The sequence below is a fragment of the Capricornis sumatraensis genome, chromosome 2 (assembly GCF_032405125.1).
Source record: "Capricornis sumatraensis isolate serow.1 chromosome 2, serow.2, whole genome shotgun sequence".
In the NCBI taxonomy this organism is placed as follows: Eukaryota; Metazoa; Chordata; class Mammalia; order Artiodactyla; family Bovidae; genus Capricornis; species Capricornis sumatraensis.
Window position 1 is genome coordinate 201707677 of NC_091070.1, and position 217005 is coordinate 201924681.

At 44.4% G+C, this 217005-nt stretch overlaps 8 protein-coding genes, 5 non-coding genes and 2 pseudogenes across 15 annotated transcripts; 7 read left to right on the forward strand and 8 right to left on the reverse strand.

Moving 5' to 3' along the window:
- Positions 1-1883: 1883 nt before the first annotated feature.
- Positions 1884-9731, forward strand: HECTD3 (HECT domain E3 ubiquitin protein ligase 3). The gene is made up of 21 exons (XM_068964189.1): positions 1884-2298; positions 2450-2610; positions 2842-2934; positions 3014-3149; positions 3395-3510; positions 3594-3707; positions 3851-3933; positions 4377-4542; positions 4755-4836; positions 5478-5660; positions 5810-5862; positions 6033-6097; positions 6258-6361; positions 6627-6746; positions 6855-6944; positions 7872-8078; positions 8325-8454; positions 8537-8611; positions 8732-8813; positions 8956-9027; positions 9187-9731. Exons 1-21 carry the CDS (start codon positions 1930-1932, stop codon positions 9269-9271), a joined length of 2586 nt encoding a protein of 861 aa, XP_068820290.1. The 5' UTR covers positions 1884-1929; the 3' UTR covers positions 9272-9731.
- A 12793-nt stretch (positions 9732-22524) lies between these two features.
- EIF2B3 (eukaryotic translation initiation factor 2B subunit gamma) lies at positions 22525-142626 on the forward strand. The gene is made up of 12 exons (XM_068965585.1): positions 22525-22579; positions 25391-25547; positions 35809-35957; positions 64208-64367; positions 76539-76650; positions 97008-97097; positions 116372-116499; positions 117634-117824; positions 119628-119705; positions 120237-120385; positions 134307-134410; positions 142189-142626. The coding sequence occupies exons 2-12, from the start codon at positions 25400-25402 to the stop codon at positions 142230-142232; spliced, it is 1353 nt and encodes a 450-aa protein (XP_068821686.1). The 5' UTR covers positions 22525-22579; positions 25391-25399; the 3' UTR covers positions 142233-142626.
- On the reverse strand, positions 64754-65263 carry LOC138072150 (glycine cleavage system H protein, mitochondrial pseudogene; annotated as a pseudogene).
- On the forward strand, positions 122708-123445 carry LOC138073786 (14-3-3 protein theta pseudogene; annotated as a pseudogene).
- Positions 142627-148840: 6214 nt separating the features above from the next.
- Positions 148841-163785, forward strand: PTCH2 (patched 2). The gene is made up of 22 exons (XM_068961705.1): positions 148841-148912; positions 149313-149505; positions 155698-155887; positions 155995-156064; positions 156196-156287; positions 157033-157228; positions 157823-157944; positions 158083-158230; positions 158307-158438; positions 158519-158674; positions 158758-158850; positions 159117-159242; positions 159334-159452; positions 159550-159898; positions 159991-160303; positions 160396-160538; positions 160622-160802; positions 160907-161187; positions 161276-161413; positions 162818-162960; positions 163047-163146; positions 163519-163785. The coding sequence occupies exons 1-22, from the start codon at positions 148841-148843 to the stop codon at positions 163783-163785; spliced, it is 3624 nt and encodes a 1207-aa protein (XP_068817806.1).
- Positions 163786-167005: 3220 nt separating this feature from the next.
- LOC138074615 (U5 spliceosomal RNA) lies at positions 167006-167122 on the forward strand. Its single transcript, XR_011144449.1, has one exon. It is a non-coding gene; the product is annotated as a U5 spliceosomal RNA (small nuclear RNA).
- Positions 167123-170731: 3609 nt separating this feature from the next.
- On the reverse strand, positions 170732-174884 carry BTBD19 (BTB domain containing 19). 3 transcript variants are annotated; one of them, XM_068966330.1, is made up of 8 exons: positions 174799-174884; positions 173313-173526; positions 173165-173218; positions 171599-171658; positions 171431-171499; positions 171226-171357; positions 170976-171101; positions 170732-170866 (listed from the first exon to the last, which is right to left on the reverse strand). In XM_068966330.1, exons 1-8 carry the CDS (start codon positions 174882-174884, stop codon positions 170732-170734), a joined length of 876 nt encoding a protein of 291 aa, XP_068822431.1. The 3 variants fall into 3 exon arrangements, with proteins under 3 accessions (XP_068822431.1, XP_068822430.1, XP_068822433.1); XM_068966329.1 differs by lacking the exon at positions 173165-173218 and adding an exon at positions 173043-173148 and having other exon boundaries at positions 171599-171665; positions 173309-173526; XM_068966332.1 differs by lacking the exons at positions 171599-171658; positions 173165-173218.
- Positions 174885-176896: 2012 nt separating this feature from the next.
- Positions 176897-177563, forward strand: DYNLT4 (dynein light chain Tctex-type 4). The gene is given in 2 exon segments (XM_068963093.1): positions 176897-177079; positions 177081-177563. Coding segments are annotated over 2 exon segments (666 nt in total).
- An 80-nt stretch (positions 177564-177643) lies between these two features.
- Positions 177644-182385, reverse strand: PLK3 (polo like kinase 3). Its single transcript, XM_068962690.1, has 15 exons — positions 182176-182385; positions 181935-182042; positions 181724-181840; positions 181460-181589; positions 181292-181379; positions 180407-180502; positions 180121-180319; positions 179882-180008; positions 179590-179681; positions 179256-179349; positions 179036-179119; positions 178784-178946; positions 178508-178637; positions 178197-178310; positions 177644-178089 (listed from the first exon to the last, which is right to left on the reverse strand). Exons 1-15 carry the CDS (start codon positions 182383-182385, stop codon positions 177898-177900), a joined length of 1944 nt encoding a protein of 647 aa, XP_068818791.1. The 3' UTR covers positions 177644-177897.
- A 14394-nt stretch (positions 182386-196779) lies between these two features.
- On the forward strand, positions 196780-200406 carry BEST4 (bestrophin 4). The gene is made up of 9 exons (XM_068965885.1): positions 196780-196931; positions 197024-197118; positions 197855-198088; positions 198244-198398; positions 198794-198871; positions 199361-199546; positions 199650-199730; positions 199841-199995; positions 200139-200406. Exons 1-9 carry the CDS (start codon positions 196780-196782, stop codon positions 200404-200406), a joined length of 1404 nt encoding a protein of 467 aa, XP_068821986.1.
- Positions 200407-203593: 3187 nt separating this feature from the next.
- On the reverse strand, positions 203594-206369 carry RPS8 (ribosomal protein S8). Its single transcript, XM_068961718.1, has 7 exons — positions 206219-206369; positions 205862-206156; positions 205620-205821; positions 205089-205188; positions 204534-204709; positions 204189-204318; positions 203594-203754 (listed from the first exon to the last, which is right to left on the reverse strand). The coding sequence occupies exons 1-7, from the start codon at positions 206367-206369 to the stop codon at positions 203645-203647; spliced, it is 1164 nt and encodes a 387-aa protein (XP_068817819.1). The 3' UTR covers positions 203594-203644.
- On the reverse strand, positions 203872-203942 carry LOC138074741 (small nucleolar RNA SNORD38). The gene has a single exon (XR_011144553.1). It is a non-coding gene; the product is annotated as a small nucleolar RNA SNORD38 (small nucleolar RNA).
- On the reverse strand, positions 204401-204470 carry LOC138074742 (small nucleolar RNA SNORD38). Its single transcript, XR_011144554.1, has one exon. It is a non-coding gene; the product is annotated as a small nucleolar RNA SNORD38 (small nucleolar RNA).
- LOC138074743 (small nucleolar RNA SNORD46) lies at positions 205266-205369 on the reverse strand. The gene has a single exon (XR_011144555.1). It is a non-coding gene; the product is annotated as a small nucleolar RNA SNORD46 (small nucleolar RNA).
- Positions 205809-205888, reverse strand: LOC138074740 (small nucleolar RNA SNORD55/SNORD39). Its single transcript, XR_011144552.1, has one exon. It is a non-coding gene; the product is annotated as a small nucleolar RNA SNORD55/SNORD39 (small nucleolar RNA).
- Positions 206370-217005: the final 10636 nt, after the last annotated feature.

The window sequence follows — 217005 nt, forward strand, 5'->3', positions numbered from 1 at the left end:
GTAGTAGTGTGACAGGGTACAAATAGCTTGGAGAAATCAGAAGAGAGGCACTGTGTTCCCAACTACTAAGGAAAAAAAAGTGGAAAACTCTCAAAATTACATGGGATTATTTATTTCTTGATACCTTTATTTGATAACTATATCAAAACAAAGTTTCCACCCAAGTGTCCCTCAACAAGTGAATGGATAAACAAAATGTAGTGTATTTATACAATGGAACATTATTCAGCCATAAAAATAAAATTCTGATACATGCAACAACATTGTTGTAACATTATGCTGAATGAAATAAGACAGACACAAAATGGCAAATACTGTATCATTCCACTTACATGAAATATCTAGAATAGGCAAATTCATAGAGGCAAAAAGTAGATTAGAGCTTTAGTAGATTAGTTCCCAGGGACTAGGGAGTGGGGACAATGAGGAGTTATTGCTTAAGGATACAGAGTTCCCTGTTTGGGGTGACAAAAAAGTTTTGGAAATAGATAATTGTACACTTTAAAAAAACGGCCAAGACTGCAAATTTTGTTATATGTATTATTTACTATTAAAAATTAATGTTATATTTAAAAAACAGTGATTTGTACACTTTATATGATATGAATTACATCTCAGTAAACTTTTCAATAAACAAGGGTGGGGGTGGGACAAATTTTCCTTTTCCTCCGTGATTGTACATCACTCAGTTCAGTTCAGTCGCTCAGTCGGACTCTTTGCGACCCCATGAATCGCAGCATGCCAGGCCTTCCTGTCCATCACCAACACTAGACAGCATATTAAAAAGTAGAGACATTACTTTGCCAATAAAGGTCCGTTTAGTCAAGGCTATGGTTTTTCCAGTGGTCATGTATGGACATGAGAGTTGGACTGTGAAGAAAGCTGAGCACCGGAGAATTGATGCTTTTGAACTGTGGTGTTGGAGAAGACTCTTGCAGTCCCTTGGACTGCAAGGAGATCCAACCAGTCCATTCTAAAGGAGATCAGTCCTGGGTGTTCATTGGAAGGACTGATGCTGAAGCTGAAACTCCAATACTTTGCCCACCTCATGCAAAGAGTTGACTCATTGGGAAAGACCCTGATGCTGGCCTCCCAGCATCAGGAGGAGATGGGGCAGGAGCATTGGGGTCAGGAGGAGAAGGGGACGAAAGAGGATGAGATGGCTGGATGGCATCACCGACTCGATAGACATGAGTTTGGGTGAACTCCAGGTGTTGGTGATGGACAGGGAGGCCGGGCGTGCTGCGATTCATGGGGTCGCAGGGAGTCGGACACGACTGAATGACTGAACTGAACAACTTCTGTAAGTGGTTTGTTTGTTTTTGCCTCCTCTCTTCCCACGTTGGCCTTTCCTCTCATTTAGTTTAGAATTACTGGGAGAAACTGGATAATGATCCCCAGTGCCCTGAGGTTAAGAGTAACCACTAGGAACAAGTCTAAATTACTCAAGAGTCCCATCAGCAGCCAGGCTGGGGAGGGATCATTTTCCCAAACATTTTAGTCACACTGCTCCTAGGATGGAAAACCTGACAGGATAGCTAACAGATTCTTAAAGATTCAGCTGGTTGTAGTGAGGCTCACTGGGAGCAGGGAAGCTCCAGAAGGTCGAAGGAATAGCGTTTCGGGCTCGATAGGATGGATGGTGGCTTAAAGGAGAGCAGTAGCAATGGGAATGGAGTGGGGAAATTGATCAGGTAGAAACTTCGGAACTTGGGTCTGGCTGACTGAGTGGAAGGCACAGAAATAAATAACAGGATTCAGTACCCAAGTATACAGAACAATACGGCGACACACGAGGTGCGCTTAGTCCAGAACTTACGGCGAAGGCTGGTCGAGGGCGGGGCTGAAGGTGGTGGGAAGCTCGGTCTGCTGGTTCTGCCGAATCTCCTGCGCCCGGATCGCCCCCGGGCTTCCCTGGGCCATACCGCCATGGCTGGCCCGGGTCCGGGCGCGGCGCTAGAGTCCCCGCGACAGCTGCTGGGCCGTGTACGCTTTCTGGCGGAGGCAGCGAAGAGCCTCCGTGCCGGGCGGCCGCTGCCGGCGGCGCTAGCTTTCGTGCCGCGCGAGGTGCTCTACAAGCTTTACAAGGACCCAGCGGGACCGTCGCGCGTGCTGCTGCCGGTGTGGGAGGCGGAAGGCCTGGGGCTGCGTGTGGGAGCCACGGGCCCGGCCCCCGGTACCGGCTCCGGGGCCCTCCGCGCGGCCCGCGACAGCATCGAGCTGCGGCGCGGCGCTTGCGTGCGCACCACAGGCGAAGAGCTGTGCAACGGCCACGGGCTCTGGGTGAAGCTGACCAAGGTGCAAAAGACCCCGGGGCCAGGGAAGCCCCTGGCTGTTCCCCTCCCCCATATCGAGCTGACTTAGCGTCCGGTGCCCTTCGCCCTGGGCTGGGCAGGGCGGGCCGCTGGCAGTTCCCTGACGGCTGTCCTCGTCTGGTGCGTCCCGGCAGGAGCAGCTGGCGGAACACCTGGGCGACTGCGGGCTGGACGAAGGCTGGCTCCTGGTGTGCCGCCCAGCCGAGGGCGGGGCCCGCCTGGTACCCATCGACACTCCAGACCACCTCCAGCGGCAGCAGCAGCTCTTCGGAGTGGACTACCGCCCGGTGCTCAGGTCCTGCGCTGGGATGGGTGGGGTTTGCTGGCCGACTGCCAGGCCCTAGACTGGCACAGCCCGGGCGGTGTGATCTGATAGGATTGACAGCAAAAAGGGCGGGACCTAAAGGGAGCTGGGGTGGGGCTTCTGGAGGCATGGTTTAGAGGAGCCAGAGCGCTGGAGAAGGCTCCAGGGTCTTCTGCCGCCCGCTGAGGTCTCCATATCCCGTTCCCCATTCTGCGCGCACAGATGGGAACAGGTGGTGGACTTGACATACTCGCATCGCCTGGGATCAAGGCCTCAGCCGGCCGAGGCATACACTGAAGCTGTACAAAGGCTACTGTGAGTAAGCTGGGATGGGCTGGGGAGGAAGGAGCTCCAGGTCTGGGCCCGACCTAATTAGGGACTTGGGGTCGCTTAGCTATGTGCCCCCGACGTGGACCTACGAGTGCGACGAGGACCTGATCCACTTCTTGTACGACCACCTGGGCAAGGAGGATGAGAACCTGGGTAGCGTGAAGCAGTATGTGGAGAGCATAGACGTTTCCTCCTACACGGTGGGTGCTGGGACTCCTCCCACCCCAAGCAAGATGTAGTAACATCCTGCTAGATTCGTAACTCTTACCTCTAAGCCACAGCCAAACCTGAATCCCCACAGGCCAGACTCAGTCCACCCCCCAGTCTTGGAAGTCCTATAGGAATCCCTCGACACTTCCACCCTTACCAGATGGATTTCCAGCTCAGCTCCACTGTGCTTTCTCTCTTGTGCTCCCTGGCCCATCCACCTCTCTACCCTCCCCAGGAGGAGTTCAATGTGTCCTGCCTGACAGACAGCAACGCGGACACCTACTGGGAGAGCGATGGGTCCCAGTGCCAGCACTGGGTACGGCTGACCATGAAAAAGGGCACCATTGTCAAGTGAGTGGGCTCTGAGCACAACAGGGTGGGTGAGCCACGTACCTGTGAGTGTAAAGACACATGTGCACCCTCTTAACCCTCAGGAAACTACTACTCACGGTGGATACCACAGATGACAACTTTATGCCTAAGCGGGTGGTGGTCTATGGGGGTGAAGGGGACAACCTGAAGAAGCTGAGTGACGTGAGCATTGACGAGTGAGTGAACTGATCTGGGCTGGGAGGTGGGACATGATCCTGGCAGCAGGATCTGACCCAGCTTGGAGTCATAAGGTAGACTGTGACCCCAGCAACCCCTGAAGCCAAGGGGTTTCCAAAGTTCCCCATGTTCATCCCCTCAGGACCTTGATCGGGGACGTCTGTGTCCTGGAGGACATGACTGTCCACCTCCCAATCATCGAGATCCGCATCGTCGAGTGCCGAGGTGGGGCTTAAGGCCATAAGGAGGGAAAGGGAGGCCCAGCATGTAGATGGGGGTTAGCTGGCAGTGAGTGTGGAGTGAAGGAGATGGACTTGGAGTTGGGATAAAGGTGACAGCTGAACTAACGCCAAGATCTGAAGCTTTGGGGCCCAAGCCAACGGGATGGTGCCGGGTATAAGCCTGCCTTAAAGCCATAGAAGTGCGTGGGCTCACCTGGAAGAGGAATGGAGTTGGGACCTTCAGGCATCCCCATATTATAGTGGTGGACGGAGGAACTAGCACAGAATATAATCATCAGAATCGGGCGATAGAAGGGGATCCCAAAGGTCCCGAGTTTCTAGGGGCGAAGGGTGACACAAGGCTGAGCACTGAAGAGCCATTCTCAGGTCCTGGGGCCAAAGAGGCAGCAGGCACCGTAAGTGAGCTCACTCTGACTCTTCCCCCAGATGACGGGATTGATGTGCGTCTTCGAGGGGTCAAGATCAAGTCTTCTAGACAGCGAGAATTAGGGCTAAATGCAGACCTGTTTCAGCCCACCAATCTCGTGCGATACCCACGCCTAGAAGGCACTGACCCGGAAGTACTGTACCGCAGAGCTGTTCTCCTGCAGAGGTGGCTGTGGTCCTGGGCCAGTTAGTCCCTCCCCTGAGCCCCCATCCTGAGCCTTTTGTCTGTGTGGAAGAGATCTTACATTGTATGCTATTCCACTTCAAGAGGCAGAGAGCCCCTGGGCCCTGCCTTCTCCTGTCCCTGTGTGTTGAGGGTGGTGAGTGGGTCTTGCATCTATGACTTCAGCCACAATTACCTTTACCCAACCTCCCCAGATTCATAAAGATCTTAGACAGCGTCCTGCACCACCTGGTACCGGCCTGGGACCACACGCTGGGCACCTTTAGTGAGATTAAGGTGAGCCTGACTCACTCAGTGCTGGCCTTGGCAGTGGGCACCCCTTTCTGCAGTTGTTCACGCTTCATCAGAAATTTCTTAGATCTACTCTAGGCCTAGACTTTTGCTAGGCTCTGGGAACACAGGAAGAAAGCCAGACACAAATAATCAAAATGTAGTGTTTAGGGTCCTATTTCCCAGAGAGTATGTGACATACACAGAGCTTGGGGAGGAGAGGTGACAGCATGGACAGGGCAGGCTGTATGAAAGGTGCCCACTGGGAGTTCCTAGCTGCTCAGGATGACTTGAGAGAAGCATAGCCATAGATGTGAGTGTGACATGGGATGAGGCAGGAGGAGGTGGGCAGGAGGCTGGCCCTGGTAGCCGAGGGCACCGGGGCCAGACTTTGTTCCTGGTCAGTGGAGCCATTGGGAAGTTTTTATGTAAGGTAAAGACAAAGTTGGGTTTTTATGTAAGGTAATGACAAAGTTGGGTTTTAGAAAGCTTCCCCTGGTGGCTGGACTAAGGGAGAGACTGAAAGCAAGGACCAGGGATAGAGTAGGCTTGAACTGGCCCCGTGGGGTTGGAACAGAGAAATGTTCCAGGGCCTGGACAGAGGCTGACTGCCTGCCGGCCCCGCTCGGGCCGCCTCTCCCCACCAGCAAGTGAAGCAGTTCCTGCTTCTGTCACGCCAACGGCCAGGCCTGGTGGCCCAGTGCCTGCGTGACTCAGAGAGCAGCAAGCCCAGCTTCATGCCACGTCTGTACATCAACCGGCGCCTCGCCATGGAACACCGTGCCTGCCCCTTACGGGATCCCGCCTGCAAGAATGCTGTCTTCACCCAGGTCTGGACCACCTGGGGTCAGAGCAAGGGCGGGTCAGCAGGGGAACTAGGGGGCACTGGGCCAAGAGGAGCCTGAGCAAGGTCTTTGGGCAAGAGTGGGGCCGGGTCTCAGACGTTCCCACAACTCCCTCCCCTTCTCCCTGGCCCCAGGTTTATGAAGGCCTCAAGCCCTCTGACAAGTATGAAAAGCCCCTGGACTACAGGTATGGCTTGGGGGCAGGGGACCACACATGGACCCATGTCCACCCACACACTGCCTCTGGACCCCTCAGTGTTACCCCTCTGTAGCCCCTACTCCTGGTTGGACCCTGGGCTGGTGGGTCATCCTGAGCCGTAGCCTGGTGTAATGATAGAGACTTACCCCTCCTTATAGGTGGCCCATGCGCTATGACCAGTGGTGGGAGTGTAAATTCATTGCAGAAGGCATCATTGACCAAGGTGAGGCCTTGAGGGCCAGTAGCAAGAGGCCTGCCGTATTGAGAGTGGTTGGGGTATCTGGGGTGACCAGCTAAGCCAGATAGGGGACTTGCTTCTTACCCCCTCATGGGGGCTGGGGCTCTTGTGTGCCTCAACTGAGAGCATCTGTCTGTCCTTTCAGGAGGTGGTTTCCGGGACAGCTTGGCAGACATGTCAGAAGAACTGTGCCCTAGCTCGGCGGACACCCCTGTGCCTCTGCCTTTCTTTGTACGAACGGCCAACCAGGTAAGCCCACATCCATACCTCCCAAGTTGTTTCTGCTGTTCTGTCTCTGCAAACCTCCCAGGTGCCAGACTAAGCCAGAGAAGGAGCAGGGAGAGACTGAACTGCCCGGGGCAGCTTCTGGGCAGACAGGGAAGGAGCCATTGTATGTTCAGAGGGCTCCTTCAGGGCCCGTCCGTGGAAGGTGTTCAGGGAAGTCATTGAGGCATCTAGGGTAACACAGGAGGGTCCATTACAGGCCATGCTGACAGCTCTGTCTCGGGGGCAGGGCAATGGCACAGGCGAGGCCCGGGACATGTATGTGCCCAACCCCTCCTGCCGGGACTTTGCCAAGTATGAGTGGATCGGACAGCTGATGGGGGCTGCCCTTCGGGGTAAGGAGTTCCTGGTGAGTAGCCTAATCTGCACCCAACCAGCTTAGTCCTGGCTCTTGGAAAGAAGAGCCAGCCAAACCCGGGCAGTTCAGGGCACGAAGACAGCAGTGTTTGTCCCACAGGTCCTGGCTCTGCCGGGTTTTGTGTGGAAGCAGCTCTCTGGTGAGGAGGTGAGCTGGAGCAAGGACTTCCCAGCTGTGGACTCTGTGCTGGTGAGTTAGGGCCTGGACCAGGTTTCTCTGCCCAGCTCTCAAGCTTGTTGCACCCCTAGGCTGTCCTGAACCTTTTCGTACCACCCGTGTTTCCCCTCGCCCACCTCGTGTACTCCCATAGCTTCGATTCCTGTCACTGTTCTGGTGACCCTGAAAGGACTGCTTCTCTCTGGACCCAGCCTCTCTGCTAAGCCGAGGGCTATATATGCATTTACCTACTCGACTTCTCTCCCAAGAGGGCACCTTGGGCTCAGCACACTCTTCATCCTCTCCCTCTAGGGCTCCCTCTCGCAGTGGCACCACCACCCACCCCTCCCCTTGCCAAGCCGCTCAGGGTCATTCTTCACTCTTCTTTCTCCCTCACCTCCCACATTCTGTCACATCTGCCTTTGGAATCTGCCCACCTCTCCCGTCTCCCTTCTGTTCCTCAGGTTTAGTCACCTTCCTTCCTGATCCAGCCACTGATTGCATGTCTCCCTTCTTACCCATCTGATCTCCATAACCCCTTCAATGGTCCACCCTGGGCTTAGGATAAAATGCAGAGTCTGAAAAGGCCTTAACATGACTCCTGTATCTCTGGACACTTGCCCGGTTAGGTTCCTCAGGCCTTTTGCTCTTTCCACCTTTTTTTAAGATGTTCTCTCTCCTGACTTCTTGGTGGCCCAGCCAATTCCCAGCCAATCCTTTGGGTCTCAGCTTAGATGCCACTTCCCCCAGGACACCTTCCCTGATCTCCGTGGCTGGTTAGGCATCATCTTGATGCTGGGCTTCACAGCCCGTCTACTAACCCCCTCACTGCCCTCACTGCCTGCATAACAACCGCCTTGCCTGGCTGCCTCCCCTGCTTTCCTGTGAGCTTCTTGAGAAAAAAAACAAGACTATCTCCACAGTGAAAAGCTGACCTTCCTGCCTCTCTTCAACCCCCAGGTGAAGCTCTTGGAAGTGATGGAAGGAATGGACAAGGAGACATTTGAGTTCAAATTTGGGAAGGAGCTAACATTCACCACTGTGCTGAGTGATCAGCAGGTGGTGGAGCTGATCCCTGGGGGTTCCGGCATCGTGGTGGGATATGAGGACCGTTCCCGTTTCATCCAACTGGTGCAGAAGGCACGGCTAGAAGAGAGCAAGGAGCAGGTACTACCCAGAGGCCAGTGGAACAGAGAGCTGTGGATGCTCCCAGGAGCCAGAGCCCATCCCGAGGGGCCACCAGAACCCAGCCCCAAGAGCTCTGGCCCCCACCACCCCTCTGCCCCACATTCCTGCTGATCTGTGGGGCACAGAGGTACTTTATCTCTGTGAGTGGAGGCCAGGTGTCCCCACCACACCCAGAGCTGGGAGTTGTGCCATCTTCTCCAGCCAGGCCTTCTCCCTTCTCCCCAGGTGGCAGCCATGCAGGCAGGTCTGCTGAAGGTGGTGCCCCAGGCTGTGCTGGACTTGCTGACGTGGCAAGAATTGGAGAAGAAGGTGTGCGGGGACCCAGAGGTCACTGTGGATGCCCTGCGCAAGCTCAGTGAGTGTGGGGCCGGGCAGCACAGTCCTGGGGTAGGGCTTAAGGACCTAAGAATGAATTCTGTGTGGCTTTGTCCCACCAGCCCGGTTTGAGGACTTCGAGCCATCTGACACCCGGGTGCAGTATTTCTGGGAGGCACTGAACAACTTCACCAACGGTCAGTGGAGATGGCAGAGGACTGCCTGGGTTCAGACTCCACTCCTGGGATACAGAGATGGGGGAGGTGGTCGAGTTTCCTCCACCAGCACATGGGCGCTGATTTGCTTCTCCTCTTCAGAGGACCGGAGCCGCTTCCTGCGCTTTGTCACCGGCCGCAGCCGTCTGCCGGCCCGGATCTACATCTACCCAGACAAGCTGGGGTGAGAGCCGATGGGGAGGGGAGGTCTAGTCGGAAGAGCCTGTGGCTGGCCTTTGCCCTCTGCCACACACACATTCCCCCGTCAGACCGCTGCCCTGTGCCCCTCCGATTCTTCCTCATCTCTGGTCCCTCCACACCCCCAGCTATGAGACCACAGACGCGCTGCCCGAGTCTTCCACCTGCTCCAGCACCCTCTTCCTGCCGCACTATGCCAGGTGGGTTCCCTAAGTTCCAGCCTGGGGAGTGGGGTGTCGGGGAAATGTGACATCCTAGGGTGGAGGAGGGCTTCAGGGTACAAATTGGAGTCCCAGAGCCCCTGGTCATGATGGAGGAGCCTCTACATCAGGTGTTGAACAACTCCCTGCCCCCAACAGCGCCAAGGTGTGTGAGGAGAAGCTCCGATACGCTGCCTACAACTGTGTGGCCATTGACACCGACATGAGCCCTTGGGAGGAGTGAGTCGGCGCCAGGGGGCAGTCGCGGGCCTGCAGGACTGCGCCTGCGCTGGTCCCATGGGGTCTCCCCCTGAGCACCCAGCGCAGAGACAGCTTACCTGGACCAGCACAGTATGAGCAGAAAACGCCAGTGCACTGCACCCCTGGGTGTGGTTGAAGTGGGAGCAGCGGGTTGACACTGGTGGCCCAGCCCCACAGACCCTCAAGCCCTACACGTGCTCGGGTTTGCTTCCAGAGCTATTTCACCTCTTGTGAGAGGAATCTTCCACAAGCCCAGCACACGCTGCCAGGCCTGAGCTACTTGAAGGGGGCCTTCTTCTAGCTCCCCACCTCATGGACTTTGTTTCAGTTTTCGATTCCTTTTTTTTTTCTCCATATTTTTCTCTGGTTTCAGCCTGAACTAAAAATTTGTGGGGGCAGGGTGGGGGGATGGAGGCTCCTCCCCCAACAAATCTCCATGGATGGATACGGAGTGATGGCCATCCTCCTTGGTCACCTGAACCAAGAATAAAGCAACAACTGAACACCCTCTCCCTCACATACTGGTCTTTTCCTCCTCTCCCTCCATCCCCAAGGTGTGAGCTCCAACTTTCTTTCTCCAACTCAGTACCAACTGACAAAGTGCCATCACTGTCCCTGACTCAGAACATACAGCTACTCAACATTAAACCTCTACTACTGCTGCTGCTGCTAAGTCGCTTCAGTTGTGTCCGACTCTGTGCGACCCCATAGACGGCACCCCACCAGGCTCCCCCGTCCCTGGGATTCTCCAGGCAAGAATACTGGAGAGGGTTGCCATTTACTTCACAAATGCATGAAAGTGAAAATTGAAAGGGAAGTCGCTCAGTCGTGTCTGACTTTTAGCGACCCCATGGACTGCGGCCTACCAGGCTCCTCCATCCATGGGATTTTCCAGGCAAGAGTACTGGAGTGGGATGCCATCGCCTTCTCCGCCACTGCTACTACACGCTATTCATCACTTCTGCAACACCTGGCTCCCTGTCTGCTGTCTTGACCTCCAAGACCTTGCTCAGGTTAAGGCCAGATAGGTCCTCTCTGAAATCTTCAATAGCTCCTCTTTCAGTTCAGTCGCTCAGTCGTGTCCGACTCTTTGCGACCCCATGAATCGCAGCACGCCAGGCCTCTCTGTCCATCACCAACTCCCGGAGTTCACTCAAACTCACGTCCATTGAGTCAGTGATGCCATCCAGCCATCTCATCCTCTGTCATCCCCTTTTCCTCCTGCCCACAATCCTGCCCAGCATCAGAGTCTTTTCCAATGAGTCAACTCTTCGCATGAGGTGGCCAAAGTACTGGAGTTTCAGCTTCAGCATTATTCCTTCCAAAGAACGCCCAGGACTGATCTCCTTTAGGATGGACTGGTTGGATCTCCTTGCAGTCCAAGGGACTCGCAAGATTATTCTCCAACACCACAGGTCAAAAGCATCAGTTCTTCGGCGCTCAGCTTTCTTCACAGTCCAATTCTCACATCCATACATGACCACTGGAAAAACCATAGCCTTGACTAGATGGACCTTTGTTGGCAAAATAATATCTCTGCTTTTCAATATGCTATTTAGGTTGGTCTTAACTTTCCTTCCAAAGAGTAAGCGTCTTTTAATTTCATGGCTGCAATCACCATCTGCAGTGATTTTGGAGCCCAAAAAAATAAAGTCTGACATTGTTTCCACTGTTTCCCCATCTATTTCCCATGAAGTGATGGGACCGGATGCCATGATCTTCGTTTTCTGAATGTTAAGCTTTAAGCCAAATTTTTCACTCTCCTCTTTCACTTTCATCAAGATGCTTTTTAGTTCCTCTTCACTTTCTGCCATGAGTGTGGTGTCATCTGCATATCTGAGGTTATTGATATTTCTCCGGCAATCTTGATTCCAGCTTGTACTTCTTCCAGCCCAGCGTTTCTCAGGATGTATTCTGCATAGAAGTTAAATAAGCAGGGTGACAATATATAGCCTTTTCCTATTTGGAACCAGTCTGTTGTTCCATGTCCAGTTCTAACTGTTGATTCCTGACCTGCATATAGGTTTCTGAATCTCTTTCAGAATTCTCCACAGTTTATTGTGATCCACACAATCAAAGGCTTTGGCAGAGTCAATAAAGCAGAAATAGACGTTTTTCTGGAACTCTTGCTTTTTCGATGATCCAGCAGATGTTGGCAATTTGATCTCTGGTTCCTCTGCCTTTTCTAAAACCAGCTTGAACATCTGGAAGTTCACGGTTCACGTATTGCTGAAGTCTGGCTTGGAGAATTTTGAGCATTACTTTACTAGTGTGTGAGATGAGTGCAACTGTGTGGTAGTTTGAGCATTCTTTGGCATTGCCTTTCTTTGGGATTGGAATAAAAACTGACCTTTTCCAGTCCTGTGGCCACTGCTGAGTTTTCCAAATGTGCTGGCATATTGAGTGTAGCACTTTCACAGCATCATCTTTCAGGATTTGCAATAGCTCAACTGGAATTCCATCACCTCCACTAGCTTTGTTCGTAGTAATGCTTCCTAAGGCCCACTTGACTTCACATTCCAGGATGTCTGGCTCTAGGTGAGTGATCATACCATCATGATTATGAAGGGATGGAGCCAAAGCAAAAACAATACCCACTTGTGGATGTGACTGGTGATAGAAGCAAGGTCCGATGCTGTAAAGAGCAATATTGCATAGGAACCTGGAATGTTAGGTCCATGAATCAAGGCAAATTGGAACTGGTCAAACAGGAGATGGCAAGAGTGAACATTGACATTCTAGGAATCCGTGAACTAAAATGGACTGGAATGGGTGAATTTAACTCAGATGACCATTATATCTACTACTGCGGGCAGGAATCCCTTAGAAGAAATGGAGTAGGCATCGTGGTCAACAAAAGAGTCCAAAATGCAGTACTTGGATGCAATCTCAAAAACAACAGAACGATCTCTGTTCATTTCCAAGGCAAACCATTCAATATCACAGTAATCCAAGTCTATGCCCCAACCAGTGCTGATGAAGCTGAAGTTGAACGGTTCTATGAAGACCTACAAGACCTTTTAGAACTAACACCCAAAAAAGATGTTCTTTTCATTAGAGGGGACTGGAATGCAAAAGTAGGAAGTAGGAAGCTCCTCTTTACCCAACTTTAAAATAAAACTAAACAAAAACTTTAAACCTCCTCCTAAGTTTTATGCATGTCCCGCCCCAGCCTTTTCTCCCTTAAGAGCTTCCATAACACTCCATCCAAGAAGCTCTTGCACATGGAAAAGTTGAATAAATGGACGAATTCATTCCTTCAGAGTATGTTTATTGGGCTCCTGAGGGATGTTAAAGAAGACTGTTCCAGGACTTAGGGGTCCTTCCAGGAGCCAAGGAGACATGTGTCAAGTGGGAGTGGTAGGGCTTCTCAGTACAAACATGAAATCTGGAGCTGAGAAGGGAAATAAGGAGTCCTCTGCCCAGAAGCAGGAATAAAGCTGGCCTGGTGTCTTCTGGGATGGAGAGATCCCGCCACGTGGATGCAGTCCCCACAGGGGGCCGTCCTCCTCAAGCAGGGTCCCCAGAGAAGTCACACTCTCCCGCTGCCTCCGCACGACGCCCTCTAGGGCGCGCCCGGACGCCGCTCTGCGGGAAAACCACTTGGGCTCTGAGATCCGCCCCTCTCCGCATCCCGGGGTGAGTGCACCCTCAAGACCACCACTCCGTAATTTGGAATCTGATGCTCCAGATGAGCCTGCCTGGCCCTGCGGCTTCCCGACCTCTACGCCTTGGGTGGTCCGCAGGAGACGGGCCCCCCTCCTCCGGCAGTCTCTTTCTGCCGGAGGCGCTGGAGCCGGAGAGGCAGCTAGTCCCGCCCAGCTCCGCGCTTCCCGGCAAGCTCCCGCCGCCTCCTTCCTCCACCCGAGGATTCTCTCCTTTCCCTTCTCTGCTCTTCGGGGAAAGGCCTGGCCAGCACGGGCCTGCCGGAGGTAGTCTGTTTCTGGTACTGGCCACACGAAGGGCTTTCCAGGTAGTTCAGTGGTCGAGAATCCAAACGGCTTCCCAAGGGACTCCGCGGTAAATGATCCGCCTGCCGATGCAGGAGATGCAGGTGACGCGGGTTTGATCCCTGGGTTGTCAAGATGCCCTGAAGGAGGAAATGGCAACCCACTCCAGTATTCTTTCCTGGGAAATCCTATGGACAGGAGAGCCTGGAAATCTACAGACATGGGACCTAAGAATCAGACACGACTGAACAAGCACCTGCCACACAAGTCTTTGATCTGTCTTTTACCAAATTGGACCCACATTGTGTATTTTGTAACTTGCTTTTCATTCATTCATTTATTCATTCAGTGAATGCTTGGAGCAGCTATGTCAGGAGCCAGGCTGGCTACAATGGGTAAAATGGTTAAACAGATCATTTTTGTCATCTTGGGATTTTACCTTTAAGGGTGTGGCCGAGTGCTCACTCAGTCATGTCCTACTTTTTTTGTGATCCCATGGACTGTAACCGGTAGGCTCCTCTGTCCATGGGATTTTTCAGGCAAGAATACTGGAGTGGATTGCCATGCCCTCCTCCAGGGGATCTTCCCCACCCAGGGATGGAACCTGCCTCACCTGTGTCTCCTGGATTGGGAGGACTCTACCACTAGCACCTCCTGGCAAGCCCAAAGAGACATTTATTAAACAGATAATCACATAAATAACGGGCTTCCCAGGTGGCACTAGTGGTAAAGAATTCACCTGCCCTTGCAAGAGACTCGGTGGGAACCGTGGGTGGGGAAGATCCCCTGGAGGAGGAAATGGCAGCCCTCTCCAGGATTGTTGCCTGGGAAATTCCATGGACAGAGGAGCCTGGCGGGTTACAGTCCACGGAGTAGCAAGGAGTTGGACACGACTGAGCACGCACATATAAACAACATTTAATAACATTCATGTAAGAGCTCCAGAAAGAAGTGAAGGATTTCATTAGAAGACAGAATCAGATGATTCTAACCAAAGTGGCTCAGCGGGGACTTACCTGGTGGTCCAGTGCTTGAGAATCTGCCTGCCAATACAGGAGACAGAAATTGGATCCCTGGTCCGGGAATAAGGATCCTGCATGCCCCGAAGCAACTAAGCCGGAGCAGCAACTACAGAAGGCCCACACAGCAAAGAAGAGGCCATGCACTGCAACCAAGGCCAAGTGCTGCCAAAAATAATAAATATTAAAAAAAAAAAAAAAGGAAATGTTCAAAAAAAAAAAAGACTAGGAAATGGGAATACCAAAGAATTTTTTAAAAAGGCGGCTCAGAGAAATACTAAATCCTTAGGGAGAATAATGGTACAAAAACCAACTGAGAAGCATGTTGAGTCCTGTGTTACTGGAGTATGAAGGGAAGAAAGAGATGAGACTCGCCTCGGAGGCTTTTAGAGGGTTTTACGTTGAGCAGCCATGAGAGGGTTCAGCAAAGGAGTGACATGATTAGATTGCTTTTGGCAGCCCCGTAGAGAATGAGTTGAGAGAGAGAGACTACAGGCAAGGAGGAATCCAAGCAGGAAATCATGGTCGCTGGAACAAGGGTGATACTCATTTTCACCATTATTTTTATTGGCTGCCTTGTATTACATTATAAGGCATTTCATAACTTTTATTCATTTCAAACCCTCAACAGATGGACATTAAGGTTGTTTACAAATTTTCTGTATTAAAAACTATAAATGTTGTAATAAACATCCTCATGCATATATCCTTTCATACCTATTTATTTTCTTAGAATAACTTTTTAAAATTGCTTCATCAAACTGCTGAATTGCCCTCTAGGAAGGATGTATCAATTTTCACTCCCATTAGTGTCTATTTCCTAAACTCTTACCAACTCTGGGCATTGAATTTAACACACAGAAAAATTGTATGATTGTTATTTTAATTTGCACTGCTTTGGTTATTTACAGCATTGAGCAATTATTTTTATTCTTTAGGAACTGCTCTTTATTTTCACCCATTTTCTGTTCTTTAGACTAGATTCATTATTCCTTTTTATTGATTTATAACAGTCTTTGTGTAGGACTAAAATAATAAGCACAGCAAGGCATTGTGCTAAGTGCTGTACATGCATTATCTTGTTTTATCTTCTCAACAACTCTGTGAAGTAAGTACTATTATTATACTCATCTCCAGATGAGAAACCTGGCATGTGTGCTCAGTTGTGTCTGACTCTTGGCAAGCCCATGCACTGTGGCCCACCAGGCTTCTCTGTCCATGGGACTTTTCAGGCAAGAATACTGGAATGAGTCGTCATTTCTTCTTCCAGGGGATCTCCCTGACCCTCGGATCAAACCCACATCTCGTGCATCGTTAGGCAGACTCTTTACCACTGAGCCATCTGGGAAACTCAAGCAAAGATTAATTAACTTGCCCAGGGTAGGTAGTAAGTAATGAAGTTAGGATTTGGATGACGGTCTGCCAGCTCCAAAGCCTGCTGACATGGTAACTAAGGCACTGTGTCCTGAATATTAACCGTTTTGTTGTGTCAGGTGTTATAAATATGTCTTCTCAGCCTGTACTTTGCCATTTAATTTCATATATGTTCTTTTCTAACATACAAACTTTAAAATTTTTATGAATTAAGTACTTCCCTGGTGATCCAAACCTTCTCAGGTGGCGCATTGGGTTAAGAACCTGCCAGCAATGCATGAGACTCAGGAGATGTGGGTTCAATCCCTGGGTAGGGAAGATCTCCTGGAAAAGGAAAAGGCAACCCATGCGATGTTCTTGCCTGGAAAATTCTATGGACGGGGAGCCTAGTGGGCTATAGTACTTAGCATCGCAAAGGGTCAGATACGACTGAGTGACTAAGCACACACACACTGGTGGTCCAGTGGCTAAGACTCTGTGCTCTTAATGAAAAGGGGCCTGGGTTCAATCCCTGGTCAGGGAACTACATCGATGCCACACGCTACAACTAAGAGTTCATGTACCACAACTATAGACAGTTTGAATTTCACGTCTGCCATGATCACTTCTCATTTATCAGCTACACTTTCATTTTGGTGGCCAATTCTCAATTATCCTTTTTTTTTTAATGTCACATGGGTTTATCGCTGGGAGAGAAGAAATTAACACAATTACAGTCTTTGCTGTCTGTGAATGAACTGAATAAGAGATATGCCGGGTCTACTCACCAACAGACTTTAAAAAGTGACATGAGGACTTCCCTGGTTGTCCAGTGGTTGAGACTCCATGCTCCTGATGCAGGAGCCCAGGTTTGGTCCCTGGTCAGGGAACTAGCTCCCACAAGCTGTAACTAAAGTTTCACATGATGCGACTAAAGATCCCATGTGCTGCCATTAAGACCCAATGTAGCCACATAAATACATATTTTATTTAAAACTTTTAATTAACAATACATTGTCTGCTGCTGCTAAGTCACTTCAGTCATGTCCGACTCTGTGCGACCCCATAGACGGCAGCCCACTGGGCTCCCCAGTCCCTGGGATTCTCCAGGCAAGAACAGTGGAGTGGGTTGCCATTTCCTTCAATGCATGAAAGTGAAAAGTGAAAGTGAAGTTGCTCAGTCGTGTCCGATTCCTAGCGACCCCATGGACTGCAGCCTACCAGGTTCCTCAGTCCATAGGATTTTCCAGGCAAGAGTACTGGAGTGGGGTGCCATTGCCTTCTCCGCAATACACTGTCTACCTATCTTTAAAATTTTTTTAAGTGACATGATTGTTTTCTCATGATGCCCATCCATCATTATCCAAGTTGATATTGACAATTTTTTATATTATTCTCCTCTCCTTTTATGGAGGAGAGAATTCTTGGAGGAATTTATTCAATTTCTACTGATGTTGCCTGTTCCTTTTGTATTTACTTCTAAATTTATTAGATAGAAAGTTGTGGACAGATTTAAATGAGACACAGTTCCCAAATTTCAGTAACTTCTGTAAAACGCTAAAACTTTATGCTGTCAATATGGTGTTCTCTCCCTCCCCCTGTCCCTCCTCCCTGCCTAACTTTTTTCATTTTCCCAAAGTACTTATCACTTTTTAATATATGGCACTGTTTACTGATTTATTATTTAAACTTCTTTTTTATTTATGCTGCCTCTCCCAGCTAGGATGAAGGCTGGATCCTTTTTTGTTCACTAATATATCCTAAGAGCCCAAAACTATTCTCGGCACATAGTAGTCATTCAACAAATAGCTGTTAAATAAATGAACTGTGGCCCATAAACTGTATTTTGCAATTTAAAAACAAGGAAAATCAGATATCTGAAGGTTTTTCCAATAAAGGAAGAAAATTAAAAATTGATTAAATCACTTGTTTTTAAAGTGATCAGTTTAGAGCATAAACATTCAGATTCTGACCTTCAAAACCACCAACAATGAAAATTCTATGTGCTTGAAAGGAAATATTGAATTCCTAATTAACAAAGGTTCTTTCCAAGCTCTATATAAACACTGTAGCATCATTTGCTCTCTAACTCATCATGAATCTATTAGGAAACTGCTGGGCTTATGTACAAAAATAAAGCACAAATATTTTAGGACCTGAAATCGGTTGCCAAAGTAGAGTTTCTCTTTCCATTTTTATCCTTCACTCAGCACTCTAAAAATAATAATTCCCTGTCCCAGTGACATGTCCTCAGCCAGATGGAGTAGATGAATATTGTGATATGGCCAGTAAATTCCCAAAGAGAGATTTCTTGCAGACTGTGGGAAGACTATTTCTGAGCCAAGGCCCAACTTTTGAAAAGTTTCTTTTGTCTCCCACAGTTCAAAGAGAACGTAGACCTTGACCTTCTTAAACTATTTCCCTACCACATACAGACAAGTACACATAAACATCCTTTGGGGGAAGCAATGTGAACAGGAAAGAAATAAACATTATAGGGAAGAGTTTGCATTCAATAATCACTTATTAAATACTTCCCATGTGATTAATAATTAAAAGTAAATGAAAAGTAAATAATAAGAGTGAGGCTAGGCATGAGGGCTAATAATTAAGATTAACTTAGTGAAAAGAAATGTTTAGAAGAAGAGGTGTTGTCAGTGATCCAGGCCCTCAGCCCAGTTTTAGTACTACCAAATGGGATGACAAGGGAAAATTTATGAGAAATTTCTAATTCACCCAATTATTATTTACTTAACATGTCCCAGATTCTGTCTAAGATCTGCAGAGACCTCTCTCTGCAAATATAAAGTCTTTTTAGCAAATAAGATACAGTCTTTGTCCTCAGGGGGTTCCCAATGTGATACAGAAAACATGAAAAAGGAGAATGACAGTCCTTTGTGGTGACTGCCATAATGTAAGAACTAGAAGCAGTGGGAGCCAGCAAGAAGTTCACGAGGCAGCAGTTCTTAAAATATGCTCCATGGACCTCAGCAATTCCCCAAGACCCTTTTAGGGGGTCTATCGAGTTAACATTACTTTCATAATAATACTGAAACACTGCCTCTTTCACTGAATTGATATTTGCACTGATCATGCAAAAGCAATGCTGGATAAAACTGCTGATGCTTTAATATCAATCAGAGCAGTGATGCCAAACTGTATTAATAGTCACTGTACTCTTCACTGCCACAGGCTTACCATAAAAAAATTTAAAAATAATAAAACAAAGTAAGTTCTACTTAAGAATGTCTTTGATGAGGCAATAAAATAATTTTATTAAATCTTTGTCCTTGAGCACACGTCTTTTTAATATTCTATGCGATGAAATCGGAAGTACACGTGTAACACTTCTGTGCATACGAAATAAGTATAATGACTGTCTCCAGAAAACTCGTGCCATTGTTTCGTTTGTGAACTACTGCTTTTTTCACAGAACACTGTATTTTTTTGAAAGAACAACTGACAAACTGGAAAAAATTTATCAAGATGAGTGAAGTAAGCCTGTCATTTCAAGGAAAACCACTAACAATGATGATATCTGAGCTTTCAAGAGAAAATAAGAAGTTTGGGAAACTTGTCCCAAGCTTGCCAACATTCTTAAGGACTTTATCTGTCTATCTATTTGTTTATTGGCTGTTCTGGGTCTTCATTGCTGCACACAGGCTTTCTCTAGTTGCAGAGACTGAGGGCTATTCTTCGTTGTGGCACACGGGTTTCTCATTGTGGTAGCTTTTCTTGTTGCGGAGCACAGGCTTTAGAGCCACAGGCTTTAGTAGCTGTGGAGCACGGCCTAGTTGCTCCATGGCACGTGGAATCCTCCTGGACCAGGGATCAAACCCCTTCCCCCTGCACTGGCAGGCAGATTCTTATCCACTGTACCACCACAGAAGTCTCCATTAAGGACTTTTCTAATAATTGGTGGTGGTATTAACAAGTGTGATTTAACAAATATTGTATAATGGGTCAACATTGGGAAGATCTGCATAATTTGGTGAATCAATATTTTACAAATGAGCAATGCATCAAGTTGCAAAATCATGCATGGGTAAAATGCCTATTCAAAATGCAAGTATTAGCGTACAAAATGTTCATTGATACAAATGATTCCATATCACAACTAATCATTAACAAACTACCATTTCTTGAGTTTAGTGTGTAGTACTGAAGAATACTCACAATTATTTGACAAAGACTATTAAAATCTCTTTCTTTTTTCTGACTATGTATCTGTGTGAGGTCAGGTTTTCATCACCCCAAACTATATCCCACAACTGATGGGAAAATTCAGCTGTTCTCTATTAAGCCAGACATTAATGAGGTTTGCAAAAGAAAGATGAAACCATTGCATTCTTCTCACTAAATATTTTCTTTTGAAAACATAGTTGTTTTCAATAAAGTGTTACTGTTACCATGTAATGGTTTTGTTTCTATTTTTTATGAATTAGTGTTTTTAAAATTTCTCAGTTTGAATTTTTAATATGGTTGGTATCGACAGATTCAACCCATACAAACAAAAACTCTTTGAAGATTCCAATAATTTTTGAGACTGTAATGAGTCTAGAAACCGAAACATACTGCTCCAAGGAAATAATTTAAAGTGAGTTTAAATTGAAGTAATCCTTCAACTACTTTCTTCAACTAGAGGAGAAAGTCCTCCAGTTCCCTGAAAACATTTGCTAATTTAAACATGAGCATTTAAAATGGATGCCAGATAGGAGGGTGAATGCTATTCTTACTTCATAACTAGTTCTGACCTCAAAACCATGCTGTAATTCCCGAGGCTTCTGCTTGCTTGAGCTAATACCAAAGAGAGAAAGAATCTTGCTGCAGAAGGAAATGGTAATCAAGTTCCAGCTCTCCTGTGGCCAAAGCAATCACTCCATGGCTCTCTTCACCAACTCAGTGTTTAGAGCTAAGTAATTTTCCAATAACTCATCACCAACATTCTAAAGTGAAAGAGAGGCAGGGCACAGATAGGCTAGTTTTATGGATGTGGCCACAGGACTTTTTTTTTTTAGTATGTTCTAGGCTGAGCTCTTACTCTTCTGGCTGAAAGTCAGGGAAAAATTACAAGTCCTGTCTTTCTCACTGATTGTTGTAGTCCCACTATCTAGGATCTCAGACACTGGTTGGCACATATTAGGGATACAATAAATATTGTTGAATGAAGTCAAATTCCTTTATTTTTACTGCAGAAGTTAGACTCCGCTTCTTAACTGGCAGGGAGCTAAGGTAACTAAAGTTTTAACAGATGGATAGAGGACTTCCCTGGTGGTCCACTGGTTAAGAATCCACCTGCCAATGCAGGGAACACGGGTTTGATCCCTGGCTGGGGAAGATGCCATGTGGCACTGAGCAGCTAAGCCTGTGTGCCACAACTGCTAAAGCCCTCGTGCCTCAGAGCCTGTGCTCTGCAACAGAAGTCACGGCACCGAGAAGCCTGTGCACGACAAGGAAGAGTAGCCCCACTCACCCAACCAGAGAAAGCCCTTGCACAGCAACGGAGATCCAATGCAGCCAAAAATAAAACAAATACATGTTTTTAAATTAAAGAAATATTATTAAAAAGAGATGGATAGAAAAAGAGGGAACCTTCCAAAAGAGAGAACGACCGTTCAATGTTATTGAATTGTTATTCAATGTAGTTTATAGAATCCCCTGGTGGTCCAGTGGTTAGGACTCCATGCTTTCACTGCCAAGGCTTGGGTTCAATTTCTGGTTGAGGAACTAAGATCGCTTGAGCCCAGCAGCGTGGCCCAAAAAACGGAAACCACATAACCCCTACCCCAAACCAGATAATGCAGCTTAACAATCTGCCTTAAAAATGTACTGCTTAAAACAAAACAAACAAAAAAGAATTATTTTATTGTTATCTCACAATTGTTGGAGTCTAGACTCAGATGTTTGGGTTTTCTCATCCAGATGTTGCAGCTTCTTAACTGGTCTCTGGAAGCAGAGATTCTATTATCAAAACAGCAACTAAAAGCCTGTTATTTCGCTGCTCCTCTGCACAAGTCAAGGTCCTCACAATGCCTACAAGACCCACAGGATCTGAATTCTCCACCTTCTCCCCCATTGCCTCTCCGGCTTCTTCTGCCGTCATCCACTCTCCCCCAGTTCACTTTTCTTCAGCTCTATTGGCTTCTTTGTTGTTCTCCGAAGTTGCCTTCTCTCTCCAAGTCCTTTGCACTTGCTGGCTAGTCTTCTTGGAAGGCTCTTACCCAAGATATTCATTTGACTCACTCTCTCCAAGCCACTGTTCAGTATCACCATCACAGTGCTGCTAAGTCGCTTCAGTCGTGTCTGATTCTGGGCAACTTTATGCACTGTAGACCGCCAGGCTCCTCTGTCCATGGGGTTTTCCAGACAAGAATACTGGAGTGGGTTGCTATGCCTCCTCCAGGGGATTTTCCCCACAATTACAGTGAGATCTTCCTGAATCCCACACCCCCGACCAACTTTTTATGGCTAAAGGTGGATGTTTTCCATACCATAATAATCTGGTTCAGAAAGCCAACGTTGAGTGGCCACATTAGACCTCACTGGACATAGAAAACCTTGGCAATCCTTGGTGATTTCTCCACTGGTCAGCCCTAAACCGCAGCTCCCAATGAGCTGTCTTTCCGCAGAGTGGTAGTAGGGACCAGGTCCTAGAAGGAGAATTGCCTGAAGGAAGAGACTGTGACTAGTTCCCCTGCAACGTGAGGGACGCTCAGTGGGCGTTGGTAATTTGTGAATGAATGAAAAGGCTCGGGCGGCCCCGCCTCCGCTACTCCTCCCCTCCTCCTCGCGTCATCCTTCTCGGCCGTCATCTATTATTCGGTGCTCGTTTTCTTCTCTGCGGGCCTGCCCAGCGCGTCCCATCGATCTGCCCGGCCATCGTGCGCCTGCGCCTTTTGGCTGTCAGTCGGCGGCGGCGTGGGGAGCGCGGGGAGCGCTGGGAACCGTGGCGGCGCGCGGGGACCTGAGGTAAAGCTGAGGCTTCTGCGCTGCCAGGCCGCGCACGAGCTGGCTGGCGGGGGGAGCCGCGCGGTGGCGGCCGCCGAGCCTCACTTCACCGGAGGGAGGCGGGCTCCTCAAGCCTGGTAGAGGAGGGCCCGAAGGGGTTGCAGGGGTGCAGAGCCCGAGTCGCCAGCTCGAGTGCCTCCCGGACCTGGCCGCGGAGCCAAGTGGCCGAACTAAAAGGAAGCTCGGGGAGCATCCGAGCCAGCCACCTTGTGCAAAAGTTGAGGAAATTGAGTTTCAGGGAGGGGAGGATCTGCTGGAAGTCACAGCGAGTGAGCACCGAACGCCCTGCGCACAGTGCTTAATCCTTTCCTCTTAAAAGTCCTTCGTTCTTTTATTCTGTTTCTGATTATTTTAGGTGCAAGATACAAATACAGAGAGCAATACAATAAAGTCTGGCTGAGAGATCAGTTGTGTTTCGGGGTTTTTGTCAATTTACAAAGGGAGAAGGCAGTGAGGGCTGTATCGGAGACAGGTTGAATGAAGATGCCATGAACCACCTCTCTAAAGCCTGAGTGGCTAGAGAGTTTTTGCCTTGATTCCCATCGTTCAGAGTCGTGGCAGTGGCACTGAGACATTTGTCAGGCTGCCTGCTATCAGTTATGTTCATCATTATCACCCAGAGCCTCACTGAGAGCAGGAACCTCAGATCCTAGTGACCTGGGTTCTAGTGTCCCTTCTGCACATGTTTGAGCTTGATGCTTACTCTGGGTTGTTGTGAGGTTCACAGATGCTCATTCCACGAGTACTGACTGAGTGCCTGGCATGTGACAGGAATTATGTCAGGTACTGGGAATACAACGATGACAGTCAAGGAACTCACAGGAAATAGACATTTAAACAGGCAGATGGACTTCGCTGGCAGTACAGTGGTTGAGACTCCGCACTTCCAATGCAGGGGCAGTGGGTTCCATCCCCGGGGGTGGGTTGGGGAAGAGGGGAGTAAGATCGCACATGCCACACTTGCGGCAGCCAAGAAATAATAAAAATTAAAATAAATGGGCAGTGAATCCTGAAAGGTAGAGATAATCTGTATATATTAGAATGGAAGCCTTTAAGGAGAAAAGAGTTACTTCTCTAAGAGGGTGGGAAGGGCTAAGAATGTCTTTATACACAAGGTGATTCTTCAACTGAGTCTTTAAAGTTTAATTGGTGATTACATACTGGACACAGGAGAAAGGCAACTAAGAATAATGATACAGGGGCCAGAATTATGCAACAGCATGGTTCAGCTGGCACAGAAAGTTTCCATGACCTGTCTATTATCAAAAACTTATATAATGCTTGTCATTGTTTTGTGTGCTTTACTTGGGTTAACTTATTTAACATTTATAACAACTCTGAAGTAGAAATTATCCTCCCCTTAGAATATTAAGAAAATGGAGGCTTGGGAAAGGTATGTAGCTTGGCTTGGATCATACAGCTAATTCATGGTATAGCTAGAATTAAAATCCAGGCAGTCTGGTTAAAGGGCCTGTGAACTTAACCACCAGGCTCTTTTCTAGAAACTGAGGACGCATAGTTTTAAATGTCAGGCCCCTGGTTACCTCACCTGTAAGTGACAGAACCAGAACCCAAACTCAGGTCTTTTAACTCTTAAGGATCCAGTGTTAATACTTTTCATAGTAACATCAGATGTTATGAGATTTATATAATGCCAGATTGAAGTTAAATACCAATCTGAGGCAGTGCCTGCTGGAATTGAAAGTACCATATCTTTACTTTGTGGATGTTGTGTAAGAGCCTTTACTTTGTGCTGGGGTGTATGGGGTGTGTGTGTGTTGCAGTTTAGATACTAATGTGAGGAGCCCAGGACTGATCAAAATTATGATAAAGGAGCAACATTATTTACCAGTTTGGTGTTAAAATACATTTTTGTTTCCGGAGCATTGAATTTCACTTTGTTTTTAAAAGGTTACATCATTTGTTGTAAGTCAAATAGTACTTTTATTTTAAATCAATAAGGATTTGTGAGCTTTTAATGTGCCTCTCTTCTGTGGTAGCAGCTGTAAAGAGATTTTTTTGAATGTCAAACAGTTTCATTTATCACCTTGAGTCTGAAAAAAAGAAATTAACTTGGTTTGTTTCTGTAATTGGGCTCTGCAAACCTAGGTTAAGATACAAGCCTACATTTGAGTTTATAATGTTACATTTCAAGTTGGGGGTAATGAAAAAATGGGAGCAGGTGGCTGAATTAACAGAAGCATCTTAAGTCATTTCATACTTTTCAGAGATCTAATGTGCTTGTCTTTGTGCTGTTAATTCTAGTCAGAAGTTTAAATTTTTTTTCAGGGAATACAAACTCACATATCAGAAACCAACTTGATAAACTCTTATTCCTTTAAGAGTCAGCTCAAGCATTACTTTCCTATAAAACCTTCCCTGTCTTTTCTAGGAAGACTTAGGTGTTACTGTCACTGTATATGGCTACTGCACCTTAGATATATCCCTGTCATGGCATTAATGATGTTGTATTGTAATTTACTGCATTTGTCTTCACTTAATTGTCAACACCTCAAGCGCAAGAGCCAGATTTTTGTTTTATTCATTTCCCGCCTCTAGCCCAGGCTGGAAATGAGAGTATGTATCAGTAAGAGAAGAGGATAAATGCGATGTTTATACTGTGGCTAAGGAGTCTTTCTTATTCTGGTTATTGGAGTTGGAAATGACATCTTTGTCATAAGTGAATATCAATAACCTAAATAAAAATAAGATTAATACTGTGTGTGCATTGATTTTATTACATTTTTCTCTTGGTTTTCTCTGTGATTACAGTTTTTAAAAATGGAATTTCAAGCAGTTGTAATGGCAGTTGGAGGGGGATCGCGAATGACAGACCTGACTTCCAGTATTCCCAAACCTCTGCTTCCAGTCGGCAACAAACCTTTAATTTGGTACCCACTGAACCTGCTTGAGCGTGTTGGATTTGAAGGTGAGTTATGGCAATGAGATATACTCACAAAACTTTTAGGGTTCTTCATCCCAGTAATTTATCAGCTTTATGAGGGTGAGAGAAGTGAATGAAAGAAGACCAGGACTCAATGTTGGCTGGAGACGGGCCTCTTTAAATTAGAAACTTTGGAGTACTCTATTGCTGTGCGAAAAAGGTAGAGAAGAGAGTGCTAACTGTTTCTTTTTTAGAGCTGGTCTCCACAGTGATCCAAGATAACCCTGGAAGGATATCAGAACATAATATGAGAACGACCATATGCCTCATAGTATTTACTGAGAACCTGCATTTGCCAGGTAGTATATTCAACACTGGAGTACGGAATTGAAAAGGTTAAGTCAGGCCCTGATTTATAGAACCTTAGAGTCTAGTGGAGAGATAAACACATGTAAACAGATTATCATTGTGAAATGTGGTAAATGTTATAACAGAGGCACATTATAAGTGCTTGTTATTAATATAAGGAAGATACTGTTTGAGAGATTCAGAGAAGACTTTACAGAGTAGCTGACCCTTGAATTGACTCTTGAAAAATAGATTAACATTCCGACCAGTGTGGAAGAAGTATTCCATACAGAAGTATTAAATTTTGCAGAGATAGAGTCATGATCAGCACGTATTCTCGCAACTGCTTTTTTCTTTTTTTTTTATAACTACTTTTCATTTTATGTGGCTGTAATATCATGTGTATTCCCTGGTGGCTCAGTGGTAAAGAATCTGCTTGGCAGTGCAGGAGATGCAGGTTTGATCCCTTGGTTGGGAAGATCCCCTGGAGTAGGAAATGGTAACATACTCCAGCATTCTTGCCTGGGAAATCCCATGGACAGAGGAGCCTGGTGGGCTCTAGTCCATGGGGTTGACAAAGAGTCAGACATGACTTAGTGACTAAACAACAACAGCAATATTGAGCGTAAGAGGGAATAAATGTAATGTAAGAGAGAAATAAACAGGCATTATACTATGAAGGGCCTTGTATTCCATGTTGAGGAATTTAGATTTTTTTTTTTTCTTGAAAGCAGTGGGAAATCAGTGAAGAGCCTTTTTTTTTTTGGCTGTACCACAAGGCGTGTAGGATCCTAGTTCCCTAACCAGGGATCAAACCCATGCCTTCTGCAGTGGAAGCACAAGGAAGTTCTGAAAGGCTTACTAAACTGAAGTTTAATATGGTTAAATTCATGTTTTCGCTACTCTAAGTCCTTTGTATCTTTATATAAATTTCAGAATCAGCTTATCAATTTCTACAAAAATAGTTGCTAGAATTTTGATTAAGACTGAATTGAATCGGTAGATCAGTAGGAAGAGAATTCACATCTTAACAGTATTGAGTCTTCTGATTGAGGAGCATGGTATATCTCTCCTTTTATTTAGACCTTTGTAATTTCTCTCAGCTAAAACTAAACTACTTTATAGTTTTCAGTGTATAGGACTTACACATATTGTATTATATTTATTTGTTCAGTTCAGTTCAGTTGCTCAGTTGTGTCTAACTCTTTGCAACCCCATGAACCGCAGCACGCCAGGCCTCCCTATCCATCACCAACACCCGGAGTTCACCCAAACCCATGTCCATCGAGTTGGTAATGCCATCCAACCAGCTCATCCTCTGTCGTCCCCCTCTTCTGCCCTCAATCTTTCCTAGCATCAGGGTCTTTTCCAGTGAATCAGCTCTTCGCATCAGGTGGCCAAAGTGTTGGAGTTTCAGCTTCAACATCAGTCCTTCCAGTGAACACCCAGGACTGATATCCTTTACGATGGACTGGTTGGATCTCCTCACAGTCCAAGGGATTCTCAAGAGTCTTCTCCAACACCACACTTCAAAAGCATCAATTCTTTTGCCCTCAGCTTTCTTTATAGTCCAACTCTCACATCCATATATGACCACTGGAAAAACCATAGCCTTGACTAGACGGACCTTTGTTGGCAAGGTAGTGTCTCTGCTTTTTAATATGCTGTCTAGGTTGGTCATAACTTTCCTTCCCAGGAGCAAGCATGTTTTAATTTCATGGCTGCAGTCACCATCTGCAGTGATTTTGGAGCCCAGAAAAATAAAGTCAGCCACTGTTTCCACTGTTTCCCCAACTATCTGCCATGAAGTGATGGGACCGGATGCCATGATCTTAGTTTTCTGAATGTTGAGCTTTGAGCCAACTTTTTCACTCTCCACTTTCACTTTCATCAAGAGGCTGTTTAGTTCTTTACTTTCTGCCATAACGGTGGTATCATCTGCATATCTGAGGTTATTGATATTTCTCCCAGCAATCTTGATTCCAGCTTGTGCTTCTTCCAGCCCAGCGTTTCTCATGATGTACTTTGCATGATTCACATATTGCTGAAGCCTGGCTTGGAGAATTTTGAGCATTACTTTAGTAGCGTGTGAGATGAGTGCAGTAGTTTGAGCATTCTTTGGCATTGCCTTTCTTTGAGATTGGAATGAAAACTGACCTTTTCCAGTCCTGTGGCCACTGCTGAGTTTTCCAAATTTGCTGGCATATCGAGTGCAGCACCTTAATAGCGTCATCTTTCAGGATTTGAAATAGCTCAACTGATATTCCATCACCTCCACTAGCTTTGTTCGTAGTGATGCTTTCTAAGGTCCACTTGACTTGACATTCCAGGATGTCTACCTCTAGGTGAGTGACCACACCATCGTGATTATCTTGGTCGTGAAGATCTTTTTTGTACAGTTCTTCTGTGTATTCTTGCAACCTCTTCTTACTATCTTCTGCTTCTGTTAGGTCCATACCATTTCTGTCCTTTATTGTACCCATCTTTGCATGAAATGTTCCCTTGGTATCTAACTTTCTTGAAGAGATCTCTAGTCTTTCTCATTCTGTTGTTTTCCTCTATTTCTTTGCATTGATCTCTGAGGAAGGCTTTCTTATTTCTCTTTGCTATTCTTTGGAACTCTACATTCAAATGGGTTTATCTTTCCTTTTCTCCTTTGCTTTTCACTTCTCTTCTTTTCACAGCTGTTTGTAAGGCCTCCTCAGACAGCCATTTTGCTTTTTTGCATTTCTTTTTCTTGGGGATGGTCTTGATTCCTGTGTCCTGTACAATGTCATGAACCTCCATCCATAGTTCATCAAGCACTCTGTCTATGAGATATAGTCCCTTAAATCTATTTCTCACTTCCACTGTATAGTCATAAGGGATTTGATTTAGGTCATACCTGAATGATCTCGTGGTTTTCTCCACTTTCTTCAATTTTAGTCTGAATTTGACAATAAGGCGTTCATGATCTGAGCCACAGTCAGCTCCCAGTCTTGTTTTTGCTGACTGTATAGAGCTTCTCCATCTTTGGCTACAAAGAATATAATCAATCTGATTTCAGTGTCAACCATCTGGTGATGTCCACGTGTAGAGTCTTCTCTTGTGTTATTGGAAGAGGGTGTTATCATAAATGGTAATTATTCCAATTTCCAGAAAATTTGTTGCCAGTACATAAAAACATAGCTTTTTTATGTTGCCCTGTATCCTACAACTTTGCTAAATACACTTATTATTAATTCTGGCAGCCTTTTTTGGATTCATTATGATTTTTTACAGTTTTACCTAATTGACATTTATAGAACATGCCATTAGTAAAGCAGAATGCACAATTCTTTTCAAATGCTAAGAACTTTTACCAAGATAGACTGTATTTTTTGAAATAAATCAGGTCTCAATAAATCTTTGAAGATTAATATAAAATACATTCTCTAACCACAGTAGAGTTACAGTAGAAATCAGTAACATAGAGGTATCAAGAGAATCCCTAAGTATTTGGAAATCAAACCACATATCTGTACATAACCCAAAGAAGAAACCACAAAGGAAATTTAAAAAACAATTTTATTAGAGTATAGTTGATTTATAGTATCATATTAGTTTCAGGTGTACAGCAAAGTGAATCAGTTATACATACACATATATCTACTCTTTCTTTAGACTCTTTTCCCATATAGGCTACTGCAGAGTATTGAGTAGAGTTCCCTGTGCTATACAGTAGGTTCTTATTCAGTTCAGTTCAGTTCAGTCACTCAGTCGTGTCCGACTCTTTGCGACCCATGAATCGCAGCACGCCAGGCCTCCCTGTCCGTCACCAACTCCCGGAGTTCACTCAGACTCACGTCCATCAAGTCCATGATGCCATCCAGCCATCTCATCCTCGGTCGTCCTCTTCTCCTGCCCCCAATCCCTCCCAGCATCAGAGTCTTTTCCAATGAGTCAACTCTTTGTGTGAGGTGGCCAAAGTACTGGAGCTTCAGCTTTAGCATCATTCCTTCTTATTAGTTACCTATTTTATATAGTAGTGTTTCTATGTCAATCCAAAACTTCCAATTTATCCCTTCCCCCCCTTGTCCCCTGGTAGCCATAAGTTTGTTTCCTACGTCTGTGGCTCTGCTTCTATACAGACTTCATTTTTACCCTTTTGTTTTAGATTCCACGTATAAGCTGTATCATATGATGTTATCTTTCTGTGTCTGACTTACATGACTCAGTATGACAGTCTTTAGGTCCATCCATGTTGCTACAGATGGCATTATTTTGTTCTTTTTTATGGGTGAGTAATATTCTACCAAGTATATATATGACATCTTCTTTATCTGTTCCTCTGTTGATGGACATTTAGGTTGCTTCCATGTCCTGGCTATTGTAAATAGTGCTGCAGTGAACATCGGGCTGCATTTATTTTTTTTTGTATGTATCTTTTTGTGTTTTTTTTTGTTTGTTTTGTTTTTTTAATTTTTTTTATTTAATTTAATTTAATTTTATTTTATTTTTAATTTTAAAATCTTTAATTCTTACATGTGTTCCCAAATATTTAATTTTAAAATCTTTAATTCTTACATATGTTCCCAAACATGAACCCCCCTCCCACCTCCCTCCCCATAACATCTCTGTGGGTCATCCCCATGCACCAGCCCCAAGCATGCTGTATCCTGCGTCAGACATAGACTGGCGATTCAATTCTTACATGATAGTATACATGATAGAATGCCATTCTCCCAAATCATCCCACCCTCTCCCTCTCCCTCTGAGTCCAAAAGTCCGTTATACACCGCTGTGTCTTTTTTCCTGTCTTGCATACAGCGTTGTCATTGCTATCTTTCTAAATTCCATATATATGTGTTAGTATACTGTATTGGTGTTTTTCTTTCTGGCTTACTTCACTCTGTATAATCGGCTCCAGTTTCATCCGTCTCATCAGAACTGATTCAAATGAATTCTTTTTAACGGCTGAGTAATACTCCATTGTGTACATGTACCACAGCTCTCTTATCCATTCATCTGCTGATGGACATCTAGGTTGTTTCCATGTCCTGGCTATTATAAACAGTGCTGCGATGAACATTGGGGTACATGTGTCTCTTTCAATTCTGGTTTCCTCGGTGTGTATGCCCAGCAGTGGGATTGCTGGGTCATAAGGTAGTTCTATTTGCAATTTTTAAAGGAATCTCCACACTGTTCTCCATAGTGGCTGTACTAGTTTGCATTCCCACCAACAGTGTAGGAGGGATCCCTTTTCTCCACACCCTCTCCAGCATTTATTGCTTGCAGATTTTTGGATCGCAGCCATTCTGACTGGTGTGAAGTGGTACCTCATTGTGGTTTTGATTTGCATTTCTCTGATAATGAGTGATGTTGAGCATCTTTTCATGTGTTTGTTAGCCATCCGTACGTCTTCTTTGGAGAAATGTCTATTTAGTTCTTTGGCCCATTTTTTGATTGGGTCGTTTATTTTTCTGGAATTGAGCTGCATAAGTTGCTTGTATATTGTATGTATCTTTTTGAATTGTGGTTTATATGCCTAGGCGTAGGATTGCTGGCTCATATGGTAGTTTCGAGTTTTTTAAGGAACCTCCATACTGTTCTCCATGGTGGCTATACTAATTTACATTCCCACCAACAGCGTAGGAGGGTTCCCTTTCCTCCATACCCTCTCTAGCATTTATTGTTCTTAGAATTTTTTGGGTGATGGCCATTCTGACCAGTGTAAGGTGATAGCTCACTGTAGTTTTCATTTACATTTCTCTAATAATTAGTGATGTTGATCATCTTTTCTTGTGCTTTTTGGCCATCTGACCACAAGGGGAATTAGAAAATGTTTTTAGCTTACTGAAAAGGAGAATTCAATATTTTCAAATTTGAGGGATGTAGCTAAAGCAATGTTTAGAGAAAATTTTATAACATTAAGTTCTCTGTTAGAAAAGAAATGTCTCAAATTATCATCTAAGTTTCTACTTTGACAAACTGGAAAAAGAGAAGCAAATGAAACTCAAGTAGAAAGGAGATAAAAATGATAACAACAGCAGTAAGTGAAATAGCAGCCAAAAGCATTAGAGAAAATCAGTAAAACCAAGAGATGATTCTTTAAAAAAATATATCAATAGAATTGTTAAATCTTTAGTTAGACTGATCAAAAACAGGGGAGAAGACACAAATTACTAATAACAGGAATGAAAGACGAAACATCACCACAAATCCTACAGACATTAAAAGTTAATAAGCAAGAGAGTTCCTTGGTGGTCTAGTAGTTATGATTCTGCACTTTCATTGCTGTGGCCCAGGTTCAGTCCCTGTTGGAGAATTGAGATCCTATAACCATGCAGTGCAGCCAAAACAAGCAAACAAACAAAAAAGATAATAAGCAAATGTGAACAACTTTATGATAATAAATTTGAAATACAGATTTTTTTAAAAAACTGCTTTGGGAGCTGTATGGAGAATTAGTATGAGGGGGTCAAGACTATAAGCAAGGAGATGAGTTAAGAGATTGATACAAAAGTCCATGCTAACAGCAAAGAGGGCCTAAACTAAGGCATTAGTGCTAAGGATGGCGAAGAAGGCCCATTGGGGAATGTTGTTGATTCATGGGGAGGGGTAGTGGAAAGAAAGGGACGAGTTCCCTCTACTTTCTGCTTAGGTAAGTAACTAAGTGGATAGTGATATCAGTAGTAGGAGAGGAAATGTAAGACAATGAACAGGTCTGGGCGAAGACAGTGAGTTCGGCTTTGGCCACAATGAGTTTGAGGTGTCCTTTAGTTAGATATAGCAGATTAGAATACCAGATGGAGGTGGTCCAGATGCTTGGCCCTAGGCTTATGATCCAGTGTTTATTCCAGTCATACTTTCTTGAGACAGACCCATGAACAGTTCTTTGCAGTGGTCTGTATGATATTGACATTGAGATGTGTTTTAGAAAAGATTTTCTTTTTAGAACTCAATATCACAGGTGAATGACACATCTTAATACACTTTTAAATATACTGCTTTCCTTTAATAAGTTGTTATGGCTTTGTCATCTATCGCTTTTTTTTCCTCTTGCTATATATCTTTAGTTATATTTGGGGATAGTTTTTTGTGGCATATTAAATTCCTATTATATAGAAAATTCCTTCTGAATGAGGCTAACTCAGAATTTGGAGAATGACTCCTAAACATGATGTTCTGTAGTTGATCTATAAACTCTTTGTTTATTCTGTTCATATAGTTCATTATTTTAGGAAGTTCATAGCCCTGCTTAGCATTAGTCTCTCCATAATGAATAGCAAGGAGAGATAAGAAAGCCTTACTAAGTGATCAATGCAAATAAATAGAGGAAAACAATAGAATGGGAAGGACTAGAGATCTCGTCAAGAAAGTGAAGAGACACCAAGGGAACATTTCATGCAAAGATGGGCACAATTAAGGACAGAAATGGTATGGACCTAACAGAAGCAGAAGATATTAAGAAGAGGTAGCAAAAAATACACAGAACTATACAAAAAAGATCTTAATGACCCAGATAACCATAATGGTGTAATCACTTACCTACAGACAGACATCCTAGAGTGTGAACTCAAAGCTTAGGAAGCATCACTACGAACAAAGCTAGTGGAGGTGATGGAATTCCAGTTGAGCTATTTCACATCCTAAAAGATGATGCTGTTAAAGTGCTGCTCAATATGCCATAAAATTTGGAAAACTCAGCAGTGGCCACAGGCCTGGAAAAGGTCAGTTTTCATTACAATCCCAAAGAAGGGCAATGCCAAAGAATGCTCAAACTACTGCACAATTGCACTCATTTCACATGCTAGCTAGCAAAGTAATGCTCAAAATTCTCCAAGATGGGCTTCAACAGTACATGAACCGTGAACTTCCAGATATTCAAGCTGGTTTTAGAAAAGGCAGACGAACCGGAGATCAAATTGCCAACCTCTGTTGGATCATTGAAAAAGCAAGAGAGTTCCAGAAAACATCTACTTCTGCTTCATTGACTATGATAAAGCCTTTGACAGTATGGATCACAGCAAACTGTGGAAAATTCTGAAAGAGATGGGAATACCAGACCAGCTGACCTGCCTCTTGAGAAACCTATATGCAGGTCAGGAAGCAACAGTTAGAACTGGACATGGAACAATGGACTGATTCAAAATTGGGAAAGGAGTATGTCAAGGCTGTATATTGTCATCCTGCTTATTTAACTTTTATGCAGAGTACATCATGTGAAATGCAGGGCTGGATGAAGCACAAGCTGAAATCAAGATTGCCAGGAGAAATATCAATAACCTCAGATATGCAGATGACACCACCCTTATGACATAAAGTGAAGAGGAACTAAAGAGCCTCTTGATGAAAGTAAAAGAAGAGAGTGAAAAACTGGCTTAAAACTCAACATTCAAAAACAAAGATCATGGCATCTGGTCACTTTGTGGCAAGTAGATGGGAAAACAGTGGAAACAGTGACAGACTTTATTTTCTTGGGCTCCAAAATCACTGTAGATGGTGACTGCAACCATGAAATTCAAAGATTCTTGCTCCTTGGAAGAAAAGCTGTGACAAACCTAAAGCAGAGACATTACTTTCCTGATAAAGGTCCTTCTGGTCAAAGATATGGTTTTCCCAGTAGTCATGTATGGATGTGAGAGTTGGACTGTGAAGAAGGCTGAGTGGGGAAGAATTGATGCTTTTGAAGTGTGGTGTTGGAGAAGACTCTTGAGAGTCCCTTGGACTGTGAGGAGATCCAACCAGTCCATTCTGAAGATCAGCCCTGGGATTTCTTTGGAAGGAATGATGCTAAAGCTGAAACTCCAGTACTTTGGCCACCTCATGCGAAGAGTTGACTCATTAGAAAAGACTGATGCTGGGAGGGATTGGGGGCAGGAGGAAAAGGGGACGACAGAGGATGAGATGGCTGGATGGCATCATGGACTCGATGGATGTGAGTTTGAGTGAACTCTGGGAGTTGGTGATGGACGGGGAGGCCTGGCGTGCTGCGATTCATGGGGTCGCAAAGAGCCAGACACAACTGAGCAACTGAACTGAACTGAACTGATGAAACACATATAGAAATTGTTATACTTTAGAGATGCTAAAATCTAATTGTCAGGTATCTGCAACACAGGTTATATTGTGGTAGATTACATTACCCTGCCAAAGATCCATGACAGAACCCCAAGTTTTTGATGGCTATATGGATAAGGTGAAGGCATCATTACATGGAAATTGTCTGTTACTGAATTCATTATGATCTTCAGTGAAACACTAATAGCCATCTGATGGGAAGTGGTGATAGCTCTTTCTTTGTAGTGAAGGAAGTTTTAAAATGTGATCCCAGGGAGAGGCTTATCTTAAGGGTATAAGAACAACTAATGTGAACCCCTCCCTTCCTGGTGGGGGCACAGTATGTGTGTGCTTGGACTTTTTATAAAGCATCCAATAAAATAATCCATGCTCTCCAAAAAAAAAAAAAAAAAAAAATGTGATCCCAGGATTTCCCTGGTGGTCCAGTAGTTAAGACTCCATGCCTCCAATACAGGGGGCACAGGTTCAATTCCTGGTCAGGGGAACTAAGATCCTACATGCAGCATGGCGTGACCAAAAATTAAAACTAGAATAGGATAAAATATAAAATCATTGGTATATGGTTTAATAAGTGCTCTTTTGAATCCTTTATGTCAGGAAGAAGTGGTGTATAATATATTAACATGTTTCATCTAGGATCTCTTGCTCACTGGTTTTATGTACCCTGAACAAAGCCACTTCATATCTTTTAGTCCAAGTTTCCTCATTTGTAAAATGGAGGAATTTTTACAAATTTTTAATAATTTGCTGTAAGAATTAATTGAGAAGATACATGTAAAGTATATTGCAATATCTCAATAATATTAGCTGTCATTACTAAATCTAGAAACAGACCAAATCTAATTGAAGTAGTGTAGCCATTGTCTAAATGAATGAAAGTTTTTGCACTTTTCCTTCCTTTTTTTTCATGCTATAGAAGTCATTGTCATTACAACCAAGGAAGTCCAAAAGGCTTTGTGTGCAGACTTCAACAAGATGAAAATGAAGCTAGATATTGTGTGTATTCCTGATGAAGCTGACATGGGAACTGCGGATTCTCTGCGCCACATATATCAGAAACTTAAGGTGAAAAACTGTTTATTGATTTTTTTTGTTTATTTGTTGAAAATAAATATCATCTTATGTTTTCCCAATGCATTGCAGTTTACAGTATATTTTAAAAAATATTTTCTAATACCCCATATTTTGTTGCCCATGTTTCAGCTGCTGTTTAGTTTGGTTACTAGTAAAGATTTAGACACTCAGTTGTCATAGTCACTAGTTTCCAGTATTTTTCAGTCATAATATATCTTTATAAAAAAGATACATTTCTAATGTACTTCAAAAGATTCCATTTATATAAAGTTCATGAATAAGCAAAACTTATGTATAGTAGGGGCTTTCCTGGTGGCTCAGCTGATGAAGAATCTGCCTACAGTGTGGGAGACCTGGGTTCAGTCCTTGGGTTGGGCAGATCCCCTGGAGAAGGGAAAGGCTACCCACTCCAATATTCTGGCCTGGAGATTCCACAGACTGTATAGTCCGTGGGGCGTCAAAGAGTTGGACATGACTGAGCGACTTTCACTTTCATTTTCATGTGTAGTAATAGAAATGAGACCACCAGTTGACTCTGCAGATGAGAGATTGAGTGGAAAGAAATAGGAAGAAACTTTCAAAAATTTCAGCTCCTTTACATGATAGTATTTGAAAGTTTAGTCTCCTTTGATTAAGCAGCTAACGTGAGCGGGCTTCCCTGGTGGCTCAGTGGTAAAGAATCCTCCTTCCAATGCGGGAAACACAGATTTGATCTCTGATCTGGGAAGATCCCACATGCCTCAGGGTAACTAAGCCCAGATACCACATCTGTTGAACCTGTGCTGAGAGTCTGGGAGCCGTAACTACCGAGCCCATGTGTTGCAGCTACTGAAGCCCCCACACACTAGAGCCCATGCTCCACGGCAAGAGAGGTCACCACAATGAGAAGCCTGAGTACCTCAACTAGAGAGTAGCCCCCGCTTGCTGCAACTAGAGAAAAGACCGTGTAGCAGTGAAGACCCAGCAGAGCCAAAAATAAATAAATAATAAATTATTTAAAAAATTATATAGGAAGTAAATAAAAATAAAAAAAAATTATATAGCGAGCCTGTGGATATGAGGATGCAGTCCCCATGGTTTGTGGCACATAAACTGAGAAAGTTCCACTGCTGACTATTCTAAAATTGATGTCCTTTGGAAAAAATTACATTCTAATAATGTTGCCATCTTATTTGAGTTGGGGAGCAAAATTTCTCCTACTATTTCTGGTGATTGCAAACAGATATATTAATATTTTCTGCATATCTATGCACCAAAGAGCAAAAAATTAATGCAGATATTTACATGGCCTTTCCCTTCCTTTCTGTGCATGCTTAGTTGAGTCTAACTCTTTGCAACCCTGTGGATTGTAGCCAGTTTTTTATTCTTGTCCAGGCAAGAATGCAGGAGAGGGTTGCCATTTCCTACTCCAAGGCATCTTCCCAACCCAGGAACTAAACCCTCATCTCTTGAGTCTCCTGCATTGGCAGGCAGATTCTTTTACCACTGAGCCACCAGGGTAGCTGTATACACAGTGCCCATTTACTGTGTATAAATGTATTTTATGTTTATATACAGTAAAATACACAGATATTAAGTATATAGTTTGATGAGTTTTGACAATTATATACACTCAGATTGTGCTGTGGCTCAGTCACTCAACGTGTACAATTCTTTGTGACCCTATGGGACTGAAGTCCGCCAGGCTCCTCTGTCTATGGGGATTCTCCAGGCAAGAATACTGGAGTGGGTTGCCATGCGCTCCTCCAGGAGATCTTCCCAACCCAGGGATCAAACCCAGATCTCCCACATTGCAGGTGGATTCTTTACCATCTGAGCCACTAGGTTATCATTTTCCAAATCTAGAATATTTCCATCACCTCTCACAGTTCCTTTGTGCTTCATTTTAGTTAATCCCCCACCTTTGAAGTCAACTGCTATTCTGATTTCTGTCACCATATGTTATTTTGCTTGTTCATGAACTACATATAAATGAAATCATATAATTTTATTTTATTTTATTTTGTTCAACATAGTATTTTTCAAATTCATATTATTACTGGTATAACTAGTTTGTTCTTATTTATTGCTGAGTAGAATTCCATTGAATAAGAATACCACTGTTTACCCATTTTTCTGTTGATGGTCATTTGCATTGTTTCAAAATTTTAGATATTATGAATAAAGCTGTTATGAACATCGTTCTGCAGATCTTTTTGTAAAAATATTATAGTTTGAAAAAAATTACATTATAGTTTTTAGGATTTACTGTATTGAGAAATGCCAGATAGTTTTCTAAGTGGTTGTACATTTTATACTTCTGTCAGCAATGTATAAGAATTGCATTTGCTTCACATCTTCATCAACACTTGGTACTGTCAGTCTTTTTAATTTTAACCATTCTAGTGGGTATTATGTAACACTATCTCATTGTGGTTTTAATTTGCATGTCCCTGATAATAATGATGCTGATCACATTTTCATGTGATTTTTGACCATTTGTATATCTTCATGAAATGTCTGTTCAAGACATTTGCCTTTTTTTTTTAGTTGTTTGCCTTTTTATTATAGATTATAGAAATTCTTTGTATATTATAGATACAAGCCTTTTGTCAGATATGTGTTGTGAATATTTTCTGCCGGTCTCTGGCTTGCCTTTTTATATTCTTAATGGTGACTTTGCTGGCCAAAAGTCTTAAATGTTGAAATCCAAATTACCGACTTTTTCTTTTATGGTTAGTACTTTTTTTTTTTCTTTTGGCCATACCACGAGGCATGCTGGATCTTAGTTCCCCAACCAGGAATTGAACCTGTGCCCCCTGCAGTGGAAGCATGGAGTCTTAGCCACTGAACTGCCAGTGAAGTCCCCTGTGGTTGGTGTTCTTTGTATCCTAAGAAATCTTTGCTTACCCTAAGCTTAAAAAGATATTCTTCTGTGTTTACATCTAAAAATGTTATAGGAATAAAGGTTTACTTTTTTTCTGTATGAATATTCAGTTGTTCTTGCATCATTTGTTAAAAAGACCTTCCTTTCCCCATTGAGTTGCTCTGGTGCCTTAGTTGAAAATCAGCTGACTGATTATGTGTGTGCTATTTCTGTTCTCTCTTCTTTGTTCCATTGGTCTGTTTGTCTTATCTCTGCTTCCGTACTACATTTAATAAAGTCTTGATTATCTTAACTTTATAAAGTTGGTCTTGAAATCAGGTACTATAAATCTGCCAACTTTGTTCCTTTTCTTTAAGATTGCCTTGATTATTCTAAGTCCTTTGCATTTCCACATAAATTTTAGAATTAGTTTGCCAGTTTTTAGCCAGGAAAATGCTTTCTGGGATTTTGATTGGCATTGCACTGAATCTTTTGGTCATTTTGGGGGAGAATTGACATCTTAATATTGAATCTTCCAATCCTTGGACATCTACTTATTTAGATTGCCTGTAATTTCTCTCAGTAGTGTTTTTTAAAATAATTTTCAGTATAGAGGTTTTGAGCATCTTTCAGCAATTTTATTCCTATTTCACCAGTTTGATAATATTGTAACTACTACTTTTCATTCTATTTTCTAATTGTTTATTACTTGTATATAGCCACATAGCTGGTTTTTATGTATTAGCTTTGTACCCCATGACTTTCTTAAATTGTAGATTCTTTAAGATTGTCTATATATAACATGTTGCTTGCAAATAAAAACAGTATTACATCTTCCTTTTTAATCTTAATGCTCTCATTTCTTTTTATTGTCTTATTTCCCTGGTCAGGGCTTCCAGAAGTTCAGTGTATATAGACATTTCCTCTTACTTTTTGGCCTTCTTTTGTCTTTCTGTGCTTTCATACAAGTAGATTTTGGTGCTTCTGATAGAAGGGAGATCTCTAATACTATCATGTTGGGTGTGTGGCTTTCTTGAGTACAGTTTCTTATTTAAGGAAGAAATGGAGGATTTCACTAGGATAATGAGAAGAGAACTGTGTTCTTTTACAGGGTTAGATGCCAGGTTTACCAAGAAGCTTAGAGTGTTTAGTGGTCTTCCCAGGAGCTGTTTTAGTTACTGTCTAAAAGTTTAGTATGGAGGTATAAACTAGACTCTCTATTCCCTAATCTATAAATCTTAGAAATGTTATTTTTGCCCTAGCCTGGAACTGGAGATCCTGGGAGATCCATGCAAATGAGTTCCTATAACCCTTAGAGGCTTGAGAAATAATAGGGGCAACTATTAATAAATAGGAGAGGGCATGAGGTAAAGAGTAAAGTAACTACCGAAAGGACATTTTATTCCCAAGCTACTACCTCTTCTTATGGTTTTGATCACTTCTTATTTTAGGGCTCCTCCTTATCCCTGAGATCAGAATCCTCATTAACTCCTTCTGCTGCTGCTGCTAAGTCACTTCAGTTGTGTCCGACTCTGTGTGACCCCATAGATGGCAGCCCACCAGGCTCCCCTGTCCCTGGGATTCTCCAGGAAAGAACACTAGAGTGGGTTGCCATTTCCTTCTCCAACGCATGAAAGTGAAAAGTGAAAGGGAAGTCACTCAGTCGTGTTCGACTCTTCACGACCCCATGGGCTGCAGCCTACCAGGCTTCTCCGTCCATGGGATTTTCCAGGCGAGAGTACAGGAGTAGGGTGCCATTGCCTTCTCCGTTAACTCATTCTTCATGGTCTTATTTCTTTTCCTTCCTTACTCCTGTTTCCACATCATTTACACAGCATCCTTTACCTATAATCCTACCTCTGAGCTTTCTTAAGTTGTGACTTTGACTAACAGGTGTCTGTTCTCTTTGCTATCTCTGCTTGGTTTCTCTTGTACCAGTGACTCCTGAAATCCTGGCTTCGTCACATCAGCTTGCATTCCGACCTCAAGTAGAAGGCAACAGAACTGACCTGTGGAGGAACATAAGTAGCCTCCTGAATAACCATTAAGAACAAAGTCAAACGAGCCAAAATTCAGAACTGTCTGTTTGGGATCAACATGAACTTGTAGGAAGCGCAATGGAAATACATATAAACAGTTGAAGAGTTGAGACAGCCTGAGGAGGCAGTTGTTTGCTAAGGGATGACAAGTAGCTCCTTAAGGGAGAAAGTAACACCTCCAGCTGTGCTGTGGTTTAAAAGCAGTGCTTCTTTGAGCCAATTTATATCTCTTCCCTTTTGCCCACAAGAAAGAAGTGAGAAAGTGAAGTCGCTCAGCCATTTCTGACTCTTTGCAACCAACCCCATGGACTGTAGCCTACCAAGCTTCTCCGTCCATGGAATTTTCCAGACAAGAGTGCTGGAGTGGGTTGTCATTTCCTTCTCCAGGGGATCTTCCCAACCCAGGGATTGAACCCGGGTCTCCCGCATTGCAGGCAGATGCTTTACCATCTGAGCCACCAGGGAAGCCTAAAAGGCGACTTCCTAAACATTGATTCTTTTTTAATAAGATTTTGGTAGAAAAGAGTATTACCTTTGACTTTTGAGTTTATTAGCTTTTGGTTCTTTTATTTTTACCCACTTCCTACACACTGAGTTTCTCAAATATTACTGAGGTTATCCCATGTGGTTTCTGCTTTTCTCAGAGAAAGAGCACAGTAGTATATTAGCTTTATTTGGCTTCTTTGTTTAAAACTTATTTTACCATTTTAATTTACCATCTTCGTCATTTGCATTGCATTTGCTAAATGTATATGCTTATCAATTATTGGAGGTGGACATCATATCTGCTATGTTGTATTCTTTCAACATATTTCATTTGGTTTTATCCTTGTGGCATTCTTTTCTACTTCATTTTGCCTTATCTCATCATACAATTTCACTGATTTACTGGCTTATCACTTTTTATTTCAGCTGCCCAAACCTCTTTCTTTGACTTATCAAAAGATAATTATTGGCTCATTCATTCTCCCAGGCCCTGGGTGAGTGAGCTCCATTTTTATAACTGGTGCTAATAATATAAAAGTACTTAGATTTTATATTTTCTTCATAGTAGTATTTCATATTTATCAGACTGACGAAGGATTCAGTCTTACCTGTGTCTGAGCAAACTTTGTCCTACTATTTCTGGTGACTGGAGACAGATGTATTAATATTTTCAACCTACCGGTATACTAAAGAACAAAAAATTCAGATATGTATATGGCCTTTCCCTTCCTTTGTGGGCGTGCTCAGTTGTGTCTGACTTTTTGCACTCCTATGGACCATAGCCCTCCAGGCTCCTCTGTCCATGGAATTCTTCAGGCAAGAATACTGGAGTGGGTTGCCATGCCCTCTTCCAAGGGATCTTCCTGAGCTGGGGATTGAACCCACATCTCTTATGTCTCCTGCATTGGCAGGCAGGTTCTTTACCACTAGCGCCACCTGGGTACACTATGATTAACTGTAGTCACCAAGTTGTACATTGCATCTCCATGACTTACTTATTTTATAACTGGAAGTTTGTACCTTTTGGCTCCCTTTGCCTATTTCGCTTACCTCCCACCACTGACCTCTGGCAACTACTAGTCTGTTCTTTGTAACTATAAACTTGGCTTTGTTGTTGTTTATTTGTTTTTAGATTCCATGTGTAGGTGAGATTGTAAGGTGTTTGTCTTTCTCTGTTTGACTTATTTCAGTTAGCATATGCTTTTAAGTTCCATCCATGTTGTTGCAAATGCCAAGATTTCACTATTTTTAATGGCTGAATAATATTCCATTGTATGCATATACCACATTTTATTTATCCATTCATTTGTCCGTGGACACAGGTTGTTTACATATCTTGGCAGTCGTATGTATGCTGCAGTGAACATTGGCTAACTTCCTTCTCTTTTTCAGTATTTTCTTGTAAACTGGAGTTTGGATCTAAATTTTAATTAGATTCAGTGTCAACTTTTTTTGACAATAATACTTCATGTGTTTACTTCATATTGCTTTATATTCAGAAATGAAATCGATATTTATTTTAAAAGCCTTGATTTTGATTATGATGTCAGTCTTAATAAAGTGGTTAAAAAAACAGCCCAGATGGTTTCTTTTTGTGGAACATGTTTATGGACTACAGTCTGGGCTCTAGGAGAAATAGAAGCTTTTAAATTTTATTGAAATTGATTTTTCAGTTTTTCTTTTGTGGTTTGTGATTTCTGGTTTTTGCTTTAGAAATTAATCCCTATTTTAACATCTTAAAAGAGATTTTCTTAAAATTTCATATAAAAGTTTAATCTTGCTTCTTACATTTCAGGCTCTAATTCACTTAGAATTTCTCCATTTATTTTAGTCATTTAAAATATATCCCAATAAAGTTTTATGATTTTCTTCATAAAAATCTTATTTATCTTTTTTTAGGTTTGTTCCTAGATTGTGTTTTCATGCTCTCTTTTTGTTAGTATATATATTGTATATGCAAATAATATACATATATATATAATTTAAAGAGTCAAATAGTTACAAGACTTAGAGTAAATAACAAGGGTCTCCTGCATTGTCCTTCCTTGTTTATTATTCTTACTCTTCAGAAGCAACTGCTTTCAGCTCTTCTTTTTTTCCTTCTGATAATGCCCTCAATATTTCTAAGTACCATATTTATACTGCTGTTTTCTTTAAGTTTTAGATATTATCTATTGTAATTCCACTATGGAAAGTAAGGATTTGACTAATTTAGCACCTTGTCTGCCCTTCTCCATGTACATAAGCTCCCTCTTTCCTAATTTCCCAATATAGTAGCATCAAAATTTTTATTAAATCAATTATGAGGGATTTATTTACAGCTGAGTTATATAGTGTACTAGTGTTACATTTTCCTTTTTTTTTTTATAACATTTATTTATTTGGCTGCTTTGAGTCTTAGTTGCAGCATACAAGACCTTTAGTTGTACCATGTGGGATCTAGTTCCCTGACCAGGGATCAAACCCAGGTTCCCTGCATTGGGATCACCAACTCTTAGCCACTAAACCACCAGGGAAGTCCCTATATTTCCCTTTTTAATAAATCAACTTTATTGAGTTATAATTTGTATATAATAAAATACACCCATTTTAAAAGTACAGTTTGATTTTTTTTTAAAAATCAGGTTTATGGAAGTATAAATTACATACATAAAATTACCTTTTTTGGTATACTAAGTTTTTTTTTTTTATTGGAAAATAGTTGATCCACAATGTTGTGTTAGCTTTACGCATACAAATAAGTGACCCAATTACACACATACATATATCCATTCCGCTTCAGACTCCCCCCTGCCCCATAGAGGTTATCATAGAATATTGAGTAGAGTTCCCTGTGCTACACCATAGGTCCATGTTGGTTATCTATCTTATATATAGTAGTGTGTGTGTTGTATACTGAGTTTTGATATAGATATGGAAGTATAGATATATATTGAAATACATATCAAGAAGAAAAGTTCTATCAACTCTTCCAAAAGTTCTGTCAACTGTTCCAAGTTGCTTTTTTAAATACAATGACTTGTTTTTCTTAGAGCTATTAATTGCCTCCCTTTTAAAGTTGCTTAGTTTTTTGTTTCTATCACTAATTCATCCTCAGATCCTTTAAAAGGAATGAAAAGATGTCAATTTGTTTAAACAGTTTAGGTATTCAGTCCATCATTTTTTTTTTCTTTTGAGACTGTCCTCCTGGAAGCCATCTATTCTCTCTTGAAATTTCTACTCATTGCTCTAGCCTGCTGCAGATCTGTCATTCTGGGACTTCTTTTCACGATCATTCTGTGAATTCCCTTTTCTCTCCCGTGTTGGATACCCTGGTTCCTAGATCTCACATTTTATTCTTTCTTGGTTTACTCTCCCATTTCAAAGGAACCCAGTCATTATTGGCTTTTTAAAGAGAACATGGAAGGTAAATATTTTGAGAAGTGCATGTTTAAAAATGTTTATTCCATCCTTACTCTTGAATGATAACTTATCTTTACATAGAATTCTAGGTTAGAAATAATATTCTCTCAGAATTTTTTGTCCCAGGAGCAAACAGACAAACGTCCTTGATGGACTCCCTGTGCTACAGGTGGATTTTTTTTTCTCCAAATTTACCCTTTCACTGAGGTCCCATTTATGCAGAATCTCAGTTCAGACTCCCAGCTTTCATGCTTTCATACCAGCTTCAAACTACATCTTTTGGCCCAGTGTAACTGGTGGCTCGGTGGTAAAGAACCTGCCTGCCAATGCAGGAGACGTAGGTTTGATCCCTGGATCAGGAACATACCCTGGTGAAGGAAATGGCAGCCCACTCCAGTATTCTTGCCTAGGAAATCCCATGGACAGAGGAGCCTGGCAGGCAACAGTCCATGGAGTCTCAAAAGAGCTGGACACACCTTAGCAACTCAGCAATAACAGCAAAATTTTCAAGGTATTTTCCTATTCTTTCTCATAAATTTGAATACATTTGGAGTAATTTTTTGTTAGTACCTTATCCATAATTTTTAGGTATTTATAACTGTTTTTGGGTTCCTAGTCCATGAGATTTCCAACACTAGAAGCCTCCATGCTATACACTTAATATGCATTATTTAATTTAATCCTCTAACTACACTCTGAGATATGTTGTCTTTATCTCCATTTTTTCTTTTGTTTTTTTTTTTTGCAAAGATATCCCATATTTATGAATTAGAAAAATTAATATTGTTAAAGTGTCCACACTAACCAAAGCAGCCTACAGAGTCAATGCCATCACTGTCAAAGATCCAGTAACATTGTTTACAGAAATTAAACAAAAATCCTAAAATTCGTATGGAATCACAAAAGACCCCTTATAGCTAAGTGTACTTTTCCTGAATCATATTTTTTGTTTTTACATTTTTTTCAAGATCTTGTAATAAATAGCCTGTAATGGAAAAGAATCTTAAGAATATATATATATATGAACTGAATTAATATATAAATACATCTTAAGAATATTTTATATATATACGTGTATATATAAGCTGAATCTTTGTTCCCATTTTACAGGTGAGGAAAGTAGGACTCATAGAGGTTGAATAACTTTCCTACACTTCAGGTGGAAAGAAAGACTGTACATTAGGTGCCAAAGTCTACTGCTAAGTTGCTTCAGTCATGTCCAACTCTGTGCGACCCCATAGACGACAGACAGCAGCCCACCAGGCTTCACCATCCCTGGGATCCTCCAGGCAAGAATACTGGAGTGGGTTGCCATTTCCCTCTCCAATGCATGAAAGTGAAGTCGCTTAGTCGTGTCCAACTCCTAGCAACCCCATGAACTGCAGCCTACCAGGCTTCTCTGTCCATGAGATTTGCCAGGCAAGAGTACTGGAGTGGGTTGCAATTGCCTTCCCCTAAGTGCATTGACTAATTGAGGGATTAATAGAATCATGTCTGCTGGGTACAGTCAGATGGCACTTATCTCCTTGGAAATTGAACTTTTATTTGAGAGTGCAGTACTAGAGTGGGTTAAGAACATGGTGGGATTCCCAGGTGGCTCAGTGGTAAAGAATCCGCCTGCCAGTGCAGGGGATGCAGGAGACACAAGTTTGATCCCTGGGTCTGGAAGACCCCCTGGAGGAGGAAAGGGCAACTCACTCCAGTATTCTTTCCAGGGAAATCCCATGGGCAGAGAAGCCTGACAGGCTACAGTCCCTGGGGTCCCAAACAATCAGACACGACTGGGCAGCTGAGCACAGAGTTACAGTACTGTGCGGCCTCCAGAGGAAACTGCTTAGCTCTGCTTATTGACGCTTTCTAATTGATTCTTGTAGGAAGAATAGGAATTTGTGATGGTGTGGAGATGAGGAAATGTAGATGTTACTAGTATGAAGGAGGAATTACTACAAAGCTGAGATATGAGAGGGTATTTTTACCTCCAAGTTCTGTAATCTGAAGGCCTCACCCAGTGTTGAGCATATATACCTTTAAAACTTATACTCAAGTCTATGTTTTTTTGAGATGTACTAAAAAATAAAACTTATCAATTAAATAACTTAATTGGTACTCTTTTTTTTCTTTCTGGGTTGCTGTTGTTCAGTCACTAAGTCATGTCTGACTCTGTGACCCGTGGACTACAGCACCAGACTTCCCTGTCCTTCACTATATCTCAGAAGTTTCTCATACTCATGTCCATAGAGCCAGTCATACTATACAATCATCTCATCCTCTGTCATCCCCTTCTCCTCCTGCCTTCAGTCTTTCCCAGCATCAGGGTCTTTCCCATGTGATGCTCTTTGCATCAGATGGCCAAAGTATTAGAACTTCAGCTTCAGTATCAGTCTTTCCAATGAATATTCAGGGTTGATTTCCTTTAGGATTGACTGATTTGATCTTGCAGTTCAAGGGACTGCACCACAATTCAAAAGCATCAATTTTTTGGTGTTCGGCACTTCTTGATGGTCCAACTGTCACATCCATACATGACTACTGGAAAAACCATAGCTTTGACTATACAGACCTTTGTTGGCAAGGTGATGTCTCTGCTTTTTAAATATGCTGTCTAGATTTGTCATAGCTTTCCTTCCAAAGAGCAAGCATCTTTTAATTTCATGGCTGCAGTTACTGTCTGTATTAATTTTGGAGCCCAAAAAGATAAAATATGTCACTGTTTCCAGTTTTCCCCCTTCTGTTTGCCATGAAGCGATGGGACTGGATGTCATGATCTTAGTTTTTTTAATGTTGAGTTTTAAGCCAGCCTTTTCACTCTTTCTGGATGGCAGCCTGAATTATATCCATTTAAGGTTAATATGATCTTTTATTTTTAAGTTGAACAATTTGGAAGAGAACAGAAAAGTAGATGAAAGATGAAAGTGAGAAGCAACAGCAACCTGCTTTGTATTAACAGCTGATTATTCACACAAGATCTCTCTCTGCAGCCAGTTGAGCACTTTTAGGGATAATTAAATTGGCTAAAGCTTTAAAATGAGTACATTTGAGAAATTAATTAATTTACTTCTGTTCTTAGAGACTACTCTAAAGTAGGGAGTTAATTTATTGGCTAAATATCAGGATGTAAGTTTCATTTTCTGTGGCGTTACCTAGAACATTTTCTCTTAAGATTGCAAAGGAAATCTTTCATATTTATTGTGTGTGTCTGGCCTGTGTTTCTGATCCCTACAGCCACCTTGATAGGTAGATGGTATTACTCTGTTCTGCAGTTGAGAAACCTCATACTCAGAGAGCTTAAATAACCTGCTCCAAATCCCATCCCTGGTTAGGTGCTGAGCCAGAGCTAGAACCCAGTCCTGGATTTTGAGATGCATTTGTGCATTTCAGATGCCCATGCTTTTTTTACTTTATCATGTAGTCCAAAAGTCTACTTTAGACTTTTGGCTTTAGAACAAGTTCAGTGGTCTGGTATTTTTCAGAATTATATTTTCCTCTTCTTTTTGTGTGGTTGATAGTTATTTTTATATATAGAACTCTTTTAAAGTATGAGATTTAGTGTAGAACTCTTAAATATTTTTATGTAAAACATTAAAAATTAGCAAATCTCCTACCGAGACTCAGGGAACTATGTTGTCTTCCAAGAGTGCTGCTTTTGTTCCTTGATATCTTTCTAAAGTGGAGGGAGACCCAGTGTTGTAGGGAAATTTTCTGTCCTGTTTAGAGCCATATGAGCAAGAAGCCTGGCTCTTCTTGCGCAGGAGGAGCACTGTCTCTTGTGCAGGAAGTAAGGATTCAGTCTGTGATCACCACATAAAGCAAAGCTGGCTGAGTCCTTGGACATTGAGCCTGACTTACATTAGATGCTCGTCTGATTGTCTGAAGTAACTAGGCTTTGGTGCCATTTTTGTGCTTTAGAAACAATGCCACCATCCCTTAGGTACATGTTTTGAGAACAGGTTAGTGAAGTATATTTGAGAGGCCTCAGCAGACTAAATCCACAGTGATGTTCTGTAACCTGTGGTTAAAGCACTTATATTGCAGGTCTCATGGCTTCCTTTAATTTAGAGATTGTGGAGCTGATAATTTTCTATTTAATCTAGACAAGAATCTTTCTGTGGCCTCAGGCAAGCCTCATTTACCCTCTGCCTCAGTTTCACAGCCAAGAAAATAGGGATAATAATACCAACACAGTAGTTAGAGGTTAAGCTATTTAAGTCCTTTGATGTCAAAAAAGAACTATTGTTATATGTCTTATGAAACACCTAGCATGCTACAACAAAGAACAAACTATGCTGATGAAATCCCCATTGGAGAGACAGCTTATTAGAAAGATTGAGCGTATGTGCTATTTTTAGATGTTCAAAAAGCTAAGTGCAAGTTGTTTTCAGTTGAGTGTTTGATGTCTGTAATAAATTATAAATCTCTGTCATTCTTTCCTGGAACCTTTCATTTTGCCCAGGGATTTGTTTTTGGCAGATTTTTATCTTCTTGAAAAGAATGAGTACAGGGTAACATCTGAGAACTTGGCCCCAACTTGCCTGAAGACTTTTAAATGGCAACTTTCCTTCTTATGACTGCTTTGGTGGGCTGAGGTTGCCTGGAAGGGCCTCAGTATATCCCCGAATATGCCTTTGCTGAACCTACTGGTGGCATAGTGAAAAGCCCAGGAGTTATAACAGAAACGAGTTAAAAAGTTAATTGAGAGAATTTTTGAACATTTTTTCCCATTTCCCACCCCTGCTCTGGGAAATCTCGATGGAGCTTTTCTTTTGACTGTAGTAATTTAGTATATGTATTCACAAGCTTGAAATGTTTTCATCTTATCCTTGTTGGAACTCTGGTCTATAGGATAGGATTTTGCAGCCCTGTACCACATTCAGTAGCCAGAAAAAACTTTCAAGTTCTGTGTGAGCTTGATTCCTTTGAGTCTCTTTCCTTCTACTGGGAAACTTTCATGGAATGAGGGCTGTAGGGTAGGAGGGAACTGTGATAATAAGGATTATGATAGAAAGCCCAGGGTGTCATCATAAGCTCTCAATACCTTGGGTGACAAGTAGCCCACATGGCTTAGGTTTTTTGAAACTCTTGGCAGGACCACCTATCCTGCTCTGAATCATAAGGTAACCATAGCCTGACCAGTGAAATGGACCCATGTGTACAATCTGTGGGAAGTCAGTAAGCATTCTGTCAGCATGAGCAGAGTTCATTTGAAGTAGCCTGTAGCTACCCAACCTTTTTTCAGCTCTTACCTTAGGTATCATCCTCTCCAACAAGCTTTCCCTAGCTTTCTATTTCTAAGACTGGATTAGCTGCCATTTTTCTGTAATCATAGAGAGAATTTAAATTATCTGTTATAGCATCATCTCCCTTCACTAGACTGTGGAATAAGAACTATATCTGGACCTCTCAGAGAGGCCCAGAGAAGATGTTCAATATTTGTTAATGAATAACAGAGGTAAGCTCTTCATAAACATTTGGAACAAGCTTCTTACTCCTTTAATATAGACACAGATGTTTATGTGAGCCTAAGTGTGAGTGGATGAGATTCAGTGATTGTAGACCAGAGGGATCATAACACTGGCTGCTTGGCGTTCACTTTATTTACATCTGTAAGTTCCCACCAAGCCTTAAGTTTACGGACGTTGCTAGGCCTCTGTCCCAAGCAAGTTATCCCAGAGGGAGGGTTATTTTATTTTATTGGAGGGGTAGGGTAGCATAGTGAAAAGAATACAGACTTTCAAAGGAAATCCAAAAAAGAGGATATATGTATATGTATAGCTGATTCACTTTGCTATATAGCAGAAATTACACAACATTGTAAAGCAACTGCACTCCAATAAAAATTAATTTGAAAAAAGAATGAGGACTATTAACTTCAAAACAAATTTTATGAAAACTTTACTGTAAAAAAAATACTTAAGAGCATATTAAATTTTCACCTTGCATAATACATGTGGGTACCATGTGGAATCCAGAACCTTTGCTACCTCTCATCACCTGACTTTAGTAGTTTTCATGTTTGACTTCTTTCTGTAGTAAAACAAGGTCTAACCCTGAACACTGTAGGTACCCACATTACAGTACTTACCATACAGTACTTTAATTTTGGTTACATGACTCCTTTCCCCACTGGATTGTGAGCTCCTGGTGGGTAGGGCTGGCATCTTGCTCACCTCTCTTCTTTCAGAGAAAGGTATCTAATGAAAGTAGGAAGATAATACACCTGGTCACATTAGGGATTCAATATATGTATGTTTTCTTAATTATTAGGATATTTTAAAATGAGACGTTAGAGGTAGTGCAATTATTGGTAGTGCCAAGGAATAGAGTATGACAAAACGGTTGAGTGAAGTGGAGAAAAAAATAATCAGAAGTGAGGTCAAGGAACCCTAACAATGAGGATGTTGACATTTTACTGAGGTGATAAAAGAAGGAATGAAAGGAAGATAGTTTTAAAGTCTTTCAAAAAAAATACTTAGTATTTCTAGCTCAGAGTTTGTTCCTAAAAATATTAGTGCCCTGCCTGCCTCTTCTCATAGCCTTTTCCATAAAGGTAATCACATCCTCTTCTTTTAGCTACTTATTTTGGTATTCACCCATGTATCTCTAGATAACATGCTTAAATTGTTACTTTCGATTATAGACACTGTTTATTGATTCCCTGCTATGAAGCATGAGGATTTTGCTCCTTCTGATATAGTTATGGGCTTCCCTAGTGGCTCAGTGGTAAAGAAACCGCTTGCCAATGCAGGAAGCGTGGGTTCCTGGGTCAGAAAGATCCCTGCAGAAGGAAACGGCAACCCACTCCAGTATTCTTGCCTGGGAAGTCCCATGGACAGAGGAACCATGGGGTCACAAAAGATTCAGACGTGACTTAGAGACTAAACAACAACAACAACAACAACAACATAGTTATGTTGTAATTTTAGAAGATAAATATTTAGTGTTTATTTGACTGTGTAGTTTGACCATGTATACTGTTGAGCCTTGTAGTCATCTACAGTTTTTTTCCTTTACCACACCATTTCTTTTTTGCTTGAAGGGTAATTATCATAGCTTGTCCTTTCCCAGGCTTCATTTTCTATGAACTTTCTTTTGCCACACCATGGGGCATGCCAGATCTTCCCTGCCATTCCCCTTGCTTTGGGAGTGCAGAGTCTTTAACTGCTGGACCACCAAGGAAGTCCTTCTATGCACTTACTGAGTAACCCCAACCTTTCTACTAGTTGTCTAACCATCTAAGATATTTAGACTCTTTCGCTGTTCTATCAATTTCATCTTCCTAAAGAAGTCTCTCCCAGAGTAGTAGTGATTGCCTTCCATGCCTGGTGCTCAGCTATCATTCTGTCATTTCCCTTCATCATCATGAGGATTTACTTTGCCTTTTTTCTTCAGTTTCCTGGAATCCTTATTTTCCTTTTTCTTGTACTCCCCTTGTTTTCTGAAAAACTTACTAGCGCTTCCTGACAAAATTTGTTTTGGAGCTAATTTTTTTTGAGATTTTGCCAGCCTGAAAAATCTCCTTATTCTACCCTCATACTTGATTGATAAGTTTGACAAGGTATAGAATTCTCAGTTGAAAAGCTGATCCTTAAGAATTTTGAAGACTTTGATCCATTGTCTTTACCTTCCAGTGTTGTTAAGTCTTAAAGTTTTATCATTACTAACCTTATAAATCTGATCACCTATTTCTCTGGAAATTTTTATCATCTTCTCTTTGTCCTGAATGTTCTGAAATTTCACGATGATGTACTTTCATGTGAATCTGTTTTATCCAGGCGAGCCCTCCTCTCAGTGAAACTGTTCAACTTGGATTTTCATGTCCTTCAGTTTAGGGGACCTTTAAAAAATCATTTTATTGATGATTCTTATGTGGTTTTTTTCCCCTATTCTTTTTTTCTGGAAACCTACTATTCTGATAATGAATCTCTTAGACTGGTACTCTAGTTTTCTTATCTATTCTCTTATATCTTCCATTTCTTTATCTTTTTCTCAAGTTTTATGTGTGGATGGGGTATGTTGACTGTGAGCTTCACTATAGGGTAATATGATAATGTGGTTGGGGTGTTTCAGGAGAATCTCTTATATTTGTATTTTTAGGTTTTTTCCTCTTAGACTAGTCAGATTTCCCAGAGAGAACTATTAAATTATGCTGCCTGAAAGGTGAAGACGTGAGGGTCAGGACTAGGGTTGGGGCAGGGAGGGGAATTGGGTGTCTGAGAATCCTGTATGCATTCTTTTTAAAATCCCTCCTTTTCTCTAAGGTACATCCCCTCTCCCTGCTGCCAGTTGTGATTATGCTACCCCAGTCCAGATATCCTCTATTTTATTCTCTTCAGCCATCTGCCACGTTGAGACCCATGCAGTAGTTGGATTGCAGAATAGAAAAGAGGGATCTTTCAAAGGACCTGTTTAATTTTAACTTCTCCCTTCCTAGCTATATACTCATATCAGTTTCTGAGCCCTTTGGGGAGTCTGGTATAAACTGAATTTGTAGAAAACTTTTCTCAGTTTTCCTACAACTGACTGGAGTCATTTTTTTCAATGTTGTCTCCTCTCCCATTTTCCTGTTTTTTGTGTGGTTGTGCCCATTTAAAAAATCTTATTACTACTATTTCATTGATATTTTGAGAAAGGAAATTGTAGTTGTGCTTTTTCAATCTATCATCTTTACTTTAAAACTTTCATAATACCTGAAGAAGAAGAGCTGACAAGGGAGTTCCATAGCTGCAACATGGACAAATACATGATTTTGTCTGTTGTCATTTGCTTCATGTCATGAACTGGGATAATGGAGTGAGAGAAACAGGCTGGAAATGGTAATGTGTAAGGAGTTTGCCTACTTCCCTCTGGGCCCTTTGGTTGGAGGACAGTATGCAAAACAGACAAAACGTCCTAAAAATTCCTTTGGTGCTTTTATAATTATCAGTGGTAGACTCTTAGGACCTTAGAATTAGAAAAGGTTTATAAAGACATCTAATCTAGTCTTTTACCCTTCACAAGAATTGTTTCGTGACTATTTCCCATGGAGATTATGCTATGCTTTGTTTGAAAGCCTCCAGTGGGTATTTCTCATGAGGTTCTAGATACTAGAACGTTTCAGTAATGTTGAACTCATCAGTGCTCCTCTTGTTCTGTTTTGGTTTTTTGGCCCCAACATGTGGCATGAGGGATCCCTAAGTTCTTCTCTTCTCCTGTTTAAGGATTGCTAGGTCTCATGATTTTCAGACCCATCAGCATCCCTGTAACTTCCTTTGATGTCTCTGATTTGTCAGTCTCTTTTAAAATGTTATGTTCAGAAATGTGACCTGAACAGTGACAGTGGTATTATTTACATCCTATGATTTGGAGGTCATTATTATGAGCAATTTATTAATTTTTTATTTAAGTATCATTAATTGACTTACAGTATTATATTAGTTTCATGTTGTACGACATAATGATTTGATATTTTTATACATTACAAAATGATCACAGATTTCTTAATTTCAATAAAAGCCAAGTCTTACAATCATACAGTACTTTACAGTTTTCAAGTATCTTGTAATTTAACCTATCTTGAGAAACGCTGGACTGGAAGAAACACCAGCTGGAATCAAGATTGCCAGGAGAAATATGAATAACCTCAGATATGCAGATGACACCACCATTATGGCAGAAAGTGAAGAGGAACTCAAAAGCCTCTTGATGAAAGTGAAAGTGGAGAGTGAAAAAGTTGGCTTAAAGCTCAACATTCAGAAAACGAAGATCATGGCATCTGTCCCATCACTTCATGGGAAATGGATGGGGAAACAGTGGAAACAGTGTCAGACTTTAGTTTGGGGGGCTCCAAAATCACTGTAGATGGTGACTGCAGCCATGAAATTAAAAGACGCTTACTCCTTGGAAGAAAAGTTATGACCAACCTAGATAGCATATTCAAAAGCAGAGACATTACTTTGCTGACTAAGGTCCGTCTAGTCAAGGTTATGGTTTTTCCAGTCAGTCGTCATGTATGGATGTGAGAGTTGGACTGTGAAGAAGGCTGAGCGCCGGAGAATTGATGCTTTTGAAGTGTGGTGTTGGAGAAGACTCTTGAGAGTCCCTTGGACTACAAGGAGATCCAACCAGTCCATTCTGAAGGACATCAGCCCTGGGATTTCTTTGGAAGGAATGATGTTAAAGCTGAAACTCCAGTACTTTGGCCACCTCATGCGAAGAGTTGACTCATTGGAAAAGACTCTGATGCTGGGAGGGATTGGGAGCAGGAGGAGAAGGGGACGACAGAGGATGAGATGGCTGGATGGCATCACCTACTCAATGGACGTGAGTTTGAGTGAACTCCGGGAGTTGGTGATGGACAGAGAAGCCTGGCGTGCTGCGATTCATGGGGTCGCAAAGAGTCGGACATGACTGAGCAACTGAACTGAACTCAGCTAGTTTTTTTATCAGCTGTGATTTAGTGTTAAGTAGCAAGAGGCAATGGCACCCCACTCCAGTACTCTTGCTTGGTAAATCCCATGGACGGAGGAGCCTGGTAGGCTACAGTCCATAGGGTAGCGAAGAGTCGGACACGACTGAGTGACTTCACTTTCACTTTTCACTTTCATGCATTGGAAAAGGAAATGGCAACCCACTCCAGTGTTCTTGCCTGGAGAATCCTAAGGATGGGGGAGCCTGGTAGGCTGCCGTCTATGGGGTTGCACAGAGTCGGACACTACTGAAGCGACTTAGCAGTAGCAGCAGTAGCAGCAAGATGCCTGACCGAATTTAAATGTAAAATAGGTATGTATAAAGAAGTAGATTCATTTAGCACCAACTATTTTTTTGGGGGGGTGTGTATTTTGGAAGGCAATATGATGGCAAAGGGGCAGATCACATAGTATTTCTGAGCCTACTTTTTGTCTATAAAATGAGTTTAACTATTTTGATATTTTAGAATTATGTGAATTTAGAATTAAATTCAAATATATGTAAAAGCTTTGTAAATGGTAAAATGCTGTCCAATTTTAAGTTACTTGTTTTTGCCATCAACTTAGAGATAACATAGCCTTAGAGAACCAACTGAACTGATGATGGTAGCAGTAGACTGTAATTAGTTTCCAAACTGGAATCTTTATGGATCAGAATTCTAAAAGTATATGATTCATCAGGCTATTGCTAAAAAGGTTTTCAGAAACACGTTTTAATGAATGAACTTGGATGGTAACATCTCTTTAACCAGAATGGTTAGCTTATTATGGATTTTTGTGCCTAATTGACTTCTCTGATTAACTGAGAATTGCCATACATGGATTATTACTTTGGAATTAATTCAAGCTTTTTATTTTAATTGAGTATATTTCAATTGACATAAATATTGTATAGGTTATAGGCATACAGTTGGTTAGATAGCATCACCACCTCAATGGACATGAATTTGAGCAAACTCCAGGAGATAGTACAGGACAGGGAAATCTCGTGTGCTGCAGTCATGGGGTTGCAAAGAGTGGGACACAATGACTGAACGCACCACACACATAGTGATTCACAGTTTTTAAAGGTTATACTCTATAGTTATTATAAATATTTATTGTATTCCCCATGTTGTACAGAAAGTTTTCAAGTTTAATTAAATTTAGTGAGCCTCAAAATTACATTTAACATGATTTAATCTTTCATGAAGATTCCCAAAGTGAACTTTAAGGTCGCCACTATTATTAATGCCACTGAACCCAGAATATGGCTCTAGATAAAGAATTGATAATAGCTTGACCCTGGTAATCATACAGTTTTGTGCCATGAAGGGCTTCAAAGTTGGTGCAGGCTTTTATCTTATAAATGAGGAAACTGAGGCTCAAAGAGGGAATGACTTATTCAGAGTCACATGTGTAATTAATAGGAAAAGTAAACATGTCCAATCTTAGAAGTTACTTCTTAGGGATGATAAAATTCTGATTTTAGTTTCTTTTTTTTGTTGTTTGTTTAAACTTGACAGTTGTTTGTTTCTCATATTGTTATAAATGCTCCTCTTTCACAACCCTCTGCTGATCTTCCAAACTTTTAGGTTTCTAAGTAAACTGGACACTTTCTATGTCATATACTTCAGGGTAAAATTAATATTCAAGTTACAGGCAGAAAATATATAATGTAATTGTAAGAGCATACTCTGTGGTCTTGAAATGGAGCAATGATACATTTATCCTGTGGCATATGTGTGTCTGACACAAAGAAAAAGAATGAAGTTATTTATTATAAATTCAGAATAATAGATAATTTCAAAGTGAAAGTTTGATTTGAGAAAATAAAAAGCCTTTGTTATTTCTCTATTAATATCAGTACATTTGGAGATTAAAATTAAATTGTAGATATCTAAATCCTGGAAGAGATGTAGTCAGCATTCTTATGTAGAACTCATTTAACAGAAATTAACACATTCTCAGTTAGTTTTTAGCTTCGCATAGGAAAGATGAGTAGAATTCTTCCATTTGTTCTTAACCTGAAGAGGAAAACTTACTGTAGAAAGGTGAATGAGCTAAAATTATTATAACTGTTAATGTTGAACCTGCATTTAAAAATTATAAATCTGGCATATCACCCTCTAGCCATGCTGTCCAGGACAATGGCATTTGATTTCTTTCCTTTCAGACATCTCTGCCTTTTCTTTGGAGGCAGCAGATTTGCCCCTACCTCATTGCTTCAGGAAGCTGCCAAGTTACCTCTATGATCCCTGCCCTAACTCCAAATAGTCACAAGTTCTACAGAGGACACTCAGCTCTGTCAGAAAGTATGCTGTTTCTAAACATCTAAAATTGGATGTTCTAATCTTTGAGTCAGTTTAAACAAGGAGAAGGAAGTAACAAGAAGATTGCCAGTATTTACTGATGCTTTTGTTTGCTAGTAGCAGGTTGAATTCTGAGGATACAAAGATATAAGAGCTCCTTATGAAGATCAAAATCTAGATGGAGAAAAAACAGCTTAGTGATTTAAGGTCAGTAATGGATCAGAAAAGACCTTATCTCTAGATGAGACAATATATTGACTCTTTGTTTTCCAGTAACTATGACCTGAATCTTGATGCAGTGGAAAGAGAGAATTGGGAAAGCATTCTTGGCAGTTTACTCTAGCAAATTAACATTAACTGTGTGGAGGGGGGATTGTGGGAGAGAGGCTGACTAATTAGGTAGGTAGAATCACATTTTGAAGAAAAGATTCTGATGCTGGGAGGGATTGGGGGCAGGAGGAAAAGGGGATGACAGAGGATGAGATGGCTGGATGGCATCACCGACTCAATGGACGTGAGTTTGAGTGAACTCTGGGAGATGATGATGGACAGGGAGGCCTGGCGTGCTGCGATTCATGGGGTTGCAAAGAGTCGGACACGACTGAGTGACTGAACTGAACTGAACTGAATGTCATGGTAAGGAATCTGAACTTAATCCTGTAGAGCGATGATCTCCAAAATAGAGTGTTCTCAGAGCCAGAGGGTGTGCAGGATGGAGTCCCAGAGGAAAATATTAGAATCTCTAGTTCTTATTTTCTTGGGCTCTAAAGTCACTGCAGACGGTGACTGTAGCCATGAAATTAAAAGATCCTTGCTCTTTGGAAGAAAAGAGATAACAAACCTAGACAGCATATTGAAAAGCAGAGACATCACTTTGCCGGCAAAGGCCTATATAGTCAAAGCCATGGTTTTTCTAGTTAGTCATGTACAGATGTGAGAGTTGCACCATAAAGAGGCTGAGTGCCGAAGAATTGATGCTTTTGCACAGTGATGCTGGAGAAGACTTGAGAGTCCCTTGGACAGCAAGGAGATCAAACCAGACAATCCTAAAGGAAATCAACCCTGAATATTCATTAAAGGACTGATGCTGAACTTGAAGCTCCACTACTTTGGCCATCTGATGTGAAGAACCAGCTCATTGAAAAAGACCCTGATGCTGGGGAAGATTGAAGGCAGGAGGAGAAGGGGATGGTAGAGGATGAGATGGTTGGATGGCATCACTGATACAACGGACATGAATTTGAGCAAACTCCAGGAGATGGTGAAGAACAAGGAAGCCTGGCATGCTGCAGTCCATGGGGTTGCAAAGAGTCGGACATGACTTAGAGACTAAACACAACAACTAGTTCTTTTAATTTTATTTCTTCTTTTAAAAGTATCCGTTTTTTATATGTTATAGAAAGAGTATATTCTATCATTTATAGTGATTTGTGTGTTTTTAAATAAATTTAAGTGAGAATAAATGGATAAGTATTTATCTTTTTGTTTGGAGAACACTACTTTAGGGCAAGAATTCACAGAAGAACTGTACAAAAAAGATCTTCACCACCAAGATAATCACGATGGTGTGATCACTTACCTAGAGCCAGACATCCTGGAATGTGAAGTGAAGTGGGCCTTAGAAAGCATCACTACAAACAAAACTCATGGAGTTTTGTTCAGCTGTTTCAAATCCTAAAAGATGATGCTGTGAAAGTGCTGCACTCAATATGCCAGCAAATTTGGAAAACTCAGCAGTGGCCACAGGAATGGAAAAGGTCAGTTTTCATTCTAATCCCAAAGAAAGGCAATGCAAAGAATGCTCAAACTACCGCACAATTGCACTCATCTCACACGCTAGTAAGTAATGCTCAAAATTCTCCAAGCCAGGCTTCAGCAATACGTGAACCGTGAACTTCCAGATGTTCAAGCTGGTTTTAGAAAAGGTAGAGGAACCGGAGATCAAATTGCCAACATCTGCTGGATCATGGAAAAAGCAAGAGAGTTCCAGAAAAACATCTATTTCTGCTTTATTGACTATGCCAAAGCCTTTGACTGTGTGGATCACAATAAACTATGGAAAATTCTTAGAGGTGGAAGTACCAGTCCACCTGACCTACCTCTTGAGAAGTCTATATGCATCAGGAAGCAACAGTTAGAACTGGACATGGAACAACAGACTGGTTCCAAAAAGGAAAAGGAGTACATGAAGGCTATATATTGTCACCCTGCTTATTTAACTTATATGTATAGTACATCATGAGAAATGCTGGGCTGGATGAAGCATAAGCTGGAATCAGGATTGCTGGGAGTATATGCAGATGACACCACCCTTATGGCAGAAAGTGAAGAAGAACTAGAGAGCCACCTGATGAAAGTGAAAGAGGAGAGTGAAAAAGTTGACTTAAAGTTCCACATTCAGAAAGCTAAGATCATGACATCTGGTCCCATCACTTCATGACCAGTAGATGGGGAAACAGTGGAAACAGTGGCTGACTTTATTTTGGGGGGTTCCAAAATCACTGCAGATGGTGACTGCAGCCATTAAATTAAAAGACCCTTACTCCTTGGAAGGAAAGTTGTGACCAACCTAGACAGCATATTAAAAAAGGAAAATGGAGACATTACTTTGCCAACAAAAGTCCATCTAGTCAAGGCTATGGTTTTTCTGGTAGTCATGTATGGATGTGAGAGTTGGACTGTAAAGAAAGCTGAGCACCGAAGAATTGATGCTTTTGAAGTGTGGTGTTGAAGAAGACTCTTGAGAGTCCCTTGTACTGCAAGGAGACCCAACCAGTTCATCCTAAAGAAGATCAGTCCTGGGTGTTGATTGGAAGAACTGATGTTGAAGCTGAAACTCCAATACTTTGGCCACCAGATGCAAAGAGCTGACTCATTTGAAAAGACCCTGATGCTGGGAAAGATTAAGGGCAGGAGGAAAAGGGGATGACAGAGGATGAGATGGTTAGATGGCATCACCAACTCAATGGACAGGAGTTTGGGTAGACTCTCAGAGTTGGTGATGGACAGGGAGGCCTGGCGTGTTGCAGCCCATGGGGTCACAAAGAGTTGGACACGACTGAGGTACTAAACTGAAAACTGAAATTGAAGCAGTGGAAATTGGAGTACAGATTAGAATATGGGAAAATTGCAGTGAGAGAGACCAATTAAGATACTGGAAAAATATTTTGAGGCCTAAATCAGGACAATGGAAATAAAAGAGGAAGACTTGGGGCCAGTGAAATATGGGGATGGGGTAGGGGAACTTGGCCGGAGAAAGAGGACTTCAATCCTAGGCTCTGGCCAGCTTTCTGACTTCAGATCCTGGAAGGTGGTGATACTGTGATTAAGTTAAGGAACAGAGGAAGGATATTTAGTTGAAAGCCTAAGGATTGTCACATTTCTTATTTACATTACTAAGTTGGTCATTCCTTCCTGCACCTGCTCATCCAACCAGAGTAAAAAATAAAATGGCAGCTGGCCCTTTGGTGAGCACTTTGGGGACTGACGACTGTGAATCTTTTCCAGGCATTTTCAACGAAAATTGAGCATAGTGAGATCTCTATTGCAGTTAGCCACGGGTAATTATTAAAGATTGAAGGCAGGAGGAGAAGGGAGCGACAAAAGATGAGATGGTTGGATGGCACCACCAGACTCGATGGACATGAGTTTGTTTGAGCAAGCTCCAAAGTTTGTTAATGGACAGGGAAGCCTGGCGTGCTGCAGTCCATGGGGTTACAAAGAGTCGGACATGACTGATCGACTAAACTGAACTGAACTGAATTATTAAAGCACCAAACTACTCTTGGAGATTGGATTGGAACTGGACCACATAGAAAAATGTAAATTGTGACAATTCACAGTTGCACCAAATAGCTGAATTCATTAGTTCCTTATTGGCAGGGGTGGGTATTGGGTGGTGATTTGGATCATAGTCATTGTTTGTGGAAGTGCTGAGTGGGTAAAAGCATGGTAGTTACTTTACCCTGACAGTTTTTTTCCAGGGGAGTAAGTGTGTTTTTCTTTCTTCTTGCTGTAGGAAATTGTTTGCCAGATTGTGTTACTTATAACAATCTATCATGGAACAGCTGCCAGGAAAAGAAAAGAGGCTATTCCCAGTAGCTCTTCCCACCTCCTACCCTACCATTATCCCCACACATGCATACATCCGGTTTTGTTTTTTTCTTCTAGTTTTACTCAGTGGTTTTGGCTTGATTGAAAATGTTCTTATAATGACAGATTTCAGGACTTTGCCGTGGCTTGGTAATTGGGTTTTCTAAGCTCTATTTGTTTGCTTTAGCCAAGACTAACGGCAGCAGCTCAAGTTTTGAATTCTGAGGTATCTTGAACACTAAAGTGCTATCTTCTACCTTCCCTTGAAGACCTTGTATGTTTCCACTTGGTCAAAAATGCACACATTTACTGTCCTTTAGAACTGTACTTTTCACCCTTGATGTTGCCCTCGTTCCTTTACAGGAGCAGGCTTGGGTAAAGCTTACTGAGGACTGATAGGATAGTGAATAGGGAGGTCTGTGGAGATGCCAGTTGGTCTCTGCAGATGACACATACTCTGATGTTAGAAAAGAACACAAGGCAACTGAGGGTTGATGTCTCCCAGGAACTTTCAAGTTAATTGCATTTCAGATACACAGTTGCTTCACAGTCCAAACAGTCTATGTTTATTCATGGTTTGTGGTCACACGTGATCAGAAATACTTCTGGCTCTTTTTAAGAGTTTTTCCTCTTTCTCTCTGTGGGTTCCAGTTAGTAGAAGAACATTTGCATTTCTAGAATGGCCTTTACATTTTTAGAATAAAAATTAAAACAATAGTCATTTATTTTCTTACAATTATAACTTTTATTAAACAAAAATGAACAGTATTAAAAAGATATAAGGATGATTTCATTTTCCTTTTAGACTTTAGTTTCTTCTTCCAGGATTTCTAGCCTTGGAAACAAAGTACATTGATCAGTCAGCAAAGACTTTCCTTTGGAAATGCAGTTGCAAAGAGAACAAGAATGTGTTTGGTCTCAGTGAGAGTGGTGCATTCTTTGGGAACAGGCAGGAAGAGGGCCTGACGGAATAGCACCTCCATCTGTATCCCAGGTTCTGCCCTTTCAGACTGAATCCTTTCATTTCACATTGAGAACAGATGGCAACCAGACACTAGGAGGAGGGCTCTGTTTCTTGTGCTCCTTGGGGATTTCGCATTCAGTTTAGCAAAAAGTCATCTAAAAGCAGAGAGGAAAATGAGGCTGCAGACTGTTCACAATTATGCAGGACTTGTTTGGCATTCATTATGCTGACAGGTTTGTTTTCTGCAGATATTGAATGATAACAGCATTAATTTTCCAAGACAGCATTGTCACCACTTCAGAAGCATCTGCATTGGGGTCATTTTCTTCACTTTGGAGTACAGTTAATAACTTAATTTATTGTGGAACAGTCAGCTTGCAGAAATCAGTCATCTTATTAGAGAAACTTAGAAAAATAGAAAGGATTTTTTTTCTTCAACAAACTTATTTTCATTGTAATGAGATGGGGTAACTTCTGTGCGGCTCTAGTGAAATGTCTTTAGTAACGGCCCATGCTTCCTGCCTTTCTAAGTACTGTTAACAAGAAGTGGGATTCTGCAGGCTATTTCTTCCTTAGCTTGCATGTATGTGGGCTGATTTGTTAATGTTTGACGGTTCCTGGATGGTGAGTTGCAGGCTTAGGAATTTTTTTTCCTAAAAAGATGTTTATAGGAACTTTTTTTTTTTTAAGCTCAGTTAAGATCCAGAAAGAACTAAGAGAGCCTTAATAAGTAGAAGAGTAGAAAAAGAAAAAAATCCAAATTTGAACTTCTTAAACCTGAAGCCTTCAAAAGGAATTGTTTACGTTATAAATAATGAGTTTTATGTAGAAAAAGAAATGATGGTCCTAGTACAGATTCTGTATTTGGAATAAGAAATTACAGGCAGTAAGATAAGGCATTCTGATGGTTGAGTCTCACTTTCTGAGCAAGTGTGATTCTTTTTCCTAGAATGTAAGTTGAAATTATCTATTTTCCCCCAAAGCAAGAATCTTGATTTTAAATTAAAGTCTTAGAAAAGTTGGAGCCACTTACAAAAATTTCTCTAGATATTCACTTTATTCTTTAACCTAAATAATGTAGTCCAGTGTTTTTCAGACTTTTTTAAAATAGCAGAATTTGTATTGTTATGAGGATTAAATGAATGCTTTTATACGTACCCAAGGTTGTAGTATAATGGTTTATTAGCTTGACTGTTTTCCCAAAGAGGGGCACATTATAATATATTTATCCTATTATTTATTTCCTAGTATTATAGCAAAGTGACTGCTTTAAAATAAAGCATTTCACAATCTTATTGGATAATCAGACTGTGTGAAAGCACCTTTTAAACTGTAAAGAGACATATAAATTTTAAGATCATTAACTCCATAGTCACAGAAATAGACAATGTGATGGTTTTCATACTCTCTTCCTTAGAGCCCAGGATTCCAGAGGTGCCTCAGGGACAGCAGCAGTAAGGCACACACAAAGGGGAGGTAGGACTTCCAGACCCTCCTCCAACACAGTTCAGCTAGAACAACCCTATTTATTTTACCTATTCCACCACTGTGAAAAAGGTCTGAGGACAAGTGTCCAGTTTATGTGTGCTTCTGAGAGAGACATTGTGAGTTTATCCTGTGATGATTTTGTGTGATCCTTTGTCCCTTGTGATACTGACTTTTCCTCTTCTCCTTTGACAGACAGATGTATTGGTCCTGAGCTGTGATCTGATAACAGATGTTGCCTTACATGAGGTTGTGGACCTATTCAGAGCTCATGATGCATCACTTGCCATGTTAATGAGAAAAGGTCAAGAAAGCTTAGAACCAGTTCCAGGTCAAAAGGGGAAAAAAAAAGCAGGTAAGGAGGGTGGAGTTTGATTTATTTGTCGACTTCTTATAATTATCATTCATGCTTTCACTTAAAAACAGATATTTATTGAAAACTGACTGTGCTGTAGGCACTGTGCTAGGGGTAAAGAAGCTTATAACTATTGATTGGATTCTGTATTATCCAAGAGGCTTTTGTCTACAGAGAGGAGCACTCAGAACTGTTTGCATTGTGTAACTGAATACATATACCTGAGAAACAAAAAAATCTAATTTAAAATCATTTTAAAAAATAATTAAAATCCAATGACAAGTTAGATATCTTTAAGCAATTAAGATTACTATTGCACATTTAGAATGGTTGATTCTTTTTTTTTTTTAAGTTGTTTCAAAGTAGTTTATTTAGGGGTTCCATTTTCACTCCTCAATAGATTTTATGTATTTCTCATATGCTTCTTCACTCATTAGTTCATCTAGTTCTGAAGGGTTACTGAATGATCAGCCAACCATCTTCATAACAAGACTTGTTGACAAGTCCTGGATTTCTGCTAGAGCTTTATTAATTTCAGTTACTTCTCCTGATAGAGGAGAATAGAGTTCACTAGCAGCTTTCACACTTTCCAAAGCACCAAACTCCTCTTGTTTGTTCAGCTTCATTTCAACTTCAGGCAGACTACAGTAAACAACATCTCCCAAAGCTTGCTGTGCAAAATTGCTGATTCCCACTATTCCAACACCGTTTTCTGTTGTTACACATTCGTGTTTTTCTGTGAATTTCCGCACCGACAGCAGAGCAGGGCCGGTTTACAGCGCCCAGACGGTACCCGCCCACAGTCCCCAGGGCCGCAGCAAGCAGGGTGCACTGGGTGCCGAGATGGTGCGCAGGCGCAAGATGGCCCACACACGCCGCACCACGCGCAGCGCCATGTTCGCACGGGGGCAGAGCGTCTCCGCGCGGCACCTCTAGAATGGTTGATTCTCTTGAATGCTCCAATGACCCTGAAAGTTGCTCAGTCTTGTCTGACTCTTCGCAACCCCATGGACTATACAGTTCATGGAATTCTCCAGGCCAGAATACTGGAGTGGGTAGCCTTTCCCTTCTCAAAGGGTTCTTTCAACCCGGGCATTGAACCGTCTCCCACATTGCAGACAAATTCTTTAGCTGAGCCAACACGAACCCAAAATAGCCAGTAAACAAAACAGTCATTAACCATGTTTTGTCTTGGGATTACAACATATCTTGATATTTCCCCGGATTCCAGTAGTGGGCTATTTTTTTAATTTTCAGAGAGTTATAGTAATCTTACCAGATCCAAAAGAAAAGGAATAATACTCTACTCCAGCCAGGGTTATAGAATTTGGGTTTTTGGCTTATTGTTGATTTTTAGTTAAGGCATAGTTCATGACTACTTTTCCCAGAGTATTTCAGCTGAATCATTCATACTATGACTGGGCTACTTTTAATAACTGAACTTATGACCAAAAAACTTTGTTAGAGCGTACTTTTATATAGGTTTTAGTTTTTCCTATAATGTGTTTTTTCCCCCTGGAATGATGTGTCCTTTAGATTTTTCTTAGCCAGCATTATATAACCCATTGTCCTATCTTTATATATTGACATGGTCTGTTACAATTATTAGAAGTTATGTATGGTTTATTAGTATCTGATTATTATTAATAGAGCCACCTAGAATGTTCATTCATAGGATTTTAGTAATGTAGTTTGTACTTTTAGCTCTCTTTTTCAGAACATTTGGTTAATTTATTATTTTGAACTATAGCATTGAAATGTCTTTCTAGGTGCTTTTTGTATTAAAGCAATCATTGATACAGATTAATCGTTGAATCCTCTTTCTATACTTCCTACGTGGATCAGTCCTTTGGTTCTTGATGTAATTTCTACTTTTGTGAGCTCTGGTTTGCTTACTCACAATTCCTTGTATTCATCCTTTTCTACCTACTAGATAGAAGCAAGTGTATTGTCAGAGTTTATAAACATATATATATTTTACAAATATTATTGTTTTCTTTTTTATAATCCTCTACTTATAACAATGCAAAAAAATCAAATACCTTACTATAGTTACTCTTGGTATAATAACTTTTTTGTACATTGTATATTAGCTTTTATGTCTTAATTATCATTATAGATGAGTAGCTTTTCATAATTTTATCTTAAATTAACTATTATCTGTTTATTTTAAAATTGATGCTTAAATGGTAACAACATGGTTATTGGAAGTTTCTTTAAGGTGGCTCTTCTGTTTTTGAAAAAGTGTGATGTTAACTGGTAACTTGCTATATGGTTAGATTCTGAGTACGGAGGGCAGGGGAGCTGGAAATGGTACTAGAGAGAATACAGGGATTAGACTAACGAGTTTGCACTTTATCCCTGAAACAGTAGGGATGTATTTGAGGAATTTTAAACAAGAGAATGTCATAATCAGATTTATATTTTTGATTTTTTCATTCTTTACATGAAATTTTGAACTCCTCAGTATCTATATTTTGTTGTATTTGAGGACTAAGTTTTAAATTCTTACCATGGAATGCTATGCATTTCAATGATAAGCATTTTTTTTAAGAGTCATAAATTTCTCAGATTGTATGTTTGGTCTGCCTCTTGACTGCTCTTATGTGCCGGAACAGCCAGTGGTCCTCTCTTTCTCAGATATTGTTTAATAGTCTGGATCCGTTAGATCCAAGTTTCCCAAACAGTGTTCTTACTGGCTTATGGGAGAATGGCTAATGGCTAGATGTTTCAGGACCCATCTTTCTTCGTGTTGCCACTTCCTTCTCAGATTTTTAGGAACTAAAGATACTGAGGAGGGCAGGATCAAATTAATTTATGTTTGGATTTTTGGAGCTTATTCTTCCCCCTGCTGCAAGCCTTTACATGTGATGTTCTCTGCCAGAAATGCTCTCCCCTTACCTGAAACACATGCACTCTAAATCCAACTTAACTTCAAGTTATCTGCTGAGAGAGGCCTTCCTTGACCCTCTAATTCAACCCCTGTTTGCCTATATATGGCCGCCCTACTCTTGTACTTACTCTGTCCTCTATTGAACTATAAGCTCCATGAAAATAGGAGTCATGTCTGTTTTGTTTAGTTTATCCCCACATCTGGCTCAGTTATGGCCCATGGTGACCAGTTAGTAGATACTACTGAATGGTTGAGGGGCCTGCCTATAAAGGTATCTCTTATTGCCCTCAAGGTAAGAGAAAGTATATTCAAGCCCTAGATGTTTAAGTCCTAAAAATTAGAGTCTAAGTTGTAGTTGGATTCATGAATGGGTATTATAAGAGTCTGAGTTTCAGCAATATACAATATACTGACACTACATTGCCTTTTTTTTTTTTTTTAATTTAATCTTAGTTCCCTGACCAGGGATCACACCTAAGCCCCAGCCAGAAGAAGCGCAGAGTCCTAAATACTTGATCACCAGGGAATTCCCATTGCCTATTAATTTGTGTTTAGAAATGTTTCCAAGACTTTTCAATTAAACAGCTGCTGCTGTAGCATGGTTATTAAATGCACAGGTTCTGGAATTCAGACTGAGTGGGCTTCAGTGCTCAAAAACTGTGCAGTCTTGGACAAATTATCTAACTAACCTGAACTTCATTTTCTTTAGCTGTAAAATGAGACTGAATCTTTTGAGGATTTTTGTGTGAGAATTAAATGAGATGTCTGTAAATCAGGCAATCTACTTCTTGAAACAGCATAGTTGGCCCTCTATATCCAGGTTTCACAATATGAATTCAACCAACCAGTTGTATAAAGATTTCCATTTACCATCCCTTGCTTAGAAAATCCAAGATCCAAAATCTTCTCTCTCAATTTCAGTGAGAACATATTGTATTTATTTTGCTTCATCACAGATAACATGTTTACTAAGAGGCTTTTTTTCCTGGGCATTCTTCTATACAACTGTTTAATGCTATTAAAATTATGGTTTTCTGATAAAAATTATTATTATCTCTACAGTTCCCGTGTCTCTTGGAATGTTTGAAATGGAAAATGTTGTAGGAAACTGAATGGTTCAGAATTTGAACTCATGGCTTCTAATTCCACAGCCTTGACTTTCTAGTTCATTTCTTTTTTAAAAAAATTTAATTTTAATTTTTTATCAGTGTGTTATTTAACTTACCCAGTTCACTGTAGTATTTCTCAAACTCTCCCCTAGTTCTCAGAGCTTTGGTCCAGACTGTGTTAAGTCCTTTCAGTCGTGTTCAGCTGTTTGCAACCCCATGGACTGTAGCCTGCCATGAGCCTCTGTCCAAGAGAGTTTCCAGGCAAGAATACTAGAATGGGTTGCCATGCCTTTCTCCAGGGGATCTTTCTGACCCAGGGATTGAACCAGTGTCTCTTATGTCTCCTGCATTGGCAGGCAGGTTCTTTACCTGGGTCCAAACTAGATCAATATATATCAGGGTGCTTCAGAATCTCACAAATGAAAGCTGTCACTTGGTTGTCACCTGTCAGTCAGCTTAGCTCCCTCTATATTAACACATGTTGGCAGGCAGTTCTGAGCCTGTATTTCTTTTGCTTCAGCTTCCTTTATTTCTCTCAAAGCTCTACTTCAACAAGCAAACTTCTACTCCTGTTTAGGCTTCTGATTTATCTTTTTTTCTCTTCTCAATCTCATTCTTTCTGCCCCAACCGGTTTTTTCCCCTAATTATGTCCAACAGAAGTGATTGAAACTCCTGTGTACTCAAAACTGAAATTCTTGTGTTTGAGGAATCAGTGTACAGAAATAAGTTCAAATATAGTAGAAATTGTATGTCATGGTGTGACAGGTACAATAGCAAGAACATGTACAAAATACAGGGAGCAATTTAATGTTTCAGTTACAGGGAAGTGTGTTTCAAGGCATAATATTTGAAAAGAAGGTGAGTGATTTACTTAGGTATAGACAGGGGTAGCTGGTATGAAATCAGATCCCTGACTATCAAATACATTAAATTTTGATGTAGTCATTGAATTTAGGACATATTATATATGAAATCTATGCTAAGCCCTATATGAGAAACATAAATAATCAAGATTTGCTCACAAGATAAAATTAATGGGGCTAGGTAGTTTTGTTACTTTACCAACTTGTATAATCCATCTATGGCCTAATAACACTTTGCGGATAGTTGTTCAAAAATCATATCAGTGGTAAGTGACAGAATCAGAATTTGAACTCATGGCTTCTAACTCTACAGCCTTGACTTTCTAGTTCATTTCTTTTTTAAAAAATTTTAATTTAAATTTTTTATCAGTGTGTTATATGCCCATAATTTTACAAGTATTATAATTATTCATGGTGAGTGAGTGAGTGAATGAGTGAGTGAAGTCGCTCAGTCATGTCCAACTCTTTGCGACCCCGTGGACTGTAGCCTACCAAGCTCCTCTGTCCATGGGATTCTCCAGGCAAGAGTACTGGAGTGGGTTGCCATTTCCTTCTCCAGGGGATCTTCCCGACCCAGGGATCGAACCCAGGTCTCCCGCATTGCAGGCAGACACTTTAACCTCTGAGCCACCAGGGAAGCCCCTTATTCATGGTATATTGTAAAACAGAACTAAATCTTTAAGTTTCACAGTAGAAAGTAAGTAGATAATTCCTAAAACTAAAGATATCAAGACACAGCAAACAAAAGCATGTCATTTGAGATATGGGATTAAATGTGAAAAAAAATTGGCTAAAAATGTTAAGTGGCTGCCTCAGAGTATGGTGAAATCCTTAGCCAATTTTTTTTCACATTTAATCCCATATCTCAAATGACATGCTTTTGTTTGCTGTGTCTTGATATCTTTAGTTTTAGGAATTATCTACTTACTTTCTACTGTGAAACTTAAAGATTTAGTTCTGTTTTACCACACCCTCTCCCCCCACACACAAGGCATGTAAATTTCCAGTCTCCCCAGCTTCCTAATACAGTGACATACTTACATTGTAGTGTTGATTAACTGAATATATGTTTACATTATTATGAACTTATAAATGATATTCACAGCAGAACCTTGTAGTATGTTGTTATTTTTCTCTTTATTTTCCTAAAAATTGTCCTGTTTTTTCATTTGCCTAATTTTCTATGTATTTATTACCAATTCAACCTTAATCCCAGTTGTGTGAATTTCCTCCTCTAATTACTTTCCAACAGTCTAAGTATTCCCAGAATTTCAAATTCTTGAAGATCTCTCTCCTAGATTCTGGATTAGTTGCTCTGCTATAGAACTGTCTTTTTTGGTTTACCCTTCATTCTCATATCTTGAGCCTCATATTTTCCTCTTTCTTAGCTTATGTACCTTTGTGGGTGTGTGTATAAAAATATATCCTCTGGTAGCTGCCTAAGATGGGGTTTGTGAAAAATAAATTTTGTGAGCTTTTGCACATCTTTATTCTGCTCTCATACTTATTGGATATTTTGGCTGGATATAAAATTCTCATGGAAATCCTGACCCCTCAAAATTTTGAAGGTATTATTTCACTATACTCTAGCTTTTCTGTGAAGTCCAATGGCATAGTGATTCTTGAGGCTTTTCCCTTTCTAGAAACTTATAGAATCTTATTATTTCCAAACTTTTAAAATTTCACATTGATATGCCTTAGTGTTTAATTGTCATCTCTTGTGTTGAATGACATCTCTTGTGTTGGATGATCTCTTGGGCCTTTCAATCTGAAAATTCAAGTCCTCAGTTCTGAAATTTTTTTCTCAAATTAATCTCCTTTTTAAAAAAAAAATTAAGTGAATTTTTATTCATACGTGTTTAATTTTCTCTTAGACTCCAATTCTCTGTTTTGTTTGCCTGTTTTTTTTTTTTTTTCATTAAAGTATGTTATAGTTGGTTTACAATATTATCTGTTTCAGGTGTACATCATAGTGATTCAGTTTCTAAAGATTATATTCCATTTATAGTTATTATAAAATACTGACTATATTCCCTGTGCTGTACAATCTATTTTTTTTAGCTTATTTATTTTATACATGGTTGTTTGTGCCTGTTAATACCCTACCTCTGTTATGCCTCCATCTTCCTTCTCCCCACTGGTAACCACTAAGTGTTGTCTATAGCTGTGAGTCTGTTTCTTTTTATTTTTTAAATTTCACATATAAGTGATAACATACTGTGTGTGTCTTTCTCATCTGACTTATTTCGTTAAGTAAGTGTAATACTCTCCAGGTCCCTACATGTTGCTACAAATGGCAAATTTTCATTCTTTTTTATGTCTTGCTGAAGAACTACATACTGCAAGTTCTGAACAATGTTAACTTAGATTTTCCATTAAGAATTTTTAAGTTTTATGCTTGACACATAATTCCTTGATCCAAACAGATTTGTCTTTTGTATATGGTATCAGGTTGGCTTTTTTTTTTTTCCCACGTAGATGTCCCTTCTTCCTTGCTCCATTTGTTAAATAGACCTTTTCTCCAAGGAGAAAAGGTGAGAATCTTCTAGCAAAGCATAAGTTATGAATTTACGTAACCTAATCACAAATATAAAATCTTATTACTTTTCCCCCTTGCTGGATAGGAGCAAGTAGCTAGGCCAGCCCATATTCAATGGGAGAGGATACAGAAGGGTGTGAATGCTAGGAAGCTGTTACAATTCTTTGAACCCACTAATATGTCTAGGGCTTTAGCTGGGACAGCCAAGTTTCTTTCTTTAAAAAAAGATATTTATTTATCTAGTTGTGTTGAGTCTTAGTTGTGGCATGAGAACTCATAGTTGCAGCATATGGGATTTAATTTCCTAACCAGGGATTGAACCCAGGCCCCCTGCATTGGAAGTGTGAAGTCTTAGCCACTGGACAACCAGGGAAGTCCCTTTCTTTTTTCATTTAGTCTCTTACACAGGAGGCTAGCCCAGGCTTGCTCACATGGCAGCAGCAGCAGGTTCTAAGAAAATAACAGAAGCTACACAATGTCTTGAGGCCAAAAATCAGAACTTACATTGTGTTACTTCCTCCAAACTCTTGTTAGTCAAAGTTAGTCACTAGACCAACCTAGATATAAAGGATGGGGAACTAACCTTACTTTTTTTTTTTCCCCCCTTCTGGTCAGCACTGTTTTTTTTCCTCCCACTTTTTTGTTGTGGTAAAAAACACGTAACATAAAATTTAGTTTAGTGGCATTAAATACATTTATAATGTGGAGCACCATCACCTCTACCCTTCTCCATAATTCTTCTCATCTTATAAAACTGAAACTTCATAGCCATTAAATATAAATCCCCATTTTCTCCCTCCTAGCCCATGGCAAATGGCATCTGCTTTCTGTGTGTATGATTTTGGCTACCTTAATTTAAGTACCATATATAAGTAGATTTATATAGTATTTGTCTTTTTGTCACTGTCTTTTTTTCACTTAGTACAGTGTCCTCAAAGTGTAACTATGTGGTAGCATATTTTGGGATTTCCTTCCTTTTTAAGCTGAATAATATTCTCTTATGTGTATATACCACATTTTGCTTATCTGTTTAGTTCACAGATGGACATTTGGGTTGCTTCTACATTTTAACTATTTTGAGTAATGCTGCTATGAACATGGGTATACGAATATCTCTTCAAGACCTTACTTTCATTCCTTCATGTATATACCCAGAAGTGGAATTGCTGGATCATATTGTAATTCTATTTTTAATTTTTTAAGGAACCGCCATGCTGGTTTCCATAGTGGGCTACCATTTTACATTCTAGGCTCTACTTCATGATGGGAAGAGCTACAACAAATCTGTAACCCTTTTAAATCTATAATATACACTATTCTTATTTGCTAATATTTTATTCAGGATTCTTATATTTATTAAATGAGTGAATTTGCCTGTAATCTTCCTTTCTCGTATCTTTGTCTGATTTTGGCATCAGAATCATACTGGCCTCATAGAATGAGATGAAATTCCCCACCCCAAACATATGACCTGTCACAGGGCTGGTGCACAAATATATTTCTTAGTTGAATGAATGAATGGATAAGTAAATGACTAAAGAGGAAACAGAGAAGAAAAAAACAACTGGAAAAATATATGGATAGTTGGTTATGACAGATTTTTTTAAGTTGGGAGTTCATAGTTTTAACTGCCTTCTTAACCTTATTTGTATAAACTTTCTCTTAGGATGGACAATCTTAGGATGTTCTTGCTCTGCTTCCCAGGTGGAATTCACTTTGTTAATGCAGAACAGAAAGAAACCTATCCAAGTTTCTATAATTTGTATCATATTCTGAGGTCCTAGTTACTATGGTAGCTACAAAGAAGCCAATACAAGGAGGGGGCCTGAGAGTGAGGGAAATGTGACTGAAGTGCAACATAGCTGAAAAATTGATTTGTTGGAAATTATTGCTCCCAGGACATTGAGTAATTCAAGGTTTCTGTGGGCCAGAGGAGTTGGATAGGGTAAGCACTCCAAATATATCCAAAAATAACATCTCTGTGTTATTTCTTTTTAAAATACTGGCTTGTAATCAGACCTTTGCAGACTTTGTTATATTCTCAAGTTTCCATGTAATGGATGAATTGATATATGTCACAGTTGCTTTGTGGCATTTGAAATTCTCTGTAAAATATAGCTTCAGTTGAAATTCTCTGTAAATTTCATATTGACATTCTTTTTTTTATTTTTAAAATTAATTTATTTATTTTAATTGGAGGCTAATTACTTTACCATATTGTGGTGGTTTTTGCCATACATTGACATGAATCCGCCACAGGTGTACATGTCTGCGCATCCCAAACCCCACCCCCCACCTCCCTCCCCATCCCATCTCTCTGGGTTGTCCCAGTGCACCGGCTTTGAGTACCCTGTTTCATGCATTGAACTTGGACTGGTCATCTATTTCAGATATGATAATATACATGTTTCAATGCTATTCTCTCAAATCATCCCAACCTTGCCTTCTCCCACAGAGTCCAAAAGTCTGTTCTTTATATTTGTGTCTCTTTTGCTGTCTTGCGTATAGGGTCATCATTACCATCTTTCTAAATTCCATATATGTACTAATATACTGTATTGGTGTTTTTCTTTCTGACTTACTTCACTCTGTATAATAGGCTCCAGTTTCATCTACCTCATTAGAACTGACTCAAATGTGTTCTTTTTAATAGCTGAGTAATATTCTATTGTGTATATGTTCCACAGCTTTCTTATCCATTCATCTGCCAATGGACATCTAGGTTGCATCTAAGATGTCCTAGCTATCATAAACGAATGTTGGGGTACACATGTCTCTTTCAGTTCTGGTTTTGTCAGTGTGTATGCCTAGCAGTGGGATTGCTGGGTCTTATGGCAGTTCTATTTCCAGTTTTTTAAGGAACCTCCACACTGTTCTCCACAGTGGCTGTACTAATTTGCATTCCCACCAACAGTGTAAGAGGGTTCCCTTCTCTCCACACCCTTTCTAGCATTTACTATTTGTAGACTTTTGATAGCAGTATATTGGCATTATTTATCCTTCCTTCTTTGGAGTTCACTTATCTTGGTAATAAAAAGAAAAGTGTAATTTTTTATGACAGTTTCTCCCTATTCAGATTAAAACACTGCATGTGAGCTAAGCAAAAAACATTTGAAAGAATGAATGCTTTCAAGAACCTGAACTAAACACATTGTACACTTGAGTGAAACATTTGGTTTTAGGTATAGGCAGCTGCAGCCAACAGGGAAGCATATTAGGTTATATAGTGGCCTTTGTCTGTCAATAGGAGGTAGACAAGTTCATCTTTAGAGATGGCCATTTTTCCTAGAACTCAACTTTTAGTTTTTCTCTTTCAAAGAGGTATTAAATCATTGCTTTATTTGATTGTTGTGAAGATCAAATGAGAGTGTGTCTTTTGTTTAATTTTTTAAACGTAAACATTTTACTTGATGTTTTAGTTAAAAGCACTAAATACAGTTTTACAGATACTATTAATTCATTTAGTTCTCCTAACAATCCTGTGAGGTAGGTGTCGGCTCTATGATTTCCTTCTTACAGATGAAATTGAGGAATAGAAGTTTGGTATTTTGCTCAAAGATGTACAGCTAGTATGTGGAATTCATACCCAAGTAGTCTAACTTCAGAAGCTCTCTTCTTAATCATTACACTATGCTGTCTCTATGTGAAAATGCTTTTGTAAACTATAAACAGATACTGTACGGATGTTACTGGCAGATTTTATTAAGTGTTCGACATTGTACTAGATGTTGTGGCAGATCTAAAGGAATCATAAATCTGCCTTTTTAGAATTTGTAATCTTGTTGGGGGAAAGAAATATGACACAGAAGACAGCAATAATATGGCCGCCTATAAGATCACTGTCTGCCAGAGAACTCTCCTCATGTAGTAAATATGTGCCTTATTTTTTTTCATTGCTCCCCTCCACAGCATAGAATCTAGTGTGTAATACACATATAGTTACTGTTGGCTAAATGTGGATGTCCTTAAATACTATTCCCATTTACACAGTGAGCAGACCTAGGTTATTATTTACAGAGAAGCAGTTGTACTTTCCTTCTGTTGCATGCAGTGAACTTGAGATTCATCCACTTAATTTGGCTAAGCAGTATCTTGATTGCCCCTCTTTTTCTTTAACTTTTTATTTTTTGTATTTACTTATTATTTTTAACAAATAAAAATTATATGTTTAAGATAAGCAGCATAAAGTTTTGATATATGTAAACATTATAAAATGACTACCACAAACTAATTAAAATATCCATCATCTCGTTAACTTTTCAATTTTTTATATAATTTCACATTTACAGGTTATAGGGGTAGTACAGAGATTGCATATATCCTTTACCCAGATTCCCTACTCTTTCCCTCTTATGTATTCAATATATCTGATGTATATACAATATATTATATAATCATTATTTTTCTGAATTATTTATGAGAATAAACTGCAGATATGATTCCCTTTGCCTTTAACACATCAATGTGTGTCTTTCCCCCATACTCCTAGCCCAGAAAGGACAATCTCCTAAGATAGGAAATTACATTGGCATAATACTTTAGTCTGCAGACTTTATTCAAGTTCACTAGCTAACCTAATTATATCCTCTAGAGCAATACAAAAAAATTCTGACTGCCTATGTTTTAAACACTGTGATGAGTATGTGTTAAATAATACTCCTGTATTTGGTTCCAAAAGCATTGTGAGCAGGTGCCCTGTCCCCTGACTTAGTCACACAGGCATGGCCAATGGCTTTGTTTGATTTTCCTTTTTGTGTGTGATTCAGTGGAGCAGCGTGACTTCGTTGGAGTGGACAGCACAGGCAAGAGGCTGCTCTTCATGGCTAATGAAGCAGACTTGGATGAGGAGCTGATCATTAAGGGATCCATCCTACAGAAGTAAGCCCTGGGGTTTTTCTTTTTGGCAGTTCTCCTTGTCTTAAAACAAAATAAAACCACCCAGTGGATGGGAAAAACGAAATGAAAACTAGATTAATCTCTGTGAAACTGACAAAAGTATGTGAATGTTTTCCCATGAGGTAGGATAGAGGCTTTTCTTCACCACACAAGCTTAGCTTTTCCCTATGTCTTTTCTGGCCACGGTAGAATCAGATCCTGCTTCAGAGCAGAGCAAGTGGCTATGGAGAGAACAGGAAACAGAACTATCTTTCGACAGTGTTATAGAGCTTCCTGTTTTTTGTTTAACCGTGGTAAACACACAACATAAAATTCATCACTTTAACCATCTTTAAGGGTACAGTTCAGTAGTAGTATGTGTATTGACACTGTTGTGAAGCAGATTTCTGAAACTTTTTCATCTTGCAAACATGAAACTCACAACTCTGCTTTATCTCCTCTCCCCAGCCCCCAGTAACCACCATTTGACTTTCTGTTTTTCTGAATTTGACTACTTTAAGTACCATTTATAAGTGAAATCATATACTATTCGTATTTGTCACTGACTTCTTTCACTTCATTAGTATAATGTCCTCTAGGTTTATTCACATTGTAGCATGTGTCAGAATATTTTTTCCTTTTCAAGGCTTCTTAAATTCCATTGTGTATATACACCACATTTTCTCTATCTGTTAATCAATCAGTGGACATTTGGGTTGCTTCCACCTCTTGGCTTTTGTGAATAATGCTGCAGTGAACATGGATGTACAAATATCCCTTTGAGATCCTGCTTTGAATTTTTCTGGATATATACCAGAGGTGAGATTGCTGGATTATTTGATAGTTCCCTATTTTTTATTTTTTGAGGAGTGTCCATACTGTTTTCCATTTTACAATCCCACCAACCATGCACAAAGGTTCTAATTGCTCTATATTCTCATTAACATGCGTTATTTTCTGTTTTGTTTTGTTTTTGATAGTAGTCATCCCAATGGCTACACATAGGCAACATAGTCACATTTTCTTCAATCAGCATTTTATTGACTACTTCAGAAGCCACTATCCTCAGTGGGCATCACTGCCTGATGCCACTACATAGCAATGCTTAATAAATGTTTGGAACCTGGATGAAATGAATGTGAGAGGGAAAATTGGGAAAGAAAAGTGTCTTACTGGTTGGTATGTTTTTTCCGCTGGTTGGTGTGTTTTTTCCTGTTTGTTTGTTGTGCTCTCCAGCACAGTAGAGGTAGAAGACATATTTTAGTGTATATATTTTAATGAAAATGAAGTTAAACTCTAGTTTCAATTGGCCCAGTTATCCCTATGGATAAGAGTTCTATATTAGAGCTTTGGTTGTCTCATCTGTAAAAATGAGTTTAATAATAATAGGGCTGCTATGGGAAATTTGTTGTTGTTCAGTCATTCAGTCATGTCCAACTCTTTGTGACCCCATGAACTGCAGCACACCAGGTTTCCCTGTCCTTCACCATCTCCTGGAGTTTGCTCAAACTCACGTCCATTGAATCAGTGGTGCCATCCAACCATCTCGTCCTCTGTCATCCCCTTCTCCTGCCTTCAGTCTTTCCCAGCATCAGGGTCTTTTCCAACGAGTCAGCTCTTCGCATCAGATGGCCAAAGTATTGGAGCTTCAGCTTCAGCATCAGTCCTTCCAATAAATGTATGCAAAACAGTTAGCATAATGCCTGTTCCATAGTAGGTGACCAAAACAGAGTAAACATCACCTATAAATAAACAGCTCTTAAGGAAAACACTTGTGAATTAAAGTGGCTACTTCAGGTTTTATCACAGGACTTCCTACTACTAGTTTCTAATCAAGTGTGAGAAATAATTTAAAAACCGGCAGAGGGACTTCCCTGGTGGTACAGTAGATAAGAATCCACCTGCCAATGCAGGGGACACAGGTTCGGTCCCTGGTCCTAGAAGATTCAACATGCCATGGAGGAACTAAGCCCATGTGCCATGACTGCTGAGCCTGAGTGCTGCAATTACTGAAGCCTGTGTGTCTAGAGCCTGGGTGCCACAAGAGAAGCCATTGTAGTGAGAAGCCTCGGCACTGCAACAAAGAGTAGCCCCTGCTTGTTGCAACAAAGACCCAGCACAACCATTAAATAAATAAATAAACTTAAAAAATTTTAAAACTGGCAGTTTCAACAGTAGCAAACACAGTAGGATAATTAAACACAATAAAGCTTGAGCTTGGTGACCAAGGAAAGAAGCAAGATTCCAATGAGGAACAGAAAGGAAGACCAGTAGGCTCTCAGCTCCACCCTATCAGCATTCCCCAGAAGCCATACTGATGTCTTAATGAAATCCTGCAAATTCTCACTAATAGCTCCAGATCTGAAAAGAAGCAAACTGAGTACCTATCTGTACATTTATCTTCTGACTGAGAAGCAGTAGAAACACTACTGAGGAGTAAATGATGCACCAGGGAAAATGAACAATTTTCCCTGAGGTTGACTGTAACAGAAACTAAAGATCTGGCCTTAAACAATGAACAGGTGAAATAAGGTGAAGCTAGAGACTTCCATAGAAATGGGGTTACTCCTTAGGTATATGGAATGAAACAAGAATGTTTAACAGAATCTTGGGATGGAGAAATAATCGAACAAAGACTCTACGATACCATGGTGAGTTCCTTATACCCTTTCCATCTCTCCCATGCACATCATTCCCTGAAGCTGTAGAAAAGTACACAAGACTCACATGATAGCCACTCTCAGATATGAAAGGATAAAAGATAAGAATTCATCTATGGGACTTCCTGGTGGTCCAGTGGCTAAGATTCTGCAGGGGGCCCAGATTCAGTCTCTGGCCAGGAAACTAGATCCCATGTGCCGTAATTAAGACCTCACATACTCTAACTAAAAGATCCCACATGCTACAAATAAAACCCAGTGCAGCCAAATAAATAAATATAAACATTTTAAGAAAAGAATTCACCTATAATGTATCACACTAAATAAAACAAGCATGGGCTTCCCTGGTGGCTCAGTGGTAAAGAATCTGCCTACCAGTGCAGAAAATATGGGTTCCATCCCTGATCCGGGAAGATCCCACATGCTGTGGAGCAACTAAGTCACACACCCCACAGCTGAGCCTGTTCTCTAGAGCCTGAGAGCTGCAAATGCTGAGCCCACTAGCCACAACTACTGAAGCCTGTGCACTCTAGAGCCCATGCTCTGCAACAAGAGAAGTGACCACAATGAGAAACTCATGCACTGCAACTAGAGAAAAGCCTGTGCAGCAAGGAAGACCCAGCATAGCTAAAAATAAATAAAACTATTTTTTTTAAACATGAATAAGACCAAAAGGCTCAATCTATCCAACTGTGCAAATGCATAGCAAAAATTAGAGCAAGAAAAATATACTGCACAAACCTGTCCTGAGAAAAACAACTCAGTGAATATCTGTATACAGGTCAGGAAGCAACAGTTAGAATTGGACATGGAACAACAGACTGGCTCCAAACAGGAAAAGGAGTACATCAAGCCTATATATTGTCACCCTGCTTATTTAACTTATATGCAGAGTATATCATGAGAAACACTGGGTTGGAGGAAGCACAAGCTGGAATCAAGATTGCCAGGAGAAATATCAATAACCTCAGATATGCAGATGACACCACCCTTATGACAGAAAGTGAAGAAGAACTGAAGAGCCTCTTGATGAAAGTGAAAGAGGAGAGTGAAAAAGTTGGCTTAAAGCTCAACATTCAGAAAATGAAAATCATGGCATCTGGTCCCATCACTTCATGGGAAATAGATGGGGAAACAGTGGCTGACTTTATTTTTCTGGACTCCAGTATCACTGCAGATGGTGATTGCAGCCATGAAATTAAAAGACGCTTACTCCTTGGAAGGAAAGTTATGACCAACCTAGACAGCATATTAAAAAGCAAGACATTCCTTTGCCAACAAAGGTCCGTCTAGTCAAGGCTATGGTTTTTCCAGTAGTCATGTATGGATGTGAGAATTGGACTATAAAGAAAGCTGAGCATAGAAGAATTGATGCTTTTGAAGTGTGGTGTTGGAAAAGACTCTTGCAAGTCCCTTGGACTGCGAGGAGATCCAACCAGTCCATCCTAAGGGAGATCAGTCCTGAATGTTCATTGGAGGGACTGATGTTGAAGCTGAAACTCCAATACTTTGGCCACCTGATGTGAAGAGGTGACTCATTTGAAAAGACCCTGATGCTGGGAAAGATTGAGGGCAGGAGGAGACAGGGACGACAGAGGGTGAGATGGTTGGATGGCATCACTGACACAATGGACATGGTTTGGGTAGACTCCGGGAGCCGGTGATGGACAGGGAGGCCTGGCGTACTGCGGTTCATGGGGTTGCAAAGAGTCGGACACAACTGAGCGACTGAACTGAACTGGACTGAATACAAAGAATTTCCTTACAAATATATAATTCTAAATAAATTTATATTTTTAAAAAAGGCAAAAATATATATATATAATTCTACAACTGCAGAACAACTCAATGGACTGTGAATTTAATAAATAAGAGTTCAGTGATGAGATGGTGTTATGAAAACAAATTGAGATAAAAGAAAATAGTACAGAAATGAAAATAAATTGAGTACCAAATAACTACAGAATTAATTAATTTTAAAATTGCAAAGAACAGAAGTGATACAACTGAAAATCAAATTTTATATATAAAGGAAAAATTTAAGATATCCAGTACTTTAGTGGAGAAGGCGATGGCACCCCACTCTAGTACTCTTGCCTGGAAAATCCCACGGACAGAGGAGCCTGGTAGGCTGCGGTCCATGGGGTCGTGAAGAGTCGGACACGACTGAGTGACTTCCCTTTCACTTTTCACTTTCATGCATTGGAGAAGGAAATGGCAGGGATGGGGGAGCCTGGTGGGCTGCCGTCTATGGGGTCACACAGCGTCGGACACGACTGAAGTGACTTAGTGGCAGCAGCAGTACTTTAGATGAAAAATGAAAATAATTGAAATTAGAATCTAATAGAAATAAGACAGAAAGATAATTCAATATAATTAATATCTCATGTGGTCAAAAGATGCATTCAGAGATACAAAGGATTCTTGGTAAAATAATTTAAGTGTTTTGGGGAGGGGCACGCCATGCAAAATCTTAGTTCCCTGACTGGGAATTGAATCCCTGCCCCCTGCATTGGAAACACAAGAGTCTTAACCACTTGGACTACCAGGGAAATCCAGCACTTGATTTTAAATCTTTTATTCCCCCAGTGAATCATTTAGGATTTTATTATCCAGAATTTTGAAGGATCCCAAAAGGAGCATCAGTTCAGTTCAGTCGCTCAGTCTTGTCTGATTCTTTGTGACTGCATGGACTGCAGTACGCCAGGCCTCCCTGTCCATCACCAACTCCTGGAGTTTACTCAAACCCATGTCCATTGTGTCAGTGATGCCATCCAACCATCTCATCCTCTGTTGTCCCCTTCTTCCGCCTTCAAACTTTCCCAGCATCGGGGTCTTTTCAAATAAGTCAGTTCTTCGCATCAGGTGGCCAAAGTATTATTGGAGTTTCACCTTCAACATCAGTCCCTCCAATGAATATTGAGGACTGATTTCCTTTAGGATGGACTGGTTGGATCTCCTTGCAGTCCAAGGGACTCTCAAGAGTCTTCTCCAACACCACAGTTCAAAAGCATCAATTCTTCAGCACTCAGCTTTCTTTATAGTCCAGCTCTCACATCCATACATGACTACTGGAAAAACCATAGCCTTGACTAGACGGACCTTTGTTGGCAAAGAAGTGTCTCTGCTTTTTAATATGCTATCTAGGTTGGTCATAACTTTACTTCTGAGGAGTAGGCGTCTTTTAATTTCATGACCGCAGTCACCATTTGCAGTGATTTTAGAGCCCAAGAAAATAAAGTCAGCCACTGTTTCTGCTGTTTCCCCATCTATTTGGCATGAAATAATGGGACCGGATGCCATGATCTTAGTTTTCTGAATGTTGAGCTTTAAGCCAACTTTTTCACTCTCCTTTTTCACTTTCATCAAGAGGCTCTTTAGTTCTTCTCTGTCTGCCATAAAGGTGGTGTCATCTGCATATCTGAGCATAAAGCATACTTATTTCCTCAGACAACTTCTGTACATGTTAGAGAGACATTGCAAACACTGTAGTAGAGAAAAATAGACACCCATTTCAATCCAACATTTACTTGTTGGATTGAATTAGAAAAAACTACATACATATATCAGGCTGTTGGACTTCTAAAAAATCATAGTTCTCACAAAAACAGAAAATTTGTTTGTAACCAAATCTGGATAGATGGGTGATTTGGAAGGTAGTCAGTGGACTCATTTAATGTCACGTTGCCTTTTAATGTTGTTGCTGGAGTTTGGGGCTGCCAGCAATCTCTAAGTTCTCAAGAGAGGTGTTCATAAATTCAAATCATTTTTTTCTTCCTCATTAACTCTGGAAAGAAGACCTACAAGACCTTTTAGAACTAACACCCAAAAAAGATGTCCTTTTCATTATAGGGGACTGGAAAGCAAAAGTAGGAAGTCAAGAAACACTTGGAGTAACAAGCAAATTTGGCCTTGGAGTACGGAATGAAGCAGGGCAAAGACTAATAGAGTTTTGCCAAGAAAATGCACTGGTCATAGCAAACACCCTCTTCCAACAACACAAGAGAAGACTCTACACATGGACATCACCAGATGATCAACACCGAAATCAGATTGATTATATTCTTTGCAGCCAGAGATGGAGAAGCTCTATACAGTCAGCAAAAACAAGATCAGGAGCTGACTGTGGCTCAGATCATGAACTCCTTATTGCCTAATTCAGACTGAAATTGAAGAAAGTAGGGAAAACCACTAGACCATTCAGGTATGACCTAAATCAAATCCCTTATGATTATACAGTGGAAGTGAGAAATACATTTAAGGGACTAAATCTGATAGATAGAGTGCCTGATGAACTATGAATGGAGGTTCGTGACATTGTACAGGAGACAGGGATCAAGACCATCCCCATGGGAAAGAAATGCAAAAAAGCAAAGTGGCTGTCTAAGGAGGCCTTACAAATAGCTGTGAAAAGAAGAGAAGCGAAAAGCAAAGGAGAAAAGGAAAGATATAAGCATCTGAATGCAGAGTTCCAAAGAATAGCAAGAAGAGATAAGAAAGCCTTCCTCAGCGATCAATGCAAAGAAATAGAGGAAAACAACAGAATGGGAAAGACTAGAGATCTCTTCAAGAAAATTAGAGATAGCAAGGGAACATTTCATGCAAATATGGGCTCGATAAAGGACAGAAATGGTCTGGACCTAACAGAAGCAGAAGATATTAAGAAGAGGTGGCAGGAATACACAGAAGAACTGTACCAAAAAGATCTTCATGACCAAGATAATCACGATGGTGTGATCACTCACCTAGGGCCAGACATCCTGGAATGTGAAGTCAAGTGGGCCTTAGAAAGCATCACTATGAACAAAGCTAGTGAAGGTGATGGAATTCCAGTTGAGCTATTTCAGATCCTAAAAGATGATGCTGTGAAAGTGCTGCACTCAATATGCCAGCAAATTTGGAAAACTCAGCAGTGGCCACAGGTCTGGAAAAGGTCAGTTTTTATTCCAATCCCAAAGAAAGGCAATGCCAAAGAATGCGCAAACTACCGCACAATTGCACTCATCTCACACGCTAGTAAAGTAATGCTCAATGTTCTCCAAGCCAGGCTTCAGCAATACGTGAACCATGAACTTCCAGATGTTCAAGCTGGTTTTAGAAAAGGCAGAGGAACCAGAGATCAAATTGCCAACATCTGCTGGATCATCGAAAAAGCAAGAGAGTTCCAGAAAAACATCTATTTCTGCTTTCTTGACTATGCCAAAGCCTTTGACTGTATGGATCACAATAAACTGTGGAAAATTCTGAAAGAGATGGGAATACCAGACCAGCTGACCTGCCTCTTGAGAAACCTATATGCAGATCAGGAAGCAACAGTTAGAACTGGACATGGAATAGCAGACTGGTTCCAAATAGGAAAAGGAGTATGTCAAGGCTGTATATTGTCACCCCGCTTACTTAACTTCTATGCAGAGTACATCATGAGAAACGCTGGGCTGGAAGAAGCACAAGCTGGAATCAAGATTGCCAGGAGAAATATCAATAAGCTCAGATATGCAGATGACACCACCCTTATGACATAAAGTGAAGAAGAACTGAAGAGCCTCTTGATGAAAGTGAAAGAGGAGAGTGAAAAAGTTGGCTTAAAGCTCAACATTCAGAAAACGAAGATCATGGCATCTGGTCCCATCACTTCATGGGAAATAGATGGGTAAACAGTGAAAACAGTGTCAGACTTTATTTTTGGGGGCTCCAAAATCACTGCAGATGGTGACTGCAGCCATGAAATGGAAAGATGCTTACTCCTTGGAAGAAAGTTATGACCAACCTAGATAGCATATTAAAAAGCAGAGACATTATTTTGCCAACAAAGGTCCGTCTAGTCAAGGCTATGGTTTTTCCATTGGTCATGTATGGATGTGAGAGTTAGATTGTGAAGAAAGCTGAGCGCCGAAGAATTGATGCTTTTGAACTGTGGTGTTGGAGAAGACTCTTGAGAGTCCCTTGGACTGCAAGGAGATCCAACCAATCCATTCTGAAGGAGATCAGCCCTGGGATTTCTTTGGAAGCAATGATGCTAAGGCTGAAACTCCAGTACTTTGGCCACCTCATGCAAAGAGTTGACTCATTGGAAAAGATTCTGATGCTGGGAGGGATTGGGGGCAGGAGGAAAAGGGGATGACAGAGGATGAGATGGCTGGATGGCATCACTAACTCGATGGACGTGAGTTTGAGTGAGCTCCGGGAGTTGGTGATGGACAAGGCGGCCTGGCGTGTTGTGATTCATGGGGTCGCAAAGAGTCGGACATGACTGAGCAACTGAACTGAACGCTGGAAAAGATACTGAGTTTTTGTTATTTCTGGTATCAGAAGCCTAAATGATCAACTGCCATTTCATATCAGAGGAACATTTCTTTTATTCTTGTGGTTGCAGTCAGAGTGGTATCAACGTACAGCTCTTTCCTAAATACAAAGTAAAACCTGAGAAATGCTAGCGTTCTCTCCTTTCCTAAGTGGTCACAGCCGTCAGAGAGCCTACTTTTCCTATAACATCAGGAAAGCATCATGGTTGTGTTGGTGGTAATGGTGATGATGACAATGAAGATGATAAGACAGCAGCCCTAGTTTTTCAAATTTTGTGCCTGGCATTGTGTTAAAGGCTTTTTTTTTTACACAATGGCTCTATGAAGTAGATTCTATTATATGCCACTTTACAGATGATGAAATGAACAAGGATTAGTTAGAAATAAGAAATTCCAATAAATATTTGTTGAATGAATAAGTGGGAAATCACTTACATGATTGAAAGTCTATAATCTACGGCTTGGCACTCTGATGAACGTTGAGGTATAGAACAAGGATTGGCAAACTTTTTCTATAAGGGGCAAATAATAAATATCTTAGACTTTGCAGACCATCTCGTCTCTGTTGCATTTATTCAGCTCTGCTGTTATAGCACAAAAGCATCCTTAGATATGTACCAGATGAGCATGGCTGTGTTCCAATAAAACTTTATCTATGAAAACAGGAAGCAGGATCATCCAGCTCGCAGGCTGTAGTTTACCAGCCCCATTGGAGTTTTTTTTTTTCCTCTCCCGTTCTAAAAAGAGTATCTATGATGGGGCCATTTTAAGATAGCTTGTTTCTGACAGCAGTCAGGATATGGCAGACTGGATGTGGAATTTTTTCTTTTGAGAAAAGAAGTAAGAGGGTTCTTACAGATTATTTTTTCCTAAACAATTTATCAAAATAAAATTTTAGGAAACAGAGGAGGATTTCTTTATATTTTAGAAGAGCCAAGGACATAAGATGCAATTAAAGGATATCTCTGATTGTATTGAAAATATGATCTTATTTATAGATATTTTAGAATAATGCTATCACAGCTAGAAGGTCATTTGGCCCATATATTTCAGATAATGATACTGGAAGCCAAGGGAAGAAGAAGTTGTTCCATATCATTTATCTAGTTAGAGACAGGCCTTTCCCATTTAGTTCATGCTTTTTACTTTTCAGGAATACTATATTCAACTGGCAAATGATTATTGACTTTCCTCCTCTTGTTAAACTACTGTTTTGGTATTTAAGGAGGCAGGAGACTGACTCAAAGAGTTCGCGTTAGCCTTGGTAGAAGGGAAGATTTTACATATAAAAGCCTGACAAACAGTAGCAAACAATATCAGATTCTGAACAATTAAGGCTAACAGTGTTCTAAAAATTCAAGGGAGGCATCAAACTCTAGGGGCTGAGGTGATGAAGAAAGCATAATAGATTAATTTCAGCTTGAAAAATGGATTTGGGTCTGATACAGAAAGGGACATGTGAAGCTGAATCCTGTGTGGGGAGAATGTTCTGAGCAAAGGTGTGAGAGACAGGGTATGCAAGACTTGTTTAGAAACAGTTTGGCCCAAATGGAAGCTCTCTGTTGGGGAGCACTAGGAGTTGAGGCTGGGAAATTAAGTTGGTACAAAAATAGAGGGGCTTGAATATTGGGGGATTATTAAAAACATTTTGAGCAGAGAGAGAATGCTTTCAGTTCTGGACTCTGGAAAGGTAATCTGACAGCAGTGTGCAGGATAGGTTTAAGGTATAAGACCTGAAAAGAAATCCAGTGTTGCATTCCTAAATTCACAAGACTCCAAAGAACAAAGGGATTGTGTCCTCTGGAATGCAGAAGGGACTACTTGTGGTCATCTATTATTATGTGAAACAAGGGATCTGACTCATTTATGCATCCACCAAGCACTGATGTTTATGCTACATTAGATTGGCAGGTTTATTCATAAAATTCTTAGAAGCCAGAGTCTTATGTTTCTGTAATCACAGCTAGAAGCTGGAGATTGTCTCCTGCTTTCTCTTTAACGTCCTTGGGAACTAGTTTGTTGTTCTCTATGGTGAATTGTTAGTAAATATCTTAGTCTCAGAGGTCCCTGCCACAGAGAGCAAGGGTTAAGCATGATTGGAGCAAAGATGAACAGAGCCAAGAGGTAAGGTGAAAATGAAGAGCAGATGGAGGTATATTTTTCCTTCATACCTGTTGATCTCAGGGCCTTGAGTAAATGCTGGGGCAGATTTTCAAGCACTTTTTGAATACCAGAAGACAGTGCTTCCTATCTTTCTTTTCAAACTAAATTTCCAAAGGTGGGAGTTACAGAGCCAGAAGCCTCTTGTTTTCAAGTTTTCTTACCTGTATATGTACTGGTTGTAGGAGAAAAGGACAGTGAGGATGAAATGTACATCCCATTTGTTTTCCCACTGTCCAGTAGAGGATGAAGTATTTACTTGACTGCAAATAATGTTATCTTCTGTTGGGCCTTGGGCATATTTGGTCCTAGAAAATGAGATAGTGTAAGACACTTGAAGTAGGAGTTCTACTCAGCCTATGGTCAGGTACAGAGAGATTCTCCCTCTGTCATCAAGTAGTACTGATAACTTTATTCCAGTGGGCCCAAATTCATCCTGCCTCAGTGGATTTGGAGAAGGCACAGCATCCATCAAGCACCTTTTCCATCTATCAAGTTGATGTATTACTGATTTGGAGGGGCAGTATAGGTAGTGGAAAAGAATGTTGAATGTTACTGATAGAAAGAGTATGGTACTAGAAATTCAAGTGCAGAGAATTTGGAATTTAATCTTGAGAGAGAAAAGCTGTATGACCTTGAGCAAATCACTTTGCTTCTCTAAGCCTCAATTTCCCCAGCTGAGATTGGCTTAGTGGCTCTTTAATGGCCCTTCCCCAGCTCTTAAATTCCTGTTTTATTTCTGAAAGACATGTGTTTTTAATAATTTGTAAGTAAACGTGTTTGTGCCAAATATTTAATAAGAAAATCATGTGGCTTTTCTCCAATGCTAGTTGTTTTCTTTTGAATACTAGTCGAGGTTTTTTACTGGAAGGATAATGAAAATATTAAAACAAGCTTCTAAATGATGTCTTTTAAAAATGGAATAAAATATTCACACATTCATCTTGGGGAAAGACAGGAACTTAAGTCAAAACCTCAAGGATCATGGCTACATCTCTATTTCTGGGACTATAGATGATGAGAAATGGGTTCACATTCTTGATTATTTTGCTGATGGTGTGGAAAGTCTTGAAATGCGTGCTATTTATCTACATTAGGAGCCCCACTGCTACTAACCAGCTGAAACCCCTAAAGTACTCCTCTAAACTTTCTAGTGGGTAAAAGCTATGCTGCCAATTTCTGATCTTTTCAGGGCTTCTGCAGTACAAATCAGGTAGCTACTCAGCTTTCTTTATGGCTGGTTTAGGATTCAGCTTTCTTAGGTATGCTAAGTCTGTTACCACTATCCTTCTTTACAGCTTCCAAAATTTTGTTACTTTCCTCTCCTGGTCTTTGTCCTTGGGTTTGTAGAGAAAGAGCAAATTAGCCAAGATAGCAGTGGTCAGGTGCTCTCACCCCACGTTCTCTTAAGCTCTCACCCCATGTTTTGTAAATAATGACTTTGCATGGTTACTTATACCTGAGATCCTTTGTAGCACTGCGTGCGCCTGTCAAGCCCTTGAGGCTGTGTCTGCTGGGTCAGCTACAAGAGAATATAGCATGTCTGCTGCTGCGCCAGACCAGAGAGAATAAACGTGTCTGCAGTTCCTACAGCTCCTCGAAGTTTCCTCTAGCTTCCTCGCTGGTGCCTTGCCTACCCTGGGTTCAGTGAACAGTGAGACAGTTGGCGTAGCCGGCAGGATACACAGCAGGTAGAGGAGCCTGAGGCTCCAGTGGATGGAGGAAGCCAGTGGCCATGGTCCTGTCAGCATGGGCCCCAGTGGAAGATTGGGAGGCAGTGGACAGATCACCGTATCACATTGAGAAGGTGTTGCAGGTGATAAGTTCCCGTTTGCCAGACAAGGTGACATGGACTACCACTGGCACCATGGGTGGATTTCCTGACTGCCCTGAAGGCTGTGCAGAGATGCTTGGAAGAACTAGAGCAGCATATATTGGAATTAGAGCAAGAACTTCGTGGCCTTAAAGAACCCAGTGTTTTTGACAGTGAGACAGAATTGTATCTTTTTCAGACCACAGGTCCAGGCCCCCACTTGTTAGTAAGGCTTGTCATGCAGCAGAAAGATGGGGCCAAGAAGGTGAAGCCCCGGGAGGCCTTGGGCACCAAGGAGGCCAAAGAGAAGAGGAACGGCACCAACTCTGCAGCCAGAGTGAAGTCCAGAAAGGTGATCAAGGAGCAACCCCACTGTAGAGAAAGAAGAAAGGAAAAAGGGAAAGTGAAACCACAGTGGCAAGTTTAGAGCTGGATCAGGTCCTGCTGAACCCACCTCCGTGGAGCACCAAGGAAACCACTGAGCCTGCAGACAGCTTCACAGGATGGCAAGTGAAGCTCAGAAAATACAATGAGGACCTGGACTTCAGGGTGGTGGGTGATGACTAGGAAACCATCACCATGCTTGGAATCGGCTGGACATCCACCCTGTCAGCTTCTATACTGGTCTGGCAGGTGGGGGAGCCTTCAGAAGATGACAACCATTTTATAGGCGGCATGCAAGTTGCCATTTTGAACAATATCCTGTCCACCCTTTTGGTTCCTTAATTGCCACCTCAATAGTGGCAGGCTTGGGAGAAGTAGTGGAATGGTGGCAGGCAAAGGGGATTAAAAGTGTCAAGACCCTGAAGGGGGGTGGCCAATTGGTAAAGGCCCCATCCAGGTTCGCAGATGCAAATGTGGGCTGATTTGCTGGCAGCAGGAATTGACAGAAATAAAATTGATAAACAGCCCAGTGCTCTGCTCCTAGAGCTATGGAGGCAACTGAGATCAGAACAGCAGTTTACCAAGTTTGGGAAACACCGACAGCAAGAGATACGGGTGGTTCAGCTAGAAGATTACATGGCATCCATTCAGATGCTCTTTTCCACTTTGAAATACTGTAAAGGCTGTGTGCTTACCTTTGGAAATTGGATGGCTCCCTGTGCAGAGGTATACTATAAAGGCTGTGTTCTATGATTGCTGCTAACCTCTGATGCTCTTGCAGATTTGGAACAGTGTGCACCAGAGGTTATAAAGCATACAGAATCACATGGATAGGCTGTGAAAACTGCAAAAATCTGCTCTTTGAAGGGGTGGGCCTGGTGCCTGTACAGGGTTTTGTGGGTCCTTAATAAAAACCCTGCAATTTCAGGATGCTGCAATTTCACAAGGACAGACAGTGGACTAGACTTGGCCGTGGAAAATAAAGGCAGTCCACATGTGGTGGGTGGCTCTTCTAACCCCATGAGGACAAGGACTGCAACATGAGTTCCAGGTGATACCTGGAGTTGGGTCTTGCCTGGCAAATCCCATGGACAGAGGAGCCTGGTAGGCTGCAGTCCATGGGGTCGCTAGGAGTCAGACATGACTGAGCGACTTCACTTTCAATTTTCACTTTAATGCATTGGAGAAGGAAATGGCAACCCACTCCAGTGTTCTTGCCTGGAGAATCCCAGGGACGGGGGAGCCTGCTGGGCTGCCGTCTCTGGGGTCGCACAGAGTCGGACACGACTGAATCGACTTAGCAGCAGCAGCAGCAGCAGGGATGTAACTATTTGCTGTTGTAGCATCTACTGCTGTTGCAGAATGTGGGTTCAAAAGTCAGTGTTACTAAGCCAAGGAAATATCGCAGAAGATGGACTGCGCCTGGATTGTGACGTGAGAGACCCTGAAGGGGTAGAATACAGAGAAAGAGCAAATTAGTCAATATGGTGGTGGTCAGGCCCTCTCGCCCCCATGTCCTCTTGCTCTTACCCCACATTTTGTGAATAATGACTTTGCATGGTTATGTAACAGCTGAGATCATTTGTAGCACTGCACATGTGCATCATGACCTATATAAGCACCACCTGAAAAGCCCTTGTGGCTGTGCCTGCTGGGTCCATCATGAGAGAATATAGCATGTCTTGCTATTGTGCCATCCTGGAGATAATAAACATATCTGCAGTTCCTATGCCTCCTCGAGTTCTCTTCCAGCTTCCCCACTCATGCTTTGTCTACCATGAGTTCAGTGAACAGCAAGACAGGGGTTATGCCTTCAAAAACAAAAATTACCAAAAAACTGTTTACTGTGACTTCCCTGGCAGTCCAGTGGTTAAGACTTCATGCTTCAGTAGCAGGGGCCACAGGTTTGATTCCAGGTCAGGAACTGAGGTCTTGCAAGCTTCAAGACTCCCCCCCTCCCCCCGCAAAAAAAAAGCTTACACAAAGCGATGGATAACTGATAAGAGAATTGAGCATAGGAGAGTCCTGGGATTATCAGTATGCTATAGTCTGATCCCCAAGGATCATGTTATACATCTTTAAAACATATATATTTGTTTGGCTGCTTGAGACTCTCTAGTTAAGATGTGTAGCCTTAGTTTCTCAGTGGCATGTATCGATAAATCTATTTTTTTAAACAATATTTCAAAGCAGTCAGTGTTCTACAAAACAGATGATTCACTCTAATCATATGGCTTGTCAGGGAAATACAAAGGGGTAACTTTTTTAAACTGAAATTGCCAAATGAATTGTGAGTCTCTGATTCAGACAGACTAGCTATAAAAAGAGAAATCTGGATTTGGATTGGATATTAGATGTTTTGAAGTTGTTGATAATTTTATTATGTGTAGTGATATAATGATTGTATTTCATAGTCCTTATCATTTGGAAATATGTACTACACATACTGGAATATTTACAGTAAGATGATTTTGTGTCTGGAACGTGCTTTTAAAAACTATATTAGTTTGGTATTAACAAATCACTATAAACTGGGTGGCCTAGAACAACAGAAGTTTATTGTCTTCACAATTCTTGAGGCTAGAAATCCAAAATCAGGATATTTTCAGCATTGGTTCCTCCTGAGGTTTATGAAGGAGAATCTGTTCTACCCTTCTAATCTTCTGGAAACCTCAGGCATTGTTGGCTTGTAGATGACATTCTCCTCGTGTCCTCATATTGTCTTCCCTCTGCATATCTGTCTCTGTGTTCAAGTTTCCCCTTTATTAAGGTACTAGTTCTATTGGATTAGGGCTCCTCTAATGACCTAACCTTAACATGATCATCTACAGATGTCATATTTCCAATTAAGATCATATTCACAGGTATTGTGTGTTATCATTTGGGGGGGACACAATTTAACCCATGATAAATACTGCAGCAAAAAGTTTTAAAGACTAGAAAATGTTGATAATTGAAACTATTTGGCACATAGGAATTTATTATGTTTTTCTCTTATTTTATGTGTTTGAAAATTTCCATAATTAAAATTTAAGAAATGTGTATGTGAAACAGATTAAATTGATGTTTGTATACTCATGTTCATAGCAGCATCATTCACAATAACCAAAAGGTGGAAGCAATTCAAGTATCTATAGACAGATGAATCGGTAAAGAACACACATACAATGAAATATTATTCAGAGTTCAAAAGGAAGGAAATTTTGACACATGCTTCAACATTAACTGTAAAAACATTATGCCAATGAAATAAGCCAGTCACAAGAACAAATATATGATTCTTCTTATATGAGGTTCCTGGAGAAGGCAATGGCACCCCACTCTAGTACTCTTGCCTGGAGAATCCCATGGACGGAGGAGCCTGGTGGGCTGCAGTCTATAGGGTCGCAAAGAGTCGGACACGACTGAACGGCTTCACTTTCACTTTTCACTTTCATGCACTGGAGAGGGAAATGGCAACCCACTTCAGTGTTCTTGCCTGGAGAATCCTGGGGACGGGGGAGCCTGGTGGGCTGCCACCTATGGGGTCGCACAGAGTCGGACATGACTGAAGCGACATAGCAGTAGAGCAGCCAGAATCATAAAGACAAAGTAGAATGGTGGTTGCAAGGGGCTCACAGGAAGAAGGGAATGGGGAGTTAGTGTTTAATGGATACAGAGTTTCAATTGGGGAAGATGTAAAAGTATTGGAGATGGATGTTGGTGACAGTTGTACTGCAAAGTGAATATGATTAATCCCACAGAACTATATACTTGAAAATGGTTAAAATAGTAAATTGTACAAACCAGCTAAGGACTTTCTTGAAGATACTTTAAAAGCCATCTATCTTTGCAGTTAAACAGTAAATGCTTATCCTTGCATCGTTCCCAGTATTTATTTCATTTATACATTCCTCATTTATTCTAAAATAATATTAATAATTATAGTTACTACCTGTTGGCTTTTTTTTCCTTGCTTTAAAAACTGGTATTCCTGTTTTTAAGATCATAAAAAGATGCTTGGTTTACCTTAAATTTTAAACACTTTAAATTTGAATTATAAATTATATAACTTACTATTTTAAAAATTAGTCTATAAAAATAATCCTGATGGCTTATATTGTCCTAGAAATATTATAACTATTTCTAAATGTGTTATCATTTCTATTACTGATTTCTTTATTTGGTACAAATCAAAAACATCTTCTTGGCCCAGAGCAATCAACCAGTTACCCAGATTTACTGGTGCCTCTTTGAGGTTTTTTGGTTTTGTTTATTTTGTTTTACTTTAAAATATCAATTCTTATTTCTAATGCCATTTAAAAACAATTAAATGGGGAAAAATAAAATAAGAAAACACCTTTTGGGCAACTTAAATGGCACTAAATCCTGGTCCCAAGATTTGCATTCAGTACAAATTTCATGTGAAAGAAAAAAATGTCTGAATTGCCCATCTCTGTTCCTTTATTGTATTTCACATTTGTAGCTAAATCTCTAGTCTTGAGTGTACCAGCTAAATTTTTGGAAATTTTTTTTAATGGAAGAATATTTTTGTTTGTTTTACCTACTTTATATGATCAGAGTAAAAAGCTGAAAAAACTTATAAACTGTAAAATGCTATTTGAATATTATTGCCATATGAGGTAGGCATCGGTAAGAATTTAGAAGATGATTACTCAAACTTATAAGTTATTCCTTCCCCAGCTATATGATACAACTTGACTTCAGCTATAAATATGAGATATATAGTTCATAAGGTAGTTGCAAGGATAGAATAATTGAAGTAGAATATGTTGAATGAGTCAAGGAATTCACAAACCAAGGAACTGAACAAGAGAGTTCAGCTTTCCAAATTGGTTAGGTCAAGGGAGAGAATTATCATAGTGTGAACTTCAAATCAAACCCGGGCACCACAAGGTAAGTAACCATATTTTCAAAATTCTGTTTCCTGAAGAATTTCTTAGAACTCAAGAATTTCAGGAAGTGAGAATTGGGACGTAACTTTCTTCTTCATCCTCACTGTATACAGTAATTGACTTTTGGGGTGTGTGTGTGTTATAGATGTGAGATCTGAAATCTGACTTATCTCTTGCTCTTTTGGAAGCATTTTGTTCCCCCTTCTTCCTGAAAGAGTGGAAGCCCAGGGTGGTGTGTGTGTGTTCTGTTGCTCAGTTGTGTATGATTCTTTGCGACCCGATGGACCCTGTGGACTGTAGCCCACCAGATGCCTGTCCATGGGATTTTCTTGGCAAGAATACTGGAGTGAGTTGCCATGTCCTCCTTCGGGGGATCTTCCCCACCCAGGGATTGAATCTGTGTCCCCTTTGTCTCCTGCATTGCAGGCAGATTCTTTACCACTGTGCCACCTGGGAAATTACTTCTAAGGTATCTAGCTCCTATGAGAATAATTTTCATTCAGACTATAAGCAGTCAAAGGAGAGTAACACAGAGTAGAAAATAACAACCAGGCAGCTACAACTGGAACTGCTATTCTTCCACCCTACTCCCCTCCTCTCCTTCAACTATCTTTTATTTTATTGAATAAAATGACTTTGAACATGAAACATGGCATTTCTTCAGGCTGAAACCAAAGTTAGTAGACTAAGTAGGAACTAGTGCATGTTCAGTCTCTCAATTGTGTCCAACTCTGTGCAACTCCATGGATTCTAGCCTGCTGGGCTCCTCTGTCCATGGGACTTTCCAGGCAACACTGCTGGAGTGGGTTGCCATTCCTTCTCCAGGGGATCTTCCTGACCCAGGGATCAAACCCACATCTTTTGCATTGGCAGACAGATTCTTTACCACTGAGCCACCAGGGAAGCGAATAAATAGCAACTAGGCAAATGCCTTGCTGCTGCTGCGTTGCTTCAGTCGTGTCCGACTCTGTGCAACCCCATAGACGGCAGCCCACTAGGCTCCTCTGTCCCTGGGATTCTCCAGGCAAGAATACTGGAGTGGGTTGCCATTTCTTTCTCCAATGCGTGAAAGTGAAGTCACTCAGTCATGTCTGACTCTTAGTGACCCCATGGACTGTGGCCTACCAGGCTCCTCTGTCCATGGGATTTTCCAGGCAAGAGTACTGGAGTGGGTGCTTAATTTGACCTAATTTATTTGTGTGTTTGTCTGTTGAGCCACTATCAAACATTGATTCTGTGTGAGAGCCAATGCTAAGTACTAAGCCTATAAAAATAAATCTTGGAACTTTCCTGGTAGTCCAGTGGTTAAGAATCCACCTTGCAATGCAGGGGACACAAGTTCGATCCTAGTCAGAAAACTAAGATCCCACATACCAGGGAGCAGTTAAGCCCGTGCACCACAGCTACTGAGCCTGCATAGTGTGCAGCCTGCCTGGACACAGTTCATGCATCACAACAGAAGCTCCTGTGTGCTACAGCTAAGACCCAATGCAGCCAAATAAATATTTTAAAAAATAAATCTCTGCCCTCAGTTAACTTTTAGTCTAGTGGGAAAGAGCACAAGTAAGTAGACTGTTACTTTGCTTTATGTTAAGTTATCTGGTAGAAGTGGGCACCAAGTGTTGTAGGAACACAAACCTGGGTCCTCAGGGAAGATTTCCTAAACAAGTAAACTTGGGGAAACTCCTGATGAATAATTAAGAGTCGGGAGTTAGAGAGTATTCATAAAATTTTACTTTATCTTCTATGAACATGGAGTAATATATATCAAATCCTAAAGGAAAGCATGGCTTAAGTATGGCCTGCAGGAAGTGAGGCAGTTGGAGTAGAAGCAAGAAAATGTTAGTTACAAGAATTGTGGGTAGGAGTTTGTAGTAAAATAGAAGATGACCTGTCAATAATTTGGTGGCTTACCAGTTTTGGTTTCATGTCTTCGGAAGCCTAAAGACCTCATAAAGTGTGAAATAGGGCTTCCATAAAGAGACAGCCTGTTCTGTGGTAGCATCGGAGCTGATAATCACCTTCTTGGTCTCCCCAGAGTGAGGTGTAGGCAGCATGACTCAGACCCTCAGAAACTTCCTAATGCATACTACCTAATAATAGAATGGAACTCATGTGACCCTCTTCTCTCTCATTCTTTTTGCAGGCACCCAAGAATACGTTTCCACACAGGCCTTGTGGATGCCCACCTCTACTGCTTGAAAAAATACATTGTGGACTTCCTAATGGAAAATAAGTAAGAAGGAGGGAGATTGAGTCAAACTCACAGGACTTAAGCTACCCTGTGACTTTGTTAACAGTTTTAAACCTTGATAATAACCAGTTATATAAATAACTAGTTTGTATAAATAACATAGTCTATTATAGAAATGAAATTATGTTATCAGGATACTGTTATTTCATCTGTACCAGCTTATATTTTGGGGGCCTGTACTATGATAACCAGCAAATTACTTTTATAAAACTAATATTCACGTATGAAGCATCTTTCTACACAGCTTCAGGCTCTTCCTTCTTTCTGCAAGGGTGAGCTCACCAGCTGTAGTGCTATTTGTCTCCAAGAGAATGTCCTTTCCCTGGGCAATTGTCCCATAGATGGGCCCTCTTAGCAAAGGGTCAGACACTTAGCCAAGAGAAGGAAAGAAGGAAAAGCAGATTTTCTTCCAATTTTGTAAAAGAAGTCCACCTCTCTGAGTGAAGTTTTATGAATTTCATGAATCTCAAGAATTAAGAAATTTGGTACTTTTCTGTAGTTTTGCTTTGATAATAGAACTGTGGGCCTAAAACACTTGCCAGAGACTGTCTGGCAGATCACAGGATGTGCTTGGGTTTCCAGAGAGAAAACTTCCATTTGTGGCTGATCTCAAGGATTTTTTTCATACATAATTTTATTTATTAATTTATCTATTTTTTTACTGTGATGGATCTTCTTTGCCGCACGGGCTTTCTATAGTTGCAGAGAATGGGGTCTCCTCTCTAGTTGTGATGTACAGGCTTGTCATTGCAGTGGCTTCTCTTGTTGTGGAGCCCAGGCTGTAGCGTGAACAAGCTTCAGTAGTTGTGGTGTACTGGCTGTAGAGCACAGGCTCAATAGCTGTGGCACATGGGCTTAGTTGGTCCACTGCAGGTGAGGTCTTCCCAGATCAGGAGTGGAACCCGTGTCTCCTGCATTGGCAGGTGGATTCTTTACCCACTGAGCCACCATGGAAGCCTAACCTCAAGGATTTTGATAGGCAATGCAACTAGAGTCCTCAGAAGAACAGGTAGGAAAAGATTTAATAACTACCTGGTTAAGAAGAGGAACAGCTAGTCTTCCTTGATGGCTTCTGGGTAAGTTTCTACCTTGCATAGTACTGGTAACTGGAAAGCAGTCAGGCTGGTACGACATCATTAAGTTCCCTCAGACGAGCTGGGGAAGGGAGTCTGAGAACCTGAGTTTAAGTGCTAAGCATGCTGTTGACTGGTGGACTTGGATATATACAAGAATATTGAGGGGAAGGGAAATTGTCCCTCCATGCCCAATATAATATTTTTTTGCAGCATCCTAACCCTAACCACCTATAACTCCTGCTAACCCTACAGAAACCCCATGTAGAGCCAATGGTAAAACAAGTTATTTGGGCTCCTGGAGAGCTTTCCCAGGTATTGTTGTTTCTCTGTTTTCTCTCACCAGGACAGTATTGCCCTGCTCCCTTCTGACTTATTATTCTGTTTTTTCATTCAATCAGCACATATTTATTAAGCTCCTGTTGTGAGGCAGGCATTGTGCTAAATCAGCTGTGGGATCCATGGTGAATAAGCAGATAGGGGCTCTGCCCTTACAGAATTAAAGTTATCAGGACCCATTTTCTAGTTACCAGTGTCTGGGCTATCCACGTGTTAAAAGTGAAGTTAATTCTTTGCCATGAAAGGGTTTATTTTTTTAATCTCAAGTGAAAATGAATCACTGTCAGACAGGTCCTGGCCTTGACATATTGAGAGATGATACAGTAATGGTAGAGACCTTTTTTTTTTTTTTTAATTATTTCCTATGGAAAATTTCACATAGATAAAAAAGTAGAGAAAGTGATGCAGTTAACTCCCATGTACCCCTCATACAGCTTCAGTTCAGTTCAGTCGTTCAGTCACGTCCACCTCTTTGCGACCCCATGGACTGCAGCACTCTAGGCTTCCCTGTCCATCACCAACTCCCAGAGCTTGCTCAAACTCAAAGTCCATTGAGTCTGTGATTCCATCCAGCCATCTCAACCTCTGTCATCCCCTTCTCCTCCTGCCTTCAATCTTTCCCAGCATCAGGGTCTCTTCCATTGAGTCAGTTCTTCACATCAGGTGGCCAAAGTATTGGAGTTTCAGCTTCAGCATCAGTCCTTCCAATGAATATTCAGGACTGATTTCCTTTAGGATTGACTGGTTTGATCACCTTGCAGTCCAAGGGACTCTCGAGAATATTCTTCAGCGCTCAGCTTTCTTTACAATCCAACTCTCACATCCATACATGACTACTGGAAAAACCATAGCTTTGACTAGACAGACCTTTGTCGGCAAAATAATGTGTCTGCTTTTTAATATGCTGTCTAGGTTTGTCACAGCTTTTCTTCCAAGGAGCAAGAGTCTTTTAATTTCATAGCTGCAGTCACCATCTGCAGTGATTTTGGAGCCCAAAAAAATAAAGTCTCTCACTGTTTCCACTGTTTCCCCATCTATTTGTCATGAAGCTGGATTTTGAAAAGGCATAGGAACCAGCAATCAAATTGCCAACATCCTTTGAATCATAGAAAAAGCAAGAGAGTTCCAGAAAATCATCTACCTCTGCTTTATTGACTATGCCAAAGCCTTTGACTGTGTGCCATGAAATGATGGGACCAGATGCCATGATCTTAGTTTTTTGAATGTTGGGTTTTGAGACAACTTTTTCACTCTCCTTTTTCACTTTCATCAAGAGGCTCTTTAGTTCTTCTTTGCTTTCTCCCATAAGGGTAGTGTCATCTACGTATCTGAGGTTATTGATATTTCTCCCTGCAAGCTTGATTCCAGCTTGTGCTTCATCCAACCTGGCATTTTGCATGTAAGTACACATGATGTACTCTGCATATAAGTTAAATAAGCAGGGTAACAATATACAGCCTTCTTACTCCTTTCCCAATTTGGAACCAGTCTGTTGTTCCATGTCTGGTTCTAACTGTTGCTTTTTGATCTGCATAAAGATTTCTGAGGAGGCAGGTCAGGTGGTTTGGCATTCCCATCTCTTTAAGAATTTTCCACAGTTTGTTGTGATCCACAGAGTCAAAGGCTTTGGTGTAGTCAATAAAGCAGAAGTAGATGTTTTTCTGGAACTCTCTTGCTTCTTCTATGATCCAACAGATGTTGACAGTTTGATCTCTGGTTCCTCTGCCTTTTCAAAATCCAACTTGAACATTTGGAAGTTCACAGTTCACATACTGTTGAAGCCTGGCTTGGAGAATTTTGAGTAAGCCCTCATACAACATCAATAGTCACCAATTCATGGCTAATCTTAGTTTATATTTGCTACCACCAATCTTGCCACTGTCACACCAGATTATTTTAAAGCAAATCGTTATAACTTCATCTGTTATTATTTCAGTTGTAATTATGTATAAATATTTCAGTATCCTTAAACAATACCTCAGTACTACTCTTGCACTTAAAAAAAATAATAATCTAACAGCATTACCTTAATACTACCAAATGGGATTTTAGCTTTTGGTATCTGAATATGCAGTCGTTTTGCAACAAAGCCAACCTTGTCCTGGCTGCTGCAGCTCCTTTGTAGCTCACTTGATCCCCACTGGTTAGCAGGTCCCCCACCTGGCAAGTGTACTGTGGTGGTATGTACCTGAAGGACCAGCCTCAATTTGGTGATTCTATGGCTCCTGGCCAGAAGCTCCACCAAAAGGGACTTTCCCAGAGCTTGCTGTAACAGAGGAGGATACGGAGCCTCAGCTCAAACCACCTCCCCATCTCAAGGTCTTAAAGACCTTTATATCTTTCTTCTCCCCATCTACTGCATTACCTCTTAGACTTGGTGAGATTAAAGGAGGCATTTATAGTAATCTGGTTATGAAAATGACTCCTTTAGAGATAGATGGGGAAAAAGAAACCTAGGAGATACGCTTCAAAAAAGGACTGTTTTAGCAATCCTTTCTCTTCACCTATGAAAATTACCATTCAGCCCTGTAAATTTTAATTGTCTATTAATACATATTAATGTCTCCCACACAGATTCCTTGAGATTAGACTCCTACCTGGATTGATAAGGCATTTAATATATGCTTGATGAATGGAAGAAAAGGAGATGCTGTGACAGTTTAGACAGCAGAAGTAATTAGATACATCAGTAGTTGAAGAAGATGAATATTTCTGCAGTTGAGTAGAAAAGCTATAGGGAATGCTGTGGAAAGAAGAAAACCTGTACAGTCTTTGACAAGAGAAGCTTAAACTGAGCTGTGTGACCCTGGACAGGTGTCTGCTGTTCTGTACCTCACTTTCCTCAGCTGGAAATTGGAACAGATGGTACCTGACACATAATGGTGATTGTGAAAAATACTTGTGAAGAGCTTAGAGTAGTACTTGGTACACAGCAAAGACTTTTCATTGATCACCTATGTTGCTGGATGCTAAAGATGAAACAATATAGTTTCTGCCTTCAGGTTGGTCACAGTTTAGAGAGAGGCAGGCAGGTTAAATTATTACAGTAAATGTGCTAAGTAGTACGAGAGTATAGTTGAGTAGTATAATAGTGAGCTAGAAGCACAAGGGAATTTGCTTTATATCTTGATTTGGAGTAGTGATTGCAGTAGTATATATTTGACAAAATGTACTGAACTGTGTATTTTAAATAAAAGTGAAGTCTTAGTTGCTCAGTCATTTCCGACTCTTTGCAACTTCATGGACTGTAGCCCACCAGGCTTCTCTGTCCTTGGAATTCTCCAGGCAAGACTATTAGAGTGGGTAGCCATTCCCTTCTCCAGAGGATCTTCCTGACCCAGGGATCGAACCCGGGTCTCCTGCATTGCCGGCAGATTCTTTACCATCTGAGGCACCAGGAAACTCTTAAATAGGTACATTTTATTATATGTAATTTACAAAATATATATATTTTTTTTTAAAGTTTAGAAAATGAATTGGACTTACAATTTAAAAAAAATTCAAAACAATAGACATTTAATAAATACCTAAATATATTGCAGTTGCTATGTTGGGGGATGAGGATACCAAGATGAATACAGTTTTACAGACCATTATCTCTGTAACCTGGAGAAAATTATATTATGAAACAAGAGAGAAAAAAATGAGTCAGAGATCCCCAGTCTTAATAAATGTGAAAAGGGCACTTCAGGCAGCAGGAGTGTCATGACAGCTATGCTTTAGAAAGATTCTCCATCAGCAATGGGAGGGAGAGACTGAACAGTTATTGGGCTAAGCTTAATAAGGTAATGTCGTTCAATACTGATTTTTAACTAACAGTCTGTCATTTCCCAGCTGGCTTAATATAGCGTTCTCCTTGCTAGGCTTCTGCCTCCAGCCTATCCTCTTTTAATTCATCCTTCACAAAACTACCAGGGACTTTTCTAAATTGCAAATCTGACTGGATCATATCTAGTTGACGAGCATCGCCACTTCCAGCATTTACCAGTTGAAGTAATGCATGGGCCCAGGAAGTAGTGCCTGGGGTAATAAAGATGTGGCAGGAGTTGCCTTAGGGATGCCACTGTTTGACTTGGATGCCGATGTCGTGCTGAATGTCTGCTAGTCTGCATGTGCATTAAGGCACTTAGCTTCATTAATATGTGATCTTGAGTTATTTCTAACTCAAGCTTTCTAAGTATCAAATAAATCTTAGAAGCCGTTAAAAAAAAAAAAGAGAGGATTGATAAGTTTGACTAATACCAGTTTTTAAAGTTCTGTGTTGTGGGGGGAAAAAAAATCCAGTAAACATAGTATAAAAATAAAGGGGGGCTTCCCGAGGGGCTCAGTGGTAAAGAATCTGCCTGCAATGCAGGTGATGTGAATTTGATCCCTGGATTGGAAAGATCCCCTGGAGGAGAAGGAAATGGCAACCCAGTCCAATATTCTTGCCTGGAAAATCCCGTGGACAGAGGAGCTTGGCGGTCTACAGTCCATGGGTTCACAAAAGAGTTGGCCACACACGACTTAGCAACTAAACAACAACACAAAAAGAAACAACAAATATCCAGCTATCCCAAACACTAGTTTCCATACATTACAAAGAGCACTTAAAATCAATAAGGAAAAGACAAATGACTCAGTAGAAAAATGGATAAAATCTGTAAGTAGTGGGTTCATGGAAAAAGCTTGTATACATCAAAAGATGCCTACTCTCATAAATAAAAATGCATGTTAAGCAGTTTTAAAATACTATCCTTATTGTATGACAGAGATTTTTAAATTTTGTGATGAAGCTAGCAAGGCTGTGGGGAAATTCTCTTGTACTTTTCTACATAAACTTTTTGTAGGGTAGTTGATGATACCTATCTGAACTTACAACTATATACTCCCTGCCTAAGCAGTTTCTCTTCAAAGACTCTATCCCACAGAAATATTTACTTAAAAGTATGGAAATATTCATTGTAAAATGTTCTTTGCAGCATTGTTCATAACAGGGAAAAGTTGTAACAGTTAAAAAAGGGTAATTAATTATATTATTGTGCAACTTTAAAAAGAATGAAGTATGACTATGTGGTGATGTGGAAAGATTTCCAAGATACTTTTACTTTAAAAAAAGCAAATTGCAGTATTAGTATATATTTTCAGTGTAATGTAATTCAATTCTTTGCTCTAAAGAAATAAAAAGATATACATAAATATGTTTTAGAAGGTCTTTTTATCCATTTCTGAATGTAGTTTGACAGATGGATATTCCAAAGATTATCTGAAATTTTTAATTCAAAAATGTGTTGGATTTTATGGCCAGAGCAGAGCTTAGACTGAGTATTATCATTGTGATGTCTCTTGAGGCTGAGTGGTAAGCTAAAAGTTTCTTCTCTTTTACAAAGTTATCTGATCTAAGCTTAAGGAAGCTGGCCATTTTGGAACTTTTTGTGTGGCTTAGCAACAGTTGCTTCAAAAGGAGACTAGACATGTAAAGCACTCAAGCAGTATGTTGGCTGTCTGAGCTGAAGCCTTGGAAGACAGAAGGTTTATACTTATTCAGGTTTATACCTGAATTAGTATTATAACCAGAATTAGTCCTGGTTTCCTTTAACACAGAAACCCGGGGAAAGAATTGTCTTTCTTTTCCTTTTCCTGACCTGTTAGACCTGCGAGCCATTTTAAGAGATGTAGAAGAGATTAATCTTTGAAAAAGGAAGAATTAAAACTGAATACTTCCTTTTGTTCAGAAGAACCCAAAATTATAATCAGCCTCTTCTAGTGTTAAAACCCAGTCTGTCGGTACAGGACATACAACCTTAGAGTTTGGCCTTCAGAGCACCATCCATGTACCAGGCACTGTTCTGGGTACTTTTCACACTTCAGTTCATTCACTCCTTAAAACAGTTCTCTCATTTGGTATTAATTTCATATTATAGAAGAGGAAAATGAAGCTTCAAATAATTTGCTCAGTGTCATACAGTCAGGGCCCTAATAAAATCAGCCACTGTTGATGAATTGATTGCTAGCAACGTCCACCTCATATCTCAGATGTCGCTCCGTTACAGACACACACACATGTGCATGTATACCTGGAAGGATAAGAGAGCAGTCCACAGCTTCCTGGTCTTAGCTAAATAGAGATGCAGGGGAGTAAGGATGGGCTCCACAAACTGAAGTCAGGAATTGGGAATAGGCAACTGTGCTACATGGTCAGAATCAGGGTGATAGTTAAAGCCACATGGAAGATAATGTGATAGACTGCCTAGAAAAGCCATGAGTCACATAGGAAAGCAGAGAAGAGATAAACAGATGAGGGACCATGTAGAGCCATGGGAGATAGGCAGGAACCTTGATTTCTTACTGTTCAGTTCATGTATCCATATGAACTTATCTGTACTTATTTTCTTATCCTTAGATAAGAGATTGTATGAGGTATCTTTTACTTAAACAACCAAATAAAACTAAGGTAAGAATTTATGGTTTACATAATCATCTAACCAGAGCTGTTATATGGTAGCTGTGTACTGATATCTGAATATGTAGATGCTACCAAAATTAAACCAGGGTAGTCTTCTCTGGACTTCTTGGTTACAGTCATCTTGATCTCTGGGACTTCTTTGCTGTTGTGAAAGGGACAAAGTCCTAGCAGCACATTGACTTTTGTTGTTGTTGTTTCGTTTTGTTTTTTTGATGGTGATTTTCATTCATTTATTTATTTATTTAGACTTCACTGGCTCTTCATTGCAGCACATGGGCTTTTTCTAGCTATGGAGCACAGGCTCTGAAGCCCATGAGCTTCAGTAGTAATGCTTAACCGGTATGCTTGCCTTCTTTCTTCTCTGACAACATTCTTAAATATCCATTAAAATTCACCTAGATATTACTCCTCTAGGAAGTTTTTTCTCAGTTTTTTTTTCTCTTCACTTCCACTTAGAATAGGTACCCTTGCTTTGTGCTACTATAGTAGTCTGTGCTTCTCTCCATTAGGCATGAAATCATTCTCTCTTCTGATCTTGTATAATCTTCAGTTATCACATGCATCCTATTAAATTGGATTTGCATGTCTTTTTTTTCTACTTTTTTAAACTCCTTGAAGACAGAAACCAATTCTGATTCATCTTGTGACACATAGTAGATGCTCCATAAATAAAAAGGCAGCCAGATCGTCAACTTCATACTGAAACCTCTAAGTGCTGTTTCAGGGGGCCTCCGAGAAGCTCTAGTCCTTAATGTCTCAGCATAGAAAGAATTCAACAAGATTCAAAGTGATACATAAGAAGTGATTTGTTAGTAGAATGCTTTTGAGGCTTACAGGCTGGTGGGCAAGGGGGCCGAGAACTTAGTGGGCTGCAGTTTTATAATCAAAGAAAAATTAGGGAAGGGCAAAAAAACCACCTCTTCCTCATTCTTTTTATAATCTTTTTTTAATTGGAGGATAATCGCTTTATAATATTGTATTGGTTTCTGCCATACATCAACCTGAATCAGCCATAGGTTTACACAATCCCCTCTCTCTTTATTTTTTTAATTTATTTATTTTTAATTAAAGGATAATTGCTTTACAATATTGTGTTGGTTTCTGCTGTACATCAGCATCAATCAGCCATAGATATACACACGTCCCCTCTCTCTTAAACCTCCCTTCTGCCTCCCATCCCATCTCACCCGTCTAGGTTGTCACAGAGCATGAAGTTTGAACTCCCTGTGTCATACAGCAATTCCCACTGGCTATCCATTTTACATATGGTAAAGTATGTTTTTACCAGGACTTCCCTGGTGGCTCAGATGGTAAAGCGTCTGCCTATAATGCAGGAGACCTGGGTTCAATCCCTGGGTCGGGAAGATCTCTTGGAGAAGGAAATGGCAGCCCACTGCAGTATTCTTGCCTGGAAAATCCCACGGACAGAGGAGCCTAGGGGGCTACAGTCCATGGGGTCGCAGAGTTGGACACAACTCAGCAACTTCACTTTCACTTCACTAAAGTATGTTTCAGTGCTACTCTCCCAATTCGTCTTACCCTCTCCTTCCCCAGCTGTGTCCACAAGTTTGTTCTGTGTGTCTGCATCTCCATTGGTGCTCTGCAAACAGGTTCATCAGTACCATCCTTCTAGATTCCATATATATGCATTAATATACAATATTTGCTTTTCTCTTTCTGACTTACTTCACTCTGTTTAATAGTCTCTAGGTTCATCCACCTCATTATTCCTCATTCTTGAGTAGATGTCACACTTACATCATTAGCTCCTCCTCCAGGTTGGGCAGGGGAGTTTTCTTGTCCCTACTTGGTCAAGCCAGGACTGTTATGGCACCCTGGAAAAATTATTTCAGGTCTTAGTACAATGAGGATCTTTCACTTTGAAATGTCACCTTTCTATAAAGTATTGTTTTTTATGTGTGCAGAGAGTGTGTCCTAAATTTTACTGAGCTCACTGGGCAGGATGTGGGTCTCATGCCATGAATCTTCAGTGTGGTATGTCTCATGCTTCTGTTCCATGGTTTTGTTGCAAAGTGGGCTTGCTTGGTTTTGTAGTTAGGCAGACCTGCTTTCTTGAGTGATCATTAATTTACAGGGGTCTCCCGTACTTTTTTCTTCACTTACACTCCCCTACTGGGATTAACTATTTAATTACCAACTTTGTCCCTTTACTCTGTCCCTGTCAATATGAAGGCATGGATTTACTTGTTTTATTTGGCTGTTACATCCCTACAGTCTAAAATATGTCTGACACATTTGGGGTACTCTGAATAAATTCAGAGGAATAAAAGATTCATTGACTTGCGCTAAAGATGATGCTGTGAAAGTGCTGCACTCAATATGCCAGCAAATTTGGAAAACTCAGCAGTGGCCGCAGGACTGGAAAAGGTCAGTTTTCATTCCAATCCCAAAGAAAGGCAATGCCAAAGAATGCTCAAACTACCACACAATTGCACTCATCTCACATGCTTGTAAAGTAATGCTCAAAATTCTCCAAGCCAGGCTTCAGCAATATGTGAACTGTGAACTTCCAGATGTTCAAGCTGGTTTTAGAAAAGGCAGAGCAAATAGCCAACATCTGCTGGATCATGGAAAAAGCAAGAGAGTTCCAAAAAAACATCTATTTCTACTTTATTGACTATGCCAAAGCCTTTGACTGTGTGGATCACAATACACTGTGGAAAATTCTTCAAGAGATGGGAATACCAGACCAGCTGACCTGCCTCTTGAGAAACCTGTATGCAGGTCAGGAAACAACAGTTAGAACTGGACATGGAACAACAGACTGGTTCCAAATAGGAAAAGGAGTACATCAAGGCTGTATATTGTCACCCTGCTTATTTAACTTATATGCAGAGTACATCCTGAGAAACGCTGGGCTGGAAGAAGTACAAGCTGGAATCAAGCTTGCCGAGAGAAATATCAATAACCTCAGATATGCAGATGACACCACCCTTATGGCAGAAAGTGAAGAGGAACTCAAAAGCCTCTTGATGAAAGTGAAAGTGGAGAGTGAAAAAGTTGGCTTAAAGCTCAACATTCAGAAAACGAAGATCATGGCATCTGGTCCCATCACTTCATGGGAAATAGATGGGGAATCAGTGGAAACAGTGTCAGACTTTATTTTGGGGGGCTCCAAAATCAGTGCAGATGGTGACTGCAGCCATGAAATGAAAAGATGCTTACTCCTTGGAAGAAAAGTTATGACCAACCTAGATAGCATATTGAAAAGCAGAGACATTACTTTGCCAACAAAGGTCTGTCTAGTCAAGGCTATGGTTTTTCCATTGGTCAGGTATGGATGTGAGAGTTGGACTGTGAAGAAAGCTGAGCGCTGAAGAATTGATGCTTTTGAACTGTGGTGTTGGAGAAGACTCTTGAGAGTCCCTTGGACTGTGAGGAGATCCAGCCAGTCCATTCTGAAGGAGATCAGCCCTGGGATTTCTTTGGAGGGAATGATGCTGAAGCTGAAGTTCCAGTACTTTGGCCACCTCATGTGAAGAGTTGACTCATTGGAAAAGACTTTGATGCTGGGAGGGATTGGGGGCGGGAGGAGAAGGGGACGACAGAGGATGAGATGGCTGGATGGCATCACTGACTCGACAGATGTGAGTCTGAGTGAACTCCGGGAGTTGGTGATGGACAGGGAGGGAGGCCTGGCGTGCTGCGATTCATGGGGTCACAAAGAGTCGGACACGACTGAGCCACTGAACTGAACTGAAGCCTAAGGAGTCTTGCCAGGCTTGCTAGGATCTGAATATCTTTGTCTTTCTCAAGACATATGTACCTGCATCAAAAATTTATTCTTATAGAAGCTTTCAATATTTTGTTAAAAAGAGGAAAAAAAAAATCTCAGAATAGTATATACCAAATACTTGGTTCTAAAGTCAATACCTTTTAATCTAAAACAATTTCCTGTTTACTATTCCAGATTATATCTATTTTCTTTGATCAGCAAGAAAGAAAAAAAGCCTGAAAACAAAGCATAGGGTTAACTCAGCAAACATGTTTTCTTTCCAGTTACAGCTCTGCTGAGAGAAGAGGCAAGAAATCCAAACCTTTAGTGTTCTTCTCTGCAGTCTTGAGTTGCAGACCTTATAAAAGTAGGTTTTCTGTTCTGCCTCTTTGCTAACTACTATTTTTTAAGGACTGACTTGAAGTGGAAGACAGAGGATTTTAAGTCTCTTCAAATTTGCTTACAAAAACAGAACAGGCAGAATGTAAAATTAGCCAATTTTTTCCCTTTGCCATGGACATAATTTTTAGGCTTTCCCTAAAAAAAAACTTAGAGATATAACAAAGACCTGATCCCAGATCAAGGCAAAATGCTAAAAATAATAGATTTAAGCAGAACTAGTATCATGTGTTTTTTTTCAGATGTTGCATTTTTAATGCTAGTAATATTAATAATACAGAAACATATGTAGAGTTCATTACATTTCCAAATCAGGAAAGTTCTTTCTATCTCCAAAGATCAGAAGAGAAATTATTGCCAGCTGTCTGGCTTAGAGGCATTACACACAGTCATTCACATATCCACTCATTCATCTATTCAAATAAATATTTATTTAGCACTGACTACGTGTTTATTGGAGAAGGCAATGGCACCCCACTCCAGTACTCTTGCCTGGAAAATCCCATGGACGGAGCAGCCTGGTGGGCTGCAGTCCATGGGGTCGCTAAGTCGGACATGACTGAGCAACTTCACTTTGACTTTTCACTTTCATGCACTGGAGAAGGAAATGGCAACCCACTCCAGTGTTCTTGCCTGGAGAATCCCAGGGACGAGGGAGCCTGGTGGGCTGCCGTCTATGGGGTCTCACAGAGTCGGACACAACTGAAGCGACTTAGCAGCAGCAGCAGGAGCAGCACGTGTTTATTGGTATGGAGACAATCAGCAGAAAATTTTCAACCCTGTAGAAAGTGCTGTGGTTGCAGAAAACACAGGATACTGATTAGAATGGTGTAGTGGAAAGAGTCCTGGGCTTTGAGGTAGATATAGAATAAGTTTCCACTCTACCAGTTATAAAAGCTGTGTTGACCTAATCAAAATAACTAACCTTTCTAAGCCTTGATTTCCTCACTTATGAAATGACGATGATAATACCTACCATGAGGGTTGCTATAAGAATATGAGATAATATATGTTAATTTCCTAGCATGAAACTCATACTTGATATTGATTCAAAAATAATACAAATAACTGTCTTTGCTATGACAGTACAGAAACCTACAAGTGTTACAAAAGGCTTCCAAGTAGAGATAATATTTGAGAGCGGTTTTATAGCTCAGTAAATTTTCACAAAGTGAACACTCCCTTGTAACTACTATTTAGATAAAAAAGTAGAATATTAACCCAGTTTCCAGAAGCTCCCTCTAAGCAACTATCCCCTGCACACAAAAGTAACTGTTATCTTGAGTGTTAAATAAATTTAAGAAGATAAGATCAGATTTGTACTTCAGAAAAATCACTGCCTGCAACACAGAGGGTGGATTGAAGGAAGAAGAGACATGATCAGATTGTGCTTTAGAAAGGATATTCTGTATATAATACAAAGGATAGATTTTATGTGGTAAGACTAGAGGAAAAGAAACTGATTGAAAGCAACTGAAGGAGTCCAGGCAAATAATGACAGTGGCTTAGACTAGACAGTAGCAGTAGAGATGCAGCCAGTTCATAGTTTTGAAAGAGATTTAGGGGATAAAATCAGCAGTGTTTGGTGACTGGTTGTATGTGAGGAGTGGAGGAAGGAAGAGTCAAGATGATTACCATGTTGCTAGCTTGGGTGACTAAATGAATCTCCATATCACTAAGCAAAGTAATCAGTGTTTGTGGGGGGTAGGAGAAGGGTTGGGAGAAAGATGATGGATTCAGTTTTAGACTTTGTGTTTAAGGTATTGTGGGTCACCTAAATGACAGGGTCCATCAGGCTGTTGAAAATGTGAGACTAAAAAGAAGAGAGAACTTGGCTATAGGTTTACATTTAGGAATGAGTAGCAAAGAAGTCACCAAGTGATCTATCTAAGGGAGACAAATAGCATGGGAAAAATACAGGCAAAAAGGAAAATCCTGAGAAACACCAAATATTTTAGAGGAAACAAAGAAAGAGGTATCAGAAATAGAAACAGATCAAGAAAGTGATACCACAGGAAGTGAGGAATGAATGGCCTATGACAGTGAAATTTGGAAGATTCAGAAAATATTTTAAAAATTCTACCTATAGGGGACTTACCGGGCAGTCCAGTGGTTAAGATTCTATGCTTCCACTGCAAGGGCATGGGTTCAGTCCCTGGTCCGGGAGCTGAGATCCTGCCTGCCCTGCAGCAAGGAAGAAAAAAAAAAAAAATGCTACGCATAACTCTACTCATGCTTTCCTGGTAGCTCAGGTGGTAACGAATCCACCTGCAGTGCAGGAGACCCAGGTTCAATCCCTAGGTTGGGAAGATTCCCTGGACCCACTCCAGTATTCTTGCTGGAAAATCCCATGGACAGAGGAGACTGGTGGGCTACAGTTCATGGGGTCACAAAGAGTCGGACACAACTGAGCAACTTAACACTTTCATAATTCTACTACTTTGAGATAGTTGCTAACTTTTTTTTTTTGGCCAAGTCCTGTGGCATGAGAGATCTTAGTTCCCTGACCAGGGATTGAAGTCCCTTGAACATTTTAATGTATTTCTTTCCATCCTTTTATTTATTTTTATATATATGTATACACACTTGAGATTGTACTGTATAAATAACTGCCTTCTGCTTTCTTTGTTCAGTATTTTTTCACAAGCATTTTCCTGTGTCATTAAAAAATTGTTTATTGAGTTTTGCCTATATGCTCTTCTATTACATATGTGTTTTATTGCTTTTCTATTGTTGACTATTTGGTGGTTCTCTATTTTTATAAATAACATTGAGTTATTTTTTAATAACTAATAACTTACTATTTTATAAATAATGTTATTTTTATAAATAACATTAAATAATATCTTTTTGTTCAAAGATGTATTATTATCTGATTATTTTTTCAGCATATATTTATTGAACACAGATGTATAGAAATAGAATTATAAAATAAAACAATATGAATATCTTTAAAACCTTTGTTATATATTGCCAATTTTTAGAAAAAGATTTTTACCAGTTTATGAATTTACAAGTATGAGAAGTACCCTTATCACTAATGTGAGTTATTTTAAATCTGCTAATTTGTGAGAGAAATTGCATCTTATTTTAATACTTATTTTTTTAATATTTTTATATAATTTTAAACATTTTAATCTATTTATCTATGAAGAATATTAATCTTTTGTTCTATTTGTAAAAATAATTTTGGCTTATTTTGTGGAGTTGCTTGTTTGCAGCTAGTAGTCAAATCTTTTGTTCTCCTCTGTGATTTTTTTATTTCTTAGGAGCTTATGGCATGAGACAGGTGTTTCTGGGAAAACTATCTAAGAGGGAAGGGAGAGGGGATTTCACTGGTAGTCCAGTGGCTAAACACCCTGTGCTCTCAATGCAGGGGCCCAGGGTTCGATCCCTGTTCAGGAAACTAGATCCCACATGCCACAATTAAGGCCCAGCACACCCAAATAAATAAATATGAAATTAAAAAAAAAAAAAAAAGAAGAAGAGGAAAAGGAGAAAGTGAGGTTGCCAAGGCCCAGGGCAGTGGATCCAGCTGCCAGCCTTCAGCCCCAATGGATGTTCACAATGAATGGTTCATGGTGGCATTTCCCACTTCTTGGTATAGCTTTGAGCTACTTTTAGTTTGACTAGGAAGCAGGAAGTATAATTTTGTCCTCCATCATGATGCTAAGCCAACTGCATTATGAGAATCAACCTGATTGCTGAGCATCTGCAGAGGCAGGTGGGACCTGGCAGGAATGCTTCAGGTCCTCTCCTCACATCCTTATCTGATCTCCTTAAAGGGTTCTGCCTAAAGAGGCTATGTGCCAAGGCTTGTTTGCTTGCCTCTTGCAGGGACAGTTCTGTTTGACCTATAATGTAAACATCATGGCTCTGAAATCCCCCAGCTGTCCATGCTTTGTCATTTCTTCAAAGGGAACTGACTTGTTTTCCACCCGAGTGGGGCCAAGGAACGTTTGCTACCCACACTGGCTTGGAGTATTAAAAGGGGAGAAAAAAGCTAAGAATAAGTGTTGTTTCATTCTTCGTATTCATATGGAAATTTTTAATCTTCATCAAAAGATCAGAAGGAAAATCACATTGAAATTCAATACAAGAGCTTCCAGCTTACACAGAATTTTTCAAAGGTGTTTGGCTTGATCCTTTAAAAATGACAAAAACCATGAACTGTGTAGCTCCAGGGTTTGTAATTTTGCTTACCCTCCTCAGCCTCCGCCTCTGTCTTGCCTTCCTACCTACACTCCATCTATGTGGTCCTGTGTCAGCCTGCAGAACTTCTTTGAATGGGGGCTGGGAGAGGGGATAGGAAGTATGAAGCATCAGTCAGATTAACTGGGCTCTCATACATTAACCCCTCTCTCAGGCCATGTTATCTCATCTTTCAGAGTCTTGAAAGTGGTCTCTTTTCATTCTCCTATTCCAAGCCTATTTTCACTGCTACCAGAATCACCGCATTAAGAAATAAAACTCATCATGTCACTTTCCTGCTTAAAAACTACCTCTGGCTTGTCTCAGTCCAAACTTTCTAGACTGCCACAGAAAGCTTTCATGATCTGGCTCCATTGCCTCCTTAAGCAGCTTCATCTCCTTCTACTCTTTTCCTTAAATCCATACTCAGGTTACTGTCCACTAGATTATGAATTTTTTGAAGTCAGAAACAGTGTATTTCCAAGGTCTAGCAAAGTCACAGCATATTACTAGTCTTGTTAAATTCTAAGGTAATTAATTAGTGATTTAAAATTCTAAAAGGTCCACAGTGTGAGAAAGAAAATTAAAAATCATATGGTAGTCTTGCAGTTCCTTTGCTAAGTATAAATTAGAAGCATACTCACTGTACTAAGGATCAGGTCCTTCTTCCCCATTACAGATTCCTAGTCATTTAAACCAAACATCCTGGTTCAGCACCCATGGGGAAGCACCATGCCTCCTGGGACCCAGAGGGGCCAAATGGAAGAGTTCCAAACCTCTTAGCCAGGGTAGCTTAGTGCTTTATCTGAGTAACACAAAATAGTATAGGAAATTTCTTGCCTTCTGAAAGTTTTTCTGCATATTGATCTTTGGTCTGATTTTCTTTCTGTAAGTACTGTCCTAGACTGATCTGATTTCATGAAAGTAAATTGAAGTTGATTTTGTTGTGAAAATTCTTTGGTAGCCTTGGTAAATGAGTACAACTGTTATTAATATGAGAGAGCCCACTCTTCAGTAGAATGGAGGCTGAAATCTATGTGGGAAATACTGAATGGATTAGGATGGATTAGTCATTAAAATGGATTTTAAATTTCTAGAGTCCGGAATCAAATCAAGAGAGTAATAGAATCTGTAAGAGTAGAATCTAGGAGAAAATAAAAGACAAGAAACATAAAGAATGGTTTAAATTATAAAATTTGATAATTTGCATAAAGAATAGAAGAATCACCCATAATTCTACTACTGTAAGAGAGTATAGAGTAGAAATTGTATAAATGGTTTTTGAATAGTGTTATTCAACTTGTTAGTATCACAAAAAATTTTTAATATTTATTTATTCGCTGCACTGGGTCTTTGTTGCTGCACACAGGCTTTCTGTAGTTGTGGCAAGTAGGGGCTATTGTCAAGTTGCAGTGCATGGGCTTCTCATTGCAGTAGCTTCTCTTGTTATGGAGCACAGGCCCTAGAGCATGCGGGCTTCAGTACTTGTGGCATGTGGGCTCAGTAGTTGTGGCGCACAGGCTTAGTTGCTCTGTGGCATGTGGAATCCTCCTGGACCAGGGATCGAACTTGTGTCCCCTGTATTGACAGGCGGATTCTTAAACCCTGGACCACCAGGGAAGTCCTCAGTTCAGTTCAGTTCAGTCACTCAGTTGTCTCTGACTCTTTGTGACCCCATAAATCACAGCACACCAGGCCTCCCTGTCCATCACCAACTCCCAGGGTTTACTCAAACTCATGTCCATCAAGTCAGTGATGCCATCCAGCCATCTTATCTTCTGTCATCCCCTTCTCCTCCTGCCCCTAATCCCTCCCAGCATCAAGGTCTTTTCCAATGAGTCAACTCTTCACTTGAGGTGGCCAAAGTATTGGAGTTTCAGCTTTAGCATCAGTCCTTCCAATGAACACCCAGGACTGATCTCCTTTAGAATGGACTGGTTAGATCTCCTTGCAGTCCAAGGGACTCTCAAGAGCCTTCTCCAACACCACAGTTCAAAAGCATCAATAGTCCTAGTATCAGATAAATTTTTAATCCATTACTATAACAGAGCAAAAGAGGAGAAAATATGATAAGCTCCATGGATGCAAAAAGAGAAAATTCAATACCCATTCATTGATGAAAGCTTTTAGCAAAGTTAGGAATAAGAGAGATCTTCCTTAACTGGATAAAGGGTATCTACAAAACCAATAACATGTGCCAAGTATTAGCTATAAAGTACAAAGCCCAATGTCTACACATAGAGGACAATCAAATAGTGGCTTTGGTGATAAAAATTATAACAACCATTAGTCTAAATGATAAAAAAGAAAAATTCCCTTTAAAATCAAGAATAAGTAAGGATGAACTGCTATTAGTGCTTCTGTTCAGCATTAGTGTATTGAAAGTCTTAGCCAATACAGTAAGATAATGAAAAATACGAATTAGCAAGGAAGAAAAAAAATTGTTGTTTACATAGTTTGTATGATTGTCAGAATCTACAAATAAATTATTAATATTAAGATTGTTTATCAAGGCAATTGGCCCCAAGGTTGAAATATAGTAAAATGAGATTCTGTTAACCAATAAGAAGAAAATAATTGTTGAAAAGACACCATCTATAATACTAATCCCTCCAAAATTAAGATACTCTGATTAATCTAATGGAAAATACAAAGCCTTTGTAGAAAAAATTTTAATATTTTGAAACAACTTTTTTTTCAAAAGGCCAGAGCATTCTGCTTTCTCATGAGTTATTGTCAGTTAATAGTCAAGACACCATGTTGACATATGCACACACATACAAACTTTCAGGCACATACTTTGTAAACAGGAATTGTAAGAGACTGTTCTCTGCATAGATCAGGGGACCGGCATCTCAGATTCAACACACTGCTCATCCAGCTCCAGCCTGAACTGAGAAAACTTAGATCCTCTGCTTCTCCAGAACTGCCAAGCCCTTGCCATTTCTGATCTCTGTCGGTCCCAAGGTGGCATGACAGGAAGGAATTTGGCTTTTCCTTGGATGCACAGTTTTTTATTCTAATTGAATCCAGACCATCAGATTTCTGATATTTGGCTACTCTTTCTTCCTAGGTCAATCACTTCCATCCGGAGTGAACTGATTCCATACCTGGTAAGAAAGCAGTTCTCCTCAGCTTCATCACAACAGGGACAAGAAGAAAAAGAAGAAGATCTAAAGAAAAAGGAGCTGAAATCCTTAGGTCAGTGCTTGAGTTGGTGCAGTAAGGTACAGGTAGTGACGCTTGTGGAAAGAGTGGCTGGACAATTTAGCCCAGCCCAAGATGCTTGTCTCAAGGCATCAGGTTCTCATCTAGCCAACAGGCAGGCCAGGTTAGCTTACACCACTCCCTGAGCTCTGGGCAGGCTTACTCAAGCAGATTCTCGTCCCTGTGCTCTTCAGGGACAGGCTAACCATGCCTCAGGCCTGTTCTCTGGTTAACAGGCCTGGTTTGGCCATGTTCGTCTCTAGACCTTTTTGACTTTGCACTCTGCCCACCATTTCTCAGTTCTCCTGTTCTCTGACTCTGGGAAGCCCCACTCCTGACTAAACTCAGCCTCTCCTATCAAGGGAAGAAAGGTGAAGGGCTGTATGACAGTCCAACCAGACCCAACAGACTTTCTCCTTTCAAGGATGTAGGGATGAGGTCAGTCTTTGCTCTCATATCCTTGCCTAGTCCCTGGCCCAGTCCTGGACTCATAGTAGATGTTCCCAAAAATGTATTTATCAAAGGAATAAATGGAGACAGTATAGCATGATGGTTAAGATATCAGGGCTTAGCATCTCAGACCTGTGTTTGAAATCTGACTCTACCTGTTATTAGTTCTGTGACCTAAGGCAGATTTTTCAGTCTTTTGAGCCCCGATTTTCTTAATCATAAAAGATTTCAAATGACTGTTGTAGGAGTTGAAAAACTGGGGCCCAGGTCCTGTGCTATTTCTCTCACAGCACAACTACCAGATGTGCTAATAGAGGCTAGCAGCACAAAGCCAATAGGGCTAGGCACTAAAGCCTGGACAGTCACTTGTGTTTCTCCATGGTGTACAAGAGTCTATTTCATCTTCCCCAGTAGTGCTTGATCATCAGTCAAACTTGCTTACAGGACCTTTTTTAAAAACATTTTTGTGTCATAATATTTCAAATGTATATGAAAGCACATTGCCTCTTTTAATCTTTGACTTAGTCTTTCAGGTTTTAGTGGGATTTCCCCGGGGTCCATGCTGCATGGTTGAGTTGCAGGGGAAGAGATTTGAGCTGTACCCTCCTTCAAAACTTGACTGAGTCTATATCCTTTCTGTTACCTGTCTCATGTACTTGCTTGTTTTTGGTTCTGAAGATATTTACAGTTTTATAAAAGAAGCCAATACACTGACCCTTGCTCCCTATGATGCCTGCTGGAACGCCTGTCGAGGAGACAGCTGGGAAGGTTTGTCCAGATCACAGGTGCGCTGCTATGTCCACATCATGAAAGAGGGGCTCTGCTCTCGAGTAAGCACCCTAGGACTCTACATGGAAGCCAACAGACAGGTGAGAGGATGAGTTCAGAAGAGAAATCATGGGGATTCGTCTCCCAGGAACAGACCGGAGCCTTTTGTCTTATTTCTTCATTAGGTGCACAGTAACTTGTACAGAATCCCACATTCCCAAGGTTGAGCAAGACCGGGTGTGTCAGGAGACACCATAGGGGTACCCAAGTACAGCAAAAGGGGAAGTGAGGGGCATCGTGCAGAGGCAGAGCCGCTGTGGCTCCAAAGAAAGGCCGAGATCTCCAGGAAGGCTTCACTTCTGGCCTCTGGGTTCAACAGATTTCTCCTATTCTGCTCAGCATGGGGATATCCATAGCACTTCATAAACAAGCAGATAAATACTGTGTAACCAGGCACGCAGGGGAGGTAACCAGGCACACAGGGGAGGCTTTCCTTAGAAGGTGAAGGAGCAGAGTATAGAGTACCCAGATGACAAAGCATCAAGGGAGGAATGCCTATGTGAGAGAAATCTGGAGAACGGCATTAGAGCATGTAGAGTCTTGCTAACCCATCCTTTTAACCCTGAGGTTTGTGAAGTGTGGAGAATTAGTAGCTTCTATTGAAGGGGAAGCAGTGCCCTTAAGGCCCGCCAGGTTTTATTTAAGGCAAGGGTGAAGAGGGGGAACAATGAGGAGGCAGCTTGTGTGCAAGAGCTCTTTATTGTGTAGCAGGGACAGGAGGAGGGGAAAACTGGAATTGGAATTGAATCCCTGAAGAAAATCTGACTCAAGAATCTTTAGGACCCACACCACGTGGTAGTAACAGTCTCAGTCCCAGACCTCAAGCTAGCCTCAAACCGGATTGGTTATAGTCAAGGGAATCCAAGCCACAGGGTTTATGAGAAGTCCAAGCTAGTCCCATGTTTACCCAGGGCAGTCCTGGGGAAAGTTGCCCCTGTGTAGCATTAGAGGTATATAAAAGGCTTCCTTAATTTGACTTTTAGTTCTCCTTATTCAGTTCTATGACTAGAGTCTGTCTGGCTAGTCTGAAAGCAAGGTGATAGATAGCCTAAGGCCAGAGAAGTATCCTCTGGCGTGTCAGCAGGGGCTGTGCGTCAGACAGGCCTGAATGGCATTGGCTGAAGTATAACAGAGGCGATCCCAGGCATAGGGACAGAGGGATTAGCCTTCATATCACCAATATAGCCAGTCTGGCCAGGCCTCCCTCAGTTAGAGTGTCTGCCACACACAGTGCTCTGACCAGCATTCTCTCCACACTGAGAATCACAGATACACTATCTCTGCCTAATGGGTCCAGAGCTAAAACACTCCACACCCATAACATTTTCAGTTTTCTCATAGTGGAAAGAGAATAGTGTGAATGTCCCCTTAGACATTTTATTTTGGTTGATAAAGAACATGGATGCCTCCTTAGGGTATGTCCTGATTGTGGAGTTATCTAAGATTACTCCCATCCTCCCCTCCTGCGTGGTCACTGTGGTCCAGGAGGTGAACAGGAACCTAGGGTGACTGTGGTTAGGCCTCAGGGTTCCCCTTGCTCTCGTCAGACCTCCTCTCCCAAATGCTGCCTGACTGTCTCTAAGGCTTGTCTCACAGCCTGCCGGTTGAGGGACATAGCAGTACTTCAGGGAGGAGGCTCTCAACTAGGAAACTGAGGATGAGACTGTATAGAAGCTGTTGCATAAATGATCCTTGTCTTGGGGGAAATACCTCAGCCTGCCTCATCCAGACAGGAGGCAGTGGCTAAAAATTCCCCACATTTCTTAACTGAACACGAGGTTCTACTTAACATGTTTTCAGTTGTTTTCTGGTCTTACTTTAGTGACCAAACCTCTTTCCTCAAGGTGTCCAAATTACTACCTGTTATCTGTCCAGAAGAATCACTGATTCACTCATCAGCCCAGATTGTCAGTAAACACATGGTAAGTGCTGGCTTGGGCAGAGCAGGTATGGGGCACTATCTGGGTACACTGAGGCTTGTCTTTGAGAAGCTGGTTTTGGGTGTCAAGCCCTGAACATCACTGGCCCCAGGGAGGTCCCAAACTGGGTTCTGGTTATAAAATTTTACCTTCCAGTCCAGGCTTTTAAGCAGACTGCCTAGACAGGTGCTGAGCCCAGCCACACAAACCCTATAAGGAAAGTTCGTTACAGCCTTTGAACTCAGACACAGGATCTTTCCATTTCCGTCCCTCTTCTTACCCTGACTTGAGCACTGCCTTCAGGAGAGCACCTCAGTATACACAAGTGCATGAGTGTGTAAGTCTGAGTTGGTCTCAGAGATATTATGGGACCTTGTGGCCCTGAGAAATACTGGTGATGATCCCTCTTGCTGAAGTGTCTCTAGGAAAAGATCTCACTAGACCCCAGCTCAAGGAATCTGGATGGTTGGTTTGCAGTTGGTTGAGATGAGGGGACAAGGTATTATATTTTATATTTTTATTTGCCTTTTACAGGTTGGAGCTGACAGCCTCATTGGGCCAGATACACAGGTTGGAGAGAAGTCATCCATTAAGCATTCGGTCATTGGTTCATCGTGTGTCATAAGAGATAGAGTGACTGTCACCAATTGTCTTCTCATGAACTCAGTTACCGTGGAGGAAGGGTATGTCTCCCCTTGTACCCACTTGAGGCAAGGCCCCTGATGTCTCTGGGAGGCTTTGGAGGCCACCCTAGCCTAGGGAGGTGATCAGCTTCGGGAGGGGAAGAAAAGGGAAAGGAAGGAATAATTCCTAGGCCTTGGTTTCAATGTCAAAAATGACATAGTCTTGGAAAGCATTTCTAGCGGTTTTCTCATGATGATTGGAGTCCTGAGATAAGCTGCCTTCTCTTGCTTTGGTATCCTGCTTGATGGGATGACCACAGTAGTGAGCCCATGGCAGGGTGGACACTGCACCAATGTCTAAGAGTCACCTGCCCCCTCTCAGTGTCCTACAGAAAGCAGAGGCCTGCAAGGAGTGGACATATAAGACACGTTCCATTTTCAAAGGAAAGCTTCTCTGTTACTAGTTATAAAGAATCTTTTCCCATTTTAAGATGTTTTGGAATGCCCTAAAATCTTGGTTTATGAACAACCTGAACTTGGAGTAAGACTTAAATGATGCTTAATAAAATTCTTCCTCTGTATGGACCTCAGGTTTTTTTCCTTGTATAAAATGCAAAGTTAGTAGTGGAAGAGAGGAAGGATATTACCAATGGTTTCCAGACTTTTTAGAAAGGAAACTTTTTCTTAAGATAAATCGTAAGCAGGAACTCATTATTTAAAACCGGTAAAGGCACTGTTGTTTGGAATACAGTGGAGGAGGGGCACTTATCCTTCCTATGAAAGGTGAAAACTGATCTATAAAACAAATTTTAAAAACTACTCTTTGCAACCCCATGGGTTATACTCTGCTAGGCTTCTCTGTCCTTGGGATTTTCCAGGCAAGAATACTGGAGTGGGTTGCCATTTCCTTCTCCAGGGGACCTTCCCAACCCAGGGATCGAACTCTGGTCTCCTGCATTGCAGGCAGATTCTTTACCATCTGAGCTACCAGGGAAGCCCCAAATCTTGACCACATCCCCATGACATGTGGGATCTTAGTTTCCCGACCAGGGATCAAACCCTCACTCCCTGCACTGGAAGGCAGAGTCTTAACCACTGGACTGCCCTGGAGTTGTGGCTAAAACCACAGGTGAGAGAATTCCCTGGCAGTCCAGTGGTTAGGACTCTTCATTTTCACTTCCAGGGCCAGGTTTCAGTCTCTGGGCAGGGAACTAAGATCCTGCAAGCCACTCAGCTTGGCCAAAAAAAAAGCCAGTAGTCTAGGTCAGCCTGAGATTGATTCTAGCTCTGACATCTGTTGATTTCTCTGTCCAGGAACTGATAGGAGGGAAGGATAGGGGAAGACTGTGTGTGTGTGCTAAGTTGCTTCAGTCACGTCCAACTCTTTGTGACCTATGAACTGTAGCCCACCAGGCTCCTCTGTCCATGAGATCCTCCAGGCAGGAGTACTTGAATGGGTTGCCATGCCCTTCTCCAACGGAAAGATTATAAAGGCCAGTAAAAGCTGAACTACCTCTCACAACTGTCCTTGGGATTAAACAACACGTTTTGGGGAGAGGTACTACATAGGGATAGAGCTAAAGGTAAAGCCTTTGCTCTTTAGAAAGAGTGGCTGATGACAATTTTGTAAAGTAATTAGCCTCTAATTAAAATTAATTAATTTTAAAAAAAAGAGTGGCTGATGGAAGACAATAGAGACAGGGTGAAAAGGGAAAGTACTATAATATGTCCTCCCCCAAGCCTACATCCTGATGATTCCCAGAACCCTGGTGAAGAGGCCTAAGTCTTCTGTTGGGAATTTGGAAGAGTTTTTTCTGGAGAATCTGAGCAGCCCAAGAAGAAGAACCTGAATTTATTTACATAAGACATTTCTAATAGCCCAGTCAAATCATCCTATAGTTAAAATTATGGATGACAAATTCCATTCATGTACTGTTTTAAAATCCTTTCCTAAATATGAGGAGATAATCAAAGATTACCAGAGATCTAAAGAAAGCCTCTATCATGAAAGATAGAGAACAAATCAAACAGAGAAAAAAGCACTTAAAAAGAGACAGAGACTCCTCAGAGAGAGAAAGATGCTTTCAGACAACCTATTATTTCAAAGAACAAAAAAGAAACTCTTAAGAAATTTAAAATATGGTAACAAAGAGGGAAGACCTCAGTAAAAAAAAATGGAAGATAAATTTGAAATTTCCCAGAAAGTAGAAGAAAAAGATAAAAAGATGGAGCATATAAAAGAAAAGATAGAGAAGAGGGATCCAAGTGGTGGGACTCGCGCCGCGGCCGCGGAGACGTGAAGGCCTCCTCGCCACGCCCCCCCCACCCCCCGCCAGCCCCCCGGGTCTGCGCTCGAACTCACTGTCCGCTCCCCTGGCCCCCATGGAGAAGACGGAGCTGATTCAGAAGCCCAAGCTGGCCGAGCAGGCCGAGCGCTACGACGACATGACCACCTGCATGAAGGCCGTGACGGAGCAGGGCGCCGAGCTGTCCAACGAAGAGTGCAACCTGCTGTCGGTGGCCTACAAGAACGTGGTCGGGGGCCACCGGTCCGCCTGGAGGGTCATCTCCAGCATCGAGCAGAAGACCGACACCTCGGACAAGAAGTTGCAGCTGATCAAGGACTACTGAGAGAAAGTGGAGTCCGAGCTGAGGTCCATCTGCACCACGGTCCTGGAATTGTTGGATAAGTATTTAATAGCCAATGCAACTAATCCAGAGAGTAAGGTCTTCTATCTGAAAATGAAGGGAGATTACTTCCGGTACCTTGCTGAAGTTGCTTGTGGAGATGATCGGAAACAAATGACATATAATTCCCAAGTAGCTTACCAAGAGGCTTTCAATATAAGCAAGAAAGAGATGCAACCCACACACCCCATCCGGCTGGGGCTGGCTCTTAACTTTTCTGTGTTCTACTGTGAGATCCTCAATAACCCAGAACTGGCCTGCACACTGGCTAAAACAGCTTTTGATGAGGCTATTGCAGAACTGGACACACTGAATGAAGACTCGTACAAAGACAGCACCCTCATCATGCAGCTGCTGAGAGACAACCTCACATTATGGACATCAGACAGTGCAGGAGAAGAATGTGATGCGGCAGAAGGGGCAGAAAACTGAGTGCATACAGGGTGTCATCTTTCTTCCCCTTGAAACCTTTTTACATCTCCATTCCTTACTCCATTTGGATTTCCTATAGCAAAGAAACTCATTCATGTGTATGGAATCAACTGTTTATAGTCTTTTCACACTGCGGCTTTGGGAAAACTCCATTCCTTGATTTGTGTTTGTCTTAGCCTTCCTGGTGTGCAGTTACTGCTGTAGAAAAGTATTAATAGCTTCATTTCATACAAACATAAGTAACTTCCAAACACTTACGTAGAAGACTAAAAATGTATCTGGTATTTAAGTAATCTGAACCAGTTCTGCAAGTGACTATGTTTTGCATTACTGTGAAGATATGAAAATGTAGCTAATTACAATTTAAAGAGTGTTCTACATAACTTCTTAATTTCTACATTCCCTCCCTTACTCTTCTTCAGAGATTTCCTTTCAGTAAGCAACTTTTCCATCCTCTTAATGTATTCCTTTTTAGTAGGAATCCAGAAGTATTAGATTGAATGGAAAAGCATTCTACATTTTGGGGCTGGGGGATCACAGATTTAAATGCCTCCTGTATCATATGTGATGGAGGTCTTGTGTATCTGTGACAACAGGGAGTTTCCTTATTCACTCTTCATTTGCTGCTGTTTAAGTTGACAACTTACCTTCCCAATAAAAACTCACTTAGACCTCCTGCCTTTGTAGTTCTGGTATTCACTTTACTATGTAATAGAAGTAGCATGTTGCTGCCAGAATACAACCATTGCTTTTGGCAAATTAAAGTGCATGTCATTTCTTAATACACTAGAAAGGGGGAAAAAAGCACACAGTCCAGTCTAAAACATTAGTACTCTTCCATGCAGATTTGTGCACGTGAGAGGGTGTACAGTTTGTCTAGTGATTGTTATTTAGAGAGTTGGACCACTATTGTATGTTGCTAATCATTGACTGTAGTCCCAAAAAAGCTTTGTGAAAATGTTATGCCCTATGTAACAGCAGAGTAACATAAAATAAAATTACATTTTATAAACCAAAAAAATAAAAAAATTAAAGAAATGATAGAAAGTAAGAGAGAAAGTCCAGGATGTCTAACATCTGAATAGGAGTTCCATAAAAAGAGAGTTGATAAATCGGAGGAGGAAATTATTTAAGAAATAATATAAGAAAATGTCCTAAAACTAAAAAATATGAATCTACAGAATGAAAGGGCCTACTAAGGGGCCAGCCCAATGGTAAAAATAAGCCCACATCCATTGTAAAACTTCAGAACATCAGAAACAAAGCATGCTACCAACTTACAAAGAGAAATAATAGGTCATAAACAACTAATCAGCAACCAGAATGGTTTTAGACTTATTACCAGTAGCAACAATGAAAACTTGAAGATAATAGAACAATGCCTTTAAAAATCTGAAGGAAAATTAATTTCAACCTAGAATTCTGTATTCAAGCTGAGTGTTAGTCAAGTGTGACAGTAGAATAGAGACATTTTCAGACATGAAAAGGTATGTCCCACCAAAATGAAAAGTAAACCAAAAGGAGACTGATGAGAAACAAGAGAATCTCACTCAGAAAAAGACAAAAAGAACTGTGGGATATGGGGATTTCCCTGGTGGTTCAGCGGTTAAGAACTCACCTTCCAAAGCAGGGGACACGGATTGAGTCCCTGGTTGGGAAACTAAGATCCCATATGCCTCGGGGCAACTGAGACCCAACACAGCCAAAAATAAATAAATATTGAAAAGAATCCATGGGAAGATAGTGAAGGCACATCCAAGGATGACTGCTATGCATGAACCATGAAGGCAACAATTAGTCCAGAGTAGAATCCAGGAAACACTTATACAGAAAGATGAAACTGATAAATTCATATAAACGTCTTGAAAAATTTAGATAATTGGCTAAAAAGTTAGGTTTGAATTAAAACAAAACAGATATTAACTCTGTTTTTTAAAAAAGTTGTACAAGAAAGGAAAAGGCATCAAAGTTTGCTATGGTGGCTCCGTTTGCCCTGGTGGCTCAGTGGTAAAGAAATCTGCCTACCAACACAGGAGACACAGGTTCGATCCCTGATCCGAGAAGATACACATGCCGCGAAACGACTAAGCTCATGGGCCACAACTATTGAGTCTATGCTCTAGAGCCTGGGAGCCACACCTACTGAAGCCTGCATGCCTGGAGCCTGTGCTCTGCAACAAGAGAAGCCACCACAGTGAGAAGCCTGTGCACCACAACTAGAGAAAAGCCCAAGCAACAGTGAAGACCCAGCACAGCCAAAAAGAAATAAAATTGTTAAAATAATTTTTAAAAAATAAATAACACTGATCATTAACCAAACTTATGCTATAACTACATTGAAAGGATGAAAGGTAGGAAGGGAGAAAGGAAGCAGTGGCAGGAAGAAAAGAGAGCTAAACCTTCATCTTCCATTATGCAAAGTCTATTGACAATGCTTAAAACTGAAAAATTAAGTAGTGATTGTTGTTGTTTGGTCCCTAAGTTGTGTATGACTCTTTTGCGACCCCATGGGCTATATATACCACCACATTCCTCTGTCCATGGAATTCTCCAGGCAAGAATACTGGAGTGGGTTGCCATTTCCTTCTCCAAGGGATTTTCCCAACCCAACTACCGAACCTGCGGCTCATGTATTATCAGGCAGGTTCTTTACCACTGAGCTACTAGGGAAGCCCCCAGTTTCTGAGTAGAGGTTAGGGAAAGAGGTCAGACCCAGAGACCTCTTCCTGAATCATGTGTTCTCTGACATACTTCCCTGTCTCCATTTTTCTTTTTCTGCCAAATCCACCCTTCCAGCATTGTTTTTATGAAGTAGAGCATGCACTTTGGGATCAGACTGCCAGATAGAATACTGGGTCTATCACTTATTAGTCACTTAGGGGATTGGTTTTACCTCTTTGAGCCAAATTTTCTCACAATAAAATAGGATAAAAACCCAATTGCCTCAGAGGTTTACTAGGAATACTAAATAAGTTAGTAGACATAAAGCAGTGAAAATAGCACTTGTCACAAAAAATGTTAGCTGCTATCACCATCATCTTCTTCATCATTACTTCATCTCACTTCACAGAGGTGGCATGTTCCCTGTGTTGTTGTCTGAAAGAATATCTGATCATATCCCTGTTCTACTCAAAAACTTTTGAAGAATCCATTCCATTATCTTTAGAATAAAGTTTCAATCCTTTGGAAGAATTTGAGAAGGATCAGTATAAGTACCTCTTTGTACATTTGGTAAAATTCTGCAGTGAAACCCTCTGGTCCTGGACTTTTGTCTGTTGGAATTTTTTTTTCATTACCAGTTCTATTTCATTTCTAGTGATTGGTCTGTCAGGTTATCTATCGCTTCTTGATTCGGTTTTAGAATGAAGTTTCAACTTCAGAGTTTCTCATATTTTTCATGATCTAGCTCCAACACTGGGTCCTGGAATGTTAGAATGAAATGGGGCCTTAGAAATCATCCAGCTCAATTTCTGCGTTTTTACAAGGAATAAATGGTAGTGTCAATCCAGACTTTTTTCTTATTGTACCTGTGCTACTTACTCCATGTCCCATTCCAGATTCCTGCATAAGACTGAAGATGTCACCATTCTCTTGAAACCCAGAACTACACTGGTATTTGTCCATTTGGTCACTTAGTTCTAGAGTAGCTCATGAGGCTTTATAACTTCTACACTCTGTCTCATCTTACCTCAGACCTTCCAACGAAGAGAGTGCTATAACTTTCTTGTTTGCTTTAATTGGTAACCTCTCCCTCTTTCCCTGTGGATGGGCAGACAAAGGAGCAGATGTTTAAAGGCCACTGTTAGTGTCTTGAATTGATGTAAATAAACTTGGTAAGGAAACTAAGGCTTCCAAAGAACTCCAGTTTATTTATATGAGAGAAATTCATAGAAAGACCTAGCATAATATCCCAGAGTCATATTGGGTGGAGGTATACTCTCGGATAGCCTAATAAGGCATCTAGCTGGGGAAACAGTAAAGGTGTAGATGGTGGCTGCTGCTGTTTTTCCAGCTATTGTAAAAAAAAAAAAGTTTAAGTGAAGCTCTAGGTAGCCCACCTGGGGCTAATGACTTCGAAGGCCATTAGAGACTACCCAACCCTGCAGATTAGCTCTTGGTGATATGATCAGACATCTTGCATCCCATTTGATCTTTTTTCCCATTATTTTCAGGTCATTTAGTTTTAATTACTTACAGTAAATTCAGGGAAGGTGATTAAATTGTAGTCATGTGAGACTTGATTACCCTGATGCTATTACATCTGGACTAAATGGCAGAGTAGGAGCATGAATTTGTCTAGAAAGGAGTTTCTCATATTCTTGGTCTGCTTGTCTCTGCCAGCAGTGGTTTGGACAGTGGCTTGAACACCTGCCCGAGGTCCTCAGGGCTTGAAGGATGCTAATAGAACCACCTTGGGAAAGGTGTAGGCAAGACTATGCAGAGAAGGCTGCTGCCTGTCTTTCTCATTTTCTGCCACTTCCAATTTATATGACAGCTGATGCTCAGCAGTCCAAAGTATAGTGAAAACTTAATTGTCAATCCCATGGTCTGTGTCTTTAATCTTCTGGTCTTGATTAACACCAGCATTTCCTCCTAGTCCAAGGTGAATGACCCAAGCAGCAGTCTAGGGTAACACTTTCACATGCAGGTTCAGGCTGGGGAACCAGGATTTTACCTGGATTTCCCATGCTTTCTACAGGCAGCAAGTGCAGCCCTCCAAAGCAAACAAGATATTACTGTTTCTCATTGTTACCCTGAGTGTCCTCTGTACCGACACTTAACCCACTTTCCTGCCCACTGAGCCCCTTACCTTTCCACTCTCCTTAGTCCTGACATTGACTCTGCCTGAATTGTCTCTTTCTAGAGATCTTTACCTGTAGAAATCCTACCCACATTTCAAGGTCCAATATGTATTCCAGCTGCTTCGTGCAGTTTTCTTAAATTTTCCTAGCTAGATATTATCTCCCCCACCTCTGTGTTCCTGGTGTAACCATCACTTATGCTTGTGTGATATTTAATGCATCTTTCTTTTTTCCTCAACTAGACTATAATTTTACAGGAATACTTCTCATATGTCTTTGTATCCCTTAATTCACAGTACTGTACTTTTCATGTACTAGATACCTGGTAAGTATTTACTAAATGAAAAATAGAGATCCCTGATTTGAGCCCTCCTACTGTAATTGACTGATTTCTGTCAAGAGAGCCCTGTTTACTTCTAGAAAAGTCTTGGAGTAAATACTTTAACTCCTTGAAACTCACCAAGATGAAAACAAAACCAGAGAAGGAAGCTTCATCTGTAATAAAACTAGATAACTGCCATGTACCCATACACAGAATAGAGAATATCTGCCAGACACAATGAAATTTAGGTCAAATCCAAAAAGAACACCAAGACTGGACCAGCATAAGGAATATGGACTTGGACAGTCCAAAGGAGAAATGGTAAACACCACTTTTACAAAATCTCAGGGCACAGAGAAAGGAGAAAACCAGGATGGCCTCATACTTTTCTGTGACATTTAAGGCCAGAAGACAGTAAAACAACATTTAGAAAATTTGGAAGGAAAACAGTTGTGACTTAAGAATCCTGTAGATAGTGAAGTTAGGGTTAAAATATAAAATCATTAAAAATACTCCAAGGCTTAGGAGATGTGGTGCCCATGAACCCTCTAGAAAACTCTGCTTGAAGACATAATAAAGCCAAGTAGGTAAGGAAACAAAATACTGATAAATGGGTAGGTTGAGTGTAAGTCTGTGGCAGTGAGAGTTGCAGAAAGATCATAATCATTAAAAGAATTCTGTCCACATTTCTTCAGTAACACTTTTATTTAAAAAAAAAAAAGCAAATTATAAAACTGACAAGATCCCCTGGACTTAAGGGGCTCCTGAGGACTTTTGATTCATTCTCTATTTGAACTGTTTGCACTAAACCCATATTCTGAGAATACTCCAGCTTATTTCTTTTAAGATTGTTACATCTTGGAAACTCCTTGGCAGTCCAATGGTTAGGACTCCATGCTTTCACTGTTGTGGGCCCAGATTCAATCCCTGGTTGGGGAACAAAGATCCTGCAAGTCATACGGTGTGGCCAAAAAGATAATACATATATTTTTCAATTGTTACCTCTTTGATTCCCTCCCAAACCCTTGTTTTTCTTTTTCTTTGCCTCTGCTTAGGGAATATAATTCAATTTCTTAGGAGGGAGACATTTTTACCACTAAACCTTTGTGTAAGGTTGTAAAGGGAGACATATAACTAAAAGGAAGAAATGTTCAGCCTATTCGCTGGAGAGAGTACATTTTACTTATTTATTTTTTGGCTGCACTGGGTCTTCAGCGCTGGGCGTGGACTTTGTCTAGTAGTAGAGAGTGGGGGCTACTCTTCGTTGCAGTGTGTGGGCTTCTCATTGTGTTGGATTCTCTTGTTGTGGAGCACAGGATCTAGGTGCACAGGCTCAGTAGTTGTGGCCACAGGCTTAGTTGCCTCTCAGCATGTGGGATCTTCCTGGATCAGGAATCAAACCCACATCCCCTGCATTGGAAGGCAGATTCTTAACCCCTAGACCACCGGGGAAGTCCCTGAGACAGTACATATTAATCTACAGGACCCAAGAGCAAGAGTGACTAGAGACAGAAAGAAAAGGAGATATTTTTACAAGTATTATATCTCATTACATGAATTAACCTGGGTAAATGCCACAGATACGATGTTGAAGGGGAAATAAGGAAGTTGCACTAGGATATATAGATGTAGAGAATGATAGCATTTATATAAAATTTTTAAAATTTGCAAAAGAATACAATATATCATTTACTATTACATGAAGTAAAAATGCTTAAGAACAATAAATACCAGAGTCAAACAGTAATCACCTCTGGGAGGAGAGCGGGGGAAATGTGAGCAAAGAAAATTGCTGTCTTTTTGTATTATTTTTTGGAGGGTTCTTTATATTCTCTGTATTTTTCTCTGCTGTGCTGAGTGCTGAGTTGCTTCAGTCGTGTCTGACTCTTTGTGACTCTGTGGACTATACCTTGGCAGGCTCCTCTGTCCAATGGATTCTCTAGGCAAGAACACTGGAGTGGGTTGCCATGCCCTCCTCCAGGGGATCTTCCCGATCGAGGGATCAAACCTGCGTCTCTTACATCTCCTGCACTGGCAGGCACGTTCTTTACCACTGGTACCACCTGGGACTTATCTATGCCTGAAATGTTTCATTAAAAATAATACATGATTCTTCTTCTAAAAGAAAAAGACACCTGGACCAGAGCCCCTTGGGCCAAGGCAAGGAGCCTCTGGCATCTGGAAAGATACGGGCAACTCAGCCATAATCTTTGGACTGAAGCAGTGGATGGGCCTAAAGTGGACATTTAGTCATATGCCTAAAAAGCTTTTCTCCCCTAAGGTTATGAATAAATTTAGCAAGCCTGCCAGCTAATCCCCAGAGAAGAACCTGCCTGTCCTCAGAGTTACGGAGAAGTTTCATGGCTCTTTGGCAAACACTGCCAGTCAGCAGCTGAGGCAGAAGCCTGTAGTACAGTGGAGGGTCACTTCCCACTGTGTAGGCTTGGGCACATGGCTTAATCTCTGTGAGCCCCAGTTTTTTGTGTAAAAATTAGAATAAATACCACCATTCCTGCAGGTTTGCTAAAAGAATTAAGTTACATAATGAATATAAAGTGCTTTGTGTAGTGACTGAGCTGTATTAGACATTACATTTATGTAAGTTCCCTTCTCTCCTGAAATAAACTGAAAAAAGTCCTAACTAAAACCAGAAGAGGAATGAGAATTTGGAGGCATCCCTGATTCCCAGGTGAGGGCTTCTTCCTCATGTCATGTGCCATGGTATGGCATGGTATGCCTGGCTAAGCAGTGATCTTACTATAGGCCTCTGTGTTTTTCTTATGGCCTCCTGTCCACTGAAGCTTTAGGGTTTTCAGGGTAATTTCCCAAGGCTTGCAGCTTTGCTTAAAATTTGACAGCATTAAGAAGTGAGGGCTCCCCAGCTGGTACCAGTGGTAAAGAATCCACCTGCTAATGCAGGAGATGCAAGAGATGTGGGTTTAATCCCTGGGTTGGGAAGATCCCTGGAATAGGAAATGGCAACCCACTCCAGTATTCTTGCTTGGAAAATTACATGGACAGAGGAGCCTGGAGGGCTACAGTCCACAGGGTCACAAGAGTCAGACATAACTTAGAAACTGTGCACACACACAAGGAGAAGTGAAGATCAAAAGTCCATTAATCTTAGCCATCTCCAAGCAGAGTCCTAGAGAACACAGCCAGGCATCAGCACAGCAGAGTCCTTAGTACCCAGCTGAGAGCTTAAAGTAGAATGTAGAAGCTGTAGTTCTGGTACTAGAGCTGGGTCTTTTCATGAGCTATATAGGAGGTCATCTCCCCTCCTACTTTAAGCACAAGGCAATCTTTACTGTGGACTGGTATCATGAAGGGGGCTTATTAGATACAGTAGTGTCTGTCTTTCCCCTCCAGCCTGAGCAAACACATATACTTCCAGTAAAATCCTTAACCTTGGAGTTCTTTCTCAACAGGGGGAAAGCTAAATTGGCTTAAAATTTTTCCAGAGTACCTCAGCCTTACTAATGAAGGTGACTTGTGACTGCAACAGTGATCATGGGAAACAATTGAAGAAACAAGTGGTAGAAAATAGTTTGACACTCACTGAGGCCTTTTTTCAGGTGTTCACCTCAAAGCCTTCCACAGATCCACTGACCAAGAGCTTCCACTTTCTCCCGATCACATCTGCAGATTCACTGGTAGTGGTTTATTTGTCTGAGGGAGTTACACACAAACTAGATGAAGCAAGCAACAAAGCAGTATGGGCGGTTCCTGAAGATCTGAGTCAGACCTGTGAAACATAAGAACCCACGCTCTCCATTGCTGTAGAAATCTGACCTCAGTCATTCCAGACTCTTCCTTCCAGAGATGGTTCCCACTTGTGTTCCAGATTCCAAAATAGTCATTTAGTACTCCCTGATTATGGCTGCTTGAGTTCCTCTTGGCTCTTTCTCGTTTGCTATGTTTACCTCTTGCCTAACTCCAGAGCATACTATATACTCTTAAGCTACTGAGCAAGAAGCATCTCCTTACTCCCGTTTTGAAAAAAGAAGTGAGATTTTTCAATGACAAACTAGCAGCCAGTTATAAACCTACTACTATATCTCAGAAGCCTCTGTGTCTGAAGCTTTCTGTATACTTCCTTACTACTTTTTTGGGGTGAATCTTCACCCAGGATCAGGAATCACCCTAACTGCTGATTGGACTGCTTTCTCTCAGGGCGGGCAAATTGAAAAGTTCTGGAAGGTCCCTTAATGCCCACCCACTGAGTATATCCTGAGTTTGAGCCAAAAAAACTGGTACTGGGACTTCCCTGGTGCACCAGTGGTTGAGACTCCATGCTTCTATTGTAGGGGGTGTGGGTTTGATCCCTGGTTGAGAGCTAAGATCCCACATGCCTCACCAAGCAGCCAAAAAAAAACCTGATATTTTCTCTACCCATCTCTAGCCCACACCAGAGTGCTGTGGCTTTGACCTTTGCCGCTTTCTGACAAGCTTTAACCTTCTAGAAGAATAAAGAAGGCTCTGAAATGCCATAAATGCTGGAGTTACTTTTTTGCATTTTACTAAAATTTTGGCACTTGGCAAGAATCTTTTTTATGGCCTGTGGATGATAGTTTCAGTCCTTGAAATGGCCTCTTTTCCATCCCCCAAGCCTCTTGGACTGCTTGAGGATTTTTCCTTAGTTGATGTTTTATTTTGTTTAAATGGACACTCAGACCGTTCCTACTTACCTCCTTCTCCCCTCCAGCTGCCCACTTCTGACTCTTTAGGGACTGAATATTCCTTTATTAGGATAGATCTCATTCCACAGAGCCATTTTGGCCCAGAAAAACAACTCGGCAGTCCCAGGCTTCCTCTAGTCTTCTCCCCTAATTTCTTCGTTTGACCATGCATGTATGGATTCTGGAGTCAGGCAGACTTAGTTTTGAAATTGCTACTTGGCTGTTAATGTGGTTTTAGGTAAATGGTTTAACTTCTCTTAATCTGTCATCTCATCTGCAAAATTTGGTTATTTTATCAGAGGTAAAAATGATACTCCTAGAATCATCCGGTTAAGTCACTTCTGTAAGGTATGTAGACTGCTTAGCACACTGCCTGGCCTGAAGTAGTTATGTAATAAATGCTAGTGAAGATTTTCAGAAGGACTTTTCCCCCACCCACCCATCCTCTGAAGCCAAGAGGATGCTTTTTAAACACATTCAAATGCTAAGAGCCAGTGGTGCTACTCTTGAGAATGTGGCTTTAGGGTCTAGAGTAGGCTCTTATATAGCATGGAGTTGGCTTTAAAAATATCCTATTTTTCTAAATAATTATGGTTTTGATTAACCAGGGTCTGTGGTAAGAGCTGTGGGGTACCCATTATTTGTATAGCTTATCTCCTAGGAAGAGTCACTGGATCTGAGCCTCCACTGAAATATTTTATATATTCCCAGATGAGAGGCAGAAGCAATGGATCAGCCCAGGGGTCAGGGCCAGCTTCCACCCCCAGACCAAAGGCTGGAATTTAGACCTCCAGGTCTGGGGTTCCTAAAGAACTGAAGTCATACTGTTTGTTCTTTTCAGGCTTTGGGTGAATATCATTATGAGCATATACAGACTCTGGACTTCTCTAAAGCCCAATCCTCTCTTGAGGCATTCTGTCTTCTAGCATAAGCATGTAACCATTAACTAGACTGGCCAGCTATTCCTAGCATATGGAGGAACCAGAACCTCCAACCCATAAGGATAAGGATGGTGATGAGAGACATGGACACTCCCTAACTTGGCTACTGTGTTACAGAAGCAACATCCAGAGCAGCGTCATCTGCAACAACGCTGTAATTGAGAAGGGAGCAGACATCAAGAACTGCCTAATTGGAAGCAACCAGAGGATTGAAGCCAAAGGTAAACCAGAACCCAAATTACAATCACAGATGCTATTGTTTTCATATCACACTAACACAGATAACGCTCCGTGCTGATGAGAACTGGGGAACAAGCATATGCATACCCCACAGGTGAGAACATATAAATTGATAAAAGCCATCTTAGGAGGGCAGTTGACATCACTGTCACATTTTTTATTTCTGACTTCACAGTTCCATCATGGAAATTTATCTTGTTAGATAAGTCTTCATATATATTTATGCAGCCTTACTACCAAAAAATTTAAAACATACCAGAAATATCTAATGACCCAGATTGGCACCAATACTTTACAATGGCTGTCAGGCATAAGAGAAAAGGGCCAGTGATCAACAGAGACTCTGGAACTATCTCTGGCAGCCTCCTGCAGTCCTTGGGTACTTCATCTGACCTGGTAGTTAAGGGAGAGGAGTCCCATGGATTCTTGGCCTGGAAGAAGGTTAGTAGCTTCTTGAAAGCCATTGTCTCAGTGCCATCCTCAACTGCTTAGAGATTCTTTAGTGTTAGCTTGCTCTGCTCTGTAGCTATAGAAAGTCTGTGTAATGCTTAAAAGACATACAAACATCAGGGTTTTCCTGCTGGGCTGGGCAGATTGGAATGGTCCATAATTTGGCTGAGGATTTTTAACCAAAAAGTAGCCAAAGCTCAAGATCAGTAAAGAGGGCACATTCCTTTTCAGATTATTCCTTAAACCTAAACTAGGGTGGGGTAGGAGAGTTGCTGAAAAAACTTAATCCACCAGTTCTGAGTTGGTGGAAGCCACCTTTTCCTTCTCCCAGTAAGTAAGGGCCTTCTTCCATTTTTTCTCCTTCCCTTTTTATTTTAAAGTCATATACCTCTCCTGTGAGCTTTAGATTCAAAACAGACCTGGGTTCAGATCTCAGCTGTACAAATCATTGGATGGGCACCAGGTTGTTTTTAATTTTTAGGCCTCAGATGTTTGAAACTAGAAAAACTGAGACAATAATAACTTATTTTGGAGGATCGTTGTGAGAACTAAATACAGTTAAATGTGAGGATTATACACGACTTCTGGAGCATACCACGGGGCTTAGAGCTCCACATATGCACCATGCTCTTGTGCCTCTCCGTGCTTTTGCACATGTCCTCTCTCTGTCTGAAATTCTTAATGATTCTGCCCAAGTGTTCTCTCTATAGAACCTTCCTGACTCTTTCCATGATTCCTCACAGTCAAACTGAGCATTCCTTCCTCCTCCACACCTTTGTCAATACCTTAATTAAAGCACATATGCAAATGGCAATTATCTATGAATCTATCTTCCCTACTAGACTAAGAACCTCAGACCAAGGACTGACTTATTTCAACATGTGTCCCTAGCTCTCGGAACAGGTCCTAGTTTATAGTAGACGTGGGAAGTGTAGAGATGAGCAAATGAATTTTGGATCCCTTGGTAAAGGGAATTTGGGGGCATTTCAGGGCAGAGAGTTAGGTTTCCAAAAAAGACATTTGTGGGACAGTTGCAATAATCATGAGATCTCTTCTGACTCTTTTTCTAAACTTAACGCTGATGAAGGAACCAAATGGAACACTGATAAATGAACTGAGGAGGTGCTGCCTTTGCCTGAAACCACCCCTCAGCCTTATTTCTTCACTGGAGACTAGACATAACTCTTCTTCTCACTGCCTTTCCTCTCACATTTCAAATACTTTCTTCCTCTACATGTGAGAATTGTCATTTCTAAAAGGCTTTTTCTGAGTGATACTAGTTTACCAATAAAGTTCTTTGTTGTAAGCAATATAAACTAACTCTAGGTGATTTAAACTGATAAAGAATTCATTGAAAAGATACTAGATAGCTCACAGCTCCACAGTGGCTGCAGAATCAAGCTTAGAAAATGGGTCATAACCAAGATTTACCCTCCAGATCATTCTGGTGAGGACACTGCTGCCATCCTTACTGAACACTGGATGCTACACGCTTGCTCTGCTGCTCCAGCTGCCCAGCAGCCCTAAAGTGGAATCTCTCTGGTTCCTATATTTTTGTGTCACTAGTTCCAGCTCATGGTTTCTGGTGGCTGCACTAACAGGTCAAACGTAGGTTATCTATCCATGCCCTTGCTGCAGGGAGGGCTGGCATTTTTAGTTCAGTCTGTAGGGGACAAACTCCACCTGGTGTCTCACCAGAGAGCCTTTGAGCTGGAGTGTTGGTCAGCAGTGGCTTCCCAGCTGTTGGTACCTTCTGCCATGATCCCGTGCAAGCTGAAGGTATGAGCCTAGATGAGAGGGCTGGGACACGAGCTTGAACCCCAGCACAAGGGGGAAGGATGGCACTGCCTTCCTGAGGGGGCCACTGGCTTATGGCTATTGTATACAGCTTTAAAATGTTTTCTCGTGCACTGTCTTACTGGGTTCTCATGAAAGCCCTCTGAGGTAGGGATTCTTTATTGACCCATTTGGTAAAGTGGAAACTGAGACTTTGAGAGCTGAAATTTACCAAAAGTGGAGATCAGTCCTGGGTGTTCTTTGGAAGGAATGATACTAAAGCTGAAACTCCAGTACTTTGGCCACCTCATGCGAAGAGTTGACTCATTGGAAAAGACTGTGATGCTGGGAGGGATTGGGGGCAGGAGGAGAAGGGGACGACAGAGGATGAGATGGCTGGATGGCATCACGGACTCGATGGACATAAGTCTGAGTGAACTCCGGGAGTTGGAGATGGACAGGGAGGCCTGGAGTGCTGCAATTCATGGGGTCGCAAAGCGTTGGACACGACTGAGTGACTGAACTGAACTGAACTGAACTGAACACAGCTAGTACATGACACAACTGGGTCTTCAGCCTGAACTATTGACAGCCTCCAAAAAGACCAGAGGAAGAAGCCACTCTTGGCTTGCCTAGCAAAATTTAACTAGTGATACTCTTTTTCTCCCTTTGGTCCATCTTTCCCCAACAGGTAGGAAAAATATATTTGGCCTCCATATCCTGGCTCTTTCTCTCCTCAGGAACCTCAGGTCTTAGCTCTTTCTCCTGCTCAATGTACCAGTTCACCCATACCTACCCTTGGCTTGAAGAGAAATTTGGTTTTTGATCATCTAGGGCCTATTGGTTGTTTCTTTAAAATAGAATTCAGAACCTCAGCCTATTCTCTGACTTTGTGGAAGGCCTTAGAAGGGATCCTTCAAAAGCAGGATAGGATAATCCCATCTGCTCCCTGACTCCTCATTACATTTCTCTGTCCTTTTTGTTCTCTTCTATTTGGGTTTGTGGCCCCATGCAATGTTTCTTCTACCTCCTTCTTGCCTCTTTGCTTTGTAAATTAGCTCCTGCTCAGCAAAAAAGTAGAAATACCCCAGTGCTTTCTTGTTTTAGTCCCTCCTAGAGCCAGGAGATGCTTCCTTTTGTTGTTTTTAGAGGCATATTTGAATGTGTGAACTCCATTTGCCACTGCCTTACAGGGTCATACCCCTGCTTTCTTACATGCTTTAACCTGGAACCTCACAGTTTCTCCTCCTTCCTCTCCCCACTTCCAACAAACTCATAGTGCGCCTTTCTTTTCCTTTGCAAGGACCCCTCTTAGTTTTGTGTGCAGAATGCATGAATGAATAATGAATGCCAGACAGTGAGGGTTTGAGGCACATCATCTCCCATCAAGGAGCACAGGGCTGGGCTTGCCACACCCCTAAGATGTCACAGGCTGCAATGTCTCCTGGGCTTTCTGGTTCTAACTAACACTTTGTGCCCTCTCGTTAAGGGTCCTGAAGAAGGGGCCAGGGAAGTCTTTTAACTGGAGATCCCCAACATTTCTTGCTCTGTCGTCTATGCTAGAGGGATTGCTGCAGCCAGCACAGTAATCAGTGCCTTCCTGCCACAGGTATTCCTGGTCAGTCAGCCTGTTCCCACTATCACTTTTCTTTGAGGCTGAGCTATATTGAGAAAGCAAATTCCCAGCCATCAGTGTAGCAATCTCGACTTGTTACTGTGGATGACCTAGACAAACATCAACTTAGGTCCTCACGAACAAAGGTCCCCAGTCAGTCTTTCTCCCATGGAGGGATTTTAGGAAAAAACATTCATCCTCAGAAGTAATACTGTCCTCTCTCCAAATCCCAATCATTTGCATGCCACAGAGTCACCACATCCATAGCAAAAATGGGACTCTACACCGAAAACAGGACTCTCATAACCCAGTGTAGGCCCCACTGCCCTTTTCTAGCATTACTGGGAGAACAAGGCATTTTCTAGCAATTCCAGCCTTTCTCACCCCACCCAGCATGCTCAGTTAATGAGATTATCTCTGGCAAAAATCCTGGCAGCCAAGTTTGACCTCCTGCTCAAGCCAACTGAAAAGCTACAGCCAACAAAGTCAAAACCTGGGAGACTAATTGGACATTTCATCTGCGTCTCTCATTACTTGCAGAGAGAGAACTTGGATCTCTTCCCTGGGACCACAGTGATCAGTCCTTTGGCCATGAAAGTAGATCTGATGGGTACACAGGTCAAGTCCTGCCTAGCAGGAATCCTCCCCAGCCTCCCAACAGTGCAGCTTCTCGTATGTGACTTGTCATTCCCCTCTGTCTCATTGGTTTTTCCCCAGCTTACTTTCCTCCCTTGTGCTCTTCTCTTTAGGATCTTTGCTGATCTGATTCCAGTCCAGAACTTTTCCAGTGCGTTTATTGGTGCCCGCTTCCAACCCTGGCCAAGCAGAACTAGCACTGCTTGTTTCTCCCCTTCAGATTTCCTCCACCTTACTGAAAGTCTCCGTAAAAATACATCTTCCCCAAAAATACCAGATACGATATTTCTCCCCTGAATCCCAGTGAGCAAGCCAGAGAAGGTGCAGGTATTTATTTGGAGCCTCGCAGAGCAGAATAAGATGTTGTTTGCCTCAGCCTGACACCTCATTCACCCCTCTGGTCTGGAGCACTAAGGACCAAGAAGAGTGTTAATAAAACTGGGACTGTCTTCAGAACATTCCAGTGGCCTGGAAACTAGGAGGAGACTAGGGGAAGGGAAAGCAGATGTCAGAATCTAGATATGAGATGAAATGGCTAACTCATGGCCACAGAGGGGATAAGGGCCAAGAGGAACTTCTGGAGGTTCCTGGGAAGCTAGCCCAAGACACATTTCCTTTGTTCTTTTCTGATAAGTCTTACCTCAAGGTCGAGCCTGACTGACAGTCACACTCCAAGGCCAGCCCCAGCCCTTGGGAATGTAGAAGCCTGAGCACTGTCTGGGCCTCCCTCCCATTCTTCTCACTGAAGGAAGCAGATGGCTTCCTAGGGCAGGACCACACAAGCCACACCCAGGTGCATTCTGTAACTTCCGTTTAATTCTTACCAAGGCTCTTTACATCAGTTATCTTACTGAATCCCCACAACTTTATGAGGAAACCAAAGCCCAAAGACATGGAATAATGTGATCAAAGTCCAATGAGAATTCAAAGCTCTGTGGCTCAGAGCTCTCCTATTCTGAATTGTCACCTTTTCTTCTCACATGAGATTGCCTCTGTCAAATACCATGCTATAACAGAAACTTTGTGAAAGGCCTAGATCTAGGTTTCTTTTCCTACTGGAGACCATTAGAGAGAGAGGCCCAAAGATGCTCTCGACCCCTAGCACCTTTGCTGTGATGCACCAGTGTGTCAGTTGTGTCCTCTTCGGCAAGGGGATTGGAGGCCTTCTCCTCTCTACATGCTCCTCTTCCTTCTGCTGTACCCTCACATAACCACCAAGAACATACGTGCTTTCTTCAATAATACCACCTCCTGTATTCTAGGCTCTGGGAGACTAGGGGTGTCAAGATGAGTAAGACTTGCCTTTTACTGTCCAGCTGCTCAGTCTATTATAGAGACACAGATAAGTTAAGAGCTAAGTACAGTAAAGTTTTACGGGTATGATGTCAGGGTTCATTAAGGACAGAAAAGAGAAATCATTCAGTTCTTGGCACAAGGATCAGGCATACCATCTCAAAGGAAGGAATTTAGGCTAAATTTTAAAATTGCTGGCTATACACCAAATATACAAAAGGGAAGAACCTCTCAAACTAAGGGGAACCAGGCAAGCAAAAAACAGTCTCTTGTGTTGGGAACTGCATATCATTTGGAAAATCTAGAATACAGTATGTAAAGGAGATGTAGTAAGAAACAAAGCTAGAAAGGTGGGTAGAACAGAAGACATGTCTGAAATCTCAAAGTTTCCAGAGCTTTAGTCAGAAACCCCCTTTCTACTGGCAGAGCAGAAGTAGGCTCCAGGCTGTGGACCGAAACATCTCATATTATCAAACTTGGTACCATTATCAGTGGTTTTCATTTTGCTTCCCCAAACCCTTCTGAGGCTGAAGTAGAGCTGCAGGAAAGTCAAGAGTTTCTGCCTTACCTATCAGGGTCACACTTAAAGTCCCAAGTATGGCAATAAAGATGTTGGACCTTTAGAGGTTAGGCTCACCCAGAAAGAATCCATTGTCAGCCAGGTGGTCAGCCTTTTCTGTCTGAGTCAGTAGAAGGCTGAACACTCCCCTCTCCCCTACATCTGCCCCAGGCCCTCAGGGAAGAAGACATGCCTGGTTTCCCCTGCCCCTTCCAGACCATTGGTTCACTGCCTCCTTTCTATAGCTTCTACTTGTTGAAAGTTAACCCTTTTCTTACCTTTTACCACATAATTGGTCAGCTCCCAGGGAAGTCTCCTAAATGTATCAAGGGTTCACAGTCTTCCCACTTCCTCCCTCTCTTTTTCCAAACATCTTGGACAACTTCAACGGATTCATCAATGAACCATCCAGCCCCTCAGCTTCACCATTCCCTGATCATCTCAACTTTACCAACCTTCACTTCCTTGCAACTTTAGACACAGTCACACCCTATCCTTGTCATTTAACTACAAACCTCTGAAATCTTTCATGTGCCAGCAGCTGTGCTAGATATGATCATAAATCCACTGCCCCTGCACTCAAGATCCTTACAGAGAAATAGAGATACATCCGAGGTAGATTGTTTTCACAAACCAGGAAATGAACGGTTCAGAAGGGAAGGCACCACATAGTGGAGATGCTTCATTAAGGTATTTCGGGTGAGTAGGGAGGAGAAGAAAGGCATTTGAGACAGAGGAAATACCATATACTAAGGTCTAGAGCTACAAAACAATATGGCTTCTAAGTACAAATGGAGAAAGATGGAAGATAAAACTGGAGAGAGAGACAAGGGTCAGGTCATAGAGAGCCTTATGGGTTTGAACTTTACAAAAATAATAACCACTGTTTATCAAACACTCAGTATGCTTTAGCTCATTGAATTCTCACAATAACCCTATCGAGTGTGCAATATTATTTACATATGACATGGGAGACATCTCCCTTTCTCCTTTGAGTATCTCCATTTAACTATTTAGTCTCTTTTCCTCTCACTCTTTTCCCCCATGCCCTATCCTACACCAGAGTTTTTCACATTCCTCTTTCTTACATCTTTATGTCTTTGCTCATGCTGTTCTAAGAGCCTGGAATGCCTTCCCCTTGATACACTGCCTGAAAAAACTCTATTCATCCTTTAAGACTCAGTTCCAGTTCCCCTCTGATGGAACGCCTCCTGAAAGCCAGGTGTATAGAGTCAGTCCCGACCCCCTGGGTGGGAAGATGCTGTCTCTCCCAAAGGCCTTTTGGCAAGTTGTTTTTCCCAAGAGCTTCTAAAGAGCAGAGCCACATCGGAGAGGAATAAATGTTTATGAACACAGAATTAGAAGTAATCGGATTTGAAATGAAATCATTTGCTTCCAGTTCTCAAACAACCTTTTCTTTTTTTTTATAGCCAAACGAGTGAACGAGGTGATCGTGGAGCTCATGGAGATCTGAGTTCTGAGCAAGTCAGATTCCTTCCTTTTGGCCCCCAGAACTACAGATGTTGGCTGGCCCACCTGTTTGACTCTGTATTTATTTCCCAATAAAAGAAGGGCTCCCAAAGGCATTCTGGAGACTTATGGAGTAGTCGGGCTCCAAGAATACAGTGTATGTTCCTGTTGGAAAAACTGTCAAGAGCCAGCGTGTGAGACAAGATAGGACACGTGGCCTGGCTCTTATACACCAAGGTTATCAGGCAGGGGCAGCAGCTGTCTGGTGGTGAACCTCCCAGGAGGCCTGCTTTCCAACTGGCTGGCCCAGTCTAGCCCTTAAAAGCATCTCCCACCTGAAAGGACCTGAGGGTCCATCAGCCCCCAACCCTAATCAGGCTTTCTAGATCTGCAGGCCTAGTTGCTGCCATTGCCACCTCTGCATGTGATGCGCCTCCTGCAGCTGCCAGTGTGGGCAGCCTTGCCCCTGAATCTCAGCCCAAGACTTAACTACTCTGCTCCCATACCTGCCCACACAGGTTCCTGGCCCCTGCCACCGTGCCACCCCAGCCTCACCCTCCCACCCCTGCCATTTACTTCCCATCCTCCCAGTGCCTGGGAGGCATCCAGCCCAACTGTTATACCCTGGAGACCCTTAAAGCAAGCAGGAGGAAGCCCCTGCCTAGCCAACAGTGCTATCCCCACAGGTTTTAGTGGAAGCAAGGACAATAAAAGAAAGCTGTGGGCTGAGAGAAGCCAGGCCCCTTCTCACCTCTTCTTAGTGAGGTCTGCCCAACTGGGAAAGGAAGAGCCAGGAACCCAGATCATCATTTGAAATTCTTACTGATTCTTCTCCAGCTGCACTCCTTTATATCCTAATTATATAGACTCTGCTGCTTCAGGTGATTGAGAAATGAGACTTCGATTCTCAGAGTTCCTCTGGAACCCCATCCGCCTTGTCTTCACCGCCCCCGCTCCCAGATGCTCTACTCCGCTCCTGCCTCTCCTTGCACCACTTTTACCTCCTGCAGGTGTTCGCTGGGAGATGAAAGTGGTTCCTGGGGTGAGATTTCACCTCCCAGAGTTATCAAAGTAAAGGTTTCTCTTGATGTGTTCACTGTGGGTGGCAGTAATTAAAAAGAATGATTTGAAATACTGGTTTCTACATTGCTTCAAAAATCTGAAGTCTCTCAAGTTCATTTGAGTGATCCTGCCTGAATCTTAGTTGCTCTCATTGGACTTGTGAGAGACTAACTGAACATTTCCTCCTCTGGGGGAGCTCCACCTCCACCAGCCTTCCGGGCTGCTCTAGAGCTCCACATTCTCCCCACTGGTCAGGACAAGGTTCCTGAAAGTCTGCCCTCATCAGAGAGAAGCGGAAATGGCCCAGCAGAGTGGTTGAAACCGAGAGGACTGTGGGGAGGTAGAAATAAAGAGCTGTGGTGGTGCCCAAGATGATCCCTTTTGGAGCTGAAATTAAATGTGTGGGGCAGCGATGGTGCTGCAGACAGTTCTGGCCTGGATAGAAGACCTGCGCTCTGGAATGTAGTCTGGCTTTGGACAGGTCACTTTCTGCCCCTAAATTTACACACCTGCAAAATGGAAAAGTTGAACTGGGTGACTTTAAGGGCCCTTTTAATCTCAGGTTTTATCCCCTCTCAGAGCTTTCTGACACTTGGGGTCCAGGTGCAGAGATGGCTAGAGATGGGTGGGTTTGGAGGAAGGGTGGGGTCAGGGAATGGGAAGGATTGGTTATATTGTCCCAGAACCTTCCCACTCTCCTTTCTGATCTTCCCCATCGAGCCTTTGGCTAGAGGAAAAGGCCTCTCTTCTGCCTTCCCTTGCTCCTGCTCCAAGGAAAGAAGGGAGCCTTCCCCAGGGGAAGGCCTTTGCTGAGTTTGAGTCCCAGCTGGGACCAGCCCCCAGCTTGGGACACTGCTGCTATTGTCTCCACCAACTCCCAAACTGGCTGGGTGCCCAAGATGCTTTGATTTCTCTTCTGTTCACTCTGCCAGAAGGCAGGACAGTTTTTGTTTTCTTTTGGCAACATCTCCAGAGGTTTGAAATAGAATGAGCAACTGAATGTCCACTGGCCAGCTACCTCTTCATGGGACAGAAGCCAGAAGGCTAGGCAGGCAAAAGAATTGACAGGCTCTGCCCTGCCTCTCCGAATGGTGCTGTATGAGGGGAGCGAAGGAGAGGGGCAGGGAGCCTTTAATGGCAAATCAAGGAGGTCTCTGAGGAGGTGTTGAGAAACGGGGTTCTGGGAGCTTGCTAGATCAGACACAATTTGATGGCTACTGCTCCAAGAACCCCCACCCCCACCCCCAGTAACACCTTTCCCCTACTTGCTAGCAAGAGCTCCCTGAGCCTATAAAGGGAGTGACTGCCAAGGCCAGAAGCTGAACTTCTTCCCACTTCTTCACCACATTACTCTTACTAGCCCACTTCCATCTGCATGGGAAAGTGTGGGGAAAACTCTCTAGCTGGACCCCCAAGAGTGATCTAGGGGTCTGCACAGGCTAGTTTAGAAGCTATTTCTGTTTCCAGAGAATTGCAAAGAGTATACTTTTATTTTTAAATCCACAAGCATCCATCCCCCTAAGGAAGTATTAATACATAAGCCAGGTCTTTGTATACTGCTTTCTAAATAGTTAAATGTGTCTGAGGAAAGGGGAGAGGGCTGTGGGAAGGACCACCCAGACAGAAGGTCTAGAAAGCTCAGCTCTGATGGAGCTGACAGGGAAAGAGGCTAAGCAGGATAACACATTCTACTAGAGGTCAGGATCCCCTGTCCTCAACCTGAGCTATCTGCCACCACTCAGAAGGCTTCCATCAGGGGTTTTTCTGCTGTGGATAAACTGGGAAATTCTACTCTGTTATTTTTTTGGCTGCACCAGATCTTAGTTGTGGCATATGGGATCTAGTTCCCCGACCAGGGATCGAACCCAAGCCCCCTGCACTGGGGACACAAAGTCTTAGCCACTGAACCACCAGGAAAGTACCTCTACTTTGATTCTTAATCCTCTCTCCTTATATCACCATCAAGGTAAAAGGCCATTCTCTGATCTCTGGTTGCATCCTCTAGCACTAGAGACTTGGCAGGTCTTATTGGCATAAATCTGCCTAGAGGGAAGGGGCATACAGTCCTAGACGTGGTCCCTAAACATAGTGGGTGGCAGTGGGGGGCTGCTAGGGCCTTTACTTCTCTGCTCCACATCTCAGGGTTATTGACTTCGGCCCAGATAACAGAAGCCAACCCAAAGCCAAAGCGTGGCGAGTGAGTAGCTTGGGGAATGGCAGGGAAAGAAAGCCTGACCTACTCCGCCCTCATGGACCCTACTCTGAAGCCAGGCTGACCACTTTCCCCAACAGTATGACTGTGTGTTTCACCTCACCTTTCCTGGCACTGCTCCTAGCCTGCATATATTATCTCCTTTAAACCTTAGGGAAATGTCGTACTATGTAATCTCCCCAAGATCTCATAGCCAGTAAATGAAAGGTCCAGACCTTGAACCATGTCCTTTCCTTTTAGATTCTGTCACCCTCCCACTTCTCCCATCCAGTTCCTCTCGCTTCTGGAAATTTCCCTGAGTATTCTAGCTCATAGTGGTTTCCCCTGTGCTCCCTCTTAGGCTATGAACTTTTAAAAAGCAGGTACCCTACAACCTCAGAGCTTAGAAAAGGGTGGATCCATAAGAGACCTTAAGGAATGTTTGTCCCATAAATCAGTAGTTAGATTTACTCCTTGGCGGTGATGAAGGATTGCTTTTCTCTTATTTGTCTTTGGAGAATTTCTGGTTTGGGCCAAAGACACATACCCAGGTCCAGTGGAAGTGACTGTGAACCAGGCTATTCCATAGTTGAAGCAAGCTGCTTATAGAGAGAAAAGAGAAGCTTCTTCCCTCCTGGTTCCCTGGGGTCTGTGGCTTTAGATCACCACTGGCTGAGCTCAGCTATGCTTAGGAACTCACTTTGTTGGGGAGAAGAAATGTCACTTTGGAGCTCAAAGCAGCCAGAGGGCACTAGGCCCTGGTTGGAACTGTTAGAACTGCAGACCAATTCCTCTCACCCTGGTCTTTGGAGTTTACAAAGCAAGAAATTTTCTCAGGAGGCAGGCCCTGCCATTAAAGCATCCACGGATGTGCTGGACTTTACCACTGTTAGCAGTGTTGGGCCTGCTGTGGAAACAGAGTCCCAAGGCCCAGATGACTATAAATCTATTTCTCCATGGACTTTATGTCTGCAAATCTAGCAAGAAGGAAGTCTCAAGAACTACTTACAGCAAATCCTCTCTACTTCTAGTCCTGATGACACCCAGCCATACCCATCTTTTGCTGGAACAGCAAAAACAATCTAAGGGCCCATACAACCTAGTTTAGAGGCTATTTCTATTTCTAGAGAATTGCCGAGGGTATGTATGCTTAAAAAATATGTTGGTTTGTTGGGGGGGCATTTTTTGGACGGCACTGGTATTTAGTTGCAGCATGTGAACTCTCAGTTGCAGCACGTGAACTCTCAGTTGCAGCACATGAACTCTCAGTTGCAGCATGTGAACTCAGTTGCAGCACGTGAACTCAGTTGCAGTATGTGAACTCTCAGTTGCAGCACGTGAACTCTCAGTTGCAGTATGTGAACTCTCAGTTGCAGCATGTGAACTCTTAGTTGCAGTATGTGGAATCTAGTTCCTGACCAGGAGTGGAACCTGGACTCCTGCATTGGGAGCACTGAGCCGCTGGACCACCAGGGAAGTTCCCTCGGGTACACTTTCTTTATCTATAACAGGACCGTCTTCTCTATGACAGGGAGGAACAAAGTGCTATGCACATATGCTGTTTTTACCATGTAGTCACTAACTACCTGGCCAACAGCATCACACATGTATTAGTTCCTCCAAGGCATTTTGCTGGATGAACACCCACTAGGTGTTCACTCCCTTGGCCTAAAATTCCCCTTTCCCCAGAACTGAGGAGAGATCTCCAGGGAGATTATGTTAGTTGACACAAGTTTTCAAGAAGCAGTTTGGCAATATGTAGCAAGAGCCATAAAAATGTTCATACTTTTTGACCCAGCACACTTCTGGGAATCTGTCCTAAGGACATTCTCCAAATGATTGATACAGAGACAATGCAGTAATATGAAATGTTTATGATGTAATCATAAATAAATCTGGAAGAATTGACCAAGATATTGGCCAGAGATAATAGTAGTTGTGTTACAGTAATGCATTTATTGCAGATTCTTTTTATCTTTCTCAAACTTTACATGGTGGTATATTGATTTTACCCTCCTCTGCCATTCAGGGTTAATCAGTCAGGAACCTGCAGAAACAGCATGCTCAGAGGCCAGATAGTTGATGAAAGTTTAATAAAGGGACTATTTTCTCTTTGCAAGTCATTTCCAAGACTAGTTTCTGCAACTCTCAAATGACTCAGTCAACAATTATTGAACACCTACTTATTATCTAGTGAGGCAGGCAGACTTTCAAGTACATAAATTGTATCAAATGCAATAATATATAAATTAAGTGTTATAAGGAGCACAAAGAAAGATGCAACTATCTGTTAGGAGGGTGGTGTGAATCAAGAAAGGCTTCAAAGGGACATAGTTAACTCATCTCAGTTTCAGGGTTTTTTTGGTTTGATTTGGTTTTTGGTTTTGGGAGGTTGGCCACACCACTCGAGCCTGTTCCCCACTAGGGACTGAACCCCGTTACTTTGGCAGTGAAAGTGCAAAGGCCTAATTACTGGACTGCCACAGAGTTCCCTCAAGTTCAGTTTTGAAGGCAGTCTGCCAAAGCAAAAGGGCCCCAACATGTACAAAGGCAGAAATACATGGCATAACATGGTGGATTTAGGAAATTCCGTGTAACTCTGCAAGGCTGGAAGGAACACAGGGTAGGTGTGAAGGAACTATGGGAGAGAAGATTTTAGATCCTGCAGGGCCCTGTACTCCACGTGGGCTTTGTGTTTTGGGGCTATAATCAGATTTGCATTTTAGAGAGATGACTATGGCCTCAGTGGAGAGAAGGAACTGAATGGGAAAAGAATGCACGCAGAGAACTGTAGAAAGAAGTCTTTGGGTCTTGGCTGGGTCGACACCTCTTAGCACTGATCTCTCCTGACTTACATTTGGCCAACGCCTCGCCTCTCCAGGATCTCCCTCCCTTCTGCTCCCCGAGGGCCCGGCGGACCCGCGGGCAGGGAAGCAAGGCAAAGGGTGGCCCTGCCTGGGTGGTCTCCTGCCCCGCCCCCCCGCGGCCCCGTTGCCTAGCTGCAGATCCGGCCGCTAGGCTCCGGGTAATTTGCGAGAGACTCAGCCAATGGGAGGGCGTATCCCCAGCCCGCTCCCTTTTTCTAGGACTGCAGACGCTTCCTCGGCACTGCGGTCGCCGACCCCAGCCGTGCCGGGCCAGTTCCTGCACGCGGGACCCACTTCGGCTCCGGCTGTGCGCCCCGAGCCGCACTGCCCCACTCCTCACTCTCGCGGACACGACTGCACACCCGTACCCGCGTCTTAGCGGCCCGGCTGAATTCCGACTCGTAGCTCAGCGGTATACCGGACCAGGCCAGTCTATGGGGGCTCCCAGATAACGCAGGTTGGGGGCGCCCATGCCCCCCCATACCCGCCAGCATGGCTCGGCCGCCACCTCTCGGGGAGCTGCCCCCGGGCTACACACCCCCAGCTCGACCTGCAACACCCCAGGTGAGTGGAGGGGAAGGCGGAAGAAGGAACCGGGTCTGCAAAGTGTAAATCCTAAATCTTGGGAAAACTGTGTGTGTGTGTGTGTGTCCTCAGCATCTGCCCAGTGAGAGAGAGGGTGTCTGTGTCGACCCCAGTCCACCTGAGAACCGGTGTGTGAGTGTGTGTGTGTATCCTATCTCAGAAAATGAATCTATGCCTTCTTCAAGTCTGTATTGGGTGGGAGGCAGGGAATGGAGTTAAATTTTTTCCAAGTTTGTGCCTGTGTCTGTGTAGGTCCTCCCTGTCTTGCATCCAGAAACCAAGAAGCCAGAGCTTGGCAGAGGGTGGAATAAGGAGAAAAGGGAAAGGTTTCATGGGTGGTTGCAGTAATGCCTGGCTGACCCTTCTTTTTCTATCCCAGATCCTAGCTGGGAGCCTGAAGGCTCCGCTCTGGCTCCGTGCTTACTTCCAGGGCCTGCTCTTCTCTTTGGGCTGCGGGATCCAGAGACACTGTGGCAAAGTGCTCTTCCTGGGACTGCTGGCCTTTGGGGCCCTAGCACTGGGTCTCCGCGTGGCCATCATTGAGACAGACCTAGAACAGCTCTGGGTGGAAGGTGAGTTGTGGGCACTGGCTGTAGTTGCTTGGATGTGGTAAGCCCAAGACAGGAATAGGGTGAGAAGCTGGCTATTGAGTTCTAGTGGGCTTTGATCTGGGTGGAGGGGGCACCTGCCTGCCAGAGCCTGGGCATCTGGGAGCACTGCTCCTCTCACACCCATAAACGGACATATGCAGATGGTGGAGCCTGGTGAGCAGGCATATGGAGCCGGTGAGTGTATGTGTGTTTATTTAGCATTTATTGGCAATCTTTTATAGGTATTTGACTGCACTGCAGTGTCTGCAAGGCAACTAAAACAAAACCCATCTTTCAGTAGCAAGGAAAGTAAAATATATGGTGTGATATAATATACAATATAACACAAAGCAGAAAACAATTGTGTCATATAAGAGAAGGCAGAGAGAGATCACATCTGACTAGGAGAAATAGAAGTATTAGAACTAGAAGGCTGGGGGAACTGATAAATCATCTGGCAGGCCTCTAGGGAGAGGTCCCATACACCAAGGCCCCCTGCAAGCGTTTAGCGGAAAAGTGTCACAGAATCTGCACTTTGAGGCAACAGCGGAGTCAAATGGAACCAGATCTTCACTTCCTAAGGGAAGCATTAGATTAAAATGATTTCTTATTAATAGTTTTGACATAACTCTCCTTTCCTGGGGCCTGGTATGATAACCCTTTAACAGAGTCAAACTCCTCTCTGTTCTTTCCTGGGAAATTTGCATTTGTGGGCTCCCCTGAACCTCCCCCAGCCCTGGCCCACACCCAAAGGCAGAGCCAGGTTAGACTCTCACACCCCTAAGTTATTTTAAATGCTGGCACTCCTGAGGATCCAGAGCAGATGTTTCTTGGAGCCTGTCTGCCTGTTAGGATCCCACACCTCATCCTACCCTACCCCCACCCTCTGCAGACTCTCACATCTATACACACTCCAGGCCAGCCCTGGGGTCCAGAGCAGATGTTTCTCTGTGCCTGCCTGCCTGCCTGCCCCCAGCCCCAGGACAAACATGTGCATACAGGAACAGACACTTACCCCCACCCACACCACTGCTGCCTGGGTGGTCCCAAATGACTCTTGGATTTCCTGCCACAATAGAGGCTGTCTCCCACCCCTTCTTGCTTCTCCATTCCCCAGACCTTCCCAGTCTAAACACTGCTTGAACCTCCATGTTTCCTCATCCTCTCTCCTGCATTCCAGCACAGGCCAGGCTTGATCTCACTGGATTTTTGGTGATCTTTGTGGGAGGGTCATATAAGAGGGCAGGAATCAATTCCTAGGTCTTTTTCCATTGTTTTGGAACATCACTCTGCTCTCTATTGGGGCTGGAGGTGAGTTGAAAGCAGTGATCCTGACCTGGACTTTTCTCTGAGGCTTCTTCCAGCAATACCTTTGGCAATGAGGACTGAAAGGTATTCTCCATTCCTTTCCTATTTTGCTGATACAGAAAGCAAGGAGAGAAGCGTGGCATTAGCTCTGAGATTTCTGGACTCTCCAGCTTTGCCATGGTGAGATTTGGAATGTGACTTCTCCTTCCTGGTCAGTGTTAAAGGTGAAGGACTCAGAGATAAATTCTCTAAAATAAAAATCCCAGGAAATTCCCTGGTGGTCCAGTGGTTAGGACTCTGTGCTTTCACTGCCGGGGGCCCTGTTCAGTCCTTGGTCAGGGAACTAAGATCTTGCAAACCAGGTGGTGTAGCCAAAAAAATAATAACAAGAAAGCAAAGAAAAATCACAACGTAGAGTCCAACTAGTACTTTCAGAAACAGTGATAGAAATGGTTTGAAATTGGAGCTGTCCCTGAAGATAAGGAACATACAGCCCTTCTGTCTAGAAGGCAGGTGACAGCCATGTATCAGTTGGTGGAACCAGTATTCACTCAGATTCCCAAGGCTGAAACCTTGAGAGTCAGTCTCAGTTCTTCTTACTCAGTTAATTGGTTACTAAACAATTAAAATTCTTTCTTCTCAGCCTCTCTCATAAGGGATCCCTTCTTCCCAACCTGGTAGCAGTCACTCTAGCTAAGGCCTGGCAGTACACTCCTTACTGTATCATTCAGAATGCATTTAGCCACATTAAGGAGAGAGAAAGGGAAAGAGGGAGAAAGGAAGAGGATTGATTTATTATTTCCCTCCTCGAAGTCTAGCAGTAGAGAGAAGAGAAGTTCCACCATGGATAATTCAGCAACCTAAGGACATCGGCAAAAAGTTCTTTTTGTCTTTCTCCTCTGCCTTCTTCTGTATGTTGGGCTTTTGCCCTCAGGTTTATCACACTTTCTCCCAAGGTGGCTGCTGCCATGGTGGAAAAGGGAAGTCATGCCTATCTTGCACACCTTTTTTGAAAGTGAGGAAAATATTACTACCCACCCCTTCCCACCACTCACCCTCACAGACTTCCCATTTGGTTATTTTGGCAAGAACTGTATAGCATCCTATGTCTAAATCCTTCACTTGGCAAAGACAGTGGAATTATAAGTGACTGACTTCTTAGACTCATCAGATTTCAGCTCCTAAGGCTGGGGAGGGGCCCAATTGCTCTGAATCACTAGGCCTTTCTGAGGATGGCCCAGGAAATCTAGGTCTGTTAAGGGACTGCCCTTTCCCCTCACCTTTAAATCTGCCTCCACACCTCCCTCCTGTGGTGCAATCTAAATCTGACCAAGTCAGCCAGTCTCTGCTTAGTGCTTCCCTTGGTACTTAATGCTACGGTGACCCCTTAATAGAATCTGCCTGCAATGCCAGAAACCCGGATTCAATCTCTGGGTCGGAAAGATCCCCTTGAGGAGAGAATGGCAACCCACTCCACTATCTTGCCTGGAGAATCCCATGGACAAAGTAGCCTGGTGGGCTACAGTCCATGGGGTCACAAAGAGTCAGACACAACTGAAGTGGCTTAGCACGCACATGCCCACAGAGTCCTTCCACCACTCTCCACTGGCTTCCAGGGAGTCTCCAGAATCAAGTTCAAGCCCCCTAGCAGAAGGCAATGGCACCCCACTCCAGTATTCTCGCCTGGAAAATCCCATGGACAGAAGAGCCTGGTAGGCTGCAATCCATGGGGTCGCTAAGAGTCAGACATGACTGAGCAACTTCACTTTCACTTTTCCTTTCATGCATTGGAGAAGGAAATGGCAACCCACTCCAGTGTTCTTGCCTGAAGAATCCCAGGGACGGGGGAGCCTGGTGGGCTGCCGTCTATGGGGTCGCACAGAGTTGGACACAACTGAAGCGACTTAGCAGCACCAGTAGCACACTCTAGGTTGCTTACCCAGCTTTGTCTCTCCCTCCCTCTTAGCAGCCCAGCAGTGCTGAGCCCCTGACAGTTACCTGCACACACTTGGTCCAGAACCCCTTTCCCTGGCTTCTTACCCTGGCCAACTCCTGTTCATCATTCACAGTTCAGCTCTGGAGTATATTAGGTGATGAAAAAGCCAGGTCATCTCAACTTCTCTGCTCAAAACCTCCCATGGCTCCCATTTCATACAGAGACAGCCTGAGTCCCTACAAAAGCTTACAGGTCCTTACATGTGAAATTTATAGACCGAAGATTGTGAACATTTCCGTGGGTCCTGAAACATATTGCAATATCGTGTGTGCTCAGTCATATCCGACTCTTTGTGACCCCCGTGGACTGCAGCATTCCTGAAGTTCCTTCACTATCTCCTGAAGTTTGCTCAAACTCATGTCCACTGAGTCGTGATGCTATCTCAAGATGGTTGAAAGATGGTAAGTTGCATTTATTGGATTACCTATAAAGTGGACTCTATCCATGCTCTAACCAATTATATTATCCCTTTTGTAAAGTCTTTAACAGATGTGATGGTTTTGAGTCTCCTTCCCCTGTTCTGCCTTTCTCCCCACTTACTTACAGTCTCTTTTTTTCTTCAGTTCTTTCTCATGTGTCTGTCACATCATTTCTCTCCCAGCAACTATTGAATAATAATTCCGTATCTGTGCCTCTGGGGTCCTGGACAACTTCCTAAGTACTTTGCTCATGTTTAGTTCTGTGTCTTTATTTATTTTTGGCTGCACGCTGTCTTTGTTGCTGCACACAGGCTTTCTGTAGTTGCGGGGAGCAAGGGCTACTCTCTAGTTTCGGCGTGCAGCCTTCTCGTTGCAGCAGCTCCTCGTGTGCAGAGCGTGGGCTCTCGGGTGTGGGCTCGGTAGTTGTGACACATGGGCTTAGTCGCTCCGAGGCACGTGGAATTTTCCTTGACCAGGGATCAAACCAATGTGCCCTGCATTGGCAGGCAGATTCTTAACCACTGGACCCACAGGGAAATCCCATCACATTGATTCTCAGTCCACCAAGGTGGGCATTGTCCCCATTTCTCAGATGAGGAAATTGCAGGTCAGAGAGACTAAGTACCCCCAGCATCAGAGCCAAGACCCAAAGCCGGGTCTGTTCGGAAGCCTTTGTGCTCCCCGACACCTGCTGTCTCCTCTGGCCTGCACAGGACACCCCGTTCATCTGTCCTCATAACTGTCACCATCACTGTCAGCCAAAACATAGCTTTCTCTTCCTCATTTTCTCTGAGGACTCCTTATTCTCTTTGATACTCGATTTTATTATTTCTAGCATTCATATATTTACCTGGCTGTGTCGGGTCTTAGTTGCAGGACTTGGAATCTTCATTGCAGTATGCAGGATCTTTCATTGAGCCAGGTGGGCTTGCTTAGTTGCCCCAAGGCATGTGGGGTTTTATTAATTCCCCGATCAGGGACTGAACCCATGCCCCTTGCACTGGAAGGCAGATTCTTAACCACTCGACCAGGGAAGTCCTTTGATACTGTTTTAAATTATGCCTGTCCCTTTCTCTTGCTTCCTCATTAGCTCTGTCTGGTTGCTTCTTTCTCCCAAACCTCAGTCCCCTCAGCAAACTCCCTTACTCTGGGGAGCTTATTTCTGCCCTCTACTCCTGTCCCTCCTTGTGGCAGCTCTGGCCTAAGCCTGGTGAAATAAACACTGCGGTACAGGTGTGCAGAAGAGGGGAGTCAGGAAAGGAAGAAAAGAAGTATGTGGAATTGACAGCAGAGAAGGCAGAATGGCTGTGTGAGACTGTTCATGATGGGAGGGTCAGGAATGTGACTGGGAGCGGGGATGAGCAAAGGAGTGAATCTGTGATGAACATGACCAAGGGTTTGGGGCTCTCATGAGTGAGAGGATTATGTGGGTTTGAAAGAGATGGGGGCAGGTATGATGATCCCAAGTGGGACTGGAGTCTTGGAGAAGCAGTCCAGTGGGCCCAGGGGCGGCAGTGACCTACAGGAAGAGGCCCCAGATCGGGGAAAGCAGAACTGAGCCTAAGACCAGGCCAAGTCCACCAAGCCTCCGGTGTGGTTTGGCCTTAGCCCTTGCCTCCCCCAAACCACAGTCAAGTCATAGCATCCCGCAAACCTCCCCGCCTCCCCAGGCCTCTGGTACAGAGCTGGCCTCCGCAGCCAGGCTAATGCAGGACTCGATCAAGAAGATGAGGCAGACCTGGTCCTGGGATTCCTCAGGGTCTAGCCTGAGAAACTGGTGAACGGTATCTTCTTCCCCCAGCCCACTTTGATGCCACCTCTGCCAGGGGCCTGGAGCTGTTTCCTGGGAGGAAGCAGTCTGCTGGCAGCGCCACACTGAAAGGCCATGTGATCCCCCCTCACCTGTGCCACTACAGAGCCATTATTGCCAGACACTGACCCAGCCACCCACCCTCTTTACAGAGCAGTTTGCAGAAAGGTGCATGGATATAAACCACTGTCTGGGACAACCTGAACTAGGAGCCAGCCCCAGCACTAGACCTGTTCCTCAGGAGACCCTCCAACAGCAGCCTCCCTGTTGGCCCCTTTGCCCCTCGTTGTCCTCCCCGCCAGAACAGAGAGACTGAGTGGGGGCCCTTTTACCAGGACCCCCAAAGCCCCACCCTGGCCCCGCTCCTGTGGATCTCACGTTTAACTTATTTGCTCTAAACACAGCCAGCCGGGTTCATGCTGAAACCTTAGGTCTCACAAGAGTCCCAAAGAGCCACACAGCTGGGCCTCTCCACTCCAGATTCTGAAACGAGGGCCAGGAGCCTGGGGCCTCAGCAGGGCCATCAAGGAGAAGTTTTTCCCACTTGTCCTGGGAGGCCTCCAGAGTTGGGGTCTCACACTCCCTGGAGCTTGGATCCACCGAGGCTCTTGCCCCCCAGCTTTCTCTCTCTGCTCTGGCAGTGGGCAGCCGGGTGAGCCAGGAACTGGAATACACCAAGGAGAAGCTGGGGGAGGAGGCTGCGTATACCTCCCAGATGTTGATACAGACCCCGCGCCAGGAGGGAGAGAACGTCCTCACGCCTGAGGCACTTGACCTCCACCTCCAGGCAGCCCTCACCGCCAGTAAAGTGCAAGTATCCCTCTATGGAAAGTGAGTCTGGCTGAGCCCCCGAGCAGCTGGGAGTGAGAGGTGCCACAGCAGGGCTGGAGCCGGAGTCAGCCTCTTCTACTGACGTCCTATGCCCCTGGCTATTGCAGGTCCTGGGATCTGAACAAAATCTGCTACAAGTCAGGAGTTCCCCTAATTGAAAATGGAATGATTGAGCGGGTGAGTCTCCTGCACTGTTCTCTGAGACAGGGTAGAGTGGAGCCTTCTCTGCAGTAGGGGAGGTGGGGGTGGGTGGAGTAGGGGGCATTGCGGGGGCAGGACTGATGTTTGGCCTGGGATGTCCCTGGCAGATGATTGAAAAGCTGTTTCCCTGCGTGATCCTCACCCCCCTCGACTGCTTCTGGGAGGGAGCCAAACTCCAAGGGGGCTCTGCCTACTTGCCGTGAGTGCCGCTGCTGCTGCTCCCGGGCCCTGCTTCATCCCCTGCCAGGACTTCCCCAACAGAAAGGAGGGATGGTGAGCAAAAGCTCACCAGGGCCTGATTACCAGCCAGGCCAGGGTCAGAGCACAGGCAGCCTCAGGACTCTCTCCTCATCCCCCTTCTCCTCACCTCCGAAGGAAAGGCAGGCCTGTCTTATTTAGATAAAACACGAAGATCTGTAAGATCTGAACAAAGGAGAAAAAAGATCCCCAGGAGAATGGATATGTATATGTATGGCTGAGTCCCTTTGCTGTCCACCTGAAACTATCACAACATTATTATTGGCTGTATTCCAATATAAAATCTAAAGTTTTTTTTTTTTTTAAAGAAAAGATCCCCAGAAAGAGAATTTGCCAGGGAGAGTTAGCTAGGTGTCAACTCAGCTGTTGCCCAGCCCAGAAAGAAAACCTGTTACAGGCAAGCGGCTGTATGGTTATGTATGAGAACCAAGAATAGACAGTTTGGGAAGGAGTGAAATGGGGCTTTTGTGGGTCTTTTCCTTGTGTTAAGTACCATCTGTCTTGAGTTCCATCTCAGCTCCTGTATCCATTCAGAGTTCACTGCAGCAACCTGCTGGACTGAGCCTCCACAGAGAGGGACAGATGAGCAGCTAGGAGTGGGGTGGGTACCCCATGGGCCCCATGGCAGCAGTCTGGAGGATGGGCATTGATCCCTGATCCTCACCAACCACAAGCTCTCCCTGCAGGGGCCGCCCAGACATCCAGTGGACCAACCTGGACCCAGAGCAGCTGCTGGAGGAGCTGGGCCCCTTTGCCTCCCTTGAAGGCTTCTGGGAGCTGCTAGACAAGGCACAGGTGGGCCAGGCCTACGTGGGGCGGCCCTGTCTGCACCCTGACGACCTCCACTGCCCACCTAGTGCCCCTAACCATCACAGCAGGCAGGTGGGTTCCAGCCAGGTCTGCTGGGGAAAGGTTATTTCCTTCCCTTTCCCCTCATGTTCCCCTTTTCCTGGAGACAACAGACTGCCCTATCCTCTGCCCCATACTTCCTGGACACTGTTTCCCTCTCCACACTGCACTCGACACCTAGAGTTTTCCATTCCCATTCAGCTCTCCTAAGGACTCCTCAAGTAGCATATCAATCCTTTTGGCTTTTGCTAAGCCCAGAAAGGCTGGACTTCATCAAAACACATGTGTACAGAGAGACAAGACAAATTAGATAAGCATGGGGGTCATACCCAGTTTCCTGATTGTCTGTGTGGCCCTGTGAATGTGGACCTTTTCCCAAAACCACCAAAGTTCAGCCAGCTCCTCCCTGCAGCCTGTTTCTAGGCTTCTGCTCCCTCTTGTGGCCTCCTCCCTGCCAGACTCTAGCTGTTAGCTTACAGGGCATGCAAGAGGCTCAGCACAACAGTATATACACCCCAGGCCCACAGAGCTCCGTGGCAAGCATGGTTCCTGGAGGTGCCCGCCCAGAGACACCTAGTTACCCACAAGTAGGACCTGGAGTAACGAGCTTCTCTCCACCCACTCCAGGCTCCCAACGTGGCTCAGGAGTTGAGTGGGGGCTGCCATGGCTTCTCCCACAAGTTTATGCACTGGCAGGAGGAGCTGCTGCTGGGAGGCATGGCCAGAGACCCCCAAGGACACCTGCTGAGGTACACCACCGCCCCCCCCGGGAGTTGCCATGGGGAGCCACACCCTGATGCCAGGCAGCTCCGGCAAACGCCCCTTGCACATGCCCTCCTGGTCGTTGAGACCAGCCCTGACTCCTGCTTCTCCTACACCACTGCCAGGGCAGAGGCCCTGCAGAGCACCTTCCTGCTAATGAGCCCCCGCCAGCTCTACGAGCACTTCCGGGGTGACTACCAGACGCACGACATCGGCTGGAGCGAGGAGCAGGCCGGCACGGTCCTTCAGGCCTGGCAGCGACGCTTTGTGCAGGTCAGCATGGAGCCAACGAGCGCAGCGCCCGAGGACGCTGCTTCCTCCTGCGCCTCACACCACCCTGTCCCTCCAGCTGGCCCAGGAGGCCCTGCCTGAGAATGCGTCCCAGCAGATCCACGCCTTCTCCTCTACCACCCTGGACGACATCCTGCACGCCTTCTCTGAAGTCAGCACTGCCCGCGTGGTGGGGGGCTACCTGCTCATGGTGGGTCCTCTTGGCGCCTTGTCCCCTACCACCAGCCCCACCTGGGAGCCCCTATCCCAGACTGCCCTCTCTCCCTACAGCTAGCCTATGCCTGTGTGACGATGCTGCGGTGGGACTGTGCCCAGTCCCAGGGTGCAGTGGGCCTCGCTGGGGTGCTGCTGGTGGCCCTGGCAGTGGCCTCGGGCCTGGGGCTGTGTGCCCTGTTGGGCATTGCCTTCAACGCTGCCACTACTCAGGTAGGCCAGGTCTACAGGCAGACTTGGGGCCCACAGCCCAGGCTGCTCAGATCCTCCAACTGCCTGCCCCCACGCCCCTCCAGGTGCTGCCTTTCTTGGCGCTGGGCATCGGCGTGGACGACATATTCCTGCTGGCACACGCCTTCACAGAGACTCCACCTGGCACCCCTCTCCAGGTGAGGCCTCGTCCTCCTGCCTGGGTTCATCCCAGGCCATGCTGCTGAGGGGCTCAGAGCCTCTTGGTTTAAGTGACTTTGGGCTGGTAATAAGCCTCTCTGTGCCTCGCTTCCTCATCTGTAAACAGGGGTAATCATAGTGTTTGTGTGGTAAGGGTTGTGGTGAGGATCGGTAATATGAGTGCTTAGAACAGGGCAATAAATGTCAGCTGCTGTGTGCTTCCTGCCCCTCCCCTGCCGTTCTTCACTCGGCCTTGTCCTGGCAGGAGCGCACGGGGGAGTGTCTGCAGCGCATGGGCACCAGCGTCACACTCACGTCCATCAACAACATGGTTGCCTTCTTCATGGCTGCCCTAGTTCCCATCCCTGCACTGCGGGCCTTCTCCTTGCAGGTGAGGCCTCACCCATGGAGCCCAGGCTCGGGTGGGCATGGAGCCTGGTGGGCTTCACCCAGGTTTTGTGCCCCTCCTGTCCACCCCGCAGGCAGCCATAGTGGTGGGCTGCAACTTTGCAGCCGTGATGCTTGTCTTCCCAGCGGTCCTCAGCCTGGACCTGCACCGGCGCCACTGCCAGCGCCTGGATGTGCTCTGCTGCTTCTCTAGGTACCCCTGTCCCACCGGGCCGTCCCTCCTGAGCCCCATCCTGTCCTGTCCCCTTGGCACCATTTCCAGACCCTCGCCCCCTCTCTGCCTCTTCCAGCCCCTGCTCTGCTCGGGTGATTCAGATTCTGCCCCAGGAGCTGGGGAACGGGACGGTACCAGTGGGCATTGCCCACCTGACTGCCACAGTTCAAGCCTTTGCCCACTGTGAAGCCAGCACCCAACATGTGGTCACCATCTTGCCTCCCCAAGCCCACCTGGTGCCACCACCTTCTGACCCTTTGGGCTCTGAGCTCTTCAGCCCAGGAGGGTCCACACGGGACCTTCTAGGACAGGAGGAGGGGACAGGGCAGAAGGCAGCCTGCAAGTCCCTGCCCTGTGCCTGCTGGAGTCTTGCCCATTTCGCCCGCTCTCAGTTTGCACCCTTGTTGCTCCAGTCCCACACCAAGGTAAGCCTCCAGGCCCGGGCAGGTCGAGGTGGGACACGGCACAGACTTCTTAGATGTCTCTGGGCCTCCAGCTTAGTCGCCTTTTCCCACAGGCTGTAGTCCTGGTACTTTTTGGGGCTCTCCTGGGCCTGAGCCTCTATGGAGCAACCTTGGTGCAGGACGGTCTGGCCCTGACTGATGTGGTGCCGCGTGGCACCAAGGAGCATGCCTTCCTGAGCGCCCAGCTCAGGTACTTCTCTCTGTACGAGGTGGCTCTGGTGACACAGGGTGGCTTTGACTACGCCCACTCCCAACGCGCCCTCTTTGATCTGCACCAGCGCTTCAGTTCCCTCAAGGCCGTGCTGCCCCCACCAGCCACCCAGGCACCCCGCACCTGGCTGCATTACTATCGCGACTGGCTACAGGGTGAGAGGCGAGGAGATGGGCAGGGAGGCTGCGGCCGGCAGGAGCCCGCAGAGCCCACAGTCCAACTGGACTCCTTCCCCATCCTCTGCCAGGAATCCAGGCTGCGTTTGACCAGGACTGGGCTTCTGGGCGCATCACCCGCCACTCATACCGCAATGGCTCTGAGGATGGGGCCCTGGCATACAAGCTGCTCGTCCAGACCGGGGATGCCCAGGAGCCTCTAGATTTCAGCCAGGTTGGAAGAGGACCAGAGGGCAGGGGAGCACAGAGGGGCTCCAGGCCCCGTGGGCCCAGCCTTGACCCCCTCTGCCTCTGCAGCTGACCACCAAGAAGCTGGTGGACAAGGAAGGGCTGATCCCACCCGAGCTCTTCTACATGGGGCTGACCATGTGGGTGAGCAGTGACCCCCTGGGTCTGGCAGCCTCGCAGGCCAACTTCTATCCCCCACCTCCCGAGTGGCTGCATGACAAGTACGACACCACGGGGGAGAATCTTCGCAGTGAGTCCCGGGGGAGCCCTAACTGCCCTCCCCTGAAGCCCTGCCCACTGCTGCCCATGCTCACCGGCCGCCCCTCCCTCTCCCTCCGCCCCCTCCCTCCACAGTCCCGGCGGCCCAGCCCTTGGAGTTTGCCCAGTTCCCCTTCCTCCTGCGCGGCCTCCAGAAGACTGCAGACTTCGTGGAGGCCATCGAGGGGGCCCGGGCGGCATGTGCCGAGGCCGGCCGGGCCGGGGTGCGTGCCTACCCCAGTGGCTCCCCCTTCCTCTTCTGGGAGCAGTACCTGGGCCTGCGGCGCTGCTTCCTGCTGGCGGTCTGCACCCTGCTGCTGTGCACTTTCCTTGTCTGTGCCCTGCTGCTGCTCAACCCCTGGACGGCTGCGCTCATAGTGAGTCCTGCAGGAGTGGGGCTAGAGGGACCCATAGCTCCCCCAGCTGCCCTGCCCAGGAGCCCTAGGTGAGCCCTGCCCTCCCCAGGTACTGGTCCTGGCGATGATGACTGTGGAGCTCTTTGGCATCATGGGTTTCCTGGGCATCAAGCTGAGTGCCATCCCAGTGGTGATTCTTGTGGCCTCCGTAGGCATCGGTGTCGAGTTCACCGTCCACGTGGCTCTGGTGAGCACAGGCACTAGGAGGGGGCGGGCCAGCTGATTCAGTTTTTGACAAATACTGTGTGCTCAGTACTGGGGAGATGAGAACAATACAGACACACTTTACCTTCAAGAGTGTAGAGATAAATAATAAACAAGTAAATAAATGAATAGACAGCCATTTCAGTAGAGAGGAGAGACAAAGGCCTGACCAGAATGGGATGAGGACAGAATGGAAGGTGAGAAAATGGGAACTGAGAGTTACTTGGGATGGATTTACTGTGAATCAGGGAGATGGGGTGGTAGCTAGATGAGTGAGCGTAAGGGGAGATCCTTCCAGGACAGAGATGCAGAACAGAGGTGGGTTGGCCTCTCCCACAGCTTCCGGTTCTCTGGCAGAGGAGGGGTGGGGGTGGAGTGGGGGCAGTGGACCCGTTGGGAGCTCCAACACAAACCTGGCCAGACCCCACAAACAGCTTCCTTCATTCTTCCCCCATAAAATCCTTATTATTTCTCTGATTATAAGAACAACATATACTTCTTGGGGGACAAAAAAGTCAGGATGCAGAAAAATACCAAGAAAGAATCAGAAAGCCTCTGAAATGCCACCCTGAGAAGTGTCCCTCCTAGACCAGGCATCAGCACACTTTTTCTGAAAAGGATCAGATAGTAATATTTAGGCTTGTCAGGCCATAGGTTCTTTCTACCAGTGTAGCACAAGAGCAGCCGTAGATGACAGGTGCATGAATGGGTGCGGCTGTGTTTCAACAAAACTTTATTTACAAAAACATGGGACAGGCTATAGATGGCCAACCTAGTCTGAAAGAAAGTGAAAGTGAAAGTCGCTCAGTCATGTCCAACTCTTTTGCCACCCCTTAGACTATACAGTCCATAAAATTCTCCAGGCCAGAATACTGGAGTGGTTCAGTTCTCCAGGGGAACTTCCCAACCCAGGAATCGAACTGGGTCTCTTGCATTGCAGGAGGATTCTTTACCAGCTGAGCTAGATGAATGAGACAGAGATGTCTAGAATAGGTTGGGCTTCCCTTGTGGCTCAGCTGGTAAAGAATCCACCTGCAGTGTGGGAGAGCTGGGTTCAACCCCTGGGTTGGGAAGATCCCCTGGAGGAGGGCATGGCAATCCACTCCAATATTCTTGCCTGGAGAATCCCCATGTACAGAGGAGCCTGGTGGACTACAGTCCATGGGGTCCCAAAGAGTCAGACACAACTGAGCGGCTAAGCACACACAGAACATCTCACTCATCTGTACAGGGTTTCCTACATGGACTTGTGCTTGGGTCCTGCACAGTTCCCAGGAACTCGGTTCACCTGGCCTTCTGTGGGCCAGGAATGAGTGAGCCCTGGGGACATAGATGAACTGGCCATGGTTGGTCAAGGAGCAGCTCCAGGATGACTTTGTTCCCCCAGGGCTTCCTGACCGCTCAGGGTAGCCGGAACCTGCGGGCTGCCCGGGCCCTGGAGTGCACATTTGCCCCAGTGACTGATGGGGCCATCTCCACGTTGCTAGGTCTGATCATGCTTGCTGGCTCCAACTTTGACTTCATCGTAAGGTAGGGGAGGGCTCAGGGCAAGGAGGCAGGGCTGGCCTGCACTGGATACAGGACCTGACCGGGCTGACCCCTCTTAACACCCCCAGGTACTTCTTCATGGTGCTGACAATACTTACACTCCTGGGCCTCCTCCACGGGCTCGTGCTGCTGCCGGTACTGCTGTCCATCCTGGGCCCCCCACCAGAGGTGACCACACCATCTTGCTCCCAGCCCACGGGGCGGGGTGGGATAGAACCAAGACAAAACACCGTCAGTGGCCAATAGACAGGGTTCAACTCACAGGGGCCCTTCCCCATGAAATACCACCAGCTGAAGTTAGCAGCATCCTCTTTTGCCCAGACATCATGTCCATGCCCTTCAGCCCTCTTGACTTCTTCCTGAGATCCACCTTAGGCTTTAGGTGCAGGATTGGCCCCTGATCTCAACATCCTGTCCCTTGTTAGCTCTTGTCTCCTGCTGGGAGCCACCAAAGACCCCAGCTTCCCAACCAGGAAGTTGCTGAAGGGGGCTGAGTCCCCAGTAGCCCCCAGGCTCACTGGGGCTGCTGTTTCCCCCCAGGTGGTACAGATGTACAAGGAGAGCGCAGAGGTCCTGAGCCCCCCAGCTCCGCAGGGAGGAGGGCTTAGGTGGGGGGTACCCTCCACCCTGCCCCAGAGCTTTGCCAGAGTGACTACCTCCATGACTGTGGCCCTCCACCCACCCCCACTGCCTGGTGCCTACATCCACCCAGCCTCTGAGGAGCCTACATGGTCGCCTACTGCCACACCAGCTGCCAATGGCCCCAGCAACCTCGGCTCTAGGGGACTGTGTCCAGCCACTGGGTGAAAGAGCAGCCGAAGCATGGAGACTCCATTGAGGCCACGTGAAGTCATTGGGAAGCAGTGGGGCATTGCTGAAGACAGGGCGGACTCCTGGGGAGCCCTGCTGCTCTGGCCACCTCATCCCCTCCCCTGACCGGGCCATCGGAGACCTGCCCGAAATCCACACAAAGCCACCACTGTCTAGGCTATGAGCAGCCTTGCATGCCCGGCTCCTCTGGGCCTGGGTCTGTGTCTGGGTGGGGTAAAAGCCAGCACTTCAGGCTGCAGTGCAGCCCAGACCCCCCTCCCCTCTGACACTGCTGTCCCCAGCAGACCAAGCTGAGGGATCGTTAGCACCCTTTGCTGGGCCTGGTCCCCGCTGCTTGGTGACCCCTGAGGAGGCGCTCTGTATCCCCGCCCATCTCTCACCACATAAATTATTTATATGGAGATGTTTATTTTTGTAGTTTGGATGTTAGCTACGCTGAAAGTTTTATTTTTAAAAGAGTGAAATATATTCTATGTGAACTCATCTCAACTGACGTTGGTCCTTTGTGTCTGTATAGCTGTGAGTTTGCACATAGAAGTGTCAGGGCCTGAGGTCCTAGCCCTCTAGTCCTGTGTGTTTATTCACGTGGCAAATGAAGATGATGTGCAGCAAATGCATTGGTCACATACTTGGTAACATGGTCTGGCTGAAGTGCTTAGTACAAAAATGATACACGTTTTTGGTGTCGAAACCCTACTGTGCGGCTTTCAGAGCCATCACAGTCCAGCCTCGCGTTCCTCTCCAGGTTCATTGGCCAGCTCCTGTTCCAGCAGCCTGGGGGGATGGGCAGAGGGACACAGTCAGGCAACAGGTGAGAGGTGAAGTGGAAGCAGATCAACCAAGCGCCAAGGGAATTTCCTGGTGGTCCTGTGGTTAAGACCCAGTGCTCTCATTGCCAGGGGCCTGGGTTTGATCCCTGGTTGGGGAATTAAGATCCCACAAGCCTCTTGACATGACCGAAAATAAAAAATATATATATATGGCCAATTGAAGCAGAGATGGGGAGGGTGTTTTAGGAGTTTTGTGCCCAGACCAATCTCTAAGGCAGAGGCCTCTGCAAGTCAGTAGTCAGCATGGTGCCCCAGAGGCATCTTTGTCCAGACAGCAGAGGATCCGTAGGGCTATAGAAACTGAGGTTGCACTAGCAACCAGTGCTGCTGTGGTTAGTTGCTCAGTCATGTCTGACTCTGCGACCCCATGGACTGCAGCATGTCAGACTTCCCTGGCCACTGTCTCCCTGAGTTTGCTCAAACTCATGTCCATTGAGTTGGTGATACATCCAACCATCTCATTCTGGGTCACTCACTTCTGCCCTCAATCTTTCCCAGCATCAGTATCTTTTCCAGTGAGTCAGCTCTTCACATCAGATGGCTAAAGACTGGAACTTCAGCTTCAACATCAGTCCTTCCAATGAATATTCAGGATTGATTTTCTTTAGGACTGACTGGTTTGATCTCCTTGCAGACCAAGGGACTCTTGAGAGTCTTCTCCAACACCACAGACACAAGCATCAGTTCTTTGGCACTCAGCCTTCTTTATGGTCCAGCTCTCACATCTGTACATAACTACTGGAAAAACCATAGTTTGACTAGCAACCAGTGAGGCACTATCTTTAAGCTGTTTGCTCTGTAAAGGTTGAACAATCCCACTGTACAGAGGTCTGGACGATTCTGGCCACAACCCTGGGTGTAGTCTCATCTGATGGATGGGAGGGAGAGGTCTTTTAGTGCCCTTCAATTATCCCAGGGCTCAGTCTCAGCTGACACACATATACACCCTGGGCTACAGCCACACACTCACCAGGAACAGTCCCACCCCCAAGGCACTGCCTTCTCACACCCCACCCCACCAAGCCAAAGGCTGGAAAATCATGTTCTGACCTAACATTGGGAGTGGAGAGGGGAGACATCTACTGCAGCTGAATCAACACTGAATCAAAGAAGAGAAGGTGGTTGGCTTGGAACCAAGGGTAGGGGGTGCATCCGGTATGCCCAAGAGATAGACCCTGGATTTGGGTCCAGTGGTGTTTGGGTCACTATGGAGCAGCTTTGAGGTAGGGCAGGAGAGCTCACCAGGCTGTAACAGTGCAAAAGATGTCGTCACCCCCTACCCCCAGTTCCACTTACCAGCTGAGTGAGCTGTAAAAATCAGACATCCTCTCTGAGCCTCAGCGTCTTCATCTGTGAAATGGAAGATTACAGTTCATTTTGTAGGCTGCTGGTTTTTCCATGTAGGATTGTAAGTGAAATATTCATGTAAGAAATGGCCTGGCTTCTCATAGGTGCTCTCTGTTTGTGTAGTTTGTGATATTTTAGCTATGTTGAAAGTTTGTGTTCTGATCAAATGCTTAGTGAATAAACCTAAAACACTGAGCAGTGTCGTGATATGGGACTAGCTGAAGGATTCCAGCCAACTGGAGCGGGACCGCCCCAGGAATAGTCAGTCCCACGGCACTGACCACAGCCAGTCTTGGGGACAAGTTCCAGTGTTTGCAGGGCAAACCACCCTGTGTGGCACTGCACACTACTCAGCCCTCTGACTTCAACACCATTTCATGGCTCCCCACTGCTGATCATAACAAGATCAAACCAAGGCCTTTCAGGCCTAACTGGATCTAGCCTCTGCCATCTTCCCAGCTCTCTCAAGACAGCTAATGGCCAGATTCACACCCTCATTCAGACACACCACACCCTACTCCAGACAGGCTGAATTACTTTCGATGTTCACCTCCCACGACTTCACAGAGGCTATTCGAGAACTCGTTTCCACCTGCCATTCAATGGAACTATCCTTCCAGATAAGTTGGATGCCGTTTCGAGGTCTGCAGGTATGAAATGATAGGGCTTTAACGTCACCCTCAGTAAGGAAGCGTCGGTTTCCTGGGGGTCCCGCAAAGAGAGAGAGCTGCAGCCCTGAAGTGCCCACAGCGCCGCCCGGCCCGGCGGGTGAGTGGCGTTACCCAGCGGCGGAGCCGCCTTCAATTTGCATACCCATAGTGCACCACGAAAAGACGATTTCACGCGCTTAAATTCCAGCCCCACGGGGGTTTGTCCACTGTTGGAGGGACAGTACCTGTTTGAAACGTACGGTCTGTGCAAATTCCACTCAGGGTGCCCAAACCGCGCGGGAGCGGAGCAACCATAAGTGTACAGAGTGTTACGTTGCTCTGGGAGGTTCCAAGCGAACCATTAAAAACATACTCTGGTTTCTCTTCAGATCGTATAAATCTTTCGCCTTTTACTAAAGATTTCCGTGGAGAGGAACAATTCTGAGTCTTTACCCAATTTTTTGAGGCCTCGTTTTTAACGAGGCTACATTTTTTAAAGTTAAAAATTAGAACTCAACAACTGTAAATCCTTTACGAAAGGAATTTTTAGTTTTTCGAATGTACTCTCGACTTTGGTTCTTTCCTCTGCGTTGTGAGTGTGGCGTTTTTCTTGCGTGTTTTCCTTGTGTATTTCTGCAGTCATTTTAAAGCTGGCATATAAAGTGGGAAAGTCAAAGTCACGTGATGAAGGCACCAACGGCTTCCCAGATGGCGTAAAGTTCACTCCTTGGATCCGGAAGACGCCTTGGAGAAAGGAATGGCAGCTAAATTCGGTATTTTTGTGTGGAGAATTCCTTAGACAGAGAGACCTGGCAGATACCAGTCTTATAGCGTCTGACACGACTGGAGCGACTAAAACACGCGAGCATACAGGAAGAGGGTAAACGCAGTAATTCTCTTTCTCACCAGGGTATGCTCAGTGGTGTTCGACTCCTTGAGACCCCATGGGCTGTAGCCCGCCAGGCACCTCACTCCCTGGGGATTCTCCAGGCAAGAATACTGGAGTGGGCTCCTAGGGGATTTTCCCCACTCAGGGACTGAACCCAGGCTGTCCATATTACAGGCAGATTCTTTACCGTCTGAACCACCAGGGAAGTCCCATCAGACTACCTGGTTCCTTTCCCAGAGGTTGTTTTCTGAGGAAAATTAGCTGAGGCTCTCTGGTATGACTTACTTCAGACTGTCTGTTCAACACTCACTCAATGCCACTTTTCCATTCTAAACCTTTCCCTTAAGGAGCTTAATTTTTTGGTGGAACCAAGAACTTAAAAAAGGGAGATAATACATAATATCTGTGAAAAGTGCCCTACAGAAACAAGGCTAGCTACCAAATGTGTCCTCTTGTCCTTAGATCTACATTCTCTCTAGGGGAGATCACCTAGGCCTGTGGATTTTAGTGAAAGTCGCTCAGTTGTGTCCGACTCTGTGACCCCGTGGACTGTAGCCTGCCAGGCTCCTCTGTCCATGGAATTCTCCAGGCAAGAATATTGGAGTGCGTTGCCATTTTTTTTCCAGGGAGGATCTTTCCCACCCAGAGATTGAATCCAGGTCTCCTGCATTACAGGTGGCCTCTTTACCATCTGAACCACCAGGGAAGCGACTTTTTATGTGATTATCATCTCATACTTGGTGTCCTCTAGATTCACAGCCATTAGCAGATCCCACCGACTCCATATTCATATTCATATGTGTGCTTCGTGCAAACACATTTTACCTCCTCAAATGTTACCAGCTAACAGCGAGGAAAACTTTTCCTCCCAATATTATCTTTTCTTTCAGCAAAAGGAATCATGCTCTGCTTGGTCTGCACTGTGCTTCGCTCACCAAAGACCATGGATTTAACCAGCCCTCTAAATTAAACCAGTCCTCCAGGACTTATAGCTTTTCTTCTTCAGTTTTCATTATCTAAGGTGGTATATTTTTCAGTCTTGAGAGATACAATAACAAATAACTATTTTTAACCCATGTACAACATATTTTTATGTAAAATCCATGAGAAAGGAGAGTAACTTTATTTTTTTCCCTAATAGTCAACTAGGGACTTTCCTGGGGGTCCAGTGGTTAAAACCCCATTTCCACTGCAGGGGGCACCAGTTATTAAAAGATCCCTGGTCAGGGAACTAAGATGCTGCAAGTCCAGAGGCACAGCCAAAATAAAGTCAGTCCCTAATTTCATATTTATGGTATCTTAATGGAATAAAATAATATTTAAATAAGAAAGCAAAGTTGTCACTGAACATTTACAGAGCACTGATTATGTGTCAGGGACTGGGGAAGTAGAAATGAATTAGCCTCCACTCCTGGCCCCAGAGATCTTTCTTCAGGGAGATCTGGATCCTCAGGAAGACAAAACGCACAACAAATGAAAGGAGAACATGGGGAGTCCTCAATAACCAAGAGAGGAAATCCAGGGATAGAATGCCAGTGTATTTTTTTTAATTAATTTTTATTTTTGGCTGTGCTATGTCTTCATTGCTGTGCACGGGCTCTCTCTAGTTGCAGCAAGTGAGGGTCACTCTGCATTGGGGTATGAGGGCTTCTCATTGCCATAGCTTCTTTTGTTGCAGAGCACAGGCTCTAGGTGCTTAGACTTCAGTAGTTGCAGGCTTGAGGCCTCTAGAGCTGAGGCTCGGTAGTTGGGGCCCACAGCCTTAGTTGCTCCAAAGCATGTGGAATATTCCTGGACCAGGGATAGAACTCATTTCTCCTGCACTGGCAGGCAGATTTTTATCTACTGTGCCACTAGGAAGTCTGAAGACCAGAGAATTTTTGCAAAGGTAGTAGTTGAGAGAAAATTTTCTGTTTGGAACCACCAGTATTTTGAGTTCTCTAAAAGTGAAACATTGTATTTTGTCCAGAGGGCAGTGGGTAAATAGAGAAAATAAAGGGCATAGGGCTGACAATTTTAGACAGGTCGAGAGGCACTGTGGGAAATGGTTGGGGAGGAGGTCTCCACTGGAATGAAGGCAAGAAGATTAATAAGAGCCTGTGGCAGTAATTCCTGCCACAGATAGGACTGGTTGAACTGCGGGTAAGAGAACTGAACCAACTGGAAAGATCTTGTAGGAAAGGGAAAATAATTTTCCCTCTCCTCTCTGAGTTCTTGGCTGAGACCTTTGTAATGAGACCGCTTAACCAGAGAAACAAAAATGGAAGTTTATTAACATGTATATCTCACATATACATGGGAGATACCCAGGGAAAAATCAGTAATTCCCAGAGGTGGCCGAAAATACCTGGTTAAATACTTCCTTCAGCTAATGACAAAAGAAAGAAAAGTGGGGAGGCCAGATATGGGAAGGCCGTCAGGAAAAAGCACCGAAAGCAAGGTTTATTAAGCAAATCTTAGTGATTTCACAGGAAGTCTCCTGTAAATTAGTCATCCTTCTGTAGAAAGAGGGAGACACCCTTACCAATGCAGATTTAGTTTATAAAAATTTCCCTTACAAAAGGGTAACGTTTCTGTTTTCAAAACGTCTCCTTTTTCTCAAAATAATCAGCTTAAAACAACCCTATGCCAAAACAGCATATTTTGGGGTGGCATATTCTGCTTTCAGTCTCTTAAGAAATAGAAGCCATGGGAGGCAAGTGTGAAGAATAAAACAAGGATGACATCTAGGTTTCTGGCTTTGGCACCCATGGAGATGAGAAACACGATGGGGGCAGAACTGGGGAAAGATGAGGGGAAGCACAATTTTGGATTGTCTTAAGTGTCTGTAGGACATGTGGAGAGAGATCGCCAGGAGCCAGGTCTGGAGTTAAAGAGGGGGCTGAGTTGAAAAGGTATGTGGGAATTACAAGAGTAAAGGAGGCGAGCGGTAGTGCTCAGAGACAGGCTGTAGAGCCAGAGCACGCGGGCAAAGAAACTGCTTTCGCGCTTTGCGCAGGGTTGGAGGTCAAGGCTCCGCGGAAGACCGCGGTGTTCAGGCCCGCCCACCGCCGGAACCTCACCCATTGCGCCTGCGTTTGGCAAACTGGTCCTTCCCGCCCCGACTTGCGAAGCATTCTGGGAGCGGAAGCCCGCTTTGAGCGCAGAGCGTGTTGGGAGCTGCAGTTTAAGAGAGGCGCAGAATGCTTCACAAGTCATGGCACTGGTCACTTAAAGGGCAGATCCAAAAAACGATGATGCTCCCGGGGCAGGGTCCCCCTCCGGCGGCGGCACGGGGTGCCCCGGGCCGCATCCCCTCTCCGCAGAGCGTGACACTTCCACGCTTCCACGATCTGTTCCACCTGCAAGGAACGCGAATCACCGCGGAGTCCCGCAGTGCCCACCTTACCCTGGACCACGCCCCCCTCGCCTCCCCCAACATGATCCGAGACGTGTTCCCCGCGTCCGCACCGGGATGAGCGGCTCCCGCCGGTTCTGTTCTTCCAGGGCGCTCAGCTCTGCCGGAGCCAGCAAGGCCAGTCTCAGCTCCCGCACCACCGGGGCTGCCACCTCGGCCACAGGCCGCTCTAGTACCGCCTACGGACGTCAGCACTGAACCTGGGCGGGCGGGGGCACCTGCCCAACCGCCTGCTCTCCTGGTTCCTGCAGCTAGAGCCTCTTTCAGCACCCCAACCTCCCACTCCCTTCAGCCCCTGCTCACAGCGCCCACGCGCGCCCAACTCCGGGCTGCCAGGACCAGCTCGGCCTCGTCCACACAGAGCTTGTCGCTACGCAGCAGGGGCAGCAACGCGGGCGCGGACAGCTCCAGGAAACCACGGGTCCGGAGGGTCTCCTATGGGTCCTCGATTGGGTCAGGGAGGAGCAGAACGAGGGGTGTGGGGTAGGGAGTATGCAGTGGGGAGTACCTGGCTGTGGGCCTCAATGAAAGCCACACAACGCTCCTGCAGCTGTCCCAGGCCAAAGGTTACAGCAACCTGAGAGCAGAATGAAGGAAGTCAGGTTGGAAATGGAGAGGCCGGGCAGCCCGGCCCTCCAGACTGGAACCTCCTGCAAGCCTGTCCAGCGACACCCACCTGCAGGGCCTCGCAAACCAGCTCCACGTCCAGTGCCTTCACCACAAACTCCAGGCACAGCTGGGAACAGAAGTGAAGGTGGGCTGTGCCCCGATGTCCCTGTTCCAAGGCCCCAGCCCCAGCCCAGAAACAGTGAACAGCCTTGGAGCAGTGAGCCACCCAGGCTACTAGCAGCCCCAGGCCCACGCAGACCTCCAGGCCAAGGGAGGCAGGGAATCACCAAGGACTGAGACTAGGAACTAGCAAAGCCGAGCCCAGCAGCCCACTTTTTAGTACATTCCTCACTAATCATACTAGATAAGAGCCATGTGAAAATTCCACTCTCCTTTCAAGACACTTATCTTTTTCCACACTTTTCTCTGAACTCAAAGACACTATTTTAACCAGAAACTTGAATTCATCTGTGACATCTCCCTCTCATCCAGAAAAGCCCTGGGTAATGCCAGTTCACAGGGTCAAACCAGCCAATCCTAAAGGGAATCAACCCTGAATATTCACTGGAAGGACTGATGCCGAAGCAAAAACTCCAATACTTTGGCTGCCTGAAGTAAAGAACAGACTCACTGGAAAAGACCCTGATGCTGGGAAAGATTGAGGGCAGGAGGAGAAGGGGGAGACTGAGGATGAGAAGATGGTTGGATGGCATCAGTGACTCAGTGGACATGAGTTTGAGCAAACTCGGAGATAATGGACAGGGATGTCTGCAGTCCATGGAGTGTCAAAGAGTCAGACACAACTGAGCCACTGAACAATAGCACTGGTTGCTAGTGCAACCTCAGTTTCTACAGCAGCTGAACTATGAACAGTGCCAGTTCCACTCCTCTCAAAGGCAGGCACTTCTTTCCTGGGCAACCACTGCCACTCCGTCCCTACAGGACTGGTGAGCCCTTCCCATGGCTCCCAGTCCCTTCTCCTCTTAGCTTCCAAATCCTCACTACCTGAAACCTCCACTGAAACTCCACTGCCCTCTGGGTAAAGGAAGTCCACATTTTTGAAGGCCCTACAGGAACCAGCTCCTGGCACCCTCTCCAATCTCATTTCTTCCTCTCTTCCTTTCACACTCTTAGTCCTCTTAGTCCTGCTGCACTAAATGTCTCACTAGTTCCTTCTGTGCCTCTGTGACTAGAATACCATCTTTCCTCTCCCCGCTGAACAAAAATCTTACCTATTCTACCTGATACAAAACAAATGTTTCCTTCTCCAGGAAGTATTCCCCTCTTCTCCCTCATGGTGAGACTAGAGAGACTCTCTGTACAGTCTCAGCACCATGTGCCCTTCTCTGTGACACTTATGCCACTGGGTTAAGCGTTTTTCTTGTGCCTATCTCTCTTTGAAGAACAGGGATCAAGGCTAGCTTATCCCGGTATCTACACCCCCATATGCCCTCACAGGGCACACACATATCCTTTTGCATATAGGCATGCATCAATGCCTGTTTATATAGAGATACCCATACTTCTTTCTGTATTGGTGCACATTCCTCTCTAGGTTAGCGGGTGCGTGAGGCAGGGTGTGAACCGTGCCCATAAGAGGCAGGGGAAAGGAGATGGCTACCCATGAACCCACCTCTCGAAGTTCCTCCAGCCCATACTCCACAGCCGCCGTCAACACCTCAAGCACCTGCAGAATGGGTGGTTGGCATGGTAGAAGAGAGTCTTCCCACCCCTCAGCCACCCAGAACTTGCCCACCCAGACCCTTGCCCAGTGGGCTCACAGAGTGGCGTTGCAGCTTGGCACTGTTGGTATACAGAAACTCCAGCACTACCAGGAAGGCCTCAGCTGGCACGGTACTCAGCACCACAGGGCTAGGCACCCCAGGGCCTGGCTCTGAGCTCAGAAGTCGCTGGAAGAAGTTGCATCTACACGCCAGCAAGCACCGGTGGGCAAACACCTCCTGCCGTTCTTGACCGACCACAAAGCGAACATCACTGTGGGAGAGAGGGGCAGAGAAGCAGGAAGAAGAGGCTAGAGTCTCTGTGTAACTCTAGACTTTGCCTTTGCCCTCTCTGGGCCTCCGTTTCCTTATCTGCCATATAAGAGGCAGTCCCTCTAGCAAAAAGTCTGGGTCACACAGGCCTGGTTCTAATCACAGCTCCAGCTAGGCCAGCGAAGCCTAGGGAAGAGATTTCTGACCTACTGCCTCTCAGGTTTCTCATCCCTGAAATAAGATGCTCATCCCAAACCCTAGGGTGGCTAACATTAGGTGGCTATGTTTGATCACTGAGGGGGCACCAGGGCTGATACAAGATCAATCCCAATGTCCCTCTCCTCCCCAGCCTGTGACTCTGGTGAAGGGAAACTCTTTTTGGCTTCTCCAGACTGCAAACTCAGCTTTTTCAGCCTCCTCCAGACAGGAGGGGGGAGGAGGAGGGTGTGGAGGGCACTGACTGCAAACAGACACGTCAGTGATACACTATCATGGGCCAGACCACATTTTCCATTTTCATGATACTTCCGGCCCCAGCTGCTGGGCCTCTGAACAGCACAGTGGGTAAGGGACAGATGATGAAGCCTGAGCTTCCTGGAGCCTTCTAGGCTCACGTCCAAGGCCTGGGGGGCGGGGGGGGGGGGGGGGGGGGCGTCCACTGCTCAGACCAGACTGTGACACCCAAAACAGTAGGGTTACAGAAATTGCCAACCTGTGGGAGGACAGCTCTGAAGCAGTGGAGACAGAAAGCTGCATTCTGGTTCTTCTGACCGGCCCTGCCCTGTGCGTGGTCCCCGGTTAGAGACACTACAGGCAGTAAGCCCCAGGCAGTACGTGTGAACTACTTCCTGTCTGCGACTCTGGCTCAGTCTCTTGAGCTTTGTTCCCCTTACAAGTCCTCAGTCCCCAGAATAGGATTGTGTTCCTCTGCCTCCCCAGGGAGGCACTCAAGTTACACTCCATTTCTCAGGATCCAGAGGGCACAGGGCTTTTCTCTGCCAGGAGCCCAAGATCCAAAAAAGGAAGGCCTTTCCCTGAAGTCACATAGCTGCTCTGAGCTCTAGTCCCCACTGCCCCCACCTCTGGCTCTCAGGCTATCACAGACACTGCGTGATCAGTAGCCATCCTCTACACTCCACTTCCCCAGGCTGAGTTCACCCGGGAGGAGGGTCAAGTCCTAATTCTCCACTTCCTCTGTACTCAGAGATTCCTCAGAGTCATGGGTCCCAGCAGAGCCAGTTAGGGAAAACCCACAGACAGGCGCCCCTCTCACCTGTATAAGGGGTTGTTGATGAGGCTCCGGAGTGCTGTGGAAAAAGGCTCAGCCTCCCCATGCACAACCAGTCCTGGGGTCTCCATGGGTGGGGCAGGGGGCTAAGCAGGAGGAATAGCCTAGGAGGCTTGTTATGTGTGGGAGAGACAGTACGTGGAAGGAGCAGAGGCCAGGCTGAGCCCTAGAGCTGGTGAAGAGCTAGAAAGGCCTGAGAGGGAGGGGCAAGAGATCCAGAGGCCTGTTTGCTGAGAAGCTAAAGTTTAGGAATGAGGCAGGAGAGGCCCAGAAGGCATCAGAGGCCAGTGGAAGAGGCCAGAGGCTTGGGGACTCGGGGAGGGGACCAAGAGAGGCCGAGGTGGAGCAGACTGGACTGGGGAGGAGAGGCTGGCTGCTGATGAGGCCCCAGCTGGGAGCCTGCCCAGGCAGCGCTGGGGTGGGAAGCCTGTGGGTTTCCACGGAAACTAGAGCCGGGCCAGAGAGGAGGCCCCGCCCAGCTCCCACAGGCCCAGGGAAAACTTCAGCCCTAGAGGGGCCCTAAGCAGAGTTGGGGGGGGTCTTAGCATCCTGGCCCCTGCCTGTCCGGAGTTCAGAGTTCAAACTTCCTTCCCCTCTCTCCCCTCCCCCTACAAGCATACAGGTTAAGCGGACCTGAAGAACTCCCATCAACAGGGCAAGTCCTTGTCCCCATGGACCATTTTCAGGGTCCAGAGCTGGCTTGTTTGGGAGGTGGCAGTCCTGGGCCTCCCAGAGAGGGTTCAGGTGAGGAGGTGTCAACACTGACAGAGGCATCATGGTTTCTGGCGTCCCTGAAGTGCAACCACAGTGCGAGTGGGGGCAGTCTGGGCACTAGGGCACACAAGAGGTGTGGACAGCGGGTGACTAGGCCCAGGACACTTAAGTTAGGTCAGCAGGACTCACTGAGGAGTGAAGTCACCACTGTTGCATCAGATCTGAGTTCCAATGGGTCTCCCTTCCCCCTCCCCCAGCCCAGAACTGAGGAAGTCATCCAAGCCCCACCCTAGCTGTATACAAGGAACGGAAATGTTTGTCCTAATTGAGGCTGATGGGGAGACGATAGGGCCATGACGTGCTCCTTCCTGTAGGCCCGGATCCTGATTCCTGAGCAGCCACCCCAGCAACCTCAGGGTTTCTCCATATCCCAGGCCTCTGCGACTTGCTCACAAGTAGAGAGCCAGCCTTCACAAGGGCAGAGATGGACAGTGGCTCAAGAGCCCTGGGGTAGGGGGACACCTTTCTGACCAGAGCCCCCTCTACGTCTGCCCCTTCACTCGCACTTGTATGCCCTTAGGCTCTGACCCCCTGTTGATCCCCCCTCCCCTGATGACTCAGCCACCAGGCATTCAATCAACATGTGCTTACAGTAACACTCCCAGGTTAAGCCAGAGCCAGGACTGGTAAGAGGGAACCAGGAAGAGGAGTGAGTGCTTGCCCAGCAACCCAGGGCAACTCCACAACACAGGCAAGGGGCCCTTACCCTCCTACCTGCCAGTCAGGCCAGTTGGGCAAGGCCTGTTAGGAGAACGCTTGGAGGACACAGGTGGCTCAGGTGCCTAAGGAGTTTGGGGAAGAGAGGGCAGCCATCCCAGAACTGACTCCGGAGGTAGGGCCAGACGCCAAAAACAGGCTGAAGGATCATCCTGAGTCACCTAGCCCCAGGCTCTGCCAGACGCCCTAAGAGCAGGGAGTGGGTGGAGGATGGCCGGATTCAAGACTCACAGGGGCTATAAGGAGCTGGATCTGTCTGTCCCTCCCTCTGGTTAGGGGGTGGAGGCACCATTGTCTCGGCGCAGCACTTGTCTAACGTCCATAGTGCTCAGGTGAAGTGGAGCTCAGGGGGTAGGGAGAGAGATGGTAGGCTGAGCAGCGTCTCTTCCTTTGTTGTCCCTAACAGCCCTTAACCCTCTAAGCACCCAGGAACCCACGCAGCCGGGAACTATTTGATTCACCGGTCCGAAAAACACAGGTAAGGAGGGATTAGAGGGTAAAAACTCATCACTGAGTAAGAGACTAGATGGTGTACAAAGATAGCTAGTGAGGGCCATCCCATCCAAGTGTGGGTCTTCCAGCCGGCAGGTCCATGGCTGGCAGGCCTGTGCCCCCCGGACACCAGGAGGAGGAGGCCAAAGACCATGGGCTGAAACTATCAGCAGCGCGGCCTCTAGGCCACCTGCCCAGCATCGATGAAACCCGACCAGCTGGCCTGGGCCCGGCCTCCCGCCGTGGCTCCGTGCTAGGGCCGGTCTTGTCCTTTTCACGCCGCAACTCGCTGCAACTCGCTGACAGGGCCAAGTGCAGGCCCTGGGGGTCGACGCCCATCCCTGGGCCCCGTGCCCCCTCTAGGCTCGCGGGTCAGCTTCTCTGGCTTGCCCCTGGCGCCCGCCCGCCGGATGGCGCCTTCGTACCGCACGGAGCCGGCGCTGGGGGAGCGCTGGGAGGCCGCGCGCGCACAGCAGGCCCTGGAGGCGGCGTTGGCCGAGGGACTGCGGGACGCGTGCTACTCGGCAGCGGAGGCCGGGCGGCTGGCGCAGGAGCTGTGTGAGCTGGTGCGCATGCGCCTGCGCGAGCTCAGCCCGCCGCGCTACAAGCTTGTGTGCAGCGTGGTGCTGGGGCAGCGCGTCGGCCAGGGCGTCCGCGTGGTCAGTCGCGCGCTCTGGGACGCCGCGCGCGACGGGTTGGCCTCGGCTGCCGTCACCAACGCCTCGCTCTTCGCCGTGGCCACGGTCCACGGACTCTACTGCGAGTGAGGAGGCCCTCGAGTTATGCAAAAACGGTTTATTATCCCAGAAGGAGGCCCTTCGTGGGGCTCACATCCCAATAAATAAATGTCAATAAATAAAAGTGGTCCATAAATAACGTCCCCTAGCGGGGGACTAAGGCTCAGGCTTTTCTTGGAGAAGGGGTGGGAGGCTGCCTCCAACCCCAGTAAAGCTGGTCCCTGATTCCCTGGGGGATTCGGCCCAGAGCCCCCAGTGAGGCACCAAAGGAACAGGGAGGGCCACAGAGGCGAGGGCCAGAGCCTGACAGGCCCAGACCTCAGGCCTGAGGGCTTGAGTGGTGGCCGGGCCCGCAGACTGTGGCCTAGACGGGGCAGCGGTCCCGGAGCAGGCGCAGAGCATAGTGAAGCCGCTGCCGCAGATCTGGGGAGCAGCCCAGCTGCTGAAGGTGGGAAGCGAGGTAAGTACAAGCACTGCGATTGCGGGCCACGAAAGTCACAAGGAGGGGTTCCCAGCCACTGAGGATCAGCTTGGTGTGGTCTCCGTAGAAGTTCACCTGTGCACAGGAGGGTGGCACTGATCAGGGCCTAGCGCCCAGATCGTTTCCTCCCCAGCACCCTGGACCTCCCAGCCCTCACCCCCAACTCCAGGCAGAGCTCTTACCTGGATAGTGCCATCACTAAAGAGCATGAGTAGGGCCTGATCGGTCTTGACCCACTGCAGCAGGAGCGGGGGCATAGGCACCTCCACCTCTTCCACACTGGGCAGATCTCCACCCTGGGAACAGGGGCCGGTCACTTGTCTGACACCAGTCAGTCCTCTCCCCATTCATGTCTCCCTTAGAAGGTCAGCTTCTAGCTTCAACACCCAGCCCACTGTCCACACCCCCAAAGGGGACGCGGAGGGGATCAGGATGTGTTAGTCCTGAATGTACCAACTCCCCCCGGCCCCAACCCCGGACCGAGTCCACAGACCTTCATGAGGCGCTGCTCCATGTAGGAGGCAAAATACTTCAGGACACCCAGCTGAGGCTGCAGAGCCCGAGGCACAGCGCCCACAGAGAAGGAGAAGTGCTTAGTGCTGGTGGGGTTGTAGTGCACAGTCCTGGAGGAAGCAGACAGAGACAGAGGTCAGAGAGCCCAGCACCCACACCCTCTCCTCAGAGACTGCAGGACGGGAGCCCAGGAGCAGTGTTGCAGCACTGCTGAGTACAGAGGCCTGGATACAAGGCACCCCATCATAGCACTTACTTTCTGTTGGCCGACAGTGCCATGTGTGTGCCATTGTTGAAGAGCACAGCCACACGGCGGCTGGACAGTTGATACCCAAAGCCAAACTTGTTGGAGTAGTCAACCCACTTGCTGACCCACACCAGAGGTTCTGGTTGTGCCAGGGGAGCTGGGTTCTGTTCAGCTGTCACAGAAGAGGTAGGAGTGAGGACTTGTTCCTGGCTTCCCAAAGAACTCCCACCACCATTGACATGTGCCAGGCCCCAGCCTCACCTGGGGGCATGAAGGCCAGGCAGTTTCTCAGAGCACAGAGAGCTGACTCCACCACTGTGGCCACAGTCAGACCTTCTTCAAACCCTGAAGAGAACAGGGCACTGAGAATTAGGCAACAGTCCCACAAGCTCTAGGCAATGACTCTCCACCCACCCCTTCCCTCTGGGCTTGGTCTCAGCCCCCGCAACCTCGAGCAGCCTTCACCCTCCTGGTGGCTCACCATCTCCACTGCTTGCCAGTGTCCCACGGGGTGAACTGTCTTCTGGTGCTGTCTCTACCAGGCTGAGGGGGGCTGCACCTGAAGTTGCTGGAGCCTGGAGGGTTGGGTTAGGGAAAAGGAGTGAGACAGGCCCCAAAATCCAGATCCTTGAGAGTCCATGGCTCACCCTGTCCTGGCACCCAGGGCACCCCAGGTCACCCCGCCTGACCGATGAGACGCAGCCAATTAGGCCACCACGAGGCTAGATGCTTCACCAGCCTCTTTTATCCCAGGCTTCCTGCAGCTGCTAGGGTGGGGGTGAGTCAGGGGAACACCGTCCACGTGAGCACCTCACCTTGGGCCTGGCATCCTGATGGCCAATGGACGTCCGAGTGAGGCCATTCACCAAACAGGAGACCTCATCCCGCTCCTCCGGATGGTTCTTATCTGGGTGGGGGGAGATAGAACCCTCAGAATCTTGCCCAGACCCCCTGCTTCCCGAAGAGATGACACAGGCATAGCCAAGTGCCTGTGTAATGCATGCTATCCCCAGGGGTCCCCAGGGGCCCTACACTCACACCCCCACATGTATGTGACAAGCCCCCTGCTGCTCTGTACCCTCAAATCCGCTGACGTCTCAGACTTACTCTTATTCTTCTTTCTCCCAAAGAGGCTCTTGGTAACTTTGACAAACAGAATCCTAGCTGGGTTAAGGGGTGTCAGGTCTGGGACTGTCACACAGCTGCTGACAGGGAGCCGGTCCGGGGTGTAGCCCTGAAGAGAGAAAGTGTATGAGTAGAGAAGAGCAGCCCAGGGGTCCTGTCACCTGCTCCCAATTCAGTCCCTGGGTAATCTGCAGACTGGATGCGTCTGGGGTGCCACAAACCTTGGTAAAGAAGTCGTGGCGCAGGATCTGGTCAATTGAGGGGCGGTCTTGGGGTGAAGCTCGAAGGATGGCGGCCAGGAGCTGCCGGGCAGGCAGTGAGAGGCTGGCAGGCAGCGTGTAGTGAACCTGCTTGATGCAGCGGTACGTCTCCTTCAGGTCAACGGTCTCAAAGGGGGGACTCCCGCATAGCAGCGTGTACCTGTGGGGCCGAGAAAAGGTGGTCAGGAGTAAAGTGGAACATAGGCTCCCCGAACACCCTCTGTGTACACATGACCCTGGCACTCACATGACACAGCCCAGGGACCACACATCTGCCTCCGGGCCGTGGCCCTGTCTCTGCAGCACTTCTGGGGCCACATAGTTGGGGGTACCACAGATGGTCCTGACAGGGGAGAGGGGGGAGGAGAGGGCAAGGTTCAGAGGCAGCCTGACTGGCCCCTCATCCCTACCCCCACTGAGAGTCCAGACAAAGCAGCTGCCTGTCACCAAAGGCCAGAGAACTCCTGTTTGTTCTGAGACAATGGAGCCTGGGATGGCAGCTGAGTCCCTGCCCACCCGCCTGGCCCAGCTGCTCAGCGACTCTGCAGGACGGGGTAGTTCCTGACCCTTAACCCAGCCCCCTCCTCCAGGTCAACAGAGGGTCCATCACTGATGCCTTCCTCCTTCCCCTACTCCCACCACAGTCTCACAGGCTGTCACCTCCTGTGGTCTGTGCTGTACACACTAACATCAGCTGTCACATCCCCCATGAACACTACACATGCTGTGTTACACTCCCAATCCTCATGACCACAGCAGGGTTTTCTGACACACACAGGGTGTCATGTCCACCATCTCCACACTCAGTCTGTCTCACACACACACTGCTTATGTCACCATCCACATTCACACACAGGACTGGTCATACACCTTCAAGAATCCTTACACCCCATCCGTCTTAAGGACTCAGGCACACACAGGACCAACAGCCTCTCCACCATTCCCAGGAACCCAGGCTGCCACCGCCACCTTCACACACACACACAGCCCAGTCATCCCTCCCATCAATCACACCAATCACACGGTCACATCAGGCAATCATCATGCCTCCTACAGATATATATTCAGTGTCTGTCACATCATCTGTGTCACGCAGACTGTGGCCACCCCACCCCCCAACCCAAACACTCACTTCTTCCTATGCTCTGGGGGCTCCAACCGGGTTGCCAGTCCAAAATCCCCCATCTTCAGTTCCATGTTTTCAGTGATAAAAAAATTTCCTGAACGGGGCGGAGAAATGTGTCAGACGCCTTTTTCTCTGCCTCCCCAGCCCCCCATCCTGGTGGCCCAGGATTCTCACCTAGCTTGAGGTCCCGGTGCAAGATGCCCCGCTGGTGCAAGTACTTGAGTCCGGAAAGGATCTGCCGAAGGTAGTAGCGCACCTCTGGCTCCAACAGGGTGTGCCGGGCCTTCCAGATGTGGGCCAGGGACTGCAGAGAGCGGCGGCCTCAGCTCCTCGTCCGCCCTCCCCGACCCTCCCTCCGTGTGCTCGCCGAGGAAGAACAAGGCTCCAACTTTGGGTCTTAAGGTCCCTACTCCCTCCCCTACCTCCACCACCCCTCACCTTTCGGCTGCAGAGCTCCAGGAAAATGTATATGTTGTCAGCATCCTCAAAGTGGTGCGAGAAACGCACGATGTGGCGGTGCTGCAGGCCGCGGTGCAGCTCAATCTCGTTTAGGATCTGCAGTGGCGGCGCGGGGTTACCATCCGTCAAGGGCTCCCTCGTCACCGTCCCCACCCCACCCGTCGCCCGTTGGGCCAGGGCCCTGGCTCACCTTCTCACGCTGATGCGGCTTGGTAATGCGGCTCTGCGAGATGACTTTGACCGCGTAGGTATTGCCGGTCTCTGTGTCAGTGGCCTCGTAGCAGCGGGCAAAACCCCCCTATGAGGAGAAGGCATCAGGCAGGTCTGGCCCGCAGACGTCCCCATGCCGAGGCCAAACGGCCCCGCCCCGCTCCGCGAGGGCAAAGAAGTCGGCAGGGCTCCCCTACCCTCGCTGGCACTCCCCAGCTCACCTTGCCCAACAGGCGGCCTTTGAAGTAGGTGCGGCCGCTCCGCGGGTCGGTGATGAGGCGCCCAGGGTCCGGTGCCGGAGTCTCGGCCAGCACCACTGGCTCAGATCCAGGCTTGGGACTTCCAGGCGGCCCGGGTCCGGCGGGGGGCGCTGGCGGGGCGGCCGCACGAGGGAAGGGTCGCGGGGACAGGAAGCCGGCCGCAGGCTCCATGCGGGCGGTGCGGCGCAGCGCCGGCCGGGCTAATTTCTGGGTTCCGCCAGGCCCCGACGGCGCGAGGCGCTGCCAGGATTTGCTACGCCGAGCTCGCGCCCCAGAGAGCCCAGCGTTTTTATCAATGAACGCCTGCCCCCTCCCCGGCGTCTTATCATTAAGAGCCCGCCCCCTTCATGCGAGTCATCGAGAAGCCACGCCCCTCATCAGGCCTTACGTCAAGAAGAAGCTCCTCCTCCCACCCGCTCACCCAGAGGCCAAGCCTACTGCTCCCGCCTTCAAGACGCAGCCATACTGCCAGTCACCATGTGGGTGTCCATCAGGATGTAAGAGCCAGCTTTGTTCCTGCCCTCCTACCTCGTCCTGGTGACTGAGAGTCCTTGTAATGGGGGTCCTTTCGCCCCCCATTCTTGGGGGCTTATGCTGAAGTCCGAGGGTGCCTGGGCGTATGGGGAGTCTCCTCAGCAACTAGATGGACCACCATTCCAACCTGGAGGGCAGAAGCAGGGAAGCCGCTCGCTTTTGCCCGAGTTGGTCACCAACCCTTTAAGTGCGCGGGAATTTGCGTTTGTCCCACGCTCTTGCCCAGAGACCGCAGGTCCAAGCCAGTGCTGCCCCCTTTAGGGGCTGAGAGGAATTGCATACTCCCAGCTGGGCTTGCCTGGAGTAGGGAGTGTGGAAGCCTGAGCTCCTATGCTGAGTCTTGAGATCAAACAGCCAGGCATTCAAGGCTTTTGTAACGAGCTAGGTCACATCTTCTGCTACCCCTACACCCACACCCTTAAGGGGCAGATCTCATGTTCTGGAGGGGTGCCTATTCTCTTTCCCTGAAAACATCCACTGCCTTGCGTCCACAGCCAGAGGCCAGAAAGTGAAGAATGGTACTTGTATTTTCTAAAATCTAGCAAAGGACAACTGGGCAGGTGGTCCTGGGGCCACCTGAACCCCTAAACCTCTGGTCCATGCCCACCTTTCACAGGGCCAGAGACAGAGATGGGGCCTTTTTAAATTTATTTACTTTACTGAAGTATATTTGATTTACAATGTTGTATAATTTCTATTGTACAGCAAAGTGACTAAGTTACACATATATCAATACATCCATTCTTTTTCATATTCTTTTCCATTATGGTTTATCACAGGATATTCAATATAGTTTCCTGTGCTATAGCAGTAGAACCGTACTGTTTATCCATTCTATGTGTAATAGTTTCCATCTGCTAATCTCAAACTCCCAGTCCATCTCCCCCTTGGCAACCACAAGTCTGTTTTCTACGTCTGTGAGTCTGTTTCTGTTTCATGGGTAAGTTTGCATCATATTTTAGATTCCACATATAAATGATATCACACGGAATTTGTCTTTCTGGTATGATAATCTTCACTTGGTATGATAATTTCTAGATTCATCTGTGTGGCTGCTGCTGCTAAGTCGCTTCAGTTGTGTCCGACTCTGAGCGACCCCATAGACGGCAGCCTACCAGGCTCTCCCGTCTCTGGGATTCCCCAGGCAAGAACACTGGAGTGGGTTACCATTTCCTTCTCCAATGCATGAAAGTGAAAAGTGAAAGTGAACTTGCTCAGTCGTGTCCGACCTTTAGCAACCCCATGGACTGCAGCCTACCAGGTTCCTCCGTCCATGGGATTTTCCAGGCAAGAGTACTGGAGTGGGGTGCCATTGCATTATTTCATTCTTTTTATGGCAGAGCAGTAGTCCACGTATATTTGTGCCACATTTTTTTCCATTCATCTGTCAGTGGACATATATGTTGTTTCCATGTCTTGGCCACTGTAAATAGTGTTGCAATGAACATTAAGGTGCACATATCGTTTTTAATTAGAATTTTCTCTGTATATATACCTAGGAGTAGGATTGCTGGATTACATGGCGACTCTATTTTTAGTTTTTCGAGGAACATCCATACTGTTTTCCATAGTGGCTGCACCAAGTTACATTCCCAGCAACAGTTTAAGGCAGTTCTCTTTTATCCACACCCTCTCCAGCATTTTTTATAATAGTTTTAAATGATGGCCATTCTGACCCATGTGAGGTGGTAAAGAAGGTGGAGTCTTAAACCCTCTGGATCCCAGAATTATAGGCTTCTTCCTGGGCTTGACCTTTCACCTCTCTGTACTCACTCTGTACCATCCAATCACTTATTAACCTATTCAGTCCTCAAAGATCTGAGAGCCCTTGGTCAGTGCCCAAGCACTGTGTGTATAAGGTTGGTCAAGGTTGCAGACCTCATTTAGTTTACATTCTGCTTAATGGAAACAGACAATAGGCAAGAATATAAACAAAGTAATTGCAGGCTGTGAAAAGTGCTGTGAAGGAAGTAAACAGGAGAGTAACCAAAGAGCTTACTTTAGAAAGAGTGGCCAGGAAAGTCAACAAATATTTATTTAGTACTCGATTGCTGTCAGTTTTATCTCCCAAATATCTCTGAAATCTATGCAGTTCACTCCATCTTCCCCAAGCACCCTAATCTGGGTCACAGTCTCTCAAATCAGGATTACTGCTGCAGCACCTTACTGGTCTCCATTTCATCTTCCCACCATATGACCATCCCATCCCATCCCTCACCAGGCCCACAAAAGCTTACTTCTCTAACCTTGTCTTCCATGTCCCCTGAATGGAGAACCAAACTAGCCTGAAATGTGGAGAAATATTAGTAGCTCAGATGAATGAGAGGGAGAGAGTAGGCGGTTGGGCAGGAAGGCCTTAAGTGCCATCCTCAGGAGTTTGGTCTTTATTCTACAGGTCAACACTTTTCCAGATGGGGAGATGGTAGACGTAAGGCCAGGAAAAGCAAATCCACAGGGGAAATGGGGCTGAGGGTGTATAGTTTGACAAAGCTATTCAATATTGCCATTTTGTATTTGGAAACTAAAGCAAAATGCCTTTGTGTGAGTTTTCTAGGGTTGTCATAACAAGATTACTACAGACTAGGTGACTTACACGACAGAAATTTATTTTCTCCTACTTCCAGAGGCTGGAAGGTCAAGATAAGCTATTGACAAGGTCGATTTCTTCTGAGGCTGCTCTCTTGGTTTGTAATGGCGGTCTCCCTTTGACTTCACATGATCTTTCTTCCCCTCCTTGGGACTGAACCTGTGCCCACTGCAGTAGCAGTGTAGACTCTTGCCTGAGCCACCAGGGAAGTCCACATGATCTTTTACTGTGTGTCCTAATCACTTCTTCTCTTAAAGACATCAGTCAGATAAGATTAGGGTCTACCTGAGGACCTTGTTTTAACTTACTTACCTCTTTAAAGGTCCTGTCTCCAAATATAGTCACATTCTAAGGTACTGGGGGTTAGCAGAAGTCAAAACTCCACCCATCTTAGGTTTTCATATAGGGCTCTTTATTTTCAGTTTTGTATTTTTTATTGGTAGGCTTTATTTTTTTAAGAATGGTTTTAGATTTTTCAGAAAAATTGAGCAGGTTGTGCAGAGTTGCCATATACTCTCCCACATGGCCCCCTCACACACACACACAGAGTTTCCTTTATTATCATCATCTTATTAGTTGGTACATTTCTTACAAGTAACTCTTCAGGGGTGTCCCTTTAGTCTGAGAATGAAATTCAGAATCCTTGAGATGGTTTGAGATGGTCTATAAAGTTCCCCGTAGTCAGGCCCTATCGACCTCTCTAAACAATCCCCTCTTGCCTGCTTTGCTCCAGTCAGAGAGGCCTTCTCTCTGTATTTCTCACACATAATAGAACTGTTCCTGCCTCTGAGCCTTTGCACATTTCCCTCTGCCTGGAATACTTTCCCCCTAGTCTTTACTTATGACTTATTCATTCTTATCTTTTCTGGCTTAACTACACTATCTAAAGTTGGATTCCCAAATCAAGCTAACCCAAATAGGACTCTTCAACAAAGAGATAACAAGTACAAAACAATAAAAAGCAAGTTTATGTATTTTTTAAAAGGATTATTTTATTTTAATTAAAAGCTTTTTTGTGTTTTTTTTTTTTGGCTGAACTGGGTCTTCATTGCAGTGTGGGCTTTTCTCTAGTTGCAGAGCACAGGCTTAGCTGCCCTGTGGCATGTGGGATCTTAGTTCCCCAACTAGGGATCGAACTCATGTCTCCTGCATTGGAAGGTGGATTCTTAACAACTGAACCACCAGGGAAGTCCCCAAAAGCAAGTTTATTAACATGCAGAGCTTATGTATACATGCGGGATGTGTGTGCATGCTAAGTTGCTTCGGTGGTGTCCAACTCTTTATGACCCTATGAACTGTAGCCCACGAGGCTCCTCTGTCCATGGGATTCTCCAGGCAAGAATACCGGAGTGGGTTGCCATGCCCTTCTCCAGGGGATCTTCCTGACCCAGGATTGAACCTGCATTTTACATCTGAACCTGCATTTACATAAAAGAACCGTCTTTTACATCTCCTGCATTGGCAGGCGGGTTCTTTTACCACTAGCGCCGCCTGGGAAGCCCATCAGTTCAGTCGCTCAGTCGTGTCTGACTCTTTGTGACCCCATGGACTGCAGCACGCCAGGCCTCACTGTCCTTCACCAACTCCTGGAGCTTGCTCAAACTCACGTCCATCGAGTCGGTGATGCCATCCAACCATCTCATCCTCTGTTGTCCCCTTCTCCTCCTGCCTTCAATCTTTCCCAGCATCAGGGTCTCTTCCAATGAGTCTCAGGTGGCCAAAGTATTGGAATTTCAGCTTCAGCATCAGCCCTCCCAATTAATATTCAGGACTGATTTCCTTTAGAATTGATTGGTTGGATCTCCTTGCAGTCCAAGGACTCTCAAGAGTCTTCTCCAACACCACAGTTCAAAAGCATCAGTTCTTCAGCACTCAGCTTTCTTTATAGTCCAACTCTCACATCCATACATGACTACTGGGAAAACCATAGCTTTGACTAGACGGACATTTGTCAGCAAAGTAATGTCTCCACTTTTTAATATGCTGTCTAGGTTGGTCATAGCTTTTCTTCCAAGGAGCAAGTGTCTTTCAATTTCAAGGCTGCAGTCACCATCTGCAGTGATTTTGGAGACCAAAAAAATAAAGTCTTTCACTGTTTCCATTGTTTCTCCATCTATTTCCCATCCAGATACCATGATCTTAGTTTTCTGAATGTTGAATTTTAAGCCAACTTTCTCTCTCATTGACAGGAGAATGTTGGATCCCACTAAAAAAAAAAAAAAAACAACGGATACTCCACGTCTGAGGGCAAAGGAGAAGCCCCAGCAAGATGGTAGGAGGGGCAAAATCACATTTAGAATCAAATCCCATACCCACCAGAGACACTCGGAGGGCTCAAGCAAAACCTTGTGCACACCAGGAGACCCCACACAGATGGAGCCAGACCTGCCTTGAGTGTCTGAGTGTCTCCTGTAGAGGTACGGGTCAGCAGCGGCCCTGCAGGGCAGGTCTCCGGGTGCAGCAGACCTGGGTGTGGCATAAGCCCTCTTGGAGGAGGTCATCATTAGCCTCACCATAGAGCCGCCAGAACTTACATAGGACTGGAGAAACAGACTCTTGAAGGGCACAAACAAAACCTTGCCTACACCAGGGCCCAAGAGAAGGGAGCAGTGACCTCACAAGAGACTGACCCAGACTTGCCTGGGAGTGTCCTGGAGTCTCCGGTGGAGGCGTGGGCCAGTGGCCTGCTGCAGGATCGGGGGTACTGAGTGTAGCAGTGCCTGCACGGGACCTTTTGAGGGATGTTGCCATTTTCTTCATTACCTCCACCATAGTTTGGTCTCAGGTCAAACAATAGGGAAGGAAAACAACCTGCCCATAAACAGAAAATTGCCTTAAAGATTACTGAGCATCAGTTCAGTTCAGTCGCTCAGTCATGTCCAACTCTTTGCGACCCCATAAACTGCAAAACACCTGGCCTCCCTGTCCATCACTAACTCCCGGAGTTCACTCAGATTCACGTCCATCGAGTCAGTGATGCCATCCAGCCATCTCATCCTCTGTCGTCCCCTTCTCCTCCTGCACCCAATCCCTCCCAGCATCAGTCTTTTCCAATAAGTCAACTCTTTGCATGAGGTGGCCAAAGTACTGGAGTTTCAGCTTCAGCATCATTCCTTCCAAAGAAATCCCCAGGTTGATCTCCTTCAGAATGGACTGGTTGGATCTCCTTGCAGTCCAAGGGATTCTCAAGAGTCTTCTCCAACACCACAGTTCAAAAGCATCAATTCTTAAAGCAATGGCACCTCACTCCAGTACTCTTGCCTGGAAAATCCTACAGATGGAGAAGCCTGGTAGGCAGCAGTCCATGGGGTCGCTAAGAGTCGGATACGACTGAGCGACTTCCCTTTCACTTTTCACTTTCATGCACTGGAGAAGGAAATGGCAACCCACTCCAGTGTTCTTGCCTGGAGAATCCCAAGGACGAGGGAGCCTGGTGGGCTGCCGTCTATGGGGTCACACAGAGTCGGACACGACTGAAATGACTTAGCAGTAGCAGCAGCTTTCTTCACAGTCCAACTCTCACATCCAAACATGACCACTGGAAAAACCATAGCCTTGACTAGACGGACCTTTGTTGGCAAAGTAATGTCTCTGCTTTTGAAGATGCTGTGTAGGTTGGTCATAACTTTCCTTCGAAAGAGTAAGTGTCTTTTAATTTCATGGCTGCAGTCACCATCTTCAGTGATTTTGGAGCCCCCAAAAATAAAGTCTGACACTGTTTCCACTGTTTACCGATCTATTTCCCATGAAGTGATGGGACCGGATGCCATGATCTTCGTTTTCCAAATGTTGAGCTTTAAGCCAACTTTTTCACTCTCCTCTTTCACTTTCATCAAGAGGCTTTTTAGCTCCTCTTCCCTTTCTGCCATAAGGGTGGTGTCATCTGCATATCTGAGCTTATTGATATTTCTCCCGGCAATCTTGATTCCAGCTTGTGTTTCTTCCAGTCCAGCGTTTCTCACGATGTACTCTGCATAGAAGTTAAATAAGCAGGGTGACAATATACAGCCTTGACATACTCCTTTTCCTATTTGGAACCAGTCTGTTGTTCCATGTCCAGTTCTAACTGTTGCTTCCTGACCTGCATATAGGTTTCTCAAGAGGCAGGTCAGCTGGTCTGGTATTCCCATCTCTTGAAGAATTTTCCACAGTTTATTGTGATCCACACAGTCAAAGGCCTTGGCATAGTCAATAAAGCAGAAATAGATGTTTTTCTGGAACTCTCTTGCTTTTTCCATGATCCAGCAGATGTTGGCAATTTGATCTCTGGTTCCTCTGCCTTTTCTAAAACCAGCTTGAACATCTGGAAGTTCATGGTTCACGTATTGCTGAAGCCTGGCTTGGAGAACGTTGAGGATTACTTTACTAGCGTGTGAGATGAGTGCAATTGTGTGGTAGTTTGAGCATTCTTTGGCATTGCCTTTCTTTGGGATTGGAATGAAAACTGACCTTTTCCAGTCCTGAGGCCACTGCTGAGTTTTCCCAATTTGCTGGCATATTGAGTGCAACAATTTCACAGCATCATCTTTCAGGATTTGAAATAGCTCAACTGGAATTCCATCACCTCCACTAGCTTTGTTCATAGTGATGCTTTCTAAGGCCCACTTGACTTCACATTCCAGGATGTCTGGCTCTAGGTGAGTGATCACACCATCGTGATTATCTTGGTCGTGAAGATCTTTTTTGTACAGTTCTGTGTATTCTTGCCACCTCTTCTTAGTATCTTCTGCTTCTGTTAGGTCCATACCATTTCTGTCCTTTATCGAGCCCATATTTGCATGAAATGTTCCCTTGCTATCTCTAATTTTCTTGAAGAGATCTCTAGTCTTTCCCATTCTGTTGTTTTCCTCTATTTCTTTGCATTGATCGCTGAGGAAGGCTTTCTTATCTTTTCTTGCTATTCTTTGGAACTCTGCATTCAGATGCTTATATCTTTCCTTTTCTCCTTTGCTTTTCGCTCCTCTTCTTTTCACAGCTATTTGTAAGGCCTCCTCAGACAGCCATTTTGCTTTTTTGCATTTCTTTTACATGGGGATGGTCTTGATCCCTGTCTCCTGTATAATGTCATGAACCTCTGTCCATAGTTCATCAGGCACTCTATCTATCAGATCTAGTCCCTTAAATGTATTTCTCACTTCCACTGTATAATCATAAGGGATTTGATTTAGGTCATACCTGAATGGTCTAGTGGTTTTCCCTACTTTCTTCAATTTCAGTCTGAATTAGGCAATAAGGAGTTCATGATCTGAGCCACAGTCAGCTCCTGGTCTTGTTTTTGCTGACTGTATAGAGCTTCTCCATCTTTGGCTGCAAAGAATATAATCAATCTGGTTTTGGTGTTGACCATCTGGTGATGTCCATGTGTAGAGTCTTCTCTTGTGTTGTTGGAAGAGGGTGTTTGCTATGACCAGTGCATTTTCTTGGCAAAACTCTATTAGTCTTTGCCCTGCTTCATTCCACATTCCAAGGCCAAATTTGCCTGTTACTCCAGGTGTTTCTTGACTTCCTACTTTTGCATTCCAGTCCCCTATAATGAAAAGGACATCTTTTTGGGTGTTAGTTCTAAAAGGTCTTGTAGGTCTTCATAGAACCGTTCAACTTCAGCTTCTTCAGCATTACTGGTTGGGGCATAGACTTGGATTACTGGGATATTTAATGGTTTGCCTAGGAAACAAACAGAAATCATTCTGTCGTTTTTGAGATTGCATCCAAGTACTGCATTTTGGACTCTTTTGTTGACCATGATGGCTACTCCATTTCTTCTAAGGGATTCCTGCCCACGGTAGTAGATATAATGGTTATCTGAGTAAAATTCATCCATTCCAGTCCATTTTAGTTTGCTGATTCCTAGAATGTCGACGTTCACCCTTGCCATCACCTGTTTGACCACTTCCAATTTGCCTTGATTCATGGACCTGACATTCCAGGTTCCTATGCAGTATTGCTCTTTACAGCATCGGACCTTGCTTCTATCACCAGTCACATCCACAACTGGGTATTGTTTTTGGCTCCATCCCTTCATTCTCTCTGGAGTTATTTCTCCACTGATCTCCAGTAGCATATTGGGCACCTACTGACCTGGGGAGTTCCTCTTTTGGTATCCTATCATTTTGCCTTTTCATACTGTTCATGGGGTTCTCAAGGCAAGAATACTGAAGTGGTTTGCCATTCCCTTCTCCAGTGGACCACATTCTGTCAGACCTCTCCATCACGACCCGCCTGTCTTGGGTGGCCCCACTGGCATGGCTTGGTTTCATTGAGTTAGACAAGGCTGTGGTCCTAGTGTGATTAGATTGACTAGTTTTCTGTGATTATGGTTTCAGGGTGTCTGCCCTCTGATGCCCTCTTGCAACACCTACATACTGAGCATGGCCCAGCCCATCAGAACAAGACCCAGTTTCTTCCACAGTCAGTCTCCCCCATCGGGAAGCTTTCATAAGCCTTTTATTGTTACCTATCAGAGGACAGACAGAAACCAGATTGTGAAAACCACAAACACAGAAAACTGATCAAACTGACCACAGCCTTGTCTAACTCAGTGAAGTTGTGAGTCATGCCATGTAGGGCCACCCAAGATGGACAGATCATGGTGGTGGAGAGTTCTGACAAAATGTGGTCCACTGGAGAAGGGAATGGCAAACCACTTCAGTATTCTTGCCTTGAGATACCCATGAACAGTATGGGAAGCCTATACATGGGGGATATTCCAGGGGAAAATGAATAACTCCTCCATGTGGCTTAGAATTGAGGTTTAAATACCAACTGAATAGAGAAAGGGATAGGAGAATGTAGGCCTCTTAGGAGAGAGTAAATAATTTACAGGAAATAGGTATGGGCCCTTAGACGAATGGATGGGAGATATGATAGTTTATGACAAAGTTGGTCTGGATGTGATATAGAATTCCAGTGATATGAGATGAAACTCCCAGGAAGGGGATTTGTGATGATTGAGTTTCTTTGGAGGCTCCCTCTTCAGGCAGATAAGGTGAGTTCAGAGAAAGCCTCTCCCTGCACTTGCAATTTTTCAAGTGCCTATTTAGCTCAAAGTAACCAATATGCCAAAGTGGCTCATTTGGGGGTGGCATGTTCTGTTAGCCATCACTGTCTCCTCCCCTTGGAAGGTTAACAAGGTTCTGGAGCCCTCCTCCAGGAGCCCAGGCATCAGGAGGACATCCTCCTGGATGCTGTAACTGAAGGGCCTGCCAGCCTACTCTGCCTCCTCCTTCAGTGTCACATAAGCTGCCATTAATGGATCTTATACACTGCCACAAACCAGGCATGGGCTAAGCATTTATCTTCTGGACTGTTCACAGTAACTTTATGATGTCATGGGATTTTTATCTCCATTTCACAGATGAGGAAACTGAGGCTCATGGGGCTAAGCCTCTTGCCCAAGGTTAAGGGGCAGAGCCAAGACCTGAACCCAAGATGCCTGACCCCACTATTCACCACTGCATGACTTTTTAATTTATTCTTTGGCCACATGGCATGCAGGATCTTAGTTCCCCAACCAGGGATCAAATCCGTGCCCCCTGCAGTGGAAACGTAACCACTGGACGGCCAGCGAATTCCCCTGCCTGACTTTTCTGGGAGTCACTAGTTCTCTCTCCTTGCATCTGTCCTCCTATTCTACTCATCTCTCAGTCCCTCTTACTAGTGCCCTTTCTCCTCCCCACAAGATACTCACAACCTCTGACCAAGCTGAGGTTTTTCTGAGCTCTCTGAGTCTCCATCTCCCAGAGGATGCTCTCAGGCCTGCTGCTCCTAGTTGAACACTTATCCCAAATGCCTACCCCTTGGCAGCTCAGAGTCAGAATCTCTTGAGGGTATCAGGTCACAGAGGTCAAGGGAGTCTTTCAAGAATGAAAGATGCAGGACTTCTCTGGTGATCCAGTGGCTAAAACTCTGCACTTCCAATGAAAGGGACACAGGTTTGATTCCTGGTTGGGGAACTAAGATCCCACATGTCTGTGTGGCCAAATATATAAATTTAAAAAAAAATAGTGAAAGATACCAAGTAAGGTGAGGACTCAGGAGACGCCTACTGGATTCAACAACAAAGAGATCTCAAGTGTCCTTGGTAGGGGCAGAGGTGGAAGTACAAGAGCTGCAACAGAAAGGAGAAGTTAATATCTACAGGAGCATTTCATGCCTACCAAGCGCTGCATAAATATTAATTCATTTGATAGTCACAACAACTCTGTGAGATAGGTATTATCTTTGTTTCCCCACAGGGAAGTTAACGACAGAGGTTAAACAGTTTGCTTAAGAACAAGGTCACAAAGGTAGTTCACTGTGGAGTCTGGATTTAAAAATATGGGGAGGGACTTCCCTGGTGGATCAGTGGCGAAGATTTTATGCTTCTAACACACGGGGCCTGGGTTCGATTCCTGGGCAGGGAACTAGACCCTATGTATTACAACTAAGAATTCACATGCTGCAACTGAAGATCCCGCATGCTGCAACTAGCACCCGGTGCAACCAAATACATAAATAAATATTCACTCAGTGGACAAGAGTTTGGGCAAACTCTGGGAGACAGTGAAGGACAGGGAAGCCTGTTGCACTGCAGTCCAAGGGGTCACAAAGAGTTGGATACGATTTAGTGACTGAACAACAAAATAAATAAATGTATAAAACCTGCTCTTAAAAAAAACTATCTAGGCACTCTGGCTCCAGACTCCATGCAATAAACTGCCAAGTCATATATCAGCTCTCAGCTGTGAGGAGGGGAGCGGCACTGGTGGTTAGGACCAGAAGAGAGGTGGGGGCAAGAGCTAGGGGAGGATAGAGAAGGGTGGGGAAAATGATTTACAGGTGGAGTGGTTCCCTCTCCTTGGCCATAAACCAAAGGGACCTGTCAGCAACTGGGAAGGGAGATAAAGTGACTCAGGAAGGAGGGGCAGGGTGGGGCCTGGGGACTGCTCCCTCCTGGGGCAAGGCTTCAGGTTCTGTACCTTTACCCATGGCTCTGTGGGAAATTCACAGGCCAGGGATCCAGAGAGTTGGGTAACAGTCAGATGTGAGACAGCCTCAGATGGGGATGGGAGCTAAGGACTAAAACACAGCCAACTGGAAGCACTGTCAGAGAAGTGATAGGACCTCAGGGCCCGAGCTCCCCAGGTACCAGAGACTCTTTAAGAGAAGCCATCCAGAATGCTCTAGGAAAGCCACAGATCAGAGCATGGGAAGGGGCTGCAAGGCCAGGGGGTTAAGGCCCCAGAACTGGTATCTTGCCCTTTTGCAGGTCAGCTCGTGGGTTTTCCAGACCTCCAGGACAAACACACACAGAGTCCTGTTCTTTCTACATATGGACACCTCCCCTGAGCCTGGGAAGGAGAACACAACTCGTCAGGCCATGAGTTGGCTCTCAGACCTTGCTCATTCAGGGAGTTTCTTACAAAAAGTGGGGAGAGGGACGAGATGTCTTTCAGGTTAAGAGATACATGCACCCCAATGTTCACAGCAGCACTGTTTACAATAGTCAAGACATGGAAGCAACCTAAATGTTCATCAGAGAATGGATAAAAAAGATGTGGTGTATATATACAATGGAATATTACTTAGCCATGAAAAATTAAATAATGCCATGGATGGACCTAGAGATTCTCATGTTAAGTGAAGTCAGAGGAAGACAAATATATGATATCACTTATATATGGAATCCCAAAAAAAATGGTATAAAAGAACTTATTTACAAAACAGAAATAGAATCACAGATGTAGAAAACAAACTTATAGTTATGGGGGGAGGAGGTGAAGGGATATAAATTGGGAGATTGAAATTGATATATATACACTATTAGGAACTTAATACTCTGTAATGGCCTACATGGGAAAACAATCTAAATAAAAGTGGATATATGATATGCATAAATAATTCACTTGGCTGTACAGCAGAAACAAACACAACACTGTAAATCAACTGTACTCTAATTTTAAATTTTTTTAAATAAAATAGAAAGAGAAAAGAAAAGCCTGCCTGGGTTCAAGTCCTCAGCTTCATTGAGATGAATCAGATGTAATCCTGTCCAAGGTCTTGTGGGCTGGAGGGGAGACTTCTTTGTAGAAGATTTTAGGGTGATATAACTAACTGATTCGAGAGAGGACCTCAAAGGAGCAGTGAAAAGGAGCAAGGTCAGAGGCTGATGACAGCAGATGGAAGTGGGGGCATCTCAATAGGCCACGTTAAAAGCCAGGACCTGGCACTGTTTGGCTTGGGGAGAGGCCGGCCAGGCATCCCAGGTTCTGAGAAGCAACAGTGGACCGCTAGGTGGAAACCAAAGGGAAAAGACTGGCTTTTCATGGTGATAGTTGCCCAGGATGAATGCCTGCATGCTCCAGGCTCCAGGCATTCTTGCTCTGAATATTCCCCACTGCCTTGTGAGGAAGGAGTTATTGATACTGTTTTACAGAGGAGCAAACTGAAGTTCAGAGAGATTAGGTATCTTGGACAAAGCCACAGAGAGGCAGAATTCAACCCCAGGTGTGTCGGCCTCGCAAACTTACGTTCCTAACCACCTCTCCATGCTTCCTCTCTTCAGGAACCACTTGCAGGGAGAACCAGCTCGCAGCGTGGGGAGGGAGCTTCCCAGGACAGGCCAGAGATTTGATGGACTGGTGCTCTGGCACCGTGCCTGCCACTTACTCAGTGCTCTGCCATCAGCAGCTGTTATGACACTTTATCATGCATCTGTCTTCTCACCTGGAGCGTGGGACAGTCAGTTCTGTCACCTTGGCTCCAAGGACATGGTGTGAGGTGTGGGGTCAATGCAGAGGCATTTATAGCACTCAAAGGCCAGCCCAGCCCTGCAGGCACAGGAAGACACAGCCAGTTCCCAGCACCAGGGGAAGCCGGGTGGCAGCCTCAATCCATCAATGATAACCTCAGTCTGGCCAAACTTTATGGGCCCAGGAGGTACTTAAGTGTTGTGGGGTGAAGGCTAGCTCAGTTCCCCTTCCTCGGCACAGGCTGCTGTCTAGAGCAGGCAGGTAGGTGTGGGATGGGGGTCAGGGTGCCCTGCGCCTTGAGAGACCAACTATCAGCTTCGAGAGCAAGACCCCACGGTGTGTGGGGCTGGGCGACAGTTGAGTCTCCTGTCCTCAGCAATTCAGGGGTTCCTCCTAGTCCTGCAAGTGGAAGAGGAGCTTGGGGCAGCCTCAGGCAGGAGAGGATGTGGATCTCAGCTCCCCTCTGCCCCATCTCATCCTGGTTTGACCCATGTGCCACTAAGCCTAGGGGGCTGGAGGTGTGCTCTGTCCACTTGTCTGCTTCCTTCCTACTGAAAGGGTGAAGGCTGGGGTCGGGGGGGACCAGAGTTGTGGGAGGTTACTTGGGGACCTAAGCTGGGTGATGAGAAGGCAGGCTAAGGAGGAGGTTTGTGGGGAGAGAAGGACAGCTCCAAGGGCAGCTCTCATGACCTTCTGCCCCAGGCCGCCAGCACCATGACCGTCTCCTACACCCTCAAAGTGGCGGAGGCCCGCTTCGGAGGCTTCTCTGGCCTGCTTCTCCGTTGGCGGGGAAGCATCTACAAGCTCCTCTACAAGGAGTTCCTCCTCTTCATCGCCCTGTATGCTCTGCTCAGCATCACCTACCGGTGCGAGGGTGAGGGCAGGGTCTCAGGGCTGGCCTGCGGGGGACTAGGTTGCCTACCTCCCTCTAACCCAGGCCCCACCTGACCTTCCCCAGGCTGCTGCTGACCCAGGAGCAGAAGCACGTGTATGCTCAGGTGGCCCGATACTGCAACCGCTCTGCGGACCTCATCCCCTTGTCCTTTGTACTGGGTAAGTTCAAAGGACAAGGGGTTCTTGCTTGCAGCCTCCTAGCCGTCTTTCCTGACCTTTGGGCTGGGCTGCTAGCTCTGAGGGTCAGAATTAGCCCAGCAGAACATCTGGAGGTCAACCAGAGCAGGCTCAGCAGACATGGGAGCTGTGTGTCGGGTCCAGGATTTCCAGAGGACTAGGCCCTGCCTCGGAGAAGGCAATGGCAACCCACTCCAGTACTCTTGCCTGGAAAAATCCCATGGGCAGAGGAGCCTGGTAGGCTGCAGTCCATGGGGTCGCTAAGAGTCGGACACGACTGAAGCGACTTAGGAGCAGCAGCAGCAGGCCCTGCCTATCACCAGCCCACCCCTCACTCCAAACACAGCCCCAGCCTGCTGCTGGCCTCACAGCCCTCTTCGTCCTTCAAGGGAACTGGAGAGAGGTGACACCTCCCTCCACACCCTCATGGGAAGCAGGGCTCAGAGTTAACCACTGCCTGGACTTGAACCATCACGTCTCTTCTGCCTGAGGAGGTCTGCAGTCTTCTTCCTCCCTGCCTGGTTTGGTCCCTCAGGGCGTGATCAGAGGATGAGGCTGTCCCTCTGACAAGAGAGGCAGGGTGCTGGAGTCAATGTGTCCTTCCCCCTGCCTTGGTTCCACCTGGCTTGGACCAGGCGTTCTGGTTGCGGGCAGGACACACTGACTTCCAAGCCCTCCGTCTTCCCTTCCCGTCCCCACCACCCACGGCGGCGACCAGGTTTCTACGTGACCATGGTGGTGAACCGCTGGTGGGCCCAGTACACAAGCATCCCGCTGCCGGACCAGCTGATGTGCGTCATCTCGGCCACCGTGCACGGCGTGGACCAGCGTGGCCGTCTGCTGCGCCGCACCCTCATCCGCTACGCCAACCTGGCGTCGGTGCTGGTGCTGCGCTCTGTCAGCACGCGCGTGCTCAAGCGCTTTCCCACCATGGAGCATGTGGTGGACGCAGGTGCCGCGCTCAGGGAGCCCTGGGAGGGACTGGACCGGACCTGCCCCGAGGGTCTCCTAGGCGGGGAGGTTTGACCACCAGGGGGAGCTCCAGGACCCCAGAGCGGTGAGTCCTGGAGGCCAAGGATGATACTTCATTCTCTTCAATCCCTGCAGGTTTTATGTCGCAGGAAGAGAGGAAAAAGTTTGAGAGCCTGAAATCTGACTTCAATAAGTACTGGATTCCTTGCGTCTGGTTCACCAACCTGGCGGCCCAGGCCCGGAAAGATGGGCGAATCCGTGATGACATTGCTCTCTGCCTGCTCCTGGACGTGAGTCAGCCTAGGACTGGGCCCATCTGCCCTCCTCCCCCTAGTTTTGCTTACTGCAACCATAATTTCAGTGCTTAACACCTACATGGTGTCGATATGTAGCGCAGCAAGTGTGAGGAAGTGAGGAAACTGAGGCAAGAAGCGGAAAAAACAAACTTGCCCAAGTCACACAGCTAGTTAGTGGAGCTGAGATTCATCCTCAGACCTTCTGGCTCCAGGGTCTGTCCTTGCAGTTGCTGTGCTAAACTGCCTTCCATCACAGGCACCCCGGCCTGACAACACCTCTGAAAGCACAATGAGACCTAGCCCAGGCCTAATGTGTACTGGACTCCCCGTCCCCTTCTCCTTTCTTCCTTTCTGTCTCCACTGACTTCCTCTTCCTGCTGTTCCACCAGGAGCTGAATAAGTACCGGGCCAAGTGCAGCATGCTCTTCCACTATGACTGGATCAGCATCCCCCTCGTCTACACCCAAGTAACTGCCTCTCACCTCCCCAGTCCCAGTGCCTACTGTATGTCCTGTGCTGTGTGTGACACTGAGAAGAACTAGAGATGGTACCTGCCCGGGGGCAGTTCAGTCCAGTGAGACACTAAATAGCCAAGGGCTAATCCTCAAAGCCTCCCTGGGCCCTCACTAAGATGATCCCCTCCCATTTGGTGCTGCCACACCTTGCTATATGTTGTATTTATTTTTAAATTTATTTTTAAAAATATTTATTTATTTGGCTGGGTTGGGTCTTATTTGCAGCATGGGGGAGCTTTAGTTGGCACATGCAAACTCAAGGTGCAGCAATGTGAGATCTAGTTCCCTGACCAGGGATCAAACCTGGGCCCCCCACATTGTGAGCTCACCCCCAGGGAAGTCCCCGCTACATGTTTTAATTACTTGTTAGATCTACCACTGACCCTCGGGGCAGAGACAGCATTTTAACCTGTCCCACTCAGTCTGGCATCCCTCCTCCAGGTGGTGACCATCGCAGTATACTCCTTCTTTGCCCTCTCCTTGGTGGGCCGCCAGTTTGTGGAGCCAGTGGCAGGGGCTGCCAAACCTCGGGAGCCTCTGGAGCCAGGGCAAGCCGTAGGAGACCTGGACATGTACGTGCCTCTCACCACTCTGCTGCAGTTCTTCTTCTATGCTGGCTGGCTCAAGGTGGGCACTTCAGGGGGAGGAGATATGGACCCAGGACCCACCCACACTGTGGGGTTAGAAAGTAGAGCTCTGAGCGCAGAAAACACTCTCTTACCACCTGCAGGTGGCAGAACAGATCATCAATCCCTTTGGTGAGGATGACGACGACTTTGAAACCAACCAGCTTATAGACCGCAACTTGCAGGTGATTCAGGGTCTGGTGGCAGCTCCCTGGCAGTCGGGCTCTCCTTCTTTGCCAGCTCTCAGTTCGGGTTCACAGAGGAGAAGGGGATTCTTGTGACCTGCTGCTCCCAGGTATCCCTGCTCTCCGTGGATGACATGTACCAGAACCTGCCTCCCGCGGAGAAGGACGCATACTGGGATGAGGACTCGGCGCAGCCGCCCTACACGGTGGCCACGGTTGCCGAGTCGCTGCGGCCTTCCTTCCTGGGCTCCACCTTCAACCTGCGGTGAGTAGCCCAGGCCGAGGCAGAACCTGAGTCAGTAGCCAGGCTCCAGTTCCCCACCCACCCTCCGGGCGCCCAGGACTCGGTCCCTCCCGGTCCACCTGCTGTCAGAGGCTTGCTCAAGCAGCCCTCCTGCCTGTCCGCAGCATGAGCGACGACCCCGAGCAGAGCCTGCAGGTGGAGGCGTCCCCTGGGCCAGCCCGGCCGGTGACCGCGCAGACCCCGCTGCTCGGCCGCTTCCTCGGCGTAGGTGCTCCCTCGCCAGCCATCAGCCTCCGGAACTTCGGCCGCGTCCGCGCCCCCCGTACCCCGCATCTACTGCGCTTCCGGGCCGAAGAGGGCGGCGACATCGAGGCAGCGGACCGCATCGAGGAGGAGGCGTCAGTGTCAGGGGACGAGACCCAGGAGCCCTGAGCCAAACCTGCCGGGGCGGGCAGTCCAGCTGCCTTCCCCAGGCCCGCCCCCGCCCACTTTGCAGGCCCTGCAGAGCTATTAGAGCAGCATTCCCACGTGCCCTAAGCCCGGGCACCTAGGGACCGCCCCCGATGGCAGAAGGGCCTGAATCAGGGTAGACGATGCTTCCAGGTTGGCTTGGAGGTGAAGCTAGGACACAAGGGCGAGGCACAGAGGACTGGAGCCTAGGTGCAGTTTATTTCCGCTGTGATTTTGGGCTAGGCCAGTTCTTAAACTTGACGGAGCATCAGTATCACTGAAGGGCTGGTTAAAGTCTTGGGTACCACCCCCGGCATTTGATTGATAAGTCTGGGATGGAGGTTAAGAATTTGCATATTTCTAGTAGGTTTCCAGGGAATGCTGCTGCTGCTGCATCCAGGGTCACATAAAAAGATGTTTAGACTATACCTTATTCTGATAACCTCACCCTGAAGAGGGGCCAAAGTGTGTACTGGGTACTTTTATGTTATGTTCAATTTGTTTACAATGAGGATGTATTCATTTATTATTTGTGCAATTAAAATTGCTTAAAACTGAACTGGCATACTCTGAAGTGGGCTAAAGATAAGGGTTTGGGGGGCTGGGGGGAAAGAGGGTTTGAGAGTCTGCCCTGGAAGCTGACACTGAGATGTGAAGGCACCCAGCCTAGACTTGTGGCATCTGAACAAGCCCTTCTCTGCTCCCATCAAACAACGCAAGGACAATTTAAGGGGTGAAAACTGCAGGTCCCATCTCTGTGGTGGGTCTGGGGCACTCAGGAGTTAAGAGTGGGCCTTTGGAAAACAGCCCCACAGAGTACTAGAGTTGCTCCTAAAACTGAGTTTCTCTAAGATTCCTGCCTTCTAAACAACTGGTGAATGCCAAAGCTGAATGTTAAAGCCAAAGGAAAGTGAAGTCGCTCAGTTGTGTCTGACTCTTTGCAACCCCATGGACTATAGTCTACCAGGCTCCTCTGTCCGTGGGATTTTCCAGGCAATAGTCCTGGAGTGGATTGCCATTTCCTTCTCCAGGGGATCTTCCCAACCCAGGGCTCGAACCTGGGTCTCCCGCACTGTAGACAGACGCTTTACCATAAACAAATGCCAAAACTCAAAAACGGAAGGCATGGTGAATGTAGGGAGAGCTTGAGGACATGCAGCCTCTGGCACCGTTGACAGGATTACAATGCTGGGTTCTGCTTTCCTGCTGGGTGACAGGATGCTGCACTTTTCTCAGCCTTGGTTAAAAAACCTATACTGTCCAGAAAAGGCACCTTCTGGTCACCACTCACTCAGAAGGCACCCGAAGTATTTTGGAAGGGTTGAGAGAGGAGGCCTTGCTTCAGGTTGAGTACTCACCAGGCAGAGCAGTAGAGATGTACATGCATTCAAGGCTCTTTTGTTGCTGTGCCATGCCCAACACACAGCAGTCCGAGCAAACATCAGCTAATGACCAGGTGTTATCAGATCACTGGGTGGGAAGGCAGAGGTCAGGTCTCCTCAGAATCAACGGTAAGGTAAGGGCTGGTCTTAGTGGTCCACCCTTTCCGACTGTTTAGCCAGAAGTCGGAATTACAGAATTCTGCAATTAGCCAAGTTGATGAACCAATTTAGATTTGTAGCTCATTTAAGACAAGTGCTTTTCAACCACTTTAAATTGGATAAAACCTTTTCTTTAGAACTCAAAGTACATATTTGATTGGTGTATTGCTGTGCCGTTTTCCAGGTACTAGAGATGCAGCAATAAACGTACCCGTTTCCTCAAGAAATATATTTTAATAGAGGGTTCAAAATAAGAGAAGCAAACAAAATTTATGCCAAATAAGGAAAAAAACAGGGGCAAAAGATACAGCATGGAAGGGGAAGGGAGTGCTATTTAAAATTCTGTGATCGGGGAACTCACTGGACTGACAAAGATCTAAAAGGAGTGAGCACCGTGGGCACATGACAGGAAGTATTCCCAACAAAAGAATAGTAAGTGAACACATGTAAGGACAGCAGTCACCATAGAAGGGATTAGGTCTCACTGAGTTCCACAGCTTCTGGTTGCAACTTTGAGATGGGATGCTGTGTAAAAAAATTTATCTTTTAGGGACTTCACTGGTGGTCTAGTGGTGAAGACTTTACATTCCAATGCAGGGGGCACAGGTTTGATTTCTGGTCGGGGAACTAAGATCCCACAAGCTGTGCAGGCAAATACCAAACACAAAAGCAGTATTGTAACAAATTTAATAAAGACCATTAAAAATGGTTCATATCCAAAAGAAGTTAAAAAAACACTTCTCTCTTTAAAACGATCACAGAGAGCTGGGATTGTGTTGGAGAAAACAGAAGAGCAAAGCAGGATGCAGAAGAGACCAGAGCAGCAGCTGTGCTTTGTGCTCGGTTGCCAGCTGTTTTCAGCCCTTGGACTGCAACCTGCCAGGCTCCTCTGTCCATGGGATTCTCCAGGCAATACTGGGATGGGTTGCCATGCCCCGCTCCAGGGGATCTTCCCAACCCAGGGACCAAACCTGCGTCTCTTATGCCTCCTGCACTGGCAGGCAGGTTCTTTACCACTAGCACCACAAAAAATCTGGTGACATTTGATGTGGGAGTTACGACCCAAGGATAACCTAAGATTTAACCTGTCTTTAACCTAAAAGACCACCATTTGCTACAATCAAATAACTGAGGAACTATGAAAAGGGAAAGCTGAAGAAACCAATTCAACAATTTAACAAACTAACTTTTGAGTAAGGAGAGGGGAAAGGATTGGAGCTCAAGAGAAAATTAAGATAATATGTATAACTTGCTCAACAATGCAGAAATGTAGAATACAATTTCAAGGTTTCTAGACCAGGAACCTGAAAAAAAAAAAAAAACCCAAACCAAAGTCTGCATACAGGGTCTCTAAGAGAACTTTAGGGAGGCAACACGGCTTTGGTTCCAACGATGGTCCAGTCAACAGTCCAATACTGCAGGGGCCCCAAGCTGGGTTACCTCCCTCATAGTCTCTGCTCAGTCTGCACAACACATCCCTGTTGCCACTGAAACTCAGCCTCAGGAGTGAGAACTGTTCCTCCTGCTAGACTCACAGCCCCATAACAGGCCTGGCCTTCAGGCAGGGGGAGTTGGGGCGTTCTATAGTGTGCCAAACAATGAAGTATTCTCAGAACATGAACATGGCATAGAACAGTAAATGCCTTTATTAGATGAGCTAAGACAGGAGGGAAGAGGGTTTATTTGCCTTTCCGGGCCTTGATCTTCCTCAGATAGAACTCGAGCTCTTTTCCCTCTAGCACATAGCCGTCTGCTCGGCCACACTGGCCTGGTCTTGAAGCGATGCATGCTGCAAGAAAGTATGTGGTCCTCAGGAAAATGACACTGTGGCCCTACCCATACCTATGTATCCCCTTAAGCGCCCACTTTGGTCCAGGTATCCTGGGGGCAGACACGAAGCCCAAAGTCTCCTCAGATATACTTTATCATCACTTTGAAAATCAGTAGCAGAACTGGACAAAGTTTTCATCACTGAGACAATCCCCTCAGCCTGGACACAGACGAGTTCTCAAGATACTCCTGAAACTCAGAGGCCTAGACCAAGTTCAGGCCTATGGGCTCCTGCCCACTATCTTCCATTTCTGCTTCAAACTAACCAGATGATCAAATATTCTGATCTGTGCTTGTGCACTGTTATCAAACCCTTCTGGTGAACTCTCTAGCCTCCAGAGAGCACACCATATGTTGAGATGCCTCCTCCCCCAAATGCAGAAGTCATCTTACCAAGAAGCTTGCCCTGCTGGAACTGCTCCTCTAGAAGACTGCTGATTTTCGCATTCTTTTTCCTCTCATCGTATTTCTTCTGAATTTTCTTTGATCGTTTCTTGTTTAAAATCTCTTCCTCCTCAGGAGTCTGAATAAAGGAAATATAGATGGCTTAGAGGGGGCTCCCCAAACCCTAGTTGAGGAATGCCACATCCCACAGCCCTGCCACCTTCCTCAGCACTAAAGGCTTTCATCTCTCTCCCTTCAGTAGCAGAACTGGACAGAGTTTTCATCACAAGAAGGCTGGAATCAGGCTGGCCTCCCCCTGCACCCCCTACAGGAAGTTGCTCCCCAAACACGCACCAGCTTAGCCCCCTTCTTGCGGCCCAGGGGCAGTGCATAGTGGGACTCGTACCACTGTCGGTACGGTGTGCTGTCGATAAGCACAATACAGTTCTTCACCAGGGTCTTGGTACGGACCAGTTCGTTGTTGGATGCATTATAGACAACATCGATTATTCTTGTCTTGCGTGTACAACCTGCTCACAGAAGAAATCCAGAATCAAGCCAAGTAAACCTGATGCCAACAGTCTTCCATCCCCACCCTAGTAAGGCCTAAGAAGCGAAACTCTAAGCCTCCATCGAGCCATAGAGCAACAGTTCATCTTCCACAAACCTATCTTTCCAGACGTGGCTGGCACCCACACTGTCTCCAGATTCAACCCCAATCCCTGAGGCTATTCGAGTTAAGTGGCAGGACAGGACTGGAGATAAGTCTCCACAACCTCAAAGGTGTTCAACAGGAGAACTTTAGTGTCTTGGTCCAGGCCATGGACTTCCTGCTAAAAGCACTTACTGAAGCTTGAAAACAAGGATTAGGTGCTGAGTTCCCACCCACGCCTGCAGGACTTCACTCACACTCCGAGCCCCAGGAGAAGTTCCCCACGTCCAGCCTCAAGGCCCGGTACTTCTTGTTGCCTCCCCGCACACGGACTGTGTGTATGCGGCGGGGGCCAATCTAGAAAACACAAGGAGACAGGATCTAGGTTATCAAGGAGAGGCAAGAGGGAGAAGGGAACCCGGGCGCGACGGAGGTAACAGTCAGTGTAACTATGACAAGCCCTAGCATTGGCAAGTGGCACATAGGTGACCAAGACGGCCACAACCACGCCTAAGGATACTTTTTCATCATTCCAGTCACCTCCAAGAGACAAAGCCCGATTCCAAACATTGAAACGTAAGGCTCGGTGCGCCGAGAAGCCCACTCGCTCCGGGCGCCCTTGCAGGTACTACTAGGACACGGCAGCAGTCTTCATACGCTCTCTCAGTATCTACCCAACACGCGAAGCCGAGGAGACCGCCTAGTCCCCACAGCAACTCGCAGAGCCGCACAAAGATTCAACCGACGCCGCAGGAGCGACCTCCCGGGCCGTGAGGACCCGCACGTACCTTTGTGTTGGCAGCGGGGCGTCCCAGCTCATACTTCCGCTTCTTGTGGTAGGGCTTTCTCTTGCCCCCGGTCTTACGGCGCTTGTGCCAGTTGTCCCGAGAGATGCCTGCGTGTGGAAGCGGGGGGCGGGAGCCTGAGGCAGGGAGCCCGGAGCCGAGGCAGCCAGCCCAACGCCCCACGCCGGCGGTCGCACGCTCAGCTCTCCAAGGTTAGCTCCCCCACAGCGCAGTCGGGAGGTCACAGCATTTCCAAGGTGTCATCATGCACGTGCGACGCAGCCCGGACCCTTCCCGTCCCGACCCCGGCAGCCATGATGGTGCCGCTCGCGGCCCCGAGTCCTGCCGCTCCAGGAATGGCCCCTGGAACGGTCCCGGCGGCCCAAGCCCGAGCACCACCCTCCTCGCGGGGGTTCCGTGTCCGGGGGCCCGGGAGCCCGCGCTGCCGGCTGGGCCCCGAAGCAGGATGGCGCCGGATTGAGCTCGCTCCCCGATCCCGGCCCCGAAGTAGAGCGCCACTCACCCATCGCTCGGCGCTGGCTGGAAAGAGAAAACGCAGCGCGTCACGGTCCGGTTTGTAATACGTAGCCCCGCCTCCTTACGTGTCTTCCGGGCGCCGCAGAGAGCGGCTTGGGGCGGGAGGGCGGTGTTGCTTACGTTTCTGAGGCGGCGACGACGCCTCGGGTTTAGGAGGGTCCTGGGAACGCTGTGCGGCGATCTAGGGCCGCGCGAGGATATCGCGGTGTCTGACATGCGCGAGCGCCTTTGCTTCCAGGGCACAAACGCCGGCGAGGGTTGCCTGGCTTTACGTTTTGAAAAGACCCGTTTTATGTGACAGCTGTGGATTCGGGTGCGTTGAAGACAGTAGAGGGGGACTTAGGTTTCGTTTGATTTAGGGGAAAGGAGGTGTGTCAAGGATTCCGAATTCCTCACGTGACCAGTTGGATGGATATTGGTGCCACTTAGCGAAAAGGGGTACGCTGAGGTAGGCTGAGGTCTGGTCTTGTTCATTCTGGTCTCTTGGTGACTCCTGCACGAGGGAATGACAGGCAGCTGGATGTTCATGTCTGGTCATCCGTAGAGAAGGGATCTGGACCGAAGATGCTGCTTTGGGACTCTTTGGCATATACATGGTAACCAAAGCTACCAGAATGAATGGAGCCTAGGGAGAAAGCATAAAGCAAACTTTTCTTGGAAACGGTAAGTTAATACTTTGGCCTCTGTGGCTAATACTTTGGCTAATACTCTAGGCTCTGCGTCACCACTACTCACTTTTGCTGCTGTAGTGTGATCCCAGCCATAGACAATAGGAAACGAATGGATGTGACTGTGTGTCAATAAAATTGAAGGGATACTAGCATTCACCTGTCATGAAACGTACTTTTGATTTTTTTTATCCCAGCATTTATAACAAAAACCGGGACTTCCCTGGTGGTCCAGTGGCTAAGACTCTGTGCTCCCCACACAGGTCAGGGAACTAGATCCCACAACCCATAAGTAAGAGTTTGCACGCAGTAACTAATGATCCCAAGTGCCACAACTAAGACCTGGTACAGCCAAATAAATAAATGTTAAAAAACAAAACAAAAACAGGAAAACTATTCTTAGTTCACGGGCCCCATCAGCATACAGTAGTGTGCCAACTGGTGGCACACAAGGAGGATCTGGTACCAAGGCTTGAGGAATGGCAGCATTTAAGGCCAGGTAGAGAAAAGGAGCTGGAGGGAGCAATTAGAGCGGCCAGAGGAAAGCCAGCACAGGGTGAGGTCATTGTCTAATGCTACCGTGACATCTAGTTAGAAGGAGGACTCAGTTCAGTTCAGTAAGCTCAGCCGTATCTGACTCTTTGAGACCCCATGGACTGCAGCATGCCAGGCTTCCCTGTCCATCGCCAATTCCCGGAGCTTGCTCAAACTCCTGTCCATCGAGTTGGTGATGCCATCCAACCATCTCATCCTCTGTCATCCCCTTCTCCTCTTGTGCCCTCAATCTTTCCCTGCATCAGGGTCTTTTCCAATGAGTCAGTTCTTCGCATCAGGTGGCCAAAGTATTGGAGTTTCAGCTTCAGCATCAGTCCTTCCAATGAACATTCAAACTAATTTCCTTTATGATTGACTGGTTTGATCTCCTTGCAGTCCAAGGGACTCTCAAGAGTCTTCTCCAGCACTACAGTTCAAAAGCATCAATTCTTCAGTGCTCAGCTTTCTTTATAGTCCAACTCTCACTAGTGATTATTGGGTTGAGCGCTATATTGGAGTGGGGAAAAATTTGAAACTGGATTTTTCAAATTCAAACAGGAAATTTAAAAAGATACAGTATATGTAGATAATTCTTATAAGAAGTATAACTTTAAAGAGAAGGCTGAAGAGAAACTCAAGCAGAGGGAAGCTTTTCAATCGAGTAACTGCCTGATAAGACTCTTTTGCACTTGGCTCCAGACCCTATCCCATCCCATGCTGAAAGGATTCTCCCAGCATTATTCCATTCTCTCTTCTGTATTTTCAAGCTTCCATGGCTTCCCTGCACATTCAGAATAAAATCTAAATTCCTTATGGCCTAGGAGACCCAGGGGTATTGGACCCTTGCTTATCTCTTGCCTTATCAATTTGACCTAATCTCCTACCTGTTCCCCTCCCTCACCTGCAGGCCCTTTCTCCCTGCTGTTCCTATTTCAGGCTTTCCTTCTCTTGACTGAAAAGGCTCTTCACCTAGGTCTTAGCTTGGCTTCCTCCCTCACTTCAAGTCTCTGCTCAGAATCTCACCACCACGCCTATCTCCCATAGACCTTTTCTGAGCCTGCTTTGTGAAGTAGCAACACTATACTAACATTGTTTTTACATGCTTATTATCTGTCTTCCCACTAAAATACAGTAAGCATGAGAGTAGGAACTGTGTTCACTACTGTATTTCCAACACCTAGAATGCCTGGCATTTAATAAGTACTCAATAAATATTTGAGTGGTACTCAAATATTTGAGCAACTTATTTTTCTGCTTACTACATTGTGTTCAGTGGGCTTTACCAGTAGGTTGAAATCTTAAGAGTGTAGTGCGTATATGTCATACATCTCTACTCCCAGTCCCTTGGCACAAGAAAAGGCGATTGTGCTGGACATAAAAAGGAGAAGTTGGAATCAAGGACACTTGTTGGGTGATGGGATTTTGTGATAGACTAGATTATAAGGATGACAAAAGAGCAACACGAGGCTCCTCCCCTGGGAAAACACATTAATGGTGGAGTGACATCACTAGAAAACACAGGAGAGGCAGGTTTCTAGAAAGGCAATCTTAGGATAAGTTTGAATTGCCTGTGGGACATATAAGTGCTATTTGTATTGCAAGTAGTTGAAAAGATGAGTCTGAAGCTTGGAAGAGAATGGGACTGATATTTCCCACCCCCACTCACCATGGCCTCACTCTATCCACCTAACCCAGTGTCCACCATCAACTAGTCTATGTCGCTCGAACATTAAAATCTAGTGCTGGGACTTGCCTGGTGGTCTAGTGGTTAAGAATCCTTCTTGCAGTCCTGGAGACTCAATCCCAGGTCTGGTAACTAAGATCCCACATGTCTTGGAGTAACTAGGAGCAACTAAGCCCGGTGCAGCCCGGTGCATTCTTGGGAGCATGCCCATCTGCTGCAATGGAAGATCCTGCATGACATGGCGAAGACTTGACACAGTCAACTAAATAAATTTTTTTTAAAACCTGGTGCTGTTTCATAATACAAACACTCAAAGTAGGAATAAAAGGAAATTTATTTAGTATGGAAAAGAGTAGTATACAAAGCCACAGCAACATCATGCTTAATGTTAAAGACTGAAAGATTCACTCCTGAAATCAGGATGGCCAGGAAGCTGGTCTTCACCACTGTTATTCAGTAGTATACTGGAAGTTCTACCCAAAGTCTTGAGGAAAGAAATGAAAGACATCCATGTGTGAATGGAAAAATTAAAACTGTCTATTCACAGAACACAGATCACATCATATTATATATAAAATTTACTATAACCCAGGTGGTACAGTGGTAAAGATCTGCCTGCCAATGAAGGAGATGTAAGAGACATAGGTTTGATTCCTGGATTGGGAAGATTCCCTGGAGTAGGAAATGGCCACCCACTCCAGTATCCATGCCTGGAAAATTCCACAGAGGAGCCTGGCATACTACAGTTCATGGGGTCGCAAAGAGTCAGACATGACTGAATGAGCACACATACACATAACAACAAAAAATTATTTGAGCTAGTCAACTAATTCAGCAAAGTTATAAGAGGTAGAATCAGTTCACACACTCTATCTTATATGTATATACTAGCAATAAATCGGAGAAGGCAATGGCACCACTCCAGTACTCTTGCCTGGAAAATCCCATGGACGGAGGAGCCTGGTAGGCTGCAGTCCGTGGGGTCGCAGAGAGTCGGACATGACTGAAGTGACTTAGCAGCAGCAGCAGCAATAAATAATCAGAAAAAGAATTTATGAAAGCAATTTCATTTTAAATAATGACAACATTAATATTTAGGAATATATATTTAATTAAGATACAAGACTTGCTTTTATGTATGTAAAACTGTAAATTTGAAATTACTGGAAAATAAATTACTTTTCAAAATACCAAGTTGGGGTCAAGAAGAGGCTGATAAAGAAAATAATTAAAAACTTTTTTTTAATATAAAGAGAAATAGGGACTTCCCTGTTGGTCCAGTGGTTAAGACTCCACACTTCCACTGCAGGGGGCATGGTCAGGGAGATAAGATCCATGAGGTACAGCCAAAAATTAATTAATTAAAAATTTTAAAAAAGGAGAAATAGAGGAATATGGGAATTTTTTAAGTTCCCACATTTTCCTGAAAATCTAGAAAATTTAGAAAGTCATGTGTGTGCAGGAATGATTACATGCCCAGGAGACTTGAAAACCCCCTAATGTCAGTGAGAGATGACTGACCAAGCTCTGCACAAGCAAAAAGTAAAGTCTGTACACCACATGCAAGTGGAATTTATTTCAGGTTTTCAAGGTTGGTTTAACATCTGAAAAATCAATTAATGTAATATACCTTATTAATAATAAAGCGGAAAAATGTATGATCACCTCAAAATACAGAAAAAGCATTTGACAAAATCCAGTATCCTTTCTTGATAAAAACACCCAACAAATTAGAAACAGAAGTGAACTTCTTCACCTCTTAAAGGCACCTACAAAAAGCCCCCAGCTAACATCATAATGAATGACCAGGGACAAGACAAGGATGTCCACTCTCACTACTTTTGTTCAGAATGACATTGGGTGTTTTATTCAGGCAGGGAAATTAGAAATAAAAGGAAAAGAAAAAGAAATAAAAGGAATGTTAATTAAAAAGGAAGAAGTCAAACTATCTATATTCAGAAGACATCCTAAATAGACTAAATCCCAATGAATTTACTAAAAAAAATATTCAGTTCAGTTCAGTTCAGTCGCCCAGTCGTGTCTGACTCTTTGCGACCCCATGAATCGCAGCACGCCAGGCCTCCCTGTCCATCACCATCTCCCGGAGTTCACTCAGACTCAACGTCCATCAAGTCCGTGATGCAATCCAGCCATCTCATCCTCAGTCGTCCCCATCTCCTCCTGCCCCCAATCCCTCCTAGCATCAGAGTCTTTTCCAATAAGTCAACTCTTCGCATGAGGTGGCCAAAGTACTGGAGCTTCAGTAGCATCATTCCTTCCAAAGAAATCCCAGGGCTGATCTCCTTTAGAATGGACTTGTTGGATCTCCTTGCAGTCCAAGGGACTCTCAAGAGTCTTTTCCAACACCACAGTTCAAAAGCATCAATTCTTCGGCACTCAGCCTTCTTCACAGTCCAGCTCTCACATCCATACATGACCACAAAAGAATTCAGCGAAGTTGCAAAGTACAATATCAACAGTCAGTGGGGGCAGGGAGGAGAGGAGATAAATTAGGAGTTTGGGATTAACATGTACACACTACTAAATATAACATAAACAACAAAGATCTACTGTTTAGCACAAGGAACTATATTCAAAAGTCTTTTTCTGTAATGGGAAAGAATCTGAAAAATATATGTATATATATTGACTATGCCAAAGCCTTTGACTGTGTGGATCACAATAAACTGTGGAAAATTCTGAAAGAGATGGGAATACCAGACCACCTACCTGCCTCTTAAGAAACCTGTATGCAGGTCAGGAAGCAACTATTAGAACTGGACATGGAACAACAGGCTGGTTCCAAATAGGAAAAGGAGTACGTCAAGGCTGTATATTGTCACCCTGCTTATTTAACTTATATGCAGAGTACATCGTGAGAAACGCTGGACTGGAAGAAGCATAAGCTGGAATCAAGATTACCGGGAGAAATATCAATAACCTCAGATATGCAGATGACACCACCCTTATGGCAGAAAGTGAAGAGGAACTAAAAAGCCTTTTGATGAAAGTGAAAGAGAAGAGTGAAAAAGTTGGCTTAAAGCTCAACATTCAGAAAACGAAGATCATGGCATCTGGTCCCATCACTTCATGGGAAATAGATGGGGAAACAGTGGAAACAGTGTCAGACTTTATTTTGGGAGGCTCCAAAATCACTGCAGATGGTGACTGCAGCCATGAAATTAAAAGACGCTTACTCTTTGGAAGCAAAGTTATGACCAACCTAGAAAGTTATGACCAACCAATCTTCAAAAGCAGAGACATTACTTTGCCAACAAAGGTCCATCTAGTCAAGGCTATGGTTTTTCCTGTGTTCATGTATGGATGTGAGAGTTGGACTGTGAAGAAAGCTGAGTGCCGAAGAATTGATGCTTTTGAAGAGTGGTGTTGGAGAAGACTCTTGAGAGTCCCTTGGACTGCAAGGAGATCCAACCAGTCCATTCTAAAGGAGATCAGTCCTGGGTGTTCTTTGGAAGAACTGATGCTAAAGCTGAAACTCCTACTTTGGCTACCTCATGAGAAGAGGTGACTCATTAGAAAAGACTCTGATGCTGGGAGGGATTGGGGGCAGGAGGAGAAGGGGACGACAGAGGATGAGATGGCTGGATGGCATCACTGACTCGATGGACATGAGTTTGAGTAAACTCTGGGAGTTGGTGATGGACAGAGAGGCTGGAATTCATGGGGTCGCCAAGAGTCGGACACGACTAAGCGATTGAACTGAACACTTATATAGAATATATATAAAATATGTATATATAAAGTATATATATCTGAATCACTTTGCTGTACATTTAAGACTAATACAACATTGTAAAGTACCTATACTTTAATTTTTTAAAAAGTTTTAAAAAAAAGATCACACAAAAGATCAGTTGTTTCTATATATCAGCAATGAACAATCTGAAAAGGAACTTAGAAACAATCTGTTTTGCAATAGCATCCAAAAGAATAAAATACCTAGGAAATATATTTAACCAAGGAAGTAAAAGACTTGTACACTGAAAACTATAAAATATTGTTGAAAGAAATTAAAGACCTAGGTAAATGGGAAGACATCTTGCATTCCTGGATTAATAATAAGATGGCAATACAACCCAGATTCAATGCAATTCCTGCCAAAATTCCATCAGCCTTTTTTGCAGAAATGGAAAAGCTGATCCTTAAATTCACATGGAATTGCAAGGGCCCTCAAAAAGCCAAAACAATATTGGAAAAGAACCAAGTTGGAGGACTCACATTTCCAATTTCAAAACTTATGGTTGTTCCTTTGTGGCCTAACGGTTAGGATTCCAAGCTTTCACTGCCATTGCCCAGGTTCAGTCCCTGGTCAGGAAACTAAGATCCTACAAGCCACACCCCAAAAGAGAAAAAATATAAACTACAGTAACCAACAGTGAAGTGTTGGCATAAGAATAGACATATAGATTAATGGAAGAGCTTCCCAGGTGGCTCAGTGGTAAAGAATCTGCCTACCAATGCAGGAGATGTAGGAAACCCAGGTTCAATCCCTGGGTCAGGAAGATCCCATAGAGAAGAGAATAGCAACCCACTCCAGTGTTCTTACCTGGAAAATCCATGGACAGAGGAGCCTGGTGGACTATACTTCATGGAGCCACAAAGAGTCAGTCAAAACAGAGCATGCATGCACAAAGACTAATGGAATGGCATTTAAAGTCTCATAAATAAGTGCATTCTCTTTTTTAAGTTAGTTAATACATTTTTGGCTCTACTGGGTCTTCATTGCTGCTGCGGCTTTCTCTAGATGCAGTGAGTCAGGGGCTATTCTCTGTTTCCACTGTGCAGTCTTCTTACTGTGGTGGCTTCTCGCTGTGGAGCACAAGCTCTAGGAAGTATAGGCTTCAGTAATCATTTCATGAAGATTCAGTACTTGTGACTTAGTTGCCCCGCAGCATATGGAATCTTCCCAGACCAGGAATCAAAGCCATGTTCCCTGCATTGGCAAGCGGATTCTTAACCACTGGACCATGAGGGAATCCTCATTTTCTTTTAAAAACATTTATGATTATTTTTTCTTCCAGTTTTATTGAGCTATAATTGAGGTATACCACTATATAGGTTTAAGTTGTACCACATAATGATTTGATTTATATATATTATGAAGTGATTATCACAGTAAGTTTAGTGAACATCCATAATCTCATATAAACATAAATTAGAAAAAAATGTTTTCTTATGATGAGAACTCTTAGAATTTACTCTTAACTTTCATGTGCAACATACAGCAGTATCAATTATATTCATCATGTTGTACATTACATCTCTAACACACATATATCTCATAACTAGAAGTTTTTACCTTTTGACTGCCTTCATTCAATCCCTTAGTCCCCGCGCCATCAATTGATTTTCAAGAAGGTTGTCAAGACAATTCAATAAGGGAAAGAACAGTCTTAAAATAAGTGATGTTAGAAAAACTAGGTATCCACATGCAAAGAATGAGTTTTGAAACCCTACCCCACAGTGGCTACAAAAATTAACTCAAAATGGATCAGTGGCCTAAATATAAGACCACAAAACTCTTACTAGAACACATTAGAGTAAATCTTCATAGCTTTGGATCTGGCCTAGGATTCTCAGATATAACAGCAAAAGTACAAGAAAAACAACAAAAAGTTAAGACTTCATCGAACTTGAAAACTGTTATCCTTCAAAGGATACCATTAAGAACATGAAAAGACAACCCATGGTGTCAGGAAAACTATCTGTAACTTATAAATTTGATAAAGGTCCAGTATCTAGAAGATGTTTTATAAATAGCTCTTACAAGTCAATGATAAAGACAAGCCAACTTTAAAACGGGCAAAGGGCTTGAATATAGACGAGAGAATCGAAAATTGAAGTTTTGCTTACACAAAAACTTGTACACGAGTACTGATAGCACAAATGGTCTATTCATTATGCCCCAAAGTGGAAGCAACCCAGAAGTTCATCAACTGAAGGATAAACAAAAACTGCTATAGCCATTCGATTTGAATGTTATTTGACCATAAAGGGAGTGAAGTGATACATGCTACAACATGATCCTTTAAAACATATGCTAAACGAAGAAGCCGGACACAAAAGACCACATTTGATGTTATGATACTGTTTATACCAAATGTCGAGAATAGACAAATCCATAGTGAAAGAAAAATAGAGTAGTGGTTGCCTAGGGCTCTAGGGAGAGGTGAGTGGTGGTATATATGTGGCTGCTCATGGGTAATTTTTTTTTTTTTAATTGACGTTGATGTACAACAGGATTTCCTTTGGGGGATGTTCTGGAATTAGGGGTGATGGCTACCCAGTTAGTGATGAGTACACTAAAAAAGCCCGCTAAATTGTACACTTGAAAAGAGTGAATTTTATACTATGTGAATTACATTTCAATAAAGCAGCTATTATTTTTTTAAGCCCTAAAAATAAATAAAAATTAAAAAGCCCTGGCATATTTAAGAAATAAAGACCAGTGTTCGCAGCCGCCGCCGTGCCGCCGTCGCTCTCCAACGCTAGGGCCGCCTCTAGCTCGCCGCCAGCCGAAGGAGAAGCTGAGTAAGGGTCTCTGGACCACCGCTTGTTCAAAGCCGGCTGTCCGCAATCACGGGTGGTAAAGCACTGAGGAAGCGACTGGCTACAAAAGCCGCTCGCAAGAGTGCGCCCTCTACTGGAGCAGTTAAGAACCTCATCTTTACATGCCTGGTATGGTGGCACTCTTGGTTTCTAGGTAATCCAGCGAATATTGGCAATTTGATCTCCAGTTCCTCTTCCTTTTCTAAAACCAGCTTGGACATCTGGAAGTTCTTGGTTCGCATAATGCTGAAACCCAGCATGCAAGATGTTAAGCATGACCTTACTAGCATGGGAGGTGAGTGCCATTGTCTGATGGTTAGCACATTCTTTGGTATACCCTTCTTGGGGATTGGGATAAAGATTGAATTTCAGAAGAACATCTCTGTTTCATCAACTACGCTAAAGCCTTTGACTGTGTGGATCATGACAAACTGTGCAAAGCTCTTAGAGAGATGGGAATATCAGACCATCTTACCTGTCTCCTGAGAAACCTGTATGTGGGTCCAGAACAGTTAGAACCCTGTATGGAACAACTGATTGGTTTAAGATCGAGAAAGGAGAACACGTACTCGTCTATATGCTGAACACATCATGAGAAATGCTGGGCTGGATAAATTACAAGCTGGAATCAAGATAGGAGGGAGAAACATCAATAACTTCAGATATGCGGATGATACCACTCTAATGGCTGAAAGTGAAGACGAACTAAGGAGCCTCTTGATGATGGTGAAAAGGGGAGTGAAAGAGCCAGCTTAAGACTAAATATGAAAAAAGCTAAGATCATGGCATCCGGCTCCAATTACTGCATGGCAAATAGAAGGAGAAAAGGTAGAAGTAGTGACGAATTTCCTCTTCTTGGGCTCCAAAATCACTGCAGACGGTGACTGCAGCCATGAAATCAGAAGACGATAGCTTCTTGGCAGGAAAGCGATAACAAACCTAGACAGTGTGCTGAAAAGCAGAGACGTTACTCTGCCGACAAAGGTCCATATAGTCAAGGCCCCGGTGGCTCAGATGGTAAGGCATCTGCCCGCAATGCGGGAGACCTGGGTTCAATCCCTGGGTTGGGAAGATCTCCTGGAGAAGGAAACGGCAACCTACTCCAGTACTCTTGCCTGGAGAATCCCACGGACGGAGGAGACTGGTAGGCTACACCCCATGGGGTCGCAAAGAGTCGGACACGACTGAGCGACTTCACTTTCACTGTCTCCCCAGTGATCACGTACAGTTCTAAGAACTGGACGATAAAGAAGTCAGAATGCCAAAGAATTGATACCTTTGAACTGTGGTGCTGGAGAAGACTCCTAAAAGTCCCTTGAACAACAAGATCAAATAAGTCAACTTTAAGGGAGATCAGCCCTGAATATTTACTGGAAGGACTGATGCTACAGCTGAA

Excerpts from the sequence above, each read along its gene's own strand:
- PTCH2 (XM_068961705.1), top strand. The coding sequence starts at position 148,841 with ATGGCTCGGCCGCCACCTCTCGGGGAGCTGCCCCCGGGCTACACACCC. Across the intron at positions 159,453-159,549 it reads GTGCTCTGCTGCTTCTCTAG|CCCCTGCTCTGCTCGGGTGA; the intron begins GTACCCCTGTCC and ends TGCCTCTTCCAG. Across the intron at positions 162,961-163,046 it reads AACTTTGACTTCATCGTAAG|GTACTTCTTCATGGTGCTGA; the intron begins GTAGGGGAGGGC and ends TAACACCCCCAG.
- RPS8 (XM_068961718.1), bottom strand. The coding sequence starts at position 206,369 with ATGTCAGACACCGCGATATCCTCGCGCGGCCCTAGATCGCCGCACAGC. Across the intron at positions 205,189-205,619 it reads GCCCCGCTGCCAACACAAAG|ATTGGCCCCCGCCGCATACA; the intron begins GTACGTGCGGGT and ends TGTGTTTTCTAG. Across the intron at positions 203,755-204,188 it reads CCAGCAGGGCAAGCTTCTTG|CATGCATCGCTTCAAGACCA; the intron begins GTAAGATGACTT and ends ACTTTCTTGCAG.
- BTBD19 (XM_068966329.1), bottom strand. The coding sequence starts at position 174,884 with ATGGAGACCCCAGGACTGGTTGTGCATGGGGAGGCTGAGCCTTTTTCC. Across the intron at positions 173,149-173,308 it reads GCTGCAACGCCACTCTGTGA|CCATCTCCTTTCCCCTGCCT; the intron begins GCCCACTGGGCA and ends GTTCATGGGTAG. Across the intron at positions 171,102-171,225 it reads GTTGGGCGCGCGTGGGCGCT|GCGGTACTAGAGCGGCCTGT; the intron begins GTGAGCAGGGGC and ends TGACGTCCGTAG.
- BEST4 (XM_068965885.1), top strand. The coding sequence starts at position 196,780 with ATGACCGTCTCCTACACCCTCAAAGTGGCGGAGGCCCGCTTCGGAGGC. Across the intron at positions 198,089-198,243 it reads GGAGCATGTGGTGGACGCAG|GTTTTATGTCGCAGGAAGAG; the intron begins GTGCCGCGCTCA and ends CAATCCCTGCAG. Across the intron at positions 199,731-199,840 it reads TTATAGACCGCAACTTGCAG|GTATCCCTGCTCTCCGTGGA; the intron begins GTGATTCAGGGT and ends TGCTGCTCCCAG.
- PLK3 (XM_068962690.1), bottom strand. The coding sequence starts at position 182,385 with ATGGAGCCTGCGGCCGGCTTCCTGTCCCCGCGACCCTTCCCTCGTGCG. Across the intron at positions 181,380-181,459 it reads GCACCGGGACCTCAAGCTAG|GAAATTTTTTTATCACTGAA; the intron begins GTGAGAATCCTG and ends CGCCCCGTTCAG. Across the intron at positions 178,638-178,783 it reads GCACTGTCGGCCAACAGAAA|GACTGTGCACTACAACCCCA; the intron begins GTAAGTGCTATG and ends TGCTTCCTCCAG.
- HECTD3 (XM_068964189.1), top strand. The coding sequence starts at position 1,930 with ATGGCTGGCCCGGGTCCGGGCGCGGCGCTAGAGTCCCCGCGACAGCTG. Across the intron at positions 2,935-3,013 it reads GAAGCTGTACAAAGGCTACT|CTATGTGCCCCCGACGTGGA; the intron begins GTGAGTAAGCTG and ends GGGGTCGCTTAG. Across the intron at positions 8,455-8,536 it reads GGATGCCCTGCGCAAGCTCA|CCCGGTTTGAGGACTTCGAG; the intron begins GTGAGTGTGGGG and ends TTGTCCCACCAG.
- EIF2B3 (XM_068965585.1), top strand. The coding sequence starts at position 25,400 with ATGGAATTTCAAGCAGTTGTAATGGCAGTTGGAGGGGGATCGCGAATG. Across the intron at positions 25,548-35,808 it reads TGAGCGTGTTGGATTTGAAG|AAGTCATTGTCATTACAACC; the intron begins GTGAGTTATGGC and ends TTCATGCTATAG. Across the intron at positions 116,500-117,633 it reads AAAGGAGCTGAAATCCTTAG|ATATTTACAGTTTTATAAAA; the intron begins GTCAGTGCTTGA and ends TTGGTTCTGAAG.